Genomic DNA, 218,694 nt, shown 5'->3' with positions numbered 1-218,694 from the left:
ATTCTTCACTCGTCCCGAGTCTAGCCACTCGCCTGCGGCTCGTAGCAAGATATCTCGGTACTCGTGAAGTAATGACATACCTTCCGCACTAGCATCGAAATGTACTATTACAGTACATATGGTCCTATTTTCTCGCACAAGTGCGTAAAATAGCACTTTTCGTGCGATGTCAAAAGTTTAAAGGGACATATGTACTGTAAATCGTTTAACTATTACAGTAGGTACATATGGTCCTACTTTCCCGCACTGGTGCGTAAAATAGCACTTTTCGTGCGTATGTCAAAAGTTTACTCCCTTCGGTCGTGTTTTAATTTATCGCCACCCGTTTCGAATTTCCTCTTTTCCGCACTAGTATCATAAATAACTATTTTTGCACCATATCTTTTTTCTACGTTAACTTAGAAGTTTGATTTTTTACAGCTTCAGGGACGGTCTATACCTGAGCAAATGGTATTAATTTCAACTCGATATCTCCACGCATTCCCGAGATAAAGAGTCACAGACGGACGGACGGACACACGGTGTTTTCCTTTTGAGGTACGGAACTCTAAGAAACAAACAAATAGTAGGTACATCATCGGTTTCTTTAAACGTGTTTGATAGTTCGTCATTTCCGATAGTTCTGATTACGTAAAACCACATAAAAGAAAATACTTGCAAGTGTATCACTAGGTTAATCCACTCGACGAGATTGGCTATCTGTGTGCACAGCGGTCTATTTCAGTTAAGTGCACTTATAGTCCGGTGGCCGGCTGCATGAAACAAACCTCATCAAAAAATAGAATATACCTACCCTGTAGAGGTACCTGACATTTAGTAGCTTCCAACGCACTTGGTCGGCCTAGGCTTAACCTGGCAGATTTTGTACAAATGGCAAAAACGTTGGACAAAAATTCATCAAAAAAAACCTCATCGAAAAATAGAATGAAACTTGTATGGTAGGATACCTGACCTTGAGGACAGTAAAAAAAAATTGGTCGGCCTCACCTTAGCCTGGCAGTTTTTGCAGTCCGACCAGATTTATTGGGTCACGTGAGAGCTACAATTTACCTCATCGAAAAATAGAATGAAACAAACGGATTATAATAGCTAAAATAAGCCTGTTGACGTATGTCTTGGTCGGCCTCACCTTAGCCTGGCAGTTTTTGCAGTCCGACCAAATTTATAAAAAAATCATCAATTTTTTTTTATCGAAAAATCGTATGAAACTGGTATGGTACGATGGCTGCCTTTGAGGACAGTAAAAAAAAAGTGGTCGGCCAAATCCTGTGTTGGCAGGTTCCTGTGTCCGACCAATTTTGTGGTACCACGTGAGAGCTACAATTTTACCTCATCGAAAAATAGAATGAAACAAACGGATTATAATAGCTAAAATAAGCCTGTTGACGTATGTCTTGGTCGGCCTCACCTTAACCTGGCAGTTTTTGCAGTCCGACAAAATTTATAAAAAAATCATCAAAAATTTTTTATAGAAAAATCGTATGAAACTTGTATGGTACGATAGCTGCCTTTGAGGACAGTAAAAAAAAAGTGGTCGGCCAAATCCTGTGTTGGCAGGTTCCTGTGTCCGTCCAATTTTGTGGTACCACGTGAGAGCTACAATTTACCTCATCGAAAAATAGAATGAAACAAACGGATTATAATAGCTAAAATAAGCCTGTTGACGTATGTCTTGGTCGGCCTCACCTTAACCTGGCAGTTTTTGCAGTCCGACCAAATTTATAAAAAAATCATCAAAAATTTTTTTATCGCAAAATCGTATGAAAATTGTATGGTACAATAGCTGCTTTTGAGGACAGTAAAAAAAAAGTGGTCGGCCAAATCCTGTGTTGGCAGGTTCCTGTGTCCGACCAATTTTGTGGTACCACAAGAGAGCTACAATTTACCTCATCGAAAAATAGAATGTAACAAACGGATAATACCTAAAATAAATCTGTTGACGTATGGCTTGGTCGGCCTCACCGTAGCCTGGCAGTTTTTGCAGTCCGACCAAATTTGTGGTACCACGTGACAGCTACAATTTACCTCATCGAAAATAGGATGAAAAAAAACGGATTATAATAGCTAAAATAAACCTGTTGACGTATGGCTTGTTACGGACGGCTTTCATAAATTCAATGTGGCAGTGTGCGGCAGAATCCACTTGCATCAAATTTGATGCAACACATTGTGGCTGGACATTAAGAGATGAAATGTATAAGATCAAATGGTTTGAAGGACACATAACGCCTTTGCGAGTCGAAGAAATAACAATAGATAAGTCGCAGTCTGGGGAAAGTTCGTCAGACTTCGACTCCGAAGATGATTATGATTAACAGTAATTATTAACAATAAAAGGGTTATTCCCACTAGTTACCACCAAGTTCTTATCAGTGGTAACTACTGGGAATTATTTTCCCACCTTCTACCACTGGTAACTACTGGGAATAAAAATTCCCAGTAGTTACCACTGGTAAAGGGTGGGAATTTCTTTTCTACAAACCGAGCTTCGAAGGAGGAATGCTACAGTTGATGGAAAAAAGGCTGATTTGATGCAAAGATAATCACTTAATATATGTGAGGTTATCTTGTGTATTTTACCGTTTATTAAAATTTTGGAAGGCTCACGTGCAGTTTTTCCTCTTATATTACAAGTGTTCGATTGAAAACTAAGCTTTGGTGTATACCTGGATCACCTGCATGTACAAGAAGGCGTTTCATATACGCCCGCCCATCAGATATGTACACAAAGTCATGATGCGTATGGAATACAGCATGTGTGGCCAAGCCAGTATGCCCTAAATTATGTACTACTTCGTTAAAACTTAGCTTACCTGTGTATTTACTCTTTCCAAAATATTTATCTTCCTTAAAATGCAGCCTACACAAACGGTCTTTATCATTTGCCTTAGTTTTTGGTACTCAAAGCTTTTTCTCACTGATTTATGCATATCGGGTCCTTGGGAAAAAGGGAGATCCTATAGGTATATTTCCACAATTTGTCGCACACTATTGCAGTATTGTGGAGAAAAAAAAACATACAACCGAATTGATAACCTCCTCCTTTGGGATTTGGAAGTCGGTTAAAAAAGGAGAATGTTTACAATTTATTGGAAACAATGTATGTGATTTGACAGTGACAGCAACTCCACTATGGAGGCGCCACCTGGCGTGATAAAATGTCAGTTATGCCTCCTCATTCTATCTGTAGTGGAAAAGTAGGATATACGATTCAAAACTTGTCAAAAATCGATGAAAACCTTTTTATTTTTGACATCTGTGAGACATCATCTCAACGTAAGTGTTACTCTGAAACCACGTCAGTAGTTAGAAAACGTTATTTAGATATTAGATAGATTTATGAATAAAATTTGAACTGAATGTTTTCTTTTTTTTTAAAGCCCTCTAAGACCTCCATGGACTCATTTACTTATGACTTTTTTCAGTTAGCATTATTAAGTTAAGTTCAAGCTGCGAAGAAACCATATTTTCAATATAGAAATTATTATTCTTTATAAATGTGGTCGGACTGCAAAAACTGCCTGGCTAAGGTGAGGCCGACCAAGACATACGTCAACAGGCTTAATTTAGCTATTATAATCCGTTTGTTTCATTCTATTTTTCGATGAGGTAAATTGTAGCTCTCACGTGGTACCACAAAATTGGACGGACACAGGAACCTGCCAACACAGGATTTGGCCGACCACTTTTTTTTTACTGTCCTCAAAGGCAGCTATTGTACCATACAATTTTCATACGATTTTGCGATAAAAAAATTTGATGATTTTTGTATAAATTTGGTCGGACTGCAAAAACTGCCAGGTTAAGGTGAGGCCGACCAAGACATACGTCAACAGGCTTATTAATCCGTTTGTTTCATTCTATTTTTCGATGAGGTAAATTGTAGCTCTCACGTGGTACCACAAAATTGGACGGACACAGGAACCTGCCAACACAGGATTTGGCCGACCACTTTTTTTTTACTGTCCTCAAAGGCAGCTATTGAACCATACAATTTTCATACGATTTTGCGATAAAAAATTTTTGATGATTTTTGTATAAATTTGGTCGGACTGCAAAAACTGCCAGGTTAAGGTGAGGCCGACCAAGACATACGTCAACAGGCTTATTTTAGCTATTATAATCCGTTTGTTTCATTCTATTTTTCGATGAGGTAAAATTGTAGCTCTCACGTGGTACCACAAAATTGGTCGGACACAGGAACCTGCCAACACAGGATTCCCAGTAGGTACCACCAAACCGAGTTAGTGGTAACTACTAGGATTTTTTTTTCCCAGTAGTTACCAGTGGTAAAAGGTGGGAAAATAATTCCCAGTAGTTACCACTGATAAGAACTTGGTGGTAACTAGTGGGAATAACCCTTTTATTGTTAATAATTACTGTTAATCATAATCATCTTCGGAGTCGAAGTCTGACGAACTTTCCCCAGACTGCGACTTATCTATTGTTATTTCTTCGACTCGCAAAGGCGTTATGTGTCCTTCAAACCATTTGATCTTATACATTACATCTCTTAATGTCCAGCCACAATGTGTTGCATCAAATTTGATGCAAGTGGATTCTGCCGCACACTGCCACATTGAATTTATGAAAGCCGTCCGTAACAAGCTATACGTCAACAGGTTTATTTTAGCTATTATAATCCGTTTTTTTTTCATCCTATTTTCGATGAGGTAAATTGTAGCTGTCACGTGGTACCACAAATTTGGTCGGACTGCAAAAACTGCCAGGCTACGGTGAGGCCGACCAAGCCATACGTCAACAGGTTTATTTTAGGTATTATAATCCGTTTGTTACATTCTATTTTTCGATGAGGTAAATTGTAGCTCTCACGTGGTACCACAAAATTGGTCGGACACAGGAACCTGCCAACACAGGATTTGGCCGACCACTTTTTTTTTACTGTCCTCAAAGGCAGCTATCGTACCATACAAGTTTCATACGATTTTTCGATAAAAAAAATTTTGATGATTTTTTTATAAATTTGGTCGGACTGCAAAAACTGCCAGGTTAAGGTGAGGCCGACCAAGACATATGTCAACAGACTTATTTTAGCTATTATAATCCGTTTGTTTCATTCTATTTTTCGATGAGGTAAATTGTAGCTCTCACGTGACCCAATAAATCTGGTCGGACTGCAAAAACTGCCAGGCTAAGGTGAGGCCGACCACTTTTTTTTTACTGTCCTCAAGGTCAGGTATACTACCATACAAGTTTCATTCTATTTTTCGATGAGGTTTTTTTTGATGAATTTTTGTCCAACGTTTTTGCCATTTGTACAAAATCTGCCAGGTTAAGCCTAGGCCGACCAAGTGCGTTGGAAGCTACTAAATGTCAGGTACCTCTACAGGGTAGGTATATTCTATTTTTTGATGAGGTTTGTTTCATGCAGCCGGCCACCGGACTATTAGTGACTTTTCATGGATTGTAAGTGTTTGCCTTTCTACTTATTTGATTATAATTGGTCTAATAAAATATTCATTATGTTGTACGAGTATGTAATGAATTCACTAGGTATTTATGTCTGGGGACTAAATGAACAATTATATATATGCATGCTTTTTTTATGAAATAAACAGATTAAATTTTAATTTTTTTTTTTTTTTTTTATCAGTTACCTAGTTACAATGACTTCTGTTCCAATTGCTGTACATGCAATTGCTATAGTCCAAAAAAAATTGTAGAAAATTATTGAGGGCGCCACTGTCACATTTTTGACGTAAAATGCTTAAACATGGCAACAATTTAGTATGGGATTTTTTGAGTTCCATTTTATTTAATTTCTACTATTTTATGTCGCATCTTTAAGTATTTATAAGTAGAGTCTGGCTACTGAAATATTACACAAATATTTGGCGGGATATTCAAAAAATCTTGGGCTGGTCACTAGTGGTCACACTTTGTGTAGTAGGAATTATAGTTTTGATACTAGAAAATATTATTGATTTTCTGTGCACACGTAAGGTCACTGCCAGGGGGCGTGGCCTAGGAACAAACTTATATGACGCTGAACGCACATGTGCGTTGGGGGCAGTGAATGTGTTAAGGATATAAGTTAAATATACGTTAACGTGCACTCAAAGTCAGCTCACATAATTTCTACCACTATGTAAAGTACAGTCAACGATAAACACATATGTTAACACTTTCTCAGCATATATTACCATTGTAACAAGGTGAAAAATGAAATGTAGTGTAAATAAGACCTAGCTCGATAATACCGTAATATTAATCCATCACCAAAAAAATACATAAGTACTATGCCAAATATGCTAAATGCTAAGTATCAAAATATTTATAGAGCACCAACCTCCTAATTTGTTTAGGAGTTGTAAACATTGCATTTTTTCGTTATACAACGCTACACGTCGACTTCGCACATTGTCGTAATTATTTACGAGCTTAAATAATAGTTTGCGAACCTCACTCAGTATAGACATTATTAATATTATTTAAAATAAACCCCTTATAAACCGCAAACAATTTGAATGAATGACATATATTGACAACTGACTTTTAGCTTTTTTTTAAATCATAGACAATTGGTGATACAACAACGAAATATCTGTCAACAATTTTTGGCTACCCAGACTCTACTCGCCAGGTTTTCTAATCAAACATGAATGGTACTAGGTACACACTAGCTACATAGTACCAAAAAGAATAGATAGTATAGAGGGGTCCTGTCATTGTAAATTTTGTAGTCACAGTAAATTTACTGCCATCTATCGACACACGAATAAAACTCAAAATGAAAACGTATAAAGTTATCAAAAAAATTATATATACCCTAGTAGCATTTTCGTTGGGGCCCACGGTGCCAACGGTAGGGAAAACGTTGGGAGGAGGTTCGTTCCGTAGCCAACATTAATTTTGTATTGGCCCACCATCGCATTTACCAACATTCGCTGTGGCACAGATGCCCAACAATGGGCCTTTGTGTATTTTGGTACCGTTGGCTAAACAACGATAATATTCGTTGGCCCAATGATGACATATATCGCATTTACCAACATTGGCAGTGGCAGTGATGCCCAACAATGGGCCTTTGTGTATTTTGCCACCGTTCGCTAAACAACGATAACATTCGTTGGCCCAATGGTGACGAATACCGCATTTACCAACATTGGCTGTGGCACGGATGCCCAACAATGGGCCTTTGTGTATTTTGGTAACGTTGGCTAGTCAAGGATATCATCCGATGGCCCAATGATGATAAATATCGCATTTACCAACATTGGCTGTAGCATTGATGCCCAACAATGGGCCTTTGTGTATTTTGGTAACGTTGGCTAATCAACGATATCATCCGATGGCCCAATGATGACAAAAATCGCATTTACCAACATTGGCTGTGGCACTGATGCCCAACAATGGGCCTTTGTTTATTTTGGTAACGTTGGCTAATCAACGATATCATCCGATGGCCCAATGACGACAAATATCACATTTACCAACATTGGCTGTAGCATTGATGCCCAACAACGGGCCTTTGTTTATTTTGGTAACGTTGGCTAATCAACGATATCATCCGATGGCCCAATGACGACAAATATCGCATTTACCAACATTGACTGTAGCATTGATGCCCAACAATGGGCCTTTGTGTATTTTGGTAACGTTGGCTAATCAACGATATCATCCAATGGCCCAATGATGACAAATATCGCATTTACCAACATTGACTGTGGCACTGATGCCCAACAATGGGCCTTTGTTTATTTTGGTAACGTTGGCTAATCAACGATATCATACGATGGCCCAATGACGACAAATATCGCATTTACCAACATTGGCTGTAGCATTGAGGCCTAACAATGGGCCTTTGTGTATTTTGCTACCGTTCGCTAAACAACGATAACATTCGTTGGCCCAATGGTGACGAATACCGCATTTACCAACATTGGCTGTGGCACGGATGCCCAACAATGGACCTTTGTGTATTTTGGTAACGTTGGCTAGTCAAAGATATCATCCGATGGCCCAATGATGACAAATATCGTATTTACCAACATTGGCTGTGGCACTGACGCCTAACAATGGGCCTTTGTGTATTTTGGTACCGGTGGCTAAACAACGATAACATTCGTTGGCCCAGTGAGCACAAATATCGCATTTACCAACATTGGCTGTGGTACTGATGCCCAACAATACCAGTTGAGTTTGCTTGTGGCGTCACTAGATGGCGTTACTGTCTCCAAACATCGAAGTTATAGTTATTTTCTCGATTATTCCGGATATAATCATAATATTTTTTTAAAGTAACTTATAAATCTAATAGCTATAACTATAAAATTTATACATAAATTTAAAAAATTGTATTTTACCAACATTTTCTCAATTTAAATCTCAAAAAACATAAATCTCGCTTACGAAGTTTCGAAGTGCGGTTAGTATATATACAAATTAGAGTGTATAGTAAGTGTACTTGCTTCGGCAGTACATATACTATAATTGGAACGATACAGAGAAGATTAACAACAACTACTGCCTAGCCTAGGGCCTTCATGTGGATACAACCAATGCCTACCGTAGTGTTATTGTAATATTTATCAGCAAAGGCCCAACGTCGTATTACACAACCACTTACTTAACGTTGGGTAACTGTAGGACTCATAAACAAAAGCCCATTACATAATTAGACTGTAGGCACACTATAAATTACACAACTATTTACCTACGGTAGTATTGTAAGAATCCTACACAAGGCCCAACGTTAAAGTTACAATGTTGGCCCTTTGTGGGACAAGCTGTGTTGGGCCTTCAACCTGGTGCACGACTACCTACCGACCTACCTGACTTGCCGTTGGGTAATTGTTGAATTTGCAAACAGAAGCACAACGAAAAAATATCCCTTTTTTATTTTTTTGCAGTTGGCCCTACAGCAAGCCATACGGCCAAATGTAACAATTAACCAACCATCAAACAAATGTGTATAGGCCCAACCACGGCCCAACCAAAACCACCACCGTTGAATAATTGTATGATTTATTTAAATAGGCCCAACGAAAAAAATACTCTAATGGCCCTCTGTTGGGAATCTTCGGGAGGGCCTTTGTCGAGGGCCCTCCAGCAAATCGTACGGCCAAATGTAACAATTAACCAACCATCAAACAAATGTGTATAGGCCCAACCACGGCCCAACCAAAACCACCACCGTTGAATAATTGTATGATTTATTTAAATAGGCCCAACGAAAAAATTACTCTTATGGCCCTCTGTTGGGAATCTTCGGGAGGGCCTTTGTCGAGGGCCCTCCAGCAAATCGTACGGCCAAATATAACGGTTGCCCAACTAATACGTAAACAAAGGCCCAACAAAATCCCTACAAGAAAATGCTATTAGGGTATGGATAAATGATTTTATTATTTTTATATTATTTTGATCCATGTTCATTCACTGATATCTATGTGTTAAAATTGTTAAATATGAAACGGTGTCGTCACGCCATCTAGCCGAGGATAGGCTAAAGGTGTGTGCGGCATCTATTCGAGACTTTTACTTGAATTCCGAGGCACGTTTTTTCCTTAGACTTTATTCGTCTTATACGAAGTTACATATGTCTTTGATAGTACTAATTATGTACGGTGAAAATTACGTTTTTTAACTAATTAGTGCCATAGAGCAATCAAAAGTCCTAATTACAACAAAATGTTCCCCGTAATTAGTATAAGTGTGAAACGAAACTATCTGTCTCTATCGCACTAATGTAGAAGAGTGATAGTGATACATTGTCATCGGTGTTTTAAGTCCTTGGCTAGCACCACGGATTGTCTCTCTAGGCATAGCTTTATTGAACTTTTAAATCAAAATATATGTCTTAAGAAGAGCACATAGCATGCACCTAAGTCAAATATAGTTTTTACTACTAGGTAGGTACTTAACACTACTTATTCGAATACGTTAAAATTGGGTTGGTAGAGTTAGACCAAGAAAAGTCTGCAGCGATTTTGATAGCCCACGCAGTGCAAGTGTTATTTATAGGTACGTCATAATTTCATAGAAGTTTGACGTTTAAAATAACACTGGCACTGCGAGGGCTGTCAAAATCGCTGCAGACTCTTCTTGGTCTAACTCTAGATAAGCTAACTGTCTATTAGACTGAGATAGATATTTCAATACTTTGTGCTTTAATAAGCAATAATACCTACCAATATTTGGGAGACCGAGCTTTGCTCGGAAAACATAAAAATGAGCGTTTTTCCAGAAATAAGACCTAGCTAGATCGATTTTTCACCCCCGAAAACCCCCATATAGCAAATTTCATCAAAATCGTTAGAGCCGTTTCCGAGATCCCCGAAATATATAAATAAATAAATAAGAATTGCTCGTATTGGATATTTAACACGGTTTTGACATAAAATTCAGTGTTCAGTAAAATGCACCGAGAAAAACGTATTTTAGGTAACAGATACTTATTTACAGTTACGTTAAATTGTTTTTCTACTCGCGTACTTTTATTTGTCATTTAAAGGGTCGTGCACACACCTTTAAAGCCCTACCTTATTGACCGAAGCGTTGCGAAGGTCTACGTTTTGACTCGGGCATTTTGCTTTCGTATGTCCATCCGGATGTTCTTCTCTACAGGTCACAATTCTCAACCGATTCTCGTGAAATTTTGTGACCAGATTCTATGATTAAATAAAAATTTTATGTCAAGCCAGTTTTTGGAAATTTTAAAAAATGGCGGATACTTCGCGCCTTAACAAATAGTCGTATCGATATCATAAGAGTTTTTTCTTTTTGAGATATGTTTATAGATTAAATGGCCAAAAGTTCAGAAAATTTATTTCGCTGGTTTCGGAGGTATTGAGATATTTAATTTTAACTAATTTTAATTTGAGAATGAGTAGCTATATTTCGTCAGCCTATCTAAGAACTATTTGGCTCAGTTTGTAAACGTTCGCTTTTTTTTGTTTGCACAGAGAGTCTGGGTTCGATCCCCAGTAAGACATAACTTTTTGTATTTTTTTTTTCACTTAAACTTTGTATTTTTTTAATAAATTATTTTTTTTGTATTGTTGATTGATCAAACCGCTGTGTGGCGCTGTCATCGTGCACGGTCCCAATAAGCTATGCTCGCGAGGTCTACAGCTCACGGAGCCACTAGTAGTAAAGTTGTCAAGACTAGTCTTTAGTCTAGTCTCCAAAAAAGAATTTGTGCATACACGCAGTATCTTTTTGGCGATTTTACGATACTTCGTGTAATGACCACTTAAAAAATATTGAATGAAATACAGTGTTGCCAACCTTATTTTAAATCTCATCTCGGACAAATAAGTGAACCATAAACATTTTTTTTTAATTTCATTCATTCATTCATTCTTTTCCCGCCCGTACCCTCCATTTTTGCTACTTCTTGAATTAAAAATATTTGTTGAATTTACAATTTTATTTCAAAGTAAGTGCTTGGTCGTAGAAAAAGTATTGTATGCAACGTTGTTTAACTGAGTCAAAAAATACTCGTGGCGTATTTATTAACAATTTTCGGCTTCGCCTCAAATTGTTACTCACACCACTCGCCTTTTTTGACCTCTCTTAAACAACGGTTGCATAAAATACTATAATAACGCTTATTTTATGATTTCCACGATGTAACGTAAATATGAAATCGTTATTTACCAGTTACTTGCGCAAATTCGCACTAAATGGGCGATTACAATAATACTCCAGTGCCGCTCTGGTCCACTGGTCCTCCACAAAGAGCGAAGGTTGAGGGACTATTGCGGGTCGTGACCGGAACGGCTGCCGGGCCCAGCTGGCAGAATTAAGTCCTTGTGACCAGGGGGTCAATACAATATTTGTAGGTATAGGTATGGTATATACCGAACTACAGAAAAATGACTTTACCTAGCGATTCCCTCTGCAGATTACCTGTGAAATTTTTGTTCATGAGATTTTATACTCAGCATCATTCATTATGTGATGGCTCAGAACCCCTTTCTTTTATTGATATCTAAATTAAAATTAATATAGCAAGCTATAGTAAATCAGTTATTGACTGTGGTACTGAAAAAAGTGGCGTGGTCTATAAATATACCTAGGTAATTAAATGACTTTTTTTATTATATCTGAGGTCGGGAGGTACTCGGGTAAAGCGTCTACCCTACCGCCTCTCCTCTGTAGAAAATGACCAATTTTGAAATAGAATTTTAATTTACGATCATGACTTCTGTACCAATAAGTAGCTACATCTCTTCAAAACACCTCAACCTAAGAGCAGTAAGTAATTTACTTTAACTACGACAATAAACGTGAGTGTTCCACTTGCATGACAATCGTAAGTCGGTTAATGATGATGGCATCCTTGCACAATGGTTAAAGGACTACCTTAGCTTGTGGACAATGCACGGTGTCCTCCGATTACGTAGTCAACCTGTGATTAAGCAACAAGTGGGAGGGGTTATACGGAGAGCAAAAAATGTACAATGTGACTTGGGAAAAATCCCGGTGATTGGTTTTAAATTTTAATGTTCCTTCTTTGTAATGATAGTATTAAGTAAAATGAAATTGGTAAATCAGTGCAATTACAGGTAAGAACAGAACAGGGCCCGTTTCTCAAAAGCTTTTAACTTTGTAATACAAGCGGATGTCACTTTTTGACAACTTTTGTTAAGGGGCCCACTGATTAACAGTCCGCCGGACGGTATCGGCCTGTCAGTTAGACCAAAATTTTGACAGTTCCGAACAACTGACAGGCCGATACCGTCCGGCGGACTGTTAATAAGAAGAATGAACTATAAGCTAACAATATCCTATAATATTTTGTAAAAAATATGTCCATTTTGACAGTTTTTTGTCCCCTGCCCAACTGTTTTCTAAGATAATCTAGGTACTTAAATTTATTGCTCTATCTTCGTAAGAAAAGAGATAAGGCAAACATATGACAGGTAAACTCCATTCCACTTGCTTTAATTCTAATGTAGTTGCGTAATTTCACATTCAAGAATACGTGGGTTTTAAATTTATTACATTGTGAGGTCGACAATTATGTAAAAACGACCACCAAGTCTTAATTTCCAATATTTCTATACTTGGAGGTTACTACTCCAAACAAAGTTACGGAGTCAAAAATTGTGTTCCTAGCATTTCCCTCTACAACCTTTTTTGGGCATTCATTTCCTGACCTAGGTAGTTTTGTTACGGAATATGTAATTTATAAACTGATATTCTAAGATTTGTGTGAGACTAAGGTAAACATTGCGACAGATAAATGTTACAAGGACGAAAGCGGTCCTTATTGACATGCAACTGTGAGGAAAATTTTGTAGGCACTAGGCAGACCTATCAGTTCATAATGTTCATATATAATCGTGTTGTATTGTAATTATTTTAGGTAGGTATTAGGTACTTGCGGCGTGCAATTTAAATACAAAGATCTTTGTTCTTCAATTTAATCATTAGGTAGGCATAAAGATACCTATTTCAATCCGAAAACTACCACCAGTTCTAATAAACCTATATGCTAGATCGGAACTAGAACTAGGTACTACTCGACGAAATACCGTTGCAATAATTGTTGTACCTAATCTTGTTAAAATAAATAATTTACGATATTACTCATTTTATGGTACGATACGACAGACTCAACTCAACTCAAAATGTATGGATAGACATAGATACATGAGTTCATTCGTGTACATATGTCTATACAATTTTTTACAATATTTTATATGTTCTACGTAGGTACCTAATTAATTGACAAAAATATTGCCGAAAGTTAGCATGTATCTTTGCAGTCGGCAATCGGCATGTCGAGAATTGTCAATTAAAAAGTCGAATACTACCCGCTCGGGGCCCTATTCGAGTCGTCACCTCACCGGTTTGTCGTGACTGCTGTATGGTGATTAATACTTTAATGTAGTATGTAATATGTAAACCTATAGTAGTAGTAGTAGTAGTAGTAATCACTTTATTGTACACAACACAGGTTTACATAATATTTACAGAAATAAAGGTACAAAGGCGAACTATAAATATTATAAATATTAGTGTTAGACACGTGGAATATTACGGTAGCCACGTTCACCCCATTACTTTGATCTCTCGAATTGGTCCCCAGTTCGACCGTTTGTCACGAACGATTATTCCACTTACAGTTCCCACGATTTACAATAATGAAAATGTTTTTCGCGTGTTTAAATGTCCGTGCGAATGGTCATCCCTTTTGGACAATTAAGTATTATTAAACTGAATTTGTTCTTCCCATAACAATGACAACGATTATAGTTAATTGTAGTTATAGCTTTTCTTATTGTTCTCAGCGAAATGAATGTTTTTAAAGTTTGGTTTTGGTAGGCCAGGTTCAAAATTATCTTACGCTTTGTAAAATATTATCCAAACCATTGACGTATAAAATCTCAGGACTGGCCTTACGGGCAATAAGAATGGGGCCAGTACAGCGGTGTGACACCGCTACAACGCGATTGGTTGATGAGTTCGCATCACGCACGCGATTGGTTGATGAGTTCGCATCACGCGCGCGATTGGTCACAACTAGCTGCGTTAGGCTGCGCGATTGGCTCGAATTGGTGTTTCACACCGCTGAACTAGTACCATTTTTAGGGTTCCGTACCCAAAGGGTAAAACGGGACCCTATTACTAAGACTCCGCTGTCCGTCCGTCCGTCCGTCCGTCTGTCTGTCACCAGGCTGTATCTCACGAACCGTGATATCTGTTGCCGCTATAACAACAAATACTAAAAACAGAATAAAATAAAGATTTAAGTGGGGCTCCCATACAACAAACGTGATTTTTGACCGAAGTTAAGCAACGTCGGGCGGGGTCAGTACTAGACGAGTGCGCCGCGCCGGCGCGCCGCCGCCGCCGGGCTTTTTGACCACGCCGCCGCCGCCGATAAATGATCGGCGTGAAATCGGCGTGACCTTGAGTGTTGTTAATTAGCTATTCCAAGTTGATTTTTGGATTACAAAATGTATTTTTTGTATTATTTATGTTACAGTTGTCAAATATACATCGCACACAAATATAAAAGTTCGCGAACATTGCGGGCATGTGAGCACACCATTTGAGTAATTATAATGTATTGCCGCAGCTGGTCTGGCGTTTACTTCATCGCGCTTGGCATCCAGCTCTAAGCGCCGTCGTGATCCAAAATCAGTTACGTTGGCATTTATTGCTGCCCGCCCTTCCGTCCGTATGGCTTTGGCTGCCTGCTGCTCCCATCGAGAGGGTTCTATACGACACTTTTTCATGTGCCGCTTAAGCACATCTTTGTACCTGAGTAGGGCTTCCAATACCGGGATCCCGGGATCCCGAAATACCGGGATCCCGTCATTTTAAACGTATTTTTCAATACCGGTATTTTTAAATGCAATACCGGGATCCCGGTATTTTAAAAAACAAGGAAAATTTGCAGTATAAACCATTTATATCCATTAGAATGGTCATATTCGGCTGTATTAAGAAGTTTACTACACGTCAGACGCATCTAACTTGCATCCAGCCCTTATTTTATTATTGAAATAAGATCGTTGCCTGAACGTCAGATAAATATTTGGTGGTTGGTGGTGGATGAATCCTGACAGTGAGATTAATATACTTATATAGTTAGTTCTTAAAATGTTATAAAAAAAATTAAAGAAAAGAGCAAGGAACAAGGAACTGCAGTATGGCAAAGTAATTTAGAGTGAAATTAGAAAATAAGTTGGCTGGTTGTTGGACTAAAAATGTAACTGGTGAAGTCAACAAGTTGGATAAAATTATTGCTAACCTGGAGTGTGAAATAAAATTAATACAGATGGCGACATTGATTGTTTATTGTTCTAAAAGCTTTTAGGACATATCTGGAGTTACAGTAACCCTTTTTAATTCCCCTTTTTAATAAAACTATAAGTTTTTAAGCGATTCATATTCAATACCGGGATCCCGGGATCCCGGTATTGATGAAGACAGTTTCGGTATTAATACCGGTATTGTGAGAAGTCCGGTATTTGGAAGCCCTATACCTGAGGAATTGGCCGCCCTGTTTCCGCTTGCCCTCATCAAGCTCGGAATAAAAGATGCGCTTAGCCACACGCTGGTCGTTCATCCGCGAAACGTGACCGCACCACCGAAGCTGACGTCGCATGAGGTATACCTCGATACCACCCACATTTGCTCCACGCAGCACTTCGGTATTCCGAACACGATCAGACCATCGGATCTTCAGTATCTTGCGTAGGCATCTGAGGTGGAATCGATCCAGCGTCCGGATATGGCGGCGATAAACGGTCCACGTCTCAACGGAGTATAGAAGGTTGGGCAGCAGGACTGCCATATAAACGGATATCTTAGTGGCCAGTTTTAATCGTGCGAGCTGAGGACCTTGTGGTCTAACTTGCCAAAAGCTGCAGCCGTTAATTTCAGCATCAAGGTCGCACATTGGATGTTAAGGTGCTCCCCAGGTAACGGAACTTGTCCACCTGCTTCAGCTGGTCCTCGCCGTGTTTAGACACGTCGTTAGCGACCAGTGCCTGTTGACTGACAACGTCCAGCGACATCACCTCAGTCTTCTTGACACTGATCTTGAGCCCAAATCTGCGACAGGACTCGTCGAAGCTGGACATGAGCTGTTGCATGCCTTCCGGGGACTCAGTCACAAAGCACAAGTCATCTGCATACATGATCTCTGTGATCACTGAGTATGAGACTTTTGTGCGTGCTTTAAACCTGGCCAGGTTGATAATGTAAAAAAGTAAAGTAAAAATTATTTATTAACCAAGAAGAATTTCTTAAAAGTATGCAAATTATCGACGACTTCCACACTAGGCTATGCCTGTGTCGTGAAAGTCAGCATGTTGCCGTCAGTGCGAAAGCGGACGCGAACACCTTCAGAGCATGTGAGTAAGACTTCTTGGACTATGACCGAAAAATACAACGCTAACAGAGTGGGTGCTAGGACGCAACCTTGCTTCACCCCGCACGTAACGGGGAAGAAGTCCGATTGTTCGTCGTCAGTAGCAACGCAGCACTCCATGTCGTCGTGTAGGAGTCTCACTAGCCTTACAAACTTCTCCGTGCATCCAAGCTTGCTCAGAACTATCCAGAGGGCTTCACGAGGCACGTTGTCAAACGCCTTCTCGAGGTCAACAAAGCAGAGAGACAGTTGACGACCTTGCACTCTGCTTTTCTCTTTTAGTTGACGCACAGAGAATATAGCTTCACAGGTGCCTCGGTCAGGCCGGAAGCGTAACTAAATCAACTAAACCAACTAAATAAGTACATCAATTATTAATTAAATGAAACTGAATAGCCAGTTGCAGAAACTATTTGACACACCAATTAAAGTAACTGAGTAATCCTAAGTATTCACCGTCAAATGTTAACGAACGAACGAAGACTGCTGCCAGTGCTGCTTATACCTTGGACAGCTAGAAGAACAAACGCCTCCATTCTCAAAGAGCTCTATATCGCCACTCATCTCTTCCCAACATGCCATGCGTGAGCCCTTAGATTCTTCGGACATATTATCCAACGCATGATGTGAAAGAAACACATGAATTAAAGCCGAATGAATGGTAAACGTGCTCGAGTTGGAGCATGTGTGAGATGGTCGAACGCTATGAAGAGGTCGGCTTGCAGCAGTCTGCACCGTGCAGTCCATACGGCTTATGACCGCACGAAATGGAGACAGATTACATGTGGTCGCGAGCCTCAGCAATGAGAAAACGAGAAAGAAGATACGTCTCAGTAAGCCTGGTGGTTGTACGACAAGAAAACCATTAAAAATAAGCCATAGCAGTCCACTATAGTCTAGCAAATGTCTAGGATATGTGGAGTTCTGTTTTGTTAAAGTACGTCATTGTTAATAGGATAAGCCAAGGAAAGCTTGAGAAAACGGAGAGTTCCAGATCGGATCGAAGGTCATTGGGACCAGGTAACCTCTTAACTAGGGAAAATAAGTTATTATACCTATCCTATATACATTTAAAAACTCTATTTTACTCACAGCATATTCAAACTATACGTAGTTAACTGATCAGTAACCTGCATTGATAAAATTTTCAAGAAAAACAACAAATTTATGATTTTTCTTAAGAAAACCGAAAGTCAAGGTCACGCCGATTTCACGCCGAAAACACGCCGCCGCCGCCGATTTTTTGGCAAACGCCGCCGCCGATCATTTTTTAATCGGCGCACACGTCTAGTCAGTACTTGGATGGGTGACCGTTTTTATAGATAATGGTACGGAACCCTTCGTTTGCGAGTCCGACTCGCACTTGGCTGGTTTTTTAGTGCCCGTAAGGCCAGTCCATACCACCTAACGAACGCCAAACGAACCTAAAACAAAATAAGTTAAACAGCCTTGGAAACCTAAAAAACGATTACCATTACGAATATCCACCAAGAAGCAGTAGGTACCTGATGACATTTAGGTACCTATAAAACGGATGTTAGAACTATTTTAAGTGTCCTGATTTTGCTACGAATCCCGAAATAAACTACCTACCCACATTTTGGACTCCGTTAGGTTACAAAGATAATGCCACAAAAAGTAAGTAAAACATAAGGCCGCACAATCGACCATTATAGACAAATCTTTTGCCGACTGTACTTACCATAATTTTGCAATGTCACTGGAACTAAATGCACATGCCAATTTTCTTAGATTGTTTTATCGCACGTACAGCCAGCCACAAATTAACTATAACGACAGTTTTCCTGTCACACGTAAAGCGCGTATGCAAAATTGAATCTTGTTCGGATAGTAATAAGCTCCATAATGAAAGCTCAATCTATACCTATCAGATATTTCACATAGTTATCTATTATTAGACCCATCATATAGTAGGATATTAGCAAAGAGAATAAAGTCTATAGAGACGGATTGTCAAAGTAAATTATGTAGCCACTGTAAATTTACTGCCATCTTTCGACAGAACATGAAACTGTTAGAACGCCATTTGACTTTGATCCTTATTCTTTCAGTGATATGTGTTAACTTATTAAATATTAATATTCACGCCATCTACTCGACTATAGGCCAAAGGTATGGTTCCATGTTTTCGAGCGATGGCGCCACAACCTTCAGCCTATGCTCGAGTAGATGGAGTGAATATTAATATTTAAAAAGTTAACACATATCAGTTAAAGAATAAGGATCAAAATCAAATGGCGTTCAAACAGGTTTAATCTTCTGTCGAAAGATGGCAGTTTATGAACTGTAGCTACATAATTTAACATGACAGTAACTCTCTTCTTCAAATCCTCTTTGATATTAGCAAGCACGTTTGAGTCCCAGAGACCTATGATCTTTTTTCTAGTTCCCATCATCCATCATTACTGTGGGACCCCATGATATATGATTCTCGTGGCTCACTTAGCGATTTCGTCGCGTCGCTACAAGTACATGCGGCCATACCAATTTTGGTGTCTTGGTGTCTAGCAGTAGTAGTTACCGCGTACCGCTACGGAACGGACGCCTGCTCGGTGCTCGTGCTGCTTACGCCACCTTGCGGTCTTATCGGCCGTAATAGTCGCATTCTGTTAGAGAGTGAACTTTCTTTACCTAGTACTATACTGGGTCAAGCAGATCTTGTCAGTAGAAAAAGGCGGCAAATTTGAAAAATGTAGGCGCGAAAGGATATCGTCCCATAGAAAATTTGAATTTCGCGCCTTTTTCTACTGACAAGATTTGCTTGACAATCTATATTATTTATTCTGTGTTTATACACACAAAAACAGATTATCTTATGGACTATAGATAGCCCGGATCACAGAACATTAAAGAGGTTAGAACGGCTATCGCGCGCAGTTAGTATCGGAACCGGTGTAGCCGCTCGTTCCTCTCCACATTTCCACATTTCTCGCGCAACGGTAGTAAAAACTTGTGTGCCTGGTGAATGGATACGCCTCCTTAAGACAGATTTGATGTCTGGCTTCTTAATCCGAACGTTATTGTGGCGCAAAAGGCTAAGAAGGTTTCATACTATTTATTACTTCAGGAGCTACTAACACATACAGGTTGCTCCAAAGTAAAAAAATCGTAATTTGTTAATTTCATCGTAACCGCTACACCGATTGTTATGATACTTTCTATACTGGTTCTAAATACCCTAATGCATATGTACATTTCGGCTTTGTCCAATGGCTAGGGACACCCTGTATACCCTAATTAATGTGAATATATACTGACCCAAAATGCCATAAAGTAGCAGAAAATAATTTCGTATCATAATTTGGCTCTTATTTCTGGTGTCTGTAAGAAAATGGAGGCAAATTTAGTATGCATGAAAAACCTATAATTTGGGTTCTTGACTGTAGTTGTAGTTACAACTACAAGTCCATACAGTTTATCATCATATCATCATTCATTACCATAACCACTTCAAAGACATATCCACTTTTATTTTGCTAAAACCATTGTATAGGCGTTGATTAATTTGCACGAGTAATCCACATAATTAAATAAAACACACACAGCTATCTCTTATCTTACTTTATTATCATACATGTTTATATGCAGCATGTTGTATACCCATACAAGTTTAACAATGCTATTACCTTTCTCATGAGTCATGCACGTTTCACATTAAATCTAGGTGATAATTAACCTGATGACGTCACTAAAATGTTAAGGGTCTCCTTTAGGAAATAACTACTTGTTTCTTAAGACATAATCAAAATTGAATTTTCTATGGTCTCAGGCGGAAAAAAGTCAGACACTGTAGGCATCCCCTTAGGCCCAGCACTGAGCACTATCAAACACAACTAACTACTCTTGAAAAGAGAGATGCCAAGATATTTTGCTTAAGGCTCCGTCACACAGGCGCGTTTTGCGGGCGGCGCGTGAGCGGGGCGCGCCGCTTTTACATATAAAACGCTCACGCCGCGCTCACACCCCGCCCGGAAAACGCCCCTGTGTGACGGAACATTTAAACTGCAAGAGATTAGAATATACCTAAAAATATTCTAACAAATCATGGGTTAACAAAGGAATGAATTTAGTTTAGTAAATAGAAGTAAATCAAAATTTTAAATTACAATTTTATAACCTATTTTATATTTTACTTATTTTTCTAATGGTGCATAGTTGAGAAGTTTCTCAATCAGATCCACGTGTCCGAGCAGCATGCGGCGGCAGCAGTACCGCTTCAGGCCGAGGGCATCCAGGGCATCACTGAAATAAATTAAATCTTGGTTTATACTTCTTAACTTGCAAGTCCTGTTTTCTATATATATTCGTACTTTACATACACGCTTATTATAAATGATAATAAACCCAAATACTATAAGATAGGCTACTTTTATATGAATAAAATTAAAAACTATATTTTGCACTTTTAATCATCTTCAAAATTATGCTTTTCAATTTGTCAGGATCTTTGTTTCATTCGTGTTCCCTGATTTGTCAAAAATGGCTGGGCAGCTTGACAAAAAACTGGACAAGTGCGAGCCGTACTCGCCCACCGATGGTTCCGTACTTTTTAGTATTTGTTGTTATAGCAGCAACAGAAATACATCATCTCTGAAAACTTTAATTGTCTGGCCATCACGGTTCTTGAGATACAGCCTGGTGACAGACAGACGGACAGTGGAGTCTTAGTAATAGGGTCCCGTTTTTACCTTTGGGTACGGAACCCTAAAAATATAATTTTCAAGATCCTAGAGAAATTGAGATATTTATCTATGTAGTGTAGTAGTGCAACTATCGGTTAAGATGGTGGTAGACATGTAGAGTCGAGCCATGTTAAGTTTTCATGCCAAGTGCTAAGTCAAATATGGAGCTTATAGAGATATGTATGCATTCTTACTGCCAAGTTTGAGCAAAGTTAGTGTGATGAGAGTCTAGCATTGAAATAAAATATGGCAGGATTCTGGAGGATGGCATGAGGACATCTTACTATATACACACACTACTCACCCCTCAGTGTACTCAGCTTGTAGAAGCCCGAGGTAGGCCTCCCATTTGTTGCCAATGACCTTTCCACAAGTGAAACAACGGACTGGGATGATCATTTTGATTTCTGTAATTAATTAAACTAAATTTATGTATTTATATAGCTTAAACCTGTTAGTCGTTTGTTCGAGAACAAATTCACAACACTGTTTGGAGGTTATGTATTGTATTGGCCGAGATATAAGTAACGACTATACAGTAATGCCAGAAGAGATGCATAAGGAAATTACTTACGTATACAATTATTTTACTTTACGTGAATTTTATTGCCCAAATAAAGCCCTTGTTCACATAAAATACACCGCATGAGCACAAAACAACGCTACACTACGCTACGCAGTCGCTGTCACGCTGTGACACTGTGACACTGACAGTGACATGGACTGACAGCGTCAAATAGGATTGTTTGAGTTTCTGTTAAAAACGTGCCAACTTATTAAATAAATTAACCAAACATAAAAAAAAAAATATATAGATTACTGACTTTCAAATAATTTAAATGTATTAATTTCTGTATCATTTGTTTCAGATAAAATTATAACAACATGACTGTAAGCATGGAACAATATTTAACTACCGATGACAGGCAAATGGTAAGTTTTAGTTTGTTTTTTGTGTACTTAATATTGACTTATCAAATATCAAATAAATATCAAATATCTTTATTTTGCATAAAATATGAATAAGAATGAATATGAATATGTATGAATTTAATAATAAGAAGTACTACTTTTTGCCAGTTTTTGCTAACTACACTCAACAGAATAGCATACCAGCGTTTTAAGATATGACTGGATCAGTGACAGTGACAATAGAAACTGTAGGGCTACCGCCAATACCGAAAATCGTCAATTGCGGGCATTTTTCTCTGTCACTCTAATTACGCTTTCATTGGAGTAAAAGAGTAAGATCCCCGCAATTTGCGAATTTCGGTTTTCGCGGTAGCCCCTCTGACATTGACATTTGCAAATCTTTACCATCCATCCATAATCATAATTCATAGAACAGTAGATTACAGAAATCATACGATATCACAGCTGTTTAGTTGCAAATAACACAATCGTGTAACAATATAATTTATTTATTATAACTGAGAATAAAAATTGATTGTGAAGTGTTTAATTACATGGTTGTAACCAGAGCCTAACCATTCCTTCAAAGTATCGCAGCAAAAATAACTTTTATTTTTGTTACAAGGACTGTTCATTGTTTACGAAATCGTTTACGTACATTACCTAATACCAATCAATATCAGTACAGCATCGTATTTGATAACTTGCAGTAAATTCCACAGAAGAACTGCATTAAAATGTATCTTTTAACAGAAAGTATTGTTCATTACTTAGTAGTCGTTAAATGTGTTCATTGTACTCCCCCTAAGCGCCCATAATGTGTCGCTGGGGCGTCAGAGTCAGTTGCCGCGCAAACAGGATAAGGGCAAGACTGAAATGATAAACACATAAAAATAATTGATCTCTTTTTGGGCATTTATTATAAAGGTACTTAAATATGGAGTCTGAAGATGACATTCGGCCTCTGATTGAGGGGGAAGTTTTAGAGAACGCTACATCTCGAGATCTTTATTTAGAATTGAATACTCAGAAAATTCATACAGATCCAGAATTTGAACAGGTAATACTTTTATTTTTTAATTTATTTTACCCTTAAATTAACACTTTGAGTCAGCTTCTTAAAGAAAATCACTGTTGTCTCCTGAAGACGTTTTGGCCTGCCTTAGTGTTCTATTAATTTGTTTTTAATTTTGTTACAAAATTATATTATACCTATGTTATTGTAAAACTTAATTGATATGCTTAACATCCTTAGAAGGTAAGTTCTGTTAATTTTGAAATTAGTATGTTTTATTTAACTGAATATTAGAATCCAGATATTCAGTACGGAGAAGAAAGCTTATAATTTATGATTTTAGAAATAATGATAATCATATATTTCTACTTTCTTCACTACATTGTCTAATTTACTTTTTTCCCCATTATTTTTTCAAGCAAATATTTTCTCACATAAAATATGCATATTCTAAATTGATAACAAAATAATATATTACAAATTACTTAATCATCTGATCCTGCTAAAATGAACTTGCATTTAACTTTAATTCTGATGCATAAATATTTATTAATAAAAAAAAGTACATAACAGCAAGTCCACAACTCCCTATGTTCATAAGTTAATTAAGTATTGCAAAATGGGTAACTGTTGAATCAAATTGTTTCATGATTACCATCTACAAATGTACACAGTATGGCAATAAATCATTCTTATTCTTATTCAGTCTGCCAACTGTCTTCCTACCAATAAACAATGAGCCTTTGAAATAAAGGGATTCCCTGAGCCACTGTGTAATCACTGTGCTCAGATAGCCATTTGATTAGATTAGATTAGATTAGATTAATTTATTTCTTATTGAAAATTACATGATATTTAACAATGTCATAAATGTCATAATATTTCCAAATAACATGAATTCACAAAAAGATCGTCAGATTGTAAACAATAATATTAATACATTAAAATAATTAAAAAATAAGTAAAAAATATAAAACAATCATAATAAAAATTAAAAGTACCTATATTAATATTAAATGTCAAAAAGTTACCTATGTATGTCAAAATAAAGCGGTCAAAATGTATATAATGCTAGGGCACCCTAGTTAATATAATGTCATAATAACTAATAATATTGCAAAGTCAAATTAAATAAAATTCCAAACAAACAGCTAAAAACAATAAAATATAACAATGTCAGATTAAATTATAATAGAAAAATATTTACATTTTAATCGCGTTTCATGTCAGTGTATTCTTTAACAGAATACAGCGATTTTGTGATTAACATTTCTTTGAGTCGGCGTCCAAAAATATCAATGGAGGTTTCATTTCTGAGACTAGCGGGTAGGCGTTCATAGAATTGCGCAACAATTTGCTATCACTAAGGCTCGTTATGTAGCTTATCTCATGTTACAATTTAATTCTGCTGAATGTTGAATGGACCGTTGTATTTCTTATCAAGTGACCACTGGATATACTTAATTTGGACTTTTATATGATTTCAAGCTAACATGTTCATTCACATTATAACAATTATGAAAAAAATAATGTAAGTAAATAAATTAAAAACAAATATATGTATGAATTTGTGCTGAAATATTGTAAAACATAAAATAAATACACTGTAAATACCTCTTTGTGTCATATATTATTTAAAGATATCAGAAGAAAAATTTTGTTTATTGTTATTTTTTGTCTTCCTAAAGCCGACCACTGACTAACAGTCCGCCGGACGATATCGGCCGGTCAGTTGTTCGGAGCTGTCAAATTTTTGTTCTAACTGACAGGCCGATATCGTCCGGCGGCCTGTCGGCCTGTCAGTTAGAACAAAAATTTGACAGCTCCGAACAACTGACCGGCCGATATCGTCCGGCGGACTGTTAGTCAGTGGTCGGCTTAACAATAAACAATTATGGATAAACATTATCCATTTTGTGTTCCATATTTTGGAAAACAGCAGATATTAACTTAATCTCCAAATATTTTAAATTTGAAAGTTGTGGTACATTATTCAATACAATGGAAAAAAAAATTAACTCTTATTTCTCTAAAATGGACTGTCATTGATTTTCCCTTACGTTTTCTTTGGAATTATTGTTCTTCTTTCTTAAAAAATAAACAATCATATATTCATTCATTTATTCCTTCATTTTAACAAGTACCTAAATAAAAGTTAGAACACAAAAACCGTGTTGTCACCAGGTAGTATACGGGTACCGGAGGAGCAGATGGCGGACCAACCTGGTGCATTTCTTCTCGGTGCTGTTCTGCGGGATTCCAGCGTTATTGTTCCATTGGTGTCCCACCTGGTACCTTTACGCGACCTGCACGAGGGCTTGCTTCCAGCTTGCGGACCAAGTTTTAGTGGTGGTAAGCATATCAACTTTTTTTAGAGGTTGAAGAAAATGGTCGGCAATTTCATAAGCAAGATTTGTTACACTATTATTTTTACTGGATCTGACAGCTGGAGGGATCTGACAGCTATTCATCGGTGGAGGTCAGAGTGACAGGCCAGCTACACCATTTTCCAGGGCTAGCTCTTAGTCTAATTCCTACTGCTTTGCTGTTCCACGTGTCTTTTTCTTCTTTTTACCGTTCTAAGTGATATTGGTTCAGATACTTTCTTTGGTGACCATTTTATTAGTAAATATTCTATTGGACACCATTTAGGTGTTGAACTACTAGCCTCATATCGCAAACATTATTTGAACTAGAATGTTTGATATTTATAAATTAATATTCGTAAGGCGAGCCGCAGCAAACTAGGTCGCGCAAATTTACTTACCTATACATTAAATGTTTATAAATATTGTATTGTTGTAAATATTGGTTTGACTGTGTTTCCAGGAAACATACCAGAAGAAATGCAAGACATACTACATACACAAAATTATAGAGAAGACAATAGCAGACACAAGGTAAGATAAACTATTAATAAGCATACCCTGGGGTCTTGCGTGCAGGAATGATTATGATATAATAAAGAAATAAATAATAAATAAATAGCTTCCGCTTTTATAGCTGGATCTAAAACCGCGGAGCATGCTAATAAGTTTTGCCCAGATCTTCTGTTTTTGTTTTATTCTTGTAGAGAAACGATGTAACAAGTTAATCATTAAATAATCATATGATACAGAAATAGTAGGTACCTACACATTATTTCTTATTTTGCTGCAACTTGTCCTTTTGTGAGTACCTAATGAATAAGTAACTTTGCACGCATATCGCAACAACCATAACAACTGCAAATTCTAACCGATGTCTGACTCACAGTAGGTAAACAATATAAAAACTGCCTGCTGCCGTTTATTACCGTGAATCAGATAGGTACATACTTACACCATTTAGTAACTGGAGACGGCTTCGCTGTCATTTTCTGTACAAAACAGTCTGCCGATTTTTGAGGGGGAGGGGCACGTCCAATGTATGGCTATTTCTACATGATTTGTACGTAACGTACAAATAGCTATGTCAGATAAACTTCAGTCCATAGAAAAGTTTGCACATCAATTGTGCAAGGTTTTCGGCAGAGGGGTAAGCTCTTACAGGCGACTTGTAGCAGGCGAATTTTGCTCGCGTTTATCGACAAGGTAGGTACCCAAGTAACAATTTGTGGTACTATAGTGGTCAATAGAACGTTTCCTAAATACCACCTAAGGTCCTATAAAAGACCTAAGAAGGTTGTATAAAGCCGAAATGGCGTATCTTTAGTGCCATTCAGTGATATAGTAGACCTGTAGCAGTGTCAGCCGTGACGTTTTAGGTCTATAAAAGTGATGTAATGCATAACTCTTGTGCTAATTTGTTGTCAGAAACGCCATTATAGTGTTAATTTATACTATAGTAGCATTTGAGATTCCATTATAGTGCTTGTTTTATACTATAGTAGTATTTGAAATTCTATTATAGTGCTTTTTTATACTATTGTAGAATTCATAGTTCCTTTACTACTTGTTGTGTGTTTACTTCACAAAAACGGTACTAAGTAAAATGGTGATAAATAAAGACGTTATATTAATATGCGCCATTTAGATGTCGAATAATTCGGTCTTTAGTGCAAAAAGTATATGGGACGGAAGTTTTACCGTTAGAATAGTATTAGGTTAATGAGGAATTTTAAATGCCCCCTCGATTTATTTATGTTTTTAATAAAATAATTTAATAAAATATTATGATATTCACCATAGTTACTACTATACAGCCAAGAAGTAAATCCGACGCTTTTATAGGCTAACTATAGAACTTAGGAGGAAATATTCACCGCCATCATGATTAAAATTAGGGTTCCAAAAGAATTTTGCTGTGACCCAGTTGCACCTACAAACTCTTTAGAAAGATATAGGATTTTTTTTAAATTTAGATGTAGTCATTACTGTTGTTTCCTTTTTCAATGAGATTGGTAAAAAAAATGTGCTAGTAATGGATGTCGATAAATATCTAAACCGTCACGATTATATGCTTGTATTAAATCATTGATGATAAATATCACCTACAATCACTAATAGCACTGGGGTCTTTTTTATCAATTCATTAAAATATAAAAATATTTTGTACGGAACCACATTATGTGGCTTAGGCCTGAACTTATATAAGCAAGATATAAGTAGCCATTACAGATCAAATTGATCATTTACAAGTAGTCGTTTTCTACCTTTATGTATCTAACTCGGTTTATAAAAGACATAAAAACTCAGCTATAACGCTGTTGTCTTTTAAAAGAAAAAACAAAACCACTATACAACAGTTTTGTGATATAAAAGAGTCATTGTGACGTTTACAGCGATGAGATATAATAGGGATTTTAAAACTACTAAAGCGCTTTTTAACGCTATAAATATGTCCCAAAAACGCTACTATAGAGCAAAACAGTTCTATAATAGTGTTCATATGACTACTAAAGTATTATGTACTATAGCAGTGATCTCTAAAGCCACTATATCCTATAATCGTTGTATAGTTGGGTTTTTGTCACTGTTTAAACACAAAACTATAGCGGCTTGCAGGGAACCTTAATAGCGCAAACTACTAAAGTATTATGTACTATAGCAGTGATCTCTAAAGCCACTATATCCTAAAATCGTTGTATAGTTGGGTTTTTCTCACTGTTAAAACACAAAACTATAGCGGCTTGCAGGGAACCTTAATAGCGCAAACTACTAAAGTATTATGTACTATAGCAGTCATCTCTAAAGCCACTATATCCTAAAATCGTTGTATAGTTGGGTTTTTGTCACTATTAAAACACAAAACTATAGCGGCTTGGCAGGGAACCTTAATAGCGCAAATTAGTTGCATAAAAGTGATTCCAAATACTATTATACAGTAATATTGCTCTATAGTGATTATATTTGAACCTGTTATAGTACACGCCTGTAACGGCTCTATAAAATGATGATGTAAACCTTTACATCAATTGCTTATAGAATATATTAGCTGTATAAGCCTATAGAGCAAAAAGGTGTTGCCAAGCGCTTTTATACGACAGGTGGTCATCTCTGAAACCTTAATACGACGTCTATACAAGCTTTTAGCGATAAAAACTAAAATTATAGGACTAAAATGTTACTTGGGTACCGTAAAACGGGGTGAATAGACACGATTTTAAACTTCAAGGACGATTTTCGCCAATAATTCAAATGATAAAAGTATACATTTTGATACCATTTTTTGAGTCTTGGTTAGTTCTTCAATTTTGCATTTGTGAAATAAATTTTTACCGACCCAATTCAGAGAAAATCTAAGAAAACTACCTGTTTTCTCCATATCCTTAAAACGGGGTCGATAGACACAAGAAAGGGGTGAATAGAAATATTGAGTTTTATTTGTTATGGGCATCGAATTTGGTTATTATTATGTTGATACTCTATTGGAAAATGGTATATATATGTGTTAAACAGCTATTTGACATAAAATCATTTTTTCGTGTCTTTTAACCCCCAAGGCGTGTCTCTACACCCCTTTGTGGTATCTAATTACCCCCTATGGCGTAACTAATCACCCCATATGCGTGTCTACTGACCCCTTTATCACGTAAAATAGCTTGTTATTAGTTTTTTGCAAAAAAAATGCTTTATTATAGAGAAAATTTGTGATATTATTTATTATTTAGGTACTACAGATACTATATTACCAGGTTAGCTAACTTTTACTTCGTTAATGTCAAAACGTTTACCGCTAGAACAAAGTTCAGACGGGCTTCATTTCCTACCTCGGCGAGACCTTCTTCTTCTTCTTCTTTTATTAGGGGCTATATAAGGCTCCAAAGCCTATGTATCACTGCGACCATTCCTGATCTATTGTGATCGCCACCTATTACAACTCTCGATCCAACCCTGCAACTTCGAATAGCTGCAGGATCCTTTTGGTCTCGAGAGACTTTACCTCCTCCGGGCGTAATATGTGTCCGCCCAAGATTAGGTCACGAGTACGCATTAGGCAAGGGCACTCTGTGAGGATGTGCAAGGGCGTCTCCTCCGCCTCCATGCAGAGTCTGCACCGCCCTATGTCACGTTTCCCCATGGTGCGCATGTGCTTATTTAGGCCGCAATGCCCGGTAAGCACCCTTACCAAGTTGCGCAGTTGGTTCCTAGACAGCGCTAAGGCGTTCGAGGGCGAGACCTTACTTTAGAGTCAAAAAAATCTAATTTTTAGGCAGTTTGATTAAGTTCTTTGGGTATCAATGTAGAGAATAAATAGTCTACTATATACGCATTCCAAAAAATCTAATTTTAGAAATGTACGTTTTTAAATATAACAACTTGAAAGAAAAAGTTCAAAATTTCTCTATTCACCCCGCGATTTCTGTTGACCCCGTTTTACGGTACATATTATAGCTACTGTTGTTGTTATGCCGTCGGAAATTTTCCAAAATTACGAATTTACCACAAGGAAAAAGTTTTGTAAACTTCTAATGCTTGTATGGGAATCCAAATATTCCATTTACAAAATGAAAGTTTCCTTTGTTTCCTGTGAAATTTTCCTGAAATTTCCGAGAACTTTCGAAGGTTTTGGAAACTTTCTGCAACTTGGATTGGATGGATCGTATCCCGCAGTTTCAGAAAATATCGAATGCTTTGTCATGTCTTTGTTGCCGTGATAAGTAAATGATTTTATCTACTCGTATTAGTCAACCTTAAGATTATTTATTGTTTAATGTTTTGTTTCATAGCGATAATATTAAAGCAGGTATTCTGTACTTTTAACAGCGGATTGCTGAACGAAGGTTTCGCCGATGAGGCCGGCGAGAAGATACCGCACAAGGTTGGGGACCTGTACACGCCGCTCCACCTGGATGATGGCACCACACTCAGTAAGTAAACTTATATGAGTTATATGTTATGTGCTGTTGCTTGATATGTTTTAGACGTACCAAATACTAAGTTATGTGAATTGTTTGAAAGTCCTGAAAGTTCTCTTGATCGTAATCAGTAATCATTTATTGCTTCCATAGGTACATTAGGTGTTACATTTGCATATTGGAGAGCTATGAAACCCTGTAAGGGCACTGCAAATTACAATTATTCATTTAACTAACTAATAATAGTACTTAACATATTCTTTATCTAAATATATGTTGCACTCAAAAGTGTGAACTGGTCAAAAGAACTTTTAACCGACAAAAACAGGCAAAACTGCTTTTGACTGAGCATGTTGGTCAAAAGTAGTTTTACCTGAAAATCATACCTATTTCTGGCAGCAGTTTCGTTTTTAGGGCGTAGCAAAAAAAAAACCCTAACCTACCTATCTCTGGGAACAGTTTCGTTTTTTGGGAGTAGCAAAAAAAAAAAACCGTAACCTACCTATTTCTGGCAGTACTTTTGACTGATAGTAACAGTCACAATTACTATTAACTAGTGATGTACCGACTATTGATTTGGCCGACTAGCCGACTAATCGGCGCTCGAATGGCCGATTAGTCGGCCGACTAGTCGGCTAGTCGGCCAAATCATTAGTTTCGTATAAGTTCAGGTGAAAAACAATAGTTTTGCTCATTTGGTTACGCTATTCATTATATTAGCTTGGCTAAAAGGTGTTCTCTACAGGTTCAAAGACCTATCACAAGAATCCTCGTTAAATTTCTGTCTTTCTTTTATTTTTCGATCCTGAGCAGACCGTCAGTACAGCTTGTAGGAGGTATTTCCAAGGCTCTATTTCCCTTACGTAGTCGCCAGTTAAAAAGCTATCCCCTGTGGTCAGCGTCTTTACGAGCAACGTGCCCTGTCTAAGTCTCTGACAATTTTGCAATAACATTAATAGTTTCCCATGGCTCCACCATTAAAAAAACTGAATAATAATAAAATTATTTAACTATCGAACTTGCATATGAAATTACATGAGAATCAGTTGAGATCGACCTGTAGAGGAAAACACCAGCCCACCAACATACGATAACGATCAAACGGTCAATTACCTTCTTCCTCGCGTTATCCCGGCATTTTGCCACGGCTCATGGGAGCCTGGGGTTCGCTTAACAACTAATCCCAAGAATTGACGAAGGCACTAGTTTTTACGAATGCGACTGCCATCTGACCTTTCAACCCAGAGGGGAAACTAAGCCTTATTGGGATTAGTCCGGTTTCCTCACGATGTTTTCCTTCACCGAAAAGCAACTGGTAAATATCAATGATATTTCGTACATAAGTTCCGAAAAACTCATTGGTACGAGCCGGGGTTTGAACCCGCGACCTCCGGATTGAAAGTCGCACGCTCTTACCGCTAGGCATTAAAAACTTACCTAGTAAAAAAAGCGTACTATACATTAAATGATTTTTTTAACGAAAATATGGATGAATAACTGGCACAGAGAAGAGATAAATTTGTAAAAAAGGTTACAAGAGAGACCATTGTAAATCATACATTATGGAATTGGCTTAAGCCTATGATGCATGTTATTTCATAAGTTAGTGTTAAGTATATTGCTATACCCTTACAGGGTTCATGTGGAACTGTACTAGTAGTTTTTAAGAACTGTATACTAATATGAGTGCAATAAACAATTCTGATTCTGATTCTGATTCTGATAGGCCACCAGCGCTTCAAACGGTCAATTACCTATATGAATAAAAGTTTTCGTATGCATCCTGAATAGGCATTTTAGTAAAATAGACATAAAACATATGGTAAATATTGACTGTTCATTTTTCTTTTTCTGTTTTTCTTTCACTAATAAAGTGCCGACTAATCGGCCATTTTTGCCGACTAGTCGCCGACTAATCGCCGACTAGAAATGTGGCCGGATAGTCGGCTTTCCCGACTAGTCGGCGACTAGTCGGTACATCCCTACTATTAACTAATGATTTTCAGGTAAAACTACTTTTGACCAACATGCTCAGTCAAAAGCAGTTTTGCCTGTTTTTGTCGGTTAAAAGTTCTTTTGACCAGTTCACACTTTTGACTGCGACATATATATATAGTAATTTTACATATACCTAGTTAAATATGAGATCTTGTAATTTGTTTAATCTAATACCTTTAAACGAGCAATTCTTGTTTATTTATATATATATTTCGGGGATCTCGGAAACGGCTCCAATGATTTCGATGAAATTTGCTTTAGGTATGGGGGTTTTCGTGGGCGATAAATCGATCTAGCTAGGTCTTATCTCTAGGAAAACGTGCATTTTTGAGTTTTTATATGTTTTCCGAGCAAAGCAAAGGTCTCCCAGATATTATAATTTAACTCTCAAAAAAATATTCGTCATATCAAAAAATGTCACGCATACACAATATGCGCGCGATTTGATTCACTTGATTGGCATTGCCAGATTGCCATAAATCCTGGTATGCAATGTTTTCATAGGTATGACTTGTATGGGCGTTTTGCATCGCACTTACAATCAAAGAATTAGTCAACGTTAATAAGCTATCATCCCATAGAGAACTGTCAAACTATTCATACCAGCATAGAAGGAACTAATATGTTGTTGACACAACTGTTTGGTGCAACTGGCCCTAATTACATCAGAGTGCGTAGCCAAGATCGTTCGCCCGGCGAACGATACGGTAGTCTCTCTCTCGTTATCACTCTTCCTAATTAGTGCGACAGAGACATTGGCGTTTCGTTCGCTACGGAGCGTAAGCGATTGGCATTTTGGCTAAGCACCCAGTACAGTTTTACGTTTATTTCCAGACGTGGACAGCTACCGCTACTTCAAGCACAAAAAACAGTTTCTTGTATGGGACGGGTCGCGAGCGCAATGGGCTCTACTGACGGGAGTAGAGAGCGGTGCCACATGCGCGCAGCTGCACGCCATGGGAGCTGTATCGCCTGGTGCCGAGAAACGAGCGAGAATGTAAGTATCATCTATGTACATCGTTTTTAGGGTTCCGTATCAAAAGGGTAAAAACGGGTCCCTATTACTAAGACTTCGCTGTCCGTCTGTCTGTCTGTCACCAGGCTGTATCTCATGAACCGTGATAGCTAGGCTGTTGAAATTTTCACAGATGATGTATTTCTGTTGCCGCTATAACAACAAATACCAAAAACAACAAAATAAATATCTAAGTGGGGCTCCCATACAACAAATGTGATTTTTTTGCCGTTTTTTGCGTAATGGTACGGAACCCTACGTGCGCGCGTGCGACTCGCACTTGGCCGGTTTTTTGTTATTCAACTTTCGGCCCGCTGCGCTAAACGAAGTTGCCGCTTTCCGTCTCCGTCGGGCGGAAAAATAGTATACACACCTCGACCAGTAAATAAGAAGGCCTCAGATCACATGCAATTATCGGCCGAGGCGAAGCCGAGGTCGACAAACATTTCTTACTTTACTGCCCTAGGTATGGATTGTGTGAAAGAGGATATGAGAAAGAACGGAGTGAGTGCTGAGGTGACGAAGAGAGAGAAGAATAGAAGAGAAAAATATGTTGTGCCGACCCCACATAACGTGGGATAAGGGCAGGGAGAAGAAGACTGCCCTAGGTATGTAACTATGTAATATTCTATTTAATATATTACTTTTTTGTTACAGGTTAAACATCTACGGTCTGAACGAGATCAAAGTCCCAGTCCAAAGCATCATGACGCTCATTCTGCTAGAAGTGGTGAACCCTTTCTACGTGTTCCAACTGTTCACTATAGCCGTGTGGCTGGCCGAGCCGTACTATTATTACTGCGGGGCCGTGGTGTTAATGTCTACGTTCGGTGTGGCCACGTCTGTCATACAGACCAAGAAGGTAATTGAGGGTTAAAGATAGACGCTCATCTTTCAAGAAGTGGTGCACCTTTTCTACGTGTTCCAACTGTTCACTATAGCCGTGTGGCTGGCCGAGCCGTACTATTATTACTGCGGGGCCGTGGTGTTAATGTCTACGTTCGGTGTGGCCACGTCTGTCATACAGACCAAGAAGGTAATTGAGGGTTAAAGATAGACGCTCATCTTTCAAGAAGTGGTGAACCCTTTCTACGTGTTTTCAATATTTATTTCAGAAAACTTGTCGACTTAAAACTTGTGAAAGTTCGGGATAGGCCCGTGAAATGCGCCTCTAATGGATAAGGCCGAAAACCATCCATCGATCCATCCAATTTATCTCGTTTTATGCTCAAATAGCACTTGTAATAGACAGATTGGGTAGGAGTCAATCGAACATTCATTTTTTAGAGTGTCAAAACATACTTTAATTTTAACTTATCCTACGATAACAACGTACAGATTTAGTGTATAATTATTTCCCATCGTATTTTCACGGAAACGTACGAAACTGTCTTGCTATTTCAGTCAGTCTCGATACAAAAAAGTACTAAGGTTGACTGAAGCAGCATGACAAATGCGAACGTTTCCGAGAAAATACGATGGAATGATACATTACATGTACTCTTTGATTGGCTCAAACTTTAGTTTTCTAACTTTTCTATCTCACTTTTAGAACCAGGAAAGCCTCCGCGCCACGGTGGAAGCGCACGCATCTGTACAGTTACTCGACGGACGGGACGTGGACTCCCGTGCCGTAGCCCCGGGCGACGTCATCACGCTGCCGCCGCACGGCTGCGTCATGCTGAGCGACTGCGTACTCCTAGCCGGCTCCGCTATCGTCAACGAGAGCATGCTCACGGGTGAATCCAATTACATATGTGTATAACCACAATACCTAACTTTCCAGAATTCTCAGGGCTTTATCCCGGTTCCTTTTTGGGTACACTATTCCTAATTAAATAGTTACCTATTATGAAAACGACTACTATTAACCGACCTCTAGGAAGACTGTAAAGCTCTGGTTTCCTAGGATAGCAGTGCCATCATATAGCGGCCGTGTTCATACAAAATACTACTAATCCTTATTTAGCCGTATTATTTTGTATGTAAACGGCCGCTATATGACGGCACCGCTATCCTAGGAAAACCGAGCATAAGTATCCCATTTTTCCCTTCCCTTGCAAGGTCAAATGATTATCGCTTTCATAAAGAAGCGCTATCGGTTCTAACCATAATTATTTTCCAGGTGAATCTGTCCCTGTGACCAAAACGGCGTTATTGCGAGTGGACAAGCCATTCCATTTCAAGGAGCACGCGTCCAGTGTCCTTTTCTGTGGTACACGCGTCATTCAGACCAGATATTACAACAATGAGCCCGTTAGGTAAGCATAAATAAATAATAATAAATAAATATTATAGGACATTTTGACACAAACAGGGTACTTTCCTACAGCTGCGTTCGTGGCCCACCAAAATGGACTCGCCGGAAGACCAGCGCCGACTCTCGGGTCAGCATTATAAATAAATAAATAAATAAATAAAAATCATTTATTTCAGACTAAAGGTCCATACATTGTTAGTGAACATTAAAACCTTATTACTAGTGTTAGTATAACATAAAAATAGACTAAAGTAAAACTAAAAACTAAACAATAACTGCATGCAGTCTCTGCCAACGGCTGAGCATGGGGCCGTTTTCGCGCTCCATAAACACGCTCAGAATGCTGTTGGGGCTGCCGCGCAGGCGACGCATCAGTGAAGCGCACCTCTTGCGCATTATCGCCGCAAAGCTGTCAATTTGTGCCTCGGCAAACATACCAGAGGCACTACAAAATCGCGGCAACCCCATCAACACCCGGAACGCGTTATTATATTGCACACGTAGGCCGTTGTATGCCTTCTGCGTATAGTTGGTCCACAGGCTGCATGTGTAGAATGACTGACAGTACGCTTTGAAAAGTGTAGTCTTTACTTGTACAGTACATTTCGCGAACCTGCGGGCCAACATGTTGCATCGGACAGCCAACGACCTACGCTCTCGCTCAATATCTATGTCATCACTCAGGTCGTCAGTGACCCAGTGACCCAGGTACTTGAACTTAGTGACAAAGTTTAAAGGGACATCGTAGAGTGCCACTAGCGGTACCGTCGGATAACTTTTTTTACCGGCTTTAAAAATCATCACTTCGCTCTTTTTGACATTATACCTGAGTCCATGGGCCACAGCATAGGACTCGCATATTTTTATCAACCTTCTCATCGAGTCGATTGAAGGGCCGAGCAGCACCATGTCATCAGCGTAACTATAATTGTTGGCAGCGACTCCGTCAATGTGACATCCGGCATAGGTACTGCTCAGCTCCTCGATGAGTTGGTTGACATACAAATTGAACAGTTTTGGGGAAGACAGCCCACCCTGTCTCACCCCACACATCAAATTATAGTTACTCGAGACTGTGTTACCCCATCTTACAAAATTATTTTGATGTAAATACCAATATTTAAACAGAGCTATCACTTCCCTAGGTACACTTGTTTCATTTCGTAACTTGGCCCATAATATATCATATGATACAAGGTCGAATGCCTTTGATAAATCCAGGAACACACCATAAACCGGTGTATTCCTACTAGTGTAGTACTGGACGGTATTCTTGAGGGCCAGGATAGCACTCTCTGTGGACAGCCCACGCCGAAAGCCAAATTGGGCGTCATTTAATTTGATATGCTGATCTAACTGGGCATCAAGTAGACCGTCCAGTACCTTGGCAATGGTGGTAGCCAAGGATATCGGCCTATAGTTAGACAGATCAGAGGCATCACCCGTCTTATTTTTGACGATTGGGACTACAACAGTCTGCATTAGTTCATCGGGCAGATAACAATGGTTCAGACAGAGTGTAAAAAACATGGCAAGTACTCTGGGCAGATGTTTTCCAGCGTGCTTCAGGTGCTCAACGCTGAGTCCATCATGCCCCGGCGATTTACCTCGGACCATATTATTAATCACTGATGACACTTGTTTAGCGGTGAATGTGACACTCAGCTCGGGGGGGAAGTCTTCAGCGTTGAACTCCTGTGACGCTGGACCCAGTGGCGATTCGACCTTGAAATGACTCTTAAATAAATTTGCTATTTCGGACGAATCAGTCACACCCGCGACGCTCACAGGAAGCCCAGACCTATGGTTGAGTTTGTTTGTGGATTTCCAAAACTTTCCAAAGTTTTTATCAAAATGGTGCTGAGCAATCATATCCATTTTAATCTGTTGTTCGTTGTTCTGACACCACTTTAACTTTGATTTGAAATATCGTCTGGATTCACACATCTCCTCATAAATACGGCCGGCAGCAGGCTTGCCGTGCAATACCCAGGTTTGAAAGCAAAGCCTAGCCCTCCCATGAGCCCCCCGGACATGCTTGTTCCAGCCCGTAATATTCCTACCCCGTCTTACCACCTTAGTATTATAACTATTCATTGATGCCTCACTTAATGTGCCTATAATAATTCTGTACATATTTTTTAAAATTGTTTTATGACTGCTGTTCATGCACATTTTATGTGCACATGCACTTAACTCTGGAGGAAAATCGATTTCCCGCAGCTTACAATCACACATTTTACTGAACTGTCTAATTTGAGCCTCATCACGCTCTCCCCATATAACCTTATTGTTAGCAGGAATATGATTTACAATCTTAGGTTTTATTATGGTAAGATTACATTCCACAAGGAGAGGGTAATGGTCTGACCAGTATGTATCGAATAACACTGACACGCCGTGCACTGTTTGACGCGCAGCGCTGGTGGCTAGACAGTGGTCCAGCCACCGCTGACACCCGTGCGCGTCACTCACGAATGTGTATGTACTCGGCGCCAGCCTTTCAATATCTAAACACGACCAGGACTGTTCTTCACAAAAATTCATAAGTTCTGTGGCAAAAAGTTCCCCGGGGTGCGCATTAAAATCGCCTAATATAAACACTGATTCTACACTTTGACTTCGACTTAAATTATGCTGAGGCGAGCCCATTTCGTGGTAAACAATTTGTAATTATGTTTGTATTAAGCATTTAATTTTACTTTTGTATGTACACTAAGTTTATCACAAAAAATAAATGATTTATGATTTATTCCTACTAGTCAAATCAGTTACTTTTTTAGAACTGTCAAAACGATTTGCTAATATGCAATTTATATGAAACATTACATCGTGACGTCACGGTCAACTCACCTACTTTTTATATTTCTATCCGATTTATTAAATAGAACTTGTGTTTAAAAATAACTCCTATCTGTGTTTTTCTAATAATTATCTGGTGCTTTATTTCATGCATGGTGTAAAATAATTTATTTTAAATACAGTAATACCCTATTGACTAAGCCCCACGGTAAGCTCATGAAGCCTTGTGTTGTGGGTACTCAGACAACGATATATATAATATATAAATACTTAAATATAAGTATAGAAAACAACCATGACACAGGAACAAATATCTGTGTCATCACACAAATAAATGCCCTTACCAGTATTCGAACCCGGGACCATTGGCTTCATAGATAGGGTCACTACCCACTAGGCCAGACCGGTCATCAAAGAGGGCATAATACACAGTATGTTTTATTTAGAATTAAATATACGTATTAAAACGGGTCACTCTTTTAAGTCGAAAATTGCAACGTGAGCTCCCGCTGAAGCTGCTGGAGCTTATGGAGCGAAACATGTCGAGCAATCTTCGACTTAAAATATATGAATGACCCATTTTAATATATTTAATAATATGTCTGTGTGTCACGGAAGTTTTGTTATTTAGAATAGGGATGATGACACATGTTGAATTTTATAACAAAACCTAGTAAAATAGATAGCAAATGAGCAATTTATCACAATAATGTGGATATTAAAATAGTATATGGAAATAATGCAAAAATACAGGACCTGAAAGTTACAAAATTTAAGTTTTTTTAACTTCCAAGAAGGAAATAATTAAGGATACCATTCGATTCCTTAAATTTTATCCAAAAAAAGATTGTATACTAACTATGTACATAAACGCAATATTGCACCGACAAAAACGCAATTATCTTGTTTTTTCCATACAGTCCATACTTTAAGATGGACTCTCAGTGACCTTGACGTCACGGTCACTTATCGTTTTGTTAGGGGCGTTTCGCGAGTGAAGTACGACTGTCGGACTTTGACTATCATTTCTGACTCTTGTATTGCTTTATTGCAATGGGTCCCATATAGACATTTGATCCTAAAAACAAACCTGATCGATTGATATCGTAAATGAAAATTTGTCATCTAGGAATTGAATAGACACAGAAGCGGTGGTTTAAACCAATTATTAGAAATTATAAAGTCGTTACGCAACGAAGATATGAACCATTGACAGTGATAGTTAATTATGTAGACTTGTAGGAAGTAGTGACTTTTAATAATCTTCATGTCATATGTAAGTTTTTGTACCTACTTTAAAAAAAAAACATTATTTGACTGTTTCTTTTATTTTTTGCCATTTTTATATATTGTGACCTTTTTTGCCACTTTTGTGTTATTTCTAATCAGGTTCGCGAGCCCTTTTCATCCTTATAGGAGAAAAAGTGTCCTAAAATTTCTATACATTTTTCAAACTTTCCTTTTTGTTACCGCCATAAAAAGTATATGGGGAAATGGTATCACAATACGAAAAAACTCTGGGACATTTTTTTATCCCATTAGGATCGAAAGAGCTCGTGATTCTGAGTAGAAATAACACAAGTGACAAAAAAGGTCACAATATATAAAAATGGCGAAAACATTTAGACTTTACATTGACATATTTTCTACTATTTGTAACTCTTTTATGTTTCAGAGCATTGGTCCTGCGAACCGGGTACAATACGAGCAAGGGTCAGCTGGTCCGCAGTATCCTCTACCCCACGCCGGCCGACTTCAAGTTTGACCGGGATTCCTACAAGTTTATTATAATATTGGCGGTCATTGCTTTACTGGGACTTGCTTATACTGTGGCTCTCAAGGTGAGTTGGTTTTTAGGGTTCCGTACCCAAAGGGTAAAAACGGGACCCTATTACTAAGGCTCCGCTGTCCGTCTGTCTGTCCGTCACCAGGCTGTAACTCATGAACCGTAATAGACAGTTGAAATTTTAACAGATGATGTATTTCTGTTGCCGCTATAACAACAAATACTAAAAACAAAATAAAATAAATATTTAAGTGGGGCTCCCATACAGCAAACGTGACTTTCTGGCCGTTTTTTGCGTAATGTTACGGAACCCTTGGTGCGCGAGTCCGACTCGCACTTGTCCGGTTTTATATAGCATAGCTGGTCGCTTCTTCGTCAGGCGCCTTAATATTACTTGCGAGATTTTAATTGCTTCGTTTTATACTGTAGTTTGTATTTTTGGAGTTTAGTTTTTCATTAACCTTTTGTTCTTTGATAATGACAAACTAAGTACAAATCCTCAAATTGTAAAGTCTAAAAACCGATTAAAACTAAACTTATATTCCAGGCGTACCGTCACCTAACTCCCGGCGACATAGCCATAAAGGCCCTCGACATAATAACCATAGTGGTGCCGCCGGCGTTGCCCGCCGCCATGACAGTAGGCCGGCTGTACGCGGTGTCGCGGCTTAAGCGCGCGCGTGTGGCGTGCCTTAATACTAGAGCGGTGAATGTGAGCGGGTCGCTGGACTGCATATGCTTCGATAAGGTATGTCGCACCACCTTTGTACCCTGACTATTAGTTATTCCTATTTAGAAAACAAAAACCAACACATTTCACAATGATTTTTTCTATAAATGCCTTAAAAATTGTTATAGTTTTTTAATAGATTTTTTGTACTAGACTTCTATATACTTACAACTTAGAACTGCTTACAATCTGCTTGCAATAATAAAATTATAGAAAAGATATAGCCAAAGATTAAGCAGCCGAAATTTTGTGTAATTCAAAATTACTCAAAATATTTTTCCTTGTATGGTTTTTTTCCAAAAATTAATGAAATTAATTTTCAATTCCACATGGAATAATATGGAATTATGTAAGGATTTAATAATTTAATTACCTTACAATATTTTATTTCCATTTCTAAACTATTTATTTTCTTGAATTAAGTAACTGTGACCTAACTTGAGAAAACCCAATCACAATTTTAACCCTTCGAACGCAACGCCTATATTGTGTGCGGCGCGTCATTGTGTACTTTGTCGAAATGTACGAAGGTTGACATTGGCCTGCAGCCTGTAGCCGGCTTAGGCGGTCAAAGGGCTAAATAACTATCTCACCAAGGCCCAGTTGCACCAACCACATTTAACAGAGCGTCAAACAACAGTAAAGTATGAAATTACCCATGTAATAAAATTTTGCGAACGTTTTAACGGTGACAGACGGTTTGGTGCAACCGGCAACCTAAATAATGAGTTCATTACAGACCGGCACCCTCACCGAGGACGGCCTCGACATGTGGGGCGCCATCCCCGTGAGCTCCGCCGTCTCCCCGCCGCGTCTGTCGCGGCCCGTGCGGGACCCGCGACAGCTCAACGACCTGCACGACCTCAAGCTCGGCATGGCGGCCTGCCACAGCCTCACCTTACTCAACGGGGAGCTAGCCGGGGACCCGCTGGACCTTAAGGTATAGACTTCAAATATACCTACGTGGCGTGTTCCGCCAGCGGTGCAAGAAACTGTCGGCTGCCACTCGCGCTCACCGACGGACGTTATCGCGCTCGCTTTAATTTTGCTATAAAATAACTTCTTCTGGTAAAAATATTGTGTTACTTATATCTAATGTAACATCAGTTGTGTTAACAAATTTAACTATTTGTAAGTTAGCTGGAGACCCCCTCTATTTGTCCGAAATCCGGTTATGAGCGTGAAGCGAATGGCTTCCACCGTCTGCTAGATCCTCTAGACCAGCGGTCGGCAACCAGCGGCCCGCAAACCTCTCACTTGCGGCCCGTGAGCCTCCCTGCCTATTTTGTATGTAATATTGACAAATGACAATGTCTGATAAAGTCATAAATATTACCAAAGTGCGGCCCGCGTCCACTTCGTTAACTGCTATGTGGCCCTTGGTTGCTAAAAGGTTGCCGACCGCTGCTCTAGACTCTAGACTTTGAAGTCAAGTTCAGACTCTAAGAGTCTGAACTCAAGATAAGATATAATCACTTTTAAAACTCATTCTTTTATCATCTCATATCATTAAGGTATTGACAGATTAACATCTAAATATCAACTAGTTATTTGACTAGTTTATTATGTATTGGTGTTTTTAGTTCGAGGATTCGTTTCTTTTACTGACAACTCTGCTTTTCGTTCACTCACTCCAGAAATATTATGATATGACCTGTAGAAATAACTGACTAGTTACGTGTTCCAGATGTTCGAATCGACCGGTTGGACGTTGGAGGAGCCGGCAGTGCCCGAGACGACCAACTATGAACTGCTGACACCGACCATCGTGCGACCGTGCAGGACAGCCAACATCAACGTTGACGATGTCCATGTAAGTTTAGTTTGTCATTTAGGGTGGTATCTATTCCACCTATCCAGTTTCTTTGACCAATGTGCTTTATGAGAGAGTGAGATGCACTGACATTGGAGAACGTAATTGGACAGGTGGAAAACCGTCCTAAGCGAAGAGAGAAACTAACAAAAAGTTATTTTAGAAACTCATTAAATTAGGATTTTTTGCGTTTTATTATACCCTTGAAAAAAGCTATGAACGCCAAGTACGATTTAAATACTAAGTATACGATATTCCGTAAAACACTTAAAGAATTCAAATAAATTTCCTTTCTCAGCTGCCTCTAGAAGTGGGAATAGTGCAACAACACCAGTTCGTATCGTCCCTCCAACGTGCCTCGGTAGTAGCACGAATATTGGGCGAAGATGTCCTCAGGGTGTACTGCAAGGGCGCGCCCGAGATGATCCGGACGCTCTCCAAGAAAGACACAGGTATGTCTAAGCCAGGTATAGATCACTACATCTTAATAAGACAAAGTACCCCGCCGCGTCTGTCTGTTTGTGTTATATGTACGGATTTTCATGCGGTTTTCACCTATCAATAGAGTGATTCTTGAGGAAGGTTTAGGTGTATGATTTGTTAAGGTTTAGTGTAAACCGTGCGAAGCCGGGGCGGGTCGCTAGTATCCGTATAAGCTCCATACATGACGTAGCTCTTTACATGAAAACTTAGCGCATCCGACTCTAGTCTGCTGCTAAGGTAGTTGCCCGCCCCTGCAGACAAATTTTAGATCCATTTCAAAGCGTTTTCGTCGCCTTAATTTCTTTGGACACGTTTTCGACGAAGTATTTCTACTTTTTAGTTTTTGATGATTGATTTGATTGTAATTTTTTTCTCTGCAGCTAACTGCACTCATCTCATTTACACATCCTTTTAACAAAACAATGATTTATTAATTTGATATTTTTCAATACCTTTTTTAACTCTGCTTTTTGGTTTTAGTACCCGAAGACCTGGATGAAATCCTCCACTTCTACGCGGAAAAAGGGTACCGCGTGATCGCATTAGGCACACGAATGCTCGAGAAGACGCATAGAGAGCTGCAGAAGATGACGAGAGATGAGGTTAGTTATCAGTCTAGAACGTAGCATTGTGGACTGTGGTTACTGGATTCAGACTTAAGATGAATCAGCCATTATGAAAAATGTCTACATTATATGAAAGTTCAAAGAAAAATCAATTGATACGCCAATTTACTATTTTATTTATTACCCCGCTACGCCAAAGCCAAAATCATGGGTTATAAATTCCAGCAGTCTATTTATGTTCAGATGTAGTGCATAATTGCCTGTGGGTTAACTACACGCAGAAGGCGCTCAGGGCCCTTAGAGTCCAGTACAACAATGGTTTTAGGATGCTGTTGGGGTTGCCGCGATTTTGTAGTGCATCGCAAATGTTTACCGATGCTCACACAGACAGCTTTGCCGCTATTTTGCGCAAAAGAGGGGCATCCTTAGTGAAGAGGTTGAGTGGCAGCCCAAACAGCATACTAAACACCATTGCAGATAGATGGCAGGGGCGCTTCCAGGAGCACTGGAACCGTTTGCATTGCTCACTAGGTTATGTATGATTGTGTTTTGACTGTGATAATATTTATGTGTGTATTAATTGTACTAACGCTAGCTCTTAAGTTATTTTTTGTTACTAACAACTATGGACATATGTTTCCGAAATAAATTATTTGAATTTGAATTTGAATTTGAATAATTGTTTTCAATCGTATTTTCACGGAAACATACGAACGTGTCTTGCTATTTCAGTCAGTCTCGCTCGGTACAAAAAGTACTGAGGTTGACTGAAGTAGCATGACAAATACGAACGTTTCCGAGAAAATACGATGGAAAACAATTATGAACTACATCTGTAAGTGGGTATGTTCGTGTCGTTTTTTTTTTCATTGTTGTAGCATCGAAACTAGTAACATTTTCAACTATGTACTCCCAGAATAGGTTCTATATGGATAAATCCTTAATTTTAAATATTTTTCATACACAGGTAGAATGCGAGCTGGAATTTCTCGGGCTGGTCATAATGGAGAACCGTCTTAAGCCGGCCACAACCCCCATCATCCATGAGCTCAAAGAGGCCAACATACTGGTCGTCATGATCACTGGTAACTATTTTTTTTTTGTGAACTTTGTAGGCAAAAGGTGTTGGTGGTCAATAAGGGTGGTATTCCACCTGTCCAATTTCTTTCTCCAATGTGCATTGCGTCTCACTCTCTCATTAAGCAAAATGTGTGACGCAAATACACATTGGACCAAGATATTGGACAGATGGAATACCCCCCTAAGGCCCTAGTTGAATATCGACAATATTTCTAAATACCCCTTTCTAAATAAAAGATTCTCATTTTCTTTCTTTGGTGTTAAAACCACATTTCCTTTTCGATAAATAGGTTTTTGGATTTCTCTTCTATAGTATAGAGCGGCGGTCGGCAACCTGCGGCCCGCGGGCCGCATGCGGCTTGTGAAACTGTTACTTGCGGCCTGCGAGCCTCTCTGGCTATGTAATATTGAGAAACGACAATATCTGATAAAGTCATAAATATTAACAAAGTGCGGCCGGCGTCAACTTACTCATCGTTAACTACGCTACTAAAACTACGCAAAAAAAGGTTGCCGACCGCTGGTATAGAGGATTACGATATCAGTAATAAATATGTAAAACAAAAATTAACATGTTTACTTGAAAACGCGGCAAAATTTAATAAAAAAAATTATATAAAAAACAAAAAACATGCATCGGCCGGGAATCGAACCCGGGCCGCCCGCGTGGCAGGCGAGCATTCTACCACTGAACCACCGATGCTTATACAGTAGTGGCCAAAATTAGTAATCAGTTGACGTCAGTGAGGCGAATGGACGCTTACGCAACCTTCTGTTTAATTTTAACTTTATTCGGCCTTGAACTTTTACAAGATTGCTCGAAGTTTTTTGTGCTAGTTTAGCATGATATAATAATTTTTATTTGATAAGTAGCACTTTTGAGGTGTAATATCTATTTCGTTTTATACCTCGTTGGCTGCAAACAAGCACAAGAGCCTCCTGAGGGTGAGTGGTTCAAATTTATTCTGCGTGGGAAGAACAAAAAAACAATCTGTATGTGTTTAGTCGGACTAAGGTCTACTCTGCTTCGCTTTCGCAATGACAAAGTGTGACGTTGTCATCATTAATGTCACATTTTGTATGAAAATATGACGTTTAGAATGTCTGTTCTGTCCAAGTCGGTTCAAAGTTAACTTAGATGGACTGTAAGAAACAGCAACATGTTTCAATTGTTTACAGTACATATGGTGCTACTTTACCGCCCTAGGGCGGGAATAATGACAATACGTGCGTATGTCAAAAATTAAAAGGGCCATATGTACTGTAAAAGGGTCTCTATTGTTTCCCAAATAGTTTTGTCATAATGTATTGTTTGTCCGAATTTTCGTTAGTCATAATTGGTTTTTCTCAGAAACGCGTAACTTTTCAGTATTGAACCTAACCTAACCTAAACTATCTATAGAATAACCTTACGAAAATCCTGAAAAGTTAACGGTTTCAGTTTTATGACTAACGATAATATGACAAACAATACATTATGACTTAAAACTTTATGGGAAACAAAGGGACCCCACTGTAAAACGTTGTAGGTACAATACACGTGCAAAAAGGTAAATCGCAACTCGTGTCGATTTAAAACACTCCCTTCGGTAATGTACTATTTTAACACAAGTGCGATTTCCCCAGGTGACAACATCCACACAGCGGTGAGCGTGGCCAAAGAATGCGGCATTCTAGCCCCGGGCGAGCGCGTCGTGCATCTCTGCGTGGAGAGCAGCGGGCTCGTTCCCGTCGTCTGCTGCGAGAGCTCCAAGCATGGGGTACGAAATGGAGCATCGTGAATTACCTTAAAATGTCCAAAAAATTAATTTCAAATAATTATCAAACTTCACAAAATTTCACGAAATTCGGTTGAAAAATGCGACCTGTACAGGGGGATCTGTAAAGTTAGACAGACGTACGAAAGTATATTTTCCAAATGAAAATGAAATGCTTCGCTCGCGCTTCGCGCTCGTTCTGTGCGGACGGATTTTCATGCGATTTTCACCTATCAAATAGAGTGATTATTGAGGAAGGTTTGGGTGTATAATCTGTTAAGGTTTTGTGTAACCCGTGGGAAGACGGGGCGGGTCGCTAGTTAATATTAAATCATCTTCATCATCATCAATATTAAATCATTTGTTTCTTAGGCCCCTATAGGAAGACGCACTGCACTAACTAGATCCTGGCGTTCCGTGGACAGCGGCCGAGGCTCCTCCCGGAGTGCCCTGACAGACTCAGAGGCCCCAGCTGAAGACCCTAACTATAAGGTGGTCATGACTGGAGACACGTGGAAGGTGAGATGTTGACTTGTGACGTTACAGTTCGATAGACTTTTTAGAACAGTGATTTCCTAATATTATTCCCTGTGGACACCATTGATATCTTGTAAAATCAAACCAAATCTAATTTGAAGAGCTGTCAATGCTAAGCATTTTATCTATGGGGATAATTTTATAATATCGATGGCAAAAAGCGGAAACGTAGTAACCGCCACCTGACCAAAAATTTTTTTATTGCATATTCGGAATCAGCGAATTTTTCTCGAATGGTCTGGGTCCCATGGCTCTACAATGATTAGAAAAAACTGGACAGCGTAGGAAAACGAATGTATTTTTTTGATCATTCCTTAACCGAAATGCTGTAAACACCAAAAAAATGGCAAATTTTTAACATAGTCCACTTACCCCAATTCCGGTTTTGTAAAATTAAAAGACTGGTGGTTACGCAGCGCTACCGAAATGGTGGTCCATGGCGGATACAGCTTTTTTGCATATAGTACTAAAAAGAGGAATGCACTTACAGCATTTAACGTAAAATAAATAATCTATGAACATTTCAATTGTTGATCATTTTACAAATTAACGCCACTTACGCCTATTTAAATAGAGTGCAAGATAGGTATAACTATAGGTTACCGCCATTTTAAAAAGCGTGGGCATCGGTCTCGCAAGCCGCTTACAGCGTACGAATCAGTCGTCTGGCGATCACCTGAGTGAGTAGTAGTGCGTAGTTTGTGTTTATGTGTGCGGAGCGATAATAATTATCGTAGTTAAAGTGTTGTTTTGAATGTAAATTAAGATAATAATTACATTATATTGATATTTCTAGTCTTTAATGTTCTCTAACTCGACAAGCAAGACAGTATTTAATACGTAAACGAATATTTTATATTACTTGCAAGAAGTTTGTGTTTTACACGTTTATGTTCGTAATGTTCAAAATTCACCATTTTTCTACCATTCTAGAAATATATTATAGCACCTAAGATTTATGATAATTTATATAAGTTAGGTTTTGTGTATGGTTTGTAACTATCTAGATTTTTTTAGATTACCTATAGGTATTAGATAGTTAACCGATAATGTAGTATGTCATAATTTATCGATTATCAATTATACGAAGAAAAAAAGAGATTTGTTACAATAACGTTGTGTTATAATATATTTTGTTGTGAGATATTGTTGGTTACTTGTCGTATTAGGTAGTGTTTGTAATTTAAGTTCTTTTTTTATATAAAAAAACACTTGAAAATTCAAGTGACGTTTTTAAAATACGTGTGTTTAAAAGCCAATCTATACTTAAGTCTTTTCAATATCACTGTTTTTTTTCGGCGGTTGTCCGTTAATACATTTCAGTTTTATTGATAACGAATTAAATGGCGTTTGCACTAAATAAAATGGAACGTAAAAAAACATAGTTAACCGCTTACAGCACTTATGCGTTTGACATTTTGTACTAGTCTGGCGGTTTCCATACATTTGCCTGTTTCACTTACAGCGTTTCCGCACAACGTAAATAAAAGTGTCATTGTAGTAAGCGCCGCTAAAAGTCATACCAGTCATTTTTATGATGTTTTGAGTATGAGACAAGAAAGAACTGCAAAATTTATAAATACATTCCACATCTGAAGCCTTTTTGCCATCGATATATGTAATTAGGCTTTTCACACATTTTCTTAGCAATCACGTGAGCGATATCGCGTGTGTGCGATTTAGAGATAATTTTTCAGCCGACTCATTATCAAGTCCGCGGGACTCAAAAGGTTAAAGGTTATTAGGGTTCCGTAGTGAACTAGGAACCCTTATAGTTTCACCATGTCCGTCTGTCTGTCCGAGGTTTTCTCTGTGATCGTTAGTGCTAGAAAGCTGCAATTTGGTATTTTATTGGTTTTGGTTTGGTGGTTTTTAACTAACATAGATATAGGTAGCTAAATTATATTTTTTATACTAACACCGTACTAACACTATAATTTTATTGGGACTTGTGCCTGAAATAAATATTTTCAATTAAATCTGGAATCGCCTTTCTGTGCAGGTACTACGCGAGCATTACCCGCAACACGTGCCGCGAGTGATCGAGCGCGGCGCCGTGTTCGCGCGCATGTCCTCCGACCAGAAGCAACAGCTAGTTACTGAGTACCAAGCGCTGGGGTACTATGTTGGTAAGTATGCGTAGAATGGCTTAACTTTACACGTTGTGTTCTTCAGGACAGCTTCAAATAGTATTTGCTAATAAATAATTATTTATTTCGGTTTCGTTTTGATTTTTTTGAGGATGAGAAAGATTCAAGAAGATTAAGAATATTAAATAAGAACCATGGCGCCTGTCGCGGTTGACGTTTAATGCCATAAATAAGATGACGGTGTGGTGTCTGGTCCCTGGTGTCAGGTGTGGTGTCGATAATGCAGACGTCTGGGACATGGTTCACTACGCTAACAATTGACATCTGACATTGACAAATTTCTGAGTAGAAAAGTAACGGTAACAAGCGTCAATATTCACTTATTGGGCCAGCAATGTACAGTCAGCGTCATGTAGTAGGTAGCATCCAAAGTATTCAAAATAGTTCGGTACTCCATATTATTTGTATGGCGTACCGAACTATTTGAATACTCTGGATGCTACCTACTATACGACGCTGACTGTACGGCAAATGTGTCACAGGGGCTTGAAGTCATAGTTGAGCGGTTAACTGATCTCATGCCCTTACGATTCCGTGTTTGTTCTCCAGGCATGTGCGGCGACGGCGCCAACGACTGCGGAGCCCTGCGCGCCGCGCACACCGGCGTGTCGCTCTCCGAGCTGGAGGCCAGCGTGGCCGCGCCCTTCACCTCCTCCGACCCCGACATCGTCTGCGTGGCGCGCGTGCTGCGCGAAGGCCGAGCGGCCCTAACTACCAGCTTCGGAGTCTTCAAATTCATGGTAGCATACTCCTTAACTGAATTTTTCTCTGTCGCGTTTCTGTATTATTTCGACTCGAATTTAACTGACTTCCAATTCTTGTACATAGATGTCGCTATGATTGTGAATTTCGCGTTCTTCTTCGGCATGACTGAGGCTTATAGGGGTAAACTATGTAAAATACCACCTCTAACGTCTCTACTTGGATTAGTACCTTTAGTATCATTAATCGGCCAGATGATTCTAATTGGCGTAGCGCAGTATTTCAGCTATTTCGCTTTAACTTTCTTCCCGTGGTATGAGAGGCATTTATATGAAGGTGAGGAGGCTAACGAGTGTTGGGAGAATTATGCCATTTTCACAGTTTCGATGTTCCAGTATATAGTCATGCCTATAGTGTTTTCACACGGCGCGCCGTATAGAAGATCTGTCGTCACTAATAAATATCTAATGATCAGTGTGATTATAATGACCGCTATATCGATATACATAACGGTTGCCCCGGCGAAATTCTTAGCAGAGTTTTTACAATTAAAAATGCCGAAAGATATCTTACTAAGTTATATAATTTTAGCTATAGCCTCGTTCCATTTTGTGATAGCGGTGTTTTTTGAAAGAGTAATTGTACAGTATCTTATGGAAAGGAAAGAGATGGTACCGAAATGTTTGAAGGAGAGAAGAGTTAGGAAGACTCCGCATCTTATGATAAAAAGGGAATTGACAGATTTGGACTATTTGGAATGTGATAGTGAGGTAAAGTTTGTGAGAGAGGGGAGCTCGGGCAAATGAGGCTAACTATGTTGTAACGAATCGTACAAAAATATTTCTTTGATGGCTTAGCCATATATTTAAACAAAGAATTTAAACTGATATTATTTATTTTTCGCCGTGCGCGCAAGAAATATTTGTCGTTTTTATTAAATATTTTGTGTATTCACAAATCGATGGTTGTAGATCGATATTAAGATAACATTACGATTATCGTATAACGATTGTATTTACCATTTGGTATTATTGTAAGAATCATCTTCCATTATTTTGACATATTACCTCTTCACCGACGGATATTACTTTTAAGTATTATATCATTTCCTATAAACAAAAAGAAACATAATTTTATTGCATATTGTTTAACATGAATTAACATTTTCAATGCCAACTGTTCCATTATGAACACACCTAGCGTGTCCTTTGCAGTGAACGTGCTAATACGTATATTTTGTATTTTAATTTATTTACAACATTTATGTAATAATAATTTCGTGTATTTTCAATGTATTATTAATGTCAATTGAAAAAAACTATTCGCAAACCATCCAAAGTTCGCTTATGAGATCTATTATGACATTTTTATTCAACTTTAATGTATTTTCGTGCATTTTTGCATAACCCTTGCATTCTTTATGTCACAGTATTTTTAATCGTTGTTACGATTTTTTCTATGAATTTTACTATTAACATTATTTTAATTTAACATAGTTTTAAGTTTAAGCACAATGTGATAGTATACCGGACGTACACAAAGATGAGTGCCTTATGAGTTTATTTAGTAATTAGAATATTATATTATATGTAAGAGAAAATATGAATACATTCCGAATATATCGTTGGTGCTGTGCATACCAAATGTTAGACTAATGCTTTTATCTAATCAATCTTCCATCCTGTTCTCATCTGCGAGAGACGGGTATGTATTAAATACGGTTAATAAAAAGTCGTGTTACTTCAGAATATACGGACAAACAGAATTTAGACTAGAGGCATATTATTAAAGTAAATTATGTAGTCAGTACATTTACTGCCATCTTTCGACACAAATGAATAACACGTTTAGAACGCCACGTGGCTTTGATTCTTATTTTTTCACTGATATGTGTTAAATGTCAAAAAGTATCGCCATCTAGTCGAGAGTAGGCTAAAAGTATGGCGCTATCGCTCGAAAAGAGGGCTCGATTTGGCCTAATTATACATATCGTCGAGTAGATGGCGATACTTTTTGACATTTAACATAATACATATCAGTGAAAAAATAAGGATCTAAGTCAAATGGCGTTCTAAAAGTGTTAATAATTTGTTTCGAAAGATGGCAGTAAATGTACTGACTACATAATGTACGTTGACAATATTCCTCTATTTCAAAATCTATTTGATACGGAGCAATAAAATACAAATAAAACTAACTGCGGAAAGTATACCACCGCGCTCCAAGTGGTAGAGAGACAGAAAACGTAGGTAATTTCACTCATTTCGGCTTTCGAAACGTCACTGTATTGTATCAAATTTTGAATTGAAACTAGTGTAATCGAATTGTTTAGCAGATCTTATGAATTATAATAATTTCTTATGACTTTGTTATTGGCGGCTGAAAGGACCTTCGCACAAATAATATGAATATTACACATATTTCGTGTCTTAATTTAGTCCACTTTTTGAATAACTAATTAACTTTTGATATTTTTGAATTGTATTTATACAGGCTCGATAGTTTTGTGATTTTCTAACGAGTGATGATATTATGAATGTGAGTTATGAAATTAATACTTCGAGTATAAACGTATAGTATACACGACACATGAGGTGCCGTACCGTATTCTATACAATTTTATTTTTATTTTTTCTAAATAGTTAAGTAATTATAACAGTTTAAACAGATTTTCCACTTTCATTACATCTAGTTTGTGAAAGATGGTATACCGTAATAATCATAAATTCTCTAGAAGCATCCACTCCACTATGGGTCTACTGGGACCCATATTTACAATATCGGCTTGATTCTCTTGGTATTAAGTTAAATTTTGGTTAAATCAAATGGATTAAAAGTATTAAACCAGATTGAATTAAACATACTTAAACTATCTTACAATGACAAACTAAATGTAATAATTGTACGTGATGTAATACCATTGATACCTTCGGGTATCAATAGTATCTCGTGGATACTGTGTAGTGAGCAAAATATTTCAGTAATAAAAAGTAATTTAATTTATTACGTTTTTTATTTCTTAACCTTTTTAACGTCCCAGACGGCAATTGACGTCAACGCAAAATCGTGACAACGACGCCATAGATGGCATTTGACGTCGATCGTTTTTTGTCTAACTAAAATCTACTGAAAAACACCCCACTAGGTTGGCATTATTTATTCACAAAACAAAATTTTACCCCCGTGGCGTCAATGGCACGGCAAATGGATGCACCGTTAGGCGTTCAAAAGGCGTACAAAACACCTCATCTGCTGGTTGATTATTTACGAGCAGCTAGGTATATTTTTTAAGCCTCTATAAGGCAGAGGGAATATATTTCCCACCAGATTTTGAACTTTATTTCAAAGTGACAGGGTTAAATTTTGCATAATTCCTGACAACCTTATGCCTTAAAGGGTTAAACTTAGGTAGTACCTACTTCGAATTACATGTCCCTTATTTTTATCTTGCTGTGTATGAAATACACTGTAATGACTTTTGAGTGTATGTCTACAATGGTAGCATGCTCTGTAGCTTAAATTGATTTTCGTTTAAATTGTGGCTATGAGTAATATGAAATTAAGTTTCAGTGAAAAAACGCCGGAAGTCGCATTACAGCTTTTTATAGCTATTGACCTCTTCTATTACTAATAGTAATTAAAACATCAGGTAAAATAAAAAACAGAAAAGTTTCGCAATTATATTTATTACTAAAAGCAATAAATAGACTGAAGATAAACTCTATTCATAAATTAACAAAACTCTATTTAACTTTACACATAATCTTCATTATATTTTGGCATCACAGTATTTCCAAAATTTTACTATATTTTAAAATGAATAGGCATCGCGCCCGGCACACGAGACCTTTCGGCCTATAAAATGTGAAACAAGTTCATCAACGATAACCCACAGCGTAACACGGACGCACACAGACGCATGTTTATTTTTTTCTAGGGACTGCCCATAGATTGAGCCTCTATAGACTGGGTAAAACCATTACAGAAGCCTTGAAGCCACGATTTTTAATTAGACTCGATCGAGGCTTAACTCACAACCCTATTTGGCCACCCTTCGTGACTTGCGTGCTTGCGTAACGTGCGCCACAATGAGGTACCGCCTCTCAACCCGATACATATTATTAATGTAGTTACAAAAATTGGCTAGAGATGTCGCTGCATTACATTATTTATAAAAATCATGATAATTTCAAAAGTGAGAGAAGTTCAAAATGTGAAACTGGTGCAAAACGATTATTATTACTTATAGATACGAGTTGTCATTGATATCAATATGTATATTTCGGATTATTTTTTCGCATCACGCAAAATAAAAAATACTAGTTAGTGTATTTCGTTCGCAATAGTGTTGAAAATACGTTTAAACATTCCAGGCAAAAATAATTAGCACGAAAGGTCTCTTATTTAATATTTATTACAATAGCCTCGTAAGACCCACTGGCCTATTTTTAGGACAACTATTTTATTATTATAAATCGTATCCAATTTAAATAGCTAAAATGTTAAAATTACCTATATGTTTTAGGTCACTGAGCATTAATGAAACGGCCTGAAATATAGTCTGACAAACCCCACTGTCAGTAAAAAAGATGACAAAATATTTAAAAATATAGGGTTACGATGACTCCATCTCCCATAGAAATTTTGAACTTTGCTTCTTTTTCTACGGACAAAATAAGTAGGCTTACTAAACTATATCTTGGGCCTTACGAGGATAAATAGACAAATGCATTCCAATCATATAAAACAATATAACTTTATACTACGCCTATTTAACGACGTACCGTCTAAAATGATGGCTTTTTCGTAAAATAGTATACGTTTACGATCGGTGCGCTATATGTAGAGTAGTGAGCTGTGATAAGTATGAATTTAACGCTATACTTAGTATTACTTTATTAAATACAGTGGGACAATGCTAGTATAATTTAAAATCTCATTTATATGAAAAAAAAGGTAAATAGCAGCGAAGGCATACTTAAACTGTTTTTAACCTTTCACCAGGCTAAGGGTATTTCCCACATACGGCACTTCAAACATGTGTTCTATTTTCGATGAGTAAGACTGACATTTGATTGTCATTTTTGAAATGTCAGCCTGGTAAATTAAGTAAAATGCATTTGTAGCGAGATGTACTAACAAAACTGAAAATCTTCATACCAATTTGCATTCCTAATAATGATTGTAGATGGCGTTACTTAGCGAGATATTAGACAATTAGTCCAATATAACTAATATACTTAAGGGACATTTTCAAGCAATCATCAACTTATTCTTAGCTTTCAAATGTGCGTTTCTACAATAAGAATGCAGTTAACAATCTTCATCGATCTACCACACAATAAGTTTAATTGAAAACCTCATATTTTTATTATGCTTTGTGATATACGAATATAATAAAGCCACCTAGTGAGCTCGCTATGAGTCTTCAAAGAGATCACATTTATGTGTGATTTACGTGTGGTTTTTTATAAAAACCTTTACAAGTCTCTTTCATTACAATAGTATACTTGCATTGTCCCACAGTAAGATTATATTTATTTAAAGATAACTTTAGTTGTGGCCTCCGTCCAAGCACCCATATGAACAAATAACATTCTTGTGACACACCGCACACTTGTGTGCACTTAACACATATCCACAATACAACAAAACATTAAGACACCAATTTAAAATCTTATAGGCGGGAAATTAATTGCTATTGTCGAGGGAGTAAAGGCAACTGGTAGTCTTATTAAAGTATAAAAGTTGCGAGAAATTGAACCATTTGCTGTGTGTATTCTGTGAAGTTTTTTTTGTAGTTTTACACGACACCGCAACGATTCTTTTAATTTAAGGCCCATACACATCTAATACATAACACGGCTCTTGTCCCTGCGTAGATACGCGATATATATATATTGTATGGTATGATTTGCGTTGCATGTTCGACGCATTATGTTAAAGTCACAAAATACAAATAATGTGATACAAATTACATTATAAAGAGTCCTGCTGCTTTACGTATCTGGTGTGTATTGATCTTATCACTTCCTGCTATTGACGATTAAGGCAAGGTATTCGATTCTGCTTAAACCATATCTACCCTATAAAATTCAACGCTATAAAACTTCAAACTTATTTAAAAACCAATGGCAGGTTACATTTTTGAACACTTCAACGATAAACCGTCCAAATTAATTTGTAACATTTTTGTAGGTAACTTTTCAAGTCGCTATTTAATTAAAATGTTACAAAACCATTTGGGAAACTATCACCTATCACGATAGCTGTAAAACTGTATTGATACAATATTCTAACAAGTAACCATACCACCGCGAACAATGTTTGCATTTTATTTTCGCTCTTATTGAATCAATAACAATGGCTGAACATAATATTATTATCACTAATTTTATAGAAATTGTTAGTGAAATACATATTATTTTTTACGTCTCCTTAGATCTAAAGAAGCTTACAGGAAGGGCCAACACGTCTAAAGCAGTATACCCCTATCTAATAAAAACGTACTTAAAGCATACATTCTATCCATCCGCCAATCGCTTTTCGTTTCAAAACCGCGGAGTGATGCTATTGGTCGCCTTCACGGACTGCGCCGTAGCTTGGAGAAAAAACTGAAAAACAACACAAATTAATTCGACTAAATAAGTGGTTCCCAACAGATTCACAATTAACCACTTTAATTATACTATTGAAATATGCTGTTATTATAACTCAGGTACCTACCTACTAAAATCTCAGTTAAATCTCAGTCAACTATTACCCAGCAGGGTTTGAACCCTGCTTTTGACAAATTGATGGTCAAGTTGGGACAATCAAATTCAATTTATTTATTTAATGAAGATAACAGTGCAACCGAACTGTTATTTTAGTATCTTGGAGATAAAACCAAAGTTATAAAAAATTAAAAGCTTCATTAACTAACATTTGTTGTTCGTGGTATTATTTCTTTGAAAACTGCTCAGGTTCTTATGAAAACTGTTGGGAACCACTGCAAGAAAACGCAAAAAAAAACGAAATAAAACTTACCAATAGTGATTGTGCTAATGCAAACGTAGCTGTGCGTGAAAATGTGACATGCTAAAGGAAACAACAACTGCAAAGTAAACTATTCTTATTTTATTGCAGACATCTGACCAGTGACAGTAGGGCAAGTGAAAAATGTCACTATTATAACATGTAGGTGGTACCGACAGAACGCCTGATACTTTGAGACGCCTGATAGCTGTGGTTTCTTGAGAACTATTAGTATTTTATTTTTAATATTGTACGTCTATTATTTCAGTTGTCTGTAGTCTTCTATAAAAGTGAACTGTGTCGTTTTCACAAATTCTTACTCGTTCACGATAATTTATTTTGCAGTTTTCGCAATGACTATGTGCCGTGCGTACATCAGAGCAAATTAATATTAAAGCTATAAATAAAAACACAAGGGATTGTTCGAGAATCGTCTCATATAATATCTTAAATTATGTAACAACTTACAGAGAGACATCGCACTGGCGCTGCCATTTTAAATTAATAATTCTCTCGAAAGTATGTAACACCGGAATAAATACGCTTTGTGACATAAAAGCGCCATATGGAACGTTATTTGCGAACCTTAACGTATATACATGTTAAAAGTGAGATTGAATAAATACAAATATACTAGCAGATCTATGATTAGGCGAAAATATTCGATCTGTGTAACATGCTTCAAAAAACTGTACAAAAAATCTGTGCAAAGAAAATCTAGTAGTCAAAATCGTTAATTATACAAAACAAATTATTATTATTTATTTAGTGTAAAATGCAAGTTCACTGATTAAAACTTATATAAATTAATAACAAAATTGTATCAAATTATACAAAGCAAATCGATCGTCAATTGTAAAATTCTTGATTTATTTTTAAATAAATTAAATGGTACAAAACAAAATAGGCAAGATGATCTATACATTTGTAAAAAAAAAATGCAAAAGCATAGTCTAAATTAAAATATAGGAATTACAAATACAAGTCACATCAAGTACGTTGATTTCTTTGAAATCGAAGTGCGTAAATTAATATTAATATATTAAAATTTGACGATAAGTAGATAAAATAGAACTTGACTGAATCTCTTTTACTTTCACTGAAATAATGTCACTTATTGCTCCTACAACTATCAAAATAATTACTGCAATGGTTTTCGAGCCTTAACTCTAAGCGTTTAGGTTCAATTTTGTTCATCGTAGTAACTACAAGCAGTTTGTAGGGCTACTCCTGTTACTACCGGATTGCTGGCAAATAAACCACATCGAAACTTGACGCACCGTAACTTGATTTAACAACCCACATCACATTGTGACATTTGTCACCCTGCAAGGAATCGAACCTGGTGATTATTAAATTTAACCCCTTATAAGGCATAAGGATGTCAGAAATTATGGAAAATCACTATCACTTTGAAACAAAGTTCAAAATCATGTGGGAAATATATTCCCTCTTCCTTATAAAGGCTTAACAATGACGTCAACGTGTAAGCTTCGATGTGGTCGACCTTTTTTGTATGTACATAACGTGTACTTTTGAACAGAAAGAGTATTACTTTTATTACACATTTGTTTCTGGCCAGCATTCCAGTGTGACAGGGCACACATAACAACAATAAATACTAAACAACTATAAGTATATCATACATCGTTCGTCGCCGCAGTTACTTGCGCCCCTTTTTCTTTAGCTTCGGTATCCTGTAAGCGTGCGTGGTTATGGTTAGGTGAGTGTATTGGTACATCAAAAACTGTGAAACTTGAAACTTTCAGACACATTATATTTAATTTATTAATGTTGACGTTTATTAACGTACTTTTTGACAAGTATACTCGTATAGGTAGTTCGAAAGAGAATCAGTACCTAAATACAGGGTCATTCTTGAACCGTTAGCCATATTGTGCGAGGTGATTAAGTAGGCTATACTGAACAACGTTTTCTATGGGACCAACTCCGAAATCACAAAAATTTTATTGGCCGTTTCATAGATTTTGGTCGAGTTGATGTCGACGTTTTCTATGGGAAGTGCAATTTTTTTTTGGGATTTCGGGGTTGGTCCCATAGAAAGAGTTGTTCACCTTATCACCTCGCACAATTTGGCTAACGGTCCAAAAATGACCCCGTATTTGTATAAAATTAAATAAGACAAGAGATTGTCTTAGGAAATTGGACATTTTGTAGTAGTTTCACAGTTTTAATTAACAATCGTGAATTTATTGTATGCACACTATAGTTATCTGGCTTATTTTGGCTTGAATGCAATGGCGTTTCATGGAATTAGTTATGTGTAATCGTTATATAATATACATTTGCACACTCGTAGCGGGCGAAATGATATCTTGCAATGACTGTTTGGAAATATACTAAATATCATCAACACCAACAATATATCCTGGCTTATCTATGTCAAAATTGTAAGATTATCATTTGTTTCAAATATTAAACAGCATCCCAGTCATTGTTATTACTGAACAATTAGGAATAGTATCAGAATAGTAGGCAACTTTGAAAATATCCTTGTGTTTTCGACGTGTGCCAGAGAGGTCAAAATTCGAATTCAACTTTTTATTTATTGCACTTCATTGATTGACTCTTTCGTCGAATTACGAGTAAAAAGATAAACCAAAGATACGTCGAATTGGTGTAAATAATATAAAATGAGTGATAAAGTGTCTTACCCTGAGCCCTTTTTGTGTGGTGAGGGCGAGGACTGCGCTTTCTCCGATTCTAATAATTTTGTGCTGGAATCCTTCATGAAACCTGTGAAAAGTAAAATATTTTTTTTAATGTAAAATAAGTAGATATTACGAAAATATTTACTACTAAACTACATAAACTCTACACTCGGCACTAAATAAACGCTACTAAAAATAAATATCAATTTCGCAGTTTTGTTTATAATACAATACAATACTAGAGTAACCAAAAAGGAAAGGCTTCATAGAATACGCTAAATAATCTCACCTTTGCCCGAAGATCCAAACACGGAGTTGCCCAAATCGTTAAGACTGCTCGTGAATTTGTCCGCCTCGTTGGCCACCGCGTCCCCCACCGCCTGTCCTCCCTCCTTCGCCCCCTCCCTCACCCCCTCGAGTCTCTCGCTAACATCCTCTAGCCTCTCCGCCGCCGCACCCTTACTGTCCTCCAACCTCTGTTTAGCAGCCCCTTTCACATCCTCCAATTGATTTTCAGCCGAGACTTGGAAGCCCTCAAAAGACTCCTTCATATCACCAAAGAGCTCTTTAGAATTATTCTCGAAACTTTGCGTCGAGCTCTGAACACCACCCAAGAATTCCTTTGCCGAATCATCTAAGCTATCAAACGTGTTTCCAGCGGAACTTTGGAAGCTGTGTAGCGTGTCTTGCGCGGAACTTTCTAAACCGTGAACGTCATCTCTGAAATCAGCATAAGTATCTCTGGTGGAACTCTGCAAATCTTCCCATTGGTCTCTCGCGTCGCTCACTTTGTCCTTAGCTGAACTTTCGACTCTATCGAAAGTACTTAAGGCCGAGTCTTGAACGTGGTCGAACGCGTTTTTAGACGCCTGCTGTAGATCGCCAACCTTATCGCTTGTGGCGTTTCGGATGTGTTGTAAATCATCGTGCCCTTGCTTTTGTAGGTCGTCGAATTTATTTGACAGGTTCGATTGTAATTCTGCTTTTTTGTCAGCAGCAGCGTTGATTGTATCTTCGGCTGATTTCTTGATTTGTTCAGTAGTTTGTTCGGCGGTTTGTCTTATTCTACCCATTTCTGATTCTGCAACATTTTGTACTTGTGCTTTCTTGTCGTGGATAGCGTTTTCTACAGATTCCTTTTTGTCGTGCACCGCGTTTCCTAGTTCTGATGCTTTGTCGTGAATGGCTGAGCCAACTTCGTGTGCCTTATCATGAACAGCATTCGAAACTTCTTGCGTTTTGCCATGAACAGCTTCACCGAATTCGTGAGCAGCATGTGAAACTTGTTCCTTCTTATCATGGATCGCTGAGCCAACTTCGTGCGCCTTATCATGAACAGCATTCGAAACGTCTTGCGTTTTGTCATGAACAGCCTGGCCGAATTCGTGGGCAGCGTGTGAAACCTGATCCTTCTTATCATGGATCGCTGAGCCAACTTCGTGAGCTTTATCATGAACAGCATTCGAGACGTCTTGTGTTTTGTCGTGAACAGCTTCACCGAATTCGTGGGCAGCGTGTGAAACCTGATCCTTCTTATCATGGATGGCTGAGCCAACTTCGTGAGCCTTATCATGAACAGCGTTGGAAACTTCTTGCGTTTTGTCTTGAACAGCTTGACCGAATTCGTGAGCCGCGTGTGCTGCCGCATCCTTCTTATCGTGAATTGCCGTGCTTACTTCGTTAGCCTTGTCTTTAACTGCACTAGAAACCTCCTGCGTTTTATCGTTAATAGCTTTGCCAATCTCTTGTGCCTTGTCCTGAATAGCTTCCTTTTTGTCATGAATAGTCTGCCCGACTTCTTCCTTTTTATCACTAATAGCTTTGCCGACCTGTTCTGTAGTATCGTGGACAGCGTTAGCGATTTCTTGTTTTTTGTCACTTACAGCCTTACCGACCTCTTCTTTCTTGTGGTGGATGGCCTGACTGACCTCTTGAGTTTTATTGTGTAAAGCATCGCCGACTTCTTGGGCCGCTTGTTTAACTTGTTCCTTTTTGTCATGTGCCGCTTTCTGTAACTCATCTTTTTTATCGTGTAACGCCTTTTCAGCTTCCTTAGCTTTGTCGTTTACGTTTTCAGCTAAGCGATTAGCACCATCTTTTAGTTCCTCATGTTTATGTTCAACGGCTTCCTTGATTTCGTCTTTTTTAGCCGACGCTTCATCTAACAGGTTGTTAGCTGCATCTTTTCCTTCGGCAACTTTTCCTTTCACTTCCTTTTCGATCTTTTCTTTCTCACCGAAAATGTTGCTTACTAGGCCAGAAATAAAGTTCTTGCCTTCTTTCTTGGCTTTCTTAGCCTCTTTCTTCGCTTTGTCTTTTTCTTTTCCCGCTTTAGACTTAAGATCAGCAGCGGTCTCTTCGGCTTTCTCTTTAGCACTGTCTATCGATTCACCAAGGTCGTGTAATTTTTCGTTCGTTTTATCTTTTATATTATCGGCGGTTTCTTTAGCACCTGCTTTTAGATCCTGGGCTTTGTGGTTAACATTATCTTGTACTGCGTGGAAGGTGTCGCTGACAGCATTAGCGCCTTCTTTCGCCTTTTGTCCCATTTGCGACATCTGCTCATGTCCTCTGTTCTTTAGCTCTTCCGCTTGTTCTTGCGCAAGGAAATCCAATGTATGAGCTTTGTTAATCAAATTATTTTTAGTATCTCCTACAGCAAAAGCGACATTCTCATAGGCGTTGTTTGCTGAGGAATTAAAGTTGTCAAATTCGTCGGCAACATTCGATTGGATATCTGTAGCCTTAGCGTTAATGTCGTCGTGAGCTTTATGCGCGGATTCCTCGAGCTTGTTAATACTGTCTTCGGTTGCTTGTTTGGCGTCATTAGCGTGATCTTTAGCACTCTTTATAAAGTTTTCTTCTTTGATGATTAGATCGTCTTTTAATTCTGAGGCTTGGCGCTGCAACTTATCTTTTTGTTGTCCCACCTTAGCAACACCTTCATCCACATTGCTTTGTACTTTGTCACCAACGTCATGTAACTTTTCATGCGCGGCGAATTTAGCTTGCTCAATTTGGTCGAGTAAGGTAGAGGTTTCTTCGTGACTATGTTTGGGTCCCTTGGGGCCATCGCAGCACACTGTAGGGTACGCGAAGGGATCTATCTTGGGAACTCGCATGGGCGTTTCTACCGGCTGCATATTAGCGTATTGCTCATACACTTCTTCAGTAATATTCTGCAAGTTTGCTGGTCTATCTTCATCAACAACTAGGCGAGTTGTGTACACTTCACTGTTGAGATCTTCTTCTTTGTCCTTTTGATGCGGTTTCGTTTTGAGATCCTTGAATATATCATCGACTTTTTCGAGTAAGTCTTCGCTAATGATTCTAGGGGCAGGTTTGGGTGGGGTCTTTTCTTTTTCTTCGGGTTTAGGAGTTTTTTCTTTCTGTTGTTTAGGCGGGCTCTTTTCTTTGTCTTCTCGTTTTGGTGAGTTCTTGTCTTTCTTTTGTTTCGGTGGGCTCTTTTCTTTGGACTCTCTGGGTTTGGGTTTGGGGGAGTCTTTGTCGTCCTCGTCCTGGCTGTGGCTGAAGACGTGTTTAACCTTGTCGGCGAGGCCCCCGAGGAAGCCCTCCTTCTTCTTTCCCTTCTCCTTGTCGCCTTTCTCGAGGGTGTTCATGGGAGTTTTGTCCTCATCGGAATCGAATGTGGCTTTGACTTTGTTTGAGTCGACGTGATTGGTGTCACCGTTGGCTGTAACAAAATTGCTTAATTTAGTAATAAATTATTACAAAATAACAGTGTCCTGATTTTTACTATGTTTTAAATTGATCAATATGAAACCAATAGGAACAAATATCAATAATACGTACGTTGTGGTCTGATGACTGCATCTTCGGAGTCCCTAGTAGGATATTTCACGTCGCCGTTCGTAATAATCAAGTCCTGCGCAGAATAAAAAAAATATGTTTACTATTTTGGCATTACTATCTTTTAGTCCTTTCAATTCCAGGTCAAATTGTTGGTTAGAAAGGTATGTTGCCTTAAAATGATTGTGAATTTATTTGTTACGCTAAAGATATCTCAGTAAAACGACTTTAAAAAAAGGAGAGATGGAAAGAGATGCAAAAGAAAATCTTTAGTCACAGAATACTAACAAACCATTTAGGAGATGTACAATCAGGGCCATAGCGTTAAGTATAAAAAGTATAATATATTTTATGTTATGTTAGTGATTGTGTCATCGAATTGTAGAGATACTAACGTCGTCCGTGTGTCCGTTGAGAGGCGGCGGCGGTGGCGGCGCGATGGGCCCGTGGTGATGGTGGTGGTCCCAGCTGTGGAAGCTCAGTTCGTCCTTGAGCGCGTCGAAACCTGCACACAAGTAGTTAAGTAAATAAAAAAAATACATATATACACATTCTCCTGACAGATCACAAAATGATTTGTTGGCAGGCCCGGCTATGCTATACGAATATACATGTATGTAAGTAATCACGACGAGAAGACCCGAAAATCCTCAAACACAGGAATGGTTCGGGCGTTCTCCGATCGCTGTCAGTATTTTGCCGGTTTCAAAGAGACTTCTAGGGCGAGAAATAAAATGTTACAACACGCCTACAACGGCTCTGTGCTTTCTTTTTGTGAGACTTGACGACACCCGAACATGTGGGATAACGACTTACGTATTTAGAGTTTAAGTTTATCGAACATTTTCATGCGGAAACTTACTTATGATTTGCCGCTGCAGTAACAAAGTCGCCCACGCCCATGTCGGATGGCGACGAACATTTAAATATGGACGGATCGCGAAAATTCTCGGCGAACTTTGCAGTCACAGATGATTTTTCGCCGTAAGTTTGTAGCGGGTGTACTCGTACGTACCGGACTGGTCGAGGTTGAGGCAGTCGACCTGGCTCTTGCCGGCGCGCGGCGCGATCCTCTCGGGCAGCTCCACGTCCAGCACGCACGCCGGCGTCTGAGACTGCTCGCCCTTCGGCACCTGGAGTTATCAAGTGCATTAAAACAAGAAATTCAGTCGTCAATTTCATCATTTTCGAATGGCGTTAACGATAAACGATTGCCACAACAATAGAATTTATGTTAGAATGAAATGAATCGTTAAAATTATCGCTTTTGCGCTGGAGAATTTGAAATCTTGTGGCCTCGGAAACTTGGACTAGACAATGCCACTTCGCGCCAATAAACATGGGCTATTGTGCTGCCCCCTACAGTTTACGCGCTCTTCTGCATGTTGGAGGGTGTGCCATCTTATAGATTCAACTCCAAAAACTTAAAAAAAAAGAAAAAAGTTGGGACCACTAAAAATCCATAAAAGGTTAGTTCGCATTCGCAAGTACAATCAGCAGCAGAAGTTGCTAAGCAGGCGAGGTGTTCAAAATTACCTCGACATGCTCGTATTATCTTAACAATAAAGTCGCGTCAAGATCATTTTGAACACCTCGCCCGCTTAGCAACTTCTGCTGCTGACTGTACACATTTGGCCCGGCAGGTACTTAAAACTATGTTAACTAAACAAAACACGCCAATAAACAGTTGGATCCTGTGCTTTTCTTATAGGTACCAGTTTAAGCTAACCTTAGGTTCGTTCATGAAGTAAATACGTCCGGAGGGGCTCTCCTCGTGATGCTTTACTCGCACCGGGAACTCCACGCGGTTGTCCTTGAACGCCTGTGGAACACGATAATAATAAATAAACAAGGCAAAACACCATGCTTAACAAAAACGAAATGTAAGATTAAGGCGAATTAGGTCCAGAGCTTAAAATAAAAAATTAAAAAATATTTATTTGGTTTAAGAATTACTTATACAGATGTAAGTGTTGGCGCCTCTTTTTAACTAACAAGAGTTTTTAAGAGTACAAATGAAAAGAAGATGGCGGGACGACTTGGATGTGTTCCAGCGGGATTGGCGGGATCTTGCACAACACATAGGATTGGAAAGGGAGAGGGGAGGCCTTGGCCCAGCAGTGGGACACGCATAGGCTAATAAAAAAATACATACCTCGAACTTGAACATGGGCTGCGAGCCGGACTTGGTGACCGGCACCAGGTTCCCGCTGAACTCCAGGTACACCTCCTTGCTGTCCAGGAACTTGACTGACGTGGAGTGCGCCACCTCCGTGTAGTGCTCCTGACGTACAATAAATAATTATTAATAAAATAATGTACTTTTCGTTTTATGAGAACGAACCCTACATCATATTGAATCCAGCGTCTTAAGGGGCGCACTGATTAACAGTCCGCCGGACGGTATCGGCCTGTCACTTGTTCGGAACTGTCAAAATTTTGTACTAACTGACAGGCCGATACCGTCCGGCGGACTGTTAATCAGTGGGCCCCTTTACGATTTTATGTTGATATACAATATACATAATTATTGTTTTACCCATTTTTTTTCTGTAGGCAGTTTTATGTCTTTATTTTGTATGTAATTAAGAAAATAATTTCAAAATGTTCATACCTAAATCGTGTTTAGTAAATACAGTTTATACACAGACGCACTGGCAACCTTACTTACCTTGACAAATTAGCCTTCCATTTCTTAAACTTTATTTTATTGCATAATTAGAGAAGGTCAAAAGACGCTATTAATGCCTGATGAGATTTTTAATTACTAACGGTACAGAGAGCAAATGAGCAAAAAGTACCACGGCTATTACAATCACAACTATAATGAATAACAGTGTCATATCACTTTGTAATGTTTTAAACACTAGACAATCGACATACACGAGAGATCATTTAAATATCAATCCCTTATTGGAATAAAACCTATCAATTAGCGTTTTATAGGGCACGTTAATGAATTTGCATATTAACTTAGTTAAGGAATTTTTTTAATCTACGTTACGCTTGTAACATCCACGTAATAAATATTACATCATTGATTTTTTTCGAGACAGTTCGTTTGATTGAGATCTTGGCCTATTTTGATTAGTTATTGCACCTGTTTCGGTATTTGCCTATAAGGGGCCATCCATTAATTACATCACACGTTTAGGGGGAGGGAGGGTCAAGAAAATGTGACATGTTGTGACAAGGGGGAGGGGGGAGTCATAAACTTTGTGACGTCACTTTAACTTCATCAGTAACCGAAAATGTATTTAAATGATTTTATACGCTAATTATCATTTAAATAACAAGATTTTCAAAAGATAATCGTTTTTATTCCTTTAATTTTATTTCTTAATCAGTTTTGGGTTATAAAATTACTAATATTTCTTTTGTCAAAAATATTTTGATAAAATATTAAATAAATATTTGCCGATTTCGTTGAAGAAATGTGACGTCACACCAGGGGGGAGGGGTTTGCCAAATGTGACCAAGTGTGACAAGGAGGGGGGGAGGGGTAAAAAAACCTAGAAATTCGTGTGACGTAATTAATGGATGACCCCTAATTCATATTATCGCCGCAATACTTATACACTCATAAAACTTTATTTATTGATATAACTAGCAAGAATGAACAGGATGAAATTTTAATCACTAGCCATAGCCTCCTAAGCCATACAAATGAAAATTCCGGAATTTGCCACTGAAGTTTGAACCTTTAGTGCAGGGAATAGAGTTCATTTTGGTTTTAATTGAAAATTTAACGAAAGTAAACAAAAGCGACTTTGTTCCAATTGAATAAGATTTAAATTCCATCGAACTGAATAAGTACTATAGGTAGGACCTTGGGGCTTAGGAGGCTAAAAATCAGCGGCATCACATCAGTCGGAATGTATGAAACAGACAATTTTTTTCGCGATTTCGGCATTGGTCCCATAATAAAAGTTGTTCAGTATGACATATAAAGTCACTAGGCAGAATATGGCTATTGGCTAGTGATTACATTTTCACCGTATACACCAAGAAATGTAATCGGTGATCAGGAACCAATTTTTCTAATCAGTCATCGATGGCGATCACATTTAACTATGGAACCCACCTAGAAATCACAAAAAAAAATTGCCTGTTTCATACAGTAGGGCTGGTCCGATGTTGATATTTTCTATGAGAGAGTTAATTTCTTTTTCGCGATTTCGCAGTTGGTTTCATAGTTAAATGTGATCGCCATCGATAACTGAATAAAAAAAAAATGGTTCCTGATCACCGATTAAAAATCATCGTGTATAACAGCGCTAACTCTTTCGCTAAAGCTCTGGTTTCCTAGGATAGCGGTGCCGTCATATAGCGGCCGTCTCCATACAATTACTACGACATCCATATTTAGCCGTATGGACACGGCCGCTATTAGATGGCACCGCTATCCTAGGAAAACCGAGCTTAACGCCATGCCCGCAGCAAGTGATTTAAATAGCACAGGTAAATAGACGAACGGACGAACGATGTGATTCGCAGTTATAGTCCTGCCGTCACCCAAGAAAGCTATAGATCGAATCGAATAACACCTATTTCAACTTGTAAACATACCTGCTGCAGCTGAGTCTCGTATACGTATCTTATATCGTCAGTGATCGGACTAGCAGCCTGCCTTCCAGGGCATCTAAACGTTTGCCCAGAATCGCTATGCGGACTTAGAATGGTACCTAATGGTTCACGGCTATAGTCCTGGCGTCAGCCATGAAATCTGATGATTTTAGTACAAATATACTTGTAAACATACCTGCTGCAACAGAGTCTCGTACGCGTATCTATCGGTAATGTACAGCACCAGCAGCCTGCCTTCCAGCGCGTCCAGCCTCTTGCCCAGCAACATCCAGCGTGAAAACAAATAAACATACCTGCTGCAACAGAGTCTCGTACGCGTATCTATCGGTGATGTACAGCACCAGCAGCCTGCCTTCCAGCGCGTCCAGCCTCTTGCCCAGCACCACGATACGGACCTCGAATGGCACCAACAACATCTCCCTGAGTAAAATAATAACATTAATTAGAGAAAGTACGAGGTTTTGTATAAATTAATAGTAATTTGAATAGAATTAATTTATTCGTAAGCACAAACAATCGGTACAATACATTACATTATATAAAAGAAAACATAAAATAAGATTAAAGTGCCACGAAATGGTCCCATCTCAGCATGTTGCTGGTGGCTTCCAGCGCTGATCTTCCGATTTGTGTACATATTTAATCCTTTGACCGCCAAAAAAGTCAACTGACGCGACTACAGCCCAATATCAACCTTCGTGCAATGCGTCAAGGTTCATGATGATGCGGCGCACACGATAGGCGTGGGCGTTCATGGGTTAAATGCTAATATAGTACATATATCTTAATGGAGAGAGAGAAGCAAATATAATATAAAAGTTACTTACTTGTAAAGTTCAGTCGCTAATTTGGTGGCATCGCTGACGTTTTGACAATTCATCAACCAGAATCTGAAAGAAATTAAATAAGTAATACATTTCTGTCAGTACAGTAGGCAGCACTAATATTTTCAGCTATAGTTCGTTTTTTTAGCATTAGAAAGAACTTGCAAGAAGGTAAGCGATCTTAACATGTCTTTTATATAATTGAAAAAGGCTTTTTAAAAATAAAAAACGATTACTTATGAAAGAAGAAGAATATAAATGATCGTATTAGATTCATAATTGTTACATATTTGCCGTAACTTATTTTTAAAATGTGTTTTTCAATTAAAAGACACATCAAGATTGTTTACCTTATTTCTAATGCTAAAAAAACGAACTATAATCAGAACCTTAAAATGGTTTTGGAAGCACAACTTACTTATAGTTCGTTTTTATTAGCATTAGAAAGAAGGTAAGCGATCTTGACATGTCTTTTAATTAAAAAACGCTTTTTAAAAATCAGTAACTATTACTTATGAAAGCAGAAGAAATGGTCGTATTAGATTCATAATTGTTACATATTTGCCGTGACTTAATTTTAAAATGTGTTTTTCAATTAAAAGACACATCAAGATTGTTTAACCTTTTTTCTAGTGCTAAAAAAACGAACTGTACACTCGCGTGCAAAAGTATTGCATCACTTTGCATTTTTTCGTTAAACGGGGGTTAGAGAAGGGGTTGTTATCAGTCACTTATCAGAAGTCGATCATTACATATCTCCGCGTATTTTCCCGTGAAGAAGACCTGGAAAAATGGAAACCACTGAAGCTGAAGTCCGCCAAATCGTCCAGCCCCTGCAAGCGGGGCGTAGCCAATGTTCAGTAGCTGCCAAGCTGAATTTAAGCCAATCCACAGTTTGCAGAGTTTACCAGAGGTTCCAGGGGACTGGATCCTTTACTTCAAGGCCAAGAAGCGGCCGCAGAAAGTGTACATCAGAGAGGGACGACCGCTTCCTTGTCACAACATCTCTCCGAGATCGAAACCAGACAAGCTTTGCCATCCAGCAGCGTCTGCGTGAGGTACGAGAAGTGGCTGCCAGTGAGTAGACAATAAGAAGAAGACTTAAGAAAGCGAACTTGACACCCAGGAGGCCCGCAGCGGGGCCCAGATTGCTGGTGCGACACCGTACAGCCTAAAAAGATTTTGCTGAAAATCACAAGAACTGGACCATTGAGCAATGAACCCCAGTTCTCTTCTTGAAAGAGTGCAAATGTGGTTGAATGGGTGTGACCAAAGAGGAAAAGTCTACAGAAGGCCAGAAAAACAGTTTGTTCAATGTTACTTCTCCGAAAGGGTCGCCTGATGGCAATGGATCCGTAATGTTCTGGGGCGGCATTTCCTACGAGTCCTACGACGGGCGGACAGAGCTGGTTTTCGTGCCTGGCGGGGGCCGTGACAGTGGATTGACCGCTGCCAAGTACATCACTGATATCCTGGAGGAACATGTTGTTCCTTATGCCGGTAATTTTGATGAGGGGTTTATCCTAATGCAGGATAATGCCCCGTGTCACACCGCTAGGGCCACCGCAGCCTACCTTCTCGAAGTGGGCATCGACACCATGGACTAGCCAGCGATGAGCCCGGACCTTAACCCCATTGAACACGTGTGGGACTACCTAAAAAGGAGGGTTCGGAAGCGGAATCCTGCCCTGGTCAATGTTGAGGAGCTGAAGGGAGCCTTGCTGGAGGAGTGGGACGCTATTCCTCATTATCACATTACAAAATTAATTAGGTCTATGAAAAACCACTTGGTTTGTGAAAGGAGGGCTGTGGGTGGCAATACCAAGTATTAATTTAATAATAATAATTGATATTGTATTAAAAAAATGACTTTTATTCTTAAGTTTCCTGATTTAATTTTGGATCATTATGCGACTACTTTCAGTTTTCTGATTTTTTTTAGTCTTCAGATTCGAAATTTAATTGAATTTACCAATTTTCTAACGCGTTACATTATAAGCTTTCAGTTGATACCAAAATTTTCAGAATCGGATATAGAATTGCAAAGATATTGGGTGCGGACGAAAAAATGCAAAGTGATGCAATACTTTTGCACGCGAGTGTAGTATAAGAAATCTGCAGTTATCAGTGACCGTCAGGTAGGTGGAACCAGTGACATCCAGCGCACCATACAGCGCACGCAGGGAAGGGTAGGACTGTTATCCTTGTGTGATTGACGTAAAAGTTAGATCCGCTTGACAAGCGTACCTGGCCGAGACGGTGGTAGTGAACGATCCGCAATCATCAGTAACCGTCAATGGCGTGGAACCAGTGACGTCCTCCCATACAGCGCGCGCCTGTCCGCCCATGATGGAACACAGCAGTCGCAGGGTTGACGTGGATTGCTTGTCATGGGGTCCATTCTGAAATATCACAAACAATTAAGAGTTAAGATTTAAGGTAATTTAAAAACTACAATGAAAAAAACCGGAAAAGTGCGAGTCGGACTCGCCCACTGAAGGTTCCGTGCTTTTTAGTATTTGTTGTTATAACGGCAATAGAAATACATCATCTGTAAAAATTTCAACTGTCTAGCTATCACAGCCTGGTGACAGACAGACAGACAGACGGACAGTGGAGTCTTAGTAATGGAGTCCAGTTTTTACCCTTTGGGTACGGAACGCTAATAATGAGACACCAAATTAAACATTCCAACTTTAGCTAGAGTATATGTATTTTAATCGCCGTGCATTTAAATGTACCGTGCTATAGTTCGTTTTTTTAGCGTTAGAAAGAAGGTAAGCGATCTTGACATATGTCTTCTTTATTATTAAAAATCACCATTGAAAAATAACTCACAGCAAACATGATAGAATTATAAATCATACACGATCGTTTACATTCTTTTGCTTTCATAAGTATAAAGTAATATTTTAAAGCGTTTTTCAATATTTTTTAATAAAAACACATAAGTCAAGATTGTTTACCTTCTTTCTAATGCTAAAAAAACGAACTATAGAACACATGTATACTCTGGCAGGTGTACCTATGTGTACGTACCTCGGTCTTGGGCAGCGGTGATGTGAGCGTGATGGAGCGATGGAACTTCCTCCGTCTCGGTTCCACAGTAATAACCGGAGCCACTGCGACGTGTCGCGGTAGCGCTCGCTTGCACAGAGCGGCTGGTGCGCCGTGCGCTTGCACGCCGACGCGGATGCGTTTTGTGAGCGCTTGCGGTGGGAATAGCGCTTGGACCTGGGGAATAAAAATTAAATAAATTATTAACGTCCTTATTCATATCGCTTAGCAAGACTTCTGTCAATTTTATCTCTTTCTAACAAAAAGAAAAGTCACAGACTATAGCCCAAGCCCTCTCGCGCATGAGAGGAGGCCTGTACCCAGCAGTGGGACGTATATAGGCTGGAATTATTATTTATTAATTATTCTAACAAACAAAAAAAGTCAATATGACTGTCAGGGCCAAAAGATTATCAACCATTTGTTAAATCTGACAGACGTTTATGAATAACGCCAAAACTAAAATAATAACTTTAACAGTCACTGTAACCGACTTCATAGTGCTTACTAAGTTGGGGTAGAATCCTGGTAAAGATTCAAATTCCAAGTATCTCGTAGTTCTCTTCCAGTTTTTCATGAACTTGAATTTTTTAGTACACCAGTCTAAACCTTTACCTGTGGTATATGAGAGCTGGACACAGTGCCGCCCTCTGGCCCGATGATGTGAACCTCTTGTCGAACGCGGGAAACGACAGCCAAGTAATGCGGGAAGTCGCAGGTGATAATTCTGGTCACTCGTTCGCCATTTTCGCCCAGTGTTTCGCCAGAAGTGCCGTGTTCAAGTCGTTCGCGATGTAACGCTTCCTGGAAATCAATGTGATGATTAAAAACGTCCTTAGTTCTGATTACAATAAATACAATACAAGTATTTTTGATAAGATACTAAAAAAACAGTCGTAATTAAACTCCATAACGTGTCAAAGTAAAATGAACTCTGCTAACCAGTATTTTAGTGTTGTCATTCCTTTGCCTATGTTTTAAGTATACGTGTCACCATATGTATAATAGGGTTACCATTAAAGTGCAGGTAGTGGTCTTTTACATGGTGTCGGTGTCTAAACTTAACGTATCTAAGTGGCTTGAGCTCTATTGCTCGAATTCTTGGGTTCTTTATTGTGTAGTTAGTGGTATAGTAAACGCAAACCAAACTGACGACCGGGGTCGTAGGTAGGGTGAGAGAGATAGTGACATGACCTCGGTAGTCAGTTTGGTTTGCGTCTACTATAGTGGTCCGGGTCCCTATTATCTGAACTAAAAGTGTTGAAGTAATGTGAGCTCTATTACCTGTATCATAGGGTTGTCATTATTGTGCAGATAGTGGTCCTGCCACGTGTCGCCGGTGTCTGATCGTAGGATTACGATCTCTCGCTCTTTGCACGACGATGTGAAGATAGGCACCTCGATTATTACGGGCCTGCAATAAATAATACAACATGTAATCAAAATTCAATTCTAAACACAAACTTTTTTGGGTGACATATGTATGCTTTTGGGGGTTGACGAGTTAAAGTCCGTTTAAGATTTGAGAATTTGTACCTAAGCTATAATAGATCAAAAACTAGTTCTAAGCATTATACTAAGAATATAATTATGTTTAAGTATATGGGTAAGAAAAAAATTAATATTGTTGTGCAACTTAAAAACATAAAAGCTTATTTTCATTAGTTGTTAAGCCTTATAATGTGGATGTGATGTTATCTTTTTTTTCTTGAGGGAAGATGCTAGTGTAGCATGAAGTGATAGACGCAGTACTCCCGGAGACCAAAGTCGTTTACGGCGTGAGTGGCGAGCGTCCTATTGAGCGTTTGTGGCGTGGGGAGAGTGGGAGGTGGCGTCATAGTTCGCTCGCGTAAGTTTGCATTTGTTTAACGTGAACATCCCGCCCAGTACGTCCACCCAGACTACACTATGTATATTAAGCGAGACAATGTACTTACGCCAGGAACTTGGCGCCCTGCGGCTGCAGCTCCAGCGCGCGCGACGCCAGCGCCTCGCCCTCCATCAGCGGCGGCGGCGCCGCGGCCGGCGCGCGGCGCGTCGCCGCTCTGCGACAACAGTTGTAGTTATAGTTCGTCAAAGGAGTGTCTCATTTTAAGCATAGACAGAGATAATCATATTATCTTTGTCTTACACTAGTACTAGCACCCGAAAGAAAAGGATGAGTATAGTTTTCCTGGTTGTTACTGACTGACAAATTGGTTTGACCGACTATAGTTATCGATGCAGACGACTAAATATAAACATAAAACAACAAACAAAGTAGGCCTAGGTACTTTTAAAGAATCAATTATGAAAATAAAAGTAAAATGTAAAAATATCGCTTCGGCCGTGGCTCGGGCGACCGCAATAATCTCTGGTCTCTTGTAAACAAATAATAATACTAACAAATAATAATGTATTGTACCTAGTAACACGGTAAGCTTCGGTAGCTCAGTTTAGTGCCTGCCTAAACATTCTGAATCCACAACGCGGACAATCTGACTAGGTAAGTCATGCAAAATAGCTCAAATTAGCTTATACAGATATCATAAATTCTAGATGATGGCTACATAAAATATACAACTACAATACGTAATACTCGAGATCAATAAACCGATTGATATTTCCGTTCAACCGTTATTTCAACTCAACTTCCACGTAATTTCCCAATCAACATAACCTTCATTACCATTAGACATTTGTTGAAACACTAGCTAATAATACACAAACAATGCATTAGCATATGAATCACACGCCGAATCATTGCAGTTTTGGGCGTCTGCCATGTAAAACGTTTGTTGTGTAAACGCTAAATGTTTCTTGATAACTTTAATTAGCTCGGTTGCAAATCAACAATTACAAACAACTCTTGTTATAGTTTGTCATCTTCTAATAATGGCTATGTGCAAAGTATTAGGCGTTTCAAGCGAGCTGAAGAAATGAGCACGTTATACAGGGTGGCCCATTTAGATCGGAAACTATAAGACATACGACGATCTCTTCTTAGGAACCATGTCATCGATTTTAGTAACAAGGAAAACTGCATTTAGACATTTAAAAAATGTGCACTCAGGTCGGGAATCGAACCCGGACGTTTTGAAAAATAAAACTAACACTACAATTTCTATTTAGATATCGATTGTGTAGGTCTTAAGCAGTAAATGTTACTATGAAACATGATGTCTGAAATGAATAAAATGCATTGTTTTCATATCCTTTCATTTATTTTAGTAAGTTTTCGAAATGACCACCATTTTACGAGTAGAATATTGTATTGAAAAAAAAAAATGCAGTTGGAAACATGCAGTTTGATCCCCATATGTGGTTTTCCATGAATTGAATCTGTATGGAATTGAACACAAAACGGGTGTTCAATTCCATACAAAGATATTTTAAGCACAATCTATTCAATTGGCAGAGTAATTTAACAATCCTGCTGCAGTAGATTTGCAATAGAATTGCACAATACAATATCCATGCACGTGATACGCACTGCGCAGTCAGTCTACAATGACATGCTATTGATAACAGGTACCATAATAACCAGTAGTAACTTGATTGACTGTAACTCTGATTTGACTGCTGCATGACCGTGGCGCCGCCCTTGGGTGTGGGACATATTGGTTATGACAGACTTTGACAGTTGACAAGTGCCAAATAGTATGAAGATGTCGTCTCACCAGTTTATATTTTCACCACCTGGTGCGTTGCCGTCGCTTGTATTCCCCCCACCACCAACTTCGCACATAGCTAATTCTGAACTGCCTTAATATACGGGTTTACTAATGAGTATAACAGCAGCAGACGGGATAACGACACATAGTTTAGCTTCCTTGGATCATCACGAACTTGTGCATAAGCTTCATCATCATCATATCAGCCAGAGGATGTCCACTGCTGGATATGTCCTCCCCCAAAGAGTGCCGCAATGACCGGTCGTGCGCCATCCGCATCCAGCGGACTCCCGCGACCTTTACCAGGTCGTCAGTCCATCTTGTGGGGTTGTCTACCCACGCTGCGCCTTCCGGTACGTGGTCGCCACTCGAGAACCTTTCCGCCCCAATGGCCATCGGATCTACGTGCAATGTGCCCCGCCCACTGCCACTTAAGTTTAGCGATAAGCATAAGCATAAACTTACCGGCATGTAACTCGGGTGGGGGCCGCACAGGCGGCGGGCGGGACGACGATGCGCACGCCGCCGCGCCGCTTGGCTTTCATGGCCCCGCCACGCGCGTCCACCACGAACGACACCAGGAATCTGGAATTAGGATATTGATATTATTATCTATTTTCAGAACGAACTCGTCATGCAAAATTGGTCAAAAGTGCGTAAAGAGACTTCAGTCTCCAAGCATAACACCTGCCTAGAGAGAGTACTTTTTATTACGCCTGTAAGTTGAGAGTTAAAGTCCTATAAGCAGTGGCGCGTTTGCCCTAAGGCCCAGTAGGCCCGGGCCTAGGGCGGCAAATTGTGACAAAAAATTCGCTGATGATAACAAGAAATAACTTAAAATGTAGTCAATATGATGGATGCTTCGAAAGGGGCGGATATAGGGCCTGGGGCCTAGGGCTGCAATGACTGCAAATCCGCCACTGCCATTTGCTATCGGGCCCGAGCAAGAGTATTTTTACGTTCCATCAGCACATCGTTAACACTAGGTATTTGAAGGAAATGTAAAAAAATGGGTCATATGCAAAAATGCTAATTAATTGGCAATTAGAGACAAAGTATTTTTTACATGCCAAATATTGTTAAAGATGTGCTGATATTCCGTGAAACGGAAAACGCCGTGCTCGGGCCCGAAGTCGGGTCGGATATCGGGCCCGATAGCAAGTGTGGGTCTGATTGGCCGTTTACACACTTTCCTTACGGGCATACTTCATATAACTTTGTTTTTAATAACGTGTTTTTCAAAATATATTAAGAACGGGTCACTCACGTATTCCTTCACTTATTCGCAAGCTCCTGATGACACGCATCGGTACGGAGTGAAACATGTCGAGCGTTTTTCGACTTAAAATACGTGAGTGACCCGTTCTTAATATATTTAATATGTCTGTGTCTCACGGAAGTTTTTGTAATTAAAATATTTAGATTCTCACCCGATGTCGAGCGGCTGCCGGTCGATGGTGGCCACCTTCTTGTCATTGTTGCTGGGGTAGAGGTGGCCGTCCGTGACGGAGTCCTCGAGGGGCCGCGCCCGGTGCAGGGTGCCGGCTTCGCTGTTCATGTAGCGGTATTGCTGCTGCTGCTGAATTGGGCACTCGACTTCTCCTGGAAAACGATAATTAACATCAGTTTCGTATTTAACACGATATTGGTTAAATTTGAAGTGATTGTTTTTTACAGAACTTTAGATGTCATATAGGTATTTCGCCAGTAACTGGCCGGTTTTATTAACTGGCCGCCCTAAACTTAAAATGGATTCAATTCACCTATAAACAGAATTCATTTTAGTATAAGGTTTCAATAGCTGGCCAGCTTTCAATAACTGGCCACCTTTATACTAAATAATATGAATTCTATTTATAGCTGAATAGAATTCATTTTTAGTTTAGGGCGGCCAGTGCCTGAGGCGGTGGCGTCTTTGACAGAGGACTTGGTCTCTTTTTCTTAAGTGGGTATACGATATTTAATTCAGTTTATAAATTAGTATTGTGACTACTTAAAAAACACAAATCAAAATATTTTGAAATAATTGAAATTGTTCCCTAAGTTGTAACCTATACGTATTAAAGGGAAAGCCGACTATCCGGCCACATTTGTAATCGGCGATTAGTCGGCGACGACGAGCTATGGGGAACTATTAATGTTATTGCAAAATTTTGAGACATCTTATATTTCGTTTTTTTAGCATTAGAAATAAGGTAAACAATCTTGATGTGCCTTTTAATTGAAAAACACATTTTAAAAATAAGTTACGGCAAATATGTAACAATTATGAATCTAATACGATCATTCATATTCTTCTGCTTTCATAAGTAATAGTTACTGATTTTTTAAAAGCGTTTTTCAATTAAAAGACGTGTCTAGATCGCTTACCTTCTTTCAAGTTCTTTCTAATGCAAAAAAAACGAACTATAGACAGGGCTCGTTGGGCGGCGTTGCTCGTAAAGAGGCTGACCACAGGGGATAGGTTCTTAAGCCTTTATAAGGCAGAGGGAATATATTTCCCACCTGATATTGAACTTTATTTCAAAGTGATAGGGTTCAATTTTGCATAATTCCTGACACCCTTATGCCTTATAAAGGGTTAACTGGCGACTATTTACGTAAAGGAAATAGAGCCTTGGAAATACCTCCTACAAGCTGTACTGACGGTCTGCTCAGGATCGCAAAATAAAAGAAAGACAGAAATTGAACGAGCATTCTTGTCATAGGTCTTTTCGAACCTGTAGAGGACACCTTTTAGCCAAGCTAATATGATGAATAGCGCAAGCAAAGGAGCAAAACTATTGTTTTTCACCTAAATTTATACGAAACTAATGATCTGGCCGACTAGCCGACTAGTCGGCCGACTAATCGGCCATTCGAGCGCCGATTAGTCGGCTAGTCGGCCAAATCAATAGTCGGTACATCACTAATACGTATCGTATACATTCTTGAACTATTAAGACGGTTACCCTAACGGCCCTCACGTATTGGGCAATCTAATTGTCGCAACGACTTGATTTGCGATTGCGCATCGCATAAAAATTTGACCCCAGTAATTGAGCGTAATGACCATAATGTGATTGCTCTAATCAAGATGACCTGTTGTACTTGCTATCGATACTTGGAGCCAACGGGATACAAAGTCGTAATTAGATATAGTTCTAACGGGAGTTTTCATTGATGCATGTGCTATATGCAGTAGTATTGTAGTAAAATTGAAGAAATGCTCTAATAATAGCCTAATCAATCACATATTGAAATTGACAGCTACAGTACTCCAGTTATTTTAATGTCAATTTATAACAGCTTTATTAGGTAAATATCTAGTGTACTGGATACATATCGTCACTACTTTGAAAAAAAATCTTATCTTGTTCTGATATAAAAAAAAAGTGGTATCTAACTATGTATGTATTGGGATGCGTACAGACTTACTGCGTTTCAAATTCGAGTAGCAGTGTGAGATACGAGATTTTTTCAAAGTAGTGACGATATTGATTCTGGTCTTATGTACGAAACTAAATCTAACAAAATATCGTTATACTGTGTGCATCGTTAATTGCGTTATTTGACATCTGTCACTCACAACAGCAATACAACTATAATACAACGTAAAATGTCTTGCACATCGAAATCACAAAGGAAAATAATTGCACTGCGAACGTTTACGTTCTATGTCTTTTTTTATTTATTTTAGGGTTGGCCGGACACCACCGTTATGAATCGGTAGTCGTCTAAGTAAATCGATATGAATTTTTCTTTTAATAAATAAAGGATAAATAAAGGTGGATAATTAACTGTAAATATGGATATATTTATCGTCACCAAACAGACAACAAATTTGACACAGAAATAACATAAATAAACTTTAAAATAGATCCCCAGTTAGTTTACATTTTGACGATGGGTGCGACCTACTCGGTCGGTGTATTAAATGCATTTACCTTGCGGGAAAACGATATAATTCTAGCTTTATTTAAATCTCAAATAAAAATTCATCATCATCATTCATCATTCATCATTTCAGCCTATATACGTCGTCCCACTGCTGGGCACAGGCCTCCTCTCATGCGCGAGAGGAGCGAGCGGAGCGGAGGAAAAATTCATTATACGTCACAATTCGATACCTCAGTCTACGTGCCATCCAATCGTAATCGCTTGCTGTGACAATCGATTTGGGTTAGTTACATCTCTATATACGTCACTCATAATGTGTCAAATAACGCAAATAATAATGCATACAGTATATCTATCTGTTTATGGGCATTATGTACACATATACAAACGTTTTTTTCGATAGGATTTTTGCGAAAATTACTCAGTACTCGAATGAGCAATTTAGAATCTTCAGCACCTGCAATCGCATCAAAGCCTTAGAATTAGGGATGTACCGACTAGTCGCCGACTAGTCGGGAAAGCCGACTATCCGGCCACATTTGTAGTCGGCGATTAGTCGGCGACTAGTCGGCAACAATGGCCGATTAGTCGGCACTTTATTAGTGAAAGAAAAACAGAAAAAAAAGAATTCGACAGTTAATATTTACGAAAATAAACATAAAACAATGTTTATTTTACTAAAATACCTATTTAGAGTGCATACGAAAACTTTTGTTGATATCACAGACAAGACATCCTCCAGACTGAGCATAGTAGCTCTACCCCCTCTGCCACAAATACGGTACCTCGTCCCCCGCACCCCCGTATTTTTGGCAGCATCGGTTTCATGAAATAAGTGCTCTAAACTCCGTCTAGAGGATTCCTCCTAGTCTATGGTTCATATAATTGACCGTTTGATCGTTATCGTATGTTGCTGGGCTGGTATTTTCCTCAACTGATTGTCGTGTAATTTCATGTGCAAGTTCGATATTTTTTTTTTATTACTTAGTTTTAGTTTTTTTTTAATGGTGGAGCCATGAGGAACGAGGGACTATTAATGTTATTGCAAAATTTTGAGACTTAGTCAGGGCACGTTGCTCGTAAAGACGCTGACCACAGGGGATAGGTTCTTAACTGGCGACTACGTACGGGAGATAGAGCCTTGGAAATACCTCCTACAAGCTGTACTGACGGTCAGCTCAGGATCGCAAAATAAAAGAACTAAAGACAGAAATTTAACGAGGATTCTTGTGATAGGTCTTTGAACTGTAGAGAACACCTTTTAGCCTAGCTAAATTATGATGAATAGCGCAACCAAAGGAGCAAAACTATTGGGTTTCACCTGAACTTATACGAAACTAATGATCTGACCGACTATAAATACGTCGCTCGAATGGCCGATTAGTCGGCCGACTAGTCGGCTAGTCGGCCAAATCAATAGTCGGTACATCACTACTTAGAATCCTTACCTCCTTCGTCCTCGGAATCGCTCATGAAGGTGTCCTGCATGAGTTCTGGCGCAGCCACTCGGTATTTGCCCTCCAAACCACCTGGAACAAGCAAACAAACACAATAAGCAAAGTGTTGGTACAAATTAAGCATAAAACGTAAAGCATGATATGAGCAGGGCCTCATGGATTCCATATGTGTCATCCATCTTCATGGATTCCATAATAGTCATTATGTAAATTTGACCTTTACTCCTTCTCCATTCTAGTTAGTCAAAAAATATGCTATATGTACCTACGTATTTATAGTTTATTTATTATTTATTGTCATGGTCTTGCAGTGTTTTTCAAAGTAAGTATAGTAGGTACTATCCAATTTATACCAGGGAACTAAAAAATTGTATTTATAGGTATCTTTTCGAAAATTTAAATTAGCACATAATCAGAGCAATGACACTTAATTTATAATTTAACTAAGCTTAAACCTTGTCTTCCAAACAAATTACGAAATAAAGCCTTAATTATCTTTTTTATATTGGCAGTGTCTAGCTGTTATAACCATTTCGCAGATTTCCCATAGTCTAACAATACAACAATGATGTTAGTATCGTAAATTGTAGTTTTTTTATAATATTACATTAGGTGTTTCCTTTTTGCGTAAATTATACCGTGGTTAGACGGTGGGCATACATATTGCCACAATCGTGGTTCTTATCGATGTGAAGATTACCAGGCAAGCTAGAATTGTGATACATATACAAAAATAAACATATTTGAGTTGAAAGTGTCTTAGCTTTTTACGTCTTCTTATTAAACTTTATTATAAAACTGGAATATACGACGACGAAGCGAAAGCAGAGAGGTCTTGGTCATTTTTCTTTGTGACATATTGTAACAATTTACAAATCAAAATATTTAATAAAATAATTTTATTTACTTCATATTTGTTCATATTTATTTATCTACTTTTTAAATATATAGGAGGCAAAAATGCTGACGAATCGCCTGATGGTAAGCGATTACCTACCGTTGCCCATGGACACCAGAGGGGTTGTAAGTATGTTGCCGGAATTTGAGATGGGAGTACGCTCTTTTCTTGAAGGTTTGATACATGTACGGAAAATATTTGGAAATACTAACTTGTACTAGTGTTAATGATTGTAAAGAACGTAGCTAGTATCTGGCGCGTCTACACAATTTGGGAGTACATATACAGGGTGATTACGGGGTCGTGATCCAGAACCACTTTTTCTGACTCTATAAATGATCCACATTATCATACGGTAGTATTTGATGAAAAAATAATTCCTTGAATTATTCTTATTTTTCAAGTAAAATTAATGTTATACTAAGTAATTATGGTCACCCTATGACTTTTGACATACGCTGTATGGAAAATTGGAAAGCGACAAGACGTCACATTGAGTAGGGTCACCAAATTGTATGCAAAAATGTTTTTTCCTACTTGTCATCTGGAAAATAATCATCATTATTGGTGATAAACAATAATTAACAACAACGTTAGGCTCATCTTTGGATTCTGTATGATGTCTGGTTCTCTTGCTCCACGACCCCGAAATCACCCTGTATAGATAAGCGTACTAGTGCAAACAAAAACCTATCACCAATAATTAATGTGTGAACTACGAATTCGTATAAAACCCAGACTATTGGGAATGTCCAACAACCAATTAAAGTAAGGTTTCATTTCAAAACGAAACTTTCCTTAGAAAGTGTCAATGTACCTCTTATACATCAGGATGTACATTTCAATATTGTTTTGGCCAAGTTCTCATACTGAATGCTAACTAGCTACCAACTGCAAACAAACAATATACAAGAAATGTACACGTGTGAAAGGGACAGGTAAAGTGATTAGTATGTAAGGTAATATAGGTATCTCTTTTCAAAGTTTGAGGTGCCTGTAAATGGGCAGGTTGCATTGGTTTGCATTTCGAGAACAGTTAAAGGTCGATGGCTTGACGAATCGATTCGTTGGGGACATTTGGATGGTTTACTTTGGCCCGTTAGTTGGATGGTTTTACGTTTGAGAATTACGATTATTTGATGGCATCCAATTTGTTAAGCCTTTTTTTTTAAATTAAGATGTTCATCTTACTTACCCGAAATCGTAATTTAAATAACAATTACTCATTGGGTCCAAGTCCAACTTCAATGAGGTCTTAATTGAGAACGCTTAACTGTTATTATGAATAGAGTCAGCAATAGTATTCGCTTAGCACCTTTTCACACAAACTTATTTGCAGAGGGGTACCTTTTCTCTGCAGCTGACTGTACAATATCCGTGACATTTGCCGGCACAACGTGAGGAAGATAGTGAAATGATGATCACATAATATGTTAAGCAGAGCGTTTTCGGCATACCAATCATATTTCTGAAAGTTCGGCTTCAGCAAAAAACGCCGGGATAATTCCACGTAAATAGGGACATGATGAGGCAAAAGTCAACTTGCGAGATAGCAACACTTTTGCGATAGCAAGGTGACACAACTTGCGAGATAGCAAGGTGGAAGTATATTTTCAAACCCATTTGGAATTAATTTAGTGCAATATTACTCTCATTTGCCAGTAGTCTTTGCAGTGACTTGATTAAACACTGATTAAACTGCAGGAACGAACAAAAACAAATAAATAAATACACCAGCTTTTCACTACCCACACCCGAATTAACAGGTTTCCTAAAATAGCAGAAGTTACTATAGACCACGTCACGTCGGATTGGCACGCCGCTTTATTCTTTAGTTTTATGGCCGCCCAATTGGGCTGGTGGAGATGACAGCGTTTTGGTAACATGTGTTTTAGTTAGTACTAACGATATATTCTGCCAGACAGTTTCTCTGACTTTTTGGGCGACGGAATCTTAAACTAGATGCAAGGAGCATCATTTACTTAGGTCTTAAAATATTTATTGAAGTGTACTATCATGTATGCCAAGTTTTCCCGTGTTCAGGCAAGCCGATATCTCGCGGACCCATGTAGATTGATTTAAGGAATGAATGGCTACAAGATCATAAATTAGATATCAACCTAAGCAAAACTAAGATCGTTAAGTTTAAACCATATCAAAAAAAAAAGAACTAGAAATAGACTTCAAACTAAATAACCAGACTATTGAACAAGTTGACCAGTTCAAACTTCTGGGCATAGTGGAATGGATCTTTTACCAAATCATACCTATGCGAATGGCACTCTAGATAGTAGCTTTTTCTTCAAATATGGATTAGCATCCATAACTACTCGTATATGCTTCTGTAGTTGATGCTGAGCATACCTCTGCGCTGTATGCATACCTGCGTAGGCATACAATGTTGCATAGAGCAGACTGCAAGAATTTCTCCCCAATTAGAGCCAGGTCATTCAGGTATTAACGTGTCACAGCTGACGCCTAATAAAGGACCACAATTGGAGTCAGAAGTCAGAGTCAATTGCTCGCCTACGCGGTGACATCAGTCTGTGGTTACCGCAGTACGTTTAGTAAAACAAACCAGTATAATTTGAACTATAGTTCTGTTAGAACTTTGCACAATTGAAGATCACACTTAAAATAGCTGATGTGATGCTATGCGCTCAGGAGTCGCTAATGTAAAGTATATTTATGATCTTTTAGTATTATGGCTGCTGTGCCCACGTTAAACCTTAGTTTGTTCGTATTGGAATATCAGAATGCTTTCGCAATAACTAATTAGTAGCTATGCCATATATAGTGGTAAAGAAGCAGGGAGGACGTCAGGATTTAAAAAAAAAACCGGCTATTAAGTGCGAGACGGACTCGCGCACGAAGGGTTCCGACCATTACGAAAAAACGGCAAAAAAATCACGTTTGTTGTATGGGAGCCCCACTTAAATATTTATTATATTCTGTTTTTAGTATTTGTTGTTATAGCTGCAACAGAAATACATCATGTGTGAAGATTTCAACTGCCTAGCTATCACGGTTCTTGAGATACAGCCTGGTGACAGACAGACAGACAGACAGACAGACTGACCGCGGAGTCTTAGTAATAGGGTCCCGTTTTTACCCTTTGGGTACGGAACCCTACAAAGGGTGCACTGGTAACGGGCCTTTGTAACGGGGTTTTCGCATTATCAACTAAATACATGCATACACTAATGACGAAAATTATAAGGATTTAATTTATAATAAACTAGCTGTGCCCGCGGCTCCGCCCGCGTGGAATTCGGTCTGTGTCAGTAAGCGGCTAATTTCTAATCCTAATTTCTCTCCCTCTCCCCTGGAGGCGGAACTTGAAGTAAAGTTGACAGATGGATATGCTAGAGGACTGTAGTCCAGATAAAATATTTTACAATTAATAAAAAAAAAAATAGGATCATTTTACAATTAGGTACCACTAAATAAAACTACACTCTAAAATCAATATTTTTTTTCGCCCTTATTCAAATTCATCATTTTATCACGAAAATTGAGAGTGCTGCAGTAGTAACGTTGCAACAGAGCAATGCTGCTGCAGTCGCCATATCTTAGAAAGTTATTGAAAACGCGAGCGAAGCAAACGCGAAAATGTTTCGATATAAAAACGCAATTTGATAGACAGTTGTACATTTCTACTTTTAGTATGGAAATCAGTCACATCATTTTATTACGAAAATTGGCAGTGCTGCAGCACTAATGTTGCAACAGAGTAATGCTGCTGCAGTCGCCATATCTTAGAAAGTTATTGAAAACGCGAGCGAAGCGAGCGCGAAAATTATTCGATATAAAAACGCAATTTGATAGACAGTTGTACATTTTTACGTTTAGTATGGAAATCAGTCTCATAATTTTATCACGAAAATTATTGCCAGGATCGCACGTACCGAGTTGAGTGGCGAGACAGTAAAACAAAGTATGAAATTGTTACTCGGCCGAGTACAAATTCCATACTTCGTTTTACTGTCTCACCACTCTACTCGGTACGTGTACCGAGCCCATCAGAGACTGCACTGCACCGATGGCCTAGCGGTAAGAGCGTGCGACTTTCAATCTGGAGGTCGCGGGTTTAAACCCCGGCTCGTACCAATGAGTTTTTCGGAATTTATGTACGAATTATCATTTGATATTTACCAGTTGCTTTTCGGTGAAGAAAAACATCGTGAGGAAACCGGACTAATTCCAATAAGGCCTAGTTTCCCCTCTGGGTTGGAAGGTCAGATGGCAGTCGCTTTCGTAAAAACTTGTGCCTATGTCAAATCATGGGATTAGTTGTCAAGCGGACCCCAGGCTCCCATGAGCCGTGGTAAAATGCCGGGATAACGCGAGGAAGAAGAAGAATTTTATCACGAAAATTGACAGTGCTGCAGCAGTAATGTTGCAACAGAGTAATGCTGCTGCAGTCGCCATATCTTAGAAAGTTATTTAAAAACGCGAGCGAGGCGAGCGCGAAAAATTTTCGATATAAAAACGCAATTTGATAGACAGTTCTACATTTTTTCTTTTAGTATGGAAATCAACCACATAATTTTATCACGAAAATTGAGAGTGCTGCAGCAGTAACGTTGCAACAGAGTAATGCTGCTGCAGTCGCCACCCGAATGTCACCTTTATCATATCTTATAATGTAATTGTAAACGCGAGCGAAGCGAGCGCGAAAATTTTTCGATATAAAAAACGCAATTTGATAGACAGTTGTACATTTTGCTTTTAGTCCCAACCAGGCGCGAATCCAGGATTTCATACAGAGAAGGGATGGGACAGTTTTCTATCAGCCTAGCTTCGCATATAAGGGCTCGATATTTAAGGGTCTCAGCGAGGTTGTTTTCATACAGAAAAGATGCAAGAAAGCAGAGCTTGGAATTGACCAAGTGAATGTGAAGTGTGAGCAAGGCAGAAGGCCCAGCTGCGAAAGAGGAAAGCTTGGATTTGGATCCAAGCCCAAGTATAATTAAGGCAGAAGATCAACTTTTCCATAAGGCAGAAGACCTCGCATAAGACCTTACGCCGAACTGCAAAAGAGTGGCTTGAAATAGAATCTATGCATGTAATCACGACTCTTCTACTGCTCGCTCTTTGGCTTCACTCGAAAGCGCTACTTGATAGGATGCTTTTAGTTTTCGGCTTTCACGGGGCCCCTTATAACACTTTGACAGTTAGGTCTCAGGATCGCGGCTAAGGAGCAACTCGGCTGGCTTGGCCGACAAATCGGGCGTGCAAGAAAGCAAAATTCGCCATAAAATCGGTAACCTATGTCGAAAAAATTGGCTGGCCGCAAGCCCGAAAGCAAGATTTTTTTCCATGACTTTAAGGGCCTCCGCGTAAGGTCAAATCGAAAGCCTACGTTGTAGATGTTCTTACGTACCCTCACTCTCTTACTTGATCCCTACGACCCTTCGTTATTAGATGGGTACATGTACACGTATAAAAGTTTCATGTAGGTACAGTCAACGGTAAAAATATGGGTGTAGACTACTTACTCAAAAATATGTCCCATAGTTCTTAATTCACTGACATAAGAGTTATGGGACATATTTTTGAGATGATTTGTACACCCATATTTATACCGTTGACTGTAACTACTCCACGACGACTGCAATGCTGATGCAGCCTGCGCGTTTTTTTTTTGCCTACGGTTTTGGTGCCCCGGTACCCGGCACTGCGAATGACAGAGGTCAATGTTTTTTTCTCAAAGTACCCACCTTCGTGGCCATTATTAAGTGCTTAAATGAGGCGATACCTACGTATGAATATGGATTTGATATGGGTGCGATATAATTACGATTAGGTATAATTCATAATAGAGAAAATTTATAATTTTAAATAATTATGCAATTATACGCGTGTTGATATGTGTGTTTATTTTACCACTACGTAACTATGTAAACTCATTTTTAATTTTCTTGATTACTTCATGTTTACTCAGTTCCCCAAAAGATGGCACTGTGCAATGAGGGGCAATTAATTTACTGTCGTTTAATTTTGTTGTATTATTAGTTTATTAAATCTACATAATTATTCAATTATATTTGTTGATATCCGTACCCCATCTGAAACTTAATTTGGCAAAATCTTTCCTCGGTGGCTTATTCATGTCACAAAGTATTAAATTCAGCGCCATCTGTTAGTTTACCAGGGTACTCATTTACTCAATAGTGGTAGCACATATTTGAAAAAAGTTTGCCCCTCCTTCCTAAGTAGCGCCATAAGATTCAGGGGCAAACTTAAGTCAATCGAGTGTTGTGGCTACCCCCCCTTATAGGGGTTGAATTTTTATAGCCTATAACCTGGCCGGGAATTTTCTCGACAGATTAGTAAAGTTTTCATCAAAATCCGTTCAGCCGTTTTCACGTGATGCGCGTTCAAATAAACAGACAAACAGATAAACAGATAAACAGACAAACAGACAAAAATTCTAAAAACTTTTGGAACGTGTTCTGTTATCGATTCTAAGTATCCCCAGCCAACTTTTTTTTTAAATATCTTCCATGTACAGACTTTCGACCGTCTTCAGCTTTATTATATGTATAGATTAATCAGACTATTCACTTTCATATATAAGAAAATAAGCATATATGTTTGTATCGAAGTGCGGCAAATATATCAGTAGTCATGATTGAGGCCATATCAATACTAATAAGATTCATATATTAAGTTGTTTTCAGACATCAAGTTAGGTCATCCGAGAATATACGTAGCTCCAGAGAGAGGCAAGTCACAGTTTTTTTTCTATAAGCTTACGACTTTTTTTGTTCGAAGACGGGGTTGTCCATATACGATGGAGCTAAAATTAGAAATGCAATCACTGCAGCACGTATTCAATAATGATTTGAATGCGAGTATGTGCCACTTGCACACTTGTGACTTTGGGGACATTGATTTTTAGCCAAATTGAAAAAATTTCTGATATCATTGGAATATTCGTTACGTTATTTTACCGATTTTGGATCATCATTGGCCACATCATCTGTTGTAGATGCTCGTTGCGGCGCTAGTGGGTTTATGGGGTCCCGCATCGCCGTTTATGGCTATAAAGTCCTACAGCAGCGCGGCATTTCTTGCCACATCGATCGCACACACAACGCGAGTCCGCTGAACAGAAACAGGACCGATTTAATTATTTTTAAATGGGTATATACTATATATATCTTGAGATAATGCACATGACACGTAATTCAAGGAATTGTCTGACTGTACTATCTATTACATATTCCTACCAAACATGTGCCAGCTTGCCATTAGAAACTAATAAACAATACACATTAGGTACATTACATTGCATCGTAAAGTAATGAAGATAATGTTTATTTGATGTACAGTTGACGGCACCGTAAAGGGTAACACGGTCAGGGCGTGATAAATATTGTGACGAATTAAGGACGGGAAGCCTTAGCAATGGTGTCTGAGGGGGCGCGTATTCAGAAGCTAGCGGAAAATATGATGACAATTCGATATCAATGTCGGTGCGCCCGTCTACTTGGAATCGGCGCGTCTAGCGATCGCAGTGAAGTGATTCTCGTATTGGTAATAGATCTAAAAGTACGTTTCTGAAGAAGCTCTTGGCTTTTCTATCGTATATTGTAGAAATATCAATACGATTTAATATGTATGTTATGTTACTATGATATGTTTTACCCCTGTCTGTACCAGAACCTTAATCTAATTATTTACTATTTAAGTAAATAATTGAATGAATGGATGGATGAATGAATAACAATATTGTGACATCCTTCAATTCAATTCTAGACAATTTTATTTTACTTATTATTTATTATACGTATATCCATGATTCCAATTAATTTTAATTTTATTATAAATCTTGATCTCATTGTCAAAATATTGTGTTAATGATTAATTTTAATGTACTTACTAACATCTAGCTGTAATGTATTATGGTACTAACAATATTGTATGGAATTTTTATATTCTGAAATAAAGATATTTTATTTTATTTTATTTTTTATTTTTTTTAAGTTTTTCGTTCGTTATATTTATTTTCATTAATATAAATGGTACATTAACTTTATGGCTGTCTTCGTTTACTTTATATGTTTTCATTAATGTAAAAGGCACATTAAATTAGCAGAAACAGCTACGTAAATAAAACGTTAGTTTTTATGATTATTTTATTAGAAATCTTCAAGCGGGGTTCTTATTCCAAAAAGATTTCCAAAGATTTACAATAACACTGACAGAAACTGTGCACACACAATCCAATGTTTCAAACGCACAGACCGACTGCTGACAGATATACGTATGCTACACATGTAGCATACGTATATCTAACACTTACATATACCAACATCAAAACATTTATAACAATGAAAATTTACTACAAAATTCCAGTAACCCTTACTCAACCTTTAAAAGCACGAGGCCCATTTTTACAATTTGCTAATATGTTTATAGTACGAACACTTTCAACATATTTGCGGCGCGGTACGCCCAAGTCTGCAATTGTTTTTATGAATCACTGCTAAGAATAGCTGGTAATTACTCTACCTTATACCAGCTTATACCTATTGAGTAAGGTAATTGTCCCAGTGTTTGATAGTGAAGCTGAAGGTATCATCTTTATCAATAGAAATATATTTCATACAATACTTGGAATTAGCAATTAGAGTTTGATGTATAAAGTGTGTACGATACATGGCAAGGTGTTGAATACCTTTTTCATTAGTTCACCTATTGCTTTCAATTTCAATTTTGAAATTGATTATTTATTTGTCAATAGTGGGTTTACAAAGTCTTAACTTGATTTTGGAACAATAAAGGACTTATCCCACCTGTGTAGTAGAGAAGCTAACCAAATTAGGTTCAGCTTGACCTTTGGACATGTAGGACGTAAAATGAGCGAAAAGATTGAATCCCTTTACTTAAAAATAAACAAATCCTACAGGAACTTATAAGATAAAAAGAGATAGGTACATACTTATAGAGTACTCTAATAATGCAAGGTAATCTTGGCGAGGCCATAAGTACTTGAGCAGTTTTAGGAGTGACATGATGTTTTCGCTAAAAATAGAAGTTTTAATGATCGTATTATGATATCATTGTATTGAAATAATCTCTGATGATGTGTATGTATACATTTGTACTGCGTACCTATTGAATGTTTTTCACATATTCGCTTAATATCTTTAGACGGTTAATTAATTGTTTGTTTTTTTATACGAGAAAACCAAGAATAATACGACGGAGGGATCGACGTTATTCTAGCCTAATATGATTAATAGGCTAAAATAATCTAATAGGTCAAGGGCAAAATTAATAGCCTAAATAAATCTAATGTAAGACTAATAAGCACAAAAAGGACATAGCTCTAGAGAGTTATCGGTTATCGGGCGTATGCCGGGAGTTGTTTGGCGTTTGTTTTAGCGCCACTTGCACCATCCCACTAACCCGGGGTTAAGCGGTTAAACCGTTAACCCAGTGTCAAATTGTACTGGTAACCATGGTAACTCCAGATTTAACCGGTTAACCCTGGGTTAGTGAATGGTGTAAGTTGCCGTAAGTATTAAATTCGATTGACATAGCTACCCTTTTTCGTCAATAAACTGGTGGCGGTGTATAGGGTAGAAATTTTAAAGGTTTTGAAGCTTGAAACAGAGAAGAAAAACGACAATCCTTCTCGTTATAAATCACGCATGCAAACTGCAATAAATCGCTTGATTACTTTCGTGGATCATCGATGAGCGTAATCTCTCTTGTAAGCAACAATAATTTACTTTCGATTCCAATTGCACGCATCACTGCAATACCTGCATAGCTTATTAAAACGAATCGGAAACTAATTAATTGGTATAAATGCCGATCATTCATTCAATCAGTCATTCAACACGGTAAAAGATATCTACTTCCGATCATTATTGTTGCATCTCTAAAGGGGCCCACTGATTAACAGTCCGCCGCACGGTATCGGCCTGTCAGTTGTTCGGAACTGTCAAAATTTTGTTCTAACTGACAGGCCGATACCGTCCGGCGGCGGACTGTTAATCAGTGGGCCCTTAAGCATTTGATGTGTAAGAAGTGTATACAAAAGGATTCCCGCATTTTTAATGATATGCAATTCCTGGACAGTCACCATACATTATTGATCAATAGTGTTTTTTAAACGTTACAGGTCCAGGGTTTAAAAAATGTTGAAAACATCAGAACTTCTCGCTATTAACTCCAACAAAGTCAACGAATTTTTAATCAAATCCCACGGCTGTTGTCCTTGTCCAAATCAATTGGTCCGATAGTGTAGGTATCTGCTACTAATAAAGGTAAGTGACCAAAGTGACCACGTTAGGAGCGGCGACTGACATCATCTCCAGAACCTCAGAAAGGTTACTTATGCATTGTTTATTTGCTTACGTCTATTGTATATAAATAGCCGTGCCGTATATAAATAGATATATTTTTGGAACATTGAATCTTGATTTTTATAATTTAGAGATCTTTTATACCTAGTGACTCGATATCTGCTATGTTTTTATAGATATTCACAAAATCTGCAAATGCCATAGGTATAAACCTATGATTATGATAGCTCTTATGAATCAACCTATACTCGTAGTAACAGTAAGTCTAAAGTTACGCTACGGACGGGCAACTGCAATGATCCTCAGAAAGGTCACAAATGCGATATATAAATAATGTTTATTTTCTTAGGTTCCTTTTCCATCGATTGTCTCGATGGGAAAGGAACGACGACCTTTTCCATCGAAACAATCGATGGAACGGGATCGATCTTCTAATAATGGTAGTGACAAAAGAGAAGGAGCAGCGACTGACATCACCATCAGTAAGGTTAATGCGTTGTGGATGATGTGTGTTTATGTCCGATGCATGTTAATGGCTGTTGGATTTGTTGACTCTTCATACGACTAATTGATTACTTAATCATGTTTACGTGATTGTTTTACTTCATAAACCTATGTTTCATGGGACTTTAGGTATAAAATAAATTAATAGCTTTAAATTTTAGTAGACTATCGAAAGATTTCTTAAGTAAAACTGGTAAGCAACTTGAGATAATTTAATGATACAATGTGACGATTGGCGAACTAACAAATTTTGTATTCGGTACGGTTACTTTCGGTTTCGGTTAATTCAAGTTTGCGCTAGTCAAAATTGTATTTATATATTGATATAAGTAATCAATATTATACTTTTTGCCCCCAACATTTGCGGCCTATATTCAAGTTGATTGGCAAAGATATATACTTTCACATTCATAAAACTGGAAACCCTATTACATTTCCAAAGTCATCATTAAAAAAGTCATTAACCATTAATTAAACAACTGTACCGATATTCGGAACCTAATAATAATATTGAGAATGGCAACACTGCGTAGTCGGTCGTATTGTCCTTTTCTAGCATATACGTCCTTCTCTCTCCCACACTCCCACCACTCAGGCAGGTTGCTTTGACAGTTAAACAAGGCAAATTTTCAAGTCATTGGCTTGCTGTTTTTCCATCTGGAAGGTCGTGAAGCTAAACTGCTGGTGAGTTTTTGAATTTGTACCCCAGTTTAGCTGACTATATTGAAAAACAGTTTCTAACGGTTTTTGCCGTTCGAAATAAATATTTAAATTTAGTAGTCCGATAAACTATCTAGCAAATAAAAACGATCCGGAATAGTGATGTGCAAGTGTTTTCGAAGGCTGCCTGCGCGCACCGTGGCTATGCCAATGAAAATACTAAAACACATATGTTAGAAAACACATCGAGCTGGTAAAGCGTGCACGTGTCACCATTAGAATTTAATTTGATACCTACATTAAGTCTCTTCCGAGTCTTGTTAGTTTAAATCTTTGTGTATGTATAATAACGGTTGAAATTATAATACTTAAATGGTGATGTGTGGAGGCATACCCTTCAGTTTTCAAGTGATTTGTGTTTTCGAATACGAAAGGATCGGATAGTTAATACGTGTTAAGTAGAGCCTATGTATTGAGGTAGAAGTTTATAGACGTGTAGGTTTTATCTGCCCAAGTATCTATCAGCAATTTGTCTTTTTATCCCGTTCCGGGTGAATATAATATTGCAAAATTATTTTTTTTGTGAATTAAATTGCTGATAAATAAGTGTACCCGCTTAGGAGTCGACGAAGCCCCGCCTTCGCGGGGCTTCTATTTCCGCTCTGAGGGACACAAGGTAACGAACAAACCTACATCGCAAACATTGCATTTATTTTTGTGGAAAGTGAGTACTTCGGCAGTACATAAACTTAAATCTGACTAGATATAGAGAGAGATTAGCATGGCTCTGCGCAAGAATGACATGCGAAATCGTGAAGTATTTCACTCTTGATCTACCAACTTATATCTCTCCAACTAGATATTTAATTTTGAAAAAATTGTTAAAATGTAGGTAGGTTAAAATGTAGGTACCTACTTAAATAAATAACTTAGCAGGTACTTACAGCTTAAAAGGTTAAGGAAAATAACTCTTGCATGTAGTTGCTATATGTGCTTGTGTTATATTGGATTTGAATAACTTGATTATTAATTCGTTACGTAACTACATACAAGAGGGTCAATTCTTAAGCCTACCTACCTACCTACATAAATAGTACACTTGGCATTAACGATACGGGAATCTTTAGATTGATTCTTTGACGAAGACGCATGGTTTGGTTCATATTGTCAAATTATATTAGTTAACTGAAGAGTTAAAGTTTAGTTTTGGCAAATCTGCGCGTCACCGTGAATGACACTTTCTAAAAGTGCCTGTAAAAGCCTGCATAAAGCCTTTCACCTTGTCGAGCAAGGAACCCGCAACTAAGGGAATATTACCCATAAACTCAGGGTATTCGATTTGAATGATATTCTTAAACCTACGTCTGTTATGGTTCCACCTGCGTAAGGTGTGCCTAAGAAAATCTTTTATTCGTTCACAAACTAACGTCAAGTTATTTGTGATGAAACCAATATATTATGTACCTATCTAAGCCTGCGCAAGGCTGCCATGTCTCCACCTGCGTAAGGTGTGCCAAAGAATCTTTGATTCATTCACAATCTGACGTCAAGTTATTGATGATAATATTATAACCTATGTAAGCCTGCGCAAGGCATGTCAGACATATTCACAGAAATATAAATGATATGGTCATAACACATGCGAGCAAGTAAGCCACAATCAGAAAAATATTACAAAAATGAATTTGTAAATATCTCCTTTTAGAGAAAGTAAAAAGGGTTCTAACAAAATCAGTCGAAATAGGCAAGGCTATGTTATTAGTTTTCATTTTTGTTTACCAATCTATTCTAAAAGGGTCCCAAACACCCTATTGGCTAAGCCCAAAATTGGGCTAATTAACTGTGGTAAAAGTGAAAACTGCTTTCCATTTACATTACATTTCTAAAATTATAAGGTATAAAATAACCTAAGATTCCAGGCCTATCTCGACTCATTTTTATTTTAAAGATGAAAAAATCTTTGCACCCTAATATAAAATTGTGGTCTGGAGACGCTTAGCCTCATAACTTGGGCGGCATAGAGAATACTAAGAGATTTAGTCACCTAATTTCGATTATAAGCCCAGGCAGAAAATTGATAATTAGAATCAGGAGTGGTCAATCCACCAAGGTCCAGACAATCTGTGGACTCTAATTTAATCAGACTATGTAAGCTCACGACAGTGCTTACGGTTCCATTCTGAAATAAGCTATGTTTACAATATAATTCAAATTATATTACTCACGGTGTGAAACAAACAGCCTGCTCAAGGTGTACAAAGGGTCCGATTAACGGCCCTATGAATATCTAAAAAACCTTTGAAGTCTAGGCCTGCTAAGGCAGACTAGAAATAAATACATATGATCTCAATGTAAGAGCAGCTCACAGTTGCATAAATTATATTTGCCTCGAGAGCACTCGACTTTCAGTTAACATGTACCTACCTATGTACACGACATGACCAAGGTTACCTACCTATTTAACTATTATATCCCTGACTGCCATGGTATAGGAAAATTATCATGTGCTGGCGGTGCTGCACAAGCATATTTGAAATAAAATATACAAAACTGGCCTGACGGGCGTTTATCAATTATGTATTTTACACCTTGTGTCTGTATTGTGACCTAGGAAGTTTTAAACCACCTGTATCGTAAGTGCTCCTATGCACGGATTAAGTTTATTTTAAACTACCCATGCCCTAACCTCAAGGGCAAGTGCTTCTATGCACGGACTAGATACTGTTATCACTTAATTCACTTATCATGACTTGTCATAGTTTGATACTGCACGTTTAACAAATTTAAGACCGTGGAATGTACCCACTACAAAAAGGTTTTTAAAAACAGTGACTGAATGGTTTGCACGAACGGTTCTAGCACAACTTCTGGGCGGTCACGTCTAGGGCATGACCCTCTAGTTCTCAATGTATACATAATTATAACATTGTGATACTGTTCGCTTTGCACAATAAAATAGGGAAACAGGAGCACGCCTTGCGAAAAGGCGAAGCTATTTTGAAACGCGAACTTTTCAAAAATAGATTGAAATATATAAATATGTCTTTGATGTGGAACATGTACACCCAAACAAATGCAGTCATTTATTATATGTTAGCAAAACTCTGCCAAAGTGTTAGTCTGTCTGTACAGTGTAACCTGAAGGCATCAATGAACAAAAATCTCTTGAAACATGGTGGATTAATTAATTTACACCCCGTCTGTGTCTTGCTCCTACCAAATCCACAATTTAAGGACCTCAACCTATCTAGGTACCCTTCTTGCTCGAGACCTGAAAAAATGTTCACAATAATCTCATGCAGACAAGTGTCGGAAAACTAGGTCCACACATGGTCCACACACTTAGCGCTACCGTGAAGTCTGTATACTGCCTTCCAGGAGGCGGGATGTTAATAGACTAGCCTATATCGTAGGCCAGAGATATAGTATACAAAAGCACACTGGCCCAAATCCAGTAATATTATAATTTCAGAACATAAAATAATTGACAATTCTGCGTATATTTGATATCAAAAAGTTACAGTTATCCTTAGTTCATAAGGAGGATAAGTATACATAAATATCAAATAAATTCGACAAAGTGTTGACTCTAGCATTGGATGAAATAGGTCCCTCTTAAAGGGCCTCCGCACAGTTATTGCAAATAATGTAAAATCACTAAATAAACACACAAATCTGCATTTTGGTTAAAACACATGCGATGAGCTAAGGTTTAGAATTAAGTACCTTATTCTTAATAATTTACACACTGGAAAGAGGAAACTGAATATTCAGAACTATGCAATGTCTATAAATGCTTTACATAAATTAAGCCACTTAAGCGTTCAGAACCAATCAAGCTTATGTCTACTAGTAGGCACCAGATAAGGTAAACTTACTGCATATATAGACATTAATGAGTACAATTTAGGTCACTTGATGATAGCTAAACATGAATATAATCAGAATGAGCCTGCACCTATACAAATATCATTGATAAGGTTCTGTGGCATTTCTATATTAACCATTTGAACGCCAAGAGCACCAAAAAGCGTCATTATCATTACTAGTCGTGCCAACATGAGTGTTATGTTATGGCTCAAGCTCTCAAAGTAACCTTCACAATTTTAAGTATGGTTTGTTTAGGTACATTAGCTCGCGTTCGCGTTAGTAAAGCGTACAAAGGATTAAATGCATTTTATAGCTATAACCAAGTATATAGCTCACATTGGCTCACAGTCATGAAAGGAATTCAGTAATTCCCTATGACATTTTAGTAAGTAGGTACCCAATACTAACTTTGTGGGTAGTGATAGTGATATAACGAATATGTACAATATTCGTCTACTTAATCCCGAGAGATTTTGGAAATAAGAAAGGTCTTGTCCTTGTTATATTCCTGCAACTGCTTACTTTACTAGATAATTATTATCAAATTTGTTAAGAGCGCTCTTACAAGAAAAGTCGAAATAATGCAAAATTGATGATACTAGTCGACGAAATTCAGGACTTTGCGCTCATTATTAGAAACAATGAGTACTTGTTCCAGTAAAAGCGTCTTCTTATCTTTATAAATATCGTTGTAAATATTAGAAAAAGGTCTTATTAAATTAGTAATGATTTTTTTTCTGATGGTCGTTTCCGAAAAACCCCGTGAAGCACTGAATGGCGAGCTCTTATTTGGAAATGTTGAGAATTTTACTCTGCTAAACCTGGCTATTTTGTATTACTAATACCCTGTACTTTAGGCATATCAAACTATATTTTTCCTACATACCTTTGAGAAAGAGAAAATCAAAGTAAAACGAACTCGATTTTCTCTCCGAAACAAGTGTCAATTCCTACGAAAATCTACTTAATATCGAAGTCATTTTCATACTCAAGCAATCTGCAACGTTTGCTTATACTGTTGGTATACATTAGTGTTTATGAAATTCTACTATAATTTTTTGGCAATTTTTTGAAAACTACTCTATATTACCGATGACGCGCGCTGCGCCAGCTCAGTGCCGCGGCAGAGCTTGTAGAGGCAGGACGTGTGTCGGTCGGCTCCGCACATTTTCAACGGCGACGACGAGGTTTTTTATCATTGTGTGCGGCGGGCGCCGTGTAAAACGCTATACTGTGTGCGTGTAAACCGCAACGAGAGACTTTGATCCTAGCACTGTTTTTATAGTATTATAATTTATAATGGTACAGTTTAATAAACTACCGGACAGGATTAAAAATATTTGAAACGACCTGACATTCTATATGTATTTATTTGACTCAAGATAGTACTCAGGGTCTGATGATGGAGCCGGAAGGTGGTCACCGGTACCAATCAACCATGCAACTAAACCACTTCGTGTTTAGGCTCGTTTTATTCATCTTAACAAGATCTTTGACACAAGATAGTACTCAGGGTCTGATGATGGAGCCGGAAGGTGGTCACCGGTACCAATCAACCATGCAACTAAACCACTTCGTGTTTGGGCTCGTTTGATTCGGCTCAACAAGATCTTTGACTTAAGATAGTACTCAGGGTCTGATGATGGAGCCGGAAGGTGGTCACCAGTACCAATCAACAATGCAACTAAACCACTTCGTGTTTAGGCTCGTTTTATTCGTCTCAACAAGTTCTTTGACTTAAGATAGTACTCAGGGTCTGATGATGGAGCCGGCAGGTGGTCACCGGTACCAATCAACCATGCCACTAAACCACTTCGTGTTTAGGCTCGTTTTATTCGTTTCTATAAGATCTTTGTCACAAGATAGTACTTAGGATCTGATGATGGAGCTGTAAGGTGGCCACGGGTACCAGTCTACCATGTAACTGAACCACTTCGTGTTTGGGCTCGTTTGATTTGTCGCAACAAGATCTTTGACACAAGGTAGTACTGAGGGTCTGATGATGGATCCGGAAGGTGGTGACCGGTACCAATCAACCATGCAACTAAACCACTTCGTGTTTAGGCTCGTTTGATTCGGCTCAACAAGATCTTTGGCTTAAGATAGTACTCAGGGTCTGATGATGGAGCCGGAAGGTGGTCACCAGTACCAATCAACAATGCAACTAAACCACTTCGTGTTTGGGCTCGTTTGATTCGTCTCAACAAGATCTTTGACACAAGATAGTACTCAGGGTCTGATGATGGAGCCGGCAGGTGGTCACCGGTACCAATCAACCATGCCACTAAACCACTTCGTGTTTAGGCTCGTTTTATTCGTTTCTATAAGATCTTTGACACAAGATAGTACTCAGGATCTGATGATGGAGCTGGAAGGTGGCCACGGGTACCAGTCTACCATGTAACTGAACCACTTCGTGTTTGGGCTCGTTTGATTTGTCGCAACAAGATCTTTGACACAAGGTAGTACTGAGGGTCTGATGATGGATCCGGAAGGTGGTGACCGGTACCAATCAACCATGCAACTAAACCACTTCGTGTTTGGCTTCGTTCGATTCGTCGCAACAAGATCTTTGACACAAGTTAGTACTCAGGGTCTGATGATGGAGCTGGACTGTGGCCACGGGTACCAGTCTACCATGTAACTGAACCACTTCGTGTTTGGTCTCATTTGATTCGTCGCAATAAGATGTTTGACACAAGATAGACAGGTACCCGTCGCCACCTTCGCGCTCCATCATCAGATCCTGAGTACTACCTTGTGTCAAAGATCTTGTTGAGATGAATAAAACGTGCCTAAACACGAAGTGGTTTAGTTGCATGGTTGATTGGTACCGGTGACCACCTTCCGGCTCCAACATCAGATCCTGAGTACTATCCTGTGTCAAAGATCTTGTTGAAACGAATAAAACGAGCCTAAACACGAAGTGGTTTAGTTGCATGGTTGATTGGTACCGGTGACCACCTTCCAGCTCCATCATCAGACTCTGAGTATCACCTAGTGTCAAAGATCTTGTTGAGATGAATCAAACGATCCTAAACACGATGTGGTTTAGTTGCATGGTTGATTGGTAATGGTACCTTCCAGCTCCATCATCAGACCCTGAGTACTGTCTTGTGTCAAAGATCTTGTTGAGACGAATCAAACGAGCCCAAACACGAAGTTGTTTAGTTACATGATAGACTGGTACCCGTGGCCACCTTCCAGCTCCATCATCAGACCCTGTGTATCTTCAGTGTCAAAGATTGGTATCCGTGACCACCTTAATCATCATCAGATCCTCAGTACCAGTTCGTTTTTAAACCCTCGTTGATACAAACTTTACAACCTATAGGTACCAAATGCAATGACGAAACATGTAAATAAGCGAGTAGGTACCTATAATTTCTTTCGAGTAATATACCTTCATAAGTACGAGTATGGGGCTATTCATAAATTACGTCGTTTCAAATGGGAGGAGTGGGGGGGGGGGGGGGTCTGGACATCGGATGATGGTAACATGACGTAGGAGGAAACAGATTCATCCGAAGCTTGATTTTTGGATGATTTGAGGGGTGGGGGGGGGGGTCAAAAATCGTCAAAAATAGATGACGTAATTTATGAACAGCCCCTATGTACATTTGCACTGCATTTAGTATTTTCGTACTTACCAAATAACAGTTTTAGAACTTTAAAAGTTAAGTACAGTTAGTGTTGTTATGGTTGATTTCAATATGCTTCGCGAAGGATCAAGAATGTTTAATCCATCATTGTAGTGCGAGTGTGGTAGAAGGGATCGGCATACTGAGCTCGCACGGCCTGCCGCAGCGCGTAAAATACCTAAACTCGCTCAACGCCGAAATGTAATAGCGCTCTTAATAATTGGGAGTTATAAATAAAAACTACTCGAGTACTTTATAAATAATTCTTATCTCTTCATATTTTAATTACATCACTCCTTATCACAGATGCTGTATGCTCCTTGAAGAGTAGACTGACTTAAAATCTCATCTTCTTTTACCTAGTTTCACATACATATAATTAAGTATAGCACCCTTGTGGTGACTCACTTATCCTCTTTGAAAATTTATAAGTACCTACATTAAGTACATATATAAAATGTAAAGTTAGTATCATAATATAATTTTATATCAAAATGTATGCTTTACTAACTACCTCTCTCTTTAAAATAAAGGGTGTACTACATAATTAATTAAACACTCGTAATATAATAATATTACATATACATAATAACTACATGTATAATCACATTGGCTTGGCGTCTTCCCACCACCAGGCGATAACAAACACGTCTCAATATTATTATTAGGTTCCGAATATCGGTACAGTTGTTTAATGACAGCGTTTTACACAAAAATAAAACGCTAATTAAATAACTTACCATATTCGGAACCTAAAGTTTTAATCCTGCCTGGTGTAAATATGAATAATTTTGAGACAATGACTTGAAAATTTGCCTTGTTTAACTGTCAAAGCAACCTGCCTGAGTGGTGGGAGTGTGGGAGAGAGAAGGACGTATATGCTAGAAAAGGACAATACGACCGACTACGCAGTGTTGCCATTCTCAATATTATTATTAGGTTCCGAATATGGTAAGTTATTTAATTAGCGTTTTATTTTTGTGTAAAACGCTGTCATTAAATTACCTATAACGCTGCACAATAACTCAAAGCTCTTAGATAATTAGGACTTGGATAACAGGCCGTTAAACTTAATACCTACAACGTACCTGTAGTCTAAAATAACGAGCCAAGGAATCCAATTGTGAGAGTACCTTTGAAACAACTTCTTCCATTTGTTTATCAGATCGCTTGATAGCTGGGGTTAACATGACAAAATGTGAAAAAGTACACAAGGTAAAGAAATAAGGTATAGCGAGCTGCAAAATTACATGGACACATGGAAAAAGTGGCTAAGCTATTTTGCGGCAGAGTGTACAATAAACCCAATAAGGATAGGATTGCATAAATACGAATCTGTCAGGCGGTTAAGGTGGTAGTAGTTGAACTCCACATTAAAGGGCTCAACAGTATAAAGATCTATGTAATTTCAAGTATAATAAACGGACAAATTTGGGACGTGTCCAGAGAAATCCGCTATTGTGGTGACTGTTTTTATCCGTGCCAAGGATCTGCCCGATTTATAGACTATGCAAGTCCTGCCAAATTCTCAGTCAAGGTCGACTTTTACAAGCGGTTTGCGGACGTAAAACTGATCTAAAGAGAGTGATCTTTGATGGCTACGACTTTATTCATGGGCTAACATTATTGCTTTCAAATGGTAGCTGGGCATATATTAATTTATTTTAATGACGGATCTGGACATGGCGGCCATGTGACCAATTCGTGAAAAGTGGTGACTGTCAAGTTTTGCAATGGGGAATATTACGCAACACGCTGCATAGTGACACTAGCACATCCTGAAGGCCTACAGCAAAACACAAAAATCTAAATTTTGTTATCTGCCTCTCTACCACTCTTGCATATTCGACCGATAAAGAAGCAGATAAAGAAATTTCGGTTTTCGCGTTGGGCGATAGGCTCACGGTAAACAAACCGCATTGATGCATCAATGTCATAGTGAAAACTTCTCAAAAAACTGTACGGTTACCATCAGTTTGTCACTGACATAAACGCCGTCGAGAACGTAATTTACTTTCTATACATCTCGCTCGCACTCGGATATTAGTGCAAACGGGATGTATAGAAAGTAAATTACGTTCTCGACGGCGTTTACGTCAGTAACAAACTGATGGTAACCGTACAGTTTAAGGTATAGTATGTATAAGTTACCCTAAGGTTTACAATATGAGGTTACCCTATTCACGATGCAATAAGTCACAGAAAGTTGAAATTAAATGGGACATCCTTACAAATTGGCAAAGCCCCACAGTAAGCTCAAGAAGGCATGTGTTATGGGTTGTGTGACATTTCTCCATCGTACAATATACCTATATTACCTATATAGAGTGGGTAGAGGAATAATGGCACTAAACCTTTCAACAGATCTAAAAAGGTGGGTACTCTCATAACAAAGTAACGAGTACAAGCGAAAAATATTGTCTGGAATTTGATGTCAACCGGCGTAGGTCGAAGCCAGGATAGGAATAATCATAGTCTAATAAAACATGGTCTTCCATTCCCAGAGTGACACGGGGCTACGTCACAACAACATGGCCGCTATATATAGCGCTATCGCATATTATCATATAGCGCTGTCGCATGATGACGTAAGCCCGTGTCAGTTAGGTGACCTAGAAAAGACGGGAATGGAGTACCAGGCGGAGTATATTATTATACCATGGGAATAATATGTTACTTTCCATCAGAGAAGGGCTCTTATCCTTCATGTGCATAAGGACACATCTATGATTTTTATTTCTTTCTTTTTCAGAAAAAAGTCCTTAAGAACATAGCATAAGGACCCTTTTTTGATAGAAAGGTCCTTACGCACATGAAGCATAAGGATCCTTCTCTGATGGAGAGCCACATATTGTCTGCTACATTTCTAAACTATGCTGTGTAATTGAGCATAATATGTTTAGGTAAGGAAGCATTAATTAAGCTTGTTTCAATGGCCGTCCTATTTTTTTTAGGCCAATGTTTTTGTACGCCATTATACGCTAGTGAAACTCATTGGTCTGTTTATTCGTACTCGGAGTAAAAGTATGACTGATATATTTTGATAATAAACATTGACGTTACAGTGTTTATTATATGATATATAATATATATTTTATATGATATATATTTTAGCGTCCAATGTTTTTTTTATATCTGTGTATCTTCTTTTCTATATGTAATATGATGTGGCGTTAAATAAATGTATTTTCTTTCTATATGTTTTTCAGTCTGGAATGTCTGGATATTAAGTGATAATAACTAGCCATCTAGCTAGAATATTGGCGGTTAGTCATTCATTAATTCATCATTTATTTATTTATTTCTATAACAATATGATATTGTGTTAGAAAAATCTTACAAACTAATACATGCACATAATTAAAATTATACAATAACAGCGGGACCGGACATGTCAATAATTAAAATTCCAAAAACACACTTAAACCAACAAAAAAAAAGTACAGATAAAGTAATAAAAATGTCATCATTAAAAGTGTAAAGTTACATGCATGATAATTTTGTAAAAATCTGTTTAATCTGTTTAATCTGTTTGTAGCAATTTCAGAATATTGGTAAAATAAAAATAGAGCAAGTTATAGTTGAGGAAGAAATCGAATAATAAGATACGGAGCATTTAAATTCAAAACAATGATATTGCGAAACATTCACCATAAACATGTTTTAATAAACATATGTTTTTAAACCCTCTTTTTCACGATGTTGGTTGTAAAAACCATAGTTCCTTGACATCAAATATCCTCATTATTTGTTTTTGTGGACAGCTCATATGGGAGATGCACCTACGTCGCACCAAAATAATACCTGTTTGACTTGTTTGTCATAAAACGCATCTGGTTCGCATGATGGGCATCAAATGACATCATGTGATGTATCATTTATGTTTTTCAAACATACATGTATGCTAACCTTGTGTTCATATCAGCGGTGGTCACTGCGGTCAATATGTCATTTGTTAATACAATTAGCGACAGGAATTTGGGCTAGATTTTTATCAGTCAATGTACCTAACTAGGTATCTGGTTGCATAATACCTGTTTAGTCTACCTGGCTATTGAGGTCATGCCCTGAACGTCCTCTAAACTTAGGATACATACAGCTCACCGATCTAAAAAGTTATCCGATTTATTTGTTCGAGCAACCTATTGACCTTTAGGTATAATCACAATAACGGCAGACAAGCAATCTAAGCGAAACGACCCGTATCATATACATATATGGCGATAGAATATGAAGTTTTCGTCAACGCCAGACTATAGCCAGACTTATAAGTATGTTCGGTTCTCTACGACGTCGTTCTGTCAGTCTGTCAAAGATCATTTGTTTTATTTTATATCAAACGTGATTTCTGACAATATAGTCGGACTACAGAATAGATGTAGGTACTTAGTGCATAATTATTTTCCATCGTATTTTCACGGAAACGTCCGAACGTGTCTTGCTATTTCAGTCAGTCCCGGTTAAAAAAGTACTGATGTTGACTGAAGTAGCATGACAAATACGAACGTTTCCGAGAAAATACGATGGAAAACAATTAGGTATACACTACATCTGTACATACTGGTATGGAGCTGGATGTAACTTGCATGGAAGTCACTCACTCCCTCATTCACTTGATTCCCTCACTTGGGATTGGGATGCAGTCCGTAGTATAGGGCTTAACTTTTAAAGCTTGAGGCAGCATGTAAGTCCAGAATGAGCGCAAAACTTAAGCGTAATACTCTACGCAAGTTAGTACTATTATTGATACAGTGAAGAGTAGCCGTGAGAATCGAAACATAGAAATATAACACACGTAAGATAATGAAGTCATCTAAGAGGCCGTACATACATGTGATCTCACCTCTTGAGTAAATAGCTATGTAAATTGCCACTAACTGAACATCCTGATTTCGCTCCACTAGTACAATCTGATATCAAGGCCGTGGATATGTGTCATAAAATAAACTAAAGACTGACGAGCCTTCCAAATGGATGCCGTTACAATGGATTCAACCAAATGGACGGCATCCTAATATTAAACATTGTACGTTTTTGACATTCACGGACCGATTTTGGATTGCAGCCACGCAATTTGGACTGTTGGACTTGGAAGGCTCGTCAGTGGCCACCTTATAGTTTGGTAAGACTTGGTTTTAAATAAAGGAAAGTTAAAAGTCATAGTCAGTGATCTGATTTTTGAAGTTTCCTTGTAAAAATGTACACCCAGCTGTAAAAATGCATGGCCTATTTATGAATCAATTCTATTCATAATGTGTCCATGCAATTTTGCAGTTCGCTGTACATTACTATTGCTATTACCAATACCTAAAATCAATTGCTTATAAAACAGTTTTATTTGTGAAATAAGTAAGTTTCAATAAATAGTTAGGTACCTTAGGGTGGTCCACATATGTATGGAAAAAAAATTATATTGATTTTTACCCTCTCCACAATACTCTTTTTGTTTGTATGACTGTAAATAATGTCTGTAACAAAAATCAGCCAATTCCAAGCATGTTTAGGGGTCGCGACAAATTAAACGATTGAAATAAATAGCAAAATTACCAAATACTCGATTATTTATTTGTTGTATTCATACAACGTTGTCAGTTTATAACAAAATTTGACACATTTATGTAAGATAAATGTGTACCTATCACTAACTCACAACGCACCGCTTTTATGATTTGAAGGGTAGGTATATACTATTATACTTGTTAATATAGTCGTCATCTCAGTGGGTAGTTGTATTCTCGTATGCCAATAGAACTGATTGTAGTTAATACGAGTATATTGTTTTTCGCGATTGATTAAGTACTGTTAATTGTGTTGTGTTATGAGTACCTAAACTATGTCTTCTACCAGTGGTTCTATGTGTACTAGGACATCTGCTGCAGTTTGGATACTTGGAAAACCTATAGAATTTTTTTCATATGCAAGGCTTCCTTCAAACGGTGATGTACTGCGGAAATATTACTTTCACCACATAGAACAAAATAAAAATGTGAAACAAAGTGTCAACGTAACCGCTAAATCAATATTAGAGATTTGGGAGAGAGCCAGGATTCCTACTCAAAGAGTTGACGCAGTCGAACGAAAACTAACCAAACTGTTAGATAAATATATTGCCTTAAAAAAGAGTCGTACCAAAAACATCGCGAAATGTCACATGAATCAGGCGATGTTTAAATCAGATCTTCTCGATTTGTTTGATGTAGCTGCTAGGAATGCATTGAATGTAATGAAAAATGAAGAGGATAAAAAATTCCTTATGATGCAAAGAGAAGATACATTTAGTTGCAGTATGGCTGGCGTAGACAAGTTACTTAGTGAGCAGGAATCCCGAAAACGGCAGCGAGAAAGTAAAGCTGAAAACAGAAAACTGCGAATGCAAACAGAACAAGTAGCTAGTAAAGAGGCTTTGTTACCATCTGATAATTCAAGTTCGTGTGGCTATGAATCTTCTTCAAGTGAAGAGTTTGTCGGTCCCTTAAGGTCAAAAGTTATAAACGAGGAGAAGCCTAAAAAAACATCTAAATTACTCTCTGAAAAGGTACTGACAACTCTTGACCGAGTTAATATATCTGATCGGAAAGCTATGTTTGTGATCGGTACGGTGGCACAGTCATTAGGCTCTCAAGTGGCAGATATCTCTCTATCACGCAGCACAATACGCCGGAGAAGAAACGAAACGCGTAAACACGTCACAGAATCAGATAAGTCATTATTTTCCCCACAAGATCCTCTTGTTTTGCACTGGGATAGTAAATTATTGCCTAATATTGTTGGTGGTGTTGAGAAAGTAGATCGAGTAGCTGTGCTTGTCACTGGTGGTGGCACTGAAAAACTACTAGAAGTACCTAAAGCCAAAAGAAGTACCGGGCAAGAACAAGCGGACGCTTGCTTGAAAGTTCTTGATGACTGGAAATTAAAGAGTCACGTGAATGGTATATGTTTTGACACGACTGCGTCTAACACAGGGTTGAATTTGGGAGCCTGTACTTTGATTGAAAAGTCTCTAGACAAAGATCTTATTTGGATTGCTTATAGGCACCATATTTTTGAAGTCATACTCTCAGACGTTTTTAAATCATTGTTTGTACCAAGCAGCGGACCTGACATTAAACTTTTTAAACGTTTTCAAAACAAATGGCCAGAAAGAAATCAACAGATTTATATCACTGCCGACGACGATTTGTTTGAAACCACATATCTCCGTACGCTACGCCAAGACATGAAGGCATACTACAACAATGCAGTCGAAATTCAGCAGCCAAGAGACGACTACCTTGAACTGCTGAATCTTTGTCACATTTTCCTTGGAGTGACAGACAGCACCGCTGAAATTAAGTTTCGTGCTCCTGGTGCCCTTCATCAAGCTCGGTGGATGGCCAAAGCAATCTATTGCCTGAAAATATACCTTTTTCACGGTCAATTCACTCTCACTGCAGCGGAAAAACGATCCATAACAGAATTGTGCTTATTTGTAAGTCTCGTTTATGGCCGATTTTGGAATGAGGCTCCAATGGCAGAAAGAGCTCCTTTGAATGACGCAAAACTTCTAGCACTAATCAAAGATTACCCAAATCGCAAGATTAGTGACACTGCGATGAAAGCCTTTCGTCGCCATTTGTGGTATTTTTCGGAACATCTAATAGGACTTTCCCTATTTGATCCCAGGGTAAGTATTGAGTCTAAAAGAGAAATGGTTAAAAATATGCAAAAACCACCTAGACGAAAGGCTTTGAAAAGACTAGATGGCAAAACTTTTGACCCAGAACAGCCTTTACAGACTTTTTTTACACAGTGGACTGCGACCTTGTTTGACTTATTAATTTTTGAGGGACGCGAGAAATCAGTAGGTTTTTTGGAAAAAGATCCTTCACAATGGGCCACTGATGAAATTTACACCCAAATGGCGGAGAAAGCTAGGCAAACAAAGGTCGTAAATGACTGTGCAGAGCGTGGAATAGCATTAATTACACAATTCAATTCTTCTATCACAAAAGATGAACAGCAGAAACAATTTCTCTTGCATGTGGTTGATCTTCACAGAAAAAAGTTTCCTGTGGCTTCAAAATCCAATGTTATGTCAATGTCTTTTGAAGATAGTGATTGAAAATATATATACTGGCTATAATTTTGTTACATTTTAATACGATTTATGTAAGTTACTTAAATAAATATAAAAAACTACATTACTTACTTCAATAATAAATATATATACATATAATAGCCAAAGTTGCATTTTTTCCCTAGTATTGTCCCTTTAACAGAAGTAGCAAATCGTCGCGACCTCTAAATATTACTTGTTTTTGCTGAAAATGGGCTCGAGTGTTCCTGGGACCTTAAGGAACAAGAAGAAGCTTGTGGAAGACCAACTTTATAAACTTTTTTTTTTTGGACCACCCTAAGGTACCTACATGAATAATAAGTATTTCCGATCGTTGACCGATTAGGAAAGAAATACTTATTTTAGGAAACATTTCATGGGCCAATAACTAACTATAAGATCTAGGTTAGTGCTTTGGCATGGAAGAAATGAGAGACAGAATCTAATTGACCAAATTGCCATTTCGTATATAAAATTTTATTTCTGTCCTAAAACGCAAAGGGCGTGTCTGCTAGACAGATTTATTTGCTTTTGTTACATTTTTGGTAAGTTACAGACTTTATCACCTAAAGTCCAATAACATAATGGATTTTCTGAACTCAGATTGACACGCCTTGTCTGACTGCGACATATATCTGAGATGGGCCTAGCTGTTTGACGCGCATATATCTTATAGTAGGGTATTTGACTACTAGTCAAATCAGTTTCTTTTTTCGAACTGCCAAAACGATTTTGCTACTGTGTAACATGGTCTAATAAAACATGGTCTTCTATTCCCAGAGTGACACGGGCCTACGTCACAATAACATTGCCACTTTATTTCAACATAACATGTTACATGGGTACATTATACCTATGGTTAATAAGTTAAAATATTTCTTTATAATTTTATAATTTTCATTTATATGTATTTTATCTTAAATTTTACAATAACACGTCATTTTTAATTATTCGTTAGCAATATCTTACGATTCACGACAGAAATTTCAGACGTTCGGGTAATTTAATTTTGTTTACACTACTGACAACACAGGATAGCGCTGTCACATTTGACAATTCGGATCTAGATAACTTCATGCCCTGACCGTCATCCTTGTCGAACGCGTGTTAATTGTTATTTCCTTCTCGCTCAGTGTCAGCAGTCGCAGTGTTTTCCAAACTTTTCACGCCGTAAGCTTGGTAATTAATGTGTAACTGTGAATTAGTTTTCCAAACGTTTGTCTTGTATAGATAAATAAAGTTTAATTTAATACATTAGATTTGTTTTATTTTACTATGTTTCTACATGAATAACTTAAAATTAATGCCGTTAACATATTTTTCACCGTTGGTTAAAATTCTCCCACATTTTAAAGTTTGAGAACCTGTAAACAGCATGATGACGTAGGCCCGTGTCAGTTAGGTCATACGCGAATCTCGGAATAGAGTACCATGCTGCGTAATTTATATGAAACACTAGCATGTGACGTCACAATCAAATTACCTACTCTTTATAGTTTTATACGGGTTTTAAAATAGAAATTGTGTCTAAAAAATAACTGCTGTCTACGTTTTCTATTAATATTCTGGTGCTTTATTTGATGCATGGTGCAAAATAATTTATTTTAAATATACTTAGTCAAATACCTTATAGTAAATAATGATATGAAAGCTAAGAAAATACTGTCCAAATATAAAGCTTTTTTGTATGAGTGTTAATATTTGTTGTAGAAATATAACGCTTAGGTTTGTGCATGAATGTCTATAATATTTCCATATTTGCTATAGACAGAGCCTACAGTAGAAACGGAAAAAAACGGGAATTTGGCACCCCATTCGCGTATATACTTTAATTATTTTACCGTATAAATAAGTAAAAATAAAAACAAACCAGGTGCCTAGCCAAGATGACAATCATTCATAGAAAAGACCAACAGAAACTTAAATAATGTATGGAAATAGTCACGTGTATTTTCGTAGCATTGCCATCCCATGTATGATATGCAGACGTAAAATTTATAAGCATTTTCGGTACAGCGGAGTGGTGTTAACGGTATTGGTATAAACAATTTCAATCCTCAATGATTAATTAGCGTTAATTACGTTAATATTAACCTTAATTTACCATTTCAGTTGGAATTATCTATACCAATTCCGTTAACACCACTCCGCTGCACCAAAAATGCTATAAAATTTACGATGTCTGAGTGATGATTTGACGGTCGTATTTGACTACGCGACAGCAGCGTGATAATTGATAACGTCTGTCTCTTTCAATCACGTGGTGTAAAACAGTGACACTTATTTTATTACGTGGATAAAGTCATCCAAAATACGCCTGCTGAACATCGGTCCAAACACCAGTCATCGCGACAATACATACAGGCGATAATGACGCTTTAAACTCCTACGTTGCCATTATATGTATTTGAACGAGGTAATAAATGATGCCATTATGACCTACTTGCGTTCATTGTTTCAATGTACCTTAACTATGATCTCACCGAAGGACAATAGGAGTTAATTACGCTTCATCTTCTTTTAGGGATTACCCATAGAAAACCCTACTATGCTAAGACAAGGTCTTAATGAATCCATTGCTCAGTTGAGTGAGCTGAAATTTAAACTTTTTGCACAGAGATGCTGCTAATTAATGTCAATGACCGGTGGACAATCGACAGGTATCATTTCATTTAATTTAAACGACGTCCTGAAGTCTCCACTAACAAGATAGATTTAAATTTTAAACCAGCAACCAAATGGAAATAACATCTAGAGTTCGCTCTGCAATTCAGTACCTTGTTTATACTATTTTTTCTTGTGGGAGTTGTCGACTAACTGAATGAGTTTGTGGGCGATATACCTGCCACTGCAATGTAGACAAATGTACGAGTAAGTGCAGTACCAGAAACACAACATATTATTTCAGTCTGCCTTTCGATTGAGGTAGAGATAAGCGGTGATGAGAGAAGACGTGCATTAGCATTGGTTGTAATCCACATCTCTTTTCCACTCCGCTGGATTATTATCACCAACGCTATTGGTTGATTCCCGCAAATCTCCTCTTATCTCTACCTCAGCCGATCGAACTTCACTACATCTTATAAAACAAAGTCCCCCGCCGCGCCAGTCTATCTGTATGTTCGCGATAACCTCAAAAACGACTGAACGGATTTTCATGCGGATTTCACCTATCAATAGAGTGATTCTTGAGGAAGGTTGAAGTGTATGATTTGTTATGGACTTATGGTTTTGTGTAACCCATGCGAAGCCGGGGTGAGTAGTTACTTTATAAACGATGCGTGCACCTACAACATCATCATCAATCTTCCTTGCCGTATCCGGCAATGGCGACTCCATCAACAATTCTTATCCGGATTATGAAATGCCCTAATGAGGCTCGCAAACCCAAACTTTGTCTTGAAGATGGGGTCACACGATGCGCAATGGAGTTGTCCAGTCGAGTTGCGGGTGTGCTTAGGTCGCGTCCGGCGAATATGACGTTTAGCATCTAGGTCTTCCAGACGCTGCTGCTCAAATTGGTATTAGGTATGTTTGGGTCGTGTAGGTAGTTGATCACGATCCTTTAAATTCTCATTGCGCAGAAAGAACCTCAAATTATAATTATAAGTGTGTATATGATAGACAAACTCAACCAACCGGCCCTAAAAATACATTGGAATCATTTTAGCAGTACGCTTATGAATCGGACGTACATTTCAAGGCAGTATGACATCATTGGTACGTTACAGGGCCGAAGCACAGTAAGTCTTTTTGTAGGGCTTGCCCAAAAAAACATATCCACTCAATAGGTACTTTTATCTTATTTTAGTGGACGGACTAATAACATATTTACTAGGCAAAAGTATATTTTAACGTAAACGTGCGCTAGACTAAGTTACGAGTATACATATTTACGCTGTAAATGTTTGTATTCCAATTACAGTGATAAAAGTAGGTATAGAAAAAAGATGTAGACTTAGGAGTCATTTAGATGATAATTTTGGCCTGGAAGTATAACAACTGGAAATTTCAGCCTACAAATGTAAGATAACGTATTGTTTGTTGACTGGGTTATTAACAAGTGTTATGTAGAGTGGCTCGTGGCGTATCTTTATTAGTAACTTTCGGTGAATACCAGTATTAACGAGAACTTTATTAAACTTCAAAAAGGGTTGTTATTATGGACTTACTCAGGGAAACGTATCTCGTGTCGTAAAAATATACAGTGAATCTACATCCTTTACATGTAGTACTTATTGCTGATTTCAAAACTAAACACCTAGGTACTTATTTTAATTTTTAACAAGCAGAAACGTCTGCTCGTGTCGTCGTGTCGTGTCGTGTTAAATTTATTCTAAACACCTACTTATTTTTCTTCGGTAGTTAGTTCAATAAATATTCAAATATATCGTCATGAAAGAGGATTCCGTTTTACATTTTTGGTTACAGAATCCCGCAAGCGTGTCTACGCATTCCCATCTGATTATGATCGGCGTAGCAGACGACCTACATACTGTGTTTACATCCCGAATAGCACGACTCGCTGTCGTAACCGCGAGATATTACCAACTTACCGAACGACGCTTCGGCGGAACTATTTTAAGTGGGATCTCCGGTTGAGAGTGAGATAAGTTAGTATCCTGCCGGCGTATTATGGATGGCTTTATTTATTTATTTATTTATTTATTTGAAAACATAATATACAGCATTACAGTCGAGACCAAATCACTGTACACATCAGATTACAGAATACATAATGTATTTACACAATTTAGGAAAATCAGATCACAAATATCACAATCAACTTTCGTCCATCATCTCACAGTACCGCAGACACATCTGACACACAACCATCCATCGACTTGCAAACTTATCACAGTCTGGTCCGTTATCCGTCTTTATCCACGTGATAAAATAACTGTCACTTTTTAACACCGTGGGATAGAAAGTGACGGACACCGTTTTATTACGCTGTCACGTAGACAAGAACGACCATCATATCCGTACTGGAGGGGCGTGTCTTTGGCCGTGCGCTATTTTTGACTAAAAGGTTTCATTATTAGTTATCAAATATCAATAAGAATAGACTTGTTACACACACGGCTGCCAGGGACTTCACCACCAACGGAGCAGCATCTAACGTTGACAAGACTCCATCTCCCTTAATCGCTACTGGTTATCGTCTGAAAGGAACTTGGACACAAGAATCTGTAGCTATCTTTCGGTCCAATAACTCGAAGTTCAAAAAAGTGCTGTTTTAAGATTAAATATCTATAATAAATATTAGAGATGCACCGGATATTCGGTTACTATCCGGTATCCCGCCATCCGGCAATTAATGTACTATCCGGCCCGATACCGGATAGTGGCCTACTATCCAGCCGGATACCGGATAGTAACATTACTTGATTTTGGAGTAAACAAATTGGATTTAAGAAACAGACACGGTCATAGTCGTACTTGTTTATTATTTTTAAACAATTTAAACATTCCACTGACTTGCACGCGCACTCATTTCGAACCTAGAAATGTGTCCGCGCGAACGTTCACTAGGAAACAGGTCAAACCTGCAGAATGCGCACCTGAAAAACCGAAATGTAGGTATAGTTCCGCTGGCCGAATATTCGTCGGCCGGATACCGGATATTCGGCCGATGGTCAGGCCGAATATCCGGTATCCGGCCAAACAACTATCCGTTGCAGCTCTTTAAATATCTTATAGGTATCTTTATAGCGATAAGACCGCCTGTTTATATCTGCTTGTATTTCTGTGTTCTTCTGTATTTAGGTTAGTAAATGAAGCAAGTTGTTGTATGGAGACCCATGCATTAATTTCTCAGTCGATGAAATTTAGCAGTATGAGCCGAGACTAACATTATAAATATCCAAAAAAAAAAACTCCTAAGTTAGGTAAAAACACAAATCTGATTATATATTGAACCGAGTAATTCCTCAGTCCAAAATTATTTTACAAAATAAGTTATTTGTATCAGTATGTGATACTAGAAAAAAATCTAAAAGTTTTGTCAAACATGAGAATATTTTTTTATGATACTTCCTTTTTTTGACGCTCATTTTCATGGGAAAATTGCTCTGTCATTTTTTTCTTCTTATATGATCTTAAAATATAATTTGGCGTAGTGGGTAAAAAAATCCAAAAAAATGCGTATCGAAATGTATGTATTATAGAACTATTAAAAACTGAGAGTGGAAAATTTTTAGATTTTCATTTTGTAGGTATAAAACGGCAATAAAATGGCATTCCAGTGAAAAAATTAGACTGAGCAATTTTCCGGTCCAAGACACGCCAAAAAATTTTATTTTATTAATACTGGTATTTCTGCTGGGATATTTTTTTGATATTTCATATATTGTTGCAATAAGTTACATGAATATGTCTGGCGAAGAAAGTTTGAACGGAGCATTTTTCCGTAAAAATATATTAACGATTTAAGACTTTAGGTATTTACTTTAATTCTATTATTATTATTCTTTGGAAATTTATACAATACTTTTTATTTATTGATACTTTATCATACTGTAAAGTTTTTTCAGGCTGAGGAATTACTGCGGGGTCCACTACCTTTATTTACTACACTAATTGTTTTCTTTTATTGAGGTGTGCAATAAAGACTATTTGTATTGTATTTTATTGTATAAATAATAAAGTCAACGCTAAATCATATGCGCAATTTTTAACACATCCAGTAGGACTTACTCTTTATACTGGTCGAAATCCCTGAGGCATCTAAGCGATAGGAATAATATTCCCGCTTCAGCGGTTCTTTATAAGCCAAGCTTACGAAAATAAAACTAACAGCCAAATGAATTGCCAGGCTTTGTATGTACCATCGTTTACATTCACTGACGATTCTTAAACCTTATGGCCAAGACATAAGACCTACCACTGGTCAGAAGTGATGCTGTTAGTACAGTTAACATCATTAGTCGAGTATGAAACAACGCGCCAAAAGTATCTGCCACCTTGGAATGCTTTTCCAAATAGACATGTATGATGTACTTACTCGTATATCTGGAGAGTTCGCGTTTAAAAGTATTATCTACAAGAGTTTAATTTATCTATATATAGAAGACATATATATTTTTGTTAGCTAATATACTTATAGAATGGTAACTATAGGTTTAGACTGTACAAGCGTTCTTCTGAAGTAATTAAAAAGTTGTTTTCTAAAAATGCGCGCCTACGCGTTTCAACTTTACTCAGGTTCGCAAAAAAAGCAAATTAAGGTAATGAATTTTAAATAAAGATAAGGGTTAATGTAAGCAGTTTATTTTAATAACAGTGAGGTCTTTAAGGGTTTCTTAGATATTTTTAGTACTCTTAAAAATACGCATTTTGGTTCTATATTTAACTTGCTATTCTATAGGCATATTCTTGAGAGCAAAAGTGTGTGTTAGTAGCTTGTTTAATTTCTTTAGGCGCCTTGTATACTTGAGGCTTGAGGCGAACACTGCTTTGGTCTATTTGCCTAGATTCAGAAAGCATACTTAGGGCATACTGAAAATTCCTGGAACCGGCCACTTAGAAAAAAAAGGTCGACTCATTTATCAGAATCCAGAAACTCTCAGTATTAGCCCGGCACCTTTAAACTACTTTGATTAAGTTGTGATTGAATGATCGTACCGAAACTATGTCAAAAGTAGCCCTTCCTGTTGTGATATTGAACAGTATCCGAACGCATCCTTACATAATAATGACTCACTGGCCCTTTACTGTTATGAAGGACGATATTATGTAAGTACCAGCCCTCATCAATTATGTATCCCTGGCAACTTATCCCTTCCGCTTCGCTCTAAGTTAATATCAATGTTATTGTATAAAGTATTAGGATTTTAATATCAGTCGTAACAAGTTTTAAACACTGTCTAATACTGTAATGATGAGGACGGATCTCATAAAGTCCACGACGAAATGTTCCCTGACTGAGTGTGCTCGGAGTGCCACAAACAGAGAGAGATGGAGGAGTATCGAAACAGCCGCAATAAACATAGAAAAGGACAACCCATAACCACGACCACGCTGACAAGAGTGTACGACTAAGGAGGAGGAGAATACTGTGATGTTAATTTTATTAAAAATATCCCGTCAAGAGGCATACTTTTGAGTTGTTGGAGTTATAACTTTCTTTTCTATGAATTTGTATCATTTCATGTGCTGCATCATTGCTGTTCCACTGCGGGATTTTGCCAGAAGGTATTTAAATCTTCACATCGGTTCTAAGAACGATTGGTAAAGGAAAACTGAAAAATTCAGAGCTAAATCAAGAACTATCAGCATGAAGAGTGAATGTGGACATTCGACGTCCAATTACAGGGACACAGACATAATCTAAAGTCAGTAACTCATGCTATTTATACCTACGGAATCTTAAAACGCAATGTGTTGTAGGTAATCACGAAAATCGGAAAACAGAATTTGTTTATTTAAAACCATCAATAAATATTTTGAATTCGAGTTTAACCGCGAACACTGTAAAATCAATGGCAGTCAAGGTTGGTCAAGTGTTTTGGTTCACATCATCACTTTAGTTCCATACAATCGACCGATATTTCTGGCCTTTGAATACACCTAGTATATTACGGATGTAAGGGTCAATATATACTGGATGTGAAGAGATGAGTTAAATTTTAAACAGGTAGGCAGGACACACATGGCTGGGTACAGAGCTGGCCGCTAATTATATAGACTGTGTATAATTGCACAGCCTGCCACGTTTCCGCTAAAAATAGATGATACGCGTGTTTCGAGCTGAAAGGGTAAAAGGACAATTGGTTTATTTCTCTCTGGCTGTGGTTATTTTCGCAGGCGAGTATTGATTTGGACATTTTGATGTTTAGAATTTCTGTTCCATTTGCTAAATGGTGGTATTATTTATCACGGACCGAATGACAGGATAACGTAGCCTAGAGCTGGACCAATTAAATTCTGCATGGCATTTGCAATGCAGAATTTAATTACAAAGTGTTGCAATGTCATTATTAATATCAAAACTCTATGAAAATATAACGTTTAGAAAGTCACTCCCTAACTTTGTTCTGTTCAAGTGGGTACAAAGTTAGTTTAGGGCCACTTGCACCATCCAGGGTTAGAGCCTTAGAGGATATAACCAAACGGAGACGCCTTGTCTGTAACTTTCGGTACAAAACAGTCTGCTGATTTTTGCGGGGGAGGGGCACGTCAATGTATACGTAACGTAAAAATAGTCATGTCAAATAAACGTCAGTCAATACAATGTGCATGACCATTGGCCGCCTAATATCGACAGAAGGGAACGCCTGTTAATGGCTACTCCGTTTGGTTATATCCTCTAAAGTTAGAGCAATATTAAACATTATATTGAAACATGGATATGAAGTATTTATCCTGCATAAATTTATCGATGAATCATATAATTTAATCCATTAGTTCTGTCAATCTAGATAACGTCGAGAGCTTCAAAACATGACATGTTTAGTTTTGTGAGGGGTTCTAAACATGATGCATGTTCTATTTTGATCAGACAGTGGATATATGACCTATATATCCTAATCAAAATAATGAACTTATGATCGTCAAGTCTACATAATAATGGTAGCTTGATAAGGATATGTAGAATATACGAACCAAGGACCAGAAATTTTGCTATTTATTTATTTACAAGAGCAGTTTTGACACCATTTACACTTGTACAATTACTATCACGATACAGTTGCGATTACGGCTACCACAGGCTACAAGGCTACCAAAGCCGGGACATGTAGTAACCAAGGACTAATGGAAAAAAGTAATAACGAAATTAAAAATATGATTAAGGCGGACGAAGTAAAGTGCGCCGCACAAGTGAAAATATCTGAACCTATAAAAATCTCACGCAACCAATCTTTGGTTCCAGTGAAAAGTGGTATAAGCATGTTATTAAGTTATATGGGAAAGTAAGTTATATGGGATTTGTGAAGGAAAGGGTACAAATTTTATTCACTATGTAGAGTGACAGAAATATACTCTTCTGGATTCAAGTCAATTAAAGTCAATACCTACATTATGTACTGTTGACAGTGTTGAGTGTTGTTAGTAACATGTTTTCAAAACTCTTAAACCTGAATTTATAACTAAAGCAACTACTACAGATACAACAACCATTGGGTTGGGATTTATATAGAAAGTTGTAATTTTTGGCTTTTGCCGTTTTATTGTTAATGGACCACTAATGGCCGGCGTAAAGGCAAGAAGCGACAGCGGTGACGATGCGGTTCTGCTAATCGACATTGAAAGTAGACGGTTGCCGGATTTGAATTAACTTTTTAAGCGTCCGCGGAACTTGTGAAGGACGCTACATCTACATTATTGACTTTTGGTGATAATAGGAGAAACATATTTGATTGTCTATGATCGATTTCCGTAAATCAAAGAGAGTAAAGATACCATCGTCGAAGATGGATCCTTTTTATGTATGGAGTCTAGGAGACTGCCCTCTATAAATTAGCTTTTACCAGCCTTCTTCATTCATATAACATATTTATCCAGAATAGAACTAAACTTATATTTCACAAAAAAAGAATTGTAATCATAATCAAAGACAATGATAAAAGTTGCAAATACACTTTTTACTTTTTTTATTACCTAACTGTTCTGTTATTGTTTTCTGCGTAAAAGAAAACAGGAAAAGGAAGCATTCATTATTGACAATGACTACTAAACAACGACCAATGCAAACCGATTAACTTCTTTCCGTTTGTGAATAATAAATAAAATAAAAACAAAAATATGTCTAGCCTATATAAAGTGTCACTTCTGGAGAAATGTCTCCCCCACAATTTTCTAATTTCATACAAATAAAAAAAAATGTCGATGGAACATACCATCGTCCGAAGGCGACCTGATGCACTGTAAACACGAAACTTTACTTTTCTTTTTCACTTTATCCTTTTTCGGTTTTTCGTTTTCAATATTTTTCTTCAACTCATCCTTCTTCGCTTTGCTCTTTGTATTTTTAACCACACCCATTTTTTTATTTTTCACAACACTTTTAGCGCGCGCTTTTCCAACTTTTTTAATTTCGCGCGCTACGCAGCTGTGCGTTCGGAAACTAGCGCCAGACTAGCAACGCGAACTGCGTCGAGCGAGCGAGGAAGTACTGGCTGAATGAGGCTCGCGTTCGCCACAAAGTCTATGGTCTACGTCTATGAGTCGCGCGTGAGCTCACTCGCCAGCCAAATCGGGCATCCCGATTGGGAATCAAGGCCAATACATGGATTAATATTCTGTATGTTCCATCAAACTAAAACTTAATGATAATTTCTCCTGTTTATTATTTCAACAACACAAACGTTATGAAACACGCAGTGAAAATAAACAGTCGTCTAATTGGTCCATCATAATAAATTTCTAAGTGATAGGTACTTAAAATGGGTGCTAAAAATAGAATCTGAATCGATTTTCCATGCTCTGAAAGCAATTACGGTAGCTATCATTTCAAGGGCATTTTGGTCAAATACTCAAATCAAGTCGGGAGTTTCGTGACCAGTGGCTATTCGTCATGAGCTGAATCGGCGAAGGCGTTAACCATTGACGTTGGCATAAAAGCAGTGATGTATTATTTGATTAACTTTCGTTTGATAAGGAAGCGCGATAAGACAGCGCACCATGCCTTTATCTCTGTTGTCTGAGAGCTGTACTTTTATTGTAGCTTTTAGGACATAATATACTACTATACATGTGTCCTCTGTAGTGATGTTAAAGTTGCGTTCCCGCGAATATTCGTCAAGTAAAGAACCATTATTGCGTAGGCACACCTTATCTGTCATAGTAAAAAATATTTAATTATGAGCATTTATGAAAGATTAAAAATACCTACAACATGGAAACATCTGAATCTGAAACATAATTATTGTGTTCATAGTGTATTAATTGTTTTTATTTTAGACGTTTTTATTTTATTTAAAGAAAATTAATTATGATTTTAAAAGCATACTCGTAAAACGTGATATTTTTAATTCAATAACGTATATAACGTATAATTCAATAATACTTATTTAATTAAATTAGCCCACATTCGTTCTTTTTGTTTTGGAAATCTAAGAACTATGTTCAAGTACTTATGTGGAAGAAAGTTTGCAAAAAATCGTATCATCCCCGAATATTTCCTTCCCATTTTTACCTTATCCCGTATATAACAAGAACGACACATCACTAGAGCTGTAGACATTATAATCTAGCCAAGGTCATCCATTATTTCCGAACAACAAACGCTAGTACAATTTTCTCGCCTATGCGATTCTAATCATGGCGATGGGTTTAGGTTTAATGATTTTCTATTTTTGAAGCGTTGTGGTAGGTATGATACAGCGATATTTGTTGGTTTAAATCGATCGAGAAACGAGCCAAGGTCGAGTTTCAACAGATGATAACTGTTATGGGATCGAACACACAGTTGCCTCTACTACGTCAGAAGATCTAAATATTTGAAGTGTTATAACAAGCAAAACAAACAACATACAGGCCTACCAAACTTCGTGACCTTCAAAAAGGTTTTTTTTTGCATTTAACTTCCGCCCTTAGGCCTTTTCAATTACTTGCCTTTTTCTTCAATCTTTGGGCTTAACCGTGCTTTCTGCGTGCTTTCTCAGATTTCTGGTAGGTGTTACTAGGCTTCTCTTGTTGGATTGAGTTTAGTGACAGCGTTGTTGGCAGGACTATAGATATGCTCTAAACTAACTTTACCTGTTACCAGACAATGGGACTTAGACGCCGCTACTGCATTGCATTACTTACCTGGAACAAAATAATAGTTTATTAACATTTGAGCATCGCATACACACTATGGTCTGTCCATTAATCTAGCCTAGCTAGCTAATCTAGGTCTGGCGATAACTTGGGACTTGAGGGTAAATTTAGACGAGGGAATTAGTGGCCAATTTCTAGGAGTATTCCAAACAACATTGTAAAGATTATTTATAAAAAAATAGAAAATGATTCCTCAACTGCCAAGTTACCTCATTTAACGGTGTTTCTGTACCGTAAAAATACTTCATCTCAAGTAATTTAAACCATGTTAGTATGAAATTACGGATTAGTCTTAAAATAGCACATGATGTGGGAAGAGCTTACACTCGTCAAGGGGATGACGACATTTTGTACCTAAACAAAGCATTGATCCGTAAAATTTACTTCTTTCAGGTAATTTTAACGTGCATTTATATTACTCCCACTCGACACTCATGTCATAAAGTAGGTATACATTCCTTCGTATTAATTCGCCGCAGGTTTCACTGGTCGTGGTCGCAGTTTGAAATTTTATATTAGCTTTTTTTGTCGGAAATAAGTGATGTCCCAACGTTAAATGGACGATGCATGGATATTGTTGGTATTATAGTCCTAAGTGCATTCTGTATTTTAGTTAATGTATAAATGAAGATGTCAACACGGTACTCTCACTAATCGAGTGAGTGCCATTGTTCATACTGTTACGAGAAATCGTAAGTCGTATGGCCTCCCCAAACGTCACCTATTGTGCATGCGATTTGCAATACATTGCGGCATTTCATCTATCTATTGAATTAGTTGCTCCTATATGGCAGCAATTATATAAAATCACATGCCATTTGTCATACTGCGAAGACATATAGTTGGTCCATCGATATGGCCACAGTTAAGAGTGTTAGTTACATTTAGTACCTGTACCTAAGTACTAAACCTACTAGGTTAAAAAACCTACGTGCCCGTATAACCGAACATTCTCAATGTCAAATTACTTGAGACGACTCCAGTAGTTTACAAGAGGTTTTTTGCTGCGTAATGCAATCAAAACACATTTTTTATTAGGATAGATTACTCGTACTTACACTACACCATGAATCACTCAAGCGGTGTGCACACTACCTAATCCTAAAGTAATCGGAAGTGTAGCCAGCGGGCTTTTTGCATGCCGTAAAAGAAGATGATTCTCGCAGTGCAAGTGTTATTTTAAACTTCAAACTTCTATGAAATTATGACGTTTAAATAACACTTGCACCGCGTATGCTATCAAAATCGTTGCAGACTTTTCTTGGTCTAACTCTTGTTATAAATTCCAAAAGTCGGTGTATTTAGTGAGAGAGATCTAATTTACGAGAGTATCAAAATAAGTAGCTATACTGAAAGGCTATACGTTTCATTTAACCGTACCACTTTTCTGTATCCGTCTCGCTCTGTGTTTAGTCTATTAAACTGTTCTCCCATTCGATTAATGTACGATCTTTGTAAAAAAGAAGGGATAGGTTATTTATAAAGTCCGGTAACACAAAACGAAATACGTGTGTTTTTCGCCAAAGATCAAAATGGCTCTGTTATCTTGCCATCTAGAGTCACCATGTAACCATGTTAACTCCAGTTTTAATCGGTTAACCCCGGGTTAGTGAAACGGTGCAACTGGCCCTAATTGTTTAGGTTTGGCCAAGAAAAAATGTAATGAAGCGATATAAATGCCTAGATTTCGAAAAGACAAGATAGAGCCAACATCGAGTTACTCATAAATCAGACTGTAATACTTTATTAAGGGCAAAAGAGGAAACTTTTGGTCGATATTAATTTCCATAATGGTGCGTCCACACAGAGCCGACAAACGCCGAATTACATAAATCTCTGGTCCAGTTGTACCAGAACCAAACACGGGCTGGTTTAAATATGTAACTAATTTAAGATTGATGAAACTTTTCATATAATCCGTTAATAGAAAATCCCTGATAGCTTGGTGTGGTGTGGACAGACTACCTATAAGACAATGACCTCGTGCGGACCATAAACATTCTAGAGTAAACCTCTCTTTTATCAAAACTACAAGACTGAGGACAGATCAGCATCACACTTCACATGTGTACACCAGCCTTTTCACCATTAGCCACGGGCGATTAGCTCGCGTGTATGACTCCATACACACATACAAACACACACGCTTCCGTGATCTCGCTCAATGTCACGGCTGCCTGATTTATTGCGATTCCATACAAATATGTCCGATGTTTACTTTTGTTGGCATTGTTGGGTTTTGTTACGTGTGACCGATTTCCCTGCTGGCCTCGTAAATGGCTATGATAATGGTGGTCAGCTGCTTCATTCATTGGTATTTTGTATGGGTTTAAATTGGATGGTCTAAATTGTGTAAAAATATGCGGTAACTTTTAAACCATTGGATTTTAATTATTCGTCATCTAGGTGATTTAATTTAATTTCATGCAATAAATGGATGAATGTATTGCCTGCGCCTAGCATGGCAGCTTCAAAAGTCTCAATTAAAACTAAAACCAATGAAAATATTTCATCACTTCCTAAAATTTTATTTAGTTTATTAATTTACAGAGGGCAAATTAAGACAAAACAAAATGACAATAAAAACGTCCGGTAATAAATAAACGCATTCAACATGCCTGAAAAACACTGACTGTGGTACTTACGATCAGAAAAAATAAATCAATAAATTACGAACGTGGACGTTACCACAAACAAAAATGATTAAAACAATATTGAAAAAAGTCTAACAGTCTAACAGCAGTGATCGAATCTAAACACTTGTTTATCACGCTATTATCATGCTATTATGAATTAATTTGTAGTAAATCTCGTGCATGATTTATGTTAGAAAAAAAGATATCTAACATCGCAACTAAGTTTATTTGTGTGGCCTGTTGTGATGAGTTTTTAAAGCCGGAAGTGACCATACAATAATAAACACAGGCAGTTACATTCAAGTCAGACAATAAAAAAAACACACGTAGAGTCGTTAAAAACATATTGCACCGCTTGGGCAAAAATTTGCTTTGTAGGTATTTAAAGTATTTAAGTCTAAAAATACTATCCCTACATATTAACTAACACTTGTTGACATCATATGCAGTAATATCACAAAACCTTGAAACATCCAGCCAATAATAATGTTTGCCGGCTCTACTCTATTTTCATTCACGTGGCGCCATCTTTGAAACAGCTCTTGCAATGTTTACCGGCACCAGGTAATGCTAGCGGCAGTATCTCGCACACATTTCAATAGAGGGCAGCACCATATAGTAAATATTATAGTAAACAAACATAAACAAAAAAATGTTCTTACAGTTTTTGGTCTCTTTCGTTCTTATTCTTTCGTGTCGGAAACACAATGCGCAACGAAAACTTTGGAAAACGGATTGTTGTGTTGGGAAGTCGGAAGCACCGAAGACCAAAAAATGCGTGGCGTTTCCAACAAAATGGCCTGATTTTGTGAAAGATTGTTCCTATTATGCAAAATATAAATATAAATTGTACCTTATTGGCATAACTGCAGGCATAAAATTAAGTTTACGAATACCTAGACGTGAGACGTCAAGATATCCAAATCAGTCGATGAAATAAATCTCTAACAAGGCTAAGTATTGCGGTACTGAAGCTAAACAAACAGGTAAATGACCTGGCTGTAAATTGTGATTAAGTGGACTTTCCGGGTCGATATGCACAAAAATCAATAGATCTCGGAAATACCAGAAAAGCGCACGCAATGCAGTACACGGGCTTATTGTTAGTAGGCAATAATTAGTGACCTGTTTATAATACATATGTGTGAAGATTTGATTAACAATGGATATTCGATGAACGAGGTATCAAGAGGACAAAAGGCTATATTTATAATATTTTTCACATAGCGTCGGTACGGTGACAGCAGTCATATCTATACAATAGGGGGAATATTACGCAAAACTCTGCGTAGAGGGCGTCACTATAGGCCAATCACATGGCCTACCGTGTGAAACAGAAACACGACAATCGAAAGTTCGGTTTCTGCCTCTCTATCACTCTTGCCTATTCGATCGATAGAGAGGCAGATAAATTTAAATTAAATTTTGCATATTGAGACAGCTGTCACTGCACCCAACTATAACTAACTAGCTTTCAAGAGGGATGAATAATTGTTAACTTCTGTGTTTACAACACTATTTTTCATGGTATTGTTTTGTAAAATTACCTTGATTGCGTAAAGTCAAAAATAGTATTTGCGTGGGAAGATAGATTTGCTACAAAACTTTTACTGCTTCCAAAAAATGTCTGCCGATTTCGTAAAATTATTTGTACTTTGGTTTTTTTTCAGCATTAGAAAGAACTTCCCAGAAGTAAGTTTGAAGTTCCAAATGTTTTAAGTGAATTATGAGTATTGGCTATGCTACAAGATAATTCCATAATTGTTAACAATTAAAGAGCCTGATAAAAACTACGTGCTAACTTCTGTGGAGTTCTTTCTAATGCTAAAAGAAAGCAGTACTTTTAGGCAAAAACCACCCGTGTTATATTATGTAAAACAAACAATGCAACGCTGACACATTCAATATGTATTTGACGACAAATCAAGTGGTGTATCGAATGAAAATTATTCGTCACAACCTAAATCAATACACAATAATGTGTAAATCGGCCACAGCTGCCGCTGAGTCATCTGAACGTCATCAAACTAAACAAAACAATATTATGTGTCAGTTACATACGTTTACAGAAATTGTTACATTTTCCTGTGAGTGACACTGGTGTTTGAGGAAAACATTTATTTAGGTACATATTTTACTACATTACAAGAAATAACTTGGTACAATATGTACAGTGTTGCTGGCCTAACTTGGCAGTAGCATTTAGTAGCTTAAAAAAATAAAGCATGAATCTCTGTGACTTTGACTATGTCTTTTGACAGCGACCCCTTACCAAACTATAGTCTGGTCAAATCAAGTTTGTATGTAGGAAAAAAACAGCAAATAGAAAATTGTAGTCGCGAAGTGTTCATCTTTTTTTCTAACTACTAAGTTCGTAAGTCTCGAAACATATAGTTGGTCAAAACAATTTGTCAGTCAGTAAGAACCAGGAAAACTACACTCATTCTTTTCTTTTGGGTGCTAGTACTAGTGTAAGACAAAGATGGTATGATTCTCTCTGTCTATGATTGAAATGAGACAGTCCTTTGACAAACTACATACATATATGTAATTTGCAATTAGTAAATGTGTTGTCATAAATTCGTTACAGCATGTCGTTGCGTAGAGATTTAAGACTAAAACGAGTCATACAAAGTCTGTGAAATGACAAATAGACGCCAATAGCTGCATAAAATAAACCATAAGTACAACCGCCATCTAATATCCATAAACTAACCAGAGACAATACTTTGTTTATTTATAGGTTGTACCATGTATTCGAACGCGCCTCATGTCTTGTTAACGAATGACGTTTATTTCCCGCCAATTTTCTTAACAGGGTAATAGTGATAAAACACCAGCCTATTTTGCCACGAAGACAATTGGTAGGGGTGAAAATTGCTTGACAACAGCAAGGTGAGCACAGGTGTTAAAGAATTTCGTACAATGCGGAAGACCAGCGCTGACTTTATAGCTAACTAGCATTATGCTGAGTTGGGTCCATTTCGTGATGCACACTTATTATTCTCTTCTGTTCTTGCTGTTGTTGTCTGTACATGTTCGTACATGTTTTGTGATCACGAATAAAAATATTTTTTTTTATCAATATACGCAATGAATAAATCTAAGACATTCCGCGCGTTCACTGAAAATATGTCGATAATAGAAACTCTACCTACAGATGTAGTGCATAATTGTTTTCCATCGTATTTTCTCGGAAACGTTGGTATTTGTCATGCTACTTCAGTCAACCCCAGTACTTTTTGTACCGAGACTGACAGAAATAGCAAGACACGTTCGTACGTTTCCGTGAAAATACGATGGAAAATAATTTTTCTCAAAAATGGACGGCAAAGTCGACTTTGCCGTTTAAAAAATTGGTTGCGAAGCGCGTAGTTTATGGTCAGTCAAAAATTAAAAAGTTAAAAACATTGCAGTCTCGATTTTGGGACTGCAATGTTGCATACAAATTCCATTATTTGTCGAGTTCCAAACTTTTTAAAAGTTGAAATGGCCATATCAAATGAAGGCACAGGCCCATTAAACAGCCAAACAGATGATTAGTACCGCGACTATTTAGCTGTCTCAAATAGGTTGGCGTATTTTCGGCAGAAAAATACACTTCTATTTTTTTATTAAAAAAATAAAAAGGCGACAAAGCTAATTTTTTCAATTGTTTCTACTTTTTTCTGTGAAAATATATACGTAAGAAAGTTGCTTTTGTAAAATATTTCTATGATATTTATATTTCTTGCACCATTTTTGAGAAAAGCACTATATATGACTCGGCTGGAAGGCTACTTGCTGGCTTCGGATTCAATTAAACGGACTCCCAAGGTCGTCCGTTTAAAACGAATCCTCAGCCTGCAAGTAGCTACTTCCGAGCCTCGACAATAATGTACTAATGCACTAAATCTGTACAACACAGACGCAATCTACAGACAAAAGTAACGCATAATATCGATGCCAAAGTAAATAAACCCCGTTCTTTGGATTGGAAATTGCTTACACACTGTTTTACTACTTGACAAAACAATAATATACTAGATACGAGCTGAAGCTATTTGTTATTGTTCACTAGCAAATGCTTCGTCTATGATGTTAAACAATGTTTACTTCTAGTTCACTAGTTCCAGTAGCTTCTGCGGAACAGATGTGGTATTAGAATATGTCAACACAGATTTGACTATTTACTTTGACTTTATCGAGTCATGAACAATCAAGAAGAATAGGTACCATTATATTAAAGTAATCACATTACTATTGCAAGTGTCGTATTTGGAATGAAATGAAATAGGTAGGTACAGTCAGCCAAGAAAGTGGTCTACCACTTTTCGACTCTATCATCTGATTGATAGAGTCGAAAAGTGGTAGACCAGTTTCTTGGCTGACCGTACTATGCAAAATTGAAATTAGTGTCCGACCGAAACATGTTTTTTTGCCGAAACCGAAACCGAATGTTCGGCTTGGCTCTAATTTCGGCCGAAACCGAAACCGAACCTTTTGTAGACTTGTTAAAATCGTTGAAAAAATGTCATAAAACCGCTTTTACACACATATTATGGGGCTGTCAACACCCAATGTCCTTGAAATTGATGTTACTTAAGCAGTTTTTTAAGAAAATTACTAGAGTTAGACCAAGATAATTCTGCAACGATTTTGATAACACACGCAGTGCAAGTGTTATTTTAAACGTCAAAACTTCTGTGAAATTGTGACGTATAGATAACATTTGCACTAGTTGCACTGCATATGCTATCAAAATAATTGTAGAACTTTCTTGGTCTAACTCTATTCATTCACCAGTCAAGCCAACATGTAGATACAGGGTCAACCAAAAACGCGAGCGCAGCGAGCGCGAATTTTTTGTTGACAATATCGCAAGGCCGGGTACCGATCTTCACCTGGGCCTAAACGTCCGAAGTGCCCCAGTGAGGCGAACTTTCATGCGAAGTCAAAGCCGTGCTTCAGGCTGCAGGATAAGTAGTTGAGCGTAGACATGTGCGCCGCGCCGCCGCGCCGCCGCCGCCGACGATTTTTCCACGCCGCCGCCGCCGATAAATTTGACCGGCGTATAATCGGCGTGGGAAATGTTGATACCTATCGTGTCTTATTCCATGTTGCGTAGTGAATAGATAGTGTCAGAGGTATAATTTAAAGATCCTTATGCTTTTTCGGTTATTATTTGCCGGTTAACCAAATTAGCATCATTTTTGTCGTTGCGGTGTTAGCTGTGATAACGATTTAGTGTTAATTTAAACAAGATCTAGTTTTTGGATCTCAGGTTATTATTTGATATTTTTTCGCACAGCTTTTTTGTAGAACGTAAATGAAATTGTATATTATGTGATAAATAAATGTGATTTATTTATTTATTACAAAATATACAATTTCATTTAAAATTACACAGGATCAATTCTTAGTCATTTTATGGTGATTATCAGCTTCTTTTACTTAACAATATATATTTCACTGATTTAAACTTTCACGATTATTGAACATTATCAAACTACACAACGGGACTTAATCGCGTATTTAAGTTTTAAGATTTACCTCCGACGTTTCGAGGACGGCGTTGTCCCCGTGGTCTCGAAGAACGAGACGGTGTACACTCCTTTATCCAAAGTTGCAGGGAGCCTAAGGTCACCGAAGGACGTTATTCCGTTCCAGTCACCTGGCGTTTATAAAATAGATTGCAGTTGTGGTAGTTCCTATATCGGAGAAACTAAGCGCACCATAGCAGAAAGAGTTAAGGAACATATCGCAGCTGTCAAAAATCGTCAGGTGAACAAGTCTGCCGTGGCTGAGCATTTGCTGGAGTCAGGACCAAACCACTGGATTGAGCTGCATAACCCTAAAATCATTTCCACGGATCGCCATTTCTACAGTAGAAAAGTGCGGGAAGCCATTGAAATCAAAAAACATTGCAATTTTAATCGGGACGAGGGTTTTAAGATCTCATCCACATGGAATCCAGTCATTAGTAAATGTAAGCGGTAACGAATATCGACAGTTGATAAATCGAATATCGTTAGTGTGTTGTGTGTCGACAGAGTAACATCCCTAGTGCGCAAAACGTTCAAATTGATAAACAAGACCAAGTGCGGGTAGTTCGAAAAACTCGCGCGGCTAGAAGATGTTGATGTCAACTTGAGCCAGTCTTCTCCGAGACCACGGGGACAACGCCGTCCTCGAAACGTCGGAGGTAAAACTTAAAACTTAAATACGCGATTAAGTCCCGTTGTGTACTTTGATAATATATATTTCAATCAAAATTATAAAAATCAGTTTAAAGCTCCGCAATAAGCTATACTTAAACAATTATACCTACTTATAGGAACTTAAATCACCAACTATAATCACTAAGCTAGCAGTAAAGAAAACAAAGTAGACCTTAGTATTCCATAAAACGGGACACTTCAAAGACATTCTGTTGAGCGAATCTACCTGCCAGAGACGTTTTCTTTGGAAAACGATGACATCTTTAATCTAACATTACATTTCTGTTAAACTTCAGTTCAGACAAATGTAAAGTATGTAGGTAGTTCATCATTATTTCGTAACAAATCCTAGGTGAGGCGACAGCGGCTGGGAAAAGTCAATATACATAGATTTAAGACTTAACTTATAAATATTTTTTGAGTTCTATTTGAATTCCGCTTACAAAGTAAGTAAAAATACTGCCTAAAATGTAGCGTTTTAAAGTATCCTTTTTATTTTAATATTTAAACATACCGTTGGTAACCGTTAGGTTGGTATTGGTAATAAATGGTTGCCAAGTGTCATGAAGGGCTATAATTTTCGGCAATCATTTAGAAAACACACATAATAAGTTTTGGATAGCCTAGTAAATGCTCAGAAGGCTTTAATATAGAGTTTCTACAGCCACGTTCTCATGCAGTATCAAAAATTAAGCCACGCCGATTTCACGCCGATCACGCCGCCGCCGCCGGTCAAAAAATCATCGGACGCCGCCGCCGATGATTTTGCCATCGGCGCACATCTCTAGTTGAGCACAGACTCCAACCAATGTCAAATTCCGGGATTACGCGAGGAAGATGATGAGTTTTCTTATCATTCTTTTCCCCAGACCCAGTAACATACGACAGTGCTATCTCATTTACTCCGATACAATTGTATCTGAGTAGATGAGTGTCTAATTAGACAGTGTGCGCGTTATAGGTAGTAACAGCCTCTTAAGACTGCATCGACCGTCTATATAGTGGCGCCCTCATTAGTGGAATTGTGTTTTATAATAAACCAATTCATTTCTGTACCTATACATGAATCAGTATATGTAGGTACATATTAATATTGTTGTCCTACTTATTCCCCAACTTTTGGTCTTTGTCACATAGTTTAGTTTCATAGTACGAAGTACCATTTCGTAAGTTTCGGCCCGGCCGAAAGGTTCGGCCGTTTTTTGGCCGAAACCGAAACTACAGCCGAAACATGATTTTTTGGCCGAACCTGGCCGAAACCGAAACCGAAACCGAACCTTCGGTCGGACACTAATTGAAATATAACGAAGGATTGACCATATTCATTCAGTTCTTAGTTCATTTTTCATCCAGTTCTTAGTGTCTGGCTCGCCTTCGGGGGCTTTATTTCATTATTTTGTACAAACAGAATAATTGGCAAACATATGATATAGTCAAGATGAATAATATGTACTTATTAATAGAAGAATTTAAGTATCATTTACCTATACTAAACATCAAACTAACTACAAGGCATTAAATACTGCCAAGACGACCGTCCACCGGAAATGCTAAACTATAAACGTTCTAATAGCCAGTCCCACGGTAAACTATCTTTCTTAGTCCGAGAGCTGAACACCCATTGCCTTGGACATCGAGTATCATATGATTTGCCGAAAAGGCGACAATGGCGTCTGGGAAGGCGACAATACATTGCACTTGTGTGTTTATTATTTTCACCGTAGCTTGGCGTGTGGTATGTATAACAAAACTTATCACAGTAAGTATAGTTATATACAAAAATTTAACTACCTCCCTCGAGATATATAAAACGAAATAGAATTAGTTAAAAATTGTGAATTAAGCGCTTGTACAGTCAGCAGCAGAAGTAGCTCAGCCTGTTTGGTTCAAAATAACCTAAACTTGCTCTCCTTAGAGAGCTGTATCATATCAATATCAATATTCATGATCGCTTAGAAACTTCTGCTGCTGACTGTATCTCAATTTAAGTATTGCCAAATAGCAACAATTTATTGTTTTAGTATTTAAGAGATTATATATTTGTTTATTACTTCGGGGCATCATTCTTTAGGTACATGATTTTATCCATTTTTTATATTATCACCAGACAAGGTATAATATAAAAGTTCGGCTATTAAGCTACTAAATGGTCTATCAAGTAATCTCGTTCAAAGTTGGCCCCAGGGCCAGCAACATTACATAATTTACTATATTATTATCAAACAGACGATTACTTCAACAAAAAACTAAAGTGTGTTCGTCTTCTGTATAATAAGGAGCGATTTGAGTTGAGTCGAAGAGACGCAATGTAAAAATGCGAATTGCTAGTTGTAAATTATTGTTTACAAACTGGGGCTGTGTAAATTTTAGACGGATAATTCGCACTGTAGCGTAAGACCATGTTCACACTGCAGGTTCAGGTCAAATTTGTCCGAAACTATTCCTTTATTGCCTAATGTAAAAAAAAACTACAACCGAACAAACTCTTTTTTGCTAGTGGATTCAAAATAAGCATAATACTATAGTTTGGCAAGGCATTTCCGTCAGTAGAAAGGGGAGGCAAATTTAAAAATGTATCTACGCGTGAAGGGTTGTGCTCCCATAGATTTTTTTTCTACTGACAAAAAGTGGGTTTGCCAAAGTATAGATTGGTATGATTCATGGTGAGAATACATTCTAATTTATGTTACTTTTGCAAATAGAATATTTAAGAGGGTAAGCGGAAACTTGGCGGGCAACTCCTCCGATACAAAGATGTTCAGAAACGGCACATGAAAAGATGCAACATCGAGCCCTCTCAGGGGGAAGGTTTGGCAGCACAGCGTCCTGAGTGGCGCAGGCTGGTGCATGACAAAGTGCGCGATTTCGAGGAGCAACGTAAGGTTGACCTCGACGCTAAACGCGATGAGCTGAAAGCACGCCAGCCTGCTTCCATTCACTACCACTATGTGGCTGGTGTTCTTACGTGCCCTCAATGTGCGCGGGGGTTCAACTTAAAGATCGGCTACGTCTGCCATGTTCGGGCGCACGAGCGCCGAACTAACTAGGAGTCGAAGTGGTCGCCTTGGTCGAAATCGGCCGGAAGGATCATTTAAATGGGTAGCATTGTTTTCTATCAACGTGAGTATTGTTGTGCCTCGCAATTACTAAGTACAAAATAAACAACTTATACATCACTAAACCTTATAAAACAAAGTCCCGCGCCACGTCTGTCTGTTTGTGTGTTTGTTCGCGATAAACTCAAAAACTATTCAACGGATTTTCATGCGGTTTTTACTTATCAATAGAGTTATTCTTGAGGAAGGTTTAGGTGTATAATTTGTTGACGCGTGCAAAGCCGGGGGGCGGGTCGTGGATGTATGTACCTACACATACATAATAAGAACGTTCATTCGTGATACTGATATCTGATGGTTGAGCGTTAAAAATATCTGAAGAAACTATACGGCTTGTTCAGGAAAAATGTAAAAATGTAGCTGGTTGTTATTATGAATATTGATAAGCAGAACAGATCGACTGTGTCAAATTTTCTCTCTTTTGGCCAACGGTATGTGTAGACGCGGTCTAACAACCATTTATATCTGACCTCAAAATGTTTTTATCCTAGCACTTATTTTAGTCTACACAAATTGCGATTTCGTTGATGGTGCCTTAAGGCTAATTGGCGAGATAATACCATTTAATTTTAAATGATCTTGCTGTATAAAACTAAAAGTTGGCGGCCTAGAGTATGTTCGCGTCGCTCTAAACACCAGTATTTCAATTCGTTCCACATGTAAATGTTTCTTTCGGTAAATAAATAAGGCACATCAATTAGTTGAATCAAAGAAATTAAAAAATTCGACTACGATTATAACTTTAAAGGCAGTGGGGGACTTGCCCTAAGGCCCAGTAGGCCCGGGCCTAGGGCGGCAAGGTATTTAGGGGCGGCAAATTGTGACAAAAATTCGCTGATGATAACAAGAAATAACTCAAAATGTAGTCAATACGAACGGTGCTGATAAAGGGGCGGCTACAGGACCTGGGGCCTAGGGCGGCAAAGACTGCAAATCCGCCACTATTTGAAGGTAATTTTAATATATATATATACCCCACTTATATTTTACTCCCACAACTGAGACGATTCTAATGACACTCCATGCATTGTAATTTACGGAAAAGACTGGAAGCTGTGCCAAAGAATTAGGTACACGTACACTCGAAAACCATACCAGCTTTGAAAAAAAAAACACTACCATTTATAGAAATAAAGGAGAAATGGGAAGGAAAAATTACTGTCCCGGGCAAGACTCAAACTCATGACTCCGGAATGCCAGCCCGCCCGCTCTACCAAATGGGCTACCGAGATTTACCCGTTAATAGCGAATATTCATCGATATTTACTGAGTGTTCATTATCAGCAGACGACTGTACTTAATCACTACACCTAATAAAACAACTACGCCGCGTCTGTCTGTTTGTGTGTTTTGTAAGTTCGCGATAAACTCAAAAACTATAATACTGAACGGATATTCATTCGGTTTTCACCTATCAATAGAGTGATTCTTGAGGAAGGTTTAGGTGTATAATTTGTTAACCCATGCGAAGCCAGGGCGGGTCGCTAGTACTTAGGGCATACTGAAAATTCCTGGACTAGCCACTTAGAAAAAATAAGTCGTCTCATATATCAGAATCCAGAAACTTTCAGTATGGCCCACGTATAAAATAAATAAAAAACACTACCATCATGAGAGCTAACATGATAGAATATTGAACCTTTACCCACCTTGTCATAATTTCCACCGCTAGTGATATGCAATCTATTGTTATCCCTAGGCCGCTTATTTTCGGACCACTGGGCGTACGTTGATATTACCTATATAAAACATTCGATAAAGGTCAGAGGTTTTACCCAAGGTTAAACAGACTCGTGAAAAGAAAAAGATCCTGAATACGAACAGAAGACCTCCTGCTAAAATCCCAAAAACTTGACAGTGTTTTTTATACCACGTCGGTGGCAAACAAGCTTACGGCTCGCCTGGTGGTAAGCGGTCTCCTATGGATGCCTGCCACTCCAGTGATGTAACATGCGCGTTGGCGATCCTCCTTTTTTTAAGGACCCCTATTGTACGTCCCCGGGAAAACCTCAAATTTGAATTTGGGAGAAATCGTAGAAATTTTCGTAACTTGTACAGAGTTTTTAGTTAAACATGTGTTCGAGGTAACTAACTGGATAGCAACATAGCTTTCAGCATTTTCGTATATTGAGTCAGCTGCAGATATAGTTGACCCCCCTAAATAGAAGTTCTCGTTTGCAGGGGGGTTAACTATTTGTCAATTTACCTTTGAATCTGAACATTCTACGTTCCGATGTACCCGCTTTCTCCTTCAAAATTTAGTCTACACATATCTGCCGAAAAAATTATGAGTTTCGACAGCCGATAAAAGTACTCATGTCTGTATCTAAGTATATTTTTTGTCTTAAAGAAGAAATCATTAGTATTAATTTGCCTACAATCTACATAGGTAGAGCTAGCTAGGGATATCTAAAATTACGATAAATTTAATATGTATGTATATGAAACAAGGTACCTACAATGTTTATGTGAAGGTCGAGGCCCAATGACACATGATAACGATGATCACATCCTCCTACTATAACGGAATTGAAGTGTGAAATCAGTCATGGATGTTCCATTACTATATTATGAATCCCTGCTAATATTATAAATGGGAAAAAATCTTGACTGTACGTAGATAGGTTTAAGGTCCAGGGAAGGACATAGGGTAGTTTTTATAGGGAAGGACATAATTTTTATAGCGTTACCTGGGTCGGCAACGCGTATTAACACCTCTGCAGTTGCAGGCGTCCATACTCCATAGGCTACGGTGACCGCTTACCATCAGGCAGGCCGTATGTCTGTTTGCCACCGACGTAGTATGAAAATACAAGGCTTAGAGAAGTTATCAAAAGCGTCGAATGGAGGCTAAATAACAAATATATACTTATGAATTCCTTAATTGCTTCATTGTTTTTTTACTAGTTCCAATCTACCTACACCTAGATTTTTCCCTTGTTTTAACAAACCAGTGAGTTCGGGTCACACATTCCTTAAACCCTTGTAATAAAATAGCGGTCGGCCGTGTATAATGCGCTTAAGTGTACTGATAACGCTTTCTTATCCGCCACGCGTGTGCAACCGCTTGAAATAAATACTCAATAGAAACAAGTCTTAAAGGAAATGTATATTAGGAGGAATATCAACCCTGTGATTTGAAGCATAGGGTTCAATTTAAAAATACAGAGAGATTTGGTTTAGAATCTTTTTCTCTTTTACATCATGTTTTGTAAGACATTTATTGAAGAGGCTTTCTAATATACTTGTAATAAAAATTGCTGACGATTGTAAGGTTAATTAATAATTATATGTATTAATCAAGGAAACTAGTTAGTTTTTTTTTAGTTTTTTTTTTGTATTTTGTATCTGTATTTTTTATGTAATTCGACATTAAGAAACCATATACATCTCTTAGTAATTGTAATACGTTAGATTGAATTCTTAGTTTTATTTTATAAAATTGTTGATGTTATTATTTTTGCATGTATGTAAATTCAATGATGACGTGTAAAAGTGCCCTTGTGGCCTATTTGCTGAATAAATGTTGATGTTTGATGTTTGTTTGATGTTTGACTAAATATGTACATATCTACATATAGGTAACAGTTTGTAAACACAAATCATAGACGTAGATTATTTATGTACTTAATGATTACTTATGACGAACAATTATAGATAAAATTGAGATATTGTTATTGTCGTGTGTTTTACCGTAGTGTCGAAATTACTAATCCGATCTTAATGAATGAGATGTTAATCTATTCGCGTTTATAGCCCGGTTGTCATGGGCTAACTCTATCAACACTTTCAAAGAGGACGAGGTTTTATAAGAAAAAAAATTGTACCAAATATGACGTTATTCATAAACGCGCTACAAGCCTGAATTAGCTATTAATAATGTCTTAATTTGTCATTTTGACTTATGCATTTGTAAGAAAAAGATAAAAAATAAATTAACTAATTGAGGCTTGTAAAGTTTTATGAATAAGAGGATTATACGACAAAGCTACGCCCTAGGTCATAACTAACAAGGAAAAAGTGCCAGTTTAACTACCAGCTACATATTACCCACTATCGTTTTACTACCTAGTTAGTGTTACAAATATATTCAATTTCTTGTACTCAAGTATTGCATAAGTGAGGGTGGAGTTGCCTTGACCCGTTCACTTCAAAATACACCAAATGGGCCAAGCAAATTCAGGGTAATTACAGTAAGCTTCGCTGTCCGCTGCGTGTTCTGTACCCTATATCTTGGAAACGGCTGATCGTATGAAAAAATGTCTGAAATATAACTTGTCGCAAATTTAGGCAGCTTGAACATCACGGTCACGTCAAAGAAAACGCTCATACATATTTTGTCATGTTTATTTAGTAATTTAAGCGCCACAGTTATATCCAGACATCATAAATTTTATAAGCATTTTGGGTGCAGCGGAGTGGAGTTAACGGAATTGGTATAAACAATTTCAACCCTAATGATTAATTAGCGTTAATTACGTTAATATTAACCATAATTTACCATTTCTGTTGGAATTATTTATACCAATTCTGTTAACACCACTCCGCTTCACCAAAAATGCTATAAAATTTACGATGTCTGGTTATATCATTACAGTTTATACTCAGTTCATAGTCACTGACAATTGCTTGAAACCAGACGTCAGTCGCTAAGGTGCTAATGAACGTAGTAAAAACCTGTCGACAACTTTCCCAACGTAAAATATCCATCCTCTAACCATCAGGCACTTTCATACATAAACAAAGGCTAACTAACCCTTGAGACTGGAAAATTCTCCAACAAGATTTAAATATAACTTGACGACTATTTGCACAGCTCAGTACGTGCAGGCGATGTTATCTATCAGACCTGGCATACAACCTACATACTACCATTATGTTATTAAGTGAAATATTTTAATATGAAAAACACTGTCGTTTACGCTCTTTTTTCCAAAAGGGCTATAGTAAAAAGCTTTGTTGGAAAAACGTAATAAGTATTTATGGGTTTGATAGACAGTTAAGGCGTTTTAATGGGTGGCATAGGTCAAACCTGTTCCAGTATGAGCGAACATGAGGTCGAACTGGCCACATTACATCACCAGCCGTAATCAAAATACGAACTTTTCGAAGGCTATATTCGAGCTTCGAACATAAAAATCCAACGAAATGGGTTGTGTGAGAGCACCAGCCTTTTTTCTTTGTTGTTGGAAACTTCAACTGTTTTGATGTTAGTTTGAGTAAGTTAGAGTTAGACTAAGAAAAGTCTGCAGCGATAGGCCACGCAGTACAAGTGTTATTTTAAACGTCAAAGGTTTATGAAATTATGACTTATTAAATAACAATTCCACTGCGTGGGCTATCAAAATCGCTACAGACTTTTCTTGGTCTAACTCTATCATTTGTTCTATGGAACAGCGAATTTACAGAATCAATAATTTACATGATTTCCTGAATAAATACATTGTGTTTTATCAGAATAAGTATTCAACACTGCATATGTTAATGGCTCTATTTACTTAGATAGGTAATAAATACCAGTAGTATGAAGTTTCATGATTCGAAAAGCCATATTAGTTCCTTGTTGATTGGACTAATGTAATCATTATATATAAAGGCACAGAGGCCCAAAAATGTATAAAGATTCTTATTATCTAAACACAACTGTCGATTTTCTTTAACATATTTAACGCAATGCAATGACGTTTTTTTTAAGACGTAGTGTTGCCAAAGGTCAGTACGATGCACTTTTGGTTGTTTGCGCCGTCAAAATAGGCGTGTTTCAATGTTTCAATACGAGTAGGCGGTAATGCAAACAGGTTTTACCCGTTTTGGTGTCTTTTAATATTACAACTACTAAGGAATAAGCATAATCAAGCATAATATGGCTAGCGCTGACTCAAGACTGTCATCAGAGTTCTCATAAGTGGAAATTTGACACATGGAATAACAAGGATCACAAAAATAGCGCGCTAAATCCAACGGCGAGAAAATTTAAAATTCCTCCCGCCACCGGTCTAATTATAAATTTTGGCGAACCGCCACCGACGCACCAGAGTTTGTGCATATACAGAAAATTTTATAAACAATGAATATGCGATTTCTACGTTAATCTTAAACAAACATACGTATATTTAATCACACAAACGAGTCTACCGCGATATAATTTCATTGTTTTTACCTTAAATTTCGACGTTTCAGCCCGTTTGTGTAATTAAATATGTGTACATATGTGTGTAAATATGCTAGAGTTTAAAGTGTTATTAAACATACCTAGTTAGCAGTTACAGGTATTCCTCAATTAGCGTGTCACTAACACACTGTTACAGTTTCTTGTACACTGTTTCACACCGGTTTCGATCAACAAAGGAATCATTCAGTAAGTTACATCATCGATTCGCGGTAAATCGTAACCGAACCCACAACACTAATTAGCATAAGCACACGAAAGCACAACACTAGCGCGCGGGTCCAAAAACGCGCGCGCTTATTTTTTTAATTTTGTTTTTTAAATGACGTTTCGTTTTATTTATGAATATGATTGGTTTGTAATTGTATTGCGTTGCGCGTGGTGATAAACGAAAGGTCGCGGCACGACTGCCCGCTGTATCATCGGAGCCGGCTCACGTGTATAGTATGCAAAAACTTTAAACAGAGCTCGGGAGAACATTAAACCGGCGTTCGGACATCAAATCGGTTAGTCATCCGGTAAAAAAAACTGGATTCAGGGTCTTGGAAGCTTTGACTTAAAGAAAAAACATAATTATGCATACCATAAGTAAAAAAAAACTATTTAGGCACAACATAAAATATGCCTACCTACATATGCTTACTTTGAATTATTACACGCGAAGTGAAAAATCTAATTGGTATTTTTTAAAGTAAATATTTTAATTAAAAATTTGCGGATTTTAGGTGTTTAATTATGTAAGTGTAGCCCATCAAAAGTAGGTAGAGTTTATTGACCCATTACCCCACACAAATTCGTAGTTTCATCTAAAAACATTGTATTACAATCCAGATTCGTAAAATCTAAATTAAATAAGTTAGTTACAGTAGAGTAAGGACTAGGTGTAATCTGTAAGAACTTATTTATAAGGAAGATAGAAATATAAAACGTAATATATGTTATGTATGTATGTACATATTTCTGTTAGGCACGTACAGAGGAAGTAGGCACAGCTAGCATGTGCTATTTATTTTAATATGACCTTGTACATTATCTAAACTTTAACATGAATTAGTAATCATCACTGTAATATAGTTCTTAATCCATTCAATTAAGATCCAAGCCCAAGTAAGTATTAAATTATTGTTTGTTGTATTATAAAAGACGAATGGGATAATTTACTTCGCTTTATCAATGACTCATTCCCAACTATGTAAAGAAAAAAAATAGGTTGTTTGTGGTCATCGAATAATTCAATAGCGATGAAGTCATTCATTTCATATTAATTATTAATACATGGCAAAAATCCAAAAGTATTATTTTCTCTACAGTAGAGCCATGTACAGTCAGTTGCGGAGATAACTGACCCCCCTGCATAGAAATTTATTTGCAGGGGATACAATTACCATGTAATGTAAAAGTGTACTTGGATTCAAATAAAGATTTCTATCTCTATTTGTATCATATGAGATTATAACACTTCGTTCAAACTATTTTTGTTACAAAGAATGTTAACCGACATACAAATATTTTCATGACACAATTTTTCGTCTATTATAATTATAACTCTGCGTTCCTGTTTACGAAAGAATCTCAACGGCCAGGAACGTTTTAAGTGGCCCTTGATCGAGGGCTCTAATTCTAACACCCTAAAACTAAAAAGAATTCTCATCCGTAATTTCTCACACGATTCTGCACCTAATTTCTAGAAGTATTAAACTTAAAATTGGTTATACTTTTAAAGTGGACTTAGGTCAATTTATGATTAAAGTGTAGTTTTGTTTAGCGCCATGATGTATGGTGTGTGTAGTTGAGGCCAAATGATTGGCATGCCTGCACGCGACGCTTCTTGAGTATTTATGCGTGAGTCAAATATGCGTTCGTGTGGTTATGCTGCTTTGGTGTTTTATTCGTCAATTGGGGTTTAAAGATTGTTTGATTTTGCGGTATGCGGCCTCATCAGGCACACACGCTGTATTTAACTTTAATTTAGGAGTAAGAGCCTGTATAACACCTTACGCTGCTCGAGTGTCGGTTATTGGGTGGGCCAATATTAGTAATATTTAATTTTGATTGGCTTTACTCGTACCTTTTTCGAGTGTTTAGTTTAGAGCATATCTTTCAAGTCGACTTTAGCCACGTCTCAATACCCGTGACAATAACTGACTCTGCTCAAATTATGTACCTGGCACAATATTTTGTTACATAAAAGCTCGTTTAAGATTAATAATCAAAAAGCTAAAGAATAAAATAGTGTTTCCAGCTTTAGTTTTATCCGAATCTAAGTATATGTTATATTAGAATAACTAATATTCGCATTTCGTTCTCGAAACTACTTCTTCTGTTGACTGTATATAATCTCTTTGGAGGTGTAAGTAACAAAATACGCTGAATGGAAAGAGACTGGTGTACAATAACAGTATCCACTACGTATTGTTTTCGCCGTAACATTTGGAGCATACACACAATGGTCTCAAAACCAGTGGGGCAAAAATGACGTCAACTCATGTAATGTACCACACAAGATCAAGGTCGCCACGTATTTTCAACTCGAACCTAAAAAAACAATGGAATCGCGCCAGCGCTGTAGTCAGCGCGAGTTTGAGCTGTGACGTCATACGTCAAAGTCTACAATCTACGTCAAACATATACACTTTTGCACCTTAATCCATTGTATTAATGCGAAAAATGCATACATATATTTGACACGTTAAACATACGAATGTAGAGAGAAAAAGGATAGTAAAGGCTTAAGGCTTAAATTGAAATTGAATCTTTATCCATGTTAATAGGGTTCAGTTTTAAACAGCTTTTTCTTTCTACTTACGTTGTAATAAAAGGCGTACAGCTTCTAAAGGATACACGAATAATAAAATACGAAAATTAGATCCACACTCGAATATGAACTTTAAAACATGTAGATACGATTTAGTTTTAAGCTTTTTTTATTTCGACTTGCAATTTTTTGAAAACAATGAACTGCATAACTTGTATGGTAATATTGGTCTATCGTGTGCGTGAAATTGCTTTTACTGTTACAAAAGAACGTTTATTTAGCATACAGTTATGTGTTAATATAAATTTTAACAATGATGTCATCCTTGTCACTATAACACAATTTAATTTGTTGTAAAAACATCTCTGCATTTATTGCGCCTAGAAAAAAAAACAGTTTTACTCGGTTAGATTTCGTCTCTTCTTTCTTTCGTTTTTAAGTGCATGGGAACCTGGGAACACTAGTAAAAAAAAAATCTAAATTATTAGAAATAATAACTTAGTAAGGAATCTTGTTATATTTTTTGATTAATTGATTAGGTACCAAAAAAAAATAGGTAGTTACTGAGGACAAAAAAATATCTTTAATCGAATTGAGAATCTCAACTTCCGCACTTTAACTAGTAATCATTGTATTCTTTTTTTTTAATCGACGAATCGCTTGATGGTAAGCGATTAACGTCGGCCACAGACACTCGCAAGGGTTGTAAGGGCGCTGCCGCCCTTCAAGTTGGGAATGCGCTCTTTTCTTGAAAGGTTTGAAGGTCGTATCGATCCGCCATTCAAATCTGTTATCAAATTCATCTGCTGTCTAATTTAGTTTAAGTAGATTTTAACCTCAATTCAACTACATACACGGTGGCCAAAAAATAACTGCATTCCCGTTGCCAGAGAGGTTTTGGGATTATACTGCGCAACTTTTACTATGGGACCAACCCCGAAATCGTGAAAAAAATTTTTCCCTCCCATAAAATATGGACCAGCCAAAATGCATGAAACAGACAAATTTTTTTTTCGCGATTTCGGTGTCGGTTCCATAGTAAAAGTTGCTCAGTATAATCCCAAAACCTCCCTAGCAACGGGAATGTAGTTATTTTTTAGCCACCCTGTAATTGTAAATACTACAACATTTAAGGTGCTATTTCTCGCCTACAGTATAATAACCACCACGTGACTATCACTAATGTTACCAACATAACAAAGTTCATTTTACCTCAACAACATGTAAATCAATGCAGATTGCAAGCAACTCCATAAATAGCCGCCATGGGCCGTCCATATAAACTATTTAGAGTGTCTGTCTGTCTAGCAATCATTCCCATTAAGTTTCGCTATATATAGATTAGTCGGGATTTTAATAGCTCGTTAGTTCCCCTTTTTAGGGTTCCGTAAACAAAATGGGTGGAATAAAGTAGTCTCGTTTCTCAATATAAATATAATGTCAAAGAAAAGAAGAGAAGCTTATTCGTATAGGGTCATTGCGTCAGTTTACCGTCCAGTGCCTGTTTCCGTCCACTTGGCGTAGTTGCAAAAAGAACTATAAGAAGAATATTCAAATTATACGCAATTCTGTACAAATTACGCCAAGTGGACGGAAACAGGCAGTGGACGGTAAACTGACGCAATGACCCTATAAGTATGTATGTAAATTCATGAAACTTATAAGATAGGTATCGATAAACTAAATATCGGAAGGAAGTCACTAGCGTTGCCTCGTTCGTGCTAGAAAAATCTCTATGTCTAGGTATATTCTAGATTTTCTAGAATATTTACAGAACCCTTCATAGATTCAAGCACTTTCCTAGCTTTTCTCTAAAATTATAGGGGTGGCATCAAGGTGATTCAAGTGACAGGGCTAAAAATATAGCCAATTTTACGGGAGAAGGATTTTATAAAATTTGAAGGAGTGTGTAGAGACAATTTTTATAGCATGAGCTATTTTTATCACTTTGGATAGCTATGGACATTTTTATGCCTTTGATACACCCATCCTAATGAGTATTTTCTAACATAATCAACAACGAGAAGTAAATTTAAAGTAAATAAATGTTTTTTTTTATGTTGTCTCGAAAGGATGGGTGAAGATCGGGTAGCCAAAAGGGCCTACTTGGGTCGACCAACTGGACGTTGTCCTGTTGGTCATCCTAATAGTTGGGCAGATAGAGTGGAGGCAGATCTCCGTGAGCTCGGCGTCGGCGAAATTATACTCACTTTACTCTTTGGCTGCCGTGATACCACTTACTTTACTCTTTGGAGTCTTTGGTAACACCTATAAATACTTCGTAAGAACTATTATATAATCTGTGCCTATACCTACCGCTTCTGGACCGAGCAAAGTGGCGTGCTCTTGTGTTGGAGGCCAAGACTCATTTAGTGTCATCGCGCCAGTCAAGTTAGTAATTTTATGATGATTTTTATGTACGTAATCGATGGTAAATTAATAATGCCGACTTGCGGCTCTTCGTTAAAACTAAAGCTAGCTAAATAGATTTCTCATGTTCATCAGCATCACATAAACATTCCCCATTGTTTAGTTAAATATACTAAATATAGGATATACTTATATTGCTTCCGCTTACACATATTACAAAATACTATCACAAAGAGCCATTTAAATAATTTTTATCTCTCATTCATAAAACAAACCATTAATTTTACAAAATCATCTAAATCAATCGGCACATCAAAGAAATTGTCATTAATGAACATTATGAATGGTCATTGAGCAACTAGCTATTAGATACTCTCTCTTTCTAATACTAGTTATTTTATTTTGAATTGTAAACTAATAGACATAAGATTCAATTTTCATGTGAAAAGTTTCAGGATTACCGACGTCTCCTGGACGCCGTCTGCAGCTTTCTCATGCTATTTTGAACCTTTAATTAATCTTCATAAGGTTAATTTTCAAAGCGAGCAATTTAAGAAGTGTTGACGTCGTCTTGCACCCTTGTTAGGTCGCTCAATTTTGAATCTTAAATATGGTTGTATAAGGTACAATTTGCATGGTAGGTAGAGTTTGACGTCGTTGGCCCAATGACTCGCGCCCCCGAGATTAGATAACGAGTGCAATTGGACGAAGATGCGCGGGAGTACGGCAATAGAAATAGACGTAGGGTGACCAGGATATTGTTTTTTTTTTACAATACAAATACAAGAAATATTTATTAAGGCGCTACGCGCTGTTTTTGGCCGTAAACTCCTACTTTCTAGAGTATATATCTTATTAACGGTTCAACAAAAAATTATGAAAAAAATATATATGAATCTACGTTTTATGTACAACATTTGTAACGTTTGACTTTTTTCCTGTGACTTATAATTTTTCCAATAAAGGAACATTACGATAGGCCGTTTTGCGACTAACTTTGCCTATTTCTACTGAACGGTTTATTCGATTAAAGTTATTTTTAAACTAAAATAAATGTTTTAACCGACACTGCAAATGCAACGTAGAATAATGTTAATCAATCAATTTTTTTGTAAGAAATTGAATATTTTTCAACATTTCGTGCGTATACAGCTCGAAAAAGGCGTGGCGGGCAGTCGTGTGCTAGCTTTGAGACGAGGAGGCTGTGTCGCTCGTCGCTCCGTGCCTTCCTTGTATTCTGCATACTTGTGCTGAGCCCAAGTGCAATAACATTGGAGTTATTGTGGCCAAAGATTAGACAACTGCAAAAAGTTGATTTGGTTGTGACGCGCTTTAGCGCGCGCAACACGGCATTTCGCAGCCTATTATTACGAACGTAATGACAATATTTCCACTTATGTTACGTTTTTAATAAAGTTCGATTCCTAAAATATAATAATAAATTAATCAACATTGGCAATTTATGTTGTAGGTATATACTATATAGTTTGATTCAGTAACCATTCATTTTTAGGATTCTTCTTCTTCTTCTTCACCTAGCCTTTTCCCATATCATTTGGGATCGGCTCTTCTAATTAGGGTTCCGTACCCAAAGGGTAAAACGGGACCCTATTACTAAGACTCCGCTCTCCGTCCGTCCGTCCGTCCGTCCGTCTGTCACCAGGCTGTATCTCACGGTTCGTGAGATACAGCCTGGTGACAGACGGAGGACGGACAGTAGGCAGTTGAAATTTTCACATATGATGTATTTCTGTTGCCGCTATAACAACAAATACTAAAAACAATAAAATAAAGATTTAAGTGGGGCTCCCATACAACAAACGTGATTTTTGACCGAAGTTAAGCAACGTCGGGCGAGGTCAGTACTTGGATGGGAGACCGTTTTTTTTTCCGTTTTTTGCATTATGGTACGTCACCCTTCGTGCGCGAGTCCGACTCGCACTTGCCCGGTTTTTTCTTTCTTCATTCTTCGCCAGGCGTACCTGTTCTGGGTCGTCGAGACATCTATTTACATTTTTAGGATTGTTACATATTAAAATGATGTTAGTTTATTAAGTAAATTATGTTTTCTCAAACATGCGTGGAAGTATTGTCATTAGGTCATTACGTCCCGTCCTTATTTGAACTTTTATAGGTATTTCCTCGCATTTTTGAGAGAAGTACTTACATACATATTATTTCAATCGCGATAACATTTACCGGCCTTATGTTCATAAAATATACTTTCTTTGCTGTCTGTTTAATATCATACTCGGCAGGCATAATTATAATAGGGATATCCCGGCCATGTGTAATAAATATCTTCCTTCGAGAAATGTTTTTTTTTATGTGCTAGTCAGCAAATGAGCCGCCTGTTGGGAAGCGGTCATCGTCGCCCATGGACTTATGTCCATGTTGCTTATGCAACATCACATCGTCGGCCTAAGTCGCAAACCTCGTAACTCCATTTCAAGGAAATTAGTAATTGCTACCTTGGACAACTTACTTATAGTCGCAAACCCCGTAACTGCCCCGGGGGAGTTACGAGGTTTGCGATTTAGGCCGACGACATGTATTAAGAAAGTTACAAAGGTAAACCAATAAAACGCAGGTTTAAAAATCAGTAAACTTTAATTCTCTTTGACAATCATTGTTATAAATTATTTATAACAATGATTTATTTATATTTGTCGTATTAACCGTGAAATGTAATTTACGACCTCCACTAAAATACATATACATACATCATCATGTTTGAAAACAAAATATCTGCAAACAAAAGATATACGAGTATAGCGCCAACCGCGCGCCTCTGGGCGGTATCTAATTCTTTGAACCTCGTGGCGGCGCAGCGATACAAAATTCACGTACGATCGTAGTGAGCGGGGTAAGCGGGTGGTGCGGGTACAGAGCGCTTAGCTCCGCCCAGACGCTCAAGGGCATTGGGCCTACCTATCGTCTTAATAAGGCAGCTGGGAGTATTGGCAATAAGTTTTCATGAATTTAACTCACATTATCAGTAGCCCTCACAATAGGCTAGTCACTCTAGCCTGTGTCGTGAGGATTGTAGTGAGAAAGTATCTAATAGCAAAATAATTTTGTATTTTTTTTTGAGAATTTTGAGAGGTTTGAAGGTTTGAGAGGAGAGAAGTTTGAAGACAGCTTTTATTCTTCGTATATAGGTACTTATTGCTTTGCGTTACTTGGTAATAGGTATTTGTCTGTGTAAGAAAAAATTGCCATGTCGAGTGCTTAATTTTGTTATAATGTGTATCTAGGTTCTGTTTCATCTTATGTATTATGTAATGTTTGTCCAATTAATTATGTGCCTAATATAAAGGAGCTTAATCCATTAATTAACAATTTGTGTTTATGAAGACATTCATAAAAAAAATTAGGTGACATGAAATATAGAGGATGCAATATTACCGCTACGACTACATACTATCTTCAGACATAACATGATGTAAAACCGCATTTTATTTTCGATTCGAAGTAAACGCTGGTTAACTCTAGAAGAGCTAATTTGTAATAAACTAATACTGAATTTATATGGTCACCCTACTAAAAAAAGTCAACAAGCCATCGCGTCAGCATCACAATGATGAATCACTAACTCGTACCGATAGCAAATAAAGCCGAATGCATTATGCATGCTCATTGTCCGGACTAATATCTATGGATTTGCTTACAATGATGCGCCGAGTGCATCGGAGGCGTGTTTGATTGTCGAAACGTTTTACTGCTTTTGGTTTTATATATACTATATTTTATATATATTTAAAGTCCTACTATACGGTGGGATTAAGGGCCACCCCACACTAGCGTATCTCGAGCGTCGGCGTCTAGTTAACTCTATGGCTGCTGCTCGTCGCAACGTTAGACGTCGACACTCGAAAGACGCTAGTGTGGGGTGGCTCGGAAGAACCCTGTAAGGCCAGAGCACACCCGCTGCACGTGCGTAGAGGTGCACGTGCGCGTGCGCTACAATGTTTGAGCCGTACACGCACATGTCACGCAAGTGGTGTGCCTTCTCTCATAGTTACCCGTATACGTCTACGCACACGCATCAGCCTCATGAATACCTTGACATGTATAATTTAATTTTAATATTTTTAATGTATTGAAATGTTTCTATTTTATGTAAGGAATGATTTTATTGTTATTATTTAAGATTGGCAATATTATTAATTAATTAATTTTTAATGTTTTATTTTTACTATTTGTTTGTATTTGTTAGCTAAGTTATTTTATTAAGTATATAAATTATCCTAAGGACATGTTTTTGTACGCCAACAGGCAAAACATAGTGATACCAAATTTATAATTTTTGACACCACTGTAACAGTTTTACCTATGTTTTACAAATAAACACTTTGACTTAATTTTTAACAAACAGAAACGTCTGTGAAAGATGCTATTAAGCTTAGAATAAATTTAAAAGTGGAAAAATTACTGTCTTGTGTGACATTTGAACTCACGGCCTCTGGATCGATAATCCAGCGCTCTGCCTTCTGAGCCACCAAGACCTCATCCATAGCGATACATCTATACAGTTCGCGGTCAAAATTATCTGTCACAGTCTACATTCAAATAAAGATATATCTTTTTTTTTATTGTTATACAAAAACACATACATAAACAGTAACAAAAATTTCGCCAAACTGTACAACAGTTTGTTGGCGGTGCGCTCTTATCTTTTATCTTACATTAAAAGTTAGTAAATAAATCTAAAACAAGCTCAAATAGAAGTGTAAAGAAATGCAAACAATCAGTGTAATGCAAACAAGTATAACTAGTTAACAGTTCACCTCGATTTAACTACACTGAAAGTAATAATAATAATCTCTATTTGTTAACTTGTTAAGTTTTTAGAGAATGGTAAATATTTGTGATGCGTAGTCTGATCCGCTACTTTTGTTTGATACTGACTGCACCACTACGCCAAATAAATACAAAACAATACGTTTCAGACAACGTTGCGAAACTGCAAGAGGCGCAGAGGCGGACCGATAGCAGGCGTGGCTCACTTCGCGATTTCGTCGCGTCGCTACAAGTACATGCGACCACACCAGTTTTGGTGTCTAGCAGTAGTAGTTGCCGCGCACCGCTATGGAACAGATGTCTGCTCACTGTATCTCTCGTAATACACGCGTTTTGTTAGAGAGTGAACTTTTTGTACCTAGTACTATTATTTATTCTGTGCCGATAGTTAAATTCAAGTGCCAACAGCGTCATTGAAAACAATAAAACCGAAAACTACAGTTACTCCACAGTTTCACTGAATATAAATCATCTTCTACAAAGCGCCCGCGGTTTATTGAGTCGACCTGAATAAATATCTCGGGAATCATAAATGCTCTCAAACAAAAACAAAGTATTAGGTATCTATAGTAACAAATATATAAAATGATATACCTACATTTTCCAACCTTCCTACATTGAGATAAGGATGATAATCGTTTACATATTTGTGGCCTCGACTGCATGTGTCGACGTGTATCCAAATTACCTCAGTGCTAAGCTCGTAAACCAATTTAACCTTTATTCCGTTCTCACATATTTCAAATTCACCTAGTCTTCAGTACCGATGTAAGCGAATTTTATATGCGTCGAGATATATGAGGGCGTTAATATCCACATCCACACTAAACATTAATATTGAGTTATTAAAATTTTGTGTCTCAAAATGACCTATGGCCCCTATGGGATATTTTCATAAATGGAATCATCTATGACATACTGTGAAATTCTCCAAAAGCTTCCAAGAACTTATTCCAAACTTTTTATAAGCTTTCTGCTTGCACATCTGTAACGGTTCGGCCACGACATTGCGCGACTGGCGACGGCTGCAGCGACAACCATAGGTGGGAACGAAAGGTCCGATGGCTGTGTCTATCCAACCTATGGTTATCGCTGCCGCCGTCCCAAGTCGCTCAATGTCGTGGCCGAGCAATGTGTGGTTTGGAAGATCGCGGGGTACTTCTGGATGAAACTAGCCCAGGACCGGGATAAATGGCGTACATGAAGAGAGGCATATGCCCAGCAGGGGGCGACAGGAGGCTAAAATGATGATGATGAATGTGGACACAGCTTTACAAGATGGCGGGAAGTTTACGCGCTCTTGCATTGGCGACAGGCCAGGGGACAATATTATTAGATCATTGAAGGAGCGGATATCATTAAATTTAGTTGCGGTGCAGTGGTTGCACGCGGATCAATCATGCTGCCACAGATTATTTATTACAAAAAGAGCTCATTTAGTCGATCTGAGAACTCGCATACGAGTTTCATTACATTGCGGGTTTTGATCGGTCGGTTGAATTGGACGTAACCAACAGTCCGCAATGTAACTAAAATCGCATACGAGTTCGCACGCCGTCTAAATCAGCCCTAAGTCTGGACGCCTTAGGTACCGCTGGAGAGACGAAGTGCAGAAAGACCTTAGCGAACTCGGCGTCGTCGACTGGACAGAAACGGCTTTGGACAGAGTAGCATGGTGGTCTTTGGTGTCGGAGGCCAAGATCCACTTCGGGTAGTTGCGCCAAGTAAGTAAGTATACCAAACCGGGACAGGCGCAATTTGTTTTGACGGTTTAAAATTGCGAGGACAAGTGAACGTAGTTTTGCAAACTTTGAAAATCTAACCATAGTGCTAAACATAAAGGATAAATTTGAATGGAGATTAAACGTGGGTTCCCGTTTGCAGAAGTGCGTCCATGTGAAATTTCAGCATAAGTCTGTGCTACCTAGTCGCAATCGCGTAGCAAATAACATAACAAAGCAAGCAAAGTTTAATCTCACTTCTTTCATTAGAGAAACTGTTAACGAACTTGGCATTCTTTTATTTACATTTATGTTTTTGGTGGTTGTATTAGGGTGGTCTTCTACCTGTCTAATTTCTTGGTCCAGTGTGCATTACGTCTCACTCTCTTATTATATTAAGCAAAATGTGACACAAATACACATTGGACCGGTGGAAGACCACCTTAAATACATGTAAGTACAATCGCCTTCGCTTCGCTCGCGTTGTTCCACCTTTAGGGCGATACTCGTTTGAACGCCTTGCAGGTAGCAGGTAGTACGGATTAAGGCATTTTTTTCTTAACTGGAACACCGCGAGCGCAGGCGATTGTACCTATTAGATTAGCTATAGTGACTCAACTGTTTCATAAAAGCGCTGCGAACGCAGTCCTCCCGGCTTCAATAATCCATTCACTGCCCTGATTCAACAAAAAGGATTCCCTTCGTTGGAAACTGTACGTACTTACGCCTTTTTCTTATGGAATAAAAATATTGTGTAGGTTAAACGAGAAACAATCTCACCAATTGAATCATACTGACTGCGCTGCGTATATCATAGCTATATAATGTACAGGTTATTTAAATTAATCTAAAGTGGAGGTCGAGAGCTATAATAGCGATAACAGAGGTATTGAGACTATTGAGCTGTAATAGGGGGCTAGAGAGATAAGATAACAGAAATAAAGTGGGAGAATAATTAAGTAGCGCCCTAATCGATTTCAAGTAACTTTGTATAACTATAACAAAACTTCCGTGACACACATCCATGTTAAATATATTAAGAACGGGTCACTCACGTATTTTAAGTCGAAAAACGCTCGACATGTAGGTATGTTTCACTCCGTACCGACACCCCTCCTCCTCGTCCGTGCTCCTCATCGTGACACTCCTCGGTAGGGAGTGAATCATGTCGAGTGTTTTTCGACTTAAAATACGTGAGTGACCCGTTCTTAATATATTTAATATAACTATAAATATTCATAATTTAAGTGTATATACATGAATATGACACTACTAGACATTATTCGGAAATCACTTTAAGTGGGTTGCCGCAATCAGCGCATGCAAACAAAGTTGATTGTCTGGAAACCTCATTAGATAAACGTCATATAGGTCAATTATTGGCTTATTTACACCTTCCCGATTTTAATAACCCGACAGAGAGGCTTCGCAGTAATACGTAGTCATCATATCTGACACAGTGTGAATTTTAATTATTTTGTGGTGAGCGTTCCGACTGAACATCTAGCGACCTTCACCAAGGAGGAGTTTTGGCCGAAGAGTGTCAAGTTCCGGCGGTTCCGCGGCCGGCTCCCTGACACTGCGGGGTTGCGAACTGCATCACAGCCGTAATTGTGTGTTTAGTTTTAAGATATATTTTATAACAATATGTATGCTAGTTTAAAGGTATTTATCTAAGGGCCTATTCATTTCATTCATTCATATCTTACGTATTGCAGCATCCCTCTCACCCATTACTTAATTCAGGACCTAATGTAACATTCGTGTTAATAATACTAACGACAGATATGCAGCTTGACGCCTAGGACACGCCAAAACCCCTGGCTTCTAACTATATTAGGTACTTAGTCTACATTTTACGAAAATCTAACAGTATAATACTGATCTTTGTTGGACCTTATGCATTGGCAATAAGATTTACCTGTTATCAGATATTTAACAGTGTTGACGATGGTAGATGTATTTCTGCAATGCTATATCAATGGCAACCTGCCAGCGCAATGGAAAGTTCAAGGATTTCAACGGACGGTTTGTAAATTAAAATATGAATCGTGATAGACTAACACGTTTATAAGATTTTAATAAATTGTTATTTGTGCTGGTAATATGTAGCCCGTTATTCGATTTAACTGTTATAGAACAATAATTCTGGCGAACACGCTTTTAAATGAAGATTGTTCCCGTGAAAGTAAATTTGATCCTTCTAAAATGCGGATTTGATTCGGACTTAAACCCCGACTGACGCACCCAATGGTTCGAAAATTAAACTCACGATCTTTATAAAATTTTGCCGCCTTCATAGAGCATAACGTATAGCAAAAATAAAATACAGAACATCATAAACCTAAACTCTTCATTGTCTTTGTTTAATTTTGTCAGTACTCCGGCTCACTAGTGAATTTGGTTTGTGAGGGGTTTAGGTTGGCTTAAGTTAGTTATGGTTTATGTAGAGCACAGAACACCAAATTTTCTTAAATTAGGTGTTCTGTGATGTAGAGACTCTCGATTTTTTTCAATGGAAGGACACATACATATGCTTTTTTTGAAAGTGCATCATCTCCTTTTGATGTAAAATGTCAAGTTAAGTTTTCGGTTTAGGACAGAAGGCGCCAAATGATGCAATGCGCACGTTGCCTATTTCTTTTCTCCTTATGTGTACAGACTAATTATATTATACTATATTTTAGCACTTACCAGTGTCACCGACGGCTTGGCTAAGAGTATTCTCGGTGACAGGACGCAGGGCTTCCACAGCGCTGATGTAGCCAAGACGATCAGCGATGGCACACGCCGTCTGCCCGTTCTGTGTTAAAAACAGACAAGTTTTATAAATTTAAAAATGAGATAAAATCACTTATATAAACATATCTTGTCAGTAGTAAAAGGCGGCAAATTTGAAAAATCGCGGTTTAGCAACACTGTTTTCGAATAAATCCAAAATCGCGTGTCATCTGTGTTTTATCTGTGGTATGTGGATCGGGAATGTCAGCTGTCTTGTTTGTTTACATTCTGAATCGTTGCTATTTCAAGAGGAATTTCTGCTGGACTAATAGTGGACTTATAGATAGGGCACACAATTAAAATATTGAGGGAATACTCGTACTCGACGTTTTCCGCGGCTTTTCTTTTTACCTTCCTACATAAATGATTACAATACTCGAGCAAAGAGGTTAAACTTTTGACCAGAGAGGGTTAAAACGCATGATGATACACACATGATGGGACACGTTTTTTCGGGATAAACACTAATTTAGAAACCACTGATTTTAATGTTAAACCTAATTTAAATGTTTTTAGAATTATGTACCAAAATATGCAAAGCCTTTTTAACAAACAAGATATATTAGACGCATTTTTGGATGATAAAATTAACCACTTTGAAGCCCTTTGTCTTACGGAAACATGGTTATCTAAGGAAAAACAGCAATTAATACATATTAACAATTACGACATCGCGTCATCGTTCTCTCGTGTAAACTACTCGGGCGGCGGGTGTTGCATATTCCTACGTAAACAACTAGAGTACACAGAGCGTAAGGATATCGTGGATATGTCCATTGAATATATTATAGAAATGGCCTCCATAGAATTACCTTCACTTAATACATTGATTGTTGTTATTTATTGGAATGGCCGTGAATATGAGACTTTTTTAAAGCAAATGTCAGTACTCCTAGACATGTTAAGTAAAAAAGAATCGGGGAAAAAAATTATAGTGGGCGGCGACTTTAACTTAGATTTGATTCAAAATAATAAACAATCAAGACAATTCCTAGACTTCATGATGGAATACAATTTTATCCAACATATAAAGGATCCCACCCGCGTAACTAACACTACATCAACATGTTTAGATCTTATCTTTACAAATTTCACACATGATCTTATAAAAACGGAAGTATGCGACTTAGGTTTCTCAGATCATAAAAGTACCATTATCCAGTTAGCAATACCACAAAAAAGTAAAAGCGGTTTCTATATATACAAAAAAAGATTCTTTAGTGAAAAAAATATTCAAAGCTTTAAAATGATGCTACGAAACATTGATTGGTATCAATTAATTAAACCAGAAAATGATATCAATATTAATTACGAAAACTTCAATGACACCTTACAAAAAATTCTAAATAAATGTATACCCTTAAAAACAATTAAAATAAAAACTAGTTTAAAAAAAAATTGGCTCACAAAGGGAATCAAAATTTCTTGCAAAACAAAAAGATTATTAAAAATTATGGTTACCCAGTCCAACGACATAACACTTACTAAACATTATAAACAATACCAAAAACTACTTCAAAAAACCATACTTAAGGCTAAGAAACTCCAATACATTCGAAAACTTCAAAAATCTGATAACGTTATTAAAGCTATGTGGCAAATAATAAAAGAGCGCACTAACAAAAACGCAACGCAAACGCGGCATAATATTGGCCTATCGTTCCATAATAAGTTAACGTCTGATCCCAAGCAAGTGTCGAACATATTCAATTCATTTTTTGCATCGGTGGGCGCCGTTGAAGCCGGAAGTACAGCGCCGCGCGGCCGGCCTGTACTCCTACCCACCACAAACTCAATTTACTTAAGTCCGGTAGATATTCCAGAGGTAAGAAGGATCATTATGAACCTAAAAAATAAACGAAGTTTCGGAGTAGACGAGTTACCCCCAATGCTATTCCGACAATGTGCCGACGAATTAATTTTGCCTTTCTACATATTAATTAATCAGTCTTTTACAGAAGGAACTTTTCCCGATATGTTAAAAAAATCAATTATAAAACCGATATATAAAAAAGGCAACAAAACCGACCCCAGTAACTATCGCCCCGTGGCTCTTCTACCAACATCTTCTAAAATATTCGAGACTGCTATGTACAACCGCGTGTACTCTTTTTGTGAAAGGTACAATATTTTTGATGACGCTCAAAACGGCTTCAGGAAAAACCGTTCTACTACCTTGGCTGCATACAAATATATATTAGAAATTTTAAATATACTTAATGAAAAAAATACGCAATTGGCATATTACTAGATATGTCTAAGGCATATGATATGGTTCAATACGACACACTATTAAACAAACTATATGAAATAGGAATAAGGGGAATTGCACACAATTGGTTCACGTCTTATCTCAAAAACAGAGAACAGTGTGTTGCAATTGAGTTTTTGGATCACACAACGGGCGAAATAACATGTGTCAAATCTGATCAACAGTCCATCACGCATTCCATCCCTCAGGGTAGTGTAATCGGATGTTTGCTTTTTTTGATTTACATTAATGATATCCCGAAAACAATAGCCCAATATTGCGTACTTTTCGCTGACGATATCTCAATTCTAACTTCATGTAACGACAGCACAAATACAAATCAAGATATAAATTCCATATTAAACTCTGTAATAGAATGGATGGAAGACCACAACTTAAAACTAAATATTTCAAAGACGAAAATTATTCAATTTAGGCCTCATCAAAAAAAACCGCTATCATTAAATTTCGACATAAATGGCATAAAATTGGATTTCGTGGACTCGGCAACATTATTAGGTTTCGTTATAGATTCAAATATCAATTGGAAGGAACATATAGCCAAAATTAAATCAAAATTATCATCTTTCGTGTACGCATTGAGGGAAGTTAAGAGATCTACAGATTTTAACTCCGCGATTACATCTTACTACTCTTACGCATACTCATGGCTTACTTACGGCATCATACTATGGGGAAATAGTACTGACGTCGAAGATATTTTCATCCTCCAAAAAAAGTGTATACGCATACTCGCCAATATAAAAATCCCAGAGAGTTGTATTCCTTACTTTAGAAAATATGATATGTTAACACTAGTTTCCATATACATTTATGAGGTGTGTAAATTTGTCAGGAAAAACCCGCAACTATACACTTCTATCCTAGATCAGACCCGCCGTTACGAATCTAGGTTCAAAAATAATCTAGTTACAGTGTCAGGATCTACAATGAAATTACACAGCACAAGTCCACACGCCATGACAATTAAAATTTATAATAAATTGAGTGACACCTTAAAAGGAGAAAAGAACAATACAGTATTTTTTAAACAATTAAGAAAGAACTTAGTAAACAAATGTTTCTATCATATAGAGGAGTATTTCAGGGACAAAGATGTTTAGTGCGCATAAGATTTGTATTTATTGTTATTTATTATTTATTGTAATTAGGATAATTTAGTTTTTAAGTTCTAGATAATAAGTTTTCTGCTATGCCCCATCCGGGTTTAATAATATGACGTGTATATTTTGTATACTTATGTTATTTAGCATGAATAAATGAAATGAAATGAAATGATTCTAATCTCTACATAGCTGATGTATGCATGGCGGTTTTTTTGTAGATTAAACCAAAATCTCTACCTCTAAATTAAAACAGGGCCTCGAATAGGACAGACGATTTGTGTTGGCCAACTCACGCTGTCTGACCGTTTTGTATCGAACAGGAATTACTGATATGGTTGTTTTGATACATGATGGATGGCAATGATGACTGTTCAAACAAATCGTCGTGAATCTTTCATTAGAACATACGTACTCGTAATTACCCATATTCAGAGATATGACGTAATGGAAATGCTACGTAAAACGTTAATGTTTAAGGATAAAATATTAACGAGCACCTAAGAGTAAAGATTACCTAATGGGTAATAGTTAATAATTAATAAATGATACGGGAGGAAGACAACGAGAAGAGTAATATAAATAAAATACATCGTGTAATGTTTATTATTTTCTCTGATAACTATCAAAATTCGTTTTATTAATATCTTTGTGTTTGCGTGGACACATAATATCAAATTATGGCAGTAAAAAATGTTTTTTTTTTGTATAAGTACTTTAGAATGGAAGGCCTTAAAACCTTTGAACACTATACCAATCATGTGTCGCTTAACTTCAAACTCGGGTAAATCGATTCGACCCTCTCCACAAATGTCTACCCTATTACTTTTCTTAATACCCAAAACGCATAATCTGACAGATGGATTTACCCGAGTTTGAAGTTAAGCGACTCATATATCGATGATATGCGGCGCGTCAACGTGAATCTTGTCGGAATGCATTGGAATATTGTTAATAAGCCTCTGGAGGAAAAAATAAGTTGCAGTTGATTTTGGTGTGACCACAACTCGACTTTATAATCTCATTTGTTACATACTCTTTTTGTTAAGTCCCAAGACACAGGCTCAGCCTAGTTTGGGGCTTACCAGACACCTCCTGTGCATGTACTGTGTTCCCAATTATTATCATTAAATTATTCTTATTCTTATTTGAACTTACAGCGGAGAGTGCGTTCGGATCAGCGTTACTCTTGAGCAGTAGCTGAATGATGAGCGTGTGGCCTTGCTGCGACGCTTGGTGCAGGGGCGTGAACCTGGATAGGATGAAATAAGAATATAATAAGGGACACATATCAGTTCCATCACATGTGGGCACATCGTCAAGCACACAGTAATTTGGTGTCGATTATAATATTTTAAACTCTCGCGTTTTGTAGACATATTTATTTACACGAACGCGGGTCTACCGCGATATATATATTATACCTCGCTTAAATTCCGACGTTTCAGCTCAGTTGCACCAGCTGTGGCTGGTGTGTGTGTATGTGTGTTGTATCATATCGCGGTAGACCCGTTCGTGTAATTAAATATTTGGTGTCGGTTATCAAATTTATTAATTTTTAGTCTTACTGCGTGTAAGGATCAAAAATCGCCCTTATTGACAGTGTGGGAGTTGTGGGACTTTTTGATGGTTTTATTTATTTATTTATTTATACAAGGAATTCCAACAGCTATGAATGATACATTAGACTTTTTAAATAGCATTACAGAGCCAATTATAGGAACTCGCAGACAGAAACTGATTGTAAATGTCACAAACGTAAACAACGACAGTTGTAAATAAAGATGGATGGAAAGATGTACTGTCGGTGCCCTAACATAAACAGTTAGTATGGAGCCGTGGATGGTGCAAGTTAGGGCACTTCACTTACTGTACTATTGGAAACGAACAGGAGCCCACTTCTCGAACGGTATTAGTCTAATAATATTAGTGTGCTGCCGTGGTAACCCATACGATTTTTCAGTTCGTGGACATGGACAACTAATATTAGTCTAATGCCGTTCGCGAAAAGGGTCCCAGAGTTGTTATAACGCTGTGCGAAGTTTAATGGCGATGTATTGGGTTGGGGTTAGTCAGTCCTAGTCCTATGCGACTTTCGAAGGTGGCTACCAAAGAGAATATAACTACATGTCTACATGTGGCTAGAGTCTGTTCAGAAAGAGAAGATTCGTGGAATGTATGGGGCACAGACTCTAAATGTTACACCTACCCATGTTGAGCCCTCGCTGTGACATCGGCGCCCGCCTCCACTAGCGCCCTGGCGGCCGCGTGGTGGCCGTGGTGCGCGGCGGCGTGCAGCGGCGTGTAGCCGTCGCGGGTGCGCGCGCCGCACTGCCCGCCGGCGCCCAGCAGCGCCTTCAGGACGGCGGTGCGGCCTTCGGAGGCGGCCAGGTGCACTGGAGTTAGGCCTGCAAGAGAGAATAACAGGTCGAAATTTGAATCAGGGCTGATTTAGACGGCGCGCGAACTCACATGCGATTTTAGTCACAAGCGGACTGTTGGTTACGTCCAATTCAACCGACCGATAAAAAGCCGCAATGTAATGAAACTCTCATGCGAGTTCTCGCATCGTCTAAAAAGCCCCAGACACAATGGAATTTGTTAACTTTTTTTGGCATTCTAAAACATGGTTGCGTCAAGCCTGTTGCAATTAACTTGGATTTTTATCACTTAATTTCATTACCTACTTGGAATAACAGGTCTAAATTCGAAATCGTAAGATACTTTAGAATTGAGTAGCATTCTAAGTAGCTGGTTTGTTAGTGCACACCGTTGTATGGGGACCTTGCACTTTGAGACTATGCGCTGAAACTTGGCACAGTTGATTGTTAGCTGGTCTTGAGCAGATACAGACCGGTAGACATCGAGAGCCACGTCTCATTTAGTGGGGGGAGGGGGGGAAGTTCGACGCCGGCGCGCTTCACTTGGAGCAACATTTCTCTAAAACTATACCTATTAGGGCATGTGATATATCATTTTCGGATAAATTAAGGATGAGAAATCTAGTTTTGGAACAAAAACAATGCACTTTTTTAACAAAAAAAAGCATAAAGTAGAAAAGACTAAAAAACGTATTTGAGATTTTTTCATAATTACCTACCAATTTTTTTTTAAAGTCTAGCAGGAATCTGAATACAAAAAATACAGTTGTAAAGCTACACTTATTACGCTTAAGAAAATATATAGTTTATTTTACAAAACTGTTGATAAATGGGAGATAAAAAATAATATTAAGCGTGGGTCAGAGTGATCTCAATACAAAATATTATGAATGTGGGAAAGTTACTCATAATTTGTTCTACAATCGTTAATTTTTTTTAGTTTTTCGTAAATAACTCGTAACCCACAGCAAAAAATAATCTTTTACGTAAATAATCTGTTTCAGATTTTTTATAAAGTAAGTGCTACCTTTTTTCGCTACCATCAATATTAAAAAAAAATATTGAAGGGAGAAAATAAATACTTAGGTCCCCTTTTTTAGTCATTCGTAAATAACTCGTAAACGATGGCCAATAGCAAAAAGTTTTTTAGTACATGAATAATTTACATAAAATTTCCAACAAAAAAGGTCATTAAAACTTTTTCGATAGGATCAATATTAAAAACGATATTAAAGAGAGAAAATAAATTCTAAGGTCCCCTTTTTAAATATTGATCCTAGCCAAAAAGTTTGAATAACCTTTTTTGTAGGAAATTTTATGCTAATTATTTATGTATAAATATATTTTTTGCTATTGGCCATCCTTTACGAGTTATTTACGAATGACTAAAAAAGGGGACCTTAGTATTTATTTTCTCCCTTCAATCTTTTTTTTTAATATTGCTCTTGCCGGAAAAAAGTAGCACTTACTTTATAAGAAATCTGAAACAGATTATTTACGTAAAAGATTATTTTTGCTGTGGGTTACGAGTTATTTACGAAAAACTAAAAAAAAATAAACGATTGTAGAACAAATTATAAGTAACTTTCCCACATTCATAATATTTTGTATTGATATCACTCTGACCCACGCTTAATATTATTTTTTATCTCCCATTTATTCCCCCCACTAATTGAGACGTGGCTCTCGATGTCTACCGGTCTGTATCTGCTCAAGACCAGCTAAGAATCAACTGTGCCAAGTTTCAGCGCATAGTCACAAAGTGCAAGGTGTCGGTGGTCGTGCACTAACAAACCAGGTAAAGCATTCGGATTAAAAAATTTTCGCGTCAATCATGATGCATATAACTTCGTGGTTCTATCATATAATTTGATTACCTACTTGCATCGCTTTCCATATTAAGAAGAGATTCAATACAAATACTTGGCCTTGTTTTCTGCCCTAACGCATAACAGCCGTAACAGATTTAAAAACTCATTCAACTGTAATCAGTAAAAAAAACCGAAATCAAACTAGTTTTCCAAAATGAGTCGTTTCCAAGCAAAAAAGATCCAGCTTATCGCTTGCCATAAGGACGCTTTGACAGGTTATTCGTATAAAGATACAAGCAAATCTCGTCCTTATATTAAGCGACAAAGTGGGACCTTTGACTAGACTTCGACACAGATTGTTATAAGAGGTCTTGAATTGATTCGCTAATGAGTTACTTTTTTGTAATATAGTATACTTTTAAGCAAAATAATCACACTCACCATTGTTGGCCGGCACGTTGACATCAGCCCCCCTCTCGATCAGCATCTCAACGCAGTCCTCATGCCCTTCTTGGGCCGCCATGTGCAGCGGTGTGAACCCGGCCTTAGACTTCACGCCCGGGTCCGCGTCTGCGCAAACGGAATTCAACTTTATGTGAAAGCATTAAATTGTCATTTGAAAATTGCTTGTAATCTGTTCAATAATTGAAACTAGTTAGGTGCTTTAGAATTCACAAAAAATGTTCTTAACCCAATATTACCGTACTTGGGATGAAAGTTCATTCGACTTCACGATTCACTTTATGATTTTTGAAAGTGGAAGTTAATTTTCTATAGGACAATATTTTACTCAACTTATACAAACGAATTTGCACTTTATAAGTAAGTGAAAATCAAATGGAGCTACTAAACTACAAAACTTATAGAATAATGGATATGCGCATGGACAAGGACTGCCAAAAAGAAAGGCAAATGTGACTGGTTAATATGGGAGTTACTTAAATTACAACTATAATTAATTTCCAATAAAATAATGAATAGGTCATTAGAAATAGTATCGATATTATAAGCGACAATTATACTCGTAGCATTCCTAATGAGTCATCTATATCTTTAAATTGGAGTCACTGTCAAAATCCGTCCAGAGAAGTAAAACTATAAAACGTTAAATAAATATAAATAACTACAAGGGAAAATTAAGATATATTCGTAAAGCAACATACGACTTTACGGGTCACAAGTGTCATTAACGCAACTCAAACTGTGAATGATAAAACTCATTTAAACAATCTATAATAGCCATTGTGTAATCGAAAATGAGCTCTATTTCAACATCAATATGTACTACATTAATCTCAACTGGCAATAAGTGTAATTCCAAAGTAAAGTGCAATATAAAATCAACCTTAGGTACTCCAATAGTACAGATTGATTCACGAGCGCTGGCACGCATGGAACGAACGAAACTGTCATTGTTTGAGTGACACCTGTATCGATATACAGTCAGAGCCACCATTTTATTGGTTAATGTTACACACACATAGATATCTTCATTCACACATTCGTTACATTCGTGCCAGCTCTTGTGAATCGACCTGTAATACCATCGCTCACACTGTTGTAGTGTGCACCATATACGACACGCACACTCACTCACATGTAGCCTATGCATACCCTAGCATAAGTATCATATATCAGAATAAACCTATACTCCAGAGATAGTGTTTGTCTTTACGTCCCACCTCACATGGCGACCCTGCCAGGATCGTTAAAGGAGAACTGGATCGTACTGAATATAGGTTTATTCTGTCTTAGTAACAAGTACAAGCCATTATATACTAAGCTATGCACGTGTGTGAGTAAGGCGTAGTACACACACTACACTGTTAACTGTACATCGGTGGACCTTATGCCTTTTGTAATAAGGTCCACCGATGTACAATTAGGAGTGTTGCTGTTTACGTACCGTGTTCAAGCAGCGCGAACGCGATGTCAGGATGGTTGTGCCGACAGGCAATATGCAGCGCTGAATGTCCGTTCTTGGCGAGCGAGTGCGGCGAGGCACCTGCAAAGGAATCTAGCTTACACTACCGTAGCGGCTAGCTGTGCGTACGGGCTGGATTGCTTTGGCAAACTTAGGCCAAAGTCGTTAGTCAAAAGAATGTGATATTTGAAATCGAAATAATTGCGGAGCATTTGAAAATTAAGTAACGAAAAATAAAAGTCTGTCTGTAATTTCCATACAAAGTGGCTAGTTTTAATTACTTTTGAGTGAATTATAATGTTATCGGTTTTGATGAATGAAAACAAATTTGATCATTTATTTTTGGATATTTGAACTTGCAAGAATCTAAACGACAATTCTAGTAGTTTTGGATTTTAGCAGTCGTTTATATATGATTTAAATATTTGGTTAAAGTTTGTCAAAGTGAAATTCAATCTAAACGCACATGTTACATATAAGTATTACATTTACAAGTTACAAAAACTTACAAATATTCTGTCTCACAGAGATATATGTGGGTGTAGCAACACTAAGGTAATGAATGTAGTGTAGGTACATAGCATCATACATTCATAACAATGTGTATATTGTGTATGTATATGTCACCGTTAAATTGTAAAAACCGTTAGTTTATAATCTAACTAGCGAGATTGTAAACTGTCGAAATATTGTGTACCTTAACATACTGCTTACAATTTAACGCTTTATTTTTCGTTAGATTATAATCTATCGAAGTGAAACCGTCATATTGTGAACTGGCGTACGAAGGAACGCGCCTCAAGCGCTGATTGGTTGAACGTTGTGAGCCGCGCGCCGCCATATTTTAGTGTCCATAAATACATAGATCTGTTGTCGAATGCAAACAAACAGTGTTTTGATTACTTTAAATTGATTTCGTGTTTGAAATTACTAAAAACTTTAAAATTAGTTACCTACATGACATTGTTGCTGAATGGTGAAGTAAAATTCATCTGTGATTAACCAAAGAAGTGCAGTTCAAATGATAAAAAAGAAGGGAAATATTGCTGCGTTTCTGATTTTCACTTTTATATTTAGTTGTATTTCCGAGGCGTCCGACATGTCATTTTCTATGACGGCTGATCGGTGATCACGTGGTGCTTTCCATGGAAAACGAAGTGCCGGAAGCTCCGGCCCGGCCCCGGCCTGGTCTAGCGCTGCGTGGGTCATCCTTAACTTAATTGCAAGAATGTAACGTTTATGATTCTATATCGTATTGTTGTAGCGGTGGTGGCCGAGTGGATATGACATCCGACTTTCAATCCGAAGGTCGCGGGTTCAAATCCTGGCCCGTACCAATGAGTTTTTCGGAACTTATGTACGAATTAACATTTGATATTTACCACTAGCTTTTCGGTGAAGGAAAACATCGTGAGGAAATGGTAGGTGTATGTGAAGTCCCCAATCCGCATTGGGCTAGCGTGGGGACGATAGCCCAAGCCCTCTCGCGCATAAGAGGAGACCCGTGCCCACAGTGGGACGTATATCGGGTGAATTATTATTTGTATCTCCGTTTTAAAACCCCGGGTGTTTTTTCGAGCCCGGTCATTTATAAGGCGTGCGTGGGGATATAGATCCAACACGTAGAGTCCGTTTGGAGAGATTTGATGTCATATAGAACGCCTTCTGGAACCCATTCACGGGTACATCAATAGATACCCGTGAACCGGTTTCAGCAGGCATTGTAAGCTATTGTAGAGAATATGGACAGAGTACTGGGTCTATGGTTTAAGTTTGGGTGAAAAAAAGATTGCAAAGAAGTTCGGACACCTGCCATAACATTTTTTATTTATAGGGGCAGGCAGTGACTCGCCACTCAATAGATGGGCACCAGGGGGCCTACCGCGAAAACCGAAATTCGCAAATTGCGGGGATCTTTCTCTTTTACTCTCATTAAGACGTAATTAAAGTGACGGAGAAAAATGCCCGCAATTGACGAACTTTGATTTTCGCGGTTATAGCCCTGATGCGCCATCGTAAAGACGGCCAGACGCAACATCGATGTAAGCGGCTCAGGGGTGTCGAGAGGTGTGCGCAGCTTTCTACCCAGTGGTTGTTACCAGCCACTGTGCCAACTCGCGTCTTATGCATCTTTCACTTCCAACCCTGGAGCATATAGCTCTAGCGACTCCTCTCTGGACGGCCAATGAAGGCAAGCCAGAGCTGAGAGTCCTGCGGGTCCCCTTGAGGTCCACTCCGACCAACGAAGACACGCCGGAGACCCTGACCGACTCTCTTATTATTATTGTATATTTTTTTTGTTTCATGAGAAAATCAGAAACGTCACTTTCTCATGTTATGTTCTATTATTATGTTACTATGTTTTCTTAAATAATATCAGAATTATTGATTCTCTTCTTAATAACAAATACATAGGTATTATATTTGATATCAGAATATTTGAAGCGTATTTTATTAATATCACAGACACCCGTGTTTGATTCTTAACTCTATGGACACAGAACGGCCTACTGTAAGACCGACCAATCAGCGCGCGAGGTGCGTTTCCTCGTGTGTCGGTTCACAATTTTACGGTTTCTTGTCGATAGATTATAATCTACCGAAAAACAATCCGTAAAATTGTAATCACTAAGTTACGGTACACAATCTTTCGACAGTTTACAATGTCGCTAGTTAGATTATAAACTAACGCTTTTTACAATTTTACGGTGACATATATATCAAATGTTTACAATAAAAGCATTTCTGCATTTTCAAGGCGTCATTATGCCTTTTTTAGTGTTCAAAATTATTTGTGTGATATAAAATGTCAATGTAATACAAACCTTTATCCAAGAGAAGCAACGCGATATCTGGATGTCCGTAATAAGTAGCCATGTGTAGAGGTGTGATGTGGCTTTTCCCTGGCGCGTCCGGTTGCGCGCCCCTGGCGAGTAGGAGCCGGGCTACTCCGATGTCGCCATATTTGGCCGCGAGGTGCAGGGGTGTGAAACCTTTGCGGGTCTCGGCTTCGATTGGCGTGTTGTTGTCGAGTAGGATGGAGGCTACTTCTTCTTTGCCTGAAAATTACGAGTGACAGTTAATAAATACCATAAATACATACTTTTGTAATAGAAATTATATGAGTTTTTTGGTATAATACGCTTGCATTCTGTACCTTCTTTAGCTGCGATGTGTAGCGGCGTGTAATGGTCCTTGGTAGCTGCAGCAACATCGGCGCCATGTTGTAACAGCAACGCAGCGATATCGCCGTGGCCAAGACGTGCTGCTACGTGGAGAGGGGTCTGCCCTTCTCGTGCTCGGGCTTCCACCTGGAAATAATAAATATAATAGGCATGAATAAGTAGGGTAAATTACGGGTCAATTAGAAAAACTGTTAGAGTCGGACCAGAAAAAATCTGCAGCGGATTTGATAGCCCACGTAGTGCAAGTGTCATTTATACGTCATAATTTCATAGAAGTTTGACGTTTAAAATAACACTTTCACTGCGTGGGCTATGAAATCCGCTGCAGACTATTCTTGGTCTGACTCTAGTACAGTAACACTTAATTTGAACGCCACACCTATCCGCCCGCTTCCGCTCCGACTAATCCTGAGCTGTGTATACTACATATTATATAAGTATGATATTATGTATGATATTACCTATGTCAAAGTTATAAACACTGAGTTGTTAAATAGTTTATAATGGGCGCCTATAGCTCACTAAACTGTATTAATTTATTGATATTACTGTCTAGGATGCAAATGTACCTACACTAGATTAAGTCATTACCTTGTAATCAGTCTTGTAATAGATTATGTTAAATAAAGAACTTATAAAAAAAAATCCTGAGCTGATGTTATGCTGTATACATTACCTTAGCGTTGTTCCGCAGCAGCACCCGCACCAGGTCGGTCTGGTGCGCCCGGGCGGCCAGGTGCAGCGGCGTCTCCCCGCGCGCCGTGCCCGCGTCCGCCTCCGCGCCCGCGCCCACCAGCACCAGGGCGATGTTCATGCAGCCCATGAACGACGCCACGTGGAGGGGCGTCAGGCCGGATTCTGTGGTCGCTGATTTACCTGAAAACACGGAGTAAGTATAACGGGTTAGCACTGATCGACTAGCACGTTATCTTTTCGCACAGAGCACACGGTCGCTGGGGCCGAAATCGGTCAGGAGAGTGAGGAGAGCATCATCTTTTCGCGGATTAGCAAAGTAATATTTATGTTTTAACACCGGAAAGATCAAAACGGCAACTCCGCTAGCATCCTCCACATCTCGAGAGGACGCTAGCGGATAGGGCGGCTAAAAGGACCCACCGCGGGACGCGCTAAAGGTCCGTGACCACCACCATAAGTAGCGATAGAGGTCGAGTAAATTTCACGCTCCTTGCACTCATAAAACTGAAAAGCAAACGCACAAGAGAGGGAGCGCTGGCGCCAACTTGTATATGCAAATAATCACGAGACCTTTCTTTGGTATCATCCTAATATATTTTAACTTTTCGACTGGCGTTTGTCGATGAATGGTAGAGAATAGATACTGGCACCATATTTGAGCAGCAGCTCAACCACCTTGAGCCTGTTTTTCTTGCACGCGATGTGTAAAGGAGTGAAGCCGTTCAGAGCTCTAGCGTTTGCGTTCCTGTCGTCTTGGCTACGGCTCTTTACTAGAGAATAGATAAGTATACTCACTGGCACCATATTTGAGCAGCTCAACCACCTTGAGCCTGTTTTTCTTACAGGCGATGTCTAACAGTGTGAAGCCGTTCAGAGCTCTAGCCGCGTCTGTGTTCCTGTCATCTTAGGTAAGGTTTACTAGAGAATAGGCAAGTATACTCACTGGCACCATATTTGAGCAGCAGCTCAACTACCTTGAGCCTGTTCTTCTTACAGGCGATGTGTAAAGGAGTAAAGCAGTTCAGAGCTCTAGCCGCGTCTGCGTTCCTGTCATCTTGGCTACGGCACTTTACTAGAGAACAGGTCAGTATACTCACTGGCACCATATTTGAGCAGCAGCTCAACTACCTTGAGCCTGTTCTTCTTACAGGCGATGTGTAAAGGAGTGAAGCAGTTCAGAGCTCTAGCCGCGTCTGCGTTCCTGTCATCTTGGCTACGGCACTTTACTAGAGAACAGGTCAGTATACTCACTGGCACCATATTTGAGCAGCAGCTCAACGACCTTGAGCCTATTCTTCTTGCAGGCGATGTGTAAAGGAGTGAAGCCATTCAGAGCTCTAGCTGCGTCTGCGCTCCTGTCATCTTGGCTAAGGTTTACTAGAGAACAGGTAAGTATACTCACTGGCACCATGTTTGAGCAGCAGCTCTAAGACCATAAGCCTGTTCTTCTTGCAGGCGATGTGTAAAGAAGTGAAGCCGTTCAGAGCTTTAGCTTTTGTGTCTCCGTCCCTGTCATCTTGGGTACGGTTTACTAGAGAACAGGTCAGTATACTCACTGGCACCATATTTGAGCAGCAGCTCAACGACCTTGAGCCTGTTCTTCTTGCAGGCGATGTGTAAAGGAGTGAAGCCGTTCAGACCTTTAGCTGCGTCTGCGTTCCTGTCATCTTGGCAACGGTTTACTAGAGCATAAGCAAGTATACTCACTGGCACCATATTTGAGCAGCAGCTCAACGACCTTGAGCCTATTCTTCTTGCAGGCGATGTGTAAAGGAGTGAAACCGTTCAGAGCTCTAGCGTTGGCGTCTGCGTTCCTGTCGAGAAGCAGCTTGGCTACCTGCAGGCATAATTAAACTCTAATTTAGTAAACATTAGGTGTGTTTTGCTTTGGAAATAAACTGCAAGCGACTGTGAGATTAAGTTTTTTGCTTTAGAGCTGTTTCCCACTGACGTCCAGTTTTTTGCGGGTACGGTTTTTTGCAGGATCCCGTTTTAGTAGTATAGGTGCTAATACAGTAACTTTCACACGAGGATTCTGTTTGCGGGATCCTGCAGGCATACTAAAGTGTCATTCTATGGAACTTGTTAACTATGTAAACAAATGAAATTGTCAAATAATGATGAATTTACTAGTGACTTTTGTTTACATAGTTAGCAAGTTCCATAGAATGACACTTTACAGAAAACTGGATCCTGCAAAAAGCGTACCCGCAAAAAACTGGACGTCAGTGGGAAACAGCTCTTAGGGTGGTATTCCATCTGTCCAAAATCTTTGTCCAATGTCAGTGCGTCTCACTCTCTCATTAAGCAAAATGTGAGACACACATTGGACAACGAAATTAGACAGGTGGAATACCATCCTTAGGCATTAATCCATACCATAGCATTAATCTATAATTTAAATCTATTGTGGAATCTTGATACTGGCGTGCCAAAGTTCCCTAATATTGAATTTATAGAGATTGTTTCCTTGATTTCCTTCGATTCATTTTAAGGCTCATTCAGATGATACGTGAATTCACATACGAGTTATTTATATTGCGGTATTTGATCTATGGTTTGAATTAATTGTATCTCAGCAGTTTGCAATACATATGTATAAGACAACTCGCATGTCAGTTCTCGCCCCGTGTGAGACATTAGACAGGGGTTCGTTAGGTGTTACTGCTCTTTCTCTGTCTCTATTACAATTTGAGAATCATCACCTATTTTCGGTTTAATGATCCTTAATATAATTAACTTTTACCGTAAAATCAGGCAACTATAATCCTTAATTACAACTATGGTCCAGTTTTTAACGTTGATTTTTAACGAGCCTTTATGATTTGTACTCGTAACATTTATCTGAGAGCTTAGATACACTAATGCTCTTTCTATATTATATATTCAACATAATCTGTGAAATATTTAGACATACTTTATTAGAACTTGAATTTGGACCATAGTTGCAAGTTGTGGACTAAAATTACCTGATTTTACGGTACTTACTTTGACGTGTCCACAGTGCGCAGCAACGTGTAAAGCTGTTAGGTAGTCTACGGTGACGTCATCGATAGGGGCACCCTCGGTGAGGAGGACTTTCGCCGTCTCTACGTGTTCGCCTTGGACGGACATGTGGAGAGGCGTTAGCCCGTTCTGAAAATAAATTTTACATTATTGTTAAAGTAGAAATTATTTAATTTAATTGGTCTACCTTTACTTTAATTGTAAAGGGGCTGTCCATAAATTACGTCATCGATTTTTGACGATTTTGGACCCCCCCCCCTATAATCATCCAAAAATCATGCTTCAAATGACCCCATTTCCTCCTACTTCATGCTACCGTCATCCGATGTCCAGACCCCCCCCCCCCCCTAATTTGAAATGACGTAATTTATGAATAGCCCCAAAGGTGCGCTTACACTGTGAGCAGAGCGGACTCCGATTAACTTAAAAAAGAAAACTATTATACATATATTAATGATGGAAACGCTTAAACTAATACGCAGTTTACTTAAACCATTTCAGAGAGTCAAGTCAATTACGTGTCCGTTCTGCTTGAAGTTGAAAATGCAGTCATATTGTGTTCTAAATCGAAAACCTTAACTTTATAATTACAATTCATGGCAATAAATGAGGGACTCCTGTGTTACCCTCTACAGCAGGGGTCACCAATTAGTTTCTTCAGGGGTCCGATTTTTTAAAATAATGTGACCATCGCGGTCCGTTTCTACTTGAGTTTATTAAATATGTATTAAAATTGTATAGGTCGGCGGTCCGCATCCGGACCGCGGTCCGCCATTTGGTGACCCCTGCTCTACAGTTTATCCATGCTAGTCGAATCAAAGATCATCAGCTTCGCAGGCAATACGACTATAGTCTGTATCTTTAGGTATTTAAAAAAGAGTAAACAAAATCTACCCTCAAATGGCTTCATAAGCCAGTTGAGGGTAGATGAAAACATTACATGATGAAATAATGTAGGGTAAAGTCAGGTCATTCAGTGACAGATCCAGGTGGTTTTGTATTTGGTTGGTTAATCAATAAATGTTTTAACTACCCCAAAATTTACAAATTATTTGTTCACTTTTATTTAAGTACCTAATTAAAGATACAGGTTTAGCTTACCTTCGTTTTGCTCGTGATGGGGGCACCGTGTTGTAACAGCCGCGACACGACGTTGCTGTGTCCGGAGCGCGCAGCGCAGTGCAGCGGGGTGAGGCCGTCTCTCGTAACAGCGGCAATGTTTGCACCTAAAATTACATTATATATTTTTATATCTATTTAAATCGAGAGTGAATAGACTCTTTTAGGCAAGCATGTTTCATCCTAGACTGCATCGGCACTTACCATCAAGTGAGATTGTGGTCAAATGCTCACCATTTCTAATAATAATTAAAAAGATGCTGACAGTAGAAAATCAGCTTTTATCATAAGATGCAGGGGGAGATGTCTCATGGTTTGTCCGAGCGGCCCCAGTGCATACCAGCGACGAATAGATTTGGGCACACCAACGTTTTTCAAAGATGGAAGAGTCCTATGGCACAGAATAAATAATAGTACTAGGTACAGAAGGTGCACTCTCTAACAAAACGCGTCTATTACGACAGATATGACCACTAGGTGGCGCAAGCGCGAGCAGGCGTCCGGTCCATAGCGGTCCGCGGCAACTACTATGGCTAGACACCAAAATTGGTGTGGACCGCACATACTTGTAGCGACGCGACGAAACCGCGTAGTGAGCCACGCCTGCCTATGGTTGAATAAATAGATGCATCACAACACCAGTCAGTCATTCATGGAGGACACGACCCTCAGCAATGAGAAATACAACGCATGGAGGGCGAGATGTGTTATCTGTGACACCATTCAGATATTATTCTTACCATTTTCTACCAGTAAATCGACCATAGCCAGCTGTCCCCACTTGCTAGCAACATGCAGTGGTGTGATATTATGTTTCGCTGCTCTGCCCGAGTCGGCACCGGCGGCGAGTAAAGCTTTGGCCACACCGACGTTCCCGTAGTGGGCGGCTATGTGTAGCGGTGTGAATCCGGACTTGGAACAGGCGTCGGGGTTGTGTTCGTTCTGAAACAAATAGTTGTATTAATTCCATCAAATATCCTCGACAATTTGGAGTTTATATGATAATAATGACTGATTGCCGAAACGAGGCAGAAATTGCAAGGTGATTGTTAAAGATCAAGTCGTAACGCAGGTTCTAGCAGTTGTACTTTATCTAGAACATGAATATGAAAATATTGTATAAATTTTAGATTCAATAATAGATCATTACGAAATACTTCTCATACGAATGAATCCAAAAGCTCATGGTAAATTATTCTTTGTTAGTGCTTTGCCACCTCTATCCCTCGAAATGCATCCTTCATAAGATCTTATTGGGAGCATGTAGTCGGACATAGGGAACGTGAGATCATGTTCCGTTGTTTCTGTTTAATATTCAGAGCGCGTTACTTTTTCCTGACCGATTCCTCATCTATTTTCGTCGACATTCGTCGTTTGAATCAGACTACTTTCAACCTAAACAGGTACTTACTTCTAGCAATAATGTGGCAGCTTTGACGTCGTTCTTCTTAGCAGCAATATGCAGGGCAGGCAAGCGCACTTTGCCCCTCGTGTCAGATTCTAGTAACTCGGCGACCACGCGGTCGTGCCCCTGCTGCATGGCCACAGCTAAGGGGGTGAAGCCATCCTGGAAAATACAAAGCACGTCTTAAATATCCCTGTTGATTAAGAACTTCCCAAGGTGAGACAAGAGTGTAGAACAAGAACATGGTTACTTGGAGGGGTATTTTATGACTACTACTGAAACTCATCTGCGATCGCAGAAGTCTCATTTGACTCTCATTAATCTATAATAACGTACCTCCACAGACAGTGAATATGGACACATGCTTAGCAATAGGTAAATACAAAAGCCATACGGATGCTGATACACCGAAAAAAATAATTTTCTACAATACTACCAGAACGTATAGTAATTAAAAATATAGTTATACCTACTAAAATCCGGTAGTAATAACAAAAAATGTTGTATCGTGTAAAACTTGTTTTTTAAACATCACTGTTCAATTCTAGTTAAATGCAATTTAGTACTGCTTACAATTTCGTTGTATATGTAAAGATGCAAGTGTTGTAAATATTAAACGTTTGTCTCGTTTAATATATGCATCGTAACACTAACTATTGATATGTAAAAATAAAGATACGAGTGTACACGTTACAAGTTATTATGTTGTGGTTACTATAATGCATTGTAGTCTGAACGAATCAAACAGTTGTGCCAACACCACGGTGTATGCGCGGGTGGCGGGGGGCGGAGAAAGGAATTGCGCAAGTCACAGAACGGCAGCCATTACGCCAGCGTCTTACGTTCCGGCCGGTCGATGTTTTATTATCGTAGAAGTGTATAGTATAAGTGCGTGTTGTTTGCGTGTTGCTGACACAGTGAAATGTGCGGGCTCCGATTAAGGAAAAGTCCTCCCGCACCGATGTGGAGGAGGGATTCACACTGGTGGAAAGGAAACGCAAGGCGCGCAGGGCGCCTCGTAAAACTCTGTGTGGCACTGCGGAGCCGGTTAATTCTGGCCTACGAGTTGCGACACCGAGTAAGGCGCTCTACGTGTCTCGCCTGCATTACTCCGCCGGGGCCGACGAGGTGGTGGAGTACGTCCGCCGGAAGACTGGCTACACGCTGAGGGTGCACCAGCTACAGTCGCGTCACTATGTGCACTTCAGTTCATTTGTAGTGCGCGTGCCGCGGCCTCTGCAGGACACCATCGCAAGCGCGGACTTCTGGCCGAAGGGTGTGGTGTTTCGGCGGTTCCGGGGCAACCTGCCGAATCCTACGCCGAGTCAGACGACGCTACGGAGCCACGCTGTTACGTCGTCGCCCAAATCCAATGTTTAATTTGTATGTCATTTTTGTGTCTATTGTTTTCTTTGTGGAGACAAAATGTTTTTTTCTTTTGTAGTGTCACAGTGCCTTGGTTTTACTGTAATGCTGTGTTACTTATTTGATCAATAAAATAAAAAAAAATAAGTGTGCTTAAAAACTTGTCTGTATTTACTAGAAGAGCAGTGTACTGGTTATATATTGTTCACGTAACCAGAACCCACTGTGCTGAAGGGACTTCTAAACGGGCCATATGTTCACTGCAATATGTGGCCGGCAACTATTAGTGTCCCTCTCTAACATGTGAGTAAGAGGACACCAATAGTTGCCGGCCACATATTGCAGTGAACATATGGCTCGCTTAGAAGCCCCATTAGCACAGTGCGTTCTGGTAACGTGAACAATATAAAACCAGTACACCGCACAAATCGTTCAGTTACATATACTGAATACCTTGTTATAACAACAGGACAGGAACGTATATGTTACTGTATTATTTAGTAACCATTAACAGACCGGCTAGTTGGGTTTACTAAAAGTCTTATACCCACTACTATACACTTCATAGAATTAACAAATTTAATTTAACAAGAATGGTCTGGTTATGTTTACAAAGTGTCCTGTCGTCACATATACAACAAGACAATATAGTACAGCTAACCAGATTCTGGTTACCAGTACCAGGTTTTTTTTTCAGTGTAGCGATTCCGAATGTGTTTATATCCTCATTTCACTGGTCTCATTCTTAGTTTAACGTATGTTCTTGCAGCAAATTTTGCTGCACGCACATGTAGAGGTACATATAGAGGAGAAGCCTGCTTGTGTATGATCTGCTTTAGCGCTTTACCAAATATGCTCACCTCAGTGGCTAGTGTCTGACTAGCACCCGCAGCTAACAGCATCTTCACACAACCAGCATGGTTCTCCTGCGCTGCCATGTATAGTGGAGTGAAGCCAGCAGCAGACTGAGCATCTGCCTTGGCGCCTGCGCCGAGCAGCGCCCGCGCCACCGGCTCCTGGCCCGCTAGGCATGCTATGTGTAGGGCTGTGTTGCCTGGAATGTACAATGTCAAATGTAAATTACTGCCAATATCTTCTACACAATCTGTTTTTCTAATTCAGCGTTTTTTGCCTCTGAAACGTCATGTCATTTTGACGTTATAATATTTAGGTATGTTGGTTAATGACTTGATGATGTTGGAAAAAGCGGGTAGACTGTAGAACAATCCCCGAAAACTCTGGGTTCTCTAGGTCAAAGCTCTGATAGAAAGGTCAGGTTTGCTTGCGCCAATTGTTTAAACGAAAGAGTTGGGCTCGTTTAGGGTGCATTAAGTGCCAAGAAAACCCCAGACTCCTTCAGGCTGCAGCCTGAAAGGCAGGCTGCAGCCTGAAAGGCACTAATAGAATTAGATTTGGTTAGTTTTACCTTTCTTTGTAGCTGCGTCCACGATGGCACCACGTTTGAGGAGCTCCTCGACCACTGCAATGTGGCCATCTTTAGCTGCCAAGTGTAGCGCATTCAGGCCATTCTGGAACAATACAAAATTATTCATCAGTTTTTAATACAAAAATATAAACTACTACCTAGTTCTCAAGTCATCATTAGCATAAACTCTCGTTTTAAAATACTATCGGAGACAACTTAGTTCAGATGATTGTGCTAATAGAGTTAGGCCAAGAAAAGTCTACAGCGATTTTGATAGCCTACGCAGTGCAAGTGTTATTTATACTTCATAATTTCATAGAAGTTTAACGTTTAAAATAACATTTGCACTGCGTGGGCTATCAAAATCGCTGCAGACTTTTCTTGGTATAAATCTATGTATTTATGTAGGTATTTATGAAATTTTAATCCCGATGAAGTGCGACGTAGAAAATTGACGCTAGGAGGAGCTAGGTATTTTATTCCTTCAAAAATAACAATGTGGTATTAGGGGGAACATAAAAAATAACCCCTTAAATGCACCTACTTCGTGAGAAATTTAAACAAAGGTATGCAAATACTAGTTCGCCTGCACTGATAGGCAAATAGTCGCACAAACAGATGGAAATTATACGGCTTCCATTATCTGATCTCGTTAGAGAAATGGTTTAATAGCACAGAATATCGTTGACAGTAAGACGTTATGGTCAAAAACCGCATTGTTATTTTAAAAAAGTAGCGCCTATAACGTATTATTGAAAAGAACAAAAACACAATAATATTCATAAGATCTTAAGTATTTTAATCATAAAGAAGCAATACAGTCGAATCTTTAATGGTTTCGCATATAACTGGCATGAAAATTACTTGAACGTATTGGACAATAATTATTGTCACCTGTTTGTCCTTAAATTGAGTAGATTGGTGACTAATTTAATATTCTACTGTCAAATACTACGCTGTCATGATATTTTAACACGGAGACGTAGATAATATCAATAATAATAGTTAGAGGAGTCACCGAGACTTTTTTTTGTGAATCAGCAGTATCATGTTAGTTCCTAGACTTCCTAGAGGGATATCAGTACGGATATGATAGTCGTTCTTGTCTACATGACAGTGTGATAAAACGGTGTCCGTCACTTTCTATCCCGTGGAGTTAAAAAGTGACAGTTATTTTATCACATGGATAAAGCGATCCATAATACGCCTGCAGAAATAAATAGTAAACATAAGCTAGAAACGAAACTAAAGGCAAACTAAAGCAAGAATATAATAATGTCATATAATTGATGATGATGATGATGGTATCCTGTTATCCCTCATCAGGGACATAGGGCTCTCAGAAGGGTTCTCCACTGTTGTCGATCCTGCGCTGTCTCTTCGAGTTTCTTCCAGTCGAGGCCAGCGGATGCCACCTCTTTGTTGACTGTGCGCCTCCAGGTGGTATGTCATATAATTATTATGTACTTATATATGCATGAAGTCACGCATATAATCAAAACTCTCACATGACATGCGTTATTTTTTACAAGTGATTCCTCTGTTACCGTATGCTAAGCTGCCATTATGCCCATTATAATCCACATTTTTCAAGCCATTTACCGCGGGAAGAAATCGCTAGCGGAGTAATGTTTCATTAAAATGGTCTACTAATGATCATATCTCTTCGCAATAAGAATTATTTACCTACCTTTGCTCATTGGAATAGCTAACAGTTATAAATACTTCGAGACGTGAATAGATATTTTTTTGTACAATACTTACCTACTGTACTGTCTTATACCTACATAAACGTTCTACCCACTGTTTTTTGAACCACCTCAGAAACAATACAGTAGCAATAGCAAACAATTAAGCGCACCTACGATCGGCCTGATGCTAAGCGGCTACCCAAATGTATCGACACTTGCATCTCCAGTAAATAATGTATCTAAGGAAATGATGGCGTTTCGTTATCTGCAAACGATTGTCGTATTTGGAAGACTCGTCAGTACACCTTATAAAACAAAGTTCTCCGACGCGTGTGTCTGTTTGTGTGTTTGTATGTTCGCGATAAACTCAAAAACTACTAAACGGATTTTCAAGCGTCAAGTTTCACCTATCAATAGTGATTTTTGAGGAAGGTTTAGGTGTATAATTTGTTAACCCGTGCGAAGCCGAGGTGGGTCGCTAGTAAGTAAATAATATACGCAATGTAACTAATACGGACAAGTACAGCACGAGTGTAAAAGGATCCTAATGAATTCGCATCCGAGCGGAACGCATTCGAGGCCGCCCGCCATTGATATTAGATTGAATATTGCCATTATTCGTAGCCACACACAAAAACTAAATTGATATCGAGAGAGGCAAACAAAATGGTGATTTTATTAAAGTATTATCTATGGACGAGGATGGTTAAATACCTAAACAAAAACTTTCAAAATGGCTTTTGGATAAAAGTTTTTTATTAAATTTCGCAATCAGAAGTAATCTCTTGAAATCTTTTTGAACGCAAGCATCGTGAGGAATTAATAAGGTCGATGGCACTCGCTTTCGTATATACGTATAATTTCGTATATTTGTATTTTATATATACATGTATATATTTATGTATGGTTACGAACTTAAAATATGCAACAACGAATATTTAGGCAAATACATTCAAGTAACTTGGCGTCTTACACACGCGAGCCGTCATAACGTTTCGCTCGTTTGAGGTTATATCCCAAAGTTTACGGGAAAAGTGAAGCAGAAACTAGTTTTATAACTAGGCCAAGCAAATAGAACCCGGGATCTTTCTAAAGTAAGCACGTGAGTGAATGGGGCCACGGATCGCTATAATTCTCAGTCCATTCATTCTTTTCATTGCCAAGAATCTTGGGCAAAGATGGCGGGAGTCGCAAATTGCTTTCGGATCATAAGGGCGTCCGCTAGTAGGTGCGGTTGACCGGATCCCTTTGTTTGACTTTGACATAATTATTGAAATCATTGTCAGATTATCATTAGTCATAAGTCATAATTCTGAAACCGTTAACTTTTCAGGATATTCGTAAGGTTATCCTATAGATAGGTTAGGTTAGGTTAGGTTTGTTTTATGGCAATCCTGAAAAATTACGCGTTTCTGAGAAAAATCGAATTATGACTAACGAAAATGCGGACAAACAATACATTATGACTTAAAACTTTATGGGAAACAATAGAGACCCATGAGAAATGCTAATTGGCGCAGACGCGTGCGTGTTATGGCACCCGCAATGGCTCGCGCCAGCTAGCGGACGCCCTAAGGTATTTTTCTTCTCATTTGACTGGCTGGGTTATAAATAAAGAACTAACTTACTTTGACTATAAATTACAGTACGGTAAATATAGTGCTCCCCAATCCCCCTATTTCGTTATACATACATTTGGCACTTGCTTAGGGTATATTTATGGGTTTACTTTCTGAATCTCGCCGCCTGCCGTAGGTATATGACGTAACGTAACGTAGTTTTACAAGCGTGGTATGGCAACAAGCATCCTATGGATTTGTAGCTGTTGTATGTATCAGGTTTTTTTACAAACACTGTAGTTTATTTATAAATTCAAGATGCGTAGGCGTGGACTAGCTTGTAAGAAATTTCAAAAAAGCCTTCAGGAAACTCTTTTGTGTCTATAGTTTTTGGGGAAAATGGCCGACAAGGTTTAGTCTACCAGGGTTAACTGGCCCCAGAAAAATGCTCTTATCCACACGTCTATATGTCTCACTTAGGTAGGTCATTCGAAACCTATCAATAACAATTCAGCAGAACGATCCCTTGCGACGAGTTTAAAATGCTTCTAACACTTAGGCTTCCCGTAACGGATATGCCTTCCGACTCCCCTGAGGTAATGAACTTAATGAATCCTTAAGAGGCTTAAGTTTGGCTACTAGCACGGAAATGGTTATACGCTTCAGTAAATTTCGTCTACGCAATCTTGTGTGACAGGCCCAAGATATTATGTACGAAATGGAGATGATAGCCCATCTACTGGCTACATTTGTTAATTATGTACATTTGTTAGAGGAGTAAAGCTGGAAATTAGAAGAAAACAAAAGATACAGCGCGCTCCGCGAAACTTGCGCCAGAAGATATAGACGTCGGGCGGTTTTTTTTTTACCTTTTATCTCAATTCCTCTGACAATAAACTTCTATTTAAAAAAATCCCACCTAAGTAACCTGTTTAATGTAACAGAAATTGCTTCAAGAAATTTTGCTGTGAAGCTGACTGTACCGCGTAATATCACAAGTAACCCAATTTCAAATACACCGTTAGGAGTTCTTAATGCGACTCACAGATTGCACTTGCCGCGATAAATGCAGCGTTACTAACATAAAGTACCACGGTGATTCCAGCGAAAGCAAAATAAACCTTAATTCCATGACATAAGAGTTAATAAATGACTCATGTGGTGCCATACCGACGGTTAGACTAATTCGAGTAACTGACACGTATTTATTTCTTTAACTGCGTGGAAAACAAGTTCAATGTCCTGCGGTTTAATAATACTGGAGATAATTTCACACCATAATAATGATGTCGGAGTAGTAGCGAGAATTGCTGCTTTACACGAATCCACTAAAGTGACTAAAGCTTAACAAAAACTGTGTTTTTGTTTACAGTTTACACGCCTTATGGCTCCTCTACAGTGCCGGCGATGATAGACGATGACTGGCGGGCACGATAGTGTAGAGGGCATACTCGGCAGTCCCCGCCAGTCATCGTCTATCATGGCCTGCGACCCGTGAGCTGTCGGTTTTTAGGGCACGCATCTAAGGGAATCAAGGAAATCGCCGGGTCATCATGTCAAATCATGTGGAGGCTTGCACGATGATCTTGCCGATGATACTATCAACGATCATCGCCAGAGGAGGTATTACAGCTTAAGGAAGGAAAGATTCGCACACTTTTGGTAAGCTTCGGTAGCTCTGTTGCCCGGTGTTCCGAAAGATCCCAAGTCTTGTCCTTTTATCCTGCTCCAAAGAGAACCAATTGTCGAGCCTCGATCAGATTAGACCTATAATACTTAATGTCTAAAAATTCTATTATACACAAACGAGAAGAGAAGAAGACAAACAAGATATTAAAATAAATGTTAGGTTATATTTTAGGTTTGTTTTCGTACGTAATCTACATTTGAACCGTTTGAAAGATCATCATCGCTACCTACATTGTGTACTTATTGCCATAGTTAAGTGGAAATCTCCGAATGATCGAAGGAATCAAAGTGCGAAGTCACTATAAATGAAATTCGCAGTCTTGCGAAACGGTTCTCGTAACGATGACCTGCAGAATGCCGAAGTATTTGTATTGTTTTTGGATTACGCCGTGTCCCTGCTTAAGCAGTGTTATGCGAATAAATAAAATACAGCTTCTATTTATTTACAACTGTACTAATATCCCATATTTCGTATTGGTCCCAGATACCGCTGGAGTGACGAAGCCCAAAAAGACCTGTCCGCCGTCGGAATACCCAACTGGCGTGGCGCACAATAGGGCAGAATGGCGCTCGCTTGTGTCAGAGGCCAAGATCCTCTTTGAGTTACTGAGCCAGTGATGTATGTATGTATGTATGTAGTATTGGACGACGGCGACCTTTGCAATCTCCTCAAAGGGCCTAGCGAAGATGACGATCGTTTATAGAAAACGCCAAACGAAAGCAACGAAACTTAAATCATCATCTTCCTAGCGTTGTCCCGACATTTTGCCACGGCTCATAGAGCCTGGGGTCCGCTTGGCAACTAATCCCAAGAATTGGCGTAGGCACTAGTTTTTACGAAAGCGACTGCCATCTGAGCTTCCGACCCAAAGGGTAGACTTGGCCTTATTGGGATTAGTCCGGTTTGCTCACGATGTTTTCCTTCACCGAAAAGCCGTTGGTAAATATCAAATGACATTTCGTACATAAGTTCCGAAAAACTTATTGATACGAGCCGGGGTTCGAACCCGCCACTTTCTTTAACCAAATTCAGCATGTCTTCCAGAATACCTACACTTTCAGAAAAATATTCAAATGGGGACAGATTTTACGCTAAGCGTTACACTTACTACGAAACATACAAGGACATTTTTTGCGTTTCCATGAAACAGCCGAGTAGAATAGCATCGATAACAGTAACGTGTTTCTTCCCTTGTGAATTACGAACCATAATATACGTAAGACATTTTTCTTGCCTTCTTTTCAGAAAATACGTATTGCTATAGATAAAATCGCTGTATTTTTCGCAAATAGTCGTAAAAATTTTACGATTTAGCAACGCCAAAGTGAATTTTGTTCTTTTTACTTAGATGGCTAAACTTAAGGTTTACACGTTCAAATGTCTCGATGTAATGAATGGGATACTCGTAATGACCCGTTTTCTTTCTACAGCGTTCTATTATTCTTCCAGCTACAATTATTCCAGGATTTATCAGTATTTCTAACCAACGTTTTTGCAAATTTTGCGTTTGCATACAAAACTATAGGTAAGTATCGTGTGAAAACCTCGCATGGCCACGTACGCCTAACTGATCTTAAATATACTTTATTCGTTTGCCATAAGGTTTACAAATGGTTAACTTTATCAAAGATATAATAGTAACACCGATTGTATTTTCACAGTGCTGATCGCTGACGGGATGCACCGGTGGAAGCGGCTTATCAGATGATGTCAGCGCCATCATACCACAATAATACTGCCAGATAAATCAGACTATATGCGTGGGATGTTACAAAATGGGGTTGGGTGAATAATAATGCCTGAAATGAGATCTGCCAAATATTAGTCATTGCCTATCTCTTAAAATTGTTAGTACTTACAATTAGATACATTTTTGATCTTGTCCAAGTTAAAAACCGAAACAAGCCATGTTTTACTCTTAAATCTCCAAATAGGAAGCATTATATAGAAAGACCCAGTGGCCTAAATAACGCGGCACAAAAGCAATAATAGGACAATGTCATGTTAACATGGCTACGGTATTCCCACGCATTGTACCTACTGTAACTTCAGACCGCCGGAGCTTAATATAAATAAAATAAATGAACCTAAAATAGGTACGCAAAGTTTTTATATTACATCAGTTATTCTGCCGCTTAAAGACGTGGCGTTAAAAATATTTCGGGTTAGTCGGGGATCATGGCTGGACGTCGTGATAGCGGACATGGAAGAGAACAATCTTACACCTGAGGATGCCGAAAACCGGGCAAAGTGGAGAAGATTAAGTAGGAAAGCGGACACTGGCGCTAGGCCGAAGAAGAAGAGAAGAAGAGTCGGGGATCATTTCACTTAGTCTTTCTCTAGGGCCCACAAATCTGTTGATGCGTCACAACTAGTTATGCGTCATTTAGGCTTCCTCGCTGGATAACCTCCAGTCAGTAATGATGTCTAACATGACAACCTACCATCAATACTGATCAGATCAGTTTCTAGCGTCGGAGATTTTAAATACCCTTAAACCTTCGCTGTCGCCGAGATTTCCTCAACTAGCAATGGATTTAATAGATAAAAGGATAACCAGACTTCAAACCTGTGATCATATATGTGAAAGTCAAGTGTTCTGGTATTAGACATCGATAGAAGCGTTTAAGTTTAACGTAATTTCCCAGTTCCGTTCTTAATTCTACCCTTTCTACTAACTAGTTTACCTATTTATAAACATGTCGACGCTATCAAACAAGTCACAATCATAAAATTTTATATTTTCCGAAGTATTTTCCAATGCTCTTTGTCGTTTGAGTTCTACCTCAAAGCAACTCAAATATTAAAGCCAAAATCAAACACTTTGCTTTCCTTTACTTTCAAAGTGCACTCTCAGCTGCATATATTCCAATGATTTATATACCAGTGGGACACTGAAGTCTCCAACCGTGAGAAGAGTATGTTGTGTCTCGAGGGACTATTAACGTGCTTTAAAGTTACGGAAACTGCGATGGTATACACGGTGGATAAAAAATAACTGCTTTCCCGTTGCCAGGGGGCTATTCATAAATTACGTCATTTCAAATTAGGGGGGGGGGTCTGGACATCGGATGACGGTAGCATGAAGTAGGAGGAAAAGGGGTCATTTGAAGCATGATTTTTGGATGATTATAGGGTGGGGGGGGGGGGGGGGCGGGGGGGGGGGGGTCAATGGTTGTCTGTAAAGTCGGTTTATACGAACGATAATTTTGCGTGATAACGTCATTTAAGAAACCATTACCCTTACATTACGTTACTTTACCATGGAGATTTGTCCACAACGTTACCATGGAGATCCGTCCACAACGTGACACTTTTTCGTGCATGCTACCGGTGTTCATCGATTTATAAGACGTTATCACGTCAAAAATGTACCCTCCCATAGAAAATGGACAAGCCAAAATGTATGAACACATAGCACATAACAACATCCGCATAGGAGCGATTAAGATATTTTAGTTCAGTCACCAATCATCGTAGAACGCGGCCGCATCGCATCTACACTTCGTTCAGGTTAGGATATTTATTATTCCGGCCTTCTCATATAAAATGGGCGGATAAATTCCTGTCTCTCTCATACACGCCTGTTCTTATACAAGTAAGAAAGAAATAGATATTTAATAAAGGCGAATTCATGCCCACGGGACGATTTTACGAGATTTTAGTCATCAAGTACACCTGGAGCTGTCTTCAGGTAACGTGACCTGAAAATCTGCGTAATCCACAGCGTTACGGCCAAGTTAAATTAAATTAAAGGCAAGTGAAATTAGGCAGTAGTGAAGAAACATACGATTAAAAATATATATAGCGTACCACGGGCTGCCCCGTTCAAACGTATTTTATTTAATCTATTAGAACTTTATTTCGGCGTTAATCCGATAATTATTTGTCTGGGCATATTGTGACCATTAATCAAAGATAAAGACACTGCAATACTCCAAAAAATACGTACGGGACAACGGTGGACAACTTCATGGAATGCTCAATGCTCCGATATACCGCGAAATATAGGCTGCTTCATTCTACTGATTTTATACGGGAGAGGAGAACCTATATTTATTCGCAATTCTAAGGTAATTCTTATAGTTGTGGTGACCTAGATATTATTATATTTACAATGTGTAACAGTAAGTGCTACAAACCCATTAACCATAATGTACGTACTCATATGCAACTGCGCATAACGATTCGTTAACGTATCAAGGTCGACACACAGGGGAGGCGGTAATAGGTGACTAGGTACCGCGGTCACCAAGGGACCATTGTTGTTTGTTTAAACATTACTAGGTACATATTAATATAATTACTTAATTAGAAATCTGATGTATCAAAAATTCTTACTTAAATACAGCAAAATTGCGGCTTTGTCACTTCAAAGTAGATGCAGAGTTAGCTTAGACGGCCTCTAGTGGCCTCTACCGCATTGACGTTGAAGAGTCGACAACTTTGACCCATATCGTACACACGGCCGGCGGCACTCAATAGAGCGAAGATGATACCCCGCTGTGCACTACAAAAAGATCCCACGATTGCCAAGGTGAGCAAAGATACCCTTAGCAGTGGCTAGAGCCACTCTATCTTTGCCACCTGTTTTTGACCCTGGGTCATCATTGTGTACTATGAGAGGGTTGCGTGGGCCGGAAAAAAGTTTCAAAACACTTTAACCACAAGGATTCACAAGGTAATACAATCAAATGGCGTTATTCATAAACGCATTACAAGCCTGAATTAACTATGAATCTTTTGTCTTTATCTGTTTTTTTTTGGAATGGATTATTATTGAGCCGGGCAGCTGGTGCCCTTTGCTCTTTGACGGATTTTAGTGTCGAATGCGCAAGAGGGACACTTACGAGCTTTACAATCTAACTTAAAACTATCTGTTCAATCTTAATTAATGTCGATGTCCCCTTTGAGTCCCTAACTAAGCCTTAAGGGCTCAGGGCAAAGAATTCAAAGGGGTCATCGAGAGGAATTTGTACAACATTTTGAGCCATGTGAGACTCCATTATTAGCTGGAACTGGTAAATTGAAGCAATTGTAATTGGAGGGTGCCCGGTCATCGCAAGGCGACAGACTGAGGCCTCCATGTTTTGAAGGTTTGGGGTATCGTATCGAGTGGCGTGCAGTGGAGTGCACGCCTGTAATAAATCAGGGTGCCCCCTCCATGCGTGAGGCGAGTCTTTATCTGTCATTCTGACTTATGCATTTGTAAGAAAGGGATCAAACATAATTTATAGCTACGGAGTTAAATACTAACTAATTCGGGTTCGTAAAGTTTTAGATTTTAGTAATAAGGGGGGAAGAGTTTGATCCCTGAGCCACAGTGGCAACAACTGGCAATCAATTAAATATGAAAGCCGCTATATTTATAGTTATCTAACTAGCTGGGGGCTGTGCATAAAATACGAGTAGCACAAAGAGCCATGGAGCGCACCATGCTCGGCATTAAACTGCAAGACCGAGTGAGGAATGTCGAAATCCGACGCCGCACCAAGGTACGAGACGTGGGTGACGTCATCTCCAAGCTTAAATGGAGTTGGGCGGGACATGTTGCTAGGCAGAGTGATGGCAGGTGGACCAAAATGTTGACGGATTGGTGGCCGCTTTCGGATGAAAGAAGCGCCTGGCGTCCGCTAGCTCGTTGGGTGGATGACATTCGGAAAATCGCGGGGCACTTTTGGATAAGACTAGCCCAGGACCGGGATAAGTGGCGTACACGAAGAGAGGCCTATGCTCAGCAGTGGGCGACTGAAGGCTAGAATGATGAACTAGCATATTATTGTCACTATGGCACAGAACTTCTTGACCATGCATAAGCCTGTTCGTCTCTTGTTTAAGCCAGTAAATAGATATTGTGTCGATGTCACTGCCATGATATATTTCGCTCCTTGGCGGCTATCAGTTGCAATGTGAGTAAACTCGCGAAGTGTGAAATTTATGGTTCACGTCGCCCCGAATCTGTCCGTACCCTTTTTAGGGGCAATATGTCAGAACACATTTCATTGCCGGGTTATAACGGTGCCGTAGTGTTGCTGTCATAACGCTCTATTTACTTGTACGGGCGATTGTTCACACAACACGAGCCTTATTGAGCGTTTTGAGATCAACTGCGACTACTGTGAGCCTGCAAGAGTTTGATCGTTTTACAAATAAACAATTGCCCCCATACCTACAGAAATAAACGAAGATTTTATACAAAACTCTACACACTCTACAGTCATAGATTTTCAAATTTACTTTATACAATTTTTAACTTTCATAAATTTCAAGTGAATCCGTGATTTTATTTGTGATCGGAACGGTAGTTTTTGTTCGCCGTCTGGTCGGCATCGGCACGTCGGATATTGAATTTGTCCGGGAAAGCACGACGGAATACGCCCCGTCGGGAGGAAATTCCCGATGACAAGAATTGCATTACCTTCGATTTTATTCGTATTTATATTTATCATAGAGTGCACAGCACTGGTGGCCTAGCGCTAAGAGCGTGCGACTTGCAATCCGGAGGTCGCGGGTTCAAACCCGGGCTCGTACCAATGAGTTTTTCGAAACTTATGTACAAAGTATCATTACATATTTACCAGTCGCTTTTCGGTGAAGGAAAACATCGTCAGGAAACCGGAATAATCCCAATAAGGCCTAGTTTCCTCTCTGGGTTGGAAGCTGAGATGACAGTCGCTTTCGTAAAAACTAGTATCGACGCCAATTCCTGAGATTAGTGGCCAAGCGGACCCCAGGCTCCCATAAGCTGTAGCAGAATGCTGGGACAACGCGAGGAAGATGATGATGATGATTTATCATAGAGTCCGACCAACTAGTTAGTTGTCAAAGTGAGGGAATATATGTCATCATTAATGTCAAAATATGAAACATATGACGTTTATAATGAAACTCCCACAGTTTGTTCTATTCATATCGGACGTCGGTGCAGAGTTAGCTTAGACAGAGTCTATTCGAGCATGTCAACCACGGTAAAGCTATTTCGGCAAAAAGTTTGCACCTAGATGCCACTTTATGAGTATGACCCAGACCAACATATAATTTACTAGCGTACATAATGCTGAAAACAAGCAATTCCCTTTAGTTTTCATCCACTGAACAACAAACAAACAGGTAAACAAGACTTCAATTTCAATTAACCTTAAATCATTTACTATATGCTCCCCAGACAACTACGCAACTAGAAACTAGTCTAATCAATTGTCAACTTTATTTCAACGATCACAAGATACAGAATTGTTCAGTAAGTGGGAAAAGTGAAGTGAGGTGATCATTTATGTATTTTATTGCAACGGAATACGGTTTAAAATTGGTATTTTCATGCCTTGCGTATTTTGTATACATAAAATGGTGCATACCGTGCATACAATATTTATGTCACGTAAGTCTTTTTTGCCGCGAGAATATCAAGATTTGTTTCAGGATTGTTTTTGATATCATGTCTTGATGTCTTATTAATCTGTTGAATGTAGGTACCTAAAAATTGTTTTTTATTTTTACTGTAAGAAGACTTGTGTAAGCTAAGCTATAAGGAAAAAATGAGTTTTTTTTTGTTTAACTTACCGAATTGCTAGTGTTGATGTCTTTGACCGCCCCTGACTCGAGGAGATCAACGACGGTTTCGAGTTGTCCGGCGCGCGCCGCTCGCAGGAACGCTGTGTTCGGGTCTATCTGTGGACAAGCCAATTCACAATTAATATTTTGTATAATCATTGCTGTATATTCACATTATAATACGTATTTATAATCAAGTGTATCAGGATATCAGGAAATTACAGTAAACCCGCTTAAAACTTAATGCAGCTAACAAGCCTAATGCTGAGTGGAAAGGTGAACGAGACTCCTGACAAACGTATCAAAGTCTTCTAGTAGAAGAGCCGGCCGCAAAATTTCTAACCGACTTGATACCACGATGAAATGCACAATGGTTTCCCAGAAAAGTTATGCTAAGTCCGAATTCGATAGTCTGCCACGGCGGAACTTGCCGAAAGTACGAAAAAGAAGGCCACTTCCGGTGCGAAAAAAGGGGCTGATTTAACCCATCTGATACCGAGATAGTAGTTATGGCAGCAGTTAGAAATTTACATGTAGACACAGAAAAGCGAAGTCTGCCACTATTTTTTTTGCCGGAAGTGCTTGGCAGACGCTCTCAAAGGTGACCATCGGGACCCCTAAATTAACCCATCTGATACCACCATGAAACCAATGCCAGTCGGTAGGTATGAACTCTCATGTCAGGAATATATAAGTCTGCCAAGGCTTTTCCTGCCGAAACACCATGGCAGACGAGATTATGTAAGCACGGTCGCCATCGGTTACCCTACACTAACCCATCTGATACCACCATGAAACCAATTCCATTCGGTAGGTATGAACCCCCATTTTAGGAATATATAAGTCTGCCAAGGTTTTTCCTGCCGAAACACCTTGGCAGACGAGATTATAAGCAAGATGACCATCGGTTACCGTACACTAACCCATCTGATACCGCCATGAAACCAATTCCAGTCGGTAGGTATGAACCCTCATTTCATGAATATATAAGTCTGCCAAGGCCTTTCCTGCCGAAACTCCTTGACAGACGAGATTATGTAAGCAACATCCGCATCCGTGGGACCGGTATACGTGATTACTGTAGGCTTATTTATTACTTTATGCTTTTACATATTTGTATATTATTATGTTATTAATGAAATATATTTATAATTTATTAAACCTATACCTAATACATTGGGAATTCATTACCTGCTTACGGCAGTAGTAGGGAGTAGTGGGTGAGTTCTGGCTCACTTAGCCAGGCCAACAGTCCCTCCCCCTTTTTTTCCCTTGTTGAGGCCCTGCAACCTTACCTTGAACCCAACCTAATGTCATTGTAGCTCGAATCTAACCTAATCTATTTTTATTGCTTTTAGAAAATATTCTAATAACAATTATCTACTTTTGCAAAGTTAAATGTTGAATTCTTTATTTCGCAAAATGGAATTTTAATGTGACTATAATGTATGTGCAATCTACTTAGAAACTGGGTTTAGAAATATAAAAACACACATTTTATATAGGATAATAAGTTTATTCAAGTAATATTCTGAACATATGAGATATAGTAACATCATTACTTATTCTGTGTACAGTGGAGAAAACATGCAAGTTGACATTTTTCGTTTTAAAATAAAGATAAACTAAACAGTATTTGCCACAAACCGATGTTAAAAAACTTTGCAGTTGTTGGTTGGCATAATACCATCTCTTACAATTTCTCTTCATTAACATTTTATGATACCTTCCTGTTTTTATTTACTTAATTAAATTTTTTACTTTTTATGTGATCGGTACTTCATTTATTTTAGATTTTGGGCTAATATTAGTTTGTTAACCGACTTCCAAATCTCAAAGAAGGAGGTTATCAATTCGGTTGTATGTTTTTTTTATTTTTTATTTTTTTTATGTTTGTTACTCTATATCTCCGTCATTCCTGGACCGATTTTGAAAATTAGTTTTTTGATTGTATGTATATGCATACAGATTGGTTCCGTTTTTGTCAAAACCCAGTTCTGATGATGGGATCCATGAGGAATCGAGGGAACTCCTCAAATTTTAAACGCATACATATAGTGATTTTTGGGTTTTTATCATCAAATTAAGCATACACATTCAAAAAAGTGACATTTGATGAAGTGCAACTGCTGATGATGATCAGAACGGAACTCTTCAACGACGCATAGTTCACGTTTGGCGATTTGTCGTCTTCGTTATGTTTGTTAAGCAAGTCAAGTTTTTAAGCCACATTTTTGTCAAGCTCGAGTTCTGATGATGGGATCCATGAGGAATCGAGGGAACTCCTCAAATCTTAAAGGCATGCGTATAGACATTTTTGTATTTTCATCAGAAAATCAAGGATTTTCATTAAAAACTGGCGCATTTGATGAAGTGGAACTGCTGATGATGACCAGAACAGAACTCTTCAACCACGCATAGTTCACGTTTGGCGATTTTTCCTCTTCGTTATGTTTGTTAAGCAAGTCAAGTTTTAAAGCCACATTTTTGTCAAGCTCGAGTTCTAATGATGGGATCCATAAGGAATCGAGGGAACTCCTCAAATATTAAAGGCATAAGTATAGATTTGTTTTCAGCGTTTTAATAACAACACCGAATCTTACATCAAGCGCTCTCCTAAATTCTTTTGGAAATATGTCAAATCTAAACGGGGAGGCTCTAATTACCCTAATTGTTTCAATTTAGGTAGTAATCACTACAACAGTGGCATGGATATCTGTAATGCGTTTAATACATTTTTTGAGAGTGTTTTTGATACCTTGAAACGTGCTATTTTTAAAGGTAAATATAATTGCAAAGCTCCGGCTTGTTCAATAAAGCATAGCACGTTAGCACAGAAAATAAAATTAACTTAATTAGTAAAAATGTGGTGTCAAAAATTGCTTGCTGGAGGAACCTTATTTTGGGAGATAAAAAGCGAACAAATTTATATTTAAGGAACTTTATTTATTACTAAAATCTTGCCTATGCAATGTTAGTGGCTTAATCTAAACTTATGACCTCTGTGTGAACCTCTAACTTGATTTGACGACACCTAATGGTAGAACTTAGCTCAGTGGACGGCGGGGCCGCTTAATAGGTCCAGAATAAAGCTTCACACAGAATTCTACTTATTTAAGAACTAAATTATCGTAACTCTAAATTCGATGTACCAGGATTTTCAAATGTCTTTATGCTACTTTAATGGTTGCTCATAGTTTTAAATTTACTCTACACTTTACAGCTGGTGCTGATGCCCTACAAAATTAAAACATGGAAAGGACCGACCTCAGAATGAAAACCTTCCTCAGACACTGCGGGGTGTCAGGCTGGTTTCCCCGAGAAGGCTAGCAGCTGAGCGGAGATGTAGAGCTCAGGGGCCGCGCACGTGGTACCAAGACGACGTGGCAGAGGCAGATGGGATGCTTAATTCCTCGATCCAGGAGGTCTCCCAAACAATATTCATAAATTGACTTCCAAGCTTTTGAAATGATGAAATAAATTTAATTTAAATTTAATTTAAATTCACTTTAAATTCCCGGCTCCTGTAAACCGAGAAAAGGTTATATTAGCCGATGCCCTTTATGGCCGCTAGAGAAGAAACGAAACAATTGTAAATTTAGCTCACCGCACTGAAAGCTGCTAAGACTTCTGGCGGAGCGCTCCCTTCCCTCGAGCAGGAGTCACTCTGCAAAGAACCAAAACCTGGTTAAGAACAAACCCACAACGTTTCGCGCCATTGTGGAGTTGATCACCACGAAATTTAATTTGTACTCACTCAGTGGAGCTTCCGAAGGACTCAAGCCGTTTCCATCTTTCAGACCACCATGTCGAAAGTGTGGTCTTCCCATAAATTGTGCTCTTGCGAGCGAGTGTCCCCAGAGGGGTTCCCAAATCAAATGTGCCAATCATTCTCGAATGAACTCCTCCAATATGGAGGTCCCTGAGGGCCTAACAAAAGTAGGGTGGCAGTCCCTTGAAGACACAAATCCTTCGAAAATTCTATCTGAATTGTTTAGACAATTTCACTCCTGAGCCTAAGAAATATATTTTTATCATTAAATCTAATATTGTTTCATTCCAGAGCCACTTTGTAAGTCTGTAATTTCTATGTTTTGTTTTATATCAAAATTATTTTTTACCTGAAAAAACATACCTAAATCATACAAAGTTTTCCTGGAGTGACAATATAAATATCTCAAGTTTTATTTATTTTTACTCGTATGACAACCCCGACAACAGATAAGCATCTAGAGGTGCATCTGAATGCAACAGATTATGCAAAGAAGTGCAATTAATACAGTTCGTTTCGGACACTGTTAAAAACGTTGAAATAAGAAAAAGTATTTTTCTTTTAATTATGAATCATCTCAATAATACTGAATATAAATTTAGAAAAATGTACTACGTTACAATACCCCCCTCCCCGATTTTAAGGTTCAACGTAGGTGAACCGCTCGCTGTCCTCAGCGACTTGGATCCTAGAAATAAGTTTATTGGACCAAACCAACCACAAACCAAAGGCAAGAAAACTAACCTACTACACAAGCTATTCAAATTGAACAAAAACCTAACGCGGCTTCGAGATTCTGACTCTCAGGAGTCTAAGGACTCTATGATACATATATCATCAAAAAAAATTTAAACTACCGTTTCCACAAACATGGATTAACCGAATCTAAAAACAACCGACCAAAAAGGAAAATCTCGAACCCACGTTAACCTACGGAAGGTGAAAAAAACTATGCGGCCTCTGCGCAACACATAAAAAAAACCTCCGTTTTATCTTACGAACCAGAGAACAAACCGTTGGCCTTCTCAGTACAACGCGGTAAAAGCTTGTTGTGCTGAGAAAGCCAAATCCAACCGCCAGGACCGATATTCAGCATTCATCAATATAAACTCTTCTTGACCGGGCAAAATGATGAAGTCTAGGCAATAACCATCACCCGACTCCAACAACCATAAATCCAAACCGGAAAACAATCCAACCAAATCTAAGTTTCAAACCATCAAAGTTGCTAACTTAAGTTTCAATCTCTACCTATAAAAGTTTGTCCCCAACTGACTTGTCGGAGGAAACGAAACGTCCAAAATCATGTTGCACAACACCCCCAAAAATATGGTATACCTAAACAAAACCGAGGTACGGCAACATGCGAAATAGTACTACTAAAAAAAATCATTAGGACTTACGCCTAACGACACGTGATTTAAAAAAAAAATACACTAAGTTAAAAACAAAAACAAACAAAGTACTATTTCGATGTTTGTCGGGTATGGTAAGTACCGGACAAAGCGCAACAATGCGTTACCATTTGGTCATATTAAAGATAGCTCCGATGTTGGGGTTGAGAGGTACTTAGCAGGTGAGTGGTTTGTCGTCCTTGGCGGCACGACGACTGGTACAAGACGAGGGATCGTGCGTCCAAGGATAACTCCCCTACGCTCTAAAACCATACTAATTCCTATATCCCAATATCGCTCTGAGACTGAGCACAGCTTCGATCGCACCGCACATACATCACGCACTAACAGACTCAAACATTCATCGCCCATGCAGAAATAATAACGAAACAGTTTTTCCTGTTCGCCACATTCCGAACCAAAATTCGTGAATTAAATATTTACCGAATATTTAACACTACTAACGATCTCAACTGTTTTTATGTTATGTTATGAGAGGTAGGTGATAGTGGTTGTCAACTCTGGCGGCAAGACGACAAGCCAAAATGACTCGGGGTCTTGCGTCCAGAGATAACTTCCACCTCGAAACCTAACTTCCATTTCCTACTTAAAATCTTTAATATGCCACGACCCAATTGGGTGACCATCCAGCCTTTCAAGCTCATAAACCAAAGGAGATAAAACCTTTTTAACCCTGCACGGTTCATACTTAGGTGCGAGTTTTGACATAACAAACTTAGAGGCGTCACTTTGCGTGTAAGTACGCTTGTGAACAATATCCCCTACTGAAAACTTCGCCTCTCGGCGTCTCAAATTATAATATTTGGCATTTGTTGCATGTGCTTGCAGCATACGTAACCTAACCTGCTCAAAAATCTCTCTCATACAACCAAACTCGCCTGCATACTCCTCTCTAGGCATACCCACAGCATACTGCTTATCAGTATCTTTATAAAACGAGCCGTTAATGACGGGTTCCCTAGCGTGCACTAAAAAGAAAGGAGAATACCCGGTGGTCTCACTTACTGCACTGTTTATCGCAAACCTGATTTGGTGCAGCTTTTCGTCCCATGTACGGTGATTGTCCTTTACGTAAGACGCTACGGCGGTCATTAGTGTCATTACTACTTTATTATAACGCTCGACTAAATTTACCTGCGGAGTATAGCGCGGGCCATAAAAAATGTTAGGTACGTTGTAGCGTTTCAATAACTGCTTAAACTCTGATCCCGTGAATTGCGTTCCATTGTCTGCAATCACGGTCTCAGGAACGCCATGTTCCAAAATGACATGGTTTTCAAAATGCTTCGCCACCAAAGCGCTAGTAGCGCGGCGAAGTGGAAATAGCAGTGTGTGTTTCGAAAAGCAACATGTAACAACAAATAAAAATGTATAACCTGCGCGAGAGCGCGGCAGTGGACCGACAAGATCTATGCTAACTACCAACCATGGTCGTCGACATACCTTTGGCTGTCCCATGAGGCCTGCAGTCGGTTTTTGCGAATGCTTGTACGCTGCACAGACATCGCACGCTTTTACGAACTCGACTACATCCTTGTACATACCAGGCCAAAAGTAGGTCAACGCCAACCGGCGATGAGTTTTAAAAACACCTAAATGAGCAGCGGTTGCTTCGCAATGATTTTGCTGCAAAACTCTCTTACGATCACACTTCTTCACCACTTCCTTCCAATCGAACTCTCGCAACAGATTGTACTTTGACTTAGAAAGTCTAAAAAGTTTCCCGTCCTTTAAACAAAAATTTGGAAAATTCGCGGGAAAAGATCTACAACCATTGAAGATCTTATCATACCACTCATCTGGCTCAGCGTTATCATTCGTCACGTTTATTGCGTCTACTTGCATAAGTCTTGATAGTGCGTCAGGCACAACGTTAAGCGATCCCTTTCTGTGCTCAATCTCAAAGTCGAATTGAGACAGTCTGCAACCCCAACGAGCTAACCTCCCTGACGGGTTTTCAAGATTCATGAACCATTTGAGTGACGCGTGATCCGTGATCACTTTAAACTTACGTGAGCCTAAATACACCTGAAATTTCTCCACTGAAAATATAACCGCAAGAGCCTCCCTTTCCGTGGCGCTGTAATTGCGCTCACTTTTGTTTAGGGCGCGGCTAACGTATGCGATCGGATGCTCAACACCCTCGATGGTCTGAGAAAGCATTCCACCAATTCCGTACGAAGAGGCATCACAATGTACAGAAAATTCTTTTTTAAAATCCGGTACCGCCAAAATGGGTGCCGTCACTAGAGCGTTCTTCAAAATTTTAAATGCTTCCTCTGCTTCTGCAGACCATTCGAAAGGTGGCGCCTTCTTGCCCTGTGACGTAAGTTTATTCAAAGGAGCGGCTATAGATGCGAAATTTCGGATAAACCGTCGATACCAAGAACACGTTCCTAAGAATGCCCTTACGTCACGTGCGTTCGTCGGTGTGGGGAAGTTTAGAACGGCAGAAACCTTATCAGGATCAGTACGCAACCCGAACTCGTCCACGACGTAACCGAGGTATTTTATGGACTGCCTGAAAAACTTAGATTTCTCGAAATTAATTGTTAAATTCGCCTTTTCTAACTTCGCCAACACACGATTTAACAAAAGCAAGTGCGTCTGAAAATCTGATGAGCAAATAACGATGTCATCGATGTAACAAAATGCTAAACCGGTTTCGATGTCACCTGTCAAATTGTGATCAATAAGGCTGTCCATCAGCCTCTGCTGACGCGCTGACGCGCCGCAGAGACCAAAAGGCATGACCTTGAACTTAAACATTCCACGACCGGGCACGCAAAAACTTGTTTTCTCCTGTGAGGTTTCAGCTAACGGGATTTGCCAGAATGAGGAACTTAAATCGATCGAGGTCAGGTATTTCGCTTCCTTCAAACTATCCAAAATCTGGGGTATATACGGAATGGAATACGAATCTCCCTTTGTGACCGCATTTAACTTCCTACAATCTAAACAAAATCGCCAATCACCGTTAGGCTTCCTAACTAACAGAGCCGGGTTATTCCACGGACTCTCACAGGGTGTAACTACGTCCAATTTTAACATGCGGTCTAACTCGGAGGCTAAAGCAGCGCGTTTTTCCGGCGACAACGGGTACTGTTTCGTTTTGATGGGCGTGGCATCGCCAGTCTCGATGACATGCTCGGTTAAGCTGGTTCTGCCAAGCCCCTTCTCCTCGAACGAAATGTTTTTAAATTTCCCTACGACGGTATCCGCGAGTTCCCTCTCGGCCGCAGTTAAATGCTCGTAAGACCGAATCGTGTGTACCTGTTCTGCACTTAAACCGTTGCAACTAAAATATTTTTCAGGTGGAGTCATGTGTTCCGCATTTCTTAAACATTCAGGCAATAAATCAAAAGCTTTCCAAAAATCATACCCTAAAATCACGTAATTTACGATCGAGGGTACTACTACAAACTTTATTACTTTCGTAGTATTTTCAAACGTAACCGGGACAAAAATGTACCCAATCGACTCGCAATTTACTCCATTTGCGACCCTACACGAACTAGAGTACGCTTCCTGAAATGTAAAACCAAATTTGACAAAATCTAAATGTGCATTGTTCCCTAAAACTGACAATGCTGAACCGCTATCGGCCAATCCATAAATCTCGAAATCATTCGCCTTAAATTTCAAATACGGCCTAATATCATCTTTATTTGGAGCAAACAGAATCGTAGCAATCGAACTAGCATTTTTATTTTGTTCAATCGATTTAAAGTTTAATCGATTCGATTGACACTTGCTACGATTCAACCTTAGACGTTTTTTGACTGTGGTTGCATTGGTTTCTGAACGCTACCCTTCTGACAGATTTCACATTCCGATCGAATTGTATTTGCTTTTCCACAACCAAAACAGCTATACGAATTTAATTTAGGCTTTTCCTTACACAATTTAAAGTTATGATCCGGTTTTCCGCATTTGTAACACACTCCACGATGTGGTTTCGAAAACTTCGCGTCCGAAAACCTTGGTTGCTGTTTTCGCTGTGAAAAGGAACTATCCGACTTGGTCGCGAAGCCTGAGCTTTGTTTTACAGCGATGGCATTCACCTGAGGTTGCTTGGCACTGGAGCCTTTATAAACGTGATCACGACAAAGTGTATGCTCGCTGACCTTGGGCGGTTCTACAAATAACTTCGCCCTTTGCTGTGAAAACTCAACCTTGCGACAATAAGCCTTCAGTTCGGCGACCGACTTAATATCCACCAATGCCAACTGCTGAGTAAAATGTGGGCGAATGTTGTACAACAAGATGTCCAGCTTCGCCTCCTCCGGTAAGTCTGATTTTAATCTTGCAAACATTCCTGACATTACCGCAAAATATAAATGGATGGGTTCGTTTTCCCCCTGTGTTCTAGCTTGAATTTCCTGTCTCAGCCTAAAATCATAGTCACCGGGGACAAACTCATCTAATAAAAGTGACTTTAAATCCTGCCAACTTGAAACCGAACCCTTGACACCTCTGAACCACAACAACGCCGAGTCTACAAATAAATGTGGTGCCGCCCTAAATAGTTTGGCATCTGAAACCCCATTTGCTTCCTTTAACTCCTCCACGCGCTCCAAAAATGAGCGCGGGTCTGTTAAACCATTAAATTTAACCTGCCATTTTGAAATATTCAAATCACTTGAGCACTGAACCTGCATTTCCCTAATACCGCTTGTTAACATTTCAGAACTACTTCCTGAGACCAAAGGATTTGGATTTAAAACCTCCGCGCTGCCACTGGGTGCTGCTGGACCTGAACCTGGACCCTCAATCTTCGCCAATAAAGTCTCAAGCTTGGATTGCAAACTAGTCTTCAGTTCTAACAATGTCTGGTTGCGTTCCGGCTGAACCCTAGCCAGACGGTGATAAATATGGTACCCAAGGGCTTTAGCGCGACTTAAAGAATATCTCTCCTTTGTCTCACAATATTTGTCAACAATGGAAGCCAAATCGATCACTTTCTCCGAGACAATGCCTAGCTCCGACTCCGCTGACAGTTCAGTTTCCACTATGTCCTCGCTAGGAGCTTCTAAAATAAGAGACCTAAGTTGCTTTCTCAAAGCGTCAACTGTGGTTGCAGGAGTTTCTGACCGAATTTGAACCTCATAAATCAACTCATCCTTCAAAAGACTGTGAAATTGAATGCTGCGCTCCATTTTTAACTATTTTGCCAACTGTTGTATTGAAAATTCTGGTATTAACAATGTGTTTTGTATGTATGACTGTATCACTTATATTGTTTTTATAAAGAATAAATACTACTAAATAGTGTACTATTTTCTTTAAACCAATCTGAATCTACAAATAATGTAACTGTAATCCTTAATGAGTAAAGTATTTTTACTACCGAAAATGATTTCTAACTGACAGGTGTGCACTTTCAAACGTCAACTTTCTTTTTAAATTTGCAAAGTGAAAGCTACTATCAAATTGGTTCCAAACAATACTACAAAAATCCAAGAATGTAATATTTCCAACAAAATCCAATGCTTTTCACTTTAAATATGTAATAATGAGCTGACAGTATAAATGTAAGCAAATACTCTTAAAATAATTGTTTGTACTGAAATTGGAATATCTTTGTAATAAGTCCGTACCGACAAAAGAATGCACAAAAACCTTTTAAATTTCAATTTTATGCTTAAAAACGACACAAATTCACATCAAATGTTGAAATCAAAACTTAGTATATAAAATCAGTGAAATTTCAAAACATATACTTGGTGCAAAGTGCAAAACCACGTTATTTTTTACGGTTGGCAATATAACCTCAAAAAGTCAAAAAGTGTGTGTCACTTTCTCTTCCAAAAAACAACAAATAAATGTGTAGCAAAACAGCAGAATTGCAATCAAATCTTCAAATTATGATATCTAAAAACTATTCAATGTATAAAGAGCAACCAACACTAAACAAAAAGGTGAGCAACACAGTAAATATTTCACAACTTTCCTGGTACATGAAATTTCTCCTATTTCCTACAGCAAGCTTATTCCCAGGGCGCCAGTGAAACGTGCTATTTTTAAAGGTAAATATAATTGCAAAGCTCCGGCTTGTTCAATAAAGCATAGCACGTTAGCACAGAAAATAAAATTAACTTAATTAGTAAAAATGTGGTGTCAAAAATTGCTTGCTGGAGGAACCTTATTTTGGGAGATAAAAAGCGAACAAATTTATATTTAAGGAACTTTATTTATTACTAAAATCTTGCCTATGCAATGTTAGTGGCTTAATCTAAACTTATGACCTCTGTGTGAACCTCTAACTTGATTTGACGACACCTAATGGTAGAACTTAGCTCAGTGGACGGCGGGGCCGCTTAATAGGTCCAGAATAAAGCTTCACACAGAATTCTACTTATTTAAGAACTAAATTATCGTAACTCTAAATTCGATGTACCAGGATTTTCAAATGTCTTTATGCTACTTTAATGGTTGCTCATAGTTTTAAATTTACTCTACACTTTACAGCTGGTGCTGATGCCCTACAAAATTAAAACATGGAAAGGACCGACCTCAGAATGAAGACCTTCCTCAGACACTGCGGGGTGTCAGGCTGGTTTCCCCGAGAAGGCTAGCAGCTGAGCGGAGATGTAGAGCTCAGGGGCCGCGCACGTGGTACCAAGACGACGTGGCAGAGGCAGATGGGATGCTTAATTCCTCGATCCAGGAGGTCTCCCAAACAATATTCATAAATTGACTTCCAAGCTTTTGAAATGATGAAATAAATTTAATTTAAATTTAATTTAAATTCACTTTAAATTCCCGGCTCCTGTAAACCGAGAAAAGGTTATATTAGCCGATGCCCTTTATGGCCGCTAGAGAAGAAACGAAACAATTGTAAATTTAGCTCACTGCACTGAAAGCTGCTAAGACTTCTGGCGGAGCGCTCCCTTCCCTCGAGCAGGAGTCACTCTGCAAAGAACCAAAACCTGGTTAAGAACAAACCCACAACGTTTCGCGCCATTGTGGAGTTGATCACCACGAAATTTAATTTGTACTCACTCAGTGGAGCTTCCGAAGGACTCAAGCCGTTTCCATCTTTCAGACCACCATGTCGAAAGTGTGGTCTTCCCATAAATTGTGCTCTTGCGAGCGAGTGTCCCCAGAGGGGTTCCCAAATCAAATGTGCCAATCATTCTCGAATGAACTCCTCCAATATGGAGGTCCCTGAGGGCCTAACAAAAGTAGGGTGGCAGTCCCTTGAAGACACAAATCCTTCGAAAATTCTATCTGAATTGTTTAGACAATTTCACTCCTGAGCCTAAGAAATATATTTTTATCATTAAATCTAATATTGTTTCATTCCAGAGCCACTTTGTAAGTCTGTAATTTCTATGTTTTGTTTTATATCAAAATTATTTTTTACCTGAAAAAACATACCTAAATCATACAAAGTTTTCCTGGAGTGACAATATAAATATCTCAAGTTTTATTTATTTTTACTCGTATGACAACCCCGACAACAGATAAGCATCTAGAGGTGCATCTGAATGCAACAGATTATGCAAAGAAGTGCAATTAATACAGTTCGTTTCGGACACTGTTAAAAACGTTGAAATAAGAAAAAGTATTTTTCTTTTAATTATGAATCATCTCAATAATACTGAATATAAATTTAGAAAAATGTACTACGTTACAACCTCAAACTCCTCTTATAACCTTAACAATAGTTCTATGAGCAGCAATCAGTGCGATTCAATGTCCGGAATTGATGTAACTTGCGAGATCGTGTTAAGTTTCTTAAAGCGACTAGATAAAACTAAGGGACCTGGTTGTGACGGCGTTCCACCTATCTTTTTATCTTCTTGTGCTGAGAGCCTTGCATGCCCACTAACCATTCTATTTCAACGATCTTTAAAGGACTGTATTTTCCCCTCCATCTGGAAAAGGGCCCACATTATTCCTATATATAAAAAAGGTTCAAAGTCCAATATCGAGAATTATCGACCTATCTCTATCCTCAATACCATAGGAAAGCTTTTTGAATCCATAATTTTTAAACAAATTTACCCCCTTGTCTCTTGTGAGATCTCGGATAAACAGCACGGTTTTCTAAAGGGACGTTCTACAGTTTCCAACCTAGCTTGCTTCACGAATCATGTTTTAACAGAAATGGAAGGAGGCGGTCAAGTCGACGTGATATACACAGACTTTGAAAAAGCGTTCGATCGTGTCAACCATGCTATACTTCTCATGAAGCTTGAAGCACTCGGAATTCATGGCGACTTGCTCAGATGGGTCAAATCATACCTCACTAATCGTTCCCAAGCTGTAGTTCTTGGCGGCTATAGGTCTGATTACATTAATATTCCCTCCGGCGTGCCCCAAGGCTCCCATCTCGGTCCTCTCTTTTATAATGCTTATATATACGATATTAATACATGTTTTGTAACCGCACGCCATGTATTATATGCAGATGATAAAAAAGTATTCATGCGTGTTAAATCTTTAGCAGACTGCGAACTCCTGCAAAATGATCTTAATAACCTAGTCGAGTATTACTTCCGTAATAAGATAACAATAAGTGTTAATAAGTGTCAGTGTATAAGTTTTACTCGAAGTCTTAAGCCATTTAATTACTCATACCACTTTAATGGCGTAGCGGTGAACAGAGTCGATGTTGTGCGTGACCTGGGTGTAATTCTAGATTCTAAAATGACAATGAGAAATCACGTTGACTCCATTATTAACAGATCATATCGCAGTTAGGCTTCGTCATGAGGACCTGTAAACCTTTTCATAGCTTGTCATGTCTAAAAGTCGTATATTACGCATATGTGAGATCCATCCTTGAATATGCATCACCTATCTGGTCAGTTTGTTACGCTGTTCATAAAGACCGCATCGAAAAAATTCAAAAAAATTTTGTAGCTCATTTAATTTTAAATTTAAGAAACCATCTGCTGGGTACAAAGGTAATTGCCGGGAATATAACCTACTTTCACTTGAAGCTAGGCGCAAATTAGCTGATATGAGTCTACTTTTCGATATAACTAGAAATCGTTTAGACTGCCCTGAATTATTATCTGGTCTAACGTTTCGAGTTCCAAGACGTCGAACTCGACATACAACTCTATTTCATGTTCCCTTCCACTCCACTAACTATGGTTCTAACGCCGTGTTATCACGGATCCCTCACTTGTATAACACTGAATTCTGCACTGCCGATCCTTTTGTAGGTTCTAAAAATAAATTCAAAAAATATATATATTCCATTTTGTTCAAAGAAAATTAACATAAAATCAGTTTCTGTTTTTATTACTATTGTGTTTCTACATTTAACTTCAGTACTGGTACTAATTGCTCCTTAAATAAATACATACATTTTATTACATCTCTTTATATCATAAGATCATAATTTTTTCAAGCTATGTGTTCCTGGTTGCCAGGGAAATGCAGTTAGTTGTACGTTCAGGTAGGTTTACTTTTTAGATTCTAACTCCTATAATAATTCTATGAACAATAAACTTTCAGTTTGAATAACTACTACATTATGATGTTTATCTTGATATTTTTGTGAACGTCTGCTGGTGTCTGATTTTCAACTAATGCAATGTCATGGTTTTGTTTTGTATTAGAAGTAGGTATTTTTAACTAGATTACTTATACATTTTACAACCGGTTTATACATTTTACAACCGGTTTATAGTATTTCTAGCGTATCGAGCATTTGTGTGTATTGTACATTCTCATTGTTTTCTTATCTTTGTTATTTTTAATCGTTATATAATGTAACTCAATGGATGACTGTTACTGGCCTTATTTTTATGTAAGCATTAATATGTCTTAGTTATATTTACGGCTGTTGTTATCCTGAATACCAATAAATAAAAAATAAAATTTTTTTTTTTTTTGTATTTTCATCATAAAATCAAGCATTTACATTAAAAACTGTCGCATTTGATGAAGTGGAACTGCTGATGATGACCAGAACAAAACTCTTCAACGACGCATAGTACACGTTTGGTGATTTCTAATTTCGATTTAGACTTAGACTGCGACCCGGACTCGGACCCAGAACCGGACTCATACCCGGATCCGGTTCGGACCCGGACTCGAACCCGGACTTGGAATCGAACTCGGACCCGGACTCGGACTCGGACACGGACTCGGACTAGGACCCGGACTCGGACTCGGACCCGGACTCGGAACCGGACTCGGACTCGGACCCGGACACGGACTCGGACACGGATTCGGACCCGGACTCGGACTCAGACTCGGACCCGGACTCGGACCCGGACCTTGACCCGGAAAACCACTATAATATATATTATATTATAATTATTATTATTACACGTAAATTTGTTCACGAAGAAACCGTGTACCGACTCTTCATGCCATTATATTTTTAATTTGCTGTTATTCTCTACAAATCGACACTAAAAGTATCAAAATATGGAGTTCCGTTTGAGAAAGAAGCAAAACAATTTTGTCTTTGACAGTAATTGAATTATTGTGTGATTTTGAAAGCTAGACAATTCAAGATTTATATTTTTACTCACAAAGACAACACAGAAATTCAATCTCAAATGTAAACCTTCGAACAATTTCCATACATTGACGACATCACTCAAAATTCTTCTTCAAGTCAGATGCCCGCTGGGGCTGCACCGGAGCACACGTATAATTCTTCAAATAAAAATGACAGCTTGATTTGACATTAAATCATATACGCACACGAGAAAGTATACCAGTAGATAAATTGTATTTCAAAAAATAGGGTACATAAATATCAGCTCGCGTCTCCTTTAAATTTGATTTGCTGTTATTTACGGGTCATAATGGTTGAAAACCTCAGTAAACTATCTTAAAACAATACGATTACAGTCGAATTTAAGTATTATGTTCCTTCAAATCAAAACTCGCTTAAAATGAAAAAAGTTTAAAGACTCATCCTTTACTGATTGGGATTAATTTTCATTTTGCGTCATTTTAAAAACGTATTTGACTTCTGTACGTCAATTAATTTTGATGACAATTGTAATCTTGTAATATATTATAGAACTTTTATATTAAAATATTGCCTATTAACAGGAAGCGTTATGTAATTCGTATAAGTAATACCTGAAAGTCTTGTACCTAGATCTGTAATACCATGGATTGCGACGAATAAATGATTATGATTATGCCGTTCGTTCCGTCTATATGTATAATGCGTGTACGTGCTGTTCTCTGAAAATCTTCAAGAAAAAATAACGGCTAGACCAGCACGAAGTACTAGCGAGTTTTTGCGGCTTTGGAGACCGAGATAAAGCTTAAAGGCCAATACCGCTGTGGCCTGGTTATTGTTATGTATACCTATGTATCGAATGTTTTAAAAAAAATTTACTATAAAAAGCAATGTTTTATTTCGATTAGGTCTACATTTTGTGCATATTGTATATCTGAAATATTTTCGTACTAAACTTGAAACTTTCGTTGAAACTAAATAAAATAATTATTCCTAATATACAGTCACCTGCAATTTATGTTACACAACACACAACGAAGGCCGCAAAAATATCTGACACGATCTTATTTGTAGAACCATAAGAGCATGTCATATATTTTTGCGGCCTTCGAAGAGTAGGTACCGGTCATTATCACCAACTTTGCCCGCATTTAAAAAAAAACACGAATTTCTCAAAAAAAAAAACAAATCGTAATTACTTTTTTTGCTCAGCACGTCCATTGTGATCAAACGCATCAGTTTATTTGAAGAAAAAATATTTTTATCGTGTTTTTACCCATTTTTTTGCGTTTTAGAGGGTGGGCAAAGATATCCGGCAGTTTTCACCAACATTGCCCACGTCAATTTGGTATTCAAATACAGCTCGTATGATGATGATGTCTAAGGATCACTGGTTTTGGGCAATCCTACCATTCCCTGTTAATAACTTAGCGATAAGTGTAAAAACTTTTAAATAAATTTGCTGGGCAATGTTGCCTACCCGTTTTTGCTCATTTCCATATAAGGCTCGCCTAAGCATTTTACAAAGGCTAGGGTTGTCACTTTTGAGAAAATCTGTTACAATAGTTTAATGGCCAAAAATATGATTTTTGCTGTGTTTTTCATTAGTTAACGGGATAAAACATCTAAGTAAAGGATAATAAGACAAATTAAATACAGTATATATTTATAAACTTACTTTAGTGTACAAACATAACCTTATTTTACATGCGAAGTTGGGTAAATTAGATGAAAGTGACAACCCTAATCCGTTTTTGGTGGTGGGCAATGTTGGTATGGATGCCAAATCACCGGATTACTTTGCCCACCGCTAAAACTCGCTAAAAATTACAAATTAAAGATATCTTATTGATACTGTTTTAACACCCCCTGGCACTGATTAAAATAACCGACTTGGTTTCACATTACATCTCAAAACTTTTTGAAGTGAAAATTTCTTTAGCGGCGTGTAATAGTGCCCTTGCGGCCTATTTGCTGAATAAATGTTGAAGTTTGAAGTTTGCATGCCAAGTTTCGTGCTTTCTGCCGGATGGGACAGGATTTAGGATGGGTCAGACCAGGACCGCATATTTGCAGGTTCATCTTTTATTAGCCAGACTCTACCTCCATACTAAATCGAGCTAAGGAGTCGCACTATAAAGAAATATTAAACATTTTCTTTCAAGTTGATATACAGGGTGTCCATGCATTAGGGTATTTATATTCAATATTCAATAATTTATTCATAAAATCAATACAATTTTACAGTCAATGGTATTTAGAACCAGTATACAAAGTATTATAACAAATTACGATTTTTTTACTTTGGAGCAACCTGTATGTGTTAGTAGCTCCTGAGGTAATAAATAGTATGACTAGATTTTGCCCTGTGCGCGGGGCCCGAGGGCCCCGCGGTCTTCTTGTAGTTTGTTGTTGGTGCTGTTGTTTTTGTTGTAGTAGTAGTAGTAGTAGTTTGTTTTCCAAAGGGAAAAAGAAATAAAGTTGTACTTTTGCTAGGACGAAAAGATCCGCGTGAAAGCACTACATTCCCGCAGCTCGGCCTGGCCTCGCGTGCTTGGGAACTCGTAAGGGACGCTCCGGGCCTTCGGCCCTACGCGGAGCTCGGCCTTCGTCCTTCGCTGGGTTTCCAAGCTCAGCGTCGGGCCTTCGGCCCGCCGCTTCGCTTATTAAAACAGTTGGGAGGGTTGGTTTTGCTTCGGGGCTTAAGCGGGAAGTTGGAGCTTAAACACGACCCAATAGGAAAAGTGTCTTAGACAAGCGAAACGGCGGGCCGAAGGCCGAAGGCCGTAGGCCAACTTCCCCCTCTCGTGTGACGCTTCGGACCTTCGGCCCTACGCGGAGCTCGGCCTTCGGCCTTCGCGAGCCTCGACGCTTCGCCGTCGGGCCTTCGGCCCGCCGGCTTCGCTTATCAAGACAGTTGACTTTGTAGAACGCTTGGGGGAACTGCATTCACGCAGCTCGGCCTTCGGCCTCGCGTTTTGGGAGTCGGGGTGGAGGCTCCGGGCCTTCGGCCCTCCGCCGGGGTCGGCCTTCAGCCTCCCGGCCTGAAGCTCGCCCTTCGGGCTCGCTTAACACACTTTTTGTATAGGATTTTGCTTTGTTCGTCATTCCCGCAGCTCGGCCTTCGGCCTCGCCCAAAATTACTGGGGGTGGGGCACGCTTGGATATTCGGGGTGAAGCTCCGGGCCTGACGGCCCTACGCGGGGTCGGCCTTCGGCCTCCCGGCCTGAAGCTCACCCTTCGGGCTCGCTTAACCTACTTGGAAATTTGAATTTTGCCCTTGTCGCCCGCCATTTTGGTTTTTTCTAAAAATTTTTTTTACATGGTAATGCTGGACCCCCTAGCTCGCCGCATGCCAAATCTCAGCGCACTCGGACCAACTTGAAAAATTAAAAAAAAAAGTCGGCCATTTTGAATTTTTTTTAATGCAGTTTGCTTTGTTTCGGGGCCCTCTATGACATTTGGTCGAGCACCCCCCACCTACCTCGCACCGTTTGAAAGTTGCCATACAAAATTAAAATGACCATTATTTCCGCCATCTTGGATTTTTTCCAAAAAATTTTTTTTTCATAGGAATCTAGAGGCTTCTATCTCTCGCCATGCCAAATCTCAGCGCGCTCGGACCAACTTGAAAAAATAAAATAAAAAAAGTCGGCCCGTTTGAAAATTTTTAAATGCAGTTTATTTTGTCTCGGGGCCCTCTATGACATTTGGTCGAGCACCCCCCACCTATCTCGCACCGTTTAAAAGTTGCCATACAAAATAAAAGGGGCCATTTTTTCCGCCATCTTGGATTTTTTCGAAATTTTTTTTCCCATACGAATCTAGAGGACCCCGAGATTCCGTGACCAAAATTTCAGCGCGCTAGGACAAACTTGAAAAAATTAAAAAAAAAAGTCAGCCATTTTGAAAAAAAATGGCGGCGTCAAAAACTGCCAGGGTCCTCTATGACATTTGGTCGAGCACCCCCCACCTACCTCCCACCGTTTGGCCGGGCCGTCGAACATTTTTCTGACCGGAAGCGGTAGGCCAAAAGTCGGAATTTTCTGAAGTCACGAGACCGCCCTCTATACGACCGTACCAAAGTCTAACACCCCACGAACCTCCTTCTGGGAGAACAATCATGTCAATTAAACAGTCGTGTTGCAGCTTTAAATAAGATTAACTAGATTTTGCCCTGTGCGCGGGGCCCGAGGGCCCCGCGGTGCGCGTGTTGTTGTTTGTGCTGTTGTTAGTGTTGTTGTTTATGTGTTGTTGTTATTGGTGCTGTTGTTGGTGTTGTTATTTGTGCTATAGTTTTGTTTTCCAAAGAGAAAAAGAAATGAAGTTGTACTTGTGCTAGAAAGAAAAGGTCCGCATGCGAGCACTTCATTCCCGCAGCTCGGCCTTCGGCCTCGCGTGCTTGGGAGCTCGTAAGGGACGCTCCGGGCCTTCGGCCCTACGCGGAGCTCGGCCTTCGGCCTTCGCTGGGTTTCGAAGCTCAGCGTCGGGCCTTCGGCCCGCCGCTTCGCTTATTAAAACACTTGGGAGGGTTGGTTTTGCTTCGGGGCTTAAGCGGGAAGTTGGAGCTTAAACACGACCCAATAGTAAAAGTGTCTTGACAAGCTCACGTCGGGCCTACGGCCTTCGGCCTACGGCCCGCCGTTTCGCTTGTCTAAGACACTTTTCCTATTGGGTCGTGTTTAAGCTCCAACTTCCCCCTCTCGTGTGACGCTTCGGGCCTTCGGCCCTACGCGGAGCTCGGCCTTCGGCCTTCGCGAGCCTCGACGCTTCGCCGTCGGGCCTTCGGCCCGCCGGCTTCGCTTATCAAGACAGTTGACTTTGTAATTTGCCTACCTACTTGGAAATTTGAATTTTGCCCGTGTCCGCCGCCATTTTGGATTTTTCCAAAATTTTTTTTTCACATGGTAATCTTGGGCCCCCTAGCTCGCCGCATGCCAAATCTCAGCACGCTCGGACCAACTTGAAAAAAAAAAAAAAAAGTCGGCCATTTTGAAAATTTTTAAATGCAGTTTGTTTTGTCTCGGGGCCCTCTATGACATTTGGTCGAGCACCCCCCACCCATCTCGCACCGTTTAAAAGTTGCCATACAAAATTAAAATGACCATTATTTCCGCCATCTTGGATTTTTTCCAAAATTTTTTTTTTTCATGGAATCTAGAGGCCTCTATCTCTCGCCATGCAAAATCTCAGCGCGCTAGGACCAACTTGAAAAAATTAAAAAAAAAAAAGTCGGCCCGTTTGAAAATTTTTAAATGCAGTTTGTTTTGTCTCGGGGCCCTCTATGACATTCGGTCGAGCACCCCCCACCTATCTCGCACCGTTTAAAAGTTGCCATACAAAATAAAAGTGGCCATTTTTTCCGCCATCTTGGATTTTTTCGAATTTTTTTTTCCCCATACGAATCTAGAGGACCCCGAGATTCCGTGACCAAAATTTCAGCGCGCTAGGACAAACTTGAAAAAATTAAAAAAAAAAAGTTGGCCATTTTGAAAAAAAAATGGCGGCGTCAAAAACTGCCAGGGTCCCTCTATGACATTTGGTCGAGCACCCCCCCACTAAGTCTAACCGTTTAGCCGGGCCGTTGAACATTTTTCTGACCGGAAGCGGTAGACCAAAAGTCGGAATTTTCTGGAGGTCACGAGACCGCCCTCTATACGACCGTACCAAAGTCAAATACCCCACGAACCTCCTTCTGGGAGAACAATCGTGTCAATCAATCATCGGATTGCGGCTTTAAATAAGATTAAAAAAAATTAAAATTATTAATTATTAAATTATTACATTAAATTAAATTAATTGAAACTTTCTTCGACCGTTTTGATTATCTTTTTTATTTATGACATTAATAAGATTCTGACTTTTGACAAATGTCATCATTGCCGCACATTTTCAAACAAATTGTCAAAAGCACTGCCAATGATTAATACAGTATGTTTCTTTTTGTTGTCGATTATTGGAATTAACTTTTGTTTGATAATTTAATATTTTATCTTTTGTTCTAATTAAAAAGAAATTACCGTTAGAGCATTTCTGAGAAGTAACCCTATGTGGGATTTCAGGGTTTGTCCAATGGCTAAGGTCACCCTGTATTTAAAAACGTAAACGTTAAAGTTTTTGGGATATATGTATAGTAGACTATTTATACTCCACATTGATACCATAAGAAGTTAATAAAACTGCCTGAAAGTTAGAGAGGACTACGGAGGAGATTACTGTTTACTAGCTTTTGACTTAACTCCTGGCCCCTGTTTCACCAACGTGACAGGTGCGACGAATTGTAAAATCACTGTTGCTGACGTCACAGGCATCCATGAACTACGGTTACCGCTTACCATCGGGCGGGCCGTATTCCTGTTTGCCACCCTCATTGTATTATTAAAAAAAAACTTTATGATATCGGAAAAAAAAACAGATATTTCTCTTGCTAAGTTTATGACAATTGTCACAGAAACACTGCAATTGTCACGAAATTCCGACATAACTCATTACCTGTCAGGAATTACCTACAATTCTTCTAGATCTTTGACAATTGTCAGAAACTTCACAGGAGAAATATCTGTTTTTTCCGATATAATAAAGTTTTTTTTAAATAATACAATGATGGTGGCAAACAGGAATACGGCCCGCCCGATGGTAAGTGGTAATCGTAGCCCATGGATGCCTGTGACGTCAGCGATAGTGATTTTACAATTCGTCGCACCTGTCACCGATGTGAAATTGGGGCCTGGCCTCTATTTCACTACGGTGGCAGGTGCGACACTTGTCGACATCACAGTTGGTACTGACGTTACAGGCCTCCATAGGCTACGGTAACCGCTTACCATCAGACGGGCGGTGTGCTTGTTTGCCACCAACATGTTAATAAAATAAAAACTCCATTATATCGCCAAATACTAAGTACTTATTTTGCGAAGCTAATGACAATTGTCACAAGAAACACGACAATTGTCGGTAATTCTTGACAGCAAATGAGTTCTGTGTAACACTATATGAGTAAAATGAATATAGGCGTGGAATCGAATGTATTTGCAGCCAACAAAATGCCAATGTTTGTTCAGCTACCTGTTCACCTGTTTAAATTGCTTATTATCAATTTAGATCCGGATTTTAAACCTGGCCGACATCGGATAGCCATTTATATTGATGTCAATGGTGTTGGTGAATATTTTAATTCATTCGGGCGAAAACCGGAAGGTTGGTTGGGTATCATAAAATGTTCATGGAGAGAAATTGTAAAGGCCCCAGTACACAATGGGCCATTGCCGGCCACTCCAAGGGACGCAGCCATGCGGTAGAATGAGATAGCAATATCATTTGCTCCCTCTAACGCATAAATGCGTCCATTGGAATGGCCGGCGATGGCCCATTGTGTACTGGGGCCTTAAGATATGGTATTGTAATCAACAACTGCAAAGTTTTTTTTACATCGGTTTGTGGCAAATACTGTTTAGTTTATCTTTATTTTAAAACGAAAAATGTCAACTTGCATGTTTTCTCCACTGTACACAGAATAAGTAATGATGTTACTATATCTCATATGTTCAGAATATTACTTGAATAATCCTATATAAAATGTGTGTTTTTATATTTCTAAACCCAGTTTCTAAGTAGATTGCACATACATTATAGTCACATTAAAATTCCATTTTGCGAAATAAAGAATTCAACATTTAACTTTGCAAAAGTAGATAATTGTTATTAGAATATTTTCTAAAAGCAATAAAAATAGATAAGGTTAGATTCGAGCTACAATGACATTAGGTTGGGTTCAAGGTAAGGTTGCAGGGCCTCAACAAGGGAAAAAAAGGGGGAGGGACTGTTGGCCTGGCTAAGTGAGCCAGAACTCACCCACTACTCCCTACTACTGCCGTAAGCAGGTAATGAATTCCCAATGTATTAGGTATAGGTTTAATAAATTATAAATATATTTCATTAATAACATAATAATATACAAATATGTAAAAGCATAAAGTAATAAATAAGCCTACAGTAATCACGTATACCGGTCCCACGGATGCGGATGTTGCTTACATAATCTCGTCTGTCAAGGAGTTTCGGCAGGAAAGGCCTTGGCAGACTTAAAAATTTCCGAAATGAGGGTTCATACCTACCGACTGGAATTGGTTTCATGGAGGTATCAGATGGGTTAATGTAGGGTAACTGATGTACACCTTGCTAACATAATCTCGTCTGCCAAGGTGTTTCGGCAGGAAAAGCCTTGGCAGACTTATATATTCATGAAATGAGGGTTCATACCTACCGACTGGAATTGGTTTCATGGCGGTATCAGATGGGTTAGTGTACGGTAACCGATGGTCATCTTGCTTATAATCTCGTCTGCCAAGGTGTTTCGGCAGGAAAAACCTTGGCAGACTTATATATTCCTAAAATGGGGGTTCATACCTACCGAATGGAATTGGTTTCATGGTGGTATCAGATGGGTTAGTGTAGGGTAACCGATGGCGACCTTGCTTACATAATCTCGTCTGCCATGGTGTTTCGGCAGGAAAAGCCTTGGCAGACTTATATATTCCTGACATGAGAGTTCATACCTACCGACTGGCATTGGTTTCATGGTGGTATCAGATGGGTTAATTTAGGGGTCCCGATGGTCACCTTTGAGAGCGTCTGCCAAGCACTTCCGGCAAAAAAAATAGTGGCAGACTTCGCTTTTCTGTGTCTACATGTAAATTTCTAACTGCTGCCATAACTACTATCTCGGTATCAGATGGGTTAAATCAGCCCCTTTTTTCGCACCGGAAGTGGCCTTCTTTTTCGTACTTTCGGCAAGTTCCGCCGTGGCAGACTATCGAATTCGGACTTAGCATAACTTTTCTGGGCAACCATTGTGCATTTCATCGTGGTATCAAGTCGGTTAGAAATTTTGCGGCCGGCTCTTCTACCATTCAGAATCCAGTGGAGTACACGATTTACACCACGGTACATGTATTTTGACGACTTTTACTGTACTGTAAAGCCATATGAGTTTCAACTTTTCTCCTAACATCTCTCTCTTCCGAGCTATATATCCCACATGGTGATGGGGTCAGCTTTCCGTGTCTTACCTTCCACTTCGCCCTATCCTCGACGTCGTTTTCGGATACTTCGCACTCAATCATATTTTTAGCACTACGTCCTTCCATCTTGTTTTCGGTTTACCTCTGCCTAAATAGCTATGCTGCTAACATAACTTAACTAAAAAAAAGTACATTACAGTCGGCAATATTGAAGTTTAATTAGAAATCAATAGTGTAGGACTGTAGGAAATGTGGTTGTAGTGATATTTCTCTAGGTTTGTAATCGATATGATTGATGATGGTATGTTAATGTTTTTCCAGATTTTTCACTATTTTCTTGAAACGTTTAAGTACCTAGGTACTTACCTACATCTTTGCATATATCGATTACGATACGTCGTTACGTGCACCGGGTGCCGATAAGAAAATGATCGGTAAGAACTGCGGCAAAGTGCCGATGTGCGGTGCGATATCCTATCCTACCCGATCTAAAATTGGGTTCGTTATGAAAAAGTTGTTAACAAAGTGGATACACGTGCGACTAAATCGGAGGTCGTGTGTTCGAATCGAACCCCTTAAACTTATGCACTTATCATATGCTATCATTCGATGTTCATTGCTTTTTAGGGTTCCCCACATATGTCGACGCGGAATCGACAAAATCCGACAGGAAAAAGCTTTATGTCTGCGCAATAAGAGCGAAAAATCGTCGTTCGGCTCGGCTCGCATCGGCTGGCGCCTACCGAAGCGTTGACGGCTTATTCTTATTGCGGATTTTGCCGAATGCACGTCGATATATCTGGGGAGACCCTTAGTTGGAATTGGAAACCTGTTAAAATTTCTACATTTGGTGAAAACTCCCCATACATCTGCGAATAAATTGAAAGGGTGTATGTGTTTCAGGTCAGGTCGCTCCCCGGATAGCCTGGAGAGAATTATAATGGCGGGTAAAGTTGAAGGTGCGAGACCTCACAGCCCTCCTGCTGCAATGGTGTGCCCAAATTACTGCGCATAGGTGCAGGAAATAAAAACTGCAATGCGCTTAGCGAAAATCAAAAGTCTATGAACGAATATGGTCTTCAACAGAACGTGATATCACGAATACTCAGTATTGAGAGAATGACTGTTTCAATCGGCTTCGAGCTAGGATGGGGATTATTTGGCCAAAACACATAGGTACGTTGCAGGCTTGTTAGAGTACTATTAGTAACTTTAGGTAGAAATAATTTGCAAAGTCATGGACAACCAACAGAGCAGCAAATCACAACCAGCACGTTGAGCGTTCATTATCCGCGGAAATAGTCGTAGGCTGGAAATCGGAGGTGTGGTCCAATCGCTTTTGCCAATTAGGGTCAAACCGAAGCCACTCGAACATACAAGAGCGATAGAGGCTAATAGTGACTTCGGTTTTCGATGTTCGTGGTAAGCCCTTAGGACAACTGAAGAGCCCGTGAAGGCCATTTTTCCACGTTTACCAAAAGCATGTGACCTTGTCCAAAGCTGGTATCACGTAGCCAAGCGTACCAAGGACCTCTTTAGATCGCGATTCGGAAAGCCCTTGCATTCTACCTTAGTAATGGTTTAATACGAATTTAGAGGGCAGCGTTTGTCTAAGATAAAGATAATAATCGACCTAGTGAGACTCAAATTCACATCGGTACGTATGATCGTTTTACAAATAAATCTTTGAATCATGTTACACTGGTTTTTCCGAGAAAACTCGCCCGCACTCACGAAAGCAATAGGAACGGAGGCCGGGAAGTCGTGCCGCGGGATTTCATGCAGCGTGACAATCCGATAAATCGTTTATTTATTTGTTCTTCTATTTCTTGAAGGTTATCAGTATATTTGTTACGCACAGGAGGGATATTCGGTGATCTCTTCCTGATGTCATTTTGCGAGCATTTGTAGAACTAGTGTAGGGTGGTCCTTATTTCGTCTAATAAATATGTTTCTACAAGGCATCCGCTTAATGTAAAACCCATCACTAAAAAACCGATATAATTATGGCATTTGACGTTAGCGACGGCGTGCGATCGCATTCCCTCTCTATCGCACCAATACATCAGTGCGAGCGAGATGGATTAACGTAAACATCAAGTGTCAACTCATGGTATGGCTACTGGCCAGATGAACACCGGTGCTAGTGATCACTTGTACGGAATTCTCAATTACATCTTGCCTCATCTAAGCGTAATTAATTCATAATACTTTTCTAAAGAAAATGCTCCTAATACGACTGAAAAACCTATAACAACGTGAATGTTTAATGTAAATCTTTCTTTACACGCCTATACCTATTATTGCATTCCAGACGCCTCGTTCGAGTCTATTAAATTATTTCGCATGGCGACTCGAACAACCGTAGCGATATGAGATGACCGGCAAGATTAGCTACTTCTTGCTCCCGATTTTCATCGTGAGACAGCCTAAACAAAATAACCGCTATCTCAAGACCCATAACAACTGGACGAAATCTGGGTTATACTTATACTGGTCCACTCGAGACGATCGCTAGCTAGTTGTTAATGATTAGAATTACATCTCAGATAGAATCGACTCCAGAATCGTGACCGTTCCGCGATTGATCGAAACGTCATCGAGTATATAATCGATTACATTTCTGATTTGGATGTTTCTTTCTTTTTTCACTGTGATATTGCTGGCCAATGATATGTCTTGTTTGGCAGAAATTAAGAACAAGGTTAAGAGATCAGATTGCAAGTTCATGATATCACTTAAGGTAGGTATCAGTAGAACAGGTTAACAGATCTTGGATGCTACTTACAGTAGGTACTTACCTACTTATTTTACCTTGTCATGCAAATTCAAGATGTTTGCGAGATACGAGATGAAAGTGATACCATTAGAACGGGAAACAACTAGACTTATTTTAAATAGAGGTACAGTCAGCAGCAGAAGTTGCTAAGCGCGCGATGTGTTCAAAATTACCTTGACACGCTCGTATTCTCTTAACAATAAAGTCGCGTCAAGATCATTTTGAACACCTGGCCTGCTTAGCAACTTCTGATGCTGACTGTACCCTGTGGCAGAATAGTGCCACATTTGTCAAAATTGCGATTTAACCAGCTTATGAAATGAATGTTACAAAAATAAATTTAAATTTACATTTACAGAATAAATATATATGAGTGATCTAATTAAATTTCATTAAACTTTGCGATATTTATTAGTTTGATATTGAATTTAAATAAGTTTTTGGCAAAAATTTCATTTTTGGTACAAGCTTTTATTGCTAACTGTACGTTTCTTTCCACAGACAACGAATACTCATCGAGACAATTCTAAAAACCCCAAACACAATTAGGTTGCATTGTTTTATCACAGAGTTCCTAATGGCCACCTCCTGTCTCCATCATCCGATCAGCTCGATGGTACCATAATATTGCATTGTCATCCGACTTACATATATATGTATGCAAAATTTCAGCTTCATTGGAAGTCGGAAAGTGGGTCAAATTTAGCTTGCAAGATTTGACCCGTACACACATAGTTAACTACAAGTTAAATAAAAGCTTGTAAAAAATGCGCAAATATACTTAAATGAACTAGGTACGTATACGAAAAATAAACGTAAATAACGTCTTGAGTAAAAGGTAAAACATATAGGTAGGTACTTACAATTTGTGTAAGGGGCTATTCATAAATTACGTCATTTCTAATTAGGGGGGGGGGGGTCTGGACATCGGATGATGGTAGCATGACGTAGGAGGAAACGGGGTCATTCGAAGCATGATTTTTGGATGATTTTAGGGGGGGGGGGGGGGGGTCAAAAATCGATGACGTAATTTATGGACAGCCCCTAAGATGATAACAATTTACATGTTAAGACATTATTACCTGCTTTCCACTGCATAAAATATTTCTAGTTAAAATAACGAGGAGTTGACTAATAAATACGTTACAAGTTTACAACTTTATCGTCGTAAATTGAATATTCATTACGGTTTCCTCGGAACATCTTTTTGATTTATGCACGTATAATTAATTAGAACTCATGCTAATCGAATAAGAACATCTAGTTTCTCTATGACTAATTGCTATTCCAGACATAAAGACAAGTAGCAAAAATAATTAAGTACATATCTTCAAAATTAATAGAAGGCAAAGGAAAACAATAAAAACATTGGAAACTTATCGGAAACGATCAAAACTTTTTTAGATGCAAAATCTAATTCACAAATGCCGACATAGAAAATATAAGAAAAAGAAGACTCGAATAAAACTATAACATCTTAAACACCAGCACAAATTGTTATATTATCGTAACATTTTGACACCGTTATGGAAACTTGTATTGAAACAACTATTCAGACAAGTACAAAGATACACGAATTATAAAACCAAAATGCATGTTGTTCGTATGATTCTCACTGAAAAATATGATTTTCTTTTCACATGTATCACATATCACTGTATGTAATCGCTTTTCCACTTTACCACTCAACAAAGATTCACATGAGAAAACTTCAACTTAAAACTTAGTTAACTTTATAAGGTTAAGGCTAAATTAAAATTATAGATACCCAGTTATTGACACATATTTTAGAAAAAACCTCCACAGCTTAAAAATCGTGTCAATCGAATCATTGCTAATTTGCCATGGCTTAATTTTAACCCACACTTCAGCAGCATTGCCAATCTCAAAACATACTTTAGTTTTAAAGACATCGTCTGCACCCTGCACCCCACGATTTTTCAGTTTCGAGTAGGTAAAATAATGCGATTGACAAATTTTTTATCCAACTATTTTTGGGAATTATTCTTGAACTGTAAGAAAACAGGTGTACATAATTGGGTACTATAACTTTAGTACATGTTTACCACGAGCGTGATGGAGTAGACGCGGCGCTCTAGCGGCAGGATGCGCGCGCCGCACCACACCGCCATGGCGGCACTCGCGGGACTGCGCGCGCGTGTAACACTCACCTGCTTGACGGTTTTCAGTCAACTCTGTTGAGTAGGTAATAAGGGTGGTAGCTACAGCTTCCGATTGATGAAGACTTAGGCGCCATGCTTTTGCCAGTTGTTGAATACGGCATTAATGGCAAATGCGGAGTCGGAGGAATTCAGGAGTCGACTAAACTGATGTGTTTCGGTTTCTGAGATTTAGTA

General features: G+C 38.5%; 3 protein-coding genes and 2 non-coding genes across 9 annotated transcripts; 2 read left to right on the top strand and 3 right to left on the bottom strand.

The window, feature by feature from the left end:
- Positions 1-20,987: 20,987 nt before the first annotated feature.
- LOC134801505 (DNA-directed RNA polymerases I, II, and III subunit RPABC5) lies at positions 20,988-125,603 on the bottom strand. Of its 2 annotated transcripts, none has more exons than XM_063774117.1 (3): positions 125,600-125,603; positions 21,866-21,961; positions 20,988-21,121 (listed from the first exon to the last, which is right to left on the bottom strand). In XM_063774117.1, exons 2-3 carry the CDS (start codon positions 21,958-21,960, stop codon positions 21,013-21,015), a joined length of 204 nt encoding a protein of 67 aa, XP_063630187.1. In that variant the 5' UTR covers position 21,961; positions 125,600-125,603; the 3' UTR covers positions 20,988-21,012. The 2 variants fall into 2 exon arrangements, with proteins under 2 accessions (XP_063630187.1, XP_063630185.1); XM_063774115.1 differs by lacking the exon at positions 125,600-125,603 and adding an exon at positions 22,136-22,246 and having other exon boundaries at positions 21,866-21,968.
- Positions 23,090-53,450, top strand: LOC134801514 (polyamine-transporting ATPase 13A3-like). The gene is made up of 19 exons (XM_063774125.1): positions 23,090-23,533; positions 25,673-25,840; positions 26,318-26,388; positions 30,676-30,779; positions 33,600-33,762; positions 34,438-34,642; positions 35,333-35,519; positions 35,906-36,041; positions 40,518-40,683; positions 41,176-41,376; positions 42,098-42,298; positions 43,046-43,171; positions 43,470-43,623; positions 44,135-44,256; positions 45,188-45,305; positions 46,927-47,060; positions 47,430-47,576; positions 49,597-49,723; positions 50,294-53,450. Exons 1-19 carry the CDS (start codon positions 23,411-23,413, stop codon positions 51,250-51,252), a joined length of 3,612 nt encoding a protein of 1,203 aa, XP_063630195.1. The 5' UTR covers positions 23,090-23,410; the 3' UTR covers positions 51,253-53,450.
- Trnag-gcc (transfer RNA glycine (anticodon GCC)) lies at positions 45,933-46,003 on the bottom strand. The gene has a single exon. It is a non-coding gene; the product is annotated as a tRNA-Gly (tRNA).
- Positions 54,117-218,484, bottom strand: LOC134801444 (ankyrin-1-like). Of its 4 annotated transcripts, XM_063774008.1 has the most exons (36): positions 218,404-218,484; positions 188,908-189,015; positions 176,408-176,510; positions 175,842-176,035; positions 173,623-173,778; positions 172,952-173,153; positions 172,194-172,318; positions 171,075-171,221; positions 169,794-169,923; positions 168,067-168,266; positions 167,363-167,516; positions 167,031-167,264; positions 164,188-164,286; positions 162,723-162,851; positions 160,299-160,497; positions 159,248-159,341; positions 154,628-154,736; positions 81,394-81,474; positions 77,497-77,668; positions 76,532-76,651; positions 74,351-74,458; positions 73,698-73,827; positions 73,029-73,217; positions 72,396-72,590; positions 71,604-71,758; positions 69,360-69,422; positions 68,826-68,952; positions 66,101-66,229; positions 65,675-65,767; positions 64,961-65,078; positions 64,341-64,450; positions 63,949-64,021; positions 60,425-63,829; positions 60,139-60,220; positions 59,110-59,160; positions 54,117-57,060 (listed from the first exon to the last, which is right to left on the bottom strand). In XM_063774008.1, the coding sequence occupies exons 1-35, from the start codon at positions 218,467-218,469 to the stop codon at positions 59,127-59,129; spliced, it is 7,833 nt and encodes a 2,610-aa protein (XP_063630078.1). In that variant the 5' UTR covers positions 218,470-218,484; the 3' UTR covers positions 54,117-57,060; positions 59,110-59,126. The 4 variants fall into 4 exon arrangements, with proteins under 4 accessions (XP_063630078.1, XP_063630076.1, XP_063630077.1 ...); XM_063774006.1 differs by lacking the exons at positions 171,075-171,221; positions 172,194-172,318; positions 172,952-173,153; ... (3 more) ...; positions 188,908-189,015; positions 218,404-218,484 and having other exon boundaries at positions 169,643-169,908; XM_063774007.1 differs by lacking the exons at positions 59,110-59,160; positions 171,075-171,221; positions 172,194-172,318; ... (4 more) ...; positions 188,908-189,015; positions 218,404-218,484 and having other exon boundaries at positions 169,643-169,908.
- Positions 94,521-94,624, top strand: LOC134801675 (U6 spliceosomal RNA). Its single transcript, XR_010145713.1, has one exon. It is a non-coding gene; the product is annotated as a U6 spliceosomal RNA (small nuclear RNA).
- Positions 218,485-218,694: the final 210 nt, after the last annotated feature.

Source organism: Cydia splendana, chromosome 22 (assembly GCF_910591565.1).
Source record: "Cydia splendana chromosome 22, ilCydSple1.2, whole genome shotgun sequence".
NCBI lineage: Eukaryota > Metazoa > Arthropoda > Insecta > Lepidoptera > Tortricidae > Cydia > Cydia splendana.
Note: the sequence above shows the minus strand (reverse complement) of the source record. Positions and strands in the feature narration are given on the sequence as shown.

Excerpts from the sequence above, each read along its gene's own strand:
- LOC134801514 (XM_063774125.1), top strand. The coding sequence starts at position 23,411 with ATGGAGTCTGAAGATGACATTCGGCCTCTGATTGAGGGGGAAGTTTTA. Across the intron at positions 43,172-43,469 it reads TCAACGTTGACGATGTCCAT|CTGCCTCTAGAAGTGGGAAT; the intron begins GTAAGTTTAGTT and ends TTCCTTTCTCAG. Across the intron at positions 45,306-46,926 it reads ACTGGTCGTCATGATCACTG|GTGACAACATCCACACAGCG; the intron begins GTAACTATTTTT and ends CGATTTCCCCAG.
- LOC134801505 (XM_063774117.1), bottom strand. The coding sequence starts at position 21,960 with ATGATCATCCCAGTCCGTTGTTTCACTTGTGGAAAGGTCATTGGCAAC. Across the intron at positions 21,122-21,865 it reads CAAGCTGAGTACACTGAGGG|TGATGCCCTGGATGCCCTCG; the intron begins GTGAGTAGTGTG and ends AATTTATTTCAG.
- LOC134801444 (XM_063774008.1), bottom strand. The coding sequence starts at position 218,469 with ATGGCGGTGTGGTGCGGCGCGCGCATCCTGCCGCTAGAGCGCCGCGTC. Across the intron at positions 65,079-65,674 it reads ACTTCATGAACGAACCTAAG|GTGCCGAAGGGCGAGCAGTC; the intron begins GTTAGCTTAAAC and ends TGATAACTCCAG. Across the intron at positions 64,451-64,960 it reads CCTCAACCTCGACCAGTCCG|GTTTCGACGCGCTCAAGGAC; the intron begins GTACGTACGAGT and ends ACTTGTGTGCAG.